Source organism: Hippocampus zosterae, chromosome 3 (assembly GCF_025434085.1).
Source record: "Hippocampus zosterae strain Florida chromosome 3, ASM2543408v3, whole genome shotgun sequence".
Lineage (NCBI taxonomy): Eukaryota > Metazoa > Chordata > Actinopteri > Syngnathiformes > Syngnathidae > Hippocampus > Hippocampus zosterae.
Genome location: NC_067453.1, coordinates 27,813,612 through 28,075,346, shown reverse-complemented (window position 1 = coordinate 28,075,346; position 261,735 = coordinate 27,813,612). Strand labels below are relative to the sequence as shown.

The 261,735-nt window shown below is 42.4% G+C and overlaps 11 protein-coding genes, 1 long non-coding RNA gene and 1 other non-coding gene across 43 annotated transcripts in view; 6 read left to right on the top strand and 7 right to left on the bottom strand.

The window, feature by feature from the left end:
- The first annotated feature begins 847 nt into the window (after positions 1-847).
- Positions 848-7,630, top strand: LOC127598356 (NADH-cytochrome b5 reductase 2). The gene is made up of 9 exons (XM_052062182.1): positions 848-956; positions 1,116-1,259; positions 1,375-1,447; positions 1,543-1,649; positions 3,050-3,179; positions 4,697-4,780; positions 4,975-5,060; positions 5,619-5,718; positions 6,867-7,630. The coding sequence occupies exons 1-9, from the start codon at positions 942-944 to the stop codon at positions 7,037-7,039; spliced, it is 912 nt and encodes a 303-aa protein (XP_051918142.1). The 5' UTR covers positions 848-941; the 3' UTR covers positions 7,040-7,630.
- On the top strand, positions 7,596-14,926 carry poglut3 (protein O-glucosyltransferase 3). The gene is made up of 6 exons (XM_052062108.1): positions 7,596-7,851; positions 8,246-8,443; positions 10,144-10,427; positions 10,523-10,733; positions 13,635-13,831; positions 13,907-14,926. The coding sequence occupies exons 1-6, from the start codon at positions 7,617-7,619 to the stop codon at positions 14,345-14,347; spliced, it is 1,566 nt and encodes a 521-aa protein (XP_051918068.1). The 5' UTR covers positions 7,596-7,616; the 3' UTR covers positions 14,348-14,926.
- Positions 14,927-15,557: 631 nt separating this feature from the next.
- On the bottom strand, positions 15,558-19,884 carry rep15 (RAB15 effector protein). The gene is made up of 4 exons (XM_052062194.1): positions 19,753-19,884; positions 19,519-19,666; positions 17,715-18,032; positions 15,558-17,039 (listed from the first exon to the last, which is right to left on the bottom strand). Exons 3-4 carry the CDS (start codon positions 17,988-17,990, stop codon positions 16,494-16,496), a joined length of 822 nt encoding a protein of 273 aa, XP_051918154.1. The 5' UTR covers positions 17,991-18,032; positions 19,519-19,666; positions 19,753-19,884; the 3' UTR covers positions 15,558-16,493.
- A 6,712-nt stretch (positions 19,885-26,596) lies between these two features.
- ppfibp2b (PPFIA binding protein 2b) lies at positions 26,597-80,858 on the bottom strand. Of its 17 annotated transcripts, none has more exons than XM_052062024.1 (31): positions 80,783-80,858; positions 73,146-73,246; positions 72,053-72,261; positions 60,218-60,304; positions 58,841-58,954; positions 54,236-54,382; positions 49,271-49,474; positions 48,338-48,430; positions 45,912-46,040; positions 42,807-42,918; positions 42,590-42,622; positions 40,102-40,163; positions 39,953-40,028; positions 39,756-39,838; positions 39,306-39,376; positions 39,133-39,195; positions 38,356-38,416; positions 38,142-38,189; positions 36,678-36,840; positions 35,564-35,596; positions 34,736-34,768; positions 34,247-34,370; positions 34,008-34,115; positions 32,507-32,657; positions 32,332-32,443; positions 32,163-32,251; positions 31,952-32,074; positions 29,716-29,841; positions 29,449-29,637; positions 27,460-27,666; positions 26,597-27,342 (listed from the first exon to the last, which is right to left on the bottom strand). In XM_052062024.1, exons 2-31 carry the CDS (start codon positions 73,225-73,227, stop codon positions 27,271-27,273), a joined length of 3,204 nt encoding a protein of 1,067 aa, XP_051917984.1. In that variant the 5' UTR covers positions 73,228-73,246; positions 80,783-80,858; the 3' UTR covers positions 26,597-27,270. The 17 variants fall into 17 exon arrangements, with proteins under 17 accessions (XP_051917984.1, XP_051917983.1, XP_051917986.1 ...); XM_052062023.1 differs by lacking the exon at positions 80,783-80,858 and adding an exon at positions 80,623-80,776; XM_052062026.1 differs by lacking the exons at positions 38,142-38,189; positions 80,783-80,858 and adding an exon at positions 80,623-80,776.
- LOC127598395 (uncharacterized) lies at positions 49,639-50,598 on the bottom strand. Its single transcript, XR_007961913.1, has 2 exons — positions 50,175-50,598; positions 49,639-50,059 (listed from the first exon to the last, which is right to left on the bottom strand). It is a non-coding gene; the product is annotated as an uncharacterized LOC127598395 (long non-coding RNA).
- Positions 80,859-82,131: 1,273 nt separating the features above from the next.
- LOC127598301 (aryl hydrocarbon receptor nuclear translocator-like protein 1) lies at positions 82,132-107,718 on the top strand. 3 transcript variants are annotated; one of them, XM_052062066.1, is made up of 20 exons: positions 82,132-82,324; positions 88,975-89,152; positions 89,935-89,998; positions 90,864-91,011; positions 92,784-92,804; positions 93,022-93,054; positions 94,381-94,410; positions 94,705-94,862; positions 95,066-95,145; positions 96,454-96,546; positions 96,809-96,926; positions 97,884-98,033; positions 98,376-98,622; positions 99,400-99,506; positions 99,949-100,099; positions 100,187-100,266; positions 100,374-100,485; positions 101,283-101,376; positions 103,092-103,185; positions 103,899-107,718. In XM_052062066.1, the coding sequence occupies exons 3-20, from the start codon at positions 89,953-89,955 to the stop codon at positions 104,054-104,056; spliced, it is 1,920 nt and encodes a 639-aa protein (XP_051918026.1). In that variant the 5' UTR covers positions 82,132-82,324; positions 88,975-89,152; positions 89,935-89,952; the 3' UTR covers positions 104,057-107,718. The 3 variants fall into 3 exon arrangements, with proteins under 3 accessions (XP_051918026.1, XP_051918029.1, XP_051918027.1); XM_052062069.1 differs by having other exon boundaries at positions 82,152-82,324; positions 100,377-100,485; XM_052062067.1 differs by lacking the exon at positions 82,132-82,324 and adding an exon at positions 84,745-84,836.
- A 1,265-nt stretch (positions 107,719-108,983) lies between these two features.
- Positions 108,984-127,763, bottom strand: LOC127598311 (BTB/POZ domain-containing protein 10-like). Of its 6 annotated transcripts, none has more exons than XM_052062090.1 (9): positions 127,583-127,763; positions 121,761-122,005; positions 119,518-119,842; positions 118,273-118,375; positions 116,983-117,103; positions 113,954-114,151; positions 112,420-112,530; positions 109,886-111,076; positions 108,984-109,369 (listed from the first exon to the last, which is right to left on the bottom strand). In XM_052062090.1, the coding sequence occupies exons 2-8, from the start codon at positions 121,942-121,944 to the stop codon at positions 110,646-110,648; spliced, it is 1,473 nt and encodes a 490-aa protein (XP_051918050.1). In that variant the 5' UTR covers positions 121,945-122,005; positions 127,583-127,763; the 3' UTR covers positions 108,984-109,369; positions 109,886-110,645. The 6 variants fall into 6 exon arrangements, with proteins under 6 accessions (XP_051918050.1, XP_051918049.1, XP_051918052.1 ...); XM_052062089.1 differs by lacking the exon at positions 127,583-127,763 and adding an exon at positions 125,226-125,552; XM_052062092.1 differs by lacking the exon at positions 127,583-127,763 and having other exon boundaries at positions 119,518-119,643; positions 119,763-119,842; positions 121,761-121,910.
- LOC127598312 (uncharacterized) lies at positions 115,656-143,034 on the top strand. 3 transcript variants are annotated; one of them, XM_052062098.1, is made up of 4 exons: positions 115,656-115,838; positions 138,088-139,519; positions 141,421-141,492; positions 142,629-143,034. In XM_052062098.1, the coding sequence occupies exons 2-4, from the start codon at positions 138,092-138,094 to the stop codon at positions 142,773-142,775; spliced, it is 1,647 nt and encodes a 548-aa protein (XP_051918058.1). In that variant the 5' UTR covers positions 115,656-115,838; positions 138,088-138,091; the 3' UTR covers positions 142,776-143,034. The 3 variants fall into 3 exon arrangements, with proteins under 3 accessions (XP_051918058.1, XP_051918059.1, XP_051918056.1); XM_052062096.1 differs by lacking the exon at positions 115,656-115,838 and adding an exon at positions 137,313-137,383; XM_052062099.1 differs by lacking the exon at positions 141,421-141,492.
- Positions 143,035-143,125: 91 nt separating this feature from the next.
- On the bottom strand, positions 143,126-143,357 carry LOC127598380 (phosphatidylinositol N-acetylglucosaminyltransferase subunit Y-like). Its single transcript, XM_052062222.1, has one exon. The coding sequence runs from the start codon at positions 143,355-143,357 to the stop codon at positions 143,145-143,147; it is 213 nt and encodes a 70-aa protein (XP_051918182.1). The 3' UTR covers positions 143,126-143,144.
- LOC127598379 (protein preY, mitochondrial-like) lies at positions 143,347-144,075 on the bottom strand. The gene is made up of 2 exons (XM_052062221.1): positions 143,800-144,075; positions 143,347-143,633 (listed from the first exon to the last, which is right to left on the bottom strand). Exons 1-2 carry the CDS (start codon positions 144,000-144,002, stop codon positions 143,498-143,500), a joined length of 339 nt encoding a protein of 112 aa, XP_051918181.1. The 5' UTR covers positions 144,003-144,075; the 3' UTR covers positions 143,347-143,497.
- Positions 144,076-155,964: 11,889 nt separating this feature from the next.
- Positions 155,965-237,869, bottom strand: LOC127598305 (polypeptide N-acetylgalactosaminyltransferase 18-like). 3 transcript variants are annotated; one of them, XM_052062079.1, is made up of 12 exons: positions 237,708-237,861; positions 237,309-237,597; positions 193,336-193,537; positions 193,090-193,256; positions 190,260-190,446; positions 188,007-188,204; positions 185,668-185,782; positions 183,973-184,158; positions 179,164-179,301; positions 176,125-176,220; positions 167,080-167,244; positions 155,965-157,999 (listed from the first exon to the last, which is right to left on the bottom strand). In XM_052062079.1, the coding sequence occupies exons 2-12, from the start codon at positions 237,550-237,552 to the stop codon at positions 157,853-157,855; spliced, it is 1,845 nt and encodes a 614-aa protein (XP_051918039.1). In that variant the 5' UTR covers positions 237,553-237,597; positions 237,708-237,861; the 3' UTR covers positions 155,965-157,852. The 3 variants fall into 3 exon arrangements, with proteins under 3 accessions (XP_051918039.1, XP_051918040.1, XP_051918041.1); XM_052062080.1 differs by having other exon boundaries at positions 237,309-237,600; positions 237,712-237,857; XM_052062081.1 differs by lacking the exon at positions 179,164-179,301 and having other exon boundaries at positions 237,309-237,869.
- On the top strand, positions 196,781-196,853 carry trnak-uuu (transfer RNA lysine (anticodon UUU)). Its single transcript has one exon. It is a non-coding gene; the product is annotated as a tRNA-Lys (tRNA).
- Positions 237,870-249,373: 11,504 nt separating the features above from the next.
- The window catches only part of slc12a3 (solute carrier family 12 member 3), a 23,057-nt gene continuing 10,695 nt past the window's right edge, over positions 249,374-261,735 (top strand). For all 4 annotated transcript variants that reach the window (XM_052062045.1, XM_052062044.1, XM_052062043.1 and 1 more), the window contains exons 1-15: positions 249,374-250,034; positions 250,577-250,705; positions 252,363-252,438; positions 252,529-252,624; positions 254,362-254,501; positions 254,820-254,930; positions 255,371-255,482; positions 255,586-255,716; positions 255,823-255,907; positions 257,244-257,404; positions 257,718-257,825; positions 259,081-259,204; positions 259,677-259,778; positions 260,431-260,586; positions 260,670-260,769. In XM_052062045.1, coding sequence (XP_051918005.1) covers positions 249,711-250,034; positions 250,577-250,705; positions 252,363-252,438; positions 252,529-252,624; positions 254,362-254,501; positions 254,820-254,930; positions 255,371-255,482; positions 255,586-255,716; positions 255,823-255,907; positions 257,244-257,404; positions 257,718-257,825; positions 259,081-259,204; positions 259,677-259,778; positions 260,431-260,586; positions 260,670-260,769 — 1,955 coding nt within the window. In that variant the 5' untranslated portion in view covers positions 249,374-249,710. The remainder of the gene's footprint in view (positions 250,035-250,576; positions 250,706-252,362; positions 252,439-252,528; positions 252,625-254,361; positions 254,502-254,819; positions 254,931-255,370; positions 255,483-255,585; positions 255,717-255,822; positions 255,908-257,243; positions 257,405-257,717; positions 257,826-259,080; positions 259,205-259,676; positions 259,779-260,430; positions 260,587-260,669; positions 260,770-261,735) is intronic.

Here is a 261,735-nt window from a genome sequence, read left to right as displayed (position 1 = left end):
AATATGTAATATATAAGACTCGATCACTAGACTTACTTGATCATACATACATGCATGTTTTTGTGGACTTTTTCTGGAAATGGAAATGCATTCAGAAAAAAAAATGGCATTTTGTGCGTTGACACCCGACTTTATCCCGTTCAAAATAAATGTCACCGTCTACAATAAATTAAATATATACAGTATACCGCCAAATATTCTTTGCTGTAGCTTTAGTCCCCCCCCTCGCCCCCCCCCCCCCCTTTCCGTTGAAGTGTGATGTCATGCTATATAGTGTCATACTAAAGTCGGTCTTTCTATTGGTGCTCCCAGCGGCTAATATTCGAGTGACAGAATGGGCAACTCCCCCAACGTGCGCGCGCGTGCGTGCGTGTGCGTGTTGGAAGTAAATAGTGATGGGAATTCCGGCTCCTTTTAGAGAGCCGGCTCTTTTGGATCGGCTCCCTAAAAAGAGCCGGCTCTTTAGGCTCCCAAATGGCTCCTCCGTTTTTTTTTTTTGCTTAAATTAATTTAATACCAGAAATAACGTAATATGTGTAAAATGAAGTACTAATGCAAAAAATAGACATATCAAATATTTATTATTTATATGGCTTTATTTATATTCTTCTGAACATACTCAACATGGAGTGCTACAAAAATAAAAACAAAGTACAAAGACCCATCTCAAAACAAGGTTGTCAAAAAGTTCCAATCTCTGAATATATGTGTGTGCGTGCGTGTGTAACCCTCCCCTTCCGGCTCCCCAATGAGGAGCTGGTTCCCAATGAGGTGGGAGCCAGCTCCCATCGTTCACTTCAAAGAGCCGGCTCTCGGAGCCAGCTCGTTCGCGAACGACACATCACTAGAAGTAAAAGGCACCATGACTGCGTGGACTCTGGTCTTTCGGGCTGTATGACCGGACAGAACAATCTTCAAACTTTGTGCGACTTGTTTGAACTATGGATCCAAGTATGGTGAGAATAATAATTATTTTCCTCTTGTAATGAAGGCTTTTGACAACTTCTTTGTACTGTAGAGGATAATAATGCATGTAAAATGATGACTGCAGTGACATACCAAATACAGACATCCAATGCAATTGAAGCTGAATATGTCACATCTATGTGTTGCAGCTCCTGTCTGTCGTGGTCGCTGCGTGCGTAGTGGTTCTAAGTGTGCTGTACTTTTTAATGAGCGGCTCTTCAAACAAGAAGAAATTACCCGTCACCTTGCTTGATCCCGTGGTTAAATATCCTCTACAGCTTATAGATAAACAGGTACGCTGAATAAAAACACATGATCTAACAATCAAATATATATATATATATATATATATATATTTTTTTTTTAAATCTTTATCTTGTTTTGGGGGGGGGGGTTGTTTCTTTGCAGGAAATTAGTCATGACACAAAGAAATTTCGGTTTGGCCTTCCCTCTTCAGATCATATCCTTGGACTGCCAGTAGGTATTAACCACCCAACTGTCCTTCTCATTTCTGACTGCATTTGTGCATTTGAACTTGCGTGAGTTCAAACTTCTGGTCCCGGTACTTTTCACCAGGTCAGCACGTGTATCTCTCAGCAAGGGTGAATGGCAGCCTGGTGGTCAGAGCCTACACGCCAGTATCCAGTGATGACCAACAAGGATTTGTGGACCTTGTTGTCAAGGTATTTAACAACTTGCATCGCGTCAACAATTTATTATATGAGAACATACACTCCTAAATGGAGTGGGATCTTTTTGTGGCTCACGGGGGGGGGGGGTCAAACTGTTTGGAAGAAGCTTACATGGATAATGTTTTAATGTAGCAGCGATTACACACAAAGCAAGTAAATTAACACTTTAACATGCAACGCAGATGTGTTTATCCCTGTTCAGGAACAGCGGACAGCTTTATCATGTTATCAGGGTACAGGGTGCATGGAAACGGGTGAAGGGAGCAATAAATTGTCTCTGTGTTATGTGGCACTGACTATTTTTCATGATAGCAATGTGATATTTCTTCATTGTTGTCCCATGAAAAGATAAAATGGAAATGTCAGAGTCTCTTTTGTGCGATACTGAAGTGGGATAATGGGCTTAGTACAGGGGTGTCCAAACTTTTTGCCAAGGGGGCCAGATTTTATGTGGTAAAATGTCGGGGGGCCGACCTTGGCTGACATTCTTTACATTGAACAACAATATTGTTCAAGAAATTTTAGTAAGCCAGTCTGTTTCACATTTCCATTTTTATTTTAATTTCAACAATCTTAAGAATTTCTTTTGGTTCATTTGAAACAGGTATATCACATGCAACTGCTTATTCACTTGACTTTTTCTTAAACAGAAGTCTCCTGAGTGCAAATTGATTGATAAAATGTATCACCATGACTTTTCAATCGTCACAAAACCTTTGACTCGAACAACAGGGAAATGAACAAGCAATACACATATCCATAACTGCAAGGACCATTTGAAATATGACATGTCAGTCAATATAAACACGGAGTGATGTCTTGTTAACTCGTGAGTGATGCCCTCTAGTGTCTAAATGCTATTACTCATTTAGTGAATGCTATTACTCATTTGGCCACTAGAGGGAAGCAGTACTCTATGAAACATCACTCACCAGTCTACGAGACCTCAGTCCATGCAACACGTGTTCCATTGCGCCCAACCTGCGGGCCAGACGGCACCGATTTTATGACAGGGGCCGAGGGCCGGATGAAATTCGACTGCGGGCCGGATTTGGCCCCCGGGCCGGACTTTGGACATGCCTGGCTTAGTACAATCAACCTGGAATAAACATTTGAGAAGCACATGTGACATTTTTTTTGGACACTATATCTTGTAAATGGTGAGGCAGAAGTCAAAGTTAAAACATTTCTGGTGAATATTTTGACTGACCAAAGTGTTTTTGACTGTGGAAGGAAGCCAACCAGAGTATGTAGACTAGCACCCACTTAATATCGAAAGTACATTCAAGGCTCTGACCCAAAGGCCTCAGCCCACATTTGATTTCTTAATGTCCTTACTGTAATTGATTTTTGAAAAATTATACATATACCTTTTTTTTTGTTGTTGCCAGGTGTACTATAAGAACACTCACGCCTCATTCCCAGAGGGAGGGAAGATGTCTCAGTACCTGGACAGCATGGCTATTGGAGACGCAATTGACTTTAGAGGCCCTAATGGACTGCTGGTGTATCGGGGCAAGGGTATGTTTGGACAGGGCATCAGAAAAATATTCAAAGTGTTTCACTTTTTCTACATTTTGTTACAATACAGCCTCATTCCAAGGTAGAATGAATATTTGCCCCTTCAAAATTCAGCATTCATTCACGATATCAGCCCCATTTTAAAAAAAAACTAACACAATACATAAGTATTCACAGCTTTCACTCAAAACTTTGTTGATGCACCTTTGGCAGTAATTATACATCGGTCTTTTTGAATACGATGCCACAAGCTTGGCACATCTCCCTTGAAGCCGTTTCACCCATCCCTTTTGGGGTGCGTCGGTGCGCAGCCATTTTCCGATCTCTCCTGAGATGTTTGATCGGATTCAAATCCGGTCTCTAGTTGGGCCGTTCAAGGACATTCCCAGAGTTGTCCTGAACACACTCCTTGGTTGTCTTGGCTTATGAGCTTTGGGTCATTGTCCTGTTGGAAGGTAAATAAATCTTCTTCAGCTCAATCTGAGGTCCTGAGCATGTTGAAGGTTTTTCATCCATGCGGATGTACATTGCTACATTCATCATTCCTTCAATCCTAACGAGTCTCCAAACAATGTCCTACCTTTGAAAAAAATTGCCATTCCGTATGGCGCTGCCACCGTAGCTTTTTATTTTATTTTATGTTTAAACTCTACGTTTATATTATTAAGAGTACATTTCAAAGAGAAGGAATACATTAACATTTATTTTTAAACAACATATACTATTTATTTTAAGAATTTGATTTTATCTAGCGTTTGGCGGAAATGGAACATATTTCCGGACTGGAGTTTCTGGGGAATCTGAGGTCTGCATGGACGTGGGTAGGGGAGGGCTGAGAATAGTGGTGGTGGAGGGGGTGCAGGGGTGGTAGTTTGGGTGGGGGGCTACAGTAAGACTCACTTGCTGAATTTGGACACAAATTAAGTTGTAGGAACCTCTTGAGGATGAACAATGAAAACATGATGCACCCAAGCCCAGTGTTTGAGCTTGTTCTCCTCGGGCCTGCGTGGGTTTTCTCCGGGTACTCCGGTTTCCTCCCACATTCCAAAAACATGCATAGCAGGCTGATTGAACACTCTAAATTGTCCCTCCGTGTGAGTGTGAGTGCGAGTGCAGATGCTTGTTTGTCTCTGTGTGCCCTGCGACTGGCTGGCAACCGGTTCAGGTTGTCCCCTGCCTACTGCCCGAAGACAGCTGGGATAGGCTCCAGCACGACCCGCGACTTGTGTGACTATGAGCGGATCAGAAAATGGATGGATGAAATGAAATTAATAAATAGATTATGAGATAAAATTAACAATTTTCACATGGTTATTCTGAAGTGTTGTGTGTGCTGCAATGAGGCTGTGTCAACATTTGGAAAAAGTGAAGCGTGGTGAGCCTGTGAATACTTTCTGGATGCAATTTATGTTATTAAACCTCGTTGTAGTGTTCTGTATTTGCACAGTTTCAACAGCAGATGTCACTCTTGTACAAGATAAAAGCAAATGCAGGCCTCTTTTCTCTTCTCTGACCAGGCCAGTTTTCCATCCGACCGGACAAGAAGTCAGAACCAAGGGATTTGAAGTTCAAACATATTGGCATGATTGCTGGAGGAACAGGTTCGTTTAGGTCATATTAATGTCTGTTCGTGAGTCGTACTTGTGTTATTGATGAAGCACTATTGTTAAAATAGAACATCTTCATGAATGGGGAAGATCACTTTTGTGTAGGTGTAGGTTACTTTATCCTTTCCACTAATTGCAAGACAAGGATCATGTATGAGTAATATGAATTAATTGTTTTCCCGTTACAGGTATCACACCAATGTTGCAGTTAATTCGGACAATCACAGCAGATCCCAGTGACAACACGATGTGCCATCTCATTTTTGCCAACCAGGTCAGCTCTCTACTATATTCTTTTTTTATATCGTGTGTGTGTGTGTGTGTGTGTGTGTGCGTGTGTGTGTATATATATATCCAAGATATATATATATATAGGCGCCCCGGTAGTCCAGTGGTTAGCACGTCGGCTTCACAGTGCAGAGGTACCGGGTTCGATTCCAGCTCCGGCCTCCCTGTGTGGAGTTTGCATGTTCTCCCCGGGCCTGCGTGGGTTTTCTCCGGGTGCTCCGGTTTCCTCCCACATTCCAAAAACATGCGTGGCAGGCTGATTGAACACTCTAAATTGTCCCTAGGTGTGAGTGTGGTTGTTCGTCTATGTGTGCCCTGCGATTGGCTGGCAACCGATTGAGGGTGTCCCCCGCCTACTGCCCGAAGACAGCTGGGATAGGCTCCAGCACCCCCCGCGACCCTAGTGAGGATCAAGCGGCTCGGAAGATGAATGAATGAATGAATATATATATAATATATAATATATAATATATACATGCATACACCCACACACACACTGTATTTTTTATTTTTTTTTTATGTATCGCACTTTGTTGTACTCCAGACAGAGAAAGATATTCTACTCGGGGAGGAGCTCCACGAGGTGGAGAAGAGCCATCCTGAAAAGCTGAAGCTCTGGTTTACGCTGGACAAACCTAGTGAGGGTAATCAAGCATTTCTTCAAAGCCGAGCGTCATTGTGACTTTCCCAACAACACTGGCTTAATGTGACTGAGTATGTTGGCTGCTGTAAATATATAATGGAGCGGAAACTTCCAATGTCGACCACAATACATTCCGTGATGCCGGATGGCTCTTAGTTCTTCAGATTTCAAAACAAATCTTTCCATAGTATTGCTATGATGACAGATATTGGCAGCACAAGTATTGCCGAAAGTCTGTCAGCTTTGGAGGCATTGTTGAATTTTCCAAGTGAGGAAGCTAACAAAGACTTGTCGGCTGAGGGAAAATCCCAGCAGACCGAGCAAGGAGCTAGAGCTCTGACACAGTGTTAAAGCAGCTTGGGGGAAAAAAAACGCACATTTGCATAATCCTTAAAGCGAGAAGAAAATAACGAGCATATTTTACATAAGCTCTGTTGTAAAATCTTTGAAAGATGTTCCTACTCTTCCTTGCTGTGTCTTCATTCGTTCAACAGATCCATGATCATCAATCATCAGAAGTACAGCGGTGCTGTCATGCTTTGGAGTGCTTTTTTTTTTTTCTTGGTTTCCATAGATGTCAGCAAAAGCGTGTTCCTAATTTTCAAACAGAGGCTAATTACTTGAAAATGTCATTATTTACTTCAATTTTTGAGGCCTGATTTATCAAACACAGATTTTGTTCAGAGTGTTAATGTTTTTAAGAGAGGCTCAGAGCGAACAAGAGCATCAGTGAATGTCCTATGCTTTTCGGATGGACTACTATGTTGGTTGTTTTCCATTTTAAATCTAAGATTGTGACTCTTACTGTCATGAAGAATACATTTACATGCATTACCCGGCAAGCAAACACTATTGATGACAAACAGAAAGTGTTCCACTGCGAACGGAATGATTTGGGGAGTGTACTCACCTCCTCTTATTGGAACAGTGAGGCAACTTCCTTTATTTTTGCTAAGATATTTGGATTGACATCGAAAGCTGAACATTGTTTGAAATGACTGCGTTGAGCCTAAGTCTTGTCTTGAGCAGGAAAATTGCATGCTCTATCGGCTTTAAGTCTGGCTTGACCTGACAAGTCTAAAACTTGACCTTTCAGTAATTCGTGACCATTTCTGCTCCTCCCTCCTTTCCCTGTTGTTCATTGTATAGGTTGGAAGTACAGTTCCGGGTTTGTGACTGCAACTATGATCGAGGCTCACCTCCCACCTGCATCCTCAGATGTTCTTGTCGTTTTGTGTGGTCCTCCTCCAATGATCCAGTATGCGTGTCTGCCAAATCTGGAGAAGCTGGGATACAAAACAGAACACATCTTTGCATACTAATATTGAAATTATAACAGTCGTCCCTGTAACGATGCCGGGTGTTTTTTTTTAACACTTTTAAATTGCAATAACGTTTTTTCCCCCCCCCCATCTTCTAAAATGTGAGTGTGTCTAACAATGATGTCGCAATGCTTAGTGCCACATGGACAATACTGTAACTTTGCTTATGCATTGTATAAAATGACAGTCCAAGTACACAGCCTACCTATGGCGACCAGCAGTCACCTGAAGCACCGTGAAGACTAGCACATAGCAACCGACTGGCTAATTTCTTTGTTGTTGCCGGTGTGTTTTTAGAGCCACGCGCTGTAGAGAAAAAAATAACTTGATTTGGATTATGTAGGCTATGGCAATGTAGACTATATGAGCTAAACTGGATTTGCTTTTCATCATCAGTCGTGTGAAAAAAGTTAAACGGCAGTAGTTCTGGAATGTGTCGTTTACTGTTGGATTGGAAAATGTTCGACGGACCTGAATGCATCACCGCTTAGTGGGCGTGTCCATCTGAGCCAACATGTCGACTGAGAAGTAAAAGTTTTCTGTCAATCTTTGATCTATCTGGCTACCACGCAATACAATGTTTAAACGTAACGTAGACTCGCTCACGCCTTCTCGTCATGCTTTACCGTGTGTTCATTTGGTCTTCGTTGTATTTATTATCTTACAAATCACGGTTGTTAACGGCGAAAGAATCAGCCCCGGGAGTTGTCTCATCTGGGGTCCAGGACTTGACCCTCATGTAGTTTTGCCGGTCCGCTACTTCTTCATTCAAGCGGTCGATTTCAAAGGAGAAAATTTCAGTTCATCTCCAGGTACGACTTTATTAATATTCATTGGCGCGAATCTGGTTGGTTACTACATTGGCCGTCATCCATGTCTCATGAAAAAATAGATTAGAATGATTCAGGGGTCTTTAATTCTGTTCCTTGAGGGCCGCTGTCCTGCCTGTTTTCCATCTTGCCCTGCTGCAACAAGACCTTATTCAAATTATGTCGATCGTTAGCCAGCTTCTGCAGACTTGGCTGATTATCTGATCATTTCAAGCAGGTATGCTTGCAGCACAGAGAGGTGTAAAACATCCAGCAAAGTGGCCCTTGAAGGACAGGATTGAAGACCCCTGTCAGATTTCAGAAGGGAAATTTCTACTCCGACGTCTCATTTTTACTTTCAATGAATATGAATGATCATAATTGCGGTCTTGTACAGGTAAAGACACATTTAAAGTGAAGATAACTTCACTGGAGAAGAAAGAGCATGTCCGCATCCACGTTCCCCCACCTTTGGACAGAGGAGATGGATCCTTCATGGTGAGGTACCGGTTGTACAATACAGCATCGACGGGCCTGAAGGTTGAGATCTTCCATCATGAAACTGCTGTTGCTAAATCACCCTACATCGTCCGAGGTTAGTTTGTCATGCACAGAGTGTAAACACCAGCTGTGGGTATGCCAGTCCGTCAGTCATCCTTCTGTCATTATTTCAGCACGAATGTATATAACAACCTGAACTTCTAATGTCCCCTTAATCACCGTAGCGAGACGTAAAGCCACTGGCACTCACCGGAGGGCGTCACCAGCTCCCTTTGACTGGTGCACATGCCCCAGTGTTAATGAGCTGTGCCCAGTATCCGCTGCAGACTGCCATTATACTGATGGGTATGATGGATACATTGGGGAGGGAGAGAGAATGCTACACAGTTTTTAGTATGTCATAGACATCCGCAGGGTTTCCCGACCTTTATTCATTTGCTTGTAACAGACGCTCCCCGCTGACCTAATGGCGAATTTAGCTAGCCATTCAGACCTCCGCTGTTGAGCCTCTCTACCCTCAATGGCGGATACAAAACACAAGAATGACTAAGTGCAATTGTAGTTGAGGCTAACGGCAACACAAAGTTGAGTTACATCCCCAAATTGTGATGTCCAATAGTGTGCAGACTAGTGAAGATAAATATCCATCCATCCATCCATCCATCCATCCATCCATCCATCCATCCATCCATCCATTTTCCGAACCGCTTAATCCTCACTAGGGTCGCGGGGGGTGCTGGAGCCTATCTCAGCCGTCTCCGGGCAGTAGGCGGGGGACACCCTGAATCGGTTGCCAGCCAATCGCAGGGCACACAGAAACGAACAACCATTCGCACTCACACTCACACCTAGGGACAATTTAGAGTGTTCAATCAGCCTGCCACGCATGTTTTTGGAATGTGGGAGGAAACCGGAGCACCCGGAGAAAACCCACGCAGGCCCGGGGAGAACATGCAAACTCCACACAGGGAGGCCGGAGCTGGAATCGAACCCGGTACCTCTGCACTGTGAAGCCGACGTGCTAACCACTGGACTACCGGGTCGTTGAAGATAGTTTTAAAAAAAAAAAGGATGGATAGCTTAACAATGCTCCCACATTGCATTGTGTTATTACTGTCATCATAATAATTGATACTTGGCTATGGCTCATTGAATGAATTCTAGTGATGGTGAGTGATATTTTTAATCATTTGTTTTTATTTTGGTCCTTAAAATGAGCTTAACATGAAAATGACCATTGGCACTGACAACTTTGGGCTCATGCATTTATTTAAAAATAAGTGTGTGCAATGTGCATTGTTGAAATGTCACAAATGAGTCAATAATTTGGATTTATTTTTTTAAGTATTAATATTAATTAAATATATAGTACAATAAAACACCCCCTCATGCAGTCCCACTATTATGTTCCTGGCAGAATTTTATAATTAGGAATTTTTTTTTTTTAATTGTTCAGTAAGTGAATTTCTAATTTGGCAGCTGTGCGAATGTAATGTGGTCAAAAATTTGGGGTGAACAAATTCTAGTGCTAGTGCAACCAAGAAAAAAAGTTGGGCGCACCAGTGCAGCCAGAACAGAAATTAGTCTAGGTCCTGCATTTCACACTCCATGTCCATGCACCCATTTTAGGTTGACCCAGTCGAAAGGTATAGCCCACGTTTTTTGTGCTTCATGTTTCAAGTGGGATTAAATTAAAGTCCTTTTTTTTTTAAATCCTTACTTGTAACGCAAAAATAAGGTAACTGTTGTGTTAAAAAATATATTCATATTTTGATCATTATTTTCAATGTGTAGGTCCAGTCTATCATGAGTACTGTGACTGTCCTGAACCCGATGCCTCCGCATGGCAGAGTGTCATGCAGTGTCCACTCGACGAGCCTCAGATTGAGGCGGACTTTAAATCATTCCCGTCGATCGACCTGCAGCGCCTCCGGGAGCAGGGGCCTCAAAGATTTGCAAACCGAGGAGGCATCATTCACTACGCCATCCTGAATAATCGTCTGTACCGCCGAGCGCTGGGAAAATACACCGACTTCAAGATGTTTTCGGATGAAATGCTGCTATCCCTGACGAGGAAGGTACATCCTTTACAATCTTTCAAGCACCTCTTCAAGAAAGTCTTTCAGAAGTAGCTTTTGATTACTGACCGGATTGTTACCGTCCACCCGTGAAGGTGAAGGTGCCCGATGTCGAGTTTTACATCAACGTCGGCGACTGGCCGTTGGAGACGAGGCCGGCTGATGCGGGCCCTGTCCCGGTTTTGTCCTGGTGCGGATCTACAGACTCACGAGATATCGTCCTCCCCACCTACGAGATCACTCATTCAACTCTGGAAAGCATGAGAGGCGTCACCAATGACCTGCTCTCTGTTCAAGGCAACACAGGTAACGCACTCGTGGGTCACCGGAAGGAAATTTTGATGTTTACCTTTTCATGCATCAATAATGATAACCTGTAACCTGCAAATCGGAGCCATCAGATCAGAATAAATGTGCCCACCACACCCTTAAAGATCAGGAGGAAAATAAAAACAAAAAAACTTATTACCGTGCCTGGCTGATCACGCATCGTAAATGCTTCTGACATCATCCCACTAATTCAACCGCTGTATTCAAAGCGTAGCTGCTATTCGTCTAAAGCAGATGTGCCGTGCGGAATAAATCTCCATAATAACGTTTGTTTTTCTCCATTCGTTGCTGCCGAGTCACGCGAGTGACGGCAGGGATAACGGAGACCTCTGGAGTTCCCTCGCTGTTCGTGTTTTGTGCAATGTCACTATGGCTTTTCTATTCTTGTACGAATTGTCTTCCTGCTTGGCAAGGAGCAGATAGAAGAATACATTTGTATGTATTTGTTCCGAAGTGGCGTGCCACTCTGTTCCACTAGCTCACAAACAATGTGCATATATTTTTGAGTGCCCCAGGTGAGCATCATAAAAACAATACTCATATATATATATATATATATATATATATATATATATATATACACCGTATTGGCCCGAATATAAGACGGTGTGTTTTGTATTGAAATAAGACTGAAAAAGTGGGTGTCGTCTTATATTCGGGGTCTAGACATTATACCCATTCACGACGCTAGATGGCGCCAGATATTGAAGCGAATGCTGAACTTGACTCTCCAGGCCAAAGTAAAACCTTGCCACGAAGAATAAAAATAAAAAAAGCTGTAGCACGAAGAAGAAAAATAAAAATAGCGGTAAGAAGGAAAAGAGAAGAAAATAATCAGAGATAACAGAAAATGGAGAACCGTAGTGACAATCTGGAGAAATGTGAGTAGAAGATCGGCCAGGTTAACCGGCAGCTGAGGAGAAGTTGTGATGCAATTTACATTTCCAAAACCAGAAGCCATTCATTTACGATTGTGACTGCACTTTAGATTTGAATGAGGCAAAATAACATAATTTTCTCTCAAATATATTGTTATAATCATTTGTTTCAGATGCACTGTAATTATTTTCTGTATGAAAAATAATTTGGTGTTCAAAAAGTATTTTTTTAAACTTGAGTCTTGAAGAGGGGGTTTGTCTTATAATCAAGACCATCTTATATTCGGGACAATACGGTACACCCTTCAGTATTGCAAGTCCGATTTAAGATGTGATTATATGTTCACGGTTCTTTTCCCATATATTTTAGTTTTATTTTAACAAACACAAGCAAGACGTTCATTTTTTTTATTTTTTACATGAAACTATCAGATGTACTATGGAGGAATGTTTTAGTGTTATAGGTTAGGCTTGTGCTAAAATAATAACCAAACCTTTTTATCTACTTAGTCATGCAGACAAGGGTGTACTTCAACGCACCTAAAAGCATTCAATTTTCCCAACGCCAACAGTGCGCCCTGTAATCCGATGCATCTTATATATGGCGTCACAGTCCCTTTTACATTTCGCTTTGAGTTGTATCCGTGTTAGTGTTCCAATGCCATCTAGTGGTGATAATCAGCAGGCAGCAATTGTAACCTAAAATGGTTCTGGGCAACGCTAATTGACATGTGCATTCGCCAACACACACTCACACAAACAAACAGACAGCTACTTTGTGAGCACTGCGCAGCCATTATGAAACGGAGACAATACCAAAAGCGTAGTTAACTACTGACTAAATGAAGGAAGCAGGAGACAAGCAAGACTTCAAAGGATATTTAGCCCCTTGTCGATGTGAGCCCATGAGGTTTGTGTGCCTTTTTGTTGAATCGTAACTTTTGTCTTCCATTTATTGTTTTGAAATGTCATTTGTATTTACAGGTATACGTTTCATGTCCATGTTTGTGACCAGTTCTCAATGCTACAGCTGCAGCGGTTGTGAGCGGTTTATGACAGGGGCCGAGGGCCGGATGAAATTCGGCCGCGGGCCGGATTTGGCCCCCGGGCCGGACTTTGGACATGCCTGCTCTAGATAAATAAAGCTGTATTGTATTATATTGTATTTGTGGGCGGCCCGGTAGTCCAGTGGTTAGCACATCGGCTTCACAGTGCAGAGGTACCGGGTTCGATTCCAGCTCCGGCCTCCCTGTGTGGAGTTTGCATGTTCTCCGGGCCTGCGTGGGTTTTCTCTGGGTGCTCCGGTTTCCTCCCACATTCCAAAAATATGCATGGCAGGCTGATTGAACACTCTGAATTGTCCCTAGGTGTGAGTGTGAGTGCGAATGGTTGTTCGTCTATGTGTGCCCTGCGATTGGCTGGCAACCGATTCAGGGTGTCCCCCGCCTACTGCCCGGAGACAGCTGGGATAGGCTCCAGCGCCCCCCACGACCCTAGTGAGGATAAAGCGGTACGGAAGATGAATGAATGAATGAATGTATTTGCTTTGGCGTAGCACCACCTAGTGGATGCATAATGCAACCGCAGCCAATATTGTAGCTTCTATTCGGTGTACCTTATAATGCGGTGAGCCCAAGATATGAAAAACGTTTTGAAATTGGCCATTCATTGAAGGTGCGCCTTATGGTGTGGAAAATACGGTATATATACCGTATATAGCATGCATTGCATTATGAAACATTGTAGGGGGTAGACTTGTGACTCCTATATTATGGACAGACTATGTTCTCCTTAATAATGCATACTGTAAACAAAAAAAGTTCATCATGTCAAGTATGTGAAAATATAAATTCTGCCGAGCTGAAGACCTAATCATACAACTATCGGGAAGTGCAACACCACTCGAGTCAAGAATTGGAAACTTTGAGTGTCGCCGATGTGATGGATTTAATCGCGTTTGGACCAAATAAAAGCAAAGACTCTGGACAATCTCTTTCAGGTCCCTCGTGGGTAAACAAAACCGATCGGGCCTTTTTCCGTGGCAGGGACAGCCGAGAGGAACGTCTCCAGCTGGTCTCTCTGTCCAAGAAACATCCCAAGCTTCTGGATGCCGGCATCACAGGATGGTTCTTTTTCAGAGACCGGGAGAAACATGTTGGCAAAGCGCCGCTTGTTGGATTCTTTGATTTCTTTAAGGTGAGGGTTAGGTCATTGGATCTACGTGCAAAAGCATGCGTGTTTCTTTATTCACCATGGTTTTGTTCTGCTCAGTACAAGTACCAGGTGAACGTGGACGGTACCGTGGCAGCGTATCGTTTCCCTTACCTGATGCTTGGAAACAGTCTGGTTCTGAAGCAGGACTCGCCCTACTATGAACATTTCTACAGTAGTCTGAAAGCTGGCACCCACTACCTCCCCTTTAAGAGAAACCTGTCAGACCTGCTGGAAAAAATCAAATGGGCCAAAGAGAATGATGCCGAGGCGCGAAAGATGGCCACGGCCGGTCAGGCCGCGGCCCGCGAGCTGCTGCCCCCTAGCAGACTCTACTGTTACTACTACCGAGTGCTGCTGACGTATGCCGGACGGCAGTCGGGCCGGCCGAGCCGCCACGCCGACATGGAGCCGGTGCCTCTGTCGGATGAACACGAAAATGGGTGTACGTGTGGGCGTGACGGCAACAAAGAAGAAAAGTCTGTCAGAGATGAACTATGACGCAACTTCGACAGAGAAAATATCGCAATCCGGCACCGTCTGTGAATTTTGAAAGTAGGTCGTGAAACATTTGGGAAAGTACGACTCTTTTTCCAGATTAAAACACCAAAAAAAAAGTTTCATGATTTTATGAACAATATTTTTTTTTTATTACTTTGTCATTTTACTTTCACGTATCATATTTTTTTATTGACTCCTCCGGTCACCCCGTCCATGTTTTCATATTCATTTCCTTCTAAAGTGTTCAACAAAAATAAAATCCAAATTCCGGACCCAAGGATGCCTATTTACTCATACGCTGTCTCATGAGGGTGAAGAAAAGACATTTCTGAAATGGATGTAACAGAGACAAAAATATTCAACCACAAATTTTGTGTGAAGTATAAAATAAGTTGAAAAGGAAGCTCGCCACCCAAAGGAAACTGTTTATGACTTGTGACATGGGACTAGACTCAAGTCCCATGTCAAGAAACCCTCGTGTCACTTGAGGGTTTCGTCCCACAGTGCAAATATTAGCAATGCAGTAGTCACAAACTTAAGTGTCATTTGTATGCGCTCTAAGTAAATATTGTCAAACTTTGGCTGGGCGATGATGCATTGCACGCACCTTTATGGAATATCTTCCCAAAGGAACTCCGAGGTGTTCTTGATACCTCCGCTCAACAAGGCACCTTGACAAACGGCTGTCGTCAATCGAATTACTGTTACAGGGAGTGGGACACCAACATGCGACAGACTTTGCTTCTTCGGTTGAACGTGTGTAGCATTGTGGGCGCCATTAAAGTTTATAATAATAATAATAATAATGCATTTTATTTATAAGTTTAGGTGAATTCTAGTCTTGAAATAAAGAGAAATCTGTTCCAAGCTTGTGACTTGACCGTATATTGTGTGTACATTTAAGTAAAAGGGGCCCCCGTTCATGGGTCTGATTTCACATTGTTACATTTTGGAGGCAAAGAATGCAATGGAATCGGGAGGCGGGGGTTGGGATTTTATTCATCACGTTTTTAAACAAATTGAGGTCTTGAGCCATATATTACGAAGGAAAAAAAAGACGATTGGTACCTACAGCAAAATTCAACTTCAATTTTCAGCTCAATCTGTCTCTGACGTCACACAGAAGAGAGAAAAAAACCAATCGTGTGTGATGTCAAACCAGCAAATCTCCCAAGACTTCATAATACGACACTGATGGCGTTTGCTGGAGTTTTTTTTTCTTTTTTTTCGTTTTTTTTTTTAATGATTACACCACAGAAGATCCCAAGTGACAGCAAGGAAGAGAACTAGAGATAGACGTCCAAAAGGGGTGGGTGAATCTCTTTCCTGGCTGCTAAGTACTACGAGCCATAATATCAATTCGGTTGCTAAGTACTACGAGCCATAATATCAATTCGGTTTTTCCGTGGACCCCAGTAACCGTCTTTTAAAGCCTCGTTGGCTGCGACCAGCATTGGCGCTCGATGATTCAGTCTCAACTCGTAAGAACAGCATGGCGGCCATGGCCACAGATGGACTTTTCCGACTCTCTGTGGCAACACAACGCGGCATTGTGGTGGGCATGAGTCTCACACCCCCAATGCTCAATGCGATTTATTAAACTTTTTTTTTTTCAAGTTGCTTTATTTCTAATTCGCTAGGCAACGCTAGTTGAATTGAATTCCATTCGAAATATCAGTGGCAATTGCTGCATTTTTGTCACCTTTTTTTCTCCATTTATTATTAAATCATAGTCATTAAAAAATAAGAGTGTACGGAGGCTAACCTATGCGATACATATTGCCCCGTTGACGAGATGTGATAATTTATCGTGTTGTCACTTTTGTCTCCCAATAATCAAATATTGAGACTCCACACAGACAGAAACGATAAACATTTACACTTACCGAAAATCGGCTAAGTGTAAAATAACATCTGAAGCAAAATGCGCTGTAGCGAAACCAAATAATACGACTTCATGTAGAGGTTGCGATGAGTGAAATTCAGGTTTTACAAAGGCGATGGATTTATGCTCGCAATAATTATTTGAATTATGATCACAAAACCTGTGCTGAAATTAGAACCAAATTATTGAGGACTCCCCCACCCTTGCTCACCGGTGTTACGCGTGCTTAGAATTGCTTTTGAGAATATGATGATCTTGGCATCAGCTGAATTTAATCATAAGGGTGAGCGGCTCTCCCTCATTCCGAGTGACGATGGACTGCATCATCCCGGAGGGGGTGTGCAGGTAGCGCGAACCCTTGAAGAAGTTCTCCAGAAGAGCTCTATCGATCTTGTCGCACTTCCCCATGGCCGCTTCCAAGTTGTTGCTGAGAACGCCGTAGATATTGTTCTTGTCGTTTTTCCTCCCGAAGAACAAGAATAGAGCGTAGCAGTCCTTGCCCACCGAAGTGCAGAAGTCCACCATCCTCTCGTACATGTTCCTGTCGCTGGACTCCCTCTGGGCCATTTGGACGCTTTCGCTGCATGTCTCCGGGAGAACGCCGTCCTCCTCGCCGCCCTCCTTGTCGGACAGGTGGAGCACCTGCACGGCGATCTGGACGCGAGGGTTCTTGGTGGGCTTCTCCAACACGGCCCACACCCAGTCGGCCCCCAGCAGGATGCGTTGCTCGGGGGTCATGGCCGTGCAGTTAAAGTTGTCGGTCAGGTTGAGGTTGACACTCTGGGAGATGTAGGTCATTAGGAAGATCTGCAAGAGATAATATATAAGGGCAAATCGTCTCGATGAAATTGGACACGGTCGTTGTTGGGGGTAAGAACAAATTTACTTTAGTATTTCATTTTCTGACAACTTATTACTTTTACTCACAAAATATTGATGGATTTATTTTATCCACCACCACCAAAAAAAACCTCTTTTACACGATAGCCCATATATTTTGCTAATTAAAATTTCAATAGAGGGCGGCCCGGTAGTCTAGTGGTTAGCACGTTGGTTTCACAGTGCGGAGGTGCCGGGTTCGATTCCGGCTCCGGCCGCCCTGTGTGGAGTTTGCATGTTCTCCCCTGCGTGGGTTTTCTCCGGGTGCTCCGGTTTCCTCCCACATTCCAAAAATATGCATGGCAGGCTGATTGAACACTAGAAATTGTCCCTAGGTGTGAGTGTGAGTGCGAATGGTTGTTCGTCTGTGTGTGCCCTGCGATTGGCTGGCAACCGGTTCAGGGTGTCCCCCGCCTACTGCCCGGAGGCAGCTGGGATAGGCTCCAGCACCCCCCGCGACCCTAGTGAGGATCAAGCGGCTCGGAAGATGAATGAATGAATGAATGAACTACAAGGCTGGAGGGGATTTACTGGGGCTATACTGGTTTATGATGGAATGATAGCACCCACTCACCCTGGTGTAGTGCCACGCCCGCATATTACCTGAGTGAGGGCGTCTGGGCTGGGGTGGAACTTGTCCTCTGGATCCTTGAAGACGAGGTACTCCTGAGTTCGGGATGAGGCAGTGGTGATGCAGTCAGTGAAGAGGGGGATGAAATCATTGGGCTTGGCAACCGGGGGCCGTCTTAGCGTGGAGAAGATGCTTCGTCGAGGGGGTGCGGCGTCATTGGTGGCGGGAGGGTTGTAGGGCTTGAAAGAGGTGAAGAAGTTGCCATCCTGAAAGGGCTTAGCGGAGGGTTTACTCATGTTGTCCCCCATGCTCGACGGACAGTGACGATCAGAGTGGGGTCTCACGATACACTGCGCAGAAGAGTAGGAAGGAGATGAGTTGAATCTGATATTAGCAACAACGTACAACACTACCTTGCCTTGTGAGGGGCCCCGATTTAAATACCAGCGGGTGTTTTCTTTTTTATTTTTATTTTATTTATTTTTTGCTTCACAATCAAACATCCGTCCACCATCAGTTCACGTGGTTACACTGCAGTGAAACTGATAGCCTATTTGTTGAAAAAAGGAGAGCTCTGGTTTTATTTTTATTTTTTTTTAACGCAGACTTTATTAATGGTTTTCACAGTCTCAACAAATACAGGCACTGTAGTCTTTGTCCAGCTCCGTGCCTTTTTCCATTCCATTCGAGAGGCGTTCATGGCCGCCTCCGAAAAACGTAAATTAATTCTTACTTCAATGAAAGCATGAAGAAAATCAAGCGAGGAAATCACAAAATAAATTCTGTAGGGGAGCGTGGATATAGAATTTAGTTTGTGATTTTGTCGGTTGATTTTCTGTTTTGATGCATTATTTTCAATTTTCGTAGTTTCATTTAAGTACAGTAATATAGTTAACTAGCTGGTTCGCTAGTTCCTGCGGAAGGCTGGTAAGGTGGGCCTTTGGCCCACAAAAGTGTTGTTGCTTGGTTCAACTTTTTGTTCATCTTCATTGCTTATCGCGAAAATAAAGAGATGTTTAGCTCTACTAAATAACTAACAATTTCATTGCAATGCTTGTGGGTAGACAACATTTTTTCGCTAAGATGCCCGCGCGATCGTAGTGAGCCACTGCCTGAGCGGCGCAGTGGCGGCGCGCAGCGGCGTGGTTGAAGTAGGTACGTTTTGAAAAGGGACAGACGGAAGGACAGACCGCGTGCGGGACGACGAAAATATAGATTTACATTTTTCAGAGGCGGTCATGAACGCCTCTCAAGTTGAATGGTAGGAGCGTAGTGGAGCGCCATCTAGTGGAGGCATTATAGATTGCGCCTTTTAATACGAAGCATGCAATGTATGAAGAAAAAAATGTACAAAATAGCCATTCATTGAAGGTGCGCCTCATAATCCAGTGCGCCTTTTCGTGCGGAAAATACGGTAAATTTACAAGTCAAAGTACCAGTGCAGTTTGAGAGCTGCAGAATTGAAGCTGCAGAAACCTCCCAAATTGAATACTTTGAAGTCATACAATGTGGATTTCAACCAAAATGATCATGAGCAAATCCTGCGAGACTTCTGCGTTTTCCAGATTTTGTGACCATCATTGTCCTTGTCAACGACCATGTATGCATGGTACCAGAAATGAAGTCCTGACTGCTCAGTAGAATGCGGCGAAAGCAGCAATATGGCATCATCATGTGTAAAAGATAAATGTACACAACAAATGCAGTTATGTTTTGGAATGGCGGATTCAACAGATTGAAATGTACTGCCATATGGAGCGCTGCAACTTTCATTATAGTCACTGTCACAAATTTGTACAAAAAAAAACATTTATTTGCTGAAAATATGGAGCTTACCTAGGACGGCCCCGGATGTTTTAAGCCGTTCCAAGTCCAGTTCCTCTGCTCCTCTTCCCTTGCCTGCTCATGTACACAAGGTGTGTGCGTTTTTTTTTTTTTGGTGTCGACAGGAGTCTTCAGTACAGCGAATGACTTTCCATCCCAGCTTCAAATGGGAGGTGAAAGTGTTAGCAAGGGTTGGGGTTTTGTCATTTAGGCCATTTTACGTAAGTCAACAAAAAGCTATCTTACCAGTTATAAACTTGAAGAAGCTTTTTCTCGACTGCGGTTGGCCTGAAGGGTTTGGCAAGTAAACAAGCCCTTTCACTGTTTTTCAAGGGAGGCTCAAATGAGGACGTTGGTTTACAAAAATGGAGCAAAAGTTAACAGCGATAAAAAGAAAATGGAGAGTTTCAAGGACTGGGAAAGCGAACATCAAAACTGGCATGAGCAATTTCATACATTGTTGTAATTAGAACGCATTCTTTTGTCTTTCCTCATTTCTAAAAACAGGAACTTGACAAACCATGCAGCAGAAGGCCAGCTAGACCACTCTGATGCAAAACGCAATGTACAATGTACATGCATAGTTTTATACAATGCTGCAAAAAGTATTTGCCTTCTTAAAAAATATGTACTGTATTTATTGTTTTTGTACAGCATAGTTTCGAAGCTTAAATGTTTACAATTATCAAATGTAAATAAGAGTCAAAGAAAACCCAAGTAAACTTAAAATGTTAACTAGCACACCCACGGCCGTTGTGAGGGTTAAGCGGACTACAAAATAGATGGATGAATGTGTTTATCTATAATTTTAAGATTGGCTGTCAATTACAATTTTCCGTAGTTAACTTGCCATTAATCGCAAATTAATCCCACTTCTTATATCTGTTCTAAATGTACAGGGGGGAAAAAAAATCACGTTTTTTTTAAAGACTCAAGTTAATTAACATAAAAGCGGACAATGATTATTATTAAAATCATTGATTGATACAGTAATTTTACACTAACATCCAGAGATATATTACTGTAGCGTTAATTGGAGTACAAAACATTTAGTTATGGATTTGTGTTGGGGCAATATTTTTGCCACAAGGCTCCATTCGTGTTTGATGTTGGTGAGAGTGACAGAATATTGTTCCTTGAAGCAACTTGTGCAATCTTGCTTTTTATTCAATGAAAATCACAACATGTCGGAGTCTCTTAAAATGTATTTATTATGATTGCAAAATTGTCTTATACTGACTCCTTTGCACAATGTTGAATGGCTTTTTAAAAACGTTTTTACACAGATGTGGCGCAGCTTCCTGGCAAATGAGCCAGAAATAAAACCAATGATATTACATGCGCTACATTCTGGGGTTGCTAAATTTAAAAAACAAACAAACAAACTCATGTCTAAAGAGATAATGACTTGGACTTAGTAAAAGTTATAAAATGGGCGTACACAAAGCTCTTGGCTCTCAAAGGGGTCTGGGAGTGCCCAAACCGACCCCTTTGAGAGCTGAGGGAGTGAAGAGCATTATGCCTATTTTAAAAAACAAAAAAACTTGTCAAATGTGTAACCCTTCAAATGGATCTTGACACAGCCCACTGTGACTTACCGTGAAAAGTATTGCTGTTTTAAATGACTTGTGATGTCTTAGGTCTTTTTTTTGATAAGCATGAGAGTCAAATTGAGTCCACCTTTAGAAAACAGAAAAATTGAATAAACACTTGCAAATGAACTCCATGATCAGATCCCTTGAACGCATCCATCTTTGTAATAGTAAGATATCTCGTTATGAAGTTAATTCTCACTCTCGGTCCACAGAATACAACGCCACCTGTTGTAGGTCACTGACTGGGAATCAAATGTGTGCCATCTGCATGACAACTTCTGCATGTGCCCCCACACCTAACTGTGTGGACTGGCACAAACCACGTGGCTTCAAAAAAAATAGCATCCGATATGTGTTCTAGTAAAAGTCAATCAGTCATAGTAGTTACTAGGATAAGAGGTCATTCACAAAATGTTATTTTTACACGACATATACCTCACATGTTCTGTTAATTGAATTGAGGTATTTAAGATAAGATAAGATATCCTTTATTTGTCCCACAATGGGGAAATTTACAGCCTCCAGCAGCAAGAATGTATGTAGAAAGAAGAAGAGAAAGAGAAAAAAAACAACAAACATCTTTCAATTAAATACAATATGAACACAAATGGATAAATCGCAGTGCTATTTACAATTTACCTTCACATCATTTAATTATTATTATTATTATGATTGTTATTTTTTATTCATCAGCCTGACAGCAGTCGGTAGGAACGAGCGTCGGTATCTCTCCTTCTTGCAGCGCGGGTGTAACAGTCTCTGGCTGAAGGAGCTACCAAGTGCTGTCAGGGCGGGCTGGAGGGGGTGGGAGGGACTGGCCATCATAGCTTTTAGCTTAGTTAGCATCCTTCTGTTGCCCACCTCCTCCAGAGTGTCAAGGGAGCAACCCAGGACAGAACTGGCCTTCCTGACCAGTCGCTCCAGTCTCTTTCTGTCCCGGGCCGAGATGCTGCCTGACCAGCAGACAATGCCGTAATGGATGGCCGAGGCCGCCACCGAGTTATTATTTGTGTATTTTATTGCTTTTTACTACATTAGATCAAAACCTACACACTCACGCATTGCAACGAAACACACAATAAGACTGATGTGATGACTGATGCTCACTTGCAGCATTGCGTTAGAGGGCTAAACATGTTCACGGGTACGATAGTGTTAAAAATGATGGTGAATCCCTTTTTTTTTTTTTTCCCCCCACTCCAAATCATATCGTGTTCCACTTTACGTTGACTGCAGTGGCTTGTTGGAGTAGATGCAGTGTGGCTAGGCCAGAGCTCAGTGGTTAGCGTCACCTGAAGTTGCTTCAAACCAGAGCCGTCTGAGATATCCTTAGATCCTTCTCCGCCTCATCTCGGCTGAGCAGGTACTGGAGAGGCAAAGCATGGTGGGAAATGGTTCAGAGATCTCGGTAGTTGGCCATTTTGAAAGAAGACGTTACAACTTTTGGTAATTTTTTTTTGTGTGTTGTTAACTAAAAAAAAACACATTCACCTTCAAACAAGTGTAATGAAATTTGATGATAGGATCATTCCATGCCAAATCACCCTGCGGGTTTAACCAATTAAACTTGTTGTACTTTACAGTGATGGCACAACACAAAATCTCAAATTTTAGGTCAATCGGCGCAGGGTTTTGGGAGCTACGGCCCATAAAATGTGAATATATTCAGCAAAAAGGGGCGTGGCCGCCTGTCTTTGAACCCTCAAATCTCAGAAATGACTTGGCCAATTTTCACAATACAAATATTGTTGGAAAGGGAATCCAGCAAGGAAACTAAATGTGCAGCCATTTATAAGATTGATGCACATTTTACTAACTTTATGCTTTAATTTGACCTTGAAAATGACCTTGTGGATCATGTGACCGAACAAGGAATGTAATCTGTCACGTTCTCTCAAGCAAATAAGTTTCAGATATACGTTTTAAATTTAGCAGCAATAAGAAGTCAAAGTATCCATAGACTCAGATTTGCAATGAATATTCCACGGATATTAAACAAATATTCAATGTATAATAAATACTGCATGCATATTCAACACTCAATGCATATTCATTGAATATTCATAGAATATTTGATGTACAGCAAATATTCAATGAATATATATATAAATATTCAATGTATATTTTTACTCCCTGTTGCTGCTAAAAATAAAAATAAAGTTGTGAACCTTTTCTATGTTTGAGAGAAGATTACATTTTATGGTGGGAAAACGGTTTAGGTGACATGACCCACGAGGTCAATTTCAAGATCAAATCCAAGGTCAAAGCGTCGAGTTACTAAAATATGCAACAATCTTCTAAATGATCGCAAGTTTGGATTCCTTGTTGAATTCCCTTTCCAACAAAACCTGTTTTGGGAAGAATGACTCGATAGTTCCTGAGATGGAAGGCCAAACCAATTAAAATTCGGTACGCCGTAGCTCCCAAACCCCTGCTCCGATAGACCTAAAATTTGAGATTAGGTGTTCACTAAAGCATCACTATCAACAATCCAGCAAGTTTCATTCAAATGAAAATCCACATGGTTAAATTGTGGGGTGATTTGGGATGGAATGAGCAAGATTTTAGTGCAAAGAATTTGAATCCTATGTGAGATTATTGAAAACTGTATATTCAGAATGAAATGTCCGTTTTTCTCGTTTGATGTCAATTTAATGACCGCAAAGTTCATGAAACATTTCAGGAGTGAGGCTCAACTTGTGGGGGGAAACTTCTTGAAAACATAGACAGGGCGACAGGGCGATTTAACATTATGGGATGTCTTTGGACATTAATCCAGTGGTCTCCAACCTTTTTCTTTTTGTGTCACGAACCGGTTGAGACAAGCACATGCTGTTTGTAGACCGGCAACCATTTTTTTCCCCATTACGTTTAAATTGCCAGTTTGAAAAGCAGCCGTCCTGACAACAACGATAATTGTAGAGTAATTCAACAATTTATTGACATTCACTCCTTTCAACCAGTGCTTTTCGACTGCACAACAATGTAGAATAAAATTAAATAACACCGTGAACTACCAAGAAATGGCCCGATTAGGAATAACGAATACGCCTTATTATGGAAATATTACGCAACCAAAAAGGATTGTGAGATCTCGCATTACTTTGCGAGACCTCGCAAAGACATATCAATACTTTGTGAGATCTCACAGTTTTTTTTTCCCTTCCATGTCCCCTTAGGGACTCCGTACTAACCTGTGATGCAAAACAACGGAGAAGGTGATGCTCAATTGTCACACATGTCTACAATAGTTGACCACTTACATCACCATCACTTCCAGTTGATCACTTCCAAACATATTTAAAAACAAACAAAGCTTTAAACTGCTTTCTAATAGAATTTCTGGTGAAGCTAGTCTTCTCTTCTCACATTCACTTCCATTGATGCCCACTAAACCGAGCTCTAGTTTGGGAAGCTGGGGTTTCATTTGACGCCAGCATCCATGACCGTTATGCTCATTACTTATCTGACTTCAATGACCCCCCCCCCCCCCCCCTTAGTGTCTGGTTGGATTTTTCCCTGTATAGAAACTTCACAGTGTGCTGTTGCTTACTGTCATGTTGTTGATTCTTTCGGAAAGTGCTTCGATTTGCAACATGGTGCCCCTTGTGATTCCCATCTGCAACACACACGCATGCATGCACAAGCAGTGGTGATTTGTGATGAAGTGTGAGTTTATTTGATTTTTTTTTGTTGAGCTTTTCAGGTTGTGTGGAAGTCAGCAGCCTCGTCAGCCAATATGACAGTGAGGATGACTTAGGATGGAGGATTAAGGCATGATGCGCGTGGCTAAGGTCCAAGCCGTCGATTGCTTTAATGCCCTACTAATATTTTTTTGCGGGCATAAATATATTTTTGAAAAGCTCACATTTTCATTTCTCCCTTCCAATATGAAAGAGAATTCTTTCATGCTAAATTAACAAAGCTGTAGCTCTGCATGTTCTTTCCACACATTGAAGTGATACTTGATGCTCATACACTTAAAAGTAGTGATTTATTATTAGCATTTTTAAAATATCCGAATCGTCTCAAATCCGGAGTTGTTTTGAGTATGTCCTCAACTCTTTTCTTTTTTTTTTTCTGAGACGCAATCACTGATTAGCTAAAGTGAAACAAAGACAAAGAAACCAACCTAAACTCGTGACTCTGCGTGTGTGTGTGCGTGTGTGGATAAACAATGTAGCGGTAGAGGACGGGGTGGATGTTATGACAGAACACAAAAAACTTGATGCAAATCCTAAAAAAAAATCCGGTAGTCCAGTGGTTAGCACGTCAGCTTCACAGTGCAGAGGTACCGGGTTCGATTCCAGCTCCAGCCTCCCTATGTGGAGTTTGTATGTTCTCCCCGGGCCTGCGTGGGTTTTCTCCGGGTGCTCCGGTTTCCTTCCACATTCCAAAAACATGCGTGGCAGGCTGATTGAACACTCTAAATTGTCCCTAGGTGTGAGTGTGAGCGTGGATGGTTGTTCGTCTATGTGTGCCCTGCGATTGGCTGGCAACCGATTCAGGGTGTCCCCCGCCTACTGCCCAAAGACAGCTGGGATAGGCTACAGCACCCCCCGCGACCCTAGTGAGGATCAAGCGGCTCGGAAGATGAATGAATGAATGAATGAATGGAATAATAGTAACAATGACGACACGATGATTAACAGTATACCTTTATGATAAAACTAACTGAAAACTAGTAATATCAAAAAGAAATGTCAATTTGTTGAAAGATGTTGTGGTAGGGTCACACGGACTTTAGGCCGCATGTTTTGGACACTCGGGTGAAAAGAAAGGCAAAGTTGTAAACCGATGTGATCCAACTACCAGACCCAAATGTACTGTATTACGAAGGTCTGAGCAGGGCAAAAGCGGCATTTGGCTTTGGTGGAGGAATAAACTCTGGCATGGGAGGAGTTTAGTGAGAACATGGACAGCTTCAAGGAAATTCTAGTCCACCAGCCGGAATCTCATCATGGGGAAGCCGTGCAGTATTAACACTATCGGGCGTACTGCGCAACAGGGAGATCAAATGAGTTAATAGATTTGTTGGCCAACCTTTTGTAATTGCCATCTTTCCCCAGACTTGCTGCCTGGTAAGATGTAAAGTAAAGTAATGACTAGTGATATGGTTAAATAGTGTTTTAGAGCTTTGGTTGTTGCTTATTGCCGTGATTGTAAAATTTCCTTGGAAATGTTTAGGTTAATGTTATGTTCCATCAAATTTACTTCCACTTCAGTCCAAAAAAAAAAAAAAAAAAAAAAAAAGCTTCAGTTCACTCAAATGTAATTGGTGGCTCAAAAATAATAAATCCAACATGGGATGAAAATAAATCAAACTATTTATCTTCCCCAAATCTCCGAGTGGGTTAGGAAAACAACAGAGCGTTTTTGGGTGTGCCTGCATGCTAGTGGAAACAATTAATAATGGATTTTTGAGTAAAGTGTCCATTTACAGTATAATGTTTATATCAATACCATTTCCAATAAAACAGAGTAATAAAACCAAGTTATTGGAAGGATTTTAATGTGTAGTTGATATAGCGATAGCATTCCGACTTCAAATTAAATCCCCCCAGTTTGAGCCGAAAGCTAAACTAATCCAAATGTAAAGAACCGAATAAACTTTTGCACATGCGCACACGCTCTTATTCATGTAAATTGCATTTTTTTTTTTTAAATTACACAACATGTCGCGTTCTTCAAAGAAGCATTCGTTAATTTAGTGTAAAAGCTTATCTAGTACTGTAAAGTAAGGACATTTGCACAAAATCAGCTCCCGTTTCCAAAATAAGCCTTCTGTTTCTTGTTTGGCTCTGCAATTACATAAAATAATAAATACAACTCTCTGAGAATAAAAGCAAGTACCGGTATAAGTACAGGTTTATTTTAAGCACGTGGTTGGTATTCAAAGCTGGAAAATATGAAGTAGAAAGGGTGCCCGAGTGAATTCACACAAATATAAAATGATCACTTGTTGGCGCACAGTGGTTAAGAGAACTGCTAAATACTGTGAAGAGTGCTTTTATAAACACTGTCGCCGACGCTGGGTTCGTTTAGCACCTGACCAATAATACGGGAGGCGGACAAGATCCATCATGACAGGCAGCTGTGGGGATTGTGGAGCCATCGGGCAGCTTTATCAGAACATCACAGAGATCTCTTCACTTGTCCAGGCACTTGGTCACACTGATGGGCTGGGTTGAGGATTGAGGAGCACGGGATGGGGGTGGGATGCGGGCTGAGGTATTGAGGGCTGCAAGCAAAAGGAAGGAACAGAGGTACTGATTGGCTGGTAAATAATCATGACGATGTCACCGTTTGTGACACGTGATGTGGTGGAGAAATGTCATTGTCTGCTGTTGGTGCCCACCTGGTGGCTGGAGTGATCCGGCTTTCTGTCCGTGATGGTGCTCAGGCCTCGGACGTTGTTGTTGTTGTAGTGATGTGCCTGGGTATCGTTCCCTGTCGAATGGCCCTCAAGAGGCCCGGCGGACTCAATGGGGCAAACGTAGTCTGTGGATTCATCCGGCCGCCTCCTCCGCAAATGCGTCAAGTTGGAGAAGCCCAACTTTTTGGGCTGCAACAAAAAAAGAGACAAAAGACATTTTGTTCTCCGGTGCGGCCTGGAGATACAAGTTTAATTTGTTATATTTAGCTTCCGGGAAAAACGGGCCACCTCAGTGGCAGTAATGGAGCTTGTGGAAGCAATAGGGACTCGTACAGATGTAGAATTTACCGTTGGGATTTTTCTAGATCTAACCAAAAAAAAAAAAAAAAAAGAAAAGCATTTGATACGATGGGTCACACTATATTATTGAATCACTTGGAGACAGATGGCATAAGAGGTGTAGCATATTAAAGGATGAAAAGTTATTTTGATAATAGATATCAATGCAGGGCGGCCCGGTAGTCCAGTGGTTAGCACGTCGGCTTCACAGTGCAGAGGTACCGGGTTCGATTCCAGCTCCGGCCTCCCTGTGTGGAGTTTGCATGTTCTCCCCGGGCCTGCGTGGGTTTTCTCCGGGTGCTCCGGTTTCCTCCCACATTCCAAAAATATGCCTGGCAGGCTAATTAAGCACTCTAAATTGTCCCTAGGTGTGAGTGTGAGTGTGAATGGTTGTTCGTCTCTGTGTGCCCTGCGATTGGCTGGCAACCGATTCAGGGTGTCCCCCGCCTACTGCCCGGAGACAGCTGGGATGGGCTCCAGCACCCCCGCGACCCTAGTGAGGATCAAGCGGTTAGGAAGATGAATGAATGAATGAATATCAATGCAGTTCAACAACATAAAATCAAATCAACTGAGGATGTCAAGAAATTGCTTAAATGTAGTCATTGTTGGAGGGTGTTAGTTGAAGTGTAATGTCATGGAACACATGAAGAACAAGGGGGGTATAGGACTGGAAACTTTGCGAAATGATGACCACTTGTTTTTTTTCCGTCTTTTAAATCTTTTACTTCCGACCAAATTTCTGTGATCTGTTTTTTTTTTTTTTTTACATGTTCAAGAAACAAACACTTGGAACGCAAAACACTTCACTCCTCACTGAAATAAATGTGAATGCTATTAATCTGCTGTGGCCTCCTCCAATTAATCAACCCCCCGCCCCCCCACACATTTTTTTATACACAGAAAATACAACTCAATACTACTTTGGTTTACACAAACACAATAATAACATAATTAAGTAGAAAACGGAAGAGTGAAAGAGTTTGTCCGTCTTACAAAGTCATAGCCGCTCCTGTTGTGTGCTACTTGAGGGGGAGTGGGGGTATTAAAATCAAAGAAGACTTTCACAACTAGTGTCAGTGAATCAGCAACTACAGTTTTCGTCATTTCCCAGAGGATAAAGACAAGATTCATGTGACTGTTGCTTGTGTTGTTTGTCCACACACGTCAGCTTCCCTTCATTTCGTCTGCTGCCATGATGAGTGCAATTCATGCATCCAACCACATTGCATACATTGTATTCTATTGCTATGAGAGCATTTTTAACGCAGCAGTCAAGGTTAGGAAAAAATAAAAAGTCTTCCAAGTCATGTAAGGGACAAGCTCCTTTTTGTTTCCTCCGAAGGAACAGCGAAGAGGATTGCAAGCCGAGCATGGAAGCTGTGCAGGGGGGAGGAGCGGAGTTCCCATCTCGCTTTATCACCACACCGCAAATGTGTGGAGCTTAAAGTGAGTTGACACAACGAGGACTCGTGCATATAAAGGTGCTTTCTCTCCTATGTTAAAGGGAGAAAGGAGTGGGTTCCTCTTACGCAACTTTTTTTTGTTGTTGTTTTTGGGTCTCATCTTTCTTCCACCTCCACGCTGTGAGATTACGGTGGCGTAAGCCTAACTTGCTTCTTACGAGCTCACCTTGACTTTGGCAGTGATGCTGAGCGGCGTGTAGTTAACTGCCTCGGTGTACTCTCTCTTCTCCTGCTGGGCTTGCGCTCCCACCAGGTTGCTGAAATTGGTGGCTAAGTGGCGACGCAGCAGTGTTTTCTGAGGAGGGATGTTAAGCAGCATGGCCAGCGAGTCGGAATTAAACCGAGGCTCCAGCATCTATTCCGAGAAAAAAAAAAAAGGCACTGAAATTAATGCCTGAAACTTGTGTCGCGGCCCCGCTGTGAGCATACTCACGATCAATCCTCCGTGAACCCCACTGCCCCTCAAGTTTGGGGCGTACTCGGCCAGGTCCACAGATCTCAACCACTCCATGACTCGATGATTGGACCAATGAATCACCTCACGAGGAGAACACTGGTTCTGAACCACACACGTAAACATGGATGGTGACTCTATTTACTCATCACTCGGTTCTGCACAATTCTGCCTCATATGCATAGGGTAAATCGCTGAGGGGGTGGGGGTGGAGGGGGCACAGTGTTTGATAGTGGTCAGAAAATCACAATAGGCAAATTTTAAATTGTCAGAATCAGAATCAGAATCATCTTTATTGGCCAAGTTATGTAGAACACACAAGGAATTTGTCTCCGGTATAACACGCTGCACTAGTATCATCGTAAACAACAAAATCATTGAACCATTTTAGAGTAACCAGTAGTTTTGTAGTACCGTTTTGTAGTACAAGAAGAGTGACTACGTCAGTGACTGTTTAAGGAGTTAATGGCTAGAGGGAAGAAGCTGTTTAAGTGTCTACTGGATTTGGTGCGCATGGATCTGTAGCGTCTGCCTGAGGGGAGTGGCTGAAAAAGGTGGTGGGCAGGGTGCGGGGGATCCAGGAGGATTTTCCGCGCCCTTGTCTTGATTCTTGCAGTGTGCAAGTCCTCAAGAGTGGGTAGGGCGGTGCCAACGATTTTTTCTGCCGTCCTAACTGTCCGTTGAAGTCGGATTTGTCTTGAACATTGGACAGGTAACTAGTTTACAGCATTAGTGGAAGCCAGTAAGACTGCATATTCTGGGTCACCTGAAAAACTTGCTCCTCGGGAGGGGTTACTTTTTTGGCTAGCATATCCTGCTTATTTTGCTGGTCTCAACATCTCTTTCGGGTCCATGAAAGAGACCAGAAATTCAGATCTACAGACATTACAGTAACTGACCGTTATCCCCCCCTGCCCCCACACCCCTTTCTGTCTTTTGACAAAAGTTTAAAAGTGATTAAAAAAAAAAAGCCAAACCTCTCCTCTCTCATGAACACTTTGAGACAGTAATTCATGCCTTTGTCACATCGTGGCTCGATTACTGCAACGCCCTTTACTTTGGAGTCAGCCAGTCCTCCATTAAGCGCCTTCAGCTGGTCCAGAATGCCGCTGCTCGCCTCTTGACTGTTACTCGTAAGAGGGAGCACATACCTCCTACTCTGGCATCCCTTCACTGGCTCCCCATTCATTTTAGAGTTATTTTCAAGATCTTATTATCCATCCATCCATCCATTTTCTGAACCGCTTAATCCTCACTAGGGTCGCGGGGGGTGCTGGAGCCTATCCAAGCCGTCTCCGGGCAGTAGGCGGGGGACACCCTGAATCGGTTGCCAGCCAATCGCAGGGCACACAGAGACGAACAACCATCCACGCTCACATTCACACCTAGGGACAATTTAGAGCGTCCAATCAGCCTACCATGCATGTTTTTGGAACGTGGGAGGAAACCGGAGCACCCGGAGAAAACCCACGCAGGCCCGGGGAGAACATGCAAACTCCACACAGGGAGGCCGGAGCTGGTATAGAACCCGGTACCTCTGCACTGTGAAGCCGACATGCTAACCACTGGACTACCGGGCCGCCCTAAGATCTTATTATTTGTTTTCAAATCTCTAAATGACCTCGCGCCACCTTACCTCTCTGAGCTCATCCGCCCCTACACACCTGCCGGGCGCCTCAGGTCTGTGGACCAGACTTTGTTAGAAGTACCAAGAACTAAACTGAGGCTCACAGGGGATCGAGATTTTTCTGTTGCCGGTCCCTCTCTCTCTCAGCATGACCTAGATTTGTTCTTGATTTTGCTGCTCGGTGCTTTCTACCGTCTTTATTACCGATTTGCTTTACTGTTTGTTGTAGATGTTCCATGTACAGCACTTTGTATGCAGCGATGGCTGTTTGAAAGTGCTCTAAAAATACAGTTGAGCGGAGTTACAAGGTCTCTCTCTTTGGGTATTTAAGGAGTTATTGTAGGCGGGCAAAGTCCCAACAACTCAGATGTTGGGCTTTAGAGGCGAATTGCAATCCACTCATCAAAAAAAGAAAATGACATTGGGGTTGTTGGAGGGACACAATTCTGCTTTGTGAGCATACCAAGGTGCCCTTGATAGGCAGATGACGCAATAAAGAACACGCAGCAGAGTAACATGGAAATTTCATCTCATCCATTATTGTGTTTTTTTTTTTTTTTTGCCAACGTGCAAGCATTTCTCACTGACCTCGGTGCCAGGCCTGCGCTTGAGACAGTACGGGTTGAACTGGTTAACATGCAGAACATGAATAGCACACTTGATGCTGAGATGATGCAGCTGGCTGGTCACTTTTAGGGCCAACAAGTCATTCTGAGAAGACAGATGGAAACATTTTAGTGGTTTGACAACAACGCTGTATTGCTGTTTTGCTTTTTCACTTTCGATAGAACTCACTCACCACAGTAAGGTACTGCAGCATCTGCCCATCCACTCTTCCTTCATTAAATTGGTCTTTATACTGAGGAAGGCCGATGTCATCGAGCCAGCCTTCGGAACATTACGTCAACGTTAATTTTCGCGTCTTACTGTTACTGTGAGAAAATACGCGTCCGGTGTTTTGTACGTACGAGTGACCCAGAGGTAATCCAGCTCGGCGGACTTCTCGTGCTGCTTGCTATTAAACGTCTTGATGGCTAAATGGAGTTTCTTCCTGTGCAATGGATTTTTCATTCCCATTTCCTAGAAAGACGAAAAGGATAGCGGAATAGCTGTGACAATTCATTTCTTTGTCATTTTGGGTACCTTTTCTAGGTCATGTGCAGTGGCAGACAGTAGAGTTTGCCCGCTGCTGATCCACTGGTGAGCCATGGCGGCATACTGGCGCAGTCCAATGTCCTCTAGCCATTCGCACACCTGCTCGGTGTTCCACTTAGAAAAATGCATCTTCAGGTCTCTAAGATTCAAATGGAAGAAAATGGATTTTATTTGGAGGTGTAGCATGGGGCTATTGAAGTCATTGCAGACCCTTGAAGGGCGTGAGCCAATACATCGATTGCGATCGACCGGTAGCTCTCGGACTGGTCCCAAGTCGATCGCGAGGGGTTTAAACGGGGGGGTTTGCACCCTTAGCATCCTATCAGTCTCACTTTTCACCAAAAAAAAAAAATACAAAAGCAGGTCACCTTCAACCTACGGTGGCGCATGATCCGCATCACCGGAAGTTGCTAGCCCTTAGCAATTGCAGCTTCAATCAGAGATGTTGCGCTATATCTTTTATGGTTATTATTATTCTCATTCAGAGTTTGTTACATGATAATTCACTGAGGGCGCGTGCCAAGAATGTGAATTTGGAGTGCGAGAGAAGCATTTTAAAAGCGTATATGGGGGCTATGGTCGTTAAGAGGGTTCAAAATGCATCCCATGCCTCCGCGTCAGGTCTTTAACTAAGGTAGGCTGTGATTTGCTTTTCACAAACTCACAATGTTTTAAGATAAGATATCCTTTATTTGTCCTACACTGGGGAAATTTACAGCCTCCAGCAGCAAGAATGTATGTAGAAAGAAGAAAGAGAAAAAAAACAACAAACATCTTTCAATTAAATACAATATGAATGCAATGGATAAATCGCAGTACTATTTACAATTTTACTTCACATAATTGAATTATTATTATGATTGTTATTTTTTATTCATCAGCCTGACAGCAGTCGGTAGGAACGACTATACTTTTGTGTCTATTTTTCTGTTTCGTTCATCTTTAGGGGCCGTTGCTTATCGGTGCATGTGTGTGTAAGCGGGCATTCCAACTAAATGACCAGAAGGACCAGCGTTGACAACTGTTTTGCGTTTGTTCCGACGTGCAAGGTAGATGTTTGTAATAGCCAGCATGAACAACAATTGCAATTTTCATACAACATGGCCATTTGGTAATCCACTCTGTGCTCATGTATCATGTACACCGTGAGCTTCGTGGATGATGTGGGGACTTTCTGGCTGTTTCTACGATGTAAGGCGATAGGGCAAGCGCAATAATCGATTACGCAAGAAGTCCAGATTGTTTGCCACTGCGTGATAGTCAGATCAACCAGATTTTAGATGTCAAGCATCCCAATTTGTCCAGTGTGCACGCACCATGAGTAGTTATTTTAGCTTATGCTGACAGACAGGGGACAGAGGTTTTTGTCTGTACATTTAATGTCAATTCCGCAAGGAAGGAAATTTGTTACCACTATATTTACGTGTGTGTGTGTGTGTGTGTGTGTGCGAGCACGCGTCCATGGACAAACAGTGAATGTCTTTCGTACCGTATGTTCCCTGAACGTGACCGTCTCATTCTGGGGCCTCTCCTCTTGAAATCGCCAAGCTCTGGGTCATGCATCTGACCTGGACTACCTGACTGACTGCGCCGAATTCTGTAAAAAGCATAACCACCCAAGAAAATGAAGATTACATGATGAGGAAGGCAGGACTGAAAGTAATCAAAGACATCTCGATGAAATGTGGTGGAATTGAGCAAATGCTCTGTGTTAATGTGATTACTTACAAGCCCCAGAGCTTCTTAATGCCTCTTTGACTTTTCCTGTTTTCGAGTGCTATAGGAGAGTCCATTCCAGAGGACAGAGGGGACTGGTCTGACAAGATACATTCTTCTAAATTCTCTGAACATTCTATCAGACAAGAACAAAATAAGAAGTACGTCAATTAGGCTGCCGTGCATGACAGTACATCACCTGCACAGTGACTCCTTTGAGAGATTTCCGCATTACCGTCATAATCAGGACATACTGAAATGCATCATCCATCCATTTTCTACCCCTTATTTGCTTCACGGTGGCTGGAGAATATCCCAGCTGACCAAGGGCGAAAAGCCTGCCCACACTCGGGATTTGTTACCATTGGAGCACAGGGCACATTGCAACAAACAAGCCTTCACATCTGAGACTTGCACAATTACAGTCAATGGGCAAGGATTGGTTTATGCGTATGTTTACTTGACTGATAGTGGTGCACCGATGAATTATGCAAAACCCACCAGTGTAATAAAGATCATACTTCCCCGGAGATCCTGAGCCAGGTTAGTAAAAAGTGAGAGGGGGAAAAAAAAAAAAAAAAACAGGCATTAGTCACACCCAAAAAAGACCTCATATATTGATTGTGGCAATAGGCAAATCGATGAGCCCTAGGCAGGCGCAAGGCTGCTAACGTTTTAAAAATGACTTGCAAAGTGACTTATTCATGTTTATTTAACAGATGCGACTGCATTATCTGCCTTTGTCCACATGCGAGAACAGGACAAGCTCGAATAATGAGGTCGCGCCACACCCGCAGCGACCACGCAGTGTTTGTCCTTAATTTGTCTGCGTCATCATCTTCACAGCCTAAAACATGAGTTTAACAAGGGCGGTGCTCGAATAAAACTCCTGTGGCTTTCATTATTGTACTAGCTCCTAAAAAGAGTTGTGTACAGGCTAGCATTTGTGTCGATTGTTATTCCTCAACATGATCCTGCCCCAAACTTAGGCCGAGATCATGACAGACGAGGGCACAGACAGCGAGTGGGATGTCCGTTTGGTTACTTCACATACTTAACCTGCAATGAAGTGAACATATCATTAAAGCATGGAGCCCTCGTCCCCTCCAGCTTTGAGCTCGGCCTCACTGAGGGAGAGTCGGTATTTTATGATAGAGTTGCTTTGGCATTGCAAAAGATTCTTCCTGCATGACATTAATAAACATTTACCGCTGAACGTCCGCTGTAAATAATGGACACAATACAAACTGGATTTTGCTTATGACATTTCTGTGCGGCTTCCTTTTAATGAAGACGAATTTCCGGTATGACGACTTGAGCATACAGTACCTAAAATTGGAGCACTGGCACTCCTGTAGCGAACTGTAGCCAGATAAACAAGGAAAGGGAAAAATCCAACAGCAAAGCAAGCAGGAGGATGAGAAAAGCACAAGAGGAAAGCGGTTGAAGACGCAGTTAGCTGACGGAATTGTTCAGTCAGATGTGAACTGAAATCAAGCCTTTTAAGCAGGACGTATTATGATCAATTGATTTATTATTTTATACTTCACTGTCGTCGCTGCCCAATCTTGACACCATTGTTTTAGGTATTCAGTAAATGAAAAAAACTGTAATGTCACATATGGGTCACTTAAAAATACAGCGATTGTTTAAAAAAATATATACCTGTATATATATACACCATATTGGCCCGAATATAAGATTGTGTTTTTTGCATTAAAATAAGACTGAAAAAGTGGGGGTCGTCTTATATTTGGGGTCTAGACATTATACCCATTCACGACGCTAGATGGCGCCAGATATCATTGAAGCGAATGCTGAACTTGACTCCCAAGGCCAAAGCGAAGCCCTGTCACGAAGAGGAAAAATAATAATAGCGGTAGCACCAAGAAGAAAAATGAAAATAGCGGTAAGAAAACAGAAGAAAATAATAGAAAAGATAACGAAGAATTGAGAAACGTAGCGATAATCTGGAGAAAAGTGGGTCGAAGATCGGCCATATTAACCGGCAGCTGAGAAGACGTTATGATATCATTTACATTTCAAAAACCAGAAGCCATTCATTTACAAATGTGATTGCACTTTAGTTTACATATTTAAATGTTCAGATATTAAGATTTGAATGAGGCAAAATAACATGCTTTTTCTCTCAAATATATTGTTACAATCATTTGTTTCAGATGTGCTGTAATTATTTTCTGTATAAAAAATTATTTGGTGTTCAAAAAGTCTTTTTTCAAACTTGAGTCTTGATAAACAGCGGGTCATCTTATAATCAGGGCCGTCTTATATTCGGACCAATACGGTATTCAATAAATAGGAATTGGGCACCCACTCACATGACATCCACCTGGGTTATAAAATATTTGAGTAGAAAATCCAAAATTGAAAGCGGCTAAAGAGAGAATCCAGATTGGATAAAAGCCAAGATGGAGAAACTCACTTAGACTGTAATCTTGGTCATGGCTATGGACGGGTGAGAGCCTTCCAGGAGATAAATACTCTTCGTCTATTTCCCTGGCATCATTCAGCTTGGTCCTGAGCTCACCTTTTCGACATAGCTTCCCTGGCAGCGTCTGGTACTTGTTCAGCTCCATGTGAGCATTCTGCCAAAGACAAACGATCAATTATGATGATTTGTTCTTTTATAGGAGGGCTCAAATGTTTGTTAAATAAATTGCCACAGCCTCAATAGTGTTTCAAAGAAACAGTACGGAGTACCATAGGAAGTAATTCTCTTTCTAATGCACGGGATACATGCTCCTTTGCTAATTCTGATGACTGCGAATATATGTCAAGTGTTCGCCTTTGGTCAGCGCCCAACACATCCCATTTGATCATGACGATGATTTGATGTCGTACTGTTGCATAATGGGACGGTGCATGTAGGGCGCTGCATCAAAGTCATTGGGGCTATGAGGAAATAACAGGAGAAAGGCCAACAGAAAAAAAAAGAGCTTGGAGGAAGCTATGATACTAAACACTTCTGACAGCTACTTCATGTGGATCCCGCCCCCGTGTCTGTGTGCGTGTGTGTGCGTCACAAACAAGATCGTACACTGTATCGTTATGTAAAGGGAATTTAGCCCCTTGGTGTGTTAAATGTAAAAAAAAAAAAAAAAGACATAAAATACATATTTTAGCACATGTAATAGCACATTTGACAATAAAGTTGGACTTGCTTGACTTAAGACGGTTCTAGCGTTTATAGGAAGGGCGTAATTAAATCAGTCAAAGAATGAACAAAAAACATTAGTTCTGTCTAGTCCTTTCCTTGTAGATACTGATTCGGTTGGTTCCATTGTAGGAACACATTTTCACAGCTTGTGGTCCAAAATGACGGTGCCCCAGTGCACAATGTAAGGTTTAATGTTAAGATGCTTATATGAGTCTTATATGAGTAATAATAATAATAATACATTTTATTTATAAGCGCCTTTCAAGACACCCAAGGACACTTTACAATAACAAAAAACACAAAACATTACGGGTTGAGCAGCGGCAGCCAAAACGCGCCACCGTTCACTCAACCCGGAGTGTGGGAGAACTTGACTGGCCTTTGCACCTCCCGTAGGTGTCGATAAAATAGATAATTTTGTGTTAGGTTCGGCAACAAGTGAATTTAGTTGAGAATATACATATATATACTTTTGTTCTACTATTTCTCTCTTTCATAATTTTGCTGCTGTAAATTGGGAATTTCTCCATTGTGAGACAAATAAAAATAGGTTTTCTGATCTTATCTTTTCCCACAGCTCATTGAGGAGTGTGTCCCTATTTTGGTTTTATTTTGTTTTTGTTTTTTTTGATCGAAAAATGCTGTATGTAGACCTTTATGCTTCAAACAATCAACAAATGTTAAAAAGCAGCATGTTAGATTGTGTTATGCCATGCAGTAGACCAGTACCTCTCCCCCTATGTCTGATTCACTTTCATCTGGTCGGGTCTCTACAGGCTACCACACACACAAATACACACATGCAAGCATAAAGAACAAATTCAGTTAGCCTGTTAAAAAGAAGCACATCTATAAGATCACTAAGAATGCTTTGTATTGATTAATCCAATTAGATCAAGAGCAGTATGGCAGTCAAACAGGAGCAGTAATATATTGTGAGAACCTTTTGTAAAGATCTGCTCTGCAGTTCCTCAAGACTGCTAGACTGCAACCTGCGTTGATGCCTAAAGAAAAAGAGAAGTACTGTTGTTTCGACCTCAATTATTACATTTACCGTTTTTCTGCACTATATGGCGTTTTGGATTAAAAGGGACAGAGAATAGAAGCTATAATACTGGCTGTGCTTGCTTTACGCATCCAGTAGATGGAGCTACGCTAAACGGAAAACAATAAAATACAATACTGCTTTATTCATAAAGAGCCTTCAGCACTAGCTGTAACAAGGAGAACCCGGTCACAAACGGGGACAAATGAATGCAAATGGCATTACAAAACAATAAATGGAATACAAATGTTCTGATTCAACCAAAAGGCACACAAACCTTGTGGGCTCACGTCCACAAGGGGCTATATATCCTTTGAAGTCTTGCTTGTCTCCTTCTTCCTTTGTTTAGTCAGTAGTTAACTATGCTTTTGGTATTATCTTTGTTTTATAATGCCTACGCAGAGCTCACAAAGTGGTTGTCTGTTTGAGTGTGTGTGGCGAAAACACACGTCAATTAGTGTCGGGCAGCGCCCTTTTAGGTTACAATTGGTTACTGCTAATAATCGCCACTAGATAGCATAGGAACACTAACTGGCAAACAACTCAAATCGGCTTTTGTGAAAACTGAATGCTTTTAGGTGCGCCTTATCGTGCAGAAAATACAGTACTCATCTCAATCTTTTCCTTTTTTGTACATGCTATTGTATCAATGAAAATCAAGGAGTGAATCTTCACCATAATCCATTTAACAAGCTTGTATCGCCAGTAGAAAGTGACACGTCCATCGGGGTCTGAAAACTAAAATAAATGGCGCACAACATACGGGTAAACATGTTGATCCACAGTACATTGTGGGGAGTGCAACATCTTAATGTTTTTTTGGGGGTTTTTTTGTGTTCATCGCATACCATGAGTCCAGTTCTCTCTGGTAAGGTGATGATGATGATAACATAAGTGGTGAAGATCCTCTTGATGACATCTAAGGAAAAACAAAATAATTTGTTACGATTCATAAAATGTCGATCCGATTTGTATACCAATTTTTCTCCAGGCTAACAAGAGTGAACAAGAGTTCACAAAAGATGAAAGTTGGCCGACACCGTGTCCCGGTTGTCAGTCAATCAAGGATCGATTCTGAAAAGCGCATTCGAGGAGGAACTGATCCCACGTTAGCTACGCTAAAGTCAGCTATGTGAACCATTACACTAGCAACCATACCGTCTTAAATAAGATGGTCCCCCTGAAAAATAGTGCCGTTCTATTGAAATGTAAAAAAAGACATCTGTGATGAAATACAAAGCAACACAAACCTTTGAAACATTTTTTTTTAGGTTATAAGGGGGGCTGTGTGATCTTACCTCTGACCTATAGATATCACAGTGGGGTTTTTGCGTGATGGCTCTGACTTTCACACTGCCACTGAGCTCCTCTTCACTACTTCCTAGATGGTAGAAAAATGGATGAAGAGAGGAGAAAGGAAAACTTACCGGTAAGCATGTAAGCTGTCTATGTTTTACTCAGGAAAACACAACGTGGGTTCAAAAATTGTTCTTACCATGCGTGAGTGCCATGAGTTCATTAATTTTTCGATACTGGCCAAGCAGACTTGTCAGCTCCTCGATACGGCGCGTCTGTTCACGCAAACCAGGTGGAATTTCGATTTCTGTCATTCATCGCTCATCCCCCTAAAATATGTTTCATTACCTTTTCATCATTTGAAGCTAAAAGAGACTCCATCCCCACCTTCAGACGCTGGTATTCCTGGTCTGAAAACATGAACCGTGCAATTTAATTTCATACATCCCAGCTCAAGTCAACTTAATTTGATGAGTCCCTGCAGTGGCTGATGCTTGTGAAAGACGGGACAACCATGCTAATACGACGCAACAAACAAAACTAATGCATGCTGACATGAAGCATAACTATCTGTCATCTGAAACTAAAATAAACTGTGAAATTACTTCCATGATGAGGGTGGCGTTCACTTGCTTAAAAAAAAAAAGGCAACCGTGTTACATGATGTCATGCAGGATGAGGACGAAGATTGGAATCAACCACTACCTTCAATAGTTCAATCGACTAATAATGCAGAGGAGTCTGACTTGCAAGTTCATACCGACCAGTCACTATATAAGGGATGGGCAAATCAATGCTGGAGGTGGGCCACAATTTTCATCATCAGTGCTACTGGATGGCAATTAAGACTACCAACTTCCCAACCAGATGTATGAGAAGAATGGCATTGAAAATGTGGACGAAATATGTGCATACATGCAAAATATGTGTTACTTATATATTTCATTTCTTGTAAAACATTTCTCAATGTATAAAAGATGCACTACCCTTTAAAGAAAACAAAAGAAAAAAAAGAGACATACTGTGACCCACACCCAAAGTGCAAAGGGCTTTTTTTTTTTGCATACAAAATTATGGTACCATTCAAGGATGGCACAAAACTGCTGACCAGCAAACCAACTCATTCTGGGCATTAACAAAAAAAAATTAAAAAAAAAATCACTCACTTAAAATGTTATTATTGAAGTACTACGTTTTCCCCCACATATCGTTCATAAATTGCACAAAAATATTAGGCCTGCTCACGTGGTAGCATAGGGCAGTATCGGACCAAGCCATGTCTGACATCTAGTGGCGAATGGTCACATTACAATTTACAACTACAGTTGGCACCACCAGTGGGATTACACTTTTTCAGAATGTAAAAATTGTGTGTGGGGGGGGGGGGGGGGGGTTCCAAAATTTTTCCGGGATTTTACCACCACTTCGTGTCAAGAGGCGAACAAAATTATTGCATATTATGCAGATCGTTTTTATATTTGGTACAGATTTTCGCAAGGATCATGGAAGTTGACACACATGATTTGCTTTCGTGAACCACATAAAATGATGTGCCGGGCAGGGTCTGGCCCCCCAGGCCTTGCGTGTGACACGTGTGATATCATAAATGTTTTTGGGGGGCTTGTAATTTTTTTAAAATATTTTTCTTGGGGGAAATTAATCAAGGGTCCCCAGAGAGTGTGAACAGCGGTCATCAGTTGCCAATCCCTGTATTATATAATGGCATCCCATATAAGAGCTATATTAAATATTATACCTTTGAAAAGGTAAATAATGCTGTTCGAGCGATGGTCATTATTGTACTTGCAGTTTGCAGTGGTGTAAAACTGTGCTGAATCATAAATAGAGCTGTTCCGAATATTTTTTTTACTCTCCAATGAAACTCATTGATAATAATAACATTAATTATTCATTCATCTTCCTAACCGCTTGATCCTCACTAGGGTCGCGGGGGGTGCTGGAGCCTATCCCAGCCGTCTCCGGGCAGTAGGCGGGGGACACCCTGAATCGGTTGCCAGCCAATCGCAGGGCACACATAGACAAACAACCATCCACGCTCACACTCACAGCTAGGGGGCAATGTAGAGTGTTCAATCAGCCTGCCGTGCATATTTTTGGAATGTGGGAGGAAACCGGAGCACCCGGAGAAAACCCGCGCAGGCCCGGGGAGAACATGCAAACTCCACACAGGGAGGCCGGAGCTGGAATCGAACCCGGTACCTCTGCACTGTGAAGCCGACGTGCTAACCACTGGACTACCGGGCCGCCTAACATTAATTATAATAATGATAATAATAATAATAATAATCACTAATAAACACCGATCTCATGATGATGCGATACCGCAGAGTTAAGTATTACACGATTGAAAATTGCAACCAAGCGTATTGTTGAACTCCCATTTTTCAGACAGTTTGTTAAGATTGAGCTTCATCCTTTTTGCCATGAAAGGAGCTACATTTCTCAAGGAGAACATGGGTTTTGTTGAAACTGTCAGTTTTATGATGAGCTGACGAGGCATATCACCAACAAAAAAAAAAAAAAATAGCTGAGGGCTAATCTCAAACCTCGACTCCTAATCTCACGTATTTGTAATATTCTGATATTCTAATCCTTCTGGAACTGTGACTTCATTTGATGATTACATTGAGGTTACAAGGACAATGAGTTATACTGAAATCGAGACTCAAATGGTGTGAAACAGTCACAGTGAAACAGTGGCAGAATAACATTCAGAATCAACAACGGGGAAAACAGGAATTCTGATGGTCCAAAAGGCAGATGATCTGAACGAGAATGACATGAATCAATGACCGAAGGACTTCCCGTGCCTTACATTTGTTGATCAGATGTTTGATATACACCTCCTCTACAGCAGAGGGCAGCATACAGTCAAGAGCAAGTCAAATAGATGGCAAAGGAAGGGAAAGTTGTGAAGCTGTTCAGTTTGTTGAAGCGCAAGTAATTCAAGTTGACAGATGTGCATACACATTTACAACACTGTCCCTGAACTGTCGATGTAATATGACAGTCAGGCTGACATCAGCATGTACCTCTCGCTGCGTTGTCATTGGCTGTGCTGCCTCTGGCCAGAAGTTGGGTCTGCAGGCTTTCAATCTCAACGTCTTTGGAGCAAAGGAGCTGCTGCAGGTCTGAGATTTCAGCCTGTGGAAGCAGATGAGCAGTCCAAATTCATAAAGTCAGTCTTCCGCGTCTGACCACAAAATTGTTAGTACGCTTACATTATAGAAAGAAACAACCCCAACAGTCAATAAAATAACTTCTATCAGCTCGATATAAAAAAATTAAAGCAAAGGCTGTGCTGCCACATTTGCTGCAGACCATGGGGGCTCCAAACAGCACAATGACCAAATGATCATATATTCATTCATTCATTCATTCATCTTCCGAGCCGCTCGATCCTCACTAGGGTTGCGGGGGTGCTGGAACCTATCCCAGCTGTCTTCGGGCAGTAGGCGGAGGACACCCTGAATCGGTTGCCAGCCAATCGCAGGGCACACATAGACGAACAACCATCCACGCTCACACTCACACCTAGGGACAGTTTGGAGTGTTCAATCAGCCTGCCACGCATGTTTTTGGAATGTGGGAGGAAACCGGAGCACCTCGAGAAAACCCACGCAGGCCCGGGGAGAACATGCAAACTCCACACAGGGAGGCCGGAGCTGGAATCGAACCCGGTACCACTGCACTGTGAAGCCGACGTGCTAACCACTGGCACACCGGGCCGCCCATGATCATATATATTTTGAGGAAAAACATGTCCGTATGTGGCCATATGTTGCATCATCTTATTTAATGAAAGAAAATGAAGACACAGAAAATTATTATTTCTCGTCATTTAATCGATGAGGTGCCGCCACTGCCGCTTGTAAGGTATGCTACAGCTTTTTGAAATGGTTTTGTCCCAATACAATTCCTGTAGCTGTATGCCGTGAGTGTTTTCTGAGTGCAGGTTGGGTGAGGGTAAGTCTAACTTGCACGTTAGGGTAGCGTTGGTGCACATTTGAACATATTTTAAACATTGTAGGAGGCACTACTGAGCCATTTAAGAAAATGCATACTCAACTGAAACAAAATAGTCATTTTTGTCAGAGTTTTGTTGCATGTTAAGACCCTCAAAATGAACCTTTTTTGGCAAACAGTGTGTTGCCACGGCTAGTGTTTCTGGCCTATGTTTTACCACTTTAAAACTGCGGCCAATAATACAGTGCGTTTTGTATATGTGTAAAATACAGAAACAGCAGCCATTAATGAGACTGCGCCCAACCATACGGTGCGGCGAATGGTCGTGAAAATACGGTATGTGCCAATCTTCAACTCAATCAAGTGCTCATTTAAGGGTTAAGATTAAACATGAGCAAAGAAATCGGTTAATGTGAACAAGTTACACTTCTTTTTTTGATACTTAGGAGAGGAAAAGAACACCTTTGGTTAGGGTTTGGTTGCATTTATATGTAAGAGAGAAAAATGTGGCACATTGTGCCTAAGCCAGTTTTATTTTTTAAGCAACACTTCAGGTTGAGTGTTATGTACACAGTCACATCTGAAAGAAATCTGACTTTAGCAATTATGCAATGTGACAGACATGACAAAATTGACATGTTGAAGCGGTAGAGCCACAGATTTGTTTGCGTTATTGTCATAATCTGCACTTTGTTCGATTTCTGACTGATTTACAGCATAGTATATACATAATATGTCTCGACTCACTTGTGTGTCCGAATTAAGTGGTCGTGGTGAATGCTCACAAGACTACTTGTCAAAGTATTTAGTAAGTTTAAACCTGAAATTGTGGTTAAGAAATAAATTGTCTTTCATATTAAATACTGCTTCAATTGCCCTTTTAATATCCTGGAAACTATAACAGATCTGATATTGTTCAGTTAATAAATATCGGTTGCTTGTTTGTTAAATAAATAAATACATTGAAAAGGACCTTGGAAAAAAAATGCAATTGCATGGGAAGACAATCACAATTTTTTGCGGGGGTGGGGGGAAATCCCAATTAGATTCTTTTGCATAATAGTTCAGCCTTAATTCTACATTTATATTTTTCTCTATTTATACCATTAGAATTTTTGAAATATGAGAATAAAACAACACCACCACAAAACAAACAAACCTAATTGAGAGTAACAAAAATTGTTTGATTGCAGTAACTGCCTCAAAATGGTTAACTATTAAGTTGAAAGCACCATTTTTTGTCCAGGCCAGTTTCATTATTTTTTTTTTTCTTGAAACAATCCACTACTGCTTCATTTTCAGTCAATAACTGGTCCGTTTTAAATTACCAATGTGTTTTTTTTTTGGCGGCCCCTCATATAAGAGTATGTGGGCTTGAGAAAGTATCTAGTGGGTTACCTGTGTCATTACATAAGCAAGCATCTGCAACAGGTTTGCTCGAACACCACGCTGCTCGTATGCTTGTCACACTTTAATTTGGGGGGGGGGGATTTGCAATCATGTGGACAAAAAGCTTCATGGAATAATAATAATTCTGTGGTTCTCAATATTTGTACACTAAGTACCACACAAACACCCCCCCCCCCAAAAAAAATCTTACCAAGCCTGAATGAAAAATCAGCAAGAAGAAAAGATTTATGTTGTAAAGTGACAAACATTCATTCATTCATTCATCTTCCTAACCGCTTGATCCTCACTAGGGTCGCGGGGGGTGCTGGAGCCGATCCCAGCTGTCTTCGGGCAGTAGGCGGGGGACACCCTGAATCGGTTGCCAACCAATCGCAGGGCACACAGAGACGAACAACCATTCGCACTCACACTCACACCTAGGGACAATTTAGAGTGTTCAATCAGCCTGCCATGCATGTTTTTGGAATGTGGGAGGAAACCGGAGCACCCGGAGAAAACCCACGCAGGCCTGGGGAGAACATGCAAACTCCACACAGGGAGGCCGGAGCTGGAATCGAACCTGGTACCTCTGCACTGTGAAGCCCACGTGCTAACCACTGGACTACCGGGCCGCCAGTGACAAACAAGCATTTCAAAATATTAGAAAGAGGAGGAAAAGTGCATACAAGAGCACAGGGTGTAATAGAAAAATGTAGGTTGAAAAGGGACCAGAGAAAAAGAGTCAGAAAAGCAGGAGCCAGAAAAAGAGTTAGAGGAGGCACCTGTGCGCTGCGCCAGCGCTCTTCCCACTGTTGCTTCTCCAGCTGCGTGTGCCCCACAGTCAGCTTGAGACTGGAGAGCTGAGTCATGAGCGACTGGTAACACACGTGGAGAGAGTAAGAGATAGAGAGCTAGAGGGGAGAGAAAGAGACGCACAGGAAGGAGGGTAATGATGGGGGAGATTTCAAGATGGAGAGAAGAGTGGAGCAGATAAAGGGACAGCGGGCCACATGGAAGGGTTTTAGAGAGAAGACAGTGAATAGGAAAGAAGAGAGGAGGGGGGAAGAAGGAAGCAATGTGAGCACAGAGGACGCAATGGCACTCGAAAAATGTGTGTGAGAAGGCGGTTAAGGTGCACATGCGGTTAACTTGTGTAGCCCTGACGTTAGTGCTGTAGCAATTTGCGGTATCGAGGCGTTTTTAACATTCCTATTATACATTGAAAAACAAAATAGACAAGAAGGAGATGAAACGCTTCCGATTTGTGAAAACAAGAACTATTTACACCGTTGACCCCATTTTCAGAAAATTCATTCTAACAGCTCCTTACACCAGATGATGATCGTGGATGCAATTCGAATCCAAACTGAAGCAGTAAAGCTACCGAGACGCATCTTACTCCCCCCCTGTAATGACTGACCACTATGTTCTTTGTTTTGTTGAGAGAATTGCACCTCTCTCATTGTTGTATTTTATAAATAAGGAAACTGAAATGAAAAAAAATGTCTGCACAATAATATGTTCCATGCACCCACCAATTTAAACACGGCATTCTCATTAATATTGTGTTTGAATTAATCCGAAAAATCCACCCATTTTTATCCATCTCAGGAGGCGGCCATTTTGTCATGTACTGCCAGTTGCTGTTGACTGAAGAAGACAGTGCGCCCAGGGGTTCGTCTCGCAAACGTCTTGTGACAATATCCGACCAACTGGAGAGCCGTGATTGGCTGTAAATTACCCGAGACCTTAGGCAAGAAGCCACTTTTCAGTAGACTTTACACCGGGGGTCTTCAATCCTATTCCTCAATGGCCGGTTTCCTGGATCGCCCCCTGTTGCAACACACCCGACTCAAATGAAAACAGCAGAGAGAAAAGGAAAAATATCCAAGAAATCGTCCCACGTGGAACTGGATTGAAGACCCCTGCTTTACACCTTTAAATTTTATGCATGCTCGGTAAAAAGCGGGGAAACATCATTGCCCTCGGTGCGTGGTGGCGCCTGTGCGCTTGCAACACAGTCAAGTATGTTGCATTCAGGAAACTCAGAGCTGCGAGTAGCAGCCCATACTGTGTTTTTTTTTACCTTTCGTATCTTGAAATTTCTTTCGTAACAAGAGGCAATAGTTTCCTGTTGAGATGTTTCGTAACTTTGATATGAGATTTCATATGAAGAGACGTTCGTCAGTAGAGGGACCGCTCACTGTACGAGCCAAAAAGGAGCGGGCGAAGTCTACTTGGCGTAGCTGGTAAGGATGTATATGGACTTGCTTACGGCTGCTGAATCAAGAAAGCAACCGTTTCAGCAAAAGCCAGCTGATGCTCGTGCATTTGTTTTTCATTCATATCAGAGAACGAGTTATATTCATTCATCTTCCGAGCCGCTTGATCCTCACTAGGGTCGCGGGGGGTGCTGGAGCCTATCCCAGCTGTCTCCTGGCAGTAGGCGGGGGACACCCTGAATCGGTTGCCAGCCAATCGCAGGGCACACAGAAACGAACAACCATTCGCACTCACACTCACACCTAGGGACAATTTAGAGTGTTCAATCAGCCTGCCATGCATATTTTTGGAATGTGGGAGGAAACCGGAGCACCCGGAGAAAACCCACGTAGGCCCGGGGAGAACATGCCAACTCCACACAGGGAGGCCGGAGCTGGAATCGAACCCGGTACCTCTGCACTGTGAAGCCCACGTGCTAACCACTGGACTACCGGGCCGCCTCAGAACGAGTTATATTTTATATATATTATATAGTTATATTTGATGTTTGTCAGAGTTTTTTTTTTTTAAAGAATTTGGAGGAGGGTGGGAATTCTTTTTTCAAATGCATTTTCGCTATGGTGGTAGCCAGCTGTAAAGTAAATTTACAAGTTGTTTGAATAGAAAGATTGCTCCATCCTCTCATCAAACTAACTAAATAGTTTGACAATATGTAAACTAAACTTGAAAGTTTCTTTCAAACTCGCCAAATCGACCCCAAAAATTCTATTCATATGGAGCCCAATTTTTAGTCGCCAGCAAGTGGCAGTACAGGACAAAACGGTCACGGTCTGGATAAAAACTGGATTTTTCTGCTTAATTCATATTCCACAAACATTCATCAGAATACCATTGCCATGACTGCCCCTTTAATATATTGTTTGTGCAGTTTCAAACCTATTAAAGTACTGAAACGGTGTTTTTTTTTATTATGCATGTACTGTACCTTGGTGACTCGAAGTTGCCTCTCGTACTGTCCCTTCTCTCCTTCCAGCTCCTCCACTTTATTCTTGAGCTGCTTCACTTCTTGCAATAAATCCTGCAGGGAAAACATAAAAAGTAAATTCTTTGAGTTGAAAAATGTCAACCCAGAGGGGCCCCATTTGAATGAGTTCACCAACAAAATGATTGCAAGAGGGGAAAAACAGTCGCATTAGATCGGTAAACCCCGTTGTCAAAAATGCGAGGGAATTCAAACAGCAGGTGAAGACTCATTGCAGTTGTGAAGGTCTCCCCAGCCAGAAACAGTAGTTAACGTAGGAACCATGATCTCCCGGAAAGAGCCAGCAGTACACGTGCAGTTATCAAAAAGAGGGGGAAGTTTGAATCCCAGAAGTGGTCACGGGTATGAAGACGAAGAGGCTGTACACCTTAAACACCAACGGCAATGTTTATTTTACACGTCAACCATGCTAGTTCGAGATCGGACAAGCGCTTTCCCATGAACACGGTTAGTACAAAGATCCTGTCATGCAAGCAATACACAAAACAAATGAAGGGATTGTGAAGCCACACATTTGTTTTAAGCTAAGAGAGACTGTGCTGTGACCTAAAACAGAAATCCAAGTACGTGATACTGTTTGGAGTTGCTAAGGCCGTTTGCCATCACCTGAAAGAATGGAATGGAAGCATTCTGAAAACCAAAAGTCTTCATTTCTGCAAGAACCAGAGCACATCTCGACCCAAACGTTCAGAAATGAACACTGCAGACATGACAACGAAACGTTAGTTTGATTGTCTGGAAATGTTTTAATACCAGGTGCAATGGGGTCTGGTTAAAGGGGGAGAGGCGAAGATGTCAGAAGATATTTGGGGGGTGGCGGGGTGGGGTGGGGGTGCAGCAGATTATAAAGCACGGTCATCCATGAAGTGTCCCTACATTTGTGGCCAGTCCATACAGGCTCAGGTTGGTGGCACTTAGACTGAGCACAGGGCTGTGAGCGCGGGCCTGCTCGGCACCCGGCTCTCCTCCGCGCTGGGCATCACCATCTTCCAGGGCCCGCTTCTCCTGAATGCGAGTGCTGATTTCCTCCTGAAACCTGCACATCTGCTCCTGGAGCTCACTGATGAGATTTACCACGCACTGGGAGGGAGCAGCCCATGAAGCATGGTAGGCAAGTCATCAAGGGTGATGGCAGAGCAGCAAATTGTTGAGATGAAGAAAAATACAAATGAAAGCAGTCAGTTGCAAGGTCATAAAAAAAAAACCTGAATCGTGGATTTTTTTGGGGGGCGGGGGGTGGGTTCTACCCAAGCAACACGTGGAAATGCGGGTGACCTGCCTCGAGTCAATGAGTAAAACAAACTCAAAGACATAAAAACAACCACCGTGACAATGTATGATAAAATTTACAACAGGTTTAATCAATAACTGAACCCACCAAAGGTTCTTTGAAGCGAGAAAACTAAAATGATAAAGTATTTTTCCAATACAGCATTTTTTTCCCGTTTGTCTGTTTGATATGCTAGACCAGTGGTTCTTAACCTTGTTAGAGGTACCAAACCCAACCAGTTCATAGGCAGATCAACCCTTCGTGAAATATAAAAATATGATTCGAGAAGTATTCCTTCAATTTTGCCGGTGCGAGACTGGAGTTGCTCAACTTGGCATGCCAAATCATGCAGATAGGACGCCGAGTGCCATCACGTTCCGTGATGCGCGTGAATCCTTGTTCTACATATTCGTTCGACCACTTTCTTTTTTTGCTTGACGTAGCATGTATTATAACTTTTTTTTTAAATCCCAAGACGTTCTATCGCAAATTTAAAAAAAATTATACGACGTACTATCACAACAGTCACACGCTGACTACTGAGCGAACTAAATTTCCCGCAGCACTGATTGGACAAGCAAATGTAATGTGATCATCTGTAGGCAGTGATGGCCAAGCGGGTGTGTCATAACTAAATGACATTTTGAGTCTGCTGTGTCTTAACCTCCATGGCAGAGTCTCCGTCGAACCCATGAGAATGATTCACCGAAAGCCTGGGGTTTGATCGAACCCAGGTTAAGAACCAATGTGCTAGACTCATTCATTCATTCATCTTCCGAACCGCTTGATCCTCACTAGGGTCGCGGGGGGTGCTGGAGCCTATCCCAGCTGTCTCCGGGCAGTAGGCGGGGGACACCCTGAATCGGTTGCCAGCCAATCGCAGGGCACACAGAAACGAACAACCATTTACACTGACAACTAGGGACAATTTAGAGCGTCCAATCAGCCTGCCACGCATGTTTTTGGGATGTGGGAGGAAACCGGAGCACCCGGAGAAAACCCACGCAGGCCCGGGGAGAACATGCAAACTCCACACAGGGAGGCCAGAGCTGGAATCGAACCCGGTACCTCTGCACTGTGAAGCCGACGTGCTAACCACTGGACTACCGGGCCGCCCCTGTGCTAGACTGTGCGTGACAAATAAAGGGCAGGACCTGGAAAGCAAAGCTGAGAAATATTGATTCGAAACACTATTTTCCTGAAGAAGAAGTAATCAAGCTATGCACCTCTATGCAGAGTACAGGGTACATTCTACACACACACACACACACACACACACACACACACGCACGCACGCACGCACACACACACACACGGACAATGCTTTTTCACTCAGTCATGAAAGGATGCTTCAAGCGATGTGCTCAAAATCTGAAATACCTAGATGACTAGACGAGTCAAATATAGGGATAATTCTGTCAAATAGAATTTACTGTGCGGGGGGTGGCTTGCAAGACGGAGAGCGACGCCACATCTCCCGTGCCTCTCTCGGCCATTTTTTTTTCCCCATCAAGCATGTTTGTTGAAATGTGAAATGCATGCCACAATGCCTCCGTTTTTTGCCTTGTTACATGCTTATTGTTTTTGTGTTCTCTTCTGTGCACTTCCATCATGAACGTCTGTGCTGATCACATCTGTATCCAGTTCACGCAGTTAAAGAATAGCAGCCGCCAGAGGCTACGTGAGGCCTTTGAGTCAAAGTGACCAGTAGGTTCATAGTCTCATAGAACATAGATTAACTCTAGGGAATCCGAGTTTGTGCAAAAAAACAAAATGCAGAGTCAAAGAAAGCACCGCTCATTGCATTTCAGTCGCGACCGGTGTTTCTGTAGCCCCCCCCGACTCACCCCACCCAAGTGTGTACACGCTGTACCAGTACTTCCTCCAGCAGTGTACAACAAAGTGACACTTATGGTATAGATATAAATAGGTAGACGCATTCAAGTTATGTTTAATAATACTGCGCAACCCCTAACCCCCCCCCCCCCCCCCACATCATTCGCCACTTCATTATTGGGTGACCCGTGTAGTCAGCAGTGCAAATTTGACATTTGCTGGCCAACGTATCCTCTGGCAATGGCTTTGGATCTCATGTGATGTCTTAACATTCACTCATGTCCACACTACAAGTGATGCTTTGTGGCAGAGTGGAAGAGCAGCTGGTTATCACGCTGAGTACAAACTCCACGCAAGACTTGCAAAACAGCTAAACACTATTGGTTAAGGCATATGTTAGTCAGTGTTTGTTTGTGACACTCCACACTGAAAATAAACTGGCACAATTTACAGTACATTCAAAGCGTAGAAAGTGATGAGAGGACAAAATGGAGCAAGCCCACGACAAATTAGCGCCAATCTATACAATCTCTGTAACGCTTTTGCCTTTTATTTTAAAATGATTATTTTCTGTTTTTTTATGTAGTGGTATGTGCCTTTCGTAGAAACAGCGCATGGTCGTTTCTTGGCCAGTGCCTCAATACCCAGCCACTGTATTGAGTCCAGATGAAAAAAATGGGTGGGTTGTATCAGTAAGAGTATCCGGCGGAAAAATAAAAAAATTCCAAACAAATCATGTGAGTGACTCGCAGTGGTAACTGCAGTCGCAAAAATTACCATATTTACACATTTCATTTCAGAACTTCAGTTCCGATATAGCGTTTATTAATGAATGAACTTGTGGCTCTGTGTTTAATTTTAACAAGCAGGACTTTTCATGCATGCTCTTAGCGTTCCTGTGGCAACTTTTTTCCCGAGTTTTCCCATCATGCCCATCAGCTTGGACTTTATTGCAAGTGTATCATTGAAATTTGACAAAGGTAATATGAGGTACCACCTTGGGGTGTTCCGATCTGACTAGTTCCAATTCAGATCACATGGATGAAGTGCGTTTTTCAGCTTCAACTTTCAACTACATTATAAACCTTTAAACCTGAATATTCTCAAATAAAGAGCACTGCAAACTTTCGGTTAAATCCTGAGAAGTTAGTAGCTGACAGTAATGAGCATCATGTTACATCACAAATTTCTTGTCGAGAATGCACATTAGGTTATTTTCAGTTACCTCTAGTCTGTATTTTTAAAAAAAGAGAGGAAAAAAAGATTTTACGTTTTAATGCTATCCTCGTCATGTTAGACCTTAATTACGTGTGAACATCCATCCATCCATCCATTTTCTGAACCGCTTGATCCTCACTAGGGTCGCGGGGGGTGCTGGAGCCTATCCCAGCCGTCTTCGGGCAGTAGGCGGGGGACACCCTGGATCAGTTGCCAGCCAATCGCAGGGCACACAGAGACGAACAACCATTCGCACTCACACCTTGGGACAATTTAGAGCGTCCAATCAGCCTACCATGCATGTTTTTTGGAATGTGGGAGGAAACCAGAGCACCCGGAGAAAACCCACGCAGGCCCGGGGAGAACATGCAAACTCCACACAGGGAGGCCGGAGCTGGAATCGAACCCGGTACCTCTGCACTGTGAAGCCGACGTGCTAACCACTGGACTACCGGGCCGCCAACGTGTGAACAATTTGGAGTAAAAAGAAAAATAGTATTGATGAACAGGGCCAAGCATTGCTGAAGAGTATTGCTGAAACACTATAGAAGCTGGTTGACTGAGCTTGTTTCAGGGTGCCAACACTGAAGTATGTGTCCACAGACCTTTGATTGTTACCTTTGACTGTGATGACAGGGGCTTTGAATGGGAGAGTATGGCAGGGTGGGGACCATCTGCTCATTGCTTGTCTGTTCAGAATTTGGCTGATGCATTTGGCTTCTTGTAAATGCGTGTTTGGGACAACCATTCATCAGGCGAATGGAGGATGATGCAAATGAAGGCGAGGGGAGAACACTGTGCGAATGAGATGTGGGAGAATATGTGAGCGATTGGCAAAACCACACTTTAGGCGGGTTTCGGAAAGTGCATTCCGATAAAAAGGCTGAGTACATTTCATAGCAAATTATTCAGGATGGGAATTCACTGATATTGCGAGAAAAATTCGCAAGGGGGTTTATCTGTCATCACACAACAGTTGACATCAAGGAAACAAGAGTTCAGTGGAATTTGCGTCAAGCATTCTCATATATCACAACCATGTGGAAGACGTCTGGTAAGCTGCAGAAAGTTTTTGTAAAGCACTGCAGGATTCCCATTTACACACGAGGTAGAAAAAAAGGAATATAACAAAGGTGCATAGAAATGAAAAGTTGAGAGCCTTAAGTTGGAACTCAAGCTATGAAGGATCTAAATGTATGACTACAATTCATTGTTATAATCTTGTACAAACACCATGTACAGCTCCATAGTATGACAATAAATATATATAATATATATATATATATAAATATATTATATATTATATATTTATATATAATATATAAAATATATAAAAATATATAATATAATAAAAATTTTATTTAAAAAAAAATCAATAAAACTTTTTATAGCATTTACAACTACATGACGTGACACAATACGATGTAAGCGATTTAAGCTATCCTTTATTTGTCCCACACTGGGGAAATTTACAACACAACATTTAAACGGACACATTCGCACACACCGACACCTACCTCTGCTTTATTCTGGTTTGCGTCCATGGGTTCTTGGAGATGTGTGTGGTGAGTTTCCTCAATGCTAACCAACTTCAGTTTCAGATATGAAACCTCATCCATCAGATCTAACTTCTGAGTTTCCAGAGACGTCCTGCTCACCAGCTCCTGAGAAAAACAAACACATAGAATAAATGAGATGAGTATTAAAAAAAAAAAAAAAGCTACCACAACAACAAGCTATAATCACAAATACTGGAGTACAATATCCAAATACAATATACCAGAGCAAAGAGTAGTAGGTGTATAGAACACTCCTTTGCCGAGATCAGTGTTCTTCCCACGCTGACAGACGAGGCTAGACTGGGGGGGGACACAGACCCAATGAAGCTAAATATACACGCTCACACAAAGGCCAGTCAAGGGCTCTATTAATAAAACCCAATGCCTCTGTGGTATGGCAAAGAAAAAAAAAACGAACGTGTAAACACCAAAATTGATGTTGGGCACCAAAAAGTATATGTACCGTTTGTCTTCTCTTAACAGTTGCGCACCACGAGTGTTACTTTCATTTCCTCTCCCAAACTAATCCTAGTTCCTCTTTTTCATATTTAATATAAATGTACTGAAAATTTTTAGCCAAAAATCACCCAAAAGTGCATTTTCAGCAATGCTAAATCCTGAACACAGTTGCGGTGACAGACCTCGGGGCACTGCCTTGGAGCTTCGGGTAAAATTAGATTGAAAGAGAAGCATCCGAGGAGACTGGGGTTTTGTACTGTATTGGTTAGCCCGGAGGTGGGCAAACTACGGCCCGCGGGCCGAATCCGTCCCGTTGGTCTTTTTAATCCGGCCCGCCGAAGGTTGGTCCACAATTAAGGTTCGATGAGAATGATTGCATTCATTTCAATTGGACTTGTAATGACAGGCATTTCACCGCCAGGTGGCGCATTGACTTGAAGTTGCAGAACGGGGGATGGGGGGGTCTTTTCGACCATCTAGTACCTCTGTATCGCTCTACTTCTACTGGTTTGATCACAACCCATCTGCAGCAATGCACAGGCTAAAATAGGTCATCCACAACACTTTTGTCATATAAAAAAAGTATATTAATACAGTACTTTCATCCTTTTGTTCTGTTGATGTTTGATATGGACTGTCAACAAATGCAGTTTTTTTATGTACCATAGCTCGTGCTGACCTGGCCCTTCTGTCAAATTTTAAAAAGTCAATGCGGCCCCCGAGCCAAAAAGTTTGCCCACCCCTGGGTTAGCCCAAACAGAGCACTCGCTTGTCCAGCCACAATGATGGGAATATCGAGGTGCCCTGCCATGGATCTTTGTGTGCTTAATAAACAAGACAACTTGAACTTTTATGCTCGCTTCAGTTAGCTGTTTATCTTAAACGAGACGCTCTTATTTGATGCGGTGAAATCACATTATCAAGGTCACCTGAGGTGACAAGGCCAACTGTGAGTGACACTTGTACGACATCACGAAAGAAGGAACTGGGGAATTTGCACTTTGATTACGATTTGGTTAACTGCAGAGTATGATCCGGCGGATGAATATACAATATATTTTTTTAATTTTAGGTTGAAGGTATTATCGTTTCTTTTGATGTTTCAGGTGTAGGCCTAGGTTTCCTCATTTTCAGTTTCGGGCAAGAATTTTAATTCCAGACGATCATTACTTTTGGCCTAAAATATCAGTTTGTAGATGGTCATCACAATGAAAAAAAATAAACAAATGCGATGATGACAAATGATACATTTTGTATTAACAAAAGGTACAATTCCAGTAACTGAAAAGAGTAAAAGCGTGACGATGACAATAGAACTGGAAACTAGTAACTAATTGATCTGAGACAACTAAATCACTGAAACATTCTATGGTGTGTAAATAACTTCGTGACCTTGATTTCAACGCTATTTGCGTCATGGGTCATTTTGCCCCGAAGACTACCTTTGTACTTTTTTCTCACAGCTTCCATGGAAATGTGAATAAAAACAACATTTAACATTTTCTGCAGTTGGGGACAATCTAGGAAAAGTCAGAACATTTCAAATTAAAAAAATATCATTTAGGGGGGTTTTGGGGCGTTTTTAACACAGTGATGGGTCATTTTGACCCGAGGACAACAGGGGGGTTAGAGGGCCGGGTCAAATATGCCCGCGGGCCGGATATGGCCCGCGGGCCATATCCATTCCGCGGGCCATAGTTTGGGGACCCCTGGGGTAAGTGGTTCAGATAATGGATGGATGAATTTTGATGGTTAACATCGTTGTGACTAGTCGTCTAATCTTAGCAGCCCGAGTAAATAACTGTATACACGTAAATATACAGTATGGGTGATATTAAGGGCGATTTCAAAAGTCAACAATTTTACCTTCCCTGAAGAAATTTCAACTTCATGTAGATGTCTACATGAGACATATCAGCTGTATTTTATCACAGTGTGCTCACGATGCCACCAAATGGAGAGCACATGGCAAACAATGTCGGCACCACAGCCACACACAGACAGACAACTCAAACCCCCAAACTGTCCCAGTGGATGAGCCACTCACAAACGCGCACACACAAACACACAGTATTTACATAGTAATGACAGCTGGCTGTTAGTTTGCAATCTAACACCAGTCTCACTTACCGCAGGATAAGCGTCAGTCTTAAAACATAATTTATCAGAAATCTGCGGTCATGGCCTTCTCGTCAGCTGCCAGATACTGGCTATGCCGTAATGAGGACAACGAGGCAACAAATTATCTTTTCACCCGCATTTATAGATCTAAAGGCGGGAAAAAAATATATATTTGTTTCCAACTAGTTCTTTAACATAACAGAGTATAGCATCCATTGATTTGAGCAATCACTTGAAAAGGTGATGACACCAAATGCACATTTAAACTTCGAGATAGAAAACCGAGTGAGGTCTTACATTAAACACTCACAAATATGACAACACGCAGCGCAACACACTAACCAAGACAATCATTGTTATTCCTTTCCTTCAGCTCACTTTGAAAATAACCCATATTAGGTTGTCAGCATTCTACCACCAACTCCTAATCTGTAAAAGGGGGGCAACGTTACACACAAACAGCGTGGATATGACTACTAAGCAAAACAACAGCTGTGGATCAATACAGCTAGATCCAAAAAAAACCTCTCAACTTAAAACAGTCAGGAAGGATTGTTGAGGAGATCTCTGGTAGTGGCAGGTCGAACTGTATTGTTTGAAATGTGTGGATTGACATTCCCATTGGCTTTAATGACGCTTTCAGTTTGTTTGAAGCAGTCAGCAGCAATTTTGTTCACTACTTTATTTATTTATTATTATTATTTTTATTTATTATTATTTTTTAAGAACTGTCTAAGAAAATCCCATGCGTGTGAGTGTACGCGTGTTGATGAGAGAGAGAGAGAGAGAGAGACAGAGAGAGAGACTTATAAGAACAAAAGCAGGTCTCTCCATCCTTAATTGTCTAAACAACCTTAATTGACTAATCCATAAACACGTTTGCTGTATGTCAGCTGGAGCGCTGGCCTCTGTGTGTGTGTGTGTGTGTGTGTGTGTGTGTGTTAGTGTATACAGTGTATACAGTATTGTGTTATGGATGACATTGGCGCAAGGAAGAAAACATTTTCCCATCATCTGATTTTTTTTTCATGAAAAAAATAAACTGTTGGAATGGTATCGATTCATCTTTTTACTTTTAAATATGTGGGTAACAAAAACTTGCCAAATACAAATAATAAACATGCTTCAGTGGGATATTTATTCAGCTGCAGGGTTGTACTTTGCTGACAATGCAGAAGACAAAGGGTCTGTTGAGAAGTTGGAACAGAGAAGGGATTCACTGGTACACACTCAAGTTGTTGCATTGTTGAGCCCGGGGCTGGCTGTTGTCAAAAGTCTGTGCAAAACAACACCAGTGGAAAGACGATATAGAACAACAATTGTAATTGAAACTGCCAATAACTGGCGAAATTAATCATTCATAAATGTTAGAGTTATATTAATTATGACTGAGTCATTACAATCTTATAGGATGTTATTGTGCAAGTCAATTCAAGTCAACAGTATTTATAGAGCACTTTCAAACAGCCATCGCTGCATACAAAGTGCTGTACATGGAGCGATTTAACATACACAATAAACAGTAAGACGATCCTTTTGCACCCACAATGTCACGTTGTGAGGTGGTGGTGGACCCCAAAAAAGCAGGTAGGAGAGAGGAGCGGGATGTATTTGAAGAATTGTATTTAAAACAAGAAAACTAAATCCTAAACAAAGTCCAAAGTAACAAACAAAAACCATGGCTAAAGCTAAAACTATCAATAACCAAAACGCTACCAGAAAAAAAACATGACTGCAGCAAAGGAACAGCAAACGGTAGCAAGAAGCAACAGCAACCAACAAAGCATGACAGTAGCAAGAGCAAACAATGACCCGACACCGAGTGTTCGGGCAGGAGTCCTTTTATACAACCAATTACCAAATGACCAACAGGTGCGCAGCTGCCGGGGGGAGCCCTACAGTGCCACCTGTTGGTCACCAAAACCGAGTCATGACGCAAACAAAACGTTTTCAGATGTGGCAGGTTTCCAGTGTGAGTGTTACCTGTTGCAGCATCTCCTCAGTGGAAGCTAGTTTCTGTCTGTGTTCCTCGAGGGAGCTTTCGAGTTCTCTGATCTTCTCCCCTTGAGCCTCCACCTGGTCAGTCAGTACACTTACCTAATGGTTGACACAGTCATTCATTATTGAACAGATAAGGTGTTAAAACAATGTTTTACCGGCCAGTTTAACAACCTTTCCGTGTTGTGTTCCATCAGTCAACAACAACATCATACATGACGTTGCTCAACTTCACACCACAATTCTATTACTCAGCAAGCCTGTCACCCAGGAATCTGGGCTAGACATTTACAATGATCCCCTTGGCTTGACACTCACCTCCTGCCAAGCCTGCAAAGTACAGACTTGTGCACAGACAGACGCCCAATCTTTTCTATGAGATAATGCGGGATTCCTCTGACAGCAGCTGTTTCAATGTCACTTCAACTGCCATTATGTTCACCCCGCAGCCATTTTCTAACCTCAAGTACTGTTGTTTAGAGTGAAGCTGCCGTTTCATGAACGGTCTCAAGATTGATTACAAAGAATCTATGATAGAGTGCATGTACAGTACATGTGAAAACGTGCCCCCCCCCAACATATAATTTGCCGCCAAGAAATACAAGATTATTTGTGCAACATACGACAAGAAATTGGGACGAACACAGCGCACAAATTAAGCTAAGAAATATTTCCCTCTAAGTGACAGCGAGGCCTGTTTGTGAAAACGTAGTGTTTAGCGTTAGTAACGCAAATGCGCAAACACACACAAATACAGGTAGGCCTGGAAAAGTGGCCAGTGAAAGGTGTACGGACAACAGTGAAAGGGCCAAAAACGTATCAAGACAATCTCCTGTCTGGAAAAACACGTTCCAGCAATCGTAATCACATCAAAACAGCTATAATTTTATTTTTTAGTTTTCAGTTTCGTGTTTGGTTAGTACACGTAAATGCCACAAAGTTGATTCATCCAAAAGGGGGGGGGGGCAAAACAAACCCGTCACACACAGGATTTATGACCCTGAGGAGTAGTGAAGACACTTTGACTTTGAGGTGAACATTGTAATTATCAGTGCTGCGTGAAGTAGTTATTAAGGTGAAATCAGAAGAATCTGTCGACTTCATCACCTCCTGGCAACCGTTGCCAGTGAATGCAAGTACCTGCTTGAATGGGCCAAAGCTGTTCAAGCATGCTTTATTTGGAATAACAGATTATTTTCAGAACCAGGAACTGAGATGCTTATCAAGTGTGGCACCAACCCTTCCGGACTCATCCCATTTACGCTGACATCAACACAAACACGAATTTGTGTTTTTGCAGTTGCTTAAAATTAAGAGGAAATTTACACACACGCACACACACACAATAATGGTTTACTGTACCTGTAAAACCAAGGACTCCTTGTCACCCTCTAGGCGGAGCAGTCTCTCTTGGTAGGTTTCATTGTTGGCAGGAGGACACAGGTTGACCTGGACAACCACACCAAGCAGAAATAAACATATCATGCCAGGTGAGGTGGAGGACTGTGCAATTGCCTCTGTCGAAATATTACAAATTTAAATCAAACAAAACTTCAAGACATCTTCATTATATTTGCTGAACTAATTGGTACCAGGGCGGCCCAGTAAGTCCAGTGGTTAGCACGTCGGCTTCACAGTGCAGAGGTACCGGGTTCGATTCCAGCTCCGGCCTCCCTGTGTGGAGTTTGCATGTTCTCCCCGGGCCTGCGTGGGTTTTCTCCGGGTGCTCCGGTTTCCTCCCACATTCCAAAAATATGCATGGCAGGCTGATTGAACGCTCTAAATTGTCCCTAGGTGTGAGTGTGAGCGTGGATGGTTGTTTGTCTCTGTGTGCCCTGCGATTGCCTGGCAACCGATTCAGGGTGTGCCCCGCCTACTGCCGGAGACAGCTGGGATAGGCTCCAGCACCCCCCGCGACCCTATTGATTTATTTTGGTTCACCACAAAGGTGATCAATTTGCTTTCATTGAGAACTACAGAAATCATATAATATTTACTGTTGACATGCGTAAATTCCAAGCATTTGTCCAGCCATCCATCCATTTTCTGATCCGTTTTATCCTCACAAGGGTCGCAGGGCATGCTGTAGTCTACCCATCCCAGCCGTCTTCGGGAAGTCCGCAGGGTACACCCTGAACTTGTTGCCAGTCAGTCACAGGGCACGCAGAGACAAACAACTATTCACACGCACGCCGAAAGACAATTTAGGAACACCAAATCGTTGCTAAAAACCAATGACATGAAATGCGTCCAACTTCAACAAAGCCCAAAAGGGAGTCCTCAGTCAATGCTGTGCTAGTACTGTAAAAGAAAAAAAAATATGTCTCTCTCAGTGATTGAATCCAGCAGTATCAGATGCCTCTTTGTCAACAGCAATCAGCTGATGCATAATTTGATAGCACAGCCCTGGTGATGCGTCCCTGGAAATGCCCCTGACAACTCTGCTAAGAGGCAGCAAAAAAAACCACTGGAAAACCCCCCTGAAAATAGTCTCATAATCGAAAGCATCCAAGCTAGAAAAGTAATCATCTACTACTAGAGAAACAATTTTTCAGCACCACACAATTTTCCTCGTCTGTTGCCATGAGAAATTACTGACTCAGCGTGATGTGCTTTTGGAAATTAAGAGCAGAAGTGATCAAGAAATGACATTATCGAGAAATGACATGCTGAAGCTTAAACACTTACTTTTTTGAGCCACGAGAAGTGCTTATAGATATCAATGGCAGTCTCCATGCTACCAGCCCATTTCTGCCCCCGTCTATTTCCTCTCGGATTTTATCTCAGATGGGCAGAATCTGAGACTGTGTGTGTGTGTTTGTCTCTCTCCCTCCCTACCTCCCTCCCTCTGTGCGTATTTTGACCCAGCCCACATCAAGTGAGTCTTGAGTTTGCAGAAAGTACTGTTAAGTGTGAAAATGTGTCACGTCACCGTTCGCGGCTATTATATATTTTCATGATCTCTGCTTAGCGGAAAACTCTCTTCCACCGTTTTGCCCGCTCATACAGCTGCTCGCTTTCCTTCTCCGTTTTAGTGCAACTGACCTCTTTTGTCTGCATTCTGTCCCCCTTTTCCCCACCACTTGTGTTTCATGTTGACCCCATTATCAACAAATACTCCTTCCTTGCTTGCTTTCTCGCCTTTCAAGCTATATTTTCTCAGCTCCCTTCTCCCACCGTTTCAGTTGTCCATCCTCCAGCCAAATGGCCAAGCCCAGAAAGAGGGGGTGGTTGAAAAAGTTGGCCTCTATTGTCATCTGTTTGTGTCCATCTTGGCGCAATGTCAGGTTCTTACGCGAGCACAACATACAAACATCTGCTCAACATGTTGATATGAAAATCTCGTGGATGCGCATGTATTTTCATTTTGTGTCACATGTATATTCATTTTAGAAACCCAACTTAAAACACGGACTGTATTTATTCTTCAGATTTCGACTCAAGATGAGACCCGCCATTGTTTTAGTAAAATATTGTATTTATGCTCTCTGCTATTAATTTATAACTTTTTGTTTCGGAAAATCGGATGGAAGTTTTTAAATCTGACTTTTATCTTATGTGTGGTACTTTGTGTGGAGCTGTGGTGGTTGTGAAAGACCTCTACAAATAAGTGTCAGAGTGAGTTCATGTTGCACTGTCGACATACTGTACTTCTCTTTTCTCTCAAGAGTTTGACTCTGCATGACAACATAATTTGGTTTCGATTCAGCGCGTGTCCGATGGAACCATTCTCACTGTCAGCTATTCATCTCATTACATCAACAAGGGAGGAGACCTGCATTCATAAATCCCACCCATAAAAGATCTTATGGATAAAAACACGTTTACTTCCTGAACATCCATATCAACATTTTAAACAAAATTTGGGACTGTGTGATCAATGAAGTCGCTGCATTACACTGGATAAAAATTAATGAAAGTAAAAGATTTTTGTTTCAAAATCTTAATTTGAGCCCTAAATTTGAGTTTTTTTAAATGCTGATAGTCATTCAATATGCGTTTCCCAAGAAAAATGGGGAAAAAGGGATGGGGGGGGGATATGAAAAATATTTTCAAAATACTGGGTGCACAAAAGAAAACATATTAAAACAAAAATTAAATTAAATTAAATATGCAAATCGCCAAACTATGAGTATGCAAGTTCCACTACAAAGGGTATGGAAAAGGAGTGTCCCAAATAATTTTGTCCGTTATTACCAATAACAGTTTGGCAATTCATCGCTTCTGATGTGATCAAAATTAAGTCCAATAGCTTTGTTCTTTTATGAACATCATTTGCCATACAATAACAAACCAGTAAATAGTAGGATAGCTACATTGAGCCGGATCCTCGGAAAGTCCATTAAAATCTCTGCGCAATAAACATCATCAGAATCGTAATGGTGTCACTCATCAGCATTAGCAGTCATTTAACTAACAGATAAACAAACAAATAGAAAAATGGCGCTGCAACATTTTTCCCAGTTCAGCCCTGGCAGAGAGGTCTCTGGTTTTGCTATGTAACAATGTCAATATATTGGCCCTTCTAACATTGCTGAAACACCAGTTTTGTTTTACGCAGGACTGCACATTTTAAAGCTGAAAGGCCTGTGATGCTCCGAGCAATTACTGTACAATCACAAAGTCCTGCAAATACACTTCCTGTGTTTAGATGTGTTTGTGCTTCTCGGTGGAGTTATCCAATGGAAAGAACTCCCCCAGGGCTCGGAATAATTGTAGAGGGCGAACATATTTAATCCTGTTCCACTAAGTCAGCTAGAAGGAACACGAAATACAAAAGGTGGACAGATTAAGTACAATTCCACGTAGAAGAAGGATCGATCATCCTCATACACATATCCTCATAGTTGTGAAATCATCAATCAGGCTATTAGAATCGAGCTTCAAGCCTTTAGCACCGCTGAAAACCCTCCAAAACAAACTGTGGCAAATATCTTAGCCATTACAAAACATATTGGATAAAAGTATTTTTAAAAAGTCAACACACACCTGTTGGAAGTGAATGAGATTTCAAAAAGACCAGAATTAATCATTTTTAAATCATTTCCACCACTCATGTGACCTACAACCTATACAGCTCATTTGGGTCATTCATTCATTCATTCATTCATCTTCCGTACCGCTTGATCCTCACTAGGGTCGCGGGGGGTGCTGGAGCCTATCCCAGCCGTCTTCGGGCAGTAGGCGGGGGACACCCTGAATCGGTTGCCAGCCAATTGCAGGGCACACAGAGATGAACAACCATCCACGCTCACACTCACACCCAGGGACATTTGGGTCAAATAAATAAAAATAAAATACCTGTCAATGTTGCCCCCGTTCCCCCCAAAAAAACAAAAACAACCCCCCCCCCCCCCCCCCAAAGAGATAAGATTTCTGAAAACAGCCACATCCTCAGTTATTAGAGGGTGTATAGCACACTTTGCAACCTCATCATCTCAGTTTTTTAACTTCCCCTCTGGAAGAGATCACCCCCCTGATCCCCCAATTGAGTCGTTCGGGTTAAAGGTAAGTCACATAAATGGTGGGAAGAAAAAACACCCACACAAGCCCTGGCATTTGAACTGGCTGTGTAGACTTTTTACTTGTATATCCACAGCAAATGAGCTCATGTTGAATAACTCTGTACCTCGAATGTGTTAGATATTACTCAGAGGAAAAGGGTTGGTGAGTGAAGAAGCTCGTGTTGAACTATTCTGCTACCACAATGATCCTAAATAGGAATTCATGAAGCATGTGTGCGTTTTTGTCATGATTCGGTTTAGGGACCAACTGTTTGCTCTTGTTATCGGTCATGTTTAGTTTATTGTTACGTTTTGGATTTTGTCATGGTTTTTGTTTGATACTTTGGACTTTGTGTGTTTTGGATTTAGTTTTCTTTCTTTTAAATACAATTCTTCAAATACACCCCGCTCCTCCCTCCTGCCTGCTTTTTGGGGTACACCACCACCTTGCTACGTGACAGTTTTGGGACCTTAGCATGGTTCTCATGTGCCACTTCAATATCCTCATATCGAGTCAAGTTGCAAAGCTTTCATAGACCAGAACATTAGATGAAATTTAGTGATCCACCAGGCATACTGACAAGAAGATATTAAATATTTGTGGCCAGCATATTCAGCTGACCACACTGTTCAGACATCAACAATAGTCAGTGATTCACGTGTGCATTACTACCACTAATGATTTCCCATGAGTGGATGCAAAAGACTCACTACTAAGTTCACTTTAGTTTTCAAAACTTTACTCAGGTTCATTTATTTTCCTATTATGTGTGAGACATTTTAATAGATCATTTTGTACAGGTATTTTTTTTTATATATCATGTATAAGTTTTTAATATTCAAATTGCATAATATTGTGATGTCTACTAAATATTAAATATACTTTTTAGGAATAAACGTTGCCTGATTTTATATGAACACACCAAGACCGTATATTTTTAATTGTTATGTTTGTCATTACAGTGGTGATACTTGAAGAGCTAAATTGTATTGAGTGGCATTTGGTGTAAAAAGTTTGAGAATTGCTGACATAGATCAAGGGAGCGTAAGGAACAGTGGGTGGGACAAAGGCAGTGTGAAACCTGTGAGACGTGTGGTCATAGTTGTTTTTGTTCTCTTTGTTCCACGTTTTTGTAAGTTATTGTCAGGTATGCCGTGGGAAATTACACAATATGTATGCCTGTGTGGTCGATCGCCTAGAAGAGTAATCATTTACTACTCTACTTCAATACCGGTAGGGAACAGCAGCAGCTAGGAAATTGCCTGCCGAGACAAGAGAAGTTTCCAACGTGACTGACGCAAGACAATGAAAGGTATCTTTCATTTAGATTTACATTTTCTGGAGATGCAACGGCACCAATGTTCCCTCTAAGCTGCGCAACTGCGCAATGGTTGCAAACTCTCAACGCATGAGAAAACCTATCCAGCGCAGTGATCGACAGGCGGATTGGTGCAGCGTCTGCTGTGATGTGGACATTGTAACGGTCTGTCGTGGTGAAGAAGGAGCTGAGCCAAAGGGCGAAGCTCTCAATTTACCGGTCGAGCTACGTTCCAACTCTCATCCATGGTCACGAGGTATGTATGGGTCATGACCAAAAGAACGAGATCCCAGATACTAGCAGCCAAAATGAGTTTTCTCCGCAGGGTGTCCGGGCTCTCCCTTAGAGATAAAGTGAGAAGCTCGGTCATCCGGGAGGGGCTCAGAGTCGAGCCGCTTCTCCTCCACATCGAGCGGAGCCAGATGAGGTGGCTTGGGCATCTGATTCGGATGCCTCCTGAACGCCTCCCTGGTGAGGTGTTCTGGGCATGTCCCACCATGGAGACCCCGAGGACGACCCAGGACACGCTGGAGAGACCATGTCAACCAGCTGGCCTGGGAACGCCTCGGGATCCCCCGGAGAGAGCTGGAAGAAGTAGCTAGGGAGAGGGAAGTCTGGGCTTCCCTGCTAAAACTGCTGCCCCCGCGTCCTGGCCCCGGATAAGCGGTAGAAGATGGATGGATGCCTTGAGAGGGAAGAAATTTAATCTGTGCCGTTTGTTCCACATACAGCACATTTGACAATAAAGTTGTATCCAATCCAATTCAAAATAGTTACAGACAGACTCCTTCCCTTGCCTTCAGTCCATTCTGCTCCCTTGCTTTCTCCCCTTCAGATGAAACAGGGTCTCCTGCAAAACGCTCAGCAGAAGCTTGCCAGGTTCCAGCTCCGACATGGGAGATTGGCTGAACTGGAGCTGGGTCTAAAGCTTGGTGGCTTTCACGGTTGTTTTTTTAAGAGAATGAGTAGCTGCTGTATTTGTTTATTAAGCTGCCCAGCTGTGACGGCTGCCTTAAAGCTCTCCTGGCTGTGGGCGAGCCCCTTGAAACCATAGTGTAATGCAGCCACCTGCTCCTCTTGGGACAGGCGAATCCCCTGTGTAGATAGAGCTGCAGCCAGCTTCACTGCCCCAGCCGTGTCCATACTGGCCAGTGTGTACTGTCAGAACCAGGCTTGGACACAGGACACAGTTGCAGGGTGCAAAAGTAAAAAGATATAATGATTTGAGGATCAGCGATCGACAACTCGAAACGGCAAGGCGGTGTAAACAGGCCATGGACTGGTGAGATCTGTGGCGAGAGCCTGGAGTGCATATACAAGCAGGAACCACACTGGCACAGTACAAAGGTAGACAAGGACCATTTAAACACAAGGTCAGGGACAACAGATGGAAACAATCAGGGTGGTGCTGACAATCAGGCACAGGCGCAAGGGTAAGTACCGTATTTTCACGACTATAAGGCGCCATTAAAAGTCTTAAATTTTCTCCAAAATGGACAGGACGCCTTATGGTGCGGAGCGTCCTTTATATGCGCTGAGTTCCAAAATCTGACTGACAGCCGACACGCCGTTTATATAGAGAAAAGGCGGAAGTGACTGTGAAAGAAGTCGGCCAATCAGGGAAGGGTGGGCGTGTATATATACATATATGGAGAGGGAGAGAGAGAGAGAGGGAGAGAGAGGACAGACAAGCTAGTCCGCCAATGGTGAAGGGTGGGCGTGTACGTGGACGCCTCAAGCCAGTACCAACACTTGTATAGCGTGTGGCAATGTGCATTGTTGCAAAACAACTCCGGTTTTGGTTTCTAAGAAACCCTGAAAATAAATTCGACAAAGAGACATGCCTACGAAGCTCAGTTAAAACTTAAAGCCACCGGTTATGCTTTTGGCATGCGTGACCATCTCACAGCAGCGGTGAAAAATCAAGTCAAGCAAATGAACTCTGAGCTTGCCGTTATTCCCGGAGGCTTGACTAAAGAACTCCAACCGCTGGACATTGGCATCAACCGGGCGTTCTAAGTAAAGTTGCGAACAGCATGGGAACAATGATCGATGGCAAACACAACTTTACAAAGAGTGAGAGGCAGCGCTGGGCGAGTTACGCCACAATACGCAACAACGAGAGGGAACGCGGCGTTTTTGATGGATTACGGTACTTGCACAATTGTTCAATTCTTTCTACACACACACGCGCTGCCACCATGTTTCGCTCTGTTCTTTACTTTCAAATGTGGGAAAGCTTCACACGAGAGAAATGTTGACTTTGCTGTTGCTACTCCTTCTTTCCGCTCGGCAATGCGTAGCAACTCACACTAGCATGTGATGCATTCAATGACAACTGAGATGTGCAGTTGTCATTGTCTCTGCTTCTGATACAGAGGATGAGGACTTTGATGGATTTCTGGGTGATGATTGATCGAAAACGTGAGAACATTGTACGATGGCTAAATAAAATACACCCGAACTCAGTTCTGCTTTTGTTGCCTTTTTAAAAACGTGTTTTTATCTTATCTGTATGTCTTGGCATGCTACCGTATGCTTCAAGCTAACGTGTTAGAGTGCGCGCATGCATGCCGTATGTTTAAGCTGGCGTATGTTTTACCACTGTAAAACTGCGGCTATTCGTACGATGCGTCCTGTGTATGTGTAAAATACAGAAATGTCCCGCATTAATGAGACTGCGGCCATTAGTACGATGCGTCGAATAGTCGTGAAAATACGGTAGCTTGAAATAATTGGAGAGTCACTCTTTCGAAATAAAACAGGAATTGATCGGACAAACAATAATTTTGCTAAACTCCAATGCATTCAATTATGCACAGATTTTTCCCATTTACAGGCTCCTAACCCGCACAAGTAGTACGGGAACAGTCCATTGTAAATTCATACTCATTTGTGTTTAAACACAATGAGAAAACCAAAGACAATGGGGTAGGTAGGGTGTACAGTGGGAACCCTTTTGAGACAGCTACTGTTTTAAACAAAGCAGGATTTTAAAAGTTGCTGAACTCGATCCAAGTATCTTGAATATCCTGTCAAACCGGTTTCTATGAAGACAACAGCAGCCTCTGCAGGACAACACAAGACTGGAGCAGGCTTTAACCCCCCCCCCCCCCCCCAAAAAAAAAAACATGTTTCTATACCAGGAAAAACAAACGAAAGTTTATATGGAACCCCAAAAGAAGAGAAGGGGGACAAGAATTTAGCTTGTCTTTCATAATACTTATTGCCATAGTAAAAGTTTTTGAGGGAATTGTTGTGCCGAATATACATTGCAAACACTCAACTGATAATGAAGTGTCTCCTTTTGGTTTTTCATTTTCTTAGAATCTTTGGTATTCTTTTATCGGGTTTGCAAGATAATTTGGTTTGGAAACTAGCATTTTTGGTTAGGAATGCCCTGATCAAAAAATGGCCGATAATAATTGGTTTATATTCATGAAAACGTGCATGATCGGTGAGTACGATCAAAGCTCGAAAGTTCAATCGCTCACCCTGTGTATATTCTTGTTGTGATAAAGGAGTGACATATTTCTCCCTATGTGTTTTTTACTTGAAGAATTGCTGGTATGTATCCTATTAAAATAAGTACAGACATGATACTTGCTTTACATTGCACTCATTTTTTTACCAGCAATGCCAAGGACGTTGAAGAATTGACAATGTAATTATTTCAAACACACAACTTAAAATGAGTGGCAGTGCAGGTGTGTCACTTGAAACCTTGAAATGTATTTGTAGCATGAGCCCGCTTGCGGTTAGGAAGCCATCATCCACAAAATATTCCTGACCAGAGCAATATCCTAGTTCCAAAAGGGTTAGAAGTTTCTCCACCAACTGATTGTGTCCGTTTGTTCATCAACTCCTTTAAGACTGGCAGCTGTTGCAAAGTTCTAATTTAATTTTGTGGGTTGACGCCATGAGTTATTTTTTTTCCTGTGTTTAGTGGGCATGTAACAACTATGAAGTAGGCAAGTGCAAGTTGTATAATGGACAAATGGTAATTAGGACAAGTGGTATCCAAAATTGTTTGGTAGATGGATAAAATTTGAGGTGAAGAATAAATCCATCCATTTTCGATACCGCTTATCCTTATGTGGGTGAGCTGGAGCCTATCCGAGCTGAATAGTTCGAGACACATTTTTCATGTACAGTGATCCCTCGCCATTTCGCGGTTCATTTATCGCGGCTTCAGTGCATCGCGGATTTTTTCAAACATTCATTTTTTTTTTTTAAGTCCGCAAAAGGTCCGCGAGAAGCAGCGAAAGTCAGCAAAACAACAGCGAGTCACATAAAGCAACATATACTTCGCGAATTTTATCGCAAAGTGGTTTTGGTTCCCATTAACCGTGATAAACGAGGGATTACTGTATGTGAATTTAAGAAGTAAAACTGTTGATTACATTAAAAAGGAAAACAAGTGGTTGTTTGTGATAAAGTGAAACGCATTTCCTTAAAATATAGTTTATCTGACTACATGATTATTCTCCAGAATATTCAGTAGGGTATACTAAAATATTCAATACTTACAGCCCTAGATCAACTGTTTTATGTATTTTGATTGTTGAACAAAACCCTTGCTTCAGGTCCATGGGATTAACCTGCCAAAAATGTTCTCCTCAAAATTAATAAATTGCTCCTCAAATGAGGTTCCTGATTATGAAAACTGCTAATCAAAGAAAAAGGTTATTTTGAGCCATGCATTCATACAGTCACGACCTTTGGACAATTTAGTGTATGGTAGTCAATGAAACTAACATCCATGTTTTTTGGAATCCAGGAGGAAGCTGGAATACCCAAAGAAAACCCAGGCAAGCATGGGGAGAACATGCAACTCCACACAGAAAGACCAGAACCCGGATTTGAAACCTCAGAACTGGCGGATTTGCCATCCACTCTATTTCACAAATTAAATTGTGAAATAGAAAATATCAGTTTGAAAAGGGAAAAAACATATGCATGGTTCTGAAAATAAATAATAATAATAATAATAATAAAACATTTTATTTATAAGCGCCTTTCAAGACACCCAAGGACACTTTACAATAGGCTTTCTGTAACACAGCAGCCAAATTCCTCACCTCCCTCTGACCATCCACTTGACCCTGTGTAACCAGACTGCAACTGACTGACTTTGGACTGTGAAAACACTAAATGATTGATTACTAGATAATTCATGTGGTTTGTTCTTTGACTCAAGTTTTATTTGCAACTGCACTTTATCCCCACAAGTAAATATATACATATAAAAGTGCCCCAAAAAATGATAAAGCATAAATGAGATTAAATCAAAGTATAAAATAGCTTGAGGCTATTCACTTTTTAAAACCAGCTGACTCTCCATGGAAGAGATTAACTACTTATCTAAGTCATGCGGCATTGGACATGTTGCCTTTTCCCATGCGAAACCGAACAAAACTCTTATTCAAAGAGACATCCAGACAAGCTTGTAAACCAGATCTGTAAAAATGAATCAATATCATGGTTGTGGATGATCTGGGTGTATTTACTGTATAGGTGCTTTGTACAATAGCAGTTTTTGTCTTTAGGTCGCAACACACAATTCAACAACACAAGAGACTTAATTGACAGTACCTATTTTTCCTCATTACACAATTCATACATATTAAGGGTAGAAGAAATATTCGATTCTTAAAGGAGAAGTCAACCATAAAATTGTTTTTAGAATAACATGGCCATTTACACCCTCTAAACACGGTATTCAAATTGATTTTGAATTTCTTGAATATGAAATAGGCAGCAAATGTTTTTATCCATCTGAATGTCGGTCATTTTTTAAAATGTCCTTGCCATACAGCGCCTGCGGCCTCAGGTAACGACCAATCACGGCCCACCTGTTTTCTGAGTTTGGTCATGTGTCATGTGTCTAGTGTCTAGTCATAGTGACTCTCAATATTGTATTTGATCTGTATTTGATGTGGGCTGTGTTTCTTACTAGAAAAGGGCGTTTCGATAGAGGTAGTTATTTACTGATGTCTCTGAAACTAATTGATGAAATTGAAAATGCAAGCTAATATAATTTTCTTGATCAAAAAATAGTTTTTGAGCAAGAACTGGGCCATCCCGACCGAATGATCCATTTAAAAGGATAATAGGGCCACCGTGCTCGTTAGTATTGCTGTGGTAGTAACATTTAATATTTCAACTCTTCACTGTCATTTGTTTTGCTTTTTAAATCGTTCTCTTTTGTAAAGTGGGCTGTGTTTGTTTGTTTGTGTGTGTGTGTGGGGCGGTTGTTTTGATTGTTTTTAGAGGAAATGCTGTGGCCCTACCCTCTGCACTCCCATGCCTTGAAATAAGGAATAATGATGGTTGAAAAAGATGAGCCATTCAAGCACCCAATGTACACTCACATCTCCACTCTGGAGCCAGTCTTTGAGAGCCTCTGCCGTTTCGATGGGCAACTGTGCTCTGAGGCGCTCTCTGTCTTCCTGGTTAGGCTGAAGCTCCAAAGCAAGTTTGAGGTCTACAGCCAACTGAATGACCTGCAAAGGGCCGGAGCTGACGACAGAATCAAGGTCATGCATGCCATTAGTGAGTTCCAGCGCTGCTGCTTTAGAACCTGAAGGTGAATGTGGGAGACAACAAGAGGAGGAAAAAAATACTTTCATTACTGGGGTACAACTGAAATAAATTGCAAAGAGACTGGCCAGTAAGAGGTCTGTATAACTTCAAGTAGAGTTTAATCAGAGCAAAGCACTCAGAAGGCATTTGTAAAAAGCTTATTCCTGAACAACCTTGCATAAATTTACTGAAGAGTTTTTAATGAGAGTGTGAAAAGAAAAGATAATGCTCCATAGAACAAAAAAATGATTTATATATTTTTGGGCTAAAACATAATATTGGCCATTAATTAATAAAGGCAATTCATGAAATATTTTCACTTTTTTTTCAATATTGCTTTTATTTTATATTTTCATTTCCCTTTTTTTGGAGAGGATTTTTGCCTCATTTAACCCAAATCTTCATTTTGGGTTAAGACAAAGAAAAAGGGCAGCACGTTGACCTCACAATGCAGAGGTTCAGGGTTTGAAGAGTGCTACCAAGTCGACCACGAGTGATGCAGAGGGACAGAAAAAAAATAACGTATGCTACAGCTTGCGCAACCTATCAGGCTCATGCACACAATTTTTTTTAATTATCAATCATCGGAGGTTGGCTGCTTGAAAAGTAGATTTGGGGTTTAAAAAAAAAAAAAAAGTAAAATATTGGTGACGATAACTGCAGACGTCAAAGTAAACAACACATTTTACAGATTTGCAACTACATATAGCATTCAGGCATGTACTCATACTTTAATTGATTGTATTTACTTCAAAGTTAAACTGATAGACCATCTTGAGAATGAAGCTTTTTAGTCCCCATAAGTCATTTAAAAACTGGAACACGACATGACAACATTTTCACAAACCCTGAATTAAAGTTATTGCTAGGTAGCACCCATACCGGCAATGATGTCATCCATCTGCTCCAGAGCTGCCTCGAGCATGTGACTAGCCTCAGTTTCCATGGTAATGGTGGTTGGCATTAGACCTCAAGAAATGTATCTGCAGGGAAGACAACAGTGACAAAGTTATTTGTGAACATTGCTTTCTACAAGATGTTGGTACACAGTGATGAGGATGCTGTTTATTATATAAGAAAGGAAAATCCTGAAACTGAAAAAAAATAAATCACAGGAATGACCACACTTCAAATATCCACATTGGCGTCATCCATTTTCTATACCGCTTACCCTCGTTTGAGGTAAGGCCACTGGAAATGAGCTGTTTGTTTCCACACTTTCAATGCATCACTAACCACTTTAATGTGTTGAAAATAGCCTGAGAGCAAATCTATTATCTATGCTCTCAACGCCGGCTGAGAAGTGTAAACCGTCGATTGTTTCCTGACTCTGGAGACCCGTGCCGCTTAACTGTTACCTAGAATCAAAGTCCGGCTGTTTTTTCTTAAAACGAGTGAAAACGGGTTGGATACGTTTGAGTAGGCTTCTTTGGTTAAAAACTATCACTATAATGCTACTTTGCAGAAGGAAGCTTGTGAGACACTTAATTAGCAGATTAATATCTGGCTGATTCACAGTGTTTATCAAACCACCGTTTTATTTCATGCATCACTCATGGCTCAGAGACTTGCAAGACAATGTATAATACCAGCCTGACTGAGGCGGTGTTTGGGAACTCAAGAAAGATGTCACTTTTTGTTTCTCCTGAAAAATAGTCATCTTGCAGGTGCGAGAATTACGACCAACAATGACAATATTAACTTACAGTTCAGCAATCAATGGAACCTTATTAATTTAGGCCCATAACGCCCCGTTCACGCCTACGTCCATTTCAAAACACCTCGATTTATGTGCTTTTTCATTTACGCAAATCCACCCATCCAAACTTCTGACACATCCACCACACACAAAATGTTAATCAGCAACACTGCAATGAGGTGTGATTCATTAATAACAAAGACTAGCTGTAAATCATGGTACATTAACCTTTTCTAAGATTGGTGAATGCCATTAATACAGGGTGACCAAAAAAAAAAAACGGGCCCCAACTCTAATTAGGCCCCGTTTCTTAGCGTTTTGTCCGAATGAAATGAAACTTTGGCCATAACTAGCAGTTGTCACTGGGCTGTACCACCACACAACGGTTAACTTATACTACGGAATGTCCTTCCATACTTCTTTGTCATGTCCTTGTTTATGATGATACGAGTGCAGCGTGGTCTACCGGAAACAAATTCCTTGTGTGTTCCACATACTCGGCCAATAAAGATGATTCAGATTATGATCATGATTCTGGTATGTGTTCTACTTTTTTGATGGTTTAGCTGCTGCTTCTTCATTGGTTGCACTACTTCATCATTGAAGTCTGCTATGCGCTAACTCCAACATGCATAATGCCGGAATCAGGGTTCCATAGTGATTTTTTTTCCGTCAAATTTTTGAAGGCATTTTCTATTGAAATTGTTCTTGTATTATTGCCCATCTCTACATGAAAACGAATTCAATATCATTTCATTTATACACAGCATTGACAATATTTGAACAGCAATAGTTCTTCGTATTTTTACAGTGACTAATTGAGCCCAGAGCTCCTCATCCCCGACGCGGGTCGTTAACAATGAGCCACGGACACTCCAAAAATGATGAGGCGCAACCAATTTTAGTATATCAAAACTGGGCAACACGATCTAGACGGAGAACATTTCCATACGCATCTTTACAGATCAAGTTGCTGACACCCTTAGGGCCATTTAGAAGCCATAAATATGATTTTCAGTTGAGCTCAAAAGATATAAGAGAATGTAGAAATCTCAAATGTCAGAGGTGCTGTCTTGTTGATGTTAATTGGTGAAGAATCTGGTGTCTCCTGTTGGCTCAACTAGGCACAACCGCACACACAGTTGTATCGAGGGCCTGCGGCTTAGGTTTGGCCTCTAGCTGGTGACACTAATCCAAACAGGCTTCGTCAAATGAGGAGGAATCGCTCACACACATAACCTCCTTCTCGGTAGATTTGCCTATTTTGTGGTAATATTTAACAGTTGCTGGCCATCACATGAATAATGATTTTCCTGAAGCTCACAAATCGCACTTTTGTGAAGGTGCGGGTGAAACTGAAATTTCAAAGGTGATTTGTTCCCTTTTTGCAAATCACTGACATCTCTGTAGATGTTTGACAAGAGGCCACACATGGCTTACATGTTATACAACAAAGAGGAGAGGAGGTAGTTTTTATGGACTATCAGGTCTTGCACACAGTGAAAAAAATTAGGTATTTATTTTGATGTCATTATTGCGATAATTCGTCACACCACATGATCGTTTATGCCAAATAACATGAAGACCTCGTATTTAAAGTCGCTTTTAAGATATCATAAACTAATTTCACTCAAAAATTATACTTAACAGACTTTAATTCATAGTTCATAAGTGTTCACTGAACATTATTTTAAAAATTGAACACTTTCACAATTACTGTGCAATTAATTTTAACGTTTTGGGGGGAGGGAGTCCCCTCAAGGAATCCCCAGGGATGCCACTCAAGTCTACGTTTCCACGTTTAGGGCTGGTGCTTTTAGTGATTCAATTGCCATCACCCATGTCTCTAATTCCTCTACAAAGAGTTTGGGGAAGAGTCCGATGATGTAGCAGTTGTTTTGCTTTCATGTTTAATGGCAATGGAATAAATTGGGGATTTTTTTTTTTTTTTGCTGCTGTACATTGCAAATTTCTCCATCATGAGACAATAAAGGTTTTCTTATCTTACCTTCTTACTGCCTTGGTAGTGTGTTACTGTCACATAGCTGCGGTTAGCTTGACTTCTTCCTGACAGAGCACACATAAATAAGCAGGGACTTCAACCAGCTGATGCATATAAAGTCTAAACAAGAAGCACACGGGGTCATCAATCTGGACAAAGTTTATAATCACTGTAGAAATGGGAAAAATAAGGTAAATGGACATTAACGACAACATGTTACTAGATATTACTTTGTATATGTATGTTATAAGATAAGAATACCTTTATTAGTCTCGCAATGGAGAAATTCCCAATTCACAGCAGCAAAGTTAGAAAAGGAAGAAGTCGAAGAACAAAATATCGGAGCTGCTGGAAAGGCAGCTACTGTCGCAGCGCCATTTTGAAGTCAAAATAACAAAACACAACACATAAGGGGTGTTCACGCGGCACACATTTGCTCCGGCGCTGCACCGATGTATTTTGTTGCGATATATTTTGCACCGCAACAAATTGTGTGGAACGTTCACACGTACAAAGCCTGGAATAAAAATTAAAAGTACACATACACACAAACACTTTTGTGTGCGTTTACGTTTGAGATCAAACTTGCTAGAGTGAAAAGACCCCCCGTTGTGAAAAATTTCTGGCCGCAAACATGATTTTGTTGTAGAGGAGTTCTACTGTATTACACAGCTCATGAAAAACAGGATTGTCCTTAGCGTTCCAAGTGGGCCAAAGCACTTATAGTAACCCCTTCATGCACCCTGCAACCTAATAACATGATAAGCTGTCCACTGTAGTAACGGATGCCCCTGAAAGGGTTAAAAGTTCGGGAAACCACTTGGCAAATCTTCTTATTTTGATAAGATATAAGAATTTTAATAGGTGCTATATTGGTGGAGCCACAGCGTGCACGTCAGATGTTGCTCACAGTGATCGAAGGAATTCTCAGCGAGAATTGTGTGTATGATCAAAAACTTGAAAATTAGAGGGAATGTTGTTCATCACCGTCCCTACTGTGAAACATGATGGTGGCAACATCATGCTGTGGAGATACTTTTCTTTTGTAGAGGCAGGGGGGCTGATCAGAGTTGACGGGATGATGAATCAAGCTAAAGAACTGTGCAATTCTGCAAGAAAACCTTCTGGAGATTGCAAATTATTTGTTCAATCTGTGGAAAAGAGCGAATCAACAAAGGGTATTTATTCATGCTGTGTGAAAATGATATTCATGATAGTTGGAAAATGTGGATAAGTAGACGCCTGAGAAGGAACATGCCTGACTTGAGCTTCAATCTGCTGTGAAATGTCAGTCAAAATGCATATGATGCCCAACTGCACACAGAACAAATATCCAAAAATGTTCATGTCGATGCAGAACTTTAATATTTGCAGCACTTATAATTGACTATCAAGATAGCGGTCATTCTGCAGGATTCCACTTCCTTAACATGTCATTATGATGAAAGCGCTTTTTAGACACAACGTATTATGATGATCATCAAAATAAATAGAGAGGATGTGTTGCTCGCAGTTTACCCTGCAGAGTGCACCAAAAAGCTTTAGGTCTCAAACGTGCTGTAATAACAGCAGAGAGCTCGACCAAAGTACAGCGGAATCTCAAAATGTGAATGCCCTGGAGCTTCTACAGTTGGGAATTCAAGCTTTTCTTGAAAAACTAAAACAGAGGTCAAACAGGCTCACGTCCCCATATGGCGCGTCATAATATGCATTTAAAACATTGTGTTATAACACTGCCAATGTTACTTTTATGCTGGCACACTGGGACCATGAAACATATGATTTCCGTTTCCATTTTTTTTTGTGTTCTATTGGATTGCATTATTCACTGGGGCAAACACATAACTTGATGAACATAGTAATATGAATAATATGAACATAGTGGAGCGCAACCAGCATGCACATTGTGTCCCACGGTAGTCCAATATATAGTCAGAAAAATATAGTCACAAATGACTTGTTTTGACTGCATCGTTGTCCTGCTTGGTCTTTAAAAGGAACAAGCTGGAGTGGGTGATATCGGCGAATGCCTTTCATTTCTTGCACTTTTCTCCCGCTCCTTAATTTTTTCCTCATCCTTGCTTTGCCTCTTTTCACATTCCCTTCCCACTTTTCCCTATGCTGACAGGAGAGCAGATAACCACTAAGAAACTGCAGTCATTTCATATTTTCCCTTTTGCTCTCTCTCTCTCTTTCACTTTTTACCCTCCATCCCTACAGTAAACAGAGGATTATTTCTTGCAGATTAGCAGCATGACTGGCTTCATGGTTGCAACTCCCTTTTGCACCGTTCCTCTCTTTCTCATCCCTCTCGATCACACCTCTCTTTTTTTATCCTTTTTCAACAGCTCAGCTCACAACGGATGGCAGTCAATCTCTATAGCAGGGGTCTCAAACTCATTTTTGTCGTGGGCCACATTGAAGTGACCGTTATGACTGTGAAAAGCACTTTAAAAAAGTCAAGAATAATGGTTGATTCAACTTTTGTTGAGTTCTGTGGTCATCCGGGAGGGGCTCCGAGTCGAGCCGCTTCTCCTCCACATCGAGAGGAGCCAGATGAGGTGGCTTGGGCATCTGATTCGGATGCCTCCTGAACGCCTCCCTGGTGAGGTGTTCCGGGCATGTCCCACCGGGAGGAGACCCCGAGGAAGACCCAGGACACGCTGGAGAGACTATGTCACCCAGCTGGCCTGGGAACGCCTCGGGATCCCCCGGGGAGAGCTGGAAGAAGTAGCTAGGGAGAGGGAAGTCTGGGCTTCCCTGCTAAAGCTGTTGCCCCCGCGACCCGGCCCCGGATAAGCGGTAGAAGATGGATGGATGGATGGATGGATCAACTTTTGTTAAAGTTACTGTAATGAGGGATTTGGTAACAAGAAAATGCTTACAATATCCCTTTATTTATTACATATGAGAAGTTGAAATTTTGGTCCAGATTTTAGCAATCAAGGTAGAAGTTGACATGTTTGATTTGCTTTCTCGGGCCACATAAAATGACAAGGCGGGCCAGATTTGGCCGCCGGGCCTCGAGTTTGACACCTGTGCTCTATAGGGTTAACGCGCATTTATGTGATTAGCTGCAAAAGTTAAAATGACACACAAATCCTGTGACCCTATATAGCAACAGGGAAAAAGATGGCTGTAGGTATAACGATGATTTGATCAAAGGGAGAATCTCTGAATCCCCTAGTCCACTTTACATATCTGCATGGCATAAATGTGATATGCAAAAGACTACAGGTGACATATTGACGGGAAAAAATGTGAAAACATGTTTTGTAACTATTAAATGGTACGTTGAATTGAACTTGTAGGCTTTTATCTTGCATCCCCTGATGCCACCCCTTTCAGCAGCCGTAATCAATTCACTGTGCCAGTGATGCCTTTCAACTTGTTCGCTTTTAAATGGGTTTTGCGACAGAAGAGATGTCCTCTCAAGTCCCCTGTGTTGTGGTGTGTATGCAACTCCAGTATTAGATGCGGCAGATGCTTCAGCTGAGGGGAGCTGCTCATTAGTTTTGATCTGCACCACCCACTATTTCCCCCCAAAGCGTACGGGCTTTCTCTTCCATGTCAGAAACTGATGATGTGCAATTACACAGCATGTGTCAGAGCAACAACACATCATTTAGCATCACAAAGCTGACAGTGCATTGCGGAGCAAACTGGGATAGACATTTTCTGCAATTAAGTTTATATATAGTGTATGTGTGTGCGTGTGGGGTGGGGGGGTATATATGCAATGACTAAGTGGCATACAATACATAACAGTACATAAAAAGTGCACAATACAAGGCTTAGAAAGCTATGGCACTATCTAAAATAGGTGCCTAGGCTCAACAAAAGTTGGGAAACACTGTTCTATAGACTTGGCGTGAAATAATGTTCAATACGTAATTCAAATAGTGGCCTCCACTCTAAAAGATGGCCGTACCTCCAAATAATCACCACTTAAATAAATGTTCCAATTTTAACAGGTGCCTTTTTCCTAAACAAACATTTTATAAGAAAAAAAAGAGAAAAAAAGGTTGGTGCCACGAAGTGGTTATAACATAGCTATGTCAGACACCATGTGTCACAGTTGGAGCAGTGTCTTTGACAAGGCACCTGCAGAATAGAATTGGAATGTGTCGTGTAGTACTTGCTGAACTGTCCAACACTGACGCAAAAAGAATTAGGGAAGAGAAAAAAAAGCAGCATTTTAATGTCTCCCGAAAAAACAAGATACCTCCACCGCTTAAGGAGGAAGGCAAAATGTTGGACTGAAATTACTTAATGACTGGATTCATTATCATAACGTAGTGTACCAAAAAAATTGAACCAAGTCTCAGAGATCTACTCTAGAGTGGAGCCACCGAAAATAACAATAGGCCTAAGGTACAAACAGCTCACCAGTCAGTGCAATATTGGATGTCATAATTACTCCGTAAAACTGCCGTACCTATTAATGCAACATTGTCTTTGATTTTTGGGAACTATCGTTCCTTTTGGCAACACTGGTGATCCTTTCGGACCAGGCTTTAATGCGTTTTCAGAGTTCAGGTTTGTTACTATGCAAGACAGTTGCACTAGATAATTTTCATGGAATTCAACGTCAGCTATATTTTAAACAGACAGAATATAAGGCAAATGTCACGAATGTGTAGCTTTGTTTTACTTACATAGGCGTCACCTCTAGACGGTTGTCGAACTATAAATGCTTCAATGTATCCTTTTGAAGACCCTCCCCGATTAAATGAGAGCACGGGAAAACACAAACATTCCCAAAGTGACACAACAGGGTGTCGCACGCAAGGTTAATCGGTCGAAGAGAAAACTTGCCTGGCTTGTAGTCGCTCAACTATAGCGCAAACCCCATCAACTCCACCTGCCATGTGACAGCCACGATGCATTCAAGAGCACCTCGGAATTAATATCAACGTAGTACTGTACATTACTTCTTTTTAAATTAGGCTCCTTAAAATAAATGCCGCTCACAGCAGGATTACCATCAAACCTCTTAAAAATATGTTTTAACATTAGACACAATGTATTTTGATACATCAATACTGTTGCTTGTACAATGTTTCTCATTGTTAGACATACGTAATACGAATGTACGTGCGTGCTTGAAAATAGATGTGACAAATGTAATTTCCCAATGTTATCAAAAACTATGGAGGGTGACGAATGAAAGTGACAACTTTGTAGTTGTCACTTTCATTCGTGTTAAGGATAAATTGCTAATATTTGCACAACAGCATAAACTTTTCCAGGCACAATGACAAAAACGACTCATTTGAATTTATCCGATTTAACGCTGCCATCTAGTGGTATTAACTTATTTGACAATTCATGACGCGTTCTTATTCTTTTTCCATCTCTGATCGAACAAAGAACTGACATCATTGTATTCAACAAATTAACAGTGAAAATGTATTTGACTCGTTACAATGTATAAATATATATGTAAGTAATTTAAATCGGAACACTCACAAATAGAAATGCAACCATTTTTTGCTCTTACTTTTATGAGCTAAACTCAAAGCTCTAAGAGTGTACACAAAAGGCCTATCTATCCCTTTCAAATATTGTTCGCAAATCAATCTAAATCTGTGTTCGTGATTAATTAGTGTTTTACCAAGGAAATTGTGATGTGGTGTCACAGACCTTCTTCCTTCTGTGGATTTATTATTACTGTACTTGATTATTTCTTTTGGCCAGTCCACTTCCGGGGACCCTTTGTTTGTCTCTTGCTTTTAATTGTCGATTTCTGGAGGGTGTTCCCACACACCTCGTGTGTATGTTGAGACTTCTGATGATCTGCAAGCGGGTGCCAGATGATTCATGCATTATAAGCAGTAGACCTGTGGTCAAATCACGTGATTTCAAAATTGCAAACTCCCCCCTTCATCGATTTTTCATTCCGTATGAATGACACGGGTCACGTTACAGCACAGACACGTGTGCCACGATGCTGCTAGTGCCGCTCCATTTTACGTGACAATGCACGTCACAAGAGGCCTTCAAGAATTGCATTCGATCGCCTCAGCACCACCTAGCGTCGTGAATCGACTCGTCTTGCAGTGGTCACCACGGGAACTCTCACACTCAAGTAGCCTCTGCATTTCGTTTGGCGAAGGCTGTTAATTGGTCGACTGCAACGTCCGTTACGGTTTGCCGTCCGAAGAGCATTTTTGATTGGTCAGAGTAGAGCCAATGGCGCTAGCACTGCTGCCATTGGTTGGAAAACTAGGTTAGTGGTCCGACAGGCATGACGGCGAAGAGAAACTGGGTCACCGATTGAAAATCGTTTATATCACAGTTCTTTGACTATCTACAACACATTACCCAGCGGTCTTCAATGGATAGTCAAATCGTAATGTAAGTATTACACGTAAATCAACATGTGCACTGTCTCTGTTGTATATCGGAGACTTCTGCCTCTGCGGTGTTCATCCATGATGATGTATGTCGTCGATGTTTTCCCAGCGTTGGGAAGAGGGACAGATTAGCTCGCTGGCCAATTCTTGACATTTAGCGTCCTGCGGCTCGTAGCCAAATGGCGTTATTAGTCTATTGAACTAAATGTTGTAGTGGTGAAATGAATGGGAAACCACCCATGGGTTAATGTTGCGTAAATACAGCTAATCGAATCTTTAAAGGAAGCTCTGGAATTTTAAACCTCTGCCTGTGCGTGTTTCTAAAATATGTCCAGTGCTAACGACCAGGTGAACGATGCTGCCTGAAGCTAAGATGTTAGCTATGTAAACAGGCCTCGGTGAGCAACTAGTGCACTTTTTCTTCGAGGGCATCCTCTCTGTTCTGAAAACTTCAAGACCCTATATGTACTATTTCCGTAAAGCACGCGGCGAGGTGTGGTAGTAGCCCGCCCTTAGCCCCGAAATGCTTCCATACGTCAGGCTGATATTTGATCATGAAAATCGTTAGTTTTGGTTGTCAAAATGGGACGCCAGCACACACCGTGTTCACTATTGTGTGGGCTTCGAATGGGACTCACGATTCGAGATTTATGCTTTAGTGTTAAGCTTGTACTTGTCCACTTGAAGCCGGCATGATGAGTTTTTTTGTCAGATTTCGGCTCATGCACATTATGGATTCATGATTTAAAGCAAATTCTCAGAAGCAGTCAAAAAAACAAGAGCCTGATAAGCTTTGTTTTCATTTTGTAGCTTATTTGATGAACATTTTGTTTAAGAGCAAAGAGGTCTGTTGTGAACTTCAGACTTGTATTTTTGCTCATATCCAGATAGCAACCTCCTTTGTCATTAGTGTTGCCACGAAGGCATCATGATAAGAGCAATGTTCCTGTGACTCAGCAGTGGAGTACCGTGGTGTAATTTTGTTTTTTTTCTCCATGTTAATGTTGACCCCACACAGTCACTAACGGTGTGCAACAAATTCACAAATCGTGGTGTCCAACTTGCACTATTAAAGCTTTCACAAAATGAAAGCTTCACTATTTACATAGCAAACAAGCTCGTTTTTTAGATCCCTTGTGGTAATTTGTCTTAAAATCTGCATATTTTTAATTTGAGTATATCCACTGCACAAAGTTTGAGCTGCTTGAAACTTGCAACCTACACCTTTGGAATCACAGTATTATACTTTTCTGTCATGACTACTGGCACATCTAGATTTGTGAGCACAATGCAGATTGCAGTTGAACTTGGATCACATTCGAGTTGTGGTAACAGTGACACAGCACCTGAGATATCAACCTGGTCCAAAAATTGTTTCTTGTTTAAGTTATGACATTTTTTTAAATTCAATGTCAATTAGATGTATTTAGGGGGACAAATTGACTTGAACATCGAAACGCGTACTACGAAAAAACAAAACAGTTTTAAAAGAGATTCCTGTCATGAGAACAAGATGTGACAAGATCATTCCAACTATAAACATGTAACGAGGTCACATTGAAGTAAAATAAATGTACACATATTTGTTGTAGTTTATTAACATATGGAAATAGTTGGCTGGGGTGTAAATGTTGTGCTGCATCATATTGAGATCATTTTTAAATATTTTTATTTCGCTACATAAGAGGGTCAGAATGTTAACAACAGCAGTTTTTGATGTTACTGAAGGCTGATTGTTTTGTTGAACAACTTTTATGGTCCATAATATACAATATCATTGAAAAAAAATAGATGATACCCCACACTGATGCGTCATGTACCGGAACCAGTATTGTACTGTGAATTTTCCATCCATCCATTTTGTAAACCGCTTATCTTCATAAGGGTCGCGGGGGGTGCTGGAGCCTATCCCAGCTCTCTTCTGTCAGCAGGCGAGGTACACCCTGAATTGGTTGCCAGCCAAACGCAGGGCTCACATAGCTGAACAACCAATTCACCCTCACACTCACACCAAGGTACCATTTAGAGTGTTCAATCAGCCTGCCAAGCATGTTTTTGGAATGTGGGAGGAAACCGTAGTACCCGGAGAAAACCTACATAGGCACAGGGAAAACATGCAAACTTCACACAGGAAGGCTGGAGCTGGAATCGAACCCTGCACCTCTGCACTGTGAGGTCTGTTTCCTCCAAAATATGAAAATTGCAAAAGTAATACTGCTTTTTAAGAATAATAGACACATCTTTACTAACTACAGACCAACATCTCTTTTGCCTCAATTAAAAAAAAATAAAAATAATGAGAAACGTTTGCGATCTCCAGCAGTTTTTTTTACTCATTTTGCAAGCTCCTGCGTTTTGTTTTTAGCGTAATCGGTCAAGTTGTTGTCAAGGTGCTTCTTCATATCGTTTTCTTCCTGTATTACCAGTATCATTTGGAGTTGCTCACTCTCTGAAGCGTGGTGAGACCATATTAATGACTTTGTTCCTTGTGTTATCTCCCTTTTCTGTGCTGTGTGAGGAATGTCCGTTTTATCTTATCTAACTAGATGTTAAATGCAGTTGACTTTACACAGATCAAGATGGTTGAATGAAATTCGTGAATATTTTGCATTTGATGTAAAATTGGTCTTTGATTGTAATGTTAGAATTTGCCAATTTTGTCATTGATTGGAATAAAACACGACGGCAAATAAAATCTCGTCCACTCTAGGGACTTTCTGTGATGTAATCGTTATTAATACCGTCAGGTATATATTTGACGCAAATTTCAGCATTCTAGCATTCCAGCTATATGGAACCCAACGATATATTTGAAATGAAACAATCAAGATGTGCGTTAAGATGTTTTTTTTTTTTAATGATGGCGCCCCCTGAGTGGCTGCCTTACCAGCAGCGCATATCCCAGTTTGAGTTTCTTTTTGTCCTTTTACTTTATTTATTTTCTTCCCATTTTGTTTTGCATGGTTTTGTACCCCAAACCTACAGGGGGCAGGGGGGCAGCTTCATTCTTTTTTTTTTAAATAAAAATAACAACAATAATAATAATAATTAAATGATGTGATGTGTGTGATGTGAAAAACAATTGTAAATAGCACTGCGATTTATCAATTTTGTATTTATATTGCACTTAATTGAACGGTGTTTGTTTTTTTTTTCCATCTTTCTACCCACATTCTTGCTGCTGGAGGCTGTAAATTTCCCCAGTGTGGGACAAATAAAGGATATCTTATCTTAAGTTCAGCCTCTGAGCTTTAATTTGAGAGTATTTACATCAAACTCAGTTGAACGCTATTGGAATTGCAACGCACTCTCCAAGAGCCTCCACCCTGTTCAGGGATCAAAAGTCATCGGACGAAGTAACAGAACCATAAAACTGATTTCCACTTTTTAATGTGTAGTTCCAAATGTTTTGCCATCAAGTACAGCCTGAAGTCTCAAACCCGTGGACATGATGTCAACCGAGCAGTGATTGCTGGCTTTCGTCTCTTGTGATACTCTGGCAGCACCTCTGCTGCAGCCATCTTCAGTTCCTGCTTGTTCTTTGAGCATTTCTTAGAAATTTTGCCGACACCTTATGCAGCATATATGCAGTTCCATATATGCTTATATCTACATTTTATATTGCATTCTGTACTGTGTACAGTTCTTTTTTCTGAAACATTAATTTTGTGCATGCAATACAGTACTTTTTTTTGTTTTCTAGCCCCCCCCCCCCTTTCAATTCTGCTGCTGGAGATTGCAAATTTCCCCAGCGTGCCTTTGCAGCATGCTTTGGATCATTGTCCATCTGCATTGTCACATGAAGCATTGTAACCTCAGATGAGGTGGTATGGTTTGGACTTGAGCAGTTCCTTCCCTACTCCATACTTTCCTCTTGCTGTCATTGTGGGACAATTTGATCTTTTCCTCATTTGTCCATAAAATGTTCCAGAACAGTGCAGGCTCTTTTAGGTGTTTCTTGGCAAATTATAATCTGGCCTGGTTTACACCTCCTCTGTATTTCCTCTGAAGTTGTGGAATTGTTAATTTACAGATACACCCATCTCCCGGAGAGTGTTGTTGATCTGGCCATCTGTTGTGAAGGGTGTTTTCTTGACAAGGGAAAGGATTTGTTTGTCACATACCACATTTGTTTTCCATGGTCTTCCAGGTGTTTTGGCATTGCTGAGCTCACTCGTGTATGTTTTATGTACTTATTTATTTTTAACAATGTTCCAAACAGCTCATTTTGCCAAACCGAATGTTTCTCATGGGTTTGTTTTGATTTTTCAACCTAATGATTGCTTGCTTTTCTTATAATGACAGCTCTATGGACTTCATATTGAGAGATGATATTACCAGATGCCAAATGAATATACCACATTTGAAATGAACTTGAGGCCATTTATCTGCTCTCTTTATAAGTGAAATAATCCGCGAATGACAGCTGAGTGGCCACTTGTCCAATTACTTTTACATTAATATTACAAAATACAAATTGCAAAGTTCGTTAAGTGAAGAACACAAGGAGTGTAGTTAAACAATAATACAATGAGCATAGATATGTTATCTGCATTTCTTGTGCAGTTGTTTTTCAAGAGCACAAGGGCTGAGTTCAAACAAAACATTACCCCCCCAAAATAGACAATTGGAAGAGGATGTCAACAAGGACAAAGAGAATAACTGGGATCACAGTAACCATTTTGAATTACCCTTATGCTGGACGTAATGCTTGTTACATGTTGACCACAAGCGTTCACTATCTCACCCGGTTGAAAGAACAGTCGGTAATGGAAGCCCAGTGAGGCTCAAGGTTCCACTGTAATCTGTTACCAAATACCTTTGCTCACTTAAAGTGTCTGGATTCAAACAAAAGATGCTCTGAATCCCAAATTTTTAGTGTACAACAGAAACAAAGGATTGACCTTACCGTTTCATTCACCATTTTATTTTTGGAGGGGACTGTATAACCAGTTGAAAGCTTTTGTAATAGATTTGATTACAAAATAAGTAATAAAAATGCATGATTTGTGCTGATGCCATATCAGGATAATATCAATGTCGGCCAATATTCAGGACTGCAATATCGGTATCATATTGGAAATAAAAAAATTGTTTCAGGACATTCTTATTTTACATTTGTGTGCCGCCATCCTTCTTAAAACTTAACTAATCAGTTCAATAAGTGCATTTAATGGTTAAGTTGTGAAATCCGTTTTAACCATTTGTTTTACATCTGACGGTCATGTTTTAGTTGATCTAAGGTGGGAAGATGTGCGTGCGTTAATTTTTTTTTTGTTCATGAATAGGCTGATGACAGGTTCTCCGAATGGGTGTAAACAACTGCAATACGGAAATGAAACTGAATGGCTTGTTGACTCACTGACTTTAGGAAAGAATAGATTTGGAATGGAAATTGAGGCCAGCTGGTTTAAGCCCATTGAGCCCTGCTGACCCAGTTTTTACTCCAGCACGAGTTCTTTTCAGTGGCACAGTGGTTTTCTTCTTCCTGGCTAGATCTTTGTCTTAGTAAGCCTCCAACCAGGCTCTTTTAACTGCCAATGTGACACTTTTTATTTCAATATCACTTTTTTATTTCACCTATTTAAACATGGTGACAACAGGTCACCATACCCTCAAACATGAACTCCAATGGTTAAACGTGCCTTCAAAATAAGATACACCGCACATATAAAGTGTATGAAAAATAGGACTCACCATCTCCGCATAGTATGCAGAGTGGGCTTGTTGCGTGGGAATCTCCCGTTGAGATAAATCCGTACTTTAAGTAGGAAATCCTGATACTGTCTATTAAATGTAGCCTTGTTTTTCTTGAATTTCCCCAAAAATTCTGACATAAATGTTTTAAATTTAATTTAATTAAAATGCATCAAAATATGTAACAAATACATGTTACAATTAGATTATTGCCCAATAAATCAGAGTTGTGCAAAATGTAAATAAGAGTTAAAAAAATAAAAATGACGATCATTTAACTTTTCACTGCATCCTCATCGTTTTTTTGCCGTCTTTAGTTCATGTTCTCTCTCAGTGCTGGTTTTTGTCTGCCGTTTTGTAACTAACTGATCCAAGGACGTTTGCTTTTGTTGGCCTTTTAACAACCCTTCGAAAAATGTCCAAGGTATAGTGAGCGATCGCCTGACTGGTGAACACGTTTTCTGGGTGATTCACATCTACGTAAAACTATCAGAACGCCTGATGGCCCGAGGGATGAATGACAAGGACGCTGCATAGACGCATATCTATTTAGCTTTTTTCTTCGCCAATGGAGGGGGGGGGGGCAGTAAGATAATAATCTAATAATAATAATACATTTTATTTATAAGCGCCTTTCAAGATGCTAGGTAATAGCCAATGGCACAGCAGCTATAAGGATGTTGCGTTTAGGAAACTCGGAGCTGCGCGTAGCAGCCCATACTGTATATTTATCTTTCGTATCTTGAAATTTCTTTCGTAACTAGAGGCCATATTTTCCTATTGAGGCGTTTTGTAACTTGAAAATTTCGTATGAAGAGACTTTTGTAAGTAGAATGTACCACTATATCTTGAAGTCGAAATTCACCGTCTGTTAATTCTACATTATTTTTAAATTAGAAGCGTCTATTTTTTTGTTTTGATTTATCTCTCACTGATTTTCTCATCTCTTTCCAGAGTTATGCTGGCTTCACCTGGTACCTAGGGATCAGATCAGATTGGGAGAACATTACCTACCTACCAGACATCATACAAGATTCAAGCCATCTGCACTGATCTGCGTACTACTCGGCCAGTCAAGGAGGCCAGTTCCTGTTTCTTATCCAGATAATTCAAGTAGCTCTTTCCCCATTATGTAAGTTTTGCACTCTCATGTTAAAAACAGTTCAGCATCAGTTATCTTAATTTTCCGTTTGTATCCATGTGTGTATTTAGGACTGAGCAATTACGGAACCCCCGCCCTCCCAATCATTTTGATTGACATTTAGTTTATCATTATTAAAAAGGTTATTTGTTGATTTCAAAATCGTTATGTGTTCAACTACCAAAACTCAGGATAGATAAGGAAGAGTCTATTGCCGGTCTGTATATCTTTCTCCAGCGATTGTGTTTGAACATTGGTTATTTGAAGGAGTATCACCCCTCGAAGTTGGTTGGATTCATCATTGAATTTAGTATTAGTACAGGCCATCTTTCTAAAAGGATGTCTTGCATTTTAATATACAATGTCAGTGATAATTTTACAGTTTGAGCCCCAGGGACTCGCTAATCAGAAAAGTATGAGTCCCATTTTGAATTTAGAGAGTCCCAAATTTCGAATTCTGAAATGGTCTACTTATTCAATTGCATATGATAATAACACAAACAACAGCAATGTACATTGATAATAGGTTTATTTCTTATAAACAAATGCTGCAAAAATTTTATAATTCTGGCATACGTTTGCTGAGAAAAAATTTGTTCATTCTTTCACTTTTTAACCAACTTGACAGAACATGACTGAATTTCCAGAGAGTCCAAATCTATTGAACCAAACTGGAAACAGTGACCACAAAACCGAGACACAAACTGAGCCATGGTATTGATGATCTGATCCTAATGCGGAGCTTTGTTACAGTCAGATGTTTATGTTCACAGCTGAGGGCTCAAGAGTGGATGGAAGGAGATGATTTTAACACAGAGGCTGTGATGAACATCTGTGGTGAGTGTGTTTTAACAGAGACACTACACTACCTGGCTGCGGTTCCTGGTTTACCATGTATTAGTTGGGCAATATTTCTCATTCACGCCAACTAAAATTGAAAAAACAAATTGCAAAAGAAATAAAAAGGTCTGTTTTAAAACCATACATAAGCTTTTAAGGTTCATTTTAAACGTATTCATTTGTGCTTAGCCTATTTGATGACAGCCATATTGTGTGGAATTAGTTCAAGCAGACTGTTTGTTCCTGCGATTTATATGACAATCAGTCTACGTTTTATGACCAGTTTATGCAAAAGTTTCCGAAATTCCAAACGGTCCACATAGAGGTTGACTGATTGACTTTTTAAAAATTCGATTTGACTTTTTTTTTGATTAATCAATCAGTCAACCTTTATGTGGACCCCATTGATTGATGGAGATTGAAATAATGAAGTCAGGTTTGCACTGATTATTATTTAAATAATTACCCACCAATTTATTAACAACAACAAAAAAACTCCTAATGTTGGTGTTAAGCATGTTGGTAACTGGAATGTTGCATCTGATGTTTTTATCCGTTGGATTGAGCTCTCTTTGAGAATCTCAGACTGCTAAAAAACACAGACCACACCTTCGTGAGCAAGATTTTATTTGAGCAGACGAATGGCCAGTGCCACCTGTAGTTTTCGTTTCTGAGGGCAATAACTGCCACGTAAAATTGCACAATGTGGCATCTCTGTCCACTAAATTCCCTGAAGACTAAAGTTTTGGCGGATTCCATCACAACAAAATATATATTGAACATAAGGAGTTTTAATGTGTACTGATTTTAATCACACTCTCAACTCTCTTGCCACATAAAGGATTGTGCTCTTTTCTGACAGATGACCTGATGGCAGACCAAAGGATGGACATCTCCTCTACAATGACCGACTTCATGTCTCCCAGCTCTACCGACCTCATCTCCAGCTCGATCAGCACTCCTGGCATGGACTACACTCGGAAAAGGAAGGGCAGCACCACAGAATATCAGTAAGTAAATAAGGAACAAGACAGACAGAAAGCTTAAAGAAGAAACAAGTGCATGTACACGTGTAGTATATACGTACCGTTGGACTATACACCTTATTTCCTGTATCATAGTTGTCGCAACAATAAATGACGAGTTCTAGATGTTTTTATTCCTGATAGATTTTTGTAAAAAAAAAAAAAAAAAACATTTAGCATAAGCATTTGCATCATAAACGTGTGAAGAAAATTGTTGGTCTTAATACCGTATTTTCACGACTATTCGACGCACCGTACTAATGGCCGCAGTCTCATTAATGGGTGACATTTCTGTATTTTACACATACACAGGACGCACCGTACTAATGGCCGCAGTTTTACAGTGGTAAAACATACGCCAGCTTAAACATACGGCATGCATGCGCGCACTCTAACACGTTAGCTTGAAGCATACGGTAGCATGCCAAGACATACAGATAAGCTAAAAACACATTTTTAAAAAGGCAACGAAAGCAGAACTGAGTTCGGGTCTATTTTATTTAGCCATCGTACAATGTTCTCACGTTTTTCGATCAATCATCACCCAGAAATCCATCAAAGTCCTCATCCTCTGTATCAGAAGCAGAGGACTGCACATCTCAGTTGTCATTGAACGCATCACATGCTAGTGTGAGTTGCTACGCATTGCCGAGCGGAAAGAAGGAGTAGCAACAGCAAAGTCAACATTTCTCTCGTGTGAAGCTTTCCCACATTTGAAAGTAAAGAACAGAGCGAAACATGGTGGCAGCGCGTGTGTGTGTAGAAAGAATTGAACAATTGTGCAAGTACCGTAATCCATCAAAAACACCGCGTTCCCTCTCGTTGTTGCGTATTGTGGCGTAACTCGCCAAGCGCTGCCTCTCTATCTTTGTAAAGTTGTATTTGCCACCGATCATCCATTGTTCCCATGCCGTTCGCAACTTTACTTTGAACGCCAGGTTGATGCCGATGTCCAGCGGTTGGAGTTCTTTAGTCAAGCCTCCGGGAATAACGGCAAGCTCAGAGTTCATTTCCTTGACTTGGTTTTTCACCGCTACTGTGAGATGGGCACGCATGCCAAAAGCATAACCGGTGGCTTTAAGTTTGAACTGAGCTTCGTAGGCGTGTCTTTTTGTCGAATTTATTTTCAGGGGTTCTTAGAAACCAAAACCGGAGTTGTTTTGCAACAATACACATTGTCACACTCTATACAAGTGTTGGTACTGGCTTGAGGCGTCCCTTTAGCGTCCACTTACACGCCCACCCTTCACCATTGGCGGACTAGCTTGCCTGTCCTCTCTCTCTCTCTCTCTCTCTCTCTCTCTCTCTCTCTCTATCTATCTATCTATCTATCTATCTATCTATCTATCTATCTATCTATCTATCTATCTATCTATCTATCTATCTATCTATCTATCTATCTATCTATCTATCTATCTATCTATCATGTGTGTGTGTGTATATATATATATATATATATGTGTGTGTGTATATATATATGTGTGTGTGTATATATACACGCCCACCCTTCCCTGATTGGCCGACTTCTTTCCGCATGCCTGGCCACAGTCACTTCCGGCTTTTCTCTATATAAACAGCGTGTCGGCTGTCAGTCAGATTTTGGAACTCATCGCATATAAAGGACGCTCCGCACCATAAGACGTCCTGTCCATTTTGGAGAAAATTTAAGACTTTTAATGGCGCCTTATAGTCGTGAAAATACGGTACTTAATACTTGCACAATGTAAACTGACCAAACAATTTGTGTCTCTTTACAGAATCGATGGCTTCTCATTTGAGTAAGTTCAAACGTTCAACAATCACAAAACTTTAATAATTTCATTGGATTCTTAAAAACTGGTACATTATTCCCCATTGTGGGACGAATAAAGGATATCTTCTCTTATCTTATCTTAACTGAACCGAGTGAAAACGTGTTTGTACCAAACTTTCTTCCTGCTCAGTTGCATTTGTTTGAATGTCCTGAAAACCAGTATTGTCTTTCTTCCTCATTAGTGATATGGACTCAGACAAAGATAAACTGGGAAGGTAAGGAGCCACCATTGCGTAACATTTCTGGAAAAAAAAATTACACTTAAAATGCATTGGAATCGATGTCTTGTGATGTGGCAGTATAGTCAACGTATCAGTTGCTTAGCCTACAGCAGGTCTATGTGTAGCCGGCTCACGTACCGTATTTCCTCTTGGAGTATATTGACCAGGGTTGTTTATTTACTCAAGTGCACAGATATGTTTCTGTTGGGCGGAGGTGTGTTTGTACAAGATGCTGTCTCCACATGACATTAAATTGTTTTCACGACTGTTCAGGCAATTTACCTCCTACATGCGATTTTCCTAATCTTTATTTATATGGTGAAAGTTGTCATCGAAGAGGTCAAATAGGCTCCTCAATTTGTTTCTGAATGAGCGTTTCTATGACCTGAGCCAATTTCATATTGTAGCGCCTATTTTTACTGAGAAAAAAAAATAAAATTTAAACAAAAGTAAATTTCCATCTAAATGTGCTTTATTTGTTTGACAGACAATGCTCGTGGCTTTGATTGCATCTATTTTGGTACATACGGTATATCTACCTCAAACAGGACAAATATTATGTATTATTATTATTATTATTATTATTATTATTGCTTCAATCTGTTCCAGCTGAAGACATAGGCAGAATAAAGTTATTATTTAATTGTGCTTTTGATCAATTATTTTGAAGCGTTATATGGTGAGGAAATTTTTATTAGGTTGTAGTAGGGCTATACCATTTCAGGAAAAGATTGAATTCTGCCTTTAATGACAGAAATTGTGATTGGATTTGTGTTTTATTTATTTATTTATTTTTCCTAAATCAGGCTTTAGTATAATAATCACTATGTACATTAAAGTTGGATCATATCATCACAAAATTAAAAGCAATTACCGGTACTCGTATAATTTAAGCACAATAGAGAGTCCTTTTTTAGGTTTTTGAAACTGATTCACCAAAGCAAGAATTACTGCTTGCTGTCCTACATACAGGTGTATGAATAAATAGGTAGTTATGCGTAATGTGAAAATACATATGCTGTTTTTAACCAATTTCTTTTACCTTTGAACCTGTTCATTGTATATAAATGTTAGATCGTATGTACCCGATTTGACCATACGGTGCACCATATTAAAAGGCATAGTGTCAGTTACGGGTGCCGATTTCGATCAAACAACAGTAAATAACGAAATTGGACTGCCTAAATCTCTGGAAGTATGTTGCACAATATCGAGAGAGGTTACAAAACCTCTTCAAAAAGATGGTATCACATTTTAATTTGGCAAAGAACCTAAACTCTTGGAGAATATTTATTTTATCTTTTTTCCCCTTTTTTTCAGTGACCAACCAGGCCGCATAAAGAATGCCAGGTATCTTCAGTTTTTTTCTTTCTCTGTACAGTTACGCTTTCCATTTCTGCCCATATATATTGTCATTTTGCATGATTAGAGCCAGTGTTTGTACAGCTTTTAAAACGCGTTACTGTAAAGCTGAAACTAAGATAAACAGGTAATTATGGTTGTGTGAAAGTTCGTCTGATATTCAATTAGTTGTCAATTGATCGATTCATTGTTGCACCTCTTTTACGACGTGATGGATAAGAAGTTGAACAGGTAATGCACAGAATGCGTCTACACTGAAATGTCATCTTTGCCTCTTCACAGAGAGGCTCACAGCCAAATTGAGAAGCGTCGAAGGGACAAGATGAACAGCTTTATTGATGAGCTGGCGTCACTGGTGCCCACATGTAATGCCATGTCCCGTAAACTAGACAAGCTGACAGTTCTTCGCATGGCCGTTCAGCACATGAAGACACTCAGAGGTTAGAATAGACTACACCACTCTACTGATTGTTGTACAGCACAACACAAATTTTGAAAATAATGATCATGTTGACGATAATGATTAAATATTACGATAATTTAATAATTATTTCTAGAGAAACAATGGGAACCTCGCAGCGGTCACTTCTCTGACCCTAATTATTTCTTCTGCTTTGTAATAACTGTTTATTGTTGCATGCAGGAGCAGCAAATCCATATACAGAGGCCAACTACAAGCCTTCCTTCCTTTCTGATGATGAGCTGAAACATTTAATACTAAGGGTGAGTGCGACACATTGAAGGAACTTTTTATATGTGGCTGCGTGAATGTTTGCGGATGCACAGTGAAGGGTGGGGACCGTGTAAAATTGATGGTAGGCATGAGCTGATTACCGCTTTGATGGTTTTCCGTGGTTTTACAAAGTCAATGGTTCAACAATATCTCAAATTGTCAGTCACCGCTAATGCCCTCTTATCTTTTTTGATGGGACTGCTAAGCAGTGCTAGATCCGAACAACTACTTGCAGAGATCGCGAAATAGGCCTCTTTGAGGTTAATGATAAGAGGACAGTAAGCACCGTATTTTCCGCACTAAAAGGCACACCTAAAACCCTTCCATTTTCTTAAACCTCACAACGCGCCTTGTGTATGGTCATTACGATAATATTTCGACCCCAAAATGGCTCCTTGCTCGAGACATGCTGATAACGCAGAGTTCAAACTTAAGGCGATCGGTTACGCACTTGAACACGGAAATGGAGCAGCGCAAGAGAGTTCGTTAACGAGTCAATGTTATAACTTGCTGTTGGTTTAGTGACCCGTGTTGCTGCTTTAATAAATAAGTTTTACTGACATCTGATCGTTCTGTTGGCGTTTACTTGAGCGTAGCTATGAAAAAAATTACAAAATAGGCCATTCATTTAAGGTGCGCCTCATAATCCAGTGTGTCTTATCGTGTGGGTAAATACGGTAATTTCTTTTGTCCTCTGCTGAATAAATTTCAAAGTCCTCATCAAATTTCCTCTGTGTAAATGTTGTATCAAATGAACTCCATTTTAAGAATCCAATCTTCTGCCCTGTTTTTATCGCTGGATCACCATTGTAATCTACCTTTCTCCAATAGTTGTTTGAATTGGACATGCTAATGTTGAAACTTCATTATTCTTCCATTCATACTGTATCACGCAGTACACCAACAGATCAGATTACACAGTTACACAGTATGAAAATATTGTTTTAATTTACGAACTGCCCATCCACCTTTGTCTTGGTTTAGTTTTAGTTGTAATGTGGCGTATTGAATTCTTGGTCATTGACTTACACATGTACATCGAGACCCACACTTATCCCATCCAAGAAATTTAGACAAAATAGAAAAACAAACAAGAACCAAAATAGCCTGCAATCAGTAGTCCACGTGAAGGAGTAATTTGTCTTATGCCATCAAAAATATTGATTCTTAAACGGAGGTAAAAGTTTTCTTGGTTAAAAAAAAACTGCTTGTTGTTCTCATGTTTTTAAGCACCGTATCCTGAACTGTTTCCAAAATCTAAATATTTATTTTCATGAATTATCTGTTTCATAATGCAGGCTGCTGATGGCTTCCTGTTTGTGGTTGGATGTGATCGAGGAAAGATTCTTTTTGTTTCGGAATCGGTTTACAAGATTCTAAACTACAGCCAGGTATGCATTGAGTGTGTGCACTATACCACATTTAAAAAAAAATCTTGTGATGTTGTAAAGCTCATCATATATCTTACCTACCTGTAGAAATACAAAATCATTTTAACTTGATTGGTCGTGTTTGCCATTCTACCATGCTTGGTAGTGTGAGTATATAGCTATTCAATAGAGCTACAGTAACACATTACAAGGCACAAAGTGTGAATCGAAGTATTAACCAAGCGCCACAAACGACATTTTTATGTTTCTTTCTGCTTTCCAGAATGACCTCATAGGTCAGAGTCTCTTTGACTACTTACATCCCAAGGACATCGCCAAGGTCAAAGAACAGCTGTCTTCTTCGGATACAGCCCCTCGTGAAAGGCTCATAGATGCTAAAAGTAAGTCAATATCCGCTCACTACGTTTTGAGGAACCTCTCAATTGTTCTGTGTGTGTATGTGTGAGTGTCTGCATGTTTATATGTACAGTATGTATATAAAATAAAAAGTGAAAGTATATCTCAGCTTCTCTCCTGATACAGCTACTATAGCCCATGTGATCTACTTAGCTGTTATAAGTTGTCTATCTTCCCCAACATTTATTATTGAGTGTAAATACCAAAAGATTAGTTCATAGCTTAATTATGTTTGGGTACATTTATTTCCCAATGTGTGATGTTACCACGGTTTGTGTTTCATATTGGCTCATGCGCAAACCAATACTGATGAGCCTCATGTGACAGGTTTGTGTTGTGTAATGAACTGAATGCCGTCATTGATGTAACATGGTTCATGTTCAACAGAGAGGACCAAAAGCACCAGCACCATGCTTCAAAGCATAGCATCAAAACAGAATACAATCCGCTTCTAATGGGATATCAATTATTGATTCTCTTGCATATTCTTTTATACATGCGGAAGGCCATTTCACTCTTCACATAATTTTCATTATTCATGGCAAGACTCCGTCCTTATTCTGTATGAATAGCTTAGTTTTGTATTGGTTAGGCCAGCAAAACTTGAGTTTTGAAGCACATTGAGCATTGTCATCATTGCGTTGTCTCACTATCTTTGACTAGTTGATTCATTAAGGCAGCCTAATTGTAGGACATTCACCCTTTTAAGAATAGATCGGGTTGATTTGGAGAAACTTCTCCACGGCATTGTGTTTCGGTACAGTTTATGAATAAGCAACGTAGAATATTTGGAGTACCCTAGTATTGAAAAAGGTTTTAATGCTAAGGTTTAACACCAGTCATTTTCACAATTCTCTAAATTTACACACTTAATTTTGATTGCAATGGTATAAAAAAAAAAAAGTTGAATGCTCATCTAACCTTTAGTTTGTTTTTTGTAGCTGGTCTTCCGGTGAAGACGGACATCACGCCTGGGCCATCTAGACTTTGCTCTGGTGCCAGACGGTCATTTTTCTGTCGGATGAAGTGCAACAGGCCGTCTGTCAAAGTCGAAGATAAAGACTTTCCCTCAACCTGCTCAAAGAAAAAAGGTACTGTGTTACAAACAATTTTATCTCGCCATTATTCTGCCCTGGGTTAGAGTTTCCTTTTCTCATCATCATCATCTTGATTTACACTAATTTTAGCTGGCACTTTATGAAAGCTCTTGCTGTCTTTGTTCCCCTTTCTGCTTTTAAAAGGCCACATCCTTGTTAGAACCAGGACTCACACTTCACTTACCCCACAGCATTACACAACAAAGGAAGTCGGCCTCATTAAGTGCATATGTATTGAATGGAAAAAAATATTCGTTTTCAAAGAACATAATTTATTTGAATATATCCATGCGCAAACTCAAACTCTTGCATTTACCTGTTTTATTCTCATCACAGCTGATCGCAAGAGCTTCTGCACTATCCATAGCACAGGATACCTAAAAAGTTGGCCGCCCACAAAGATGGGTCTTGATGAAGACAACGAGCCTGACAACGAAGGGTGCAACTTGAGTTGCCTGGTGGCCATTGGTCGACTACACCCGCATATTGTCCCCCAGCCTAGCTTGGCAGACATCAGAGTGAAGCCCACCGAGTATGTTTCCCGGCATGCCATTGATGGCAAATTTGTCTTCGTTGACCAGAGGTAAGCCGACACAAAGGAAATCATTAGATCAAACTTTTGCAGTCTTCATAGTTGATTTGTCACTACTTTCAAAACAAAATGTCCCTATTGAGCTCAATTAGTATTGTTGAATGGATCACAAAACCCGTTTTGTTTGGGATGAGCTGCCAGATGTACCCAAACATTTTCTTCCAAAATTAAAATCCAGCGCAGGCTTTGGTTTAGGAAGGTAGGGAAGAAAGTCATGCAGGCTCCTGAGCAGGGGTGTTCTTGCAGGCATGTTCAACACATCTGTCTATACAAAAGATGTCAAAATGAATCGATTAGTCAAGAGCTAATCGATTGTCAAATTACTCAGTAACTATTCTTATGATCCGGTAGGTTTCTAAATTAACACTCGCCATCCTGCCAAATATGATTAATATTCATTTTGGCAGGTGTTGATTAAAAATGTACCCGCCAATTTGGCTTGTGATGCCTGACGTATCGTGTCGGTCAGATATATTTGGCCTTCGAGAGAGTCATGCTGATGATATTGTGCAACGGAGCTATGCAGATCTGTTTACATGTTAAAAGAGTGCCGTGTCTCATGAGCTTGGTGCTCCCTGGCTCAATCAACTCAAGTGGACAGAATCATTTTGTCTGCCAACCACACTGATTGTCAGTTTATTCACCTTAGAGAAAGCTCAACACTGCCATTAAGATTTGGCAGGACCCATCACTCATTATTTTTTGATTATTATAATTAGCTCTGGGTAATAAATCAAGACTAAGTTCTTTTTTTTTCTTTTTTTTTAGAGCAACAGCCATTCTAGCCTACCTACCGCAGGAGCTCCTCGGAACATCCTTCTATGAGTATTTTCACCAGGAAGACATCGGCCATCTGGCAGAGTGCCACAGACAAGGTATTTGTAAAGACCTTGGTCTGTTGAACTCAAATCAACCTGAAACGTTTTTAACACCAGAGGACAGTAATGAAGTGTGCTGGAAATAATTCTATACACATGTAACTTTTGACCTTTTACCTGTGCTATTTTGAAAAAAATGATTCTTACTTTGACATTGGATGACTGTCTAATTTCTCCCCGAACAAAGACAATTTTCAGAATCTTGATTATGGTCGTAACATTTTTGTGTGCAAATTGACAAGTGTAATTTACATTCAAGTGTGCCGTAGAGGAGACTATGAAAGGAACGGAAAGTCATCAAACAAATCTATTGGGCTTTACTAATTTTTTTGAAGCACTGTGTGCACCGCTGTTGAGCATCAAGTTGTAAAATAACAAAGCGAGAGAGAGCTGGCGTCTCAAAAATCAATTCATTTGTTTCTTCTGTTTACTGTTGTAGTGTTGCAGATGAGAGAGAAGATTAACACAAACTGTTACAAATTCAAGATCAAAGATGGCTCTTTCATCACACTGAGGAGCCGATGGTTCAGCTTTATGAACCCCTGGACCAAGGAAGTGGAATACATTGTCTCCACGAACACGGTTGTGTCGTAAGTGGCAGAGGGCAAAAATGCAGGATGTCGGAAAATCCTGTTTTGAAAGAGATCATTTCCACATGGTTCTCTCTCTCTCTCTAGGTGTCCTATGATGGAAGGTTCAGAATACACTCAATCTGTTGCCTCCCCACAGAGTATGGACAGTGTTCTCCCTTCAGACGGTAAACTTAACATGCTGCCAATATAAACTGCAGCCCTTGCCATTGTCAAGCATTACTGACCCCTGACTTGCCTTTGAACCCTCTGCTTCTGTGTTACTGTTGACAAGTAGGTGGAGGGAGACGGGCATTGCAGACGGTGCCTGGCATTCCCGGTGGCACTCGAGCAGGAGCTGGAAAAATTGGAAGAATGATCGCAGAGGAAGTGATGGAGATCCAAAGGTAAGAGCATATTGATGCTGTGCTGAAAAATGTTAACAGAGCGACTCAGGGTGACAGTGTCTGATCATCCAATAAGTGAAATCTGAAAGAAATTGAAATAAACTACTGAAATATTCCATAAGTATGTTTTGACGGCGTTTCATTTTGAGTCTTTAAATACACAAATAAAAAAAAAACGCGCATTTCAAAATTTGTGTGTAATTTTGAGAGTTAAAAGCAATGAATAACACAAAAATATTGTTGTATTCAATACATTGTCAGAGTGTACCTATCCCTCTGTTTACAGCACTGAAAACAATCCAACAACGTTTCATCTGAAGGCAAACGTCAATATGCTTGAACATAGATGCACATTATAAAACAAACCTACTGGTGTTGAGATTTGTACCATAAATAAAATGAGGCAGAGTTTGTCAGAATTGAGTCAGGATTTATTTGGCCACTTTCTCAAATTCAAGCTCTTTAAATTAGATGATGCTGAACATTAATACACAAAAGTATTGGTGGTAAATAAAGACAAAAATACCGTGCTTTTTCATGTCGCTGTAATTTTAATTAAATACTATATACAATTATTTTTATTGTTGTTATTATTATTATTATTCTTGTGGGTTTTGTTCCACTTTAATTATAGTAGATATGGTAGAGGACATCATTCTGCCAACAAAATGAAGCTGCTTTTCTCTCTGAGTGGTAGACAGATTCCAGATGTGGTGTTTGGGAAGCTTGATTTGCTCTTTTCCAATTCCGTTCCAGTTTTCTTCCTTTAGAGAAATAATTCACCGTTTTGATTGTAGGATCCGAGGCTCCTCCCCATCCAGCTGTGGTTCGAGCCCATTAAACATCACCAGTACCCCTCCACCGGATACCTGCTCTCCTGGGGGAAAGAAGGTAGCGCGGGTGTACACGCACACACATACATGATCTACTGGAAAAGAAAATCTTGAAAATTGCATACATATAAACAAGATGATGTATATTATTAGCCCGTTATTCCTGTCACATCCATTATAGGCCATTCATATGAACAAAAATGCAGACATAGGTGCAGATTCAATTACTGTATGAATGCTTCTTTAATCAGAGACTAGTCTCCATACAAAAACTCCATCCATGTAGGGTTTTCATGAAAAACATTTACAGTTGTCACAGTTATCTTCTCATATCATAAATCAAGAAAAATTAAACCACTGTTTGGGGAGGTGAGATTACTGCAAATGTGCACATAATCCTACTGTATTGGGAAAAATGGTTCGTAACTGGTCTTCTTGTCTACTCTTGATCATATGATTAAACATCAAAGTTTAGGGCTTAAAGGATTAACTGATAAATCAACAACTATTCATTCTTCAAATACATTGATAATCATTTTTGATAACCGAGTAATCATTTTGAGACCTACTAGAAATTGTCCAAATCCTCTGACTTTCAACTGCTCAACAGTAAATATTCTCCCAATTTCTGAAGTCCACCATGCAAGTAGGCTTATTATGTCTATGTTGAATCACACATTTGCAAAATTGTTAGTTGTCGCTCTATTAAAAGTACAAATTTCCTCCCAGAAGTGCCCTAAATTAGTGAATTACTTCTTGGGCACAATAATCAGTGCAGCAGCTGTGGTTCTCTGTCAATATGCATCCATTTATGGTATATAACAGTGGTCTACAACCCCTGGGCTGCAGACCGTTACCGGTCCGCGGGTCATTTGGTACCGGGCCGCACAGTTTTGTTTTAGTTTTTGTTTTTTGTTGGTTTGATGTTTTATTTTGTAAAATTACCGGATTCTCTGTTACATCCTTCGACAGTATGTCATTCTTGACGTAGGTCAAGGCGCGCTTCTCTGTCACGGTTACCGCTAAAATGAAACCCAGGAGCTAGCAAAATTAGTAAAAAAAAAACAATCGTCTTTGGGAAGGAGAAAAGGCCCAGCCAGGTGCCAGAAGAGGAACCTTGTTGTGAGGACAGTCCCTGAAAATTTTGTCTCAAATTAAACTGGTCCATGGGGCAAAAAAGGTTGGGGACCGCTGGTGTATAACTCTGTGGTATAATTAATATACAAAACAATATGACTGCCTCAAAGCGGAAAATGATATTTTTTGACATGTATTAAACATTCAGAAGGCATGGATGAGGTTTTGAGCGAGAAAGTGAGGCGTTGAGGCGAGAAATGTTTTTGAGGTGGAAGAAAGCAGTTTTGGTGATTTGGTTGATGTGTTGGTCGACTGAGAGATTATTATCAAAAAGTGAGAGGGGTGATGGATTTGGTGGAGATCTACAACTGGACATCATCAGCATAGCAGTGGAAACAGACCGTGATGACGAATGATTTGGCCGAGGGCGAGAAGGTAGAGGATAAAGAATAGAGGACCAAGCGTAGAACCTTGGGGCATACCTTGGGAGAGGGCTGCAGTCTATAAAGAGCATTTGTTGATGTGCATGATTTGTTTCCTGTCTGTGATGTATGAAGCCCACAAAAACAAATGGTATTCACTGTGATTTTGTCCAGGTGTGCACTAATCACGAGTGAGCCTCCTTGCCTGCTAAATGCTATGACAAAGCTGTTCTCGTGTTCTTACAGTAACTGATACTTTGATTCATGTTAATAGATTCACAATGGAGGGACACCTGAGCTGGCCAGCACTGGGATCCTTCCTGGGCCCGATTCCGTTGGCTACCCCTACTCCAACCAGTCCATCATGAGTGAGTCTCGCGCCCATTTCAGTTCACGATATGTCCCAACTCACTTTTGCTCAATTTTTAAAACATGATTTGTCCTTTCCTTTTAACACATTCAAACATTGTCTCTTGTAGATTAAGCAGTAAACAGAACAATTAATTTGTTTCCAACAATCTCAGAAGTTTGATCCCCAATTTTTTAAAATGTTTATTGAAGCCATCATGTCATCAAGCTGCAGTTCTGGTAGTTATTAGAGCTGGGAAATATATCATTTTTGTATTGATATCTAGATGTGAAAGTTCAACAACTTCATATTGAAAATTAAACCAGTATCAGTGCAAGACACGACAGAAGTGAGTATTTGTGAGCCACAGTGTGCTTGCCTCAGAAGACTATGACAGATGCAATATTTGCCTTGTGTAGTACAGAGAAGGTCAGAATTAGCCAGGTTTTCTCAATCTTGAGAAAGCTGTTGACAGGGTACCCAGAGAGGAACTGTGGTGCTGCATTGCATTAGGAAGTCTGGAGTGAAATAGAAGAATGTAGGACAGGACGTGTAGGAGGATAGCACAACAGTGATGAGGTTTGCTGGAGCACAATCTGATAGTAGAACTCTAAATTCTGCCTTTCCTTTCTCCTGCAAAATCTTATGGTGGGTCACTTCAAAATCTTGGTGACTGTTCACTGTAAAATCTTCTTTCTGATCACACTCGGCCTTTCTCATCCCTCACCTCAGGCGAGAACTCCCACCTGAGTATAGACATCATGGATGAGCCCGGCTCCAGCAGCCCCAGCAACGATGAGGCGGCCATGGCTGTCATCATGTCCCTTCTGGAGGCAGATGCTGGCTTAGGCGGCCCCGTGGACTTCAGTGATCTGCCTTGGCCTTTGTAAACAAGCTGAAGGATCAACATGCAGAGAGCGAGAGACCCCCTCCCAGCACCAGAGCCACCGGTAGAGAGAGTTCAGTCAAGTGGAAATGGCTTACCTGTTGCATTTTCTTTTCGGTTCCCTGCACTCTGTTGCCAACTGCTCTGCAAAAGCGTCCTTCGTGACGTTGTGAATGAAACGGACACGGAGATTTAAATGTAGGAAGTGGACTCCCCGAACTTCAAGGTGAACCCGAATGAAGGCATTTCCATAATATAATGTTAAGGCAGTGATAGTTACTTTCGCAGATGGCCTCTCCTTCAATAGAGCAGTTGCATTTGGCCCACTGTGCTGTGTCTGCTGACGAATAGCCTTCTTTCGAACACTGGCTCTCTCTGCTCCGCTGTCAGCTGTCGAGCCCCCAACCGATCCCAGACTCTCAAACATGCAGCGGTTCCAGGCTCACAGGTGGTGTTAGTCTGCGAGTGTACAATGCGGTGTTTGCCGGTGTCCGTTACAGTTGACATGGGAAGACCATCACAATAGTTAACCATCCGGATCATTTGTTAAGAAGACACTTTACCCCAAGAATTCCACATGAAGGCATGCTCATGTTGCGCGTACATCCGAGGAAGACATCCAGCTGTTATTTCCCTCTGTCACTTCAATTGTTGAATTGCGTTTTGTGTCTGAGGTTGAACAACTCAGTCCAAAAACCCTCTTAAAAAGTTGTACTCGGTGGTCCCTTTTGAAGTGGAACTGTGTTTTTCCTCATGCACATGATCGGGGGCAAAAATTGCCGTGGCCGTCTCGTATCTCTTCCACAAGCAAACAAAAGAAGTTGTTAGAACGTGACGGGGAGCAGTGGTCCGATGTGTGTTAAGACTCACACAATTTCCACTGTCCAAAAACCTACAACAAAAAACAATGCTTCTCTTCATTCAGTTGGACATCATTAGCAGACTTTGTCCAGGCAAAGACTTCCTGGCAAGCTAATTAACATCAAACTCAGACATAAGCCCTGAACAGATGTTGATTGTATTCTCAGTCACAAAAACTATTTAAATCTGGTATCGAATGGTGAAATCATCCTGAGTGCTACAAATCTGTTCCCTGAAACGCAGCTGTACCAGCCCAATAGCTCATTAATTAAAAATAAATGAATAAATGGAGGGAGACTGGCCACGTCAATTCTCAAATGAGTGTTAAGGCCACGCTGGAAAGAAAAGTTGCCATTTATTCATTTGTTCATCTTTATTTCTGGGAAAGAGGTCATGTTAAAGTATGAAGTAATTTTTTTGAGAAAAACGTCCTCTCCCTAAAGTTTTGGATGAAAAATGTTTTAATATGAGAACAAAGTCAGTCATCTTAATGTTGTTGCTTTTTAGTGGCTTTTTTTCCCCTCACAGAATCACTTTATTCTTGAAAGTATATAGTCATATATTTTTTTCAGAAATATATATCAGAAAATAAATAATACGAAAATCTCATGTTCATATATTTTTTTTCCCCCCCAAGAAAAAAGTCGTCATGCTGTGAGTATGAAAGTCCATATGTACACTTGCATATTTGAAGTCATTTTTGGGAGAAAACGCCTAAATGTTAACCTGTAATGTAATTTTCAAGACCTACAAATAATAATAATAATAATCATGGGTATGTTGTATTTGTTGATGGGAAAAAAAAGTCTGATTGGCGCAAAATCCGCCCATGTGAACCGAAACAAAACATCCTCCTAACAGTCAACTTTATTTTCTTTAGGTTATGACTTTATGCTTGTGCAGTTACAAATTTGTTTGCCTAATTCTCTCCTGTTTTGCAAATTTGTTCTGGTTAAAATACAACTTTATGCTTCTAACATTGACAAGCACATATACAAAGAGTTCCTGTGGCCATTGCGTTGTTCAGTGCGTGAGAAGAGGTGAGAGTTGTGTCAAGACAAGTTGCAGCAATGTCACCACAACGCACCTGTGCCCTGAGCATCTGACAGTTCCTGTTTGACTTGCCTCATATAACTTGCTGCTTTGAAGTCGCCCAAAATGAAACAAAATCTTACAAATTAATTTGATTTTTTTTTTCCAAGCATGATTACAAAAATGCTTAAAAAAAATTACAAACCTTAAATCCACAAAATGCTTCAGGTACAGTCCTTATCTTCCGTGTCTTGCAGTTAAAAAGACAAAAAAATATATATCTTAAATCCACAAAATGCTTGCAAAACAGTCCTTATCTAATTTGTCTTTAATTGCTTATGAATTAAACCCTATTTAATTGGCAAATTTAGTTCCGTCTTACCTCCAAGTGCGTACTATACTGAATTTCGACAAGCCGCAATACTCTGACCACCACACTCCTCTCCAATTTTGATGCAGCAAATGCTGCGCGATCGCATACTGAAACCACACCAACAAGAAATGCACAGTGCAGAGGTACCGGATTGATTCCAGCTCCGGCCTCCCTGTGTGGAGTTTGCATGTTCTCCCCGGGCTTGCGTGGGTTTTCTCCGGGTGCTCCGGTTTCCTCCCACATTCCAAAAACATGCATGGCAGGCTGATTTGACGCTCTAAATTGTCCCTAGGTGTGGGTTTGGGTGTGGATGGTTGTTCGTCTCTGTGTGCCCTGTGATTGGTTGGCAACCAGTTCAGGGTGTCCCCCGCCTACTGCCCGAAGACGGCTGGGATAGGCTCCAGCACCCCCCGCGACCCTAGTGAGGATCAAGCGCTTTGGAAAATGAAAAAATGGACAACCCATTAGACCGCTGACAATCGTGCAATCTTAACCACTTTCCTGTACACACTTTGTTGTAGTCTTGAAAGCAACAAGAAGCTACAGCATCCATTATCGAAAAAGAGAGATTGGCTCTGTCCCATGTAAATCCGCTTCAATTCCAAGCCGCGACTCCCAGTTCCACATACGCATCTACCTCTGACTGGTCACTTAAAACTTACCTTTTATAAAGGTATCATTTTGGATCCAGCTCGAGTATTGGATATCATGTACGGTGTTGTGCAAGTGGTCACAATATATTGGCTGGTCACACTCAACTCATGCTAAAGAACACCACAAGACATTATTCTCACAAGCCAAGCCAGATCTCTTTTAAAAGTGATCAAAATATCTTAGTCACCTAACTTTTTAGATATTTTTAAATTATCGTTTAAATATCCAGTCAGGTCACTCGGTTTGGGAGTAATTTAACTAAAATACTAGGTTCAACTAAAATTTTACCTTTAATTTTAGATTAAAATTTAATCTAAAATTAATATAAAAAGTGATTTGAAATATTTTTTGGAACATGCCACCGAAGCTAGTTCTCTCCATACGGGCAGTTTTGTTTTTTTGTATTCATTGTAATTACTTGCTCTTACAAGTCTGTATTTAAAATTCGATATAGCACTCAGTAATAACATTATCAGCGCAACCCCCATTCCGGCTCGCTCAGTCAGTCCGGCAGCAGCTGTTGACGTTGTTCACTCTTTGTCTGTTGTAGTGTTTCTTTTCTGTGTTTGAAATGCTAGACACTACAATAAAGTATTCCCCATGTCGATTACCTGTCCGCCATCGGACAATAATGTATCAAACTATAAATAATATGTTAAGAGTATACTTTCTGCAAATATATGATTATGATGAGTGTATTGTATCAGCAGTGAAATATTTTTAAAATAAAACTATTTGTTTCTGTCGGTTTGGGGTTTCTTTAAGTTGTACCTTTCATCTCCTCGGTTACTTTTTGCCAACCACGACTTGACGCTTGTATGTCCCCGGCCAATCAAGGAGCTCTGTTTTATTTTGTTCCCATGATGATGTCCTGCATTGCAATAGGTAGGATACCTTTAGATTATAAGGACTTTGGTTTCCCATGCCTGGACGCGGGTCACTGGGGCCCCCCCTGTGGAGCCAAGCCTGGAGGTGAGGGTTGCGACAGAGCGCCTGGTGGCCGGGCCTACAACCATTGAATGTTATTCGTGCCTATGCATCAAACAGCAGCCCAGAGTTCCCACCCTTTTTGGAGTCCTTGGAGGCTGTGCTGGAGAGCTGATAGAGAAATCTATGAAGAAGAAAATTGTATCATGTTTAAAGTTTCGGTTAATTTGGGCATGTCTGGACATTTTCGCGGAGGTGTCGGCCGACCGTTTGGGCGGAGGGCCTTTTCTTGAGTAATCACATCAAAGCAAGGGGGGGGGGGCGATGCATTGTGTTCTGTTATTGGACTTTGGTGCTCGTCACGGATTAATAATAATAATAATAATAATACATTTTATTTGTGGGCGCCTTTCTAGAAACTCAAGGACACCTTACAACAAGCAGTTAAAATCACGAGTACAATGTTAAAAAACTACATCAAATAAGATAAGAAAAAATACAACAAAATAAATAAATAAAACAATGGCTTTATGGTCTGAGTGAATAGGATTGTCCATCACAAAAACCATGTTCAAACATAAGGACCCCCTTGGCCGCAGTTCGATGTTTGATTTTGTGGTACTACCGTTGGATATGCGGCCCCATGTTTTAGACACTCGGTGTTGAAAATGGATGGAATTTGAACGTTAAATATCTTGTCTTTGCAGTGTATTCAATTAAATGTGGGTTGCACAGGATTTGGAGAGCTTTGCTTTGTTTTTATTTGCTGAACACAATGCCCCGCCATTAGAATTAGTTTTGGATCATGTTCAGACTTTGTGAATTTGTAGCAGAACTGGATATTGCAACATCAGGAGTTCAATTTCAGTGATGTGGAAATTTGCTTCAATGGACTAATTTAATTTGAGTCCTATTCTTCGGTTGACCAACTCCATTAGAATAATTGGATGGTTTACAATTCGCACAGCCTTTTAGTCAGTGTTCTATCCATCCAAAATGTCAAAGCTTTAATTAGAAATGAATACTGTAGCAGGATTTGCACCCATGTATTAATACTATAGAAATAAATTCAATACATCAAAGCTTGTGTGTTGTTTTTCTTTTTTATTATTACATTTAAAAAACAAAAAAACATTGCGTTCAATTTCATCATTGACATCAGCATGTGCTTGTAGCAGTGATCAATATGTGCAATATAGTCATGTCAGTCAAGAGAGAGATCCTTACCTTTCGTATGAAGAGAACCTGCGATGACAATATTTGCTTGGAAGTTGCTCACGAGAATAGAAAGACTGGTTGGTGCAGTGCCATTGCAATTCATAAACACATAAGATGTAAAACATGACATCTAGCGGACCCCTTCAATATGACTTTAAATCAAACCACCCTTTTTTTAGTGACTCTCTCACGCTGATGACTACGAAGAGGCATTGAACTTTCCACAACTAATACTGTATACACGGAGTAGCCCTGCACCATTTAGATCAGGCATGTCCAAAGTCCGGCCCGCGGGCCAAATCCGGCCCGCGGGCCGATTTCATCCGGCCCTCGGCCCCCGTCATAAAATCAGTGCCGTCTGGCCCGCAGGTTGGGCGCAATGGAACACGTGTTGCATTGACTGAGGTCTCGTCGACTGGGGAGTGATGTTTCATAGAGTACTGCTTCCCTCTAGTGGCTAAATGAGTAATAGCATTCACTAAATGAGTAATAGCATTTAGACGCTAGAGGGCATCACTCACGAGTTAACAAGACATCACGCCGTGTTTATATTGACTGATATGTCATATTTCAAATTCCTGTTTCAAATCAACCAAAAGAAATTCTTAAGATTGTTGAAATTCAAATACAAATGGAAATGTGAAACAGACCGGCTTACTAAAATTTGTTGAACAATATTGTTGTTCAATGTAAAGAATGTCAGCCAAGGTCGGCCCCCCGACATTTTACCACATAAAATCTGGCCCCCTTGGCAAAAAGTTTGGACACCCCTGATTTAGATGATTTATACAATACCAAATTAAAAAAATAAATAAAAACGGTGCCAAATATTCTTTCTTTACAATGGGAATAAATAATGCGCGGTTTCAACCGTGCATTATTTCGTGGTGTCAAAACGGTCTGCATCATGATGAGCTGTGTTCAATATTCTGTCTCCGTATGAGGAGTTGTACGCCACCGCAAACTAATGCAAATGAATACCTCTCAAGGCTGCCCATCAAACTGAGCGCGATGATATTTTCGAGACATCCTTTTTTTGAGCCACGTGCTCATCAAGTTGTGGCCTGTCCGTGTACTGTCTCGTATTGACGAGACACTTGGCTTTGGTCTGATGAATAAAACGAAAACGTCATAACAAAGTTGGGCGAGCAGCCCGGTTCATGTGCTGTTTGCCCGTCCACCAGATAAAAAGCTGTAGGCGAGGTGCAACAAGGCAAAGTGGTGTTTTGCCACAAGTGGGGAGAAGAGGCCAGTTTGTGCTTCGCTGTGGCACTGTGCTCCAAAGTGTTGTCCGAAAGCCTCGAAAGGGTGACGTGACTTGGGCTAGATTTGCACTTCAGGCCGGTCAATGACAGAATTTGATATCCATCCCGAGGTTCTTGTTACGAGTACAATCGTTCTCCTCACCGCTAAGGAAATTCAGCAAAGGATATCGAACGAGTGTTGGTAACCTCCAAAGCGAGGACACCCGTGATGCAAATCCAGCCTAAAAGCCACCGTAACTAGTTGTGTAGTGTGCGGCCGGGTGTCATGCAGAAGGCGAGGGCGGGTCAGGGTCCGACTCGCAGCGGTAAGCCGCCGCCTGAGCGTGCGGCAGGTTGCCGGGCGCAACGGCGAAAGCGGGCAGGTTCTGGTTGTCCTGAACCCGCTGAGAGGCCCCGCCCCGAACCGATGGTGGCGGTTGGTTATCGTGCGCGGCTGGCTGCGGGGGTGCGTCCAGTTCGTCCACCTGCGGTGCCGGGGGGTGCATGACCACGAGCTGATCTTGAGGGATGTCGGCGGCTGCAGCGGCCAGGTTGGTGATGGACTTGGACTTGACGCACTGAAAGTCCACGTGGCGGCTTTTCCCTTCTTCCTTTTCCCACGACATGCGGATGAAAGGACGCTGGACGTAGTTGTAGATGACCTCTGGACGACCTCCGGGCCGCCGCTTGACCTTTTCCTTATAAGTAGGATAGCCTGGACAAGGGATTATAAGAGTTTGGGATAGGAACAGGACTATGTTTTTATTTTGATTTTATTTTATTTTTTTTAATTCAAGGAGTTTAAATGTGTTTTTAGAGTGTTGGCATTTTAGATATTTCAAATATGCTTTATTTTAGCTTGGCTTTGATTTTTTTGAGTGTTTGTTGACATAATTCACCAAAATTTCTATTTCAATTAAGGAGCTTTCATGAACTATAATAACCACAGCGTGGAGCAGAGGAAGTCCAAACATTTTGGGACATAAAGGCTAGATAATCTCCCAAAATATCTCCTAAACCAGGGGTCGGGAACCTTTTTGACCTAAGAGAGCCATGGAAGCAAAATATTTGGAAATCTATTTCAGTGAGAGCCATATATAACTATTTTAAAAGTGAATTCAACAAAATGTCTGTGTAATAAGCCAATGAATGTATTTTTTTTTAAAATAATGTCACCATTCATGTGTTTTCCATTCCTCACGATTGCTAGCAAAACAAGCGGAATTATAGTCATTTTACCGGGTCCATTCGCGGCGTTGCTGCGGGCTGGCTTGCAGCCTGCTCAGCAGCTTGCACGCTTCCTTTCTGCTGTCCTCCGCAGGGTATTTTGATGCGAACGTAGCATGGCGCGTGTCAAAGTGCCGCATTACATTTGACCGTTTCATCAATGCTGTTTTGGTATTTGCAAATCAGACACACCGCAGAACCTGTTCTCTCCACAAAGACGAAACCATTCGTCCTGAACTCTACCATACTTGTCATCTTTTTTTCTTTTCGCCATCTTATTCGCCGAAGGATTAGCTTTGAGCTAATGACTGAGCGGGCTGATTCAAAAGGGGGCGTTTACCCAGCAACGTCGGCCAGTATCATCCAATTAAAATGACTCCTGCCGCCAACTGCAGCCCTGAACAGGACATGAGCAGTGAAAAAAAAATCCATGGATGGATTAAACAAGCGGGAATATTTTGTTTCATCTGCGAGCCAGATGCAATCATCAAAAGAGCCACATATGGCTCGCGAGCCATCGGTTTGCGACCCCTGTCCACAATGGTATGCTGCGGTGGTCTCAATAGATCGTAAGTCGTGGGAAGAGTACCGTTACATAACCGTAAATTTGTCGCTCGGTTCCACACGATCTGAAAGCAAAGAATGGGCCTCCTGTATTTCACTTCACTGCTTTTTTCCCCCCAGCTCATTTTGTTTTCCGTCATGAAAGTCCTACATATGTTTTCCCATGTTCACATCTCCTTGGCTCTGTAAATCCCCGCATGTGATGTTATTAAAGACAGCTCTGATGCATGTAAAAATAAATATTTGACAATGGCAGTCCAAGCATACCTTCTATTCCCAGTCGGATCTTCTTCAGTCCTCTGTCCTTCAACACCGACTTGGCCACGTCGCGGTTTTCAATGTATTTGAAGAAGCGGTATAGTTTGGTGCTGTAGATAACTGTTAACGCACAAAGAAACATTTGACAACTTAACGTCGCTTTAGCCGTCGGTTGACATCACGTCAGCACAACTTGAAAGACTGACGAGTAAATATAGTGGGTAAGTACTAGAAACTCTCATGTTGGCTCCCAGACTTGCACATCATATCCATGATATCATGGAAAATGACTCTTAAGTGCTATAACATTTCCTTTCGCATTCAGATGATTAGCAAAGGCTAAAAAAGAAGCAGGTTCCCTTCTTTGAAGACTTGTGTACTTTCAATCGTTTCACTGCTGACGCAACCAGTGACGAGCAAGTTTTCAAAGTTTTGAGTTGTTTGGTGTCAAAAAATTGGCCCACTGAACATTTGTTTAGCGGAAAATGTGCGCCACTTTGCACTAGATGGAGTTGCTATGATAGCAAAATGAGCTTTTGCTGCTTTCCGAAAGCCCTCCATGTGCGGGTGATACGTCAAATAAAAAGGAGGAAGTTTATTATTCGATATTTCAGCAAGGGTCAAATTCATTGCAATGCTAACAGGACGAGCTCGCCCATGAATAAAGGCAAATGCAAAAAAGGCACACAAACAAAAGTACCATATTTTCCGCACTAAAAGATTGGATTATGAGGCGCACCTTCAACGAATGGCTATTTTGTCTTTTTTTTTTTCATACATTGGACGCTTTGCATTATGAGGCGCAATCTACAATGCCTCCACTAGGTGATGCTACACTACTTCCGTTCAACTTGAGAGGCGTTCATGACCGCCTGTGAAAAACGTAAATAAAACTATGAAAATTGAAAATAATGCATCAAAACAGAAAATCAAGCGAGGACATCACAAAATAAATTCTATAGGGGGGGGGGGGGGTATAGAATTTATTTTGTGATGTCCTCGCTTGATTTTCTTTGTGGTTTCATTAAAGTAATACTTAATTTACGTTTTTCGGAGGTGGCCATTAACGCCTCTCGAGTGGAACGGAACGTACTGTTCCCTGACAACATAAGCTGCCCACTGTAGTAACCGCTGTCCCTTCAAAGGGTTAATATGACCACTTCATATATTTGATAAATGTGTTTCCACAATGTTTTCATTTTTATTCACATAGACATTGCGATGAGTTATTGCGAAATATCCCGATAATATTGCATCGCAGGAGCGGCTGCGATTCCCGCCCGTTGTTTGCAAACCAGCCTGCGAAAACCGACAAGCACGAGCAGGCACCGAGTGCCACTCAAAAATGTGGACACACCTTTTAAACAGCATGAAAAAAAGTCCGCCCAGACTTCATCAAAGGGCGGTTTTACAAAAGACCAGCAAGTGCAAGCAGCTGAAGTACAAGTACAAGACTGGCCTGGCTTTATAAATAAACGAACAAATTTTTGCTTGGATGTCGGTGTATATTCGCGTTTGTCCCTTGTATTATTCAAAGTCTTACTCTGAGAGTACTCCTCTCCCATCTGCGGAGGGTACTCTTCATCCCAGTCCACCACGTCGTCATCGGTCAGCACCACAACGTGGCACTCTCTCTCGCCGCTCTGTGCGCTGGCCACCATCAGCGGCAGCACCATCTCCTCCAGGTAACACTCAAACTGACGCCTGGCCCCGTCGTTTGACAGCTCATGCATCAGGGCACCTGCAGGGACAGGAAGGGGGAAGTGACATCTTCCCAAAAAAAAAAAAAAAAAAACGAAACTCGCCACAAATGAGACTGATTCGCAGTCGAGCACCCTGCAACCCTACCTACACATAAGGGACAGACGACAGTTGTGGGTCTTTTGATATCCGAATTTGGCAAGTAATCATGAACAGGAAATGTCCGTCCGGCGTTCAAAAACTTTGGAATTTACCGCCGCAACTTCCATTTTGAAACCGATCCGAGACTTCTCTAGGTGTTATTTATTTAGTATTCTCAACAGGGCGGTGAAAGGTGCAACGATTATGTAGACCAGGCATGTCCAAAGTCCGGCCCGGGGGCCAAATCTGGCCCGCGGTCGAATTTCATCCGGCCGTCGGCCCCCGTCATAAAATCAGTGCCGTCTGGCCCGCAGGTTGGGCGCAATGGAACACGTGTTGCATGGACTGAGGTCTCGTAGACTGGTGAGTGATGTTTCATAGAGTACTGCTTCCCTCTAGTGGCTAAATGAGTAATAGCATTCACTAAATGAGTAATAGCATTTAGACACTAGAGGGCATCACTCACGAGTTAACAAGACATCACTCCATGTTTATATTGACTGATATGTCATATTTCAAATTCCTGTTTCAAATCAACCAAAAGAAATTCTTAAGATTGTTGAAATTCAAATAAAAATGGAAATGTGAAACAGATCGGCTTACTAAAATTTGTTGAACAATATTGTTGTTCAATGTAAAGAATGTCAGCCAAGGTCGGCCCCCCGACATTTTACCACATAAAATCTGGCCCCCTTGGCAAAAAGTTTGGACACCCCTGCTTTAAACCATTTCGGCTTACTACAGTGTGATCAGGTTATTGGTACATGAAAGGGGTTAAAAGATAATATTCCAATGAATGAGGGGAGTTGTATTCGTTGTTATACAGTCGTATGGGGCATAAAATTGAGAAGAAGGCGGAACGCGTGTAAGGGCGGATTTTTGGGAACGACGAGCTGGAACAAAGTGCGTGTGGGTCCTAGTGTGCACGGTGAGCGGGGAGTGAAGATAACTTATGTTGGGAGCGTAGACGGCGCAAGTAGAAATGTTTGCGTCGGCGGCGCACCGACGGGCAAGAGCGTCATGGGTTAAATATTCTTTGTGGAAATATTGGAAAAGTGCTGTTGGCCTGATGGCGATGATCTGTTTGCGCATCATTTTGGAAACAAATCAGATTGGAACTTTAAATCATCAAAACACTATTCAGTCATTGCCATTGTGGCACATTATGCACATTTTTTTCCCCCCTCATCAAAATGGAACAATTTCACTTCAATTTCCAGACAAATGCATTGAAATGCATCACCGTTTTGGTGCAAATTCTTCAATATTGTACATTATTTTCCGTGTTTCTGATGCGTGCCGGTAGTCTTATGAAGACAAAACTTTGTACCACATTGCCTCTCGTAGTTGTGTTTTTAATTGACTGGGGTCAAGTTCGTTTTGTTAATCGTTCCGTAATGTTACAGCTGCAGCGCTTGTGAAAGACCGACGGAAATAATGATATTTGGTATCGGATTGGATTGAAAGATGCGTCATCTCTTTTTAAGTGAGAACATGTTGTGACCGTTGCCCATTTGGAACCTCACCTGGATGAACACGGCCAAATAAGAATACTTGGGTAAATATTCGCATGACAACCGCCTCTGGTAAGTTCATTCATTCATTCATCTTCCTAATCGCTTGATCCTCACTAGGGTCGCGGGGGTTGCTGGAGCCTATCCCAGCTGTCTTCGGGCAGCAGGCGGGGGACACCCTGAATCGGTTGCCAGCCAATCGCAGGGCACACAGAGACGAACAAACATCCGAGCTCACAATCACACCTGGGGACAATTTGGAGTGTTCAATCAGCCTGCCATGCATGTTTTTGGAATGTGGGAGGAAACCGGAGCACCCGGAGAAAACCCACGCAGGCCCGGGGAGAACATGCAAACTCCACACAGGGAGGCCGGATCTGGAATCGAACCCGGTACCTCTGCACTGTGAAGCCGACGTGCTAACCACTGGACTAACGGGCCGCCCCCTAGGGACAATTTAGAGCGTCAAATCAGCCTGCCATGCATGTTTTTGGAATGTGGGAGGAAACCGGAGCACCCGGAGAAAACCCACGCAGGCCCGGGGAGAACGTGCAAACTCCACACAGGGAGGCCGGAGCTGGAATCGAACCCGGTACCTCTGCACTGTGAAGCCCACGTGCTAACCACTGGACTACCGGGCCGCCTCTGGTAAGTTCTGACACTTTATTATTCATCTCTGCGTACATAAAGATGTTTTCCGACGTTTTCGACGTCATGCGACTCACTGCAATACTAATGAGCAGAAACCATTTCAACACCATTCGGGTGTTTTGAGAATCACGCCCGCTCATGTGGGTTGGCGTTGGGGTTTAATAAAACACTGTAACGTCTTCTTCCCGGCTAATCGTGACCTAGTTAGACGCCCGCGCACGCAGACGCACGGGAGAAGCCATGAGTCGAGGCTACCCCTCCCACACACTCCCAAACGAGCAGGCACAATATTAAAAGTCCAACGCAAAACATGAGTGCGCGGAGAACTGCAATCAACACAGTGCATGACATATGAACCTGCGGGTATAAAGGACAGTGTTTGTGGTCGTTTACAAACCCTCACGTGACCACGGAAACCTTGAGTGTCGAGTCCGATTAAAACTAGGGTAAGTCAACTGCGTGCGTCCAAAATCGCGATAACACTCGCCAAAAGCGGCACGTCAACAAGAGCAAGTTGTACGTTAGCGGGCGTGCAGCAGCTCGGCGCGCCGGGGCAAGTACTCACTGAGGTCTCTGCACTTGATGGTGCTGTAGTTGAAGGAGATACACAGGTAGTCGCATGCCTCCCTCAGCTCAGGGATGGAAATGCCGTCGGGGCAGCGGATTATCCCCGATTTGTAGTAATCCTGCCATTTTCAGCGTCGTGCACACAAGTGAATAAGTGAGCAGGGAGCCGCGCGTTCACACACAGACACACATGGAGGATGGGAAACAAGACGCCATTATTGATGCTGGCTGCTTCACTCGCCGAGGCAGCGGGGAGGGAGCGAGAAGAATGTGTGTGGGAAATAGATGGGGGGGGGGGGGGGGGAGTAGGGGGAGTGAATTGCTGAGCCACGAAAAAAATCCGGCAGCATCATAGGCACCGAAGGGAGAGTCTGAGGGTGGGAGTATCATCGGGGGGAGGCGGAGAAAAGCTGCTGTCGTCACACTCGGTGCTCTACTTTCCCACCTCATGTCAGAGCAAAGGCTCGAGGCTCCATTGGAAACCATCTCGATGACATTTCCTCATTCGCGAGATTGTCGTCTTAAGATACGCCTGTTGCGAAAGCAGATGATGCTTGGCCTTTCTTTTTGAGCTCCCGCATTAATAGCCATAAAATGATGGTCATTTAACAACTGGTAAGTTACCCTTTTCGAAAAAAATCCATGAAAAAAAAAATGAATGAGTGCAATTTTTTTTTTCTTCCCCCTCCTGTCACCCATAAATAAATAGCTTTGGCAATGGGACTCTTGCACTTCTCCTTGGAGACTAGAATAGAAGAGCAACCAGTGTCAATCTGTAAAGTACAGCACTAATATTAGTCATTCTTTGCTGAGAATAAAGAATTTATGCCCCTGAGACATATTTACATGCGTTTCTGCACTATTTGTGTTCAGATATGCATTGCTTAAAGGCTAACAACACCACACCAACCCAGATGCTCACTGTTAGCCCCTGTGCCAATGGTGTTGTTCATGCGAACAACAAGCGAAATGAGTTAGAGAGCTGGAGCTGCTGAAACAAGCAAAAAAATAAAATAAAATATAAATAAATAAAAAATAAAAAACTGACCCATGTGTCGAACTATTTGAAACAGAGGCATATAAATGTCGCACCCTTATGATTTATGCATTTGCATTTAAAATGTCGTTAAAAGCTCCTGTAAGTGTAACGCAACAGTACATAATCACTAAATTAATAAAACAGGAAAGAGCAACACGAGTTTGAAAGGGATAATAGGAACAGTGAAAAAAGGACGGCAAGGAAATGCATCCAGAAGACAAAGTGTGAAACTGTCAAGATAGTTCTTACCAAAATTGCTCGAAAGACAGTGGAGCTGATACCATCCGCTACCTCAAATTCTCCTTTTTCGTTGGGTCGGGTGAAATTGTTGTCCCGCCCTGAACCAAACATCCTGAAAACAGATGAAAATATATGTGACTCTACACACCCTGGACAAAATTTTTGGGGTACTCCTCTGTTGACGAACGAAAAACCCACAATAGCCCACTTCAATAACTATAATAATCAAAAAGAACTAATCATGGGCGGCCCGGTAGTCCAGTGGTTAGCACGTGGGCTTCACAGTGCAGAGGTACCGGGTTCGATTCCAGCTCCGGCCTCCCTGTGTGGAGTTTGCATGTTCTCCCCGTGCCTGCGTGGGTTTTCTCTGGGTGCTCCGGTTTCCAAAAACATGCATGGCAGGCTGATTGAACACTCTAAATCAGGCATGTCCAAAGTCCGGCCCGCGGTCGAATTTCATCCGGCCCTCGGCCCCTGTCATAAAATCAGTGCCGTCTGGCCAGCAGGTTGGGCGCAATGGAACACGTGTTGCATTGACTGAGGTCTCGTAGACTGGGGAGTGATGTTTCATAGAGTACTGCTTCCCTCTAGTGGCTAAATGAGTAATAGCATTCACTAAATGAGTAATAGCATTTAGACACTAGAGGGCATCACTCACGAGTTAACAAGACATCACTCCGTGTTTATATTGACTGATATGTCATATTTCAAATTCCTGTTTCAAATCAACCAAAAGAAATTCTTAAGATTGTTGAAATTAAAATAAAAATGGAAATGTGAAACAGACTGGCTTACTAAAATTTGTTGAACAATATTGTTGTTCAATGTAAAGAATGTCAGCCAAGGTCGGCCCCCCGACATTTTACCACATAAAATCTGGCCCCCTTGGCAAAAAGTTTGGACACCCCTGCTCTAAATTGTCCCTAGGTGTGAGTGTGAGTGTGAGTGCGTATGGTTGTTCGTTTCTGTGTGCCCCGCGATTGGCTGGCAACCGATTCAGGGTGTCCCCCGCCTACTGCCCGAAGACAGCTGGGATAGGCTCCAGCACCCCCCGCGACCCTAGTGAGGATCAAGCGGCTCGGAAGATGAATGAATGAATGAATGAACTAATCATTGGCCATTTAACACAGGTCCAGCAAAAGATCCCCAAACAAACATGACCTACCTCGGATAACCGTCCTGTTCCATGAATGACTACCATAGCGTTGAATTCAAGTTTCTCAAGTGTGAGACAGTTCACCTCTTTGTTCTTACCTGCCGAGCATGGTGTTGGGTTGAGCGGTGAAGATGGCCGGATCCACCACAAATCTTGTATTGTCCACAATAAGAGTCACTCGCTCTCCGACTCGCAGACTTCCGCCACGCTGGAACTCTTTACTGCTGAGGTCATACACATAGATCATATCACATGGTCCTTTGCCAAGGGTCTTGGGGTGGTGGTCACCAAGAGCAGTACCAAAGGACCGAGGCGGGTGTCCCGCAAACAGAGCTCCCCCTACGTTTGAACAGGGAAGCGAAACCCGGGGGGGACGTGGACTGGAGGATCTGGAGGAGGAGCCGCCGTCACCACGTTCTCGGTCTGAGGGGAAAAGAATGGCACAAGGATTTTGTCAACTTGTTTGTTTTGTGTAATACATTTCCAACAACAAGTATGGTGGGACCTGGAAATACATTTGAGATATCCTTTTAATTGTCCCGCAATGGGGAAGTTACAATCTGACTTCAGAAAGGAAAACGCTGGGTAGGGAGAGGGAAAAAAAAAAAAAAACGCTCGAACTATCCTCTTCTGAGGATAATTTAAGTCCAGGATAAAAAAAAAAGACCCTAGCACATAAATAAGCATATGACAGTTACAACAAGTCACAAGACATAACATGTAATAAGGGGGAGGATGAATGGGAAGGGGGTGGGGGGGGGGGTGATTTGGACTTTTGAGTTCTTGCATCACAACAGATATCTTACACATATCCTTATCAGGTTTCAGCGAGACTAAAGTAAAGTTGTCAAATTTGACGTACGACATGCATGTGGAGACGTTCGTTCATTCTGCCTCACCGCCTCTGCTGTGACTTTGAAAAAAGTGGGAACGACATTTTCCCCCGCCGACCGAGACCGCTTCAAAGTTCTGACTAGTCAAGAATTAGTTCTTGATACTTCATGATAAAAAAAAATAAAATATGATGTATCGAAAAAAAGAAAGAACTGCCAAATTAGGGACTGGAGGGCAAAACAAAAGCATCATTTTGTGTACCCGGAAAGATCGTTCACATTTCATCTTTCTTGCAGTCCATATGATAAAATCCGCACATTGCCGTTCATATTATTGGATGCAACTAGACACTACTCAGAACTGGCCATTTGAGGGCAACCAGAACGACAATGCGACCCACGATGAAAATGAGCTTGACTGCGTTAAAAAGAAAAATGGGATGCGTACTAAAGCTCCTGTCCTGGCTAATCAATATAATGTGAAAGTGAGCTGTGTTTTGTCTTCAGCCCTTTTACGCCGCATACTGAAGCTCGGATTTTTTTCTGACTAAATTCTTACCGTATTTTCACGACTATAAGGCGCCATTAAAAGTCTTAAATTTTCTCCAAAATGGACAGGACGCCTTATGGTGCGGAGCGTTCTTTGTATGCGCTGAGTTCCAAAATCTGACTGACAGCCGACACGCTGTTTATATAGAGAAAAGGCGGAAGTGACTGTGGCCAGGCATGCGGGAAAGAAGTCGGCCAATCAGGGAAGGGTGGGCGTGTATATATACATATATGGAGAGAGAGAGAGAGAGAGAGAGAGAGAGAGAGAGAGAGAGAGAGAGAGAGAGAGAGAGAGAGAGAGCCATACGAGAGAAAATGTTGTCTTTGCTGCTCCTTCTTTCCGCTCTGCAATGCGTAGCAACTCACACTAGCATGTGATGCGTTCAATGACAATTGGGATGTGCAGTCCTCCGTTTCTGGTACAGAGCATGAGGACTTTGATGGATTTCTGGGTGAGGATTGATCGAAAAACGTGAGAACATTGTACGATGGCTAAATAAAATACACCCGAACTCAGTTCTGCTTTCGTTGCCTTTTTAAAAACGTGTTTTTAGCTTGTATCTGTATGTCTTGGCATGCTACCGTATGCTTCAAGCTAACGTGTTAGCGTGCGCGCATGCATGCCGTATGTTTAAGCTGGCGTATGTTTTACCACTGTAAAACTGCGGCCATTAGTACGGTGCGTCCTGTGTATGTGTAAAATACAGAAATGTCACCCATTAATGAGACTGCGGCCATTAGTACGGTGCGTCGAATAGTCGTGAAAAAATAATTACATACCAAATCGCAATTGCAATATTGAAGGTGAAAAAAATATGGCATTTGGATAATTTTTCTAAAATCATTCAGCCCAAATACACAAGAAGCATAATCAGGGGTGTATGACGGCGTGTTGAACTGCACTACTTGATTGAAAATCGGATTTTTAAAAATCGAGCTCTTCTTTCTGATCTCCTCACCATGCTGCCGAGTGGGCGACGTTACATTCCGGATGCAGGGCGTCAGCTGGCTCTCTCCTCTCTCGTGTGACGAATCACGAGAACGGTCACTGGAGCGCCGTCGCTGCTGCTCCCAGTAGTATTCACTTCCTCCCCTCACCCCGCCGCTGGCGTCACTGGGGGCTGCAGCCCCGTACAGACTCATGGTCTCGGCCCACCTCTGCTGATGCTGCTCCTCGCAGTCCAACACTGACACACCACACTGCCTGTTACGAAGAAAGCAAAACATGCAGATCTAAACAGAGGTCCATTTTTGAAAGTGTTGTGTGGCCATGTGATGGTCTGCCTGCACTTCGTCTGGCCAACCATGGAGCGCTCCTGCTTCTCCTGCCTACCTGGTGTCACATCTGATAACATTTAACACTGAGGTGGAGAAGGTACACTGGGGTGGTGAGGATGATTATTGCATCGTTTCCTTTCAAAGACAAGACACATGGCATGAAAATTAACGCTGAGGCAAATATTTTTTTTCGTCACTCTATAGTTGTCCAGCTTCACATATGACTGGCATGCTGGAACTTTTGTCGGTTGAGTTTTGGGCTCAACATTTAACAATTTTAAACGCAATTGAAAATTTTGCATCCATCCAGAACTGCACCAAAGTCTTGGGCCGCCCAAAGACTTGTTGTTTTAGCAATGTTATCAGGAACACATACATGGGTGGACAAAATTGTCGGGGCCCCACTCTAAATGAAATAACAATTAAAATAATGATAAAACAATAATAATGAATTCATCATTATCATCATCAATAAATAAATATATAACTTGAAAGCGATCGTAAAAAATTTGAGCTGTCAAACAATCAAATTATTTAATTGAATTAAAAACGCAAATGTCATAATTAACTCTAATTAACTCAAAATTAATCTGGATTATTCACACATTTTTTATCGTTTCTGAATTTCCTTTTATATTTTGTTGTCCTACTTTTCCCCGTTTTAATGCTCTCATCAACGTGAAATCATGGATCCGTTTTCTATGTGCAAAATGCAAATTTTTTTTACTTGGAGCAGTTATTCACACACAATCTCTCACACAATATTACTGTCTATCAACAACAGTGAAAAAAATATTTTGCCACACAACAGCTCCTTTAACAGCTCTTTTTAGGGAATAAAAACAGAGCAATATAAAATGATAAAGTCCACATCTAAGGTAAACTAGTACTCAGCCTATAGTGGATTTAAGCCATGGTTGCATACAGTAATCCCTCGTTTATCGCGGTTAATGGGGACCAAAATATCGGGTTCGATTCCAGCTCCGGCCTCCCTGTGTAGAGTTTGCATGTTCTCAACGGGCCTGTGTGGGTTTTCTCTGGGTACTCTGGTTTTCTCCCACATTCCAAAAACATGCGTGGCAGGCTGATTGAACACTCTAAATTGTCCCTAGGTGTGAGTGTGAGTGCAAATGGTTGTTCGTCTCTGTGTGCCCTGCGATTGGCTGGCAACCGGTTCAGGGTGTCCCCCGCCTACTGCCCGGAGGCAGCTGGGATAGGCTCCAGCACCCTCCGCGACCCTAGTGAGGATCAAGCGGTTAGGAAGATGAATGAATGAATGAAAACCCTAGTTTGATGTTCTATTCTAGAAAGAGTTGTGGTGTGCTGAAATATTGCTTCAAATTATTTTGGAAGCTGGATTTTAAAAAAAAACAACACAGCAATCAATGCTGACATGAGGATTGTTGAGAATAAAATGACCAACCAGCCTTTTGTTCTGTCTTTCTGGGACACTTGAAGGTCTGGCCTCATATGAACTTGGTGGGATAATTCTGACTTCCAAGCATCCATCTCAAATGCAGCATTAATTGGACACATCAAAAAGAACTACAAACAACTCAATGTCAAATGTGAATGTGATTCCATGTGCAAATACAGTAATAATTGTAATCATTTATAGGGATAGAGATCATATTTGACGATTAATTAGTGATTGTGAGAATGCCGTCGGTTGTGTGGAGTTGGTGCAAAATATACGACAGCACATGTACCATCGATTCAGTCTCCAGTGCTGTCTACATCAACATCAGATTTGGGAAAAATTCATTCATTCATTCATTTTCCGAACCGCTCAATTTTCATCTCATCTGTTAAAAAAATATGTATTTAATAGATGTTTTCTCTTGGAATTATAAGTATGTCTTTCCAGTATTTGCTAGATAAGAAATCGATACAGCACATGTGTCAAATTATGTGAGTCAGACGCTTTGCGCATCATGTCTCACAAGGAAATCCAAACAGTGCAGCCTATGATACAGCATAGTGAGTTAACAATGACATTGGTGTGACATTGAAATCATCATCTTGTGTTCAAATCTTATGTTTTCTGGTATGCAAACAGACGTTTGATTGGCTCCTGATTACTAACGCATGGGTTATATAATGTCGTAGGTACACCTATTACGGTATATTTGTGAAATCATACAGACATGATCCCAATAAGGAGGGGAAATAACACATTCGGAAGAATGATTAGTGTCTGTTTATATAGTTTATATTCATAAATCCAGATTGGGGGGAAAAAAAGGTCTTTGAAGCAAAGCTGCAATGTCCTTGAAGAAAGGGGTCACAACATCAGATTATGGCTCAGCAGGTAACATCTTACAGACGAGACAACCTCCTGTGTTCAAACAGAAAATGCAATCTCTACCCTCGACAGGTTGACGTGGAATCACTGAGGAGATTGTAGTTGCTGGCCGAAAATTGGATAATCAAAACAAAAGCAGCCAAGCTGGCAGACAGCCAAGCAGACAGACCAGTATGGTGAGGGGAACAAAGGAATTGAGGATGCAATCTAAATATTTCATTCAGAGAAAGCTGTTTCTGTCGTCTTCTCACAAAAAAAAAGTGCACGTGGCGCAGGAAAGCTTTCACGAATAGTCCAGTTGCTCTTAAAAAGCTTCCTATTTGAAAGCAGTCAGTCCCTTTTTGTTTTAACCCAGTTCAACCTAATTTTGCTGACTAGGTCAATGGTCCCGAGCCACGTGGCTGTACAGATGTAACGGGTAAGCTTCACAATACCACAGACGATTTAACTATGGCAATGGTTCATGGTGTCATGGCTATTTATTAAAAGCAAGAGGTGAAAAACTCAGGGGGTGAGGGTCCTTATTTTAATTATAAATTATTTAGCGGCTGCTGACACAGACAGAGAGGCCAAAGCAGTAGCACCCAGCAAGAGACTGGAAAGGAGGGCATGTAGTTCAAGAAAACATCACTCACTACAAAGAAGAACAAGATTTTTCTGATTGCATTAAATTTTTATTGATAACCATCTCTCAAGGGGTAAGACAGTCAGACAATGCAGCAGTGCGTGCCTTGTCCCTCTGGAACAAAACTGATTCAATTAAAAAAAAAAGCGACAAAAGCATAAGACGAAGCAAACTACTCGCGAAGTCCATGACAAAGCTAAAAGCAAGCAGACCTACCGGTGCCGATCAGCAGGCCAAGCGTAGACAAAGCAGCAAGGGATGAGACACGGGATGACAGCGGCACAAAAGCCTTGCGCTCCTCTGAACGAAGCGGGCTTGCCGTCAGTTTCAGCATCCTCGCTCATTACTTTCCAACTTCATCGGCATCGTTTCACAAACTTGACTTGGAAGCGCTCGTGCAAAACCCACCGCCGCGTCACACACCTTCCGAACGAGTCTAAATCAAGAAAATGGATAACGTGCGAGTGATTCACAGCCTCAGAAGAGAGCTTAAACTGTTCATGGCCGCGTGCAGGACTGAATCGGGGCGATGCTGCCTTCAGGTGCCGCTCGTAAACGCCCCCTTCTCCAAGCGCGAGAAGGCCCATCACACCCGAGCACCGCCGCTTATAGGTAAAATTGGGAACTGATCAATAGTATTGCTTGGTTTTAAAAAATATATATACATCCACTGATGTCTACGGGCAGTAGGCGGGGTTACATTCTGAACTGGTTGTCAGCTAATCGCAGTGCACATAAACAAACAACCACCAGCGCTCACTCACACTGAAGAACAATTCGGAGTCCAATCAACCTGCCATGCATGTTTTTGGTGACACCCATGCTCTAGATCAGGCGTGTCCAAAGTCCGGCCCGCGGGCCAAATCCGGCCCGCAGTCGAATTTCATCCGGCCCTCGGCCCCTGTCATAAAATCAGTGCCGTCTGGCCCGCAGGTTGGGCGCAATGGAACACGTGTTGTATTGACTGAGGTCTCGTAGACTGGTGAGTGATAGTGATAGTGATAGTATAGTGATTTCATAGAGTACTGCTTCCCTCTAGTGGCTAAATGAGTAATAGAATTCACTAAATGAGTAATAGCATTTAGACACTAGAGGGCAGTAGCACTCTACGAGACATCACTCACGAGTTAACAAGACATCACTCCGTGTTTATATTGACTGATATGTCATATTTCAAATGATCCTTGCAGTTGTGGATATGTGTATTGCTTGTTCATTTCCCTGTTGTTCGAGTCAAAGGTTTTGTGACTATTGAAAAGTCATGGTGATACATTTTATGTTTCAAATCAATCAATTTGCGCTCAGGAGACTTCTGTTTAAGAAAAAGTCAAGTGAATAAGCAGTTGCATGTGATATACCTGTTTCAAATGAACCAAAAGAAATTCTTAAGATTGTTGACATTAAAATAAAAATGCAAATGTGAAACAGACTGACTTACTAAAATTTGCTGAACAATATTGTTGTTCAATGTAAAGAATGTCAGCCAAGGTCGGCCCCCCGACATTTCACCACATAAAATCTGGCCCCCTTGGCAAAAAGTTTGGACACCCCTGCTCTAGATTGTCCCTAGGTGTGAGTGTTAGCGCAGATGGTTGTTCGTCTCTGTGTGCCCTGCGCTTGACTGGCAACCGGTTCAGGGTGTCCCCCGCCTACTGCCCAAAGACAGCTGGGATAGGCTCCACCAGCACGCCCGCAATCCTTGTGATGATAAGCCGATCAGAAAATTGATGCATGGATAATAGTAGATTGACTGTGTATAAAATCACTTTGTATATGAAGCATTTAGGACCGAGTTCACAGTGTTAATATCCATCCATCCATTTTCTCATCTGCTTTTCCTCACAAGTGTCGCAGACTCGCAGGCATGGTGGAGACTACCCAAGCTGTCTTCGAGTAGTAGGCGGGATACACCCTGAACTGGTTGCCAGCCAATCGCAGGACACACATAGACGAAATACCACCCACCCTCACAATCACACCTAGGGACAATTTAGAGTGTTCAATCAGCTTGCCATGCATATTTTTGGAATGTGGGAGGAAACCAGAGTACCCAGAGAAACCCACACATGCAGGCACGGCAGGGAGAACATGCAAACTCCACACAGGAAGGCCGGAATCGAACCCGACACCTCTGCACTGTGATCCAGAGGTGCTATTCAGTCTACTACATTTGTATATGGTGGAAATAAAAAACGCAAGGCTGATGACCCTCCACCTCCCCATCTCTCCCTCTCTCTCTCTCTGTATATATATATGTATATATGTATATATACATATATATATATATATATATATATATATATATATATATATGTATAATTTTGTATGTGGATTCGTTTCATCAGTACATATCATCAGTAGGATTTATTTAGTTTGCAGCTGAAACAATACATCCACGAGGAGATGTAAGAGCGTAACAATTTATCTGGCTCTAATCTCTGAAGACAATACCGTCTCTACGTATTTCCGCTTCATCGTTTAAACTCTTCTGAAGTTGCAACAGGTAAACCTTTACTGCTCGGACATCTTAAATTGTGAACGTTATCTGGGGTAAAACGTCAAATTTTCTTTACCTTCCCGTGTGAATCCCAGAACGGAAGTTTCATTCCGGGCCAGAAACTACCAATTTGTCCTCTGCTCAATAAACAAAAGTAATTCTTTCATTACACACTTTTAAGACAGACAGCAAGGAGCTGTTTGCAGTTGCTTGTGGCTTGTTTGTTGTGGTTGCTTGCAGCTGACTTCTCGCGAGACACAGTCGACGAATCATGACTTAAAACGTCATCTGATGTACTATTTCGCTCCCGCCCCCTTTTTTCTGTTGCACTCTAACGAACAAAATAAAATATTGTACTGTAATTCAATTCTTCCGTAGCTATAAAACAAAAATCCACCAAACGCATACTTCGCGATACAATAAAACATAGATACTTTACAATTATAAACAATTAATACATACACAGCAGCACAAATCGTTATGCTGAAACGACAGATTAGATTTATGTTGACGTCAATCTCCGAGTGAAATAATCAGTACCGGTATTATAGTACAGTATATCATAACAAGTGCAATGAAAATACGTGCATATAATTTTATTGATAATATAACATTGTTGGTCCAACTCCTCATCTTTCATATTCGCAAATAAATAGAAGAATAAAGTGCCTACTCGAGTCTTTGCCCGCCATTGTACAAATAAAAATTTCTTAAATAACAATATAATAAATACAACTACAAATTAACATGAGAATATACATTTCGAAAAATAACATCTTCTAGAAAAAAGAAGGAATAGAGTAGAAAAACAAACTGGAATTGTTGCAGTACATGTCCGATAGGCTATCGTCATGTGAAACCCTCGGGCTCACGTTGTGTGGAGTTAAGTAGATTCTCAAATATTTTTAAGGCTTCCTGGAGTTCCTCTGTTGTCAAGCCGCTCAGTTCTGGCTGCTCGTCGGGAAACAATCTCCTCCTAGCCCGACCCACCTCCCATCGACTGTGGCCCGGGGCGGTGTGGATGCCCCTGAGCCTCAACTGCAGCCAGTCGCGGCGCTCCTGCACCTGTCTGCGTTCCCCGAGGTTGTGCATGAGCTGGACCTCACTCACTGTCCGTTTACTAAACAACATGTATGTTGTATTTTTAGTACTGATCGTACATTTAGAAAGAATGGCAGTTTTAAAGCAACTCTCCGTTTGATTTTTTTTACACGGTATGAGGGGTTTTACCTGAGAGGGCGCCCCCCTGTCACAATGAAGAGGTGCAAAATACACAGAGACATAAAGAGGACTTGACATTGAAAACATCTCATGATGAACTCACTTGATAACCTGTGAAAAAGATAATGTCACAAATCAACATCCATCAATTCCAATTTACTGTATTAGAAAACACGTTTTTGTTTCTTAAATATTGAGGGTGACTCACTATACTAAAATATATTTATGGGTGAAAAGTTGACATGTCTATTGTGAATCCCGGTTTATTAGACAGAATTAGTTCAACATACCTGCTGTGGCCTATCCTGAGTCTTAAATGTATTAATCAAGTACCATCATCGTTCAATTGTACTTGCTTTGATGGCGGCTATCAATGATGATATAAGCACAGCGCTGGAGTTCCTTTTATAGCCAGTTGAGCCAGCCATTGATGACTTGCTGTCATTAGCGCTGATGATGTCACACCACTGGTGGTGGCTGGAGAGGAATGCCAACACCTCCTTTTCGCTTTGGGCTTTTACCATCCTCATACCAAACCAAAATACCTACACATACACACCCACACCCACACATCAAAGATACCAACCCTTTGGGACCAAAATTCCAATCCTTCATAGAAATTCATGCATTTCACAGTCAAACATCCAATTGAGTCATTCAGAAAAGACAATGTGTGGTGTTTTTCATGGCGCAAAGTATGAATGCATTTTTTTTTTGTCATCAAACAAAACCTTAAAGAAACATCAGCACTAATGTTGAAAGTGCTTCCTTTTCTTCCACGTGGACTTGCCATTTCAATTTGTTCACACCTGACCTTTTTATCTGACTCTTAACCTTCCACACAACAATAGTTGCCACATGTGGATGGATTTATTACTGCCTCTGACCATTAGCAAGTCTCCTTGGTTACATTGAGTCCTTACTCAAGAATTAACATTGTTTGAAGAGTTTGCATCCCAAAAAGGAGCTTTTACACTGATCTGACGTCAGAGGAAAATGTCCTGAATGAAAGAGTATGTAGATGTTTGCTGGTGGCGTCAGTGGGTATTCCCGTGGATCGTCACTCTCTTTATTGGTATTTATTGTGTGTGTGTGTGTGTGTGTGTGTGTGTGTGTGTTCTTGTACTAATGACATTGTGAGGACCGGCATGAGTTTTTAACCAACAGAGTGAGGACATTTTGACGAAGTGAGGACATTTTGGCCGGTCCTCACTTTGACACCCTCTAAATTGTGTGTGTGTGTGTGTGTGTGAGTGAGGGTGCGGGGTGGAGGTGGGGGAACAGACATATTGTGGATCCAATTGAGATACTTTCAGCTCTCGTTGAAAAGCACAAATATTGTAAGTTATTTTCACATTTACCTCAAATCCATCATATTCCCACTTCCAATTTATTGACAACACAGATTTGACCAACAGTTATGGTCAAATTATCGTCATGCATTACAAATGCAAATTGCAAATTTCCCCAGTGTGGGACAAATAAAAGTTTTCTTATCTTACCTTATCTTACCATCATTCCCTCGCCAAATAACATTAAAGTTATTTTTGGTTTTTATTTGTTGAATAACAGAAGTTTTGTTGAGATGTCTATGATAAATAGTTAAATAAATGCTGTGACTATAGGATCCTGCTGTCGTTTTAAATAACCGCTGTGTCTATAAGCTGCAAAATCATTTCTTTTGTCATTTCAAGCTAAAAGATATAAAATAAATAATCACTCCAAATCTGGCCAGGGAATGAGAAGTCATGGTCTTAACTTTATAAACTCTGTGTGTACAAATACGTGGCAATAAATTCCCAGACCGATCAACGTTGCCATGGTAGAACAGAGAAACAATTCCACAGCCGTCAATGTCGTTGCTGTTTGTTGTATGTGTTAGAAATAGAAATTCAATGGTGAATGTAAAGATAGCTGCACAAGTCAGTGTGTAATAGAAAAGCAACATTTTCATTCAGGGTATGGACGAAATATTACACCATTTTATTTGGTGCTTTTTTTGCGGGGGATAAGACAAAATAAGATAAGATAAGAAAACCTTTATTTGTCTCACAATGGAGAAATTTGCAATTTACAGCAGCAAAATTTGGAGGGAAGAAAATAGAAAAACATGAAGGGGGGTGAGTGGCTCCGTTTTATTTACCAACTTGAGTATCTGTCAATTTGGATTTTGTGCTAAACTGTCTTACTGCCCTCAGTTTTCAGCAATCATCTCATGTATCTATAAAATTTAAAAAAAAATGAGAGAAGCCCCCCCCCCACAATTTTGCTCATATACGTATATAAGGTAACCCCCAGGGTGTGGGTTTTCTAAATTTAGTTGGAGCTGTGAATGGCAATGCCATGAGACAAAGGCTCTCTTGACACGTGACCCCTATATCTGTTTTTTTTTAGATTGTATCAATCATAATAAGAGGATCTTTCAATTAATTGGTGAATTGGAAAATGAAAGATCGCACTTTGTTCATCATTCTGGCATACAAATATGAGGAAAACTGTACTGGTAATTGAAGAAATTCAACTCGTTAGAGGGTGGCTGGAGCATATGGAAACAAATTATATATTCTTGTTGATGGTGTTTTCAAACATTGACCAAGTGAGTTTCTTACATTTAAAGGTTTTTTTTGAAAGTCTTTTTGACGTGTGTGTATGGCTGGTTGCTTTGATTCACGAGTCTTGATTTTGCTATAAAGTGAGTCGTCAATGATTAAAGTGTTTATATAGCAACCTTTCAAGGTTTATGGTGAACGTGGGGCCTTGAAAAGAGGTTGACCTCCATTTGCTTTCCTGTGATATTATTACAGACCACAGTGTCGGCCTGTCCGCATGACACACGCTAAACATTTTGACCCCTAGCCTGAGCTTGGGATTCAGAACTTTGCCGCTCTCATTACCTCATGCTGCCTCAATGAGTGGTATGTAGAAGCAACAAGGTGCGTGGGAATTTAACATGGGTCGTCGCAGTCAGGTACGTAGGTGGGGGCGGGGGGTATCCCACAGCGGCACAAAAACGGCAACTCTACCTAGGTGGGCAACAGACACAAATGGGGCTCGGTAAACACAATTTTTTATTGAATTAGTGAAGCGGTCAACTGTGAAATCGCGAACATCTTGGGAAATCACCATCAACCTAGCGTTCACAGCTATCCAAGTCAAGTGCATCATTTAGCCAGTAGCGGAGTAGGCTCTGGGCAGCTGCTCCGAAGTATGATAGGCAGAGTAATATTTGCATACATAATTCAAATAGAACTAGAATTTTTGTCAGACAATTTCATAATTATAACATGACTTCATTCAGGACTAATGCAAACCAGTCAGAACATAATGAAACCTACTGCAAAAAAAAAAAAAAGAACGCAAGATGAAAAACTAAATGTCAATTTACAACTTGCCTAACACAGATTAGAATGTTTGGACATTTGACCGAAAAAGTTAGGAGAGTTTTGGGGTGCAATTATGCAGGAAAATACTGTATAGTCCTCTGTATTCCTCCTATGTATTTAACATAAATAGGGGAACTTCTATTTTAGGTGATGGCTTTGACTTTTACAGCAGATGACAAGATGTTCTTGGACGGGTGTCAGGGAAGATCAATAACACTGAACAGATGCTGCCCATCTCGAGTAAATCAATTATATAGAACTAGCTGGTGCGCCACCCTCTGGGCGGCTCATCAGCTAGTTCCTGCGGAAGGCTGGTAAGGTGGGCCTTCGGCCCACAAAAGTGTTGTTGCTTGGTTCAACTTTTTGTTCATCTTCATTGCTTATCGCGAAAATAAAGAGATGTTTAGCTCTACTAAATAACTAACAATTTCATTGCAATGCTTGTGGGTAGACAACATTTTTTCGCGAAGATGCCCGCGCGATCGTAGTGAGCCACTGCCTGAGCGGCGCAGTGGCGGCGCGGTGAAGTAGGTACGTTTTGAAAAGGGACAGACGGAAGGACAGACCGCGTGCGGGACGACGCGCAATATATATATAAGATATGTGTGCCCGAAGCGATAGAAAGATTGCTTCGTGCACAACAAAAATGAGGAAGTGGATCCCGAAATAGCAGACACAGAAAAGATGTTTGGCAGACAAAAACGAGATTTAATAAACACAAAATACCCTACTGGGCGAACAACAGAAAACGCTGGTCAAAATAAGGACCAGGAAGGAAATAGGGAGGTAACAGAAAACGCTTGCGAAAATTAGCAAGGAGAATGAATATAGACAACTATAGAACTTTCACGCGAGCGGATAGACTGCACGTAATAACAGTCGATCGCCTTTGAGATAAGGAATTCACACGAGAAGGACTCGGCGAGAGTAATGGCACGGCGTAGAATACTGCGGCAGTAAGACAACTGCCGGAGCGCACAAATAAAGCCCGTGTAATTAGTCCCCAATGGGTGACAGGTGTGTAGGTGGCAACAGAGCCTGCCCCCTGCTGGCAAACACGGGACGTGACAGTGTAGTTGCACTCATTTCTTATTGAGTGTGTGCACTGGTCGGAGAATCAATACCAGATGTTTACCGTTACCAATATGTAAATACAGTCGTTTAAACATTACATTATTGTACATATACACAATTGTCTTTGTAGTATATTTGGTTTTTACATTTTACACAGTGTCCCAACTTCAGTGGTATTGAGGCTTCTACTTTTCACTTCAGGTTAGGAACCACATGCTCTCAATGTCTTTCCTTTCCCTTCTGGATGATGGTGATTTGCTCTACGGAGGGTGACATGATGGTGGTGTTCTGCTCATTTTAAATGTTAGTCATTGTACATTCCATTGCCATGATGATGATCTGACCTATTGATGACTTACTGACTTGATTTTCTTAGCATGACTAGAGTAGCTCAACTGCAATGGGGGGGGATATTGGTCACATCTTCATATCTGTATGCCCAATTAGAGTCTGCATTATTATTTCTCTTTTTCTCTCTGACACACTAATAGAAATCCTTAAACTGTGAATGGTACTAGATACATTAGCGAACAGCATACTATAAGTCAATATGCATTTTCAGCAATTTATAAAAATGTACTGCATGCATCTCTCACAAGATATTAAAACTGACAATGAGTGCAGAGAGTGACTCTTGTGAATGGCAGGATTTACCATTCAAGGTGAAGGGTCACATTTAATGGTGAGTGAGCTCATGTGCATCACAGGCTGCAGGGGGTTTAATCACTCCTACTTTTCCTGGAACTGCACTGTCTTCTCCTTCCTCCAAAGGCAGCCCCCTGTTGTTTCACTTGACACCAGACACCATATAAGACCACAGGCTAAAAACCTCATCTTGGCAGCACATAATTTGGGAATTTACAGTAGACTGATTTTTTTTTTCTGTTGTAATTCTTTTGATTTTGAATTTTCTTTCAAACATCAACTGATTTTTAAAAATCCGTTCTTGAGAGGAGAATGTGTGACGGTTGAAATACACAATTAATCAAGTACACATTTGAGTATTTGCAATGAATCTCCTGTTAAATTCCAAGCATTTTATAGGAAAGTCTTCCCAGTGTTCCCAAATAAACACACAGTTGGTTAAGTCATTCACTATGTATTTAAGTACATACCTGTACCTCGGGGTGTGTACGAACAAGAGATGCAGTTGGACCACACCTTTCTGTTATGATTTTTGCCATCGTCCTTTTTCACTATCTCATATCACTGTTCCATCCTAATTAGCACTATGCTCCAACATGACCGTCAAAGGCTACTTTTGACAAATTGTTTAATGTACTTACATTGTGGCCAATTACAAACAAAAACTGCATACTTAAGAGAGAGAAAGTCAGATAGAATGAAAGAGAGAGAGAGAGAGAGAGCAAGAGAGAGATGCATGTGAGGGGCCCATCACTAACCTACCAGCCTGTACTGTCTTTGGTATGCCATTCCTACATTCTTGAAATGCACAAGACGGGCAACCAAAAAAACCAAAACCCACACACAAACAAAGCACAACACTCTTTTGAGCTTGGCCTATCCGGTACTTACATTGAAGAATGTCTTTGCGACACTGTCTTCAATGTCTCTCTCCAAATATTGTCTCTCTTGACTTGACTCTTTGTCACTCGTTCCTGTCAAAGCCACCAACTGCCCAATTCTCAACTACGCAAGCCGACAGTTGCCTTCGTTCGGCTCACAAATCAAGCCTGAGAAGTGACACCAGACACACTGCAATGAATACACCTGATGTCAGTGGCCACTGGTGGAATGTTCGCCATGGGAGGCGCTATTAATAAATAAACAAATAAACACACACACACACACACCACACAAACATGCCTTTTGGTCCCTGATTTGTGATGGGAACACAGTAACGGAAAAGAGAAGTGTCTTCCCCAAGCAGTTCTCACAAAGTTGGAAGTATACAATCTTCGAAGAAATTTTGATACATTAGGATGAAGACGCCTGGGGGTAACACAAAGCCTTGTCCAAGTCCTACTTTGATGAATAAATGACACTCAACACTTTTATCTAGCTCGTGATACGATAAACTTTAACAGTGGTGCAACTCTCTGGTAACTGTCCAACTAATCCCAAATACCTTCCCCATCTTTGCATGGATATGGTCTTCATGTTGACATCCGTCACTTTCAACAAGCCGCTGTACTTAATTATTTGTGAGTCATTTGTTTTTTTTTTCTTTTATGATACAAGTTAGTCAACAAAGCTCTTAGACAGGGTGTCAAACCCGATTTTTTTTTTTTGCGGGCCACATCGTCGGTATGATTTCTTTCAGATTTCTTTCACAATTTCCCCATTGTGGGACAAATAAAGGATATCTTATCTTATCTTATCTTTTATGATTGTGAACATAAATGTATGATCGCCTCATATTTCCTACACACAACAAATTGATGAAAATAAAGTTTTAAAATCAGACAACTGTTTTTCAATTGTTATTTCAATTATTTTTGATGGGCTGGAAACAAAAAATGCTTGTAATATCTCAATGTTTTTTTTAAGTGATGAGAATGTGCTATTTTGGCCTTGAGCAAGAAACATTAAGCTGATACACATAATTTCATTTTGCTGCCAACATAAAATGCAATTGCTGGCCTGATTTGGCCCCCAGGCCTTCAGTTTGTCATTGTGCTAATCCGGCTTTACTCACTGTAATGAAAAAAAAAATTGGAAACTGTTTCTCATTGACAAACATGAGAAGGTGTCTCAATGATGCATAAAGTATTTACAAACCTAGTTCACATCCAAAGGAGCCAAATGTAAGAAAACAGGTGTTGTCCCTCTCCTCCTAGAAACCTTTCTACAAAAAATAGTGGGAATCATGTCCATTCAACAACAACATATGAGGAAAAGATTTGCGATGCATAGTGTCTCTTCCCCCTCTAATCGCAGAAGCATTTGATGCGGTTGAGGTTAAGGAGTTCTTCCACAGGAACCTCTGCAAACAGAGCCCTTATTTGCAAACTTGGTAAATTATCTTCAATTTAGATGTGATGCAGTGGCGGTTCTGGGGGAGGGCCAACGGGGGCCAGTGCCCCTGTAGCACTGATTCTGGCCCCCCCTGTGGCCCCCCCTCCGAACGTAGATTACGCAGTCGCGCCGAGTCGCCGATGCGAAAAGTGGAACCAAAGTGCGTGATTTAACATTCTCGCGGGAAATGAGAAGCAGTCCGCAGAGAAGGAACTTACTACGACGTGCGCGTGTGTGTAACTTTTTTAGTCTCCCTTTTTATTTTTATTTAACAGGATCAATATATAAGACATTGCCTTTTAAAATTTGGATAATTATATGCATGAAAAACATCTAGCTTCAGTGTATTTGCAATTTTTGTACCCGGCAGGCTGGTACCATATCATCCCCTGGCTTGAATATTCTCAACAGATGGACACGGCGTATTGTTACGCTTGCAGACATTTTAGCCCTCCTAATACTGTTTTTTTCTCATCACTGTAATGTTATGACTACAATGTCAAAGTTTGAAGAAATAAAAAGTCATGTAAGATGTTGAATCTGTCTTTTTAGCCCTGGGTTGAATGTGCCCCCCCCCATCAAAACCCCTGGCCGCAGCCCGGCCCCCTTAGTGAAATTGATCCAGAACCGCCACTGATGTGATGGGATGATGATTTACTTCTGATTGTGAATGTGAAAGGTTGTTTGTCTGTGTGTGCCCTGCGATTCTTAGCAACCTGTTCAGGCTGTACTGTGCCTGCCCCCCAAAGGCGTCTAGGATAGGCTGCTCCAGCAAGTTTGTGACCCTTGAAGTTCCAATAATGGATGGATGTATTAACAATGCACATAACTGCCACCGGACGTGACTGCTTGAAATTACAACCAATGGTAGAAATAATGCTAGTGTCCACATTTCCACTTAAAAAACATATAGCAAGACAAGTAACAACGCATGCTGTTCGTAAAAACAATTTCTTCTGAACTGGAAATAGGCAGCAAACGGTTCTATTACATTCCTATATTTGTTCACGTCTTTTAAGCAACACTACTACGGAGGTTTATTTTAAATGTTATGATTTTTTTTTTTAATTGGCCCTTGAAAATCGGGCGAACCAAGCGGGGGACGTGAGTTTGGGCTACAACGGTGAATTACGTTATGTTCTTGAATGCGTCAAAAGTTAGCGGCGTCGGCGGGTACTCTCTGATGTTGACTTGAACGCTACTTTCCGCGAAATATTCAGGTATACTTGTCATTTTCCCACTATTAAACATCAAAATATGGACACTGAATGCTTGTAAAATAAATGCGTTACAGTATAGACAAAGAAAAACCGTTTTGGTTGAACGAGTCTTGTCGATTTACACTCACGCACAGTACTAACTGCGTTGACATTACCTGCGTCGACTCTTCGTTTTTTGCGAGCTGAGACAAAGCTTAGAAACACTGACCAGTACAAATAAAGTTCATTGCAGTCTGCGTAGTCCTCGTGTACTTGTTTCCTTTTGATTTCACGATCAATTCTACACGTTACGGTTCTCCCCATGCTGGAATCACTTGAAAATGCAATTACAGTACAATATTTGTTGCTGCAAAGCGATATTAAACCAGTGACTTCTCCATCAGCTTCTGGTAAACACAAGTCCAGTAAATTCCAAGGAGATGTTCAAAAATAATGATTTTACTGTTGCGCTGAAAAAAATACTGGTTTACAAAAGCAAATCGGATGGTAAAGAAAGTCCAAAAACGGTAGCATCCATCTTGTAGAATAAATCAAGGACTCCTGGGGGTCGAAAATAATATGCTACTCCTCATTTTGTTTAAACAAAACAAACATGGTTGAACATAGTTATGTTGTACCATGTTTGATAATGCTGTATCTTTAAGTTGCCCAACAGACTGTTAGTATTATTCATTAAAAACTCTGATGTTCTCTCTGTTGTACAGAACCATGTCGGACGAGATTGACCTCTTTTGGGAGTCCCTGATTTCATCTGGGAGAGGTAAAAGGCAAACGAAATCAAAGAAGAGCAAAAATGGGTCAAAAAGAACAAACAACATAACCTTAAACACGAATGACATCATCCCTAAGAAAAAGAAAAAGTCCATGTTCAACGAAGTAATGCAATCAAAGAAAGACAAGAAGAAGAAAAAGAAGAAGCTACTGGATTTAAACAGTTTACTTGGCAGCAGCGATACTACAGCAACATCGGAACTGAAACCTGACCTGTCAAATTTGAGAAGCAGCAGCAACATAAGGAAACAGAAGTCAGATCATAGTATTAAGGACTCCAAGAAAAAACGCCAGAAGAAAAAGAAAGTGGCATTTGATTTGCCACATGACAACGCTTGTGTCAAACGTCCCACTTTTGCCACTGCGCATCCCAAGTTCACGAAAAAGTGTACCGGGCTGGAGAAAGCTGCCGTAACCGATGTTGAGCGGGCTTCTCCGGTTAGCGAAATAGAACAGCATCATTCTCAACTACAAGATAACGACATTCCCTGGGATGAAAACAACAGCCAGGATTTGTTTATCACCCAAAAGACATGCAGATCATCCTCTTCAGACTCCGGCGAGGAGGCTAGTGACAAATCGACTACTACCACTTCGCAACAAACAGAAATATTAGATAACTGTTTGGACCAGATAAAATACGTTGACAAGGATTCTTGTCGGTGTTCCCAAAAAAAGAAGCGACAGAAGACAGTGAAGGCAAGAAGCGCAGAGAAAGACAGATTGCACAGCAGAAAGAAGAAATATTCCTTCCAAACAGAAGGAGCAAGCCCCACCAAGTGTCTGTGCTCTTTTCATTCAAGTCCTAAAGTGATGAATCTTTACATGGACAAGATGGCCATTGATGCTTGTGCACCGAAGGTTACAAAATCAAAGCAGTATCACCACCAGGAAATTCAGCCGGCTTTTTCACGCTCGCTCCACATACCCTTCAGACCAACAATGTGCACCTCTACCCAGACAGAGAACTTTTTCACTGATGAACTGTCCTCCTACTTTGCTTTCTCCACAAAGAAAAGACTGGCTTTGTGTTCTGATCTCGTGAAGCCTTTGGATCTGAGCTTGCCACAAAGGGCCAGGAAAGACCTCAACAGGTGTTCGTATGTGAAGGTGTCAAGTGAAGTCAAAGTGGATGAGAAGTGGGCTGAAAACAAACCGTCAGCCGGAGAGATCCATGCGCCTCCATTCTGTTGTTCATCCATGAAAGATCTGGAGATGAAGAAAGAGCTTTGTGGTAGTGAGAAGGGGAGAGGCGAGACCGCACCGAATCCTCTGACGGAGTCGGACCCCAAGTCGGGTGACACGACGACCTCCAGCGACTACAATGAGCCGTCAGGCCAAAGCAAAAAGGTTGACCTGAACCAGGTGAGAACAAACAACCCAGATCCTCATCCCTGACATTCAGGGCCAGGTTTTTACATAACAGACATTTTCTAGTTTTTGATTTGATCATATTCTATGATTCATACTTTTGTAGTCGTCATCGTAGTTTACTTTATCACACCCTTTTTTGGGTGTGATAAAGTAAACTACCTTTCACCTTTCTGACCTTTTTTTTTTTTCAAATATTGCACTCAAAAAATGCTCCATACATATAAAACTAGTACGTACATATTGTATTGTATTGTATTGTATTGTATTGTATTGTATTGTACGAAAAATGATCAAATATACATGACAACCATTCACATTCACCACAACTGAGTGGCAACTGACCCCTTGCTAAAGTTGGGCGAGTTAGCCACAATAGCAACATCCATTCATCCATTATAAATCCATCCATCCATCCATCCATCATCTACCGCTTATCCGGGGCCGGGTCGCGGGGGCAACAGCTTTAGCAGGGAAGCCCAGACTTCCCTCTCCCTAGCTACTTCTTCCAGCTCTCCCCGGGGGATCCCGAGTCGTTCCCAGGCAAGCTGGGTGACATAGTCTCTCCAGCGTGTCCTGGGTCTTCCTCGGGGTCTCCTCCCGGTGGGACATGACCGGAACACCTCACCGGGGAGGCGCTCAGGAGGCATCCGAATCAGATGCCCAAGCCACCTCATCTGGCTCCTCTCGATGTGGAGGAGAAGCGGCTCGACTCTGAGCCCCTCCCGGATGACTGAGCTTCTCACCTTATCTCTAAGGGAGAGCCCGGACACCCTGCGGAGAAAACTCATTTCAGCCGCTTGTATCCATTATAAATCAAATGTATTATTATTATTATCTGAACCGCTTTATGCTCACGAAGGTCGCGGGCATGCTGGAGCCTATCCTAGCTGTCTTTGGGCAGTAAGCAAGGTACACCCTGAAATCGTTGCCAGCCAATCGCAGGGTATACAAAGACAAACAACCATTCATACTCACATCTAGGGACAATTTAGAGGGTTCGATTAACCTATAACATGCATATTTTGGGAATCTGGGAGAAAACCGATGTATCTGGGAAAAAAAAACACACCCACACAGGAATGGGGTGAACATCAAACTCCACACAGCAAGGCCAGAATCGAACCCATGACCCTCGCACCATAAGGCGGACGTGCTAACCAGTCGACCACCGTGCTGCCCATGACAGCATCAGCGACCTTATATTTAATTACACTGTATTGATTTTTTTAAGGCGGCCCGGTAGTCCAGTGGTTAGCACGTCGGCTTCACAGTGCAGAGGTACCGGGTTCTATACCAGCTCCGGCCTCCCTGTGTGGAGTTTGCATGTTCTCCCTGGGCCTGCGTGGGTTTTCTCCGGGTGCTCCGGTTTCCTCCCACGTTCCAAAAACATGCATGGTAGGCTGATTGGACGCTCTAAATTGTCCCTAGGTGTGAGTGTGAGCGTGGATGGTTGTTAGTCTATGTGTGCCCTGCGATTGGCTGGCAACTGATCCAGGGTGTTCCCCGCTTACTGCCCGGAGACGGCTGGGATGGGCTCCAGCACCCCCCGCGACCCTAGTGAGGATCAAGCGGCTCAGAAGATGAATGAATGAATGAATAATTTTTAAAAATTTTATACCATATGTCTCTGTGTGCCCTGCGATTGGCTGGCAACCGATTCAGGGTGTCCCCTGCCTACTGCCCGGAGACAGCTGGGATAGGCTCCAGCACCCCCCGTGACCCTAGTGAGGATCAAGCGGCTCAGAAGATGAATGAATGAATGAATGTCCAGTGATTGAATTGTAACAAGTTCAGGGTGAACATAAAAACTCTGCTATAACTATTACTGCACTTGACATAAGAGATGCATCATTTCATTCAACTTTTTTTTGTTTGTTTGTTTGCCAAACAAGGTGAGTATGGACACAGCTGACAAAACTGCTGGAAGGTTCAAGGATTGTTTCCATTCTTCCATTTTCTATCAGGTTAGTCCTCATTAGGGTCACAGGTGAGATGGAGCTCATTAGAGCTGACTAGGATGAATCACACGTTACACTCTGGACTGGACGGCGTTCAGTATCAGTTTATCAAGTGTTATACATATGATAGTCAGTTAAAGAGCCTTACAGTTGCTTTATTCATTTTATCTTATAATTGCGAGATCCTCCATAATTGAAGTCCAACGCTGCCTGTCAGAAGCAAACACACCCAGAAACCAAGACCCTTTACAATATTGGAAATGGAACCAGAAAACATATCCACATCACCTGCATCAACTTTCATTTAAAACTCTCTGCTCACTATCGTCATCTGAACCACGTGAAAGAGTATTTTCTGAGTTTATAAACTAATCACTTTTGTCTTTTATTTCACATGATTTAACCAAAATTTTCTACGCGAGTTAAAAATCTGAATTGTAACCCAAATTTGCTATATTTGACATACCAACTCAGTTTAGCATTTACACAAACAAGGAATTTCTTTACCTGCAATGATTTAATAACTACTGCAGGGGTCACTATTGGGTGACCAACACAGTGTCAATATGGTGATGACACAGTTCGTGAAGTGGGTCAATACACTCCTTGAGGTACCATCGTCCCATCACTAATGTGAGGAGGCGAGGGGCTTGCAGCAAAGAGATGAGCGTACTGGTTTAAAATAGTCCGTCACTTGATTTACTTAAATTGTCATCTATTTTTGGAACATATTTTTTAAGTGAGGGAGAACCAGTTAACCAGAAAAAATTAAGTCAGACTCAGCTCGGTGGGCCCACAATGAGGTCAGGTTCCCTTGTTTGGCCAAGTTGTATGAATTTGGAGAGGCTAACTCCCCACTGAAAATAATTTTCGGAAAGCTACACAGTCGTATGCTCTCAATCCCACGAGCCGTCTTTGCAACTGTCATACAAAAATGTTCTTTCGCTGTTACACAGCAGTGACTTCTGCTGCTGAATTTTTGGACCAAAACGCTTCTGATAAATGCGTTTGACACATTTATCGAATGGCTGCATTGTATTCATTGATTGATGCAGGCTAATTCTTTTTCAGCCTTATTGACAAGTATATCTATTTGGTACCCAAAGGTCTGAAATGCACATGAATGTATTGCTTTCTTTCAGGTAAGGCCAGTGCAGATGAGGCTGAATGAGTCATTCTTCTTCAAAACCAAAGGAGATGGACATTCACCCAGACCGGAGTCACCTCTGATGAAACTTTCGCAGAGCAGAGTGAATGAGAAAGACATGAGAGGCAAGAGGGGACGCTGAGGTTTATCAGTAATTGACAGTATCCCTGCTGTTATTTGTCGACCACACTTTACTTACCTTCTTTTCGGAAACATAATTTATTGTTTGGGGTGAACGGCAATTAAATTGTACTTCTGGAAATTAGCTATGTCCGAATTACAGGCAAGAGCACCTGCCCAAGTTGTAGTTATCTTAAAGGATAGTTTAATAATTCAATGCTGAATGTTAAAATGTGATGTTATAGTGTATTGCAATAAGGGAATATGATAACTTTACACATGCTGCCCTAAATGGTCTACTTAACTTGAAATTTCTAAAATACAAATAAAAAGGAGCAAACGGTGGACAGTGAGTCACTGATTGAAACTTCATTTAACATGACATCAAATTTTAATTGTGCCTGAAGAGCTTGATTCCCATCCAGCTCCACAGGTGGAAGAAGACGTAGACAGGGATGGTGACAGGTAGTAGCAGACTGTAGAAACACAAATTGTTGCTGCTCGTACAGCCCTGAGGAAAGTTTTCATCCACTGCGGCAGAGTAGAACAAACCAAAGAGGGACATGACAGGGACCAGGCCCACCATCAGAGACAAGGAAAACATGTTTGCAGGTGGGTGAGAAACTTCAAATTATTATTAGTGCTCTTAGCAGATTAGCGACACCTCTCACACCACTTTGATGGCTTTATATGTATATGAGGAGGAGTGCCAACGGTTGAGCCGAGCATGCAAGACGCACACTTCTATTCTTGTGCAGGTGAGTCTGAGTCTTTCTGTACAAGTCTGGCTTCCTGGGGGATCATGTTGGGAATTCCGTCGATGATGGGATATGCGATGCCAAGCTCGTCGTTGATCAGCTCGTTGGTCGCGACTTCAAACCTGCAGCGCAGAACAAAGTCACGTGACTCACGAGGAACCTGCTTGGCGTTGTCAGGGCGCAGCGTCTTATCGTCAAAGTGACTGATCATACCCACAAATGAAGGTTTGCTTGTCGTCATTATAAAATTGCATTACGAGACGTTAACCGAAGTGTAAAATATTTTACCTGAGCGGCTTCTTGGACAGTGGACACACTAAGAACTCAAGCAAGGAGGTGTCAAACTCCTGTTGCGATTCGTCCTTCACGTCCGTGAAGTTCCTCACTGACGCAAAAGGAGATGAAGATGCCTGAATTGAAGGCGAGTATTTTACGGTGCGGTGAACAAAAAACGATTCAGTGAAAAATCTGGCCAAAACATTTCGCAACATGACCACAACAGAGCGAAAGGTTTGTCCGGTGATTATTTCCGGAAGAACGTTTAGTGCAACTCAAATAAAAGTCCCCCGCTGCTTGGCAGTTACCGTTGCTGAGTTCCGAACATTTAAATAAAAAACAAATTTTCTGTAATTGTGCTTTAAATATTGTATTAATTTGTTTCATGTTTTGTTTCAAATTAAGTCGTGATCACAAGCACACATTTGATTCCAAAATGATTCTATTTAATGTGTTTCTACATTTGTCCGTGTGGTGGCAGCATTGTTCTGCAGTACGGAGAAGTACTTTTCCACACGCTACGTCAGTCAAACTTTGTCTTGCATTCCCACCGTGACCCCCAAATTGATTACCTCGACTTGCTGATAAATTTGCTTTACTGTCACACAGTCACCAACATATGTAGCGATATACCACTCAACTGGCCTAGGGCTTAGTAAACAGAGATAAAACCAAGGTCGCGCGCAATGTAATCAGTGATGGACTTGTGCTCCATGGAGAGACTCTTTAAGATATATCACATTTTTCCACAAGACAAGAGAAGTAGAGGAAGGCTGAGAGTCACTTGGCGAAGCTCTACCTTTATTTTGATAAATAAACACACACTTTGAACCGCACGACCCATTGTTTGAAGTGATGCTTTATTGTGCCCAAAGACAACAAAGAAATATTGAACTCGCAAGCAACAGCATATCTTAATTGAGTATTGACAACACCTTATGTCAGGATGAGAAAAGATAGATAAAGCTCCCAAGATAAAGTTATTTTCTTTGAGACTTGTAGACTTGCAACTTGTTGTTGCTTTGAGCTGTAAAGTACAATAATATATCTTACCTCCGGCTAATTGATGGCCGATGTAGCAAACTGCAGCACGGAACCCTTGTGCGGGTTGTTTACTCATGAGCTGTATCAATCAGCTGTGTCGCGCGCTGGGCTGAAATTGCACTGACAAAGAAGAAGGATGTACACAAACAGCACAGATGACTGAGTGGTTCATGGACGGCTGTTATTGATGTGTCAGTGAAAACACGGTGCTTGTGGACTGGCATACTTTTGCCAGTTTGAGTTTTGTATTTATATTTCCCATGAAGACAAAATAGTTTTGTTTTTTTTCATATGAATTATATAAATCGGGGAAAGACCAACATCACGATCTGACTGCAATTCAGTAAAGCGTTCTGCGGGGTTTGGATTGTGTTTAAAGATAATCTTAGGCCTTATTTAGGTTTCGAGTGAGGACTTGTGCGACGTTTCTGATTGGCTGGCGACTCCATTGTGGAAACGTGCTCCAGAAAAATAGATGACGAGAACAGTGGAATACAAAGTGCCATTGAGAGGAAATTTGGATGGAAGTTCAATTACACCTGAAAAATAAAAGTGCATTTCATTTGCTTCGCTCAAAAATAGCCACATGAATAAATGACAGCCCAGCCCACGTTCACAAGGCGTCTCTGACTCTACAGCAGCGGTGCCAGAACTGCTTCAAACCACTTCGAGGCAGACAGGATCTCTCTGCCAACGGCATAACTGCTGTTATTTCCTGCACCTCTCCAGCAATGTAGCCCATGTTTCACAGAAAGTAGGATTTCATCACATCAAATATCCTCAGCGACAGAGAGGGAAAAGTATAGTTCACAGCATCTCTTGACATTCTCTACAAGTGGAAGAAGAAGCAGCGGAAGCGAAGGCGTAGCCTTCATGACAGCAGCAGAAACCGAGGCAGACAGGAGGGGGTCTTACGGGGTATATTTTGACAGATTTTATGAGTCCACTCTGCAGCAGTGATATTTGACAAAGCCTTCATCAGTCTGACACCTTTGCGACCTTTTCAGAGTCATTCAAGTGGACACGAGATATTTGCCCACTGACAGCTGGCCTTTCGGCGCCGTTCACGAGGATGACTTTTCTGACTGCTTCAGGCTTTGTTTCTCTCCCTGCCCCCACCCCCAACTGTGCTGGCCTAGTTTGTATCGGGGAGATGTCTTCATGAGTCAAGAAAATGTGATATGAACTTTCATAGCGCAGTGGAGTTGAATGAATGCAATGCGTCTTTTATTTACCTCAAAGCAAATATCAAAGTGAAAGGAAACGTTTGTGTCTATTTTTGTGTCTGAACTAGCAGTGTTGATCGAGTTGCTTGTAATCCATTACATACCGCATTACAAGTTAATGGCTACAATTGGTAAAGTGAAAAGTTCTTCTCCTGTCTCTGGACGGTAATCCCTTTTGCATTACCTTTGAGTTACTGTCACAGGAAAAAAAAAAAAAAACGACATCAAGCCAACAACAGAAGAAAAACACAATCTGACATTCTGAAGTAGGACATTTGACCTGAATACCACTGATGGCCACAAACAAAACAAAAATCCCAAATTAACATTGCAACCAGTGTCCTGCGATTGGCCGGCAACTGGTTCAGGGTGTGTCCCCCGCCTAGTGCCCGGAGACGGCTGGGATAGGCTCCAGCAACCCCCGCGACCCTTGTGAGGATTAAGCGGATTAGAAAATGTAACGGATGGATGGAACATTGCAACCAGCCGTTTACATCATGTTGGGGGTGCGCTGGAGTGGGGTGCCTTTGGGCGAGGAGGGTACACCCTGGTTGAGTTGCCAGTCAGTCACAGGGCACATAAAGACAAAAACATTATTGAGGCTTCAAATAACAAATTGCAAAAAAAAATAAATAAATCACCAGCAGCCAGCAAGGGGAGAAGCAAATGGCCACATTGGAAGGGAAGAGCTGAGATTCACATCCGAAACCTGAGACTACATTCATTCATTCATTCATTCATTCATTCATTCATTCATCTTCCTAACCGCTTGATCCTCACTAGGGTCGCGGGGGGTTCTGGAGCCTATCCCAGCTGTCTCCGGGCAGTAGGCGGGGGACACCCTGAATCGGTTGCCAGCCAATCACAGGGCACACAGAGACGAACAACCATACACGCTCACACTCACACCTAGGGACAATTTAGAGTGTTCAATCAGCCTGCCACGCATATTTTTGGAATGTGGGAGGAAACCGGAGCACCCGGAGAAAACCCACGCAGGCCCGGGGAGAACATGCAAACTCCACACAGGGAGGCCGGAGCTGGAATCGAACCCGGTACCTCTGCACTGTGAAGCCGACGTGCTAACCACTGGACTACCGGGCCGCCCTCCACAGACTACAAGTGATGCCCCATTTTCCAGTCAAATGTTGTCCTCCCCAAATCAAACATTAGCGTGTATTTTTACCCAGATTTTCTGCCAGGACAGAAGTCAGACACTGAAGTTTTTTCAACTTTCTTCAAGAACGTGCTTTTAACAAAACTGTCTGATGTCTTTGTATTCAACTTTTGAACTTAAAAACCATAAACACAATGAACAACAATTAATTTGCAGCCATTATTGACAAGTGGCTGCTCTCATGACATTTGAATGATCCGAGCATGCGGTCAGCACATGCATTATAACTTGATCGTATCATGGAGATTGCAACGTGTAAATCCGTTTCTTTGGCGCTTGTCTTATCAGGATTGCAGGTGAGCTGGAGCCCCCCTGTCCTAGCTGATTTTGGAAAAGAAGCGGGTTGGCCCGGTCTCCAGTCAATTGCACGGCAGTAACAGATTGTAGCAAATTGTACCATTTCAACAATGACATCTAATGACCGTTTTAGTATTATGCTGATCCCACCGCTGTCATCAACAAATACATATCGTCAGTCACACCGCTTAATTTGGCATTTGTCATTTTTCAATATTTTGTGAAAAAACACAATATTTAGAAGCCACGTTGTAATTTTAAAAATTTGACATCGTAACATCAGATGGGTAAACGAGTAAGCAAAAGCAAAACGACCCAATCAAAAAAATACCAAAGTACTGTGTGTTCTAAAAATTGTGGAATTTATTATTATTATTCATTCATTCATTCATCTTCCGTGCCGCTTGATCCTCACTAGGGTCGCGGGGGGTGCTGGAGCCTATCCCAGCTGTCTCCGGGCAGTAGGCGGGAGACACCCTGAATGGGTTGCCAGCCAATCGCAGGGCACACATAGACGAACAACCATCCACGCTCACACTCACACCTAGGGACAATTTAGAGTGTTCAATCAGCCTGCCATGCATATTTTTGGAATGTGGGAGGAAACCGGAGTACCCGGAGAAAACCCACGCAGGCCCGGGGAGAACATGCAAACTCCACACAGGGAGGCCGGAGCTGGAATCGAACCCGGTACCTCTGCACTGTGAAGCCGACGTGCTAACCACTGGACTACCGGGCCGCCATATTATTATTATTTTTTCACAAAATTATTAAAAGATCCCACTTTGGTAATTATGCTATGTGACTTAAGCTTCGCTTCATAAAAGCATGATGTAATATAATACTTTGAAGTTTCACTGCGCTCACCACACTTCTATTACGATATGATCTATTACAAATGAATTGGAAATGCATTTGCGGAACCCGCCGGGACCACACACACACATGAACAAAGTCTTGCAAGAAAATGTCATCATTTGCGGCACAGAAAGGGTTTTCAAAGAATGGTACAGTGAGCCTGCTCCTGAGAGAACATGAAACGGCCACGTCTCCCCCCCCACCCCCCCTCCCACTTTTTTCACATGTTATTGTTACAGCCTTATTCACTGGATTCGATTAAATGTTCCCTTATAATTCTACACAAGACACCACACAATGGGACCCAAAAAAAAAAAAAATCTCGCCCAAAACTTGTTTCCTATTGTCATTCTGGGGTGTTTGACTGATTAAAAAAAAAAAAGACCAATTTTAGAATGAGGATGTAACAACAAAATGTGGAGCGCTGTGAATACTTTCCGTAGGCACTGTAAAATTCCGCTATGTTGTCACATCCACTTGAATACAGAAACATAAAAACAGACATTTATTTTTTTCCTACACTCACAAATTGAATTGAATGTAAATGGTTTGAATATAAGCCCTTTCACTAACATTCATTCATTTTTCGAACCGCTGTATCCTCATTAGGGTCGCGGGGGGTTGCTGGAGCCTATCCCAGAGCTTTCTTCAGGCAAAAGGCAGGGGACACCCCGAATCGGTGGCCAGCCAATTTGGAGTGTCCAATCAGCCTGCCACGCATGTTTTTGGAATGTGGGAAGAAACCGGAGTACCCGGAGAAACCCACGCGGGCAAGGGGAGAACATGCAAACTCCACACAGGAAGGCCGGAGCTGGAATCGAACCCGGTACCTCTGCAACTGTGAAGCCGACGTGCTAACCACTGAGCTACCGGGCCGCCCTGCCAAACAGTGCCAAAATGTTTCTACAGTACATGACGTGAGTTTTCTGCATATGACCTCCAGCAGTCATTTTTCAAAGTCAGTTCAATACACTGTCAGATGGGACTTCAATGCCATTGCACTTGCAAATTGATTTCTTGCTGAGTTTCGGTTTTATCCATTTAAAAACAGATTAAGCTTGTTCATTCACGTAGGGCTTCCATCTCCACACTGGAAATTTGCTGATGAAGCATTTGTTGCTTAATCTTCTTATCAAAAGCTCCAGGACTACCTTTTCCTGCTGCTTTTTCTATCTACGATGAACTCGTAATTTCTCCCATCATAATTCCTCCGACGTTATTCATCAATTTGTTGTGCGCAGTGGATGTAATATGTCAAGGGGATTACATATTTATATGGTTTCCCAAAATTCATAACGGCCCCCCCCAAGGGAAACCGTAACTACAATGTGCCCCGCGGCAAAAAGGAGATTGACACTCTTGCCTATACTTGATATATTTGCCCACTAATGAGAATGAAGAGCTAATAATATTGCAGATTGGCCACACTGATGATGGACAGGCACAGATCTAGCGAATCGCTTCCTCAATTAGTCCTCCGGGACCATCAGGCAACAGTGTTAATGAAGTGTAACCTACGTTCATGCTGTCCCAATTAAGCTTGTCCCAGAGTTGAGTTTGCCAGATTTAATCCTTTGATGCCCTCCATCCATTTGCTGCAGCCATCCATCCATCCATCCATTTTCTGAACCGCTTGATCCTCACTAGGGTCGCGGGGGGTGATGGAGCCCATCCCAGCCGTCTCCGGGCAGTAGGCGGGGGACACCCCGAATCGGTTGCCAGCCAATCGCAGGGCACACATAGACGAACAACCATCCACGCTCACACTCACACCTAGGGACAATTTAGAGTGTTCAATCAGCCTGCCATGCATATTTTTGGAATGTGGGAGGAAACCGGAGCACCCCGAGAAAACCCACGCAGGCCCGGGGAGAACGTGCAAACTCCACACAGGGAGGCCGGAGCTGGAATCGAACCCGGTACCTCTGCACTGTGAAGCCGACGTGCTAACCACTGCGCTACCGGGCCGCCATTTGCTGCAGTTGCTGTTGTAGAAATATGTGTGTGTCCGTTCTAGCAGCATCTTGCAGCAATCAGAATTTCAACAAACAGTACACCTTAGAACAGGGGTCCCCAAACTACGGCCCGCGGGCACATTTGACCCGGCCCTCTAACCCTCCATGTTGTCCTCGGGTCAAAATGACCCATCACTGTGTTAAGAACGCCCCAAAAATCCCCTAAATGATAATTTTTTTAACTTGAAATTTGATTACTTTTCCTAGATTGTCCCCAACTGCAGAAAAATTGAAATGTTGTTTTTATTCACATTTCCATGGAAGCTGTACAAAAAAAAAGTATAAGGTGGTCTTCGAGGCAAAATGACTCATGACGCAAATAGGGTTGAAATCAAGGTCACAAAGTTATTTACCCACCATAGAATGTTTCAGTGTTTTAGTTGAACCCTCCATGTTGTCCTCGGGTCAAAATGACCTGTCACTGTGTTAAAAACGCCCCAAAAATCCCCTAAATGATAATTTTTTAACTTGAAATTTTAATTACTTTTGGATTTCAAGGGGCTATTTATTATTGGGGGTTGTTTAGTTATTATTTATTTCCTGTTTTTTTCTGTAAAGAACCTGGAAAGGGTTATTTGGTTATGTGTGGCTTTCTGGGAAACAATACATTTTTTAAGCTCCCCTACGATCGTTGATGTTACAAACTGACCCCCCATCAGAGAAGGGAAAAGTTATGTGGCCCTCACAGGAAAAGGTTTGGGGACCCCTTCCTTAGAAAAACCCAAACAATCAGAGATGGTGTGACTGACAAGGTGTCAATCATTTGTCATGCACACGCATAGCGGTCACACCCACGCAGCCTCACCTGACTTTCGGGGGCTTTGCTGAAACTGTGACAGAAATTCCACCTGCGAAAACCTCAAAATGCCCAACTCTGGTTCACCAACAACTGGGCATCAGACGTCAAGCAGCTGAGAATATTCAGAAGGCACATGGAATTTGTAACATTTCTGACACACGAGTTTATCACCTCTTTGATTTTTAATTGATTGTGGATCCATCCAGGCGGCCCGGTAGTCCAGTGGTTAGCACGTCGGCTTCACAGTGCAGAGGTACCGGGTTCGATTCCAGCTCCGGCCTCCCTGTGTGGAGTTTGCATGTTCTCCCCGGGCCTGCGTGGGTTTTCTCCGGGTGCTCCGGTTTCCTCCCACATTCCAAAAACATGCGTGGCAGGCTGATTGAACACTCTAAATTGTCCCTAGGTGTGAGTGTGAGTGCGAATGGTTTTTCGTCTCTGTGTGCCCTGCGATTGGCTGGCACCCGATTCAGGGTGTCCCCCGCCTACTGCCCGGAGACAGCTGGGATAGGCTCCAGCACCCCCCGCGACCCTAGTGAGGATCAAGCGGCTCGGAAGATGAATGAATGAATGAATATGGCCCGCAGGTCAAAAGGTTTGCCCACCCCCAGGTAAGGGGGTTGGACCATTGATGTCAGTTGCTATGGTGTGGCTATTTTGTCATCTTCATTTTGTCATATAGAATTGAGCATGGCCTGATGTCCTTCAACATTTCAGCTCTGATGCTCAGTGACATGTCAGAATGTCCTGCATTCTTCCACGCTTTCTCCATACGGCCCTCCTCTCTGTTGTTACTTTGTATTTTTGTACACAAAAGATTTGCTTTTCCACTTCTGCTTCCTGTCTGCTTCCAGGTCCAAATTCTGTTTTTCACGTGATAGCAAGTATGAAATACTGAGTGAAAAGTGGCCCAGTAAGACGACCTGATACCCATAGACCTGATACCCATAGACTTAAAAAGAATGACTCCTATCACACCACTAATATAAATCTGACTTGGATGCTGATAATCAAAATGGCTAAATCATGTTCTCCCCGGGCCTGCGTGGGTTTTCTCCGGGTGCTCCGGTTTCCTCCCATATTCCAAAAACATGAGTGGGAGGCTGATTGAACACTCTAAATTGTCCCTAGGTGTGAGTGTGAGCGTGAATGGTTGTTCGTTTCTGTCTGCCCTGCGATTGGCTGGCAACTGATTCAGGGTGTCCCCCGCCTACTGCCCGAAGACGGCTGGGAAAGGCTCCAGCACGCCCCGCGACCATAGTGAGGATCAAGCGGCTCGGAAGATGAATGAATGAATGAATGAAAGGTGTTTTATAAATAAAGTTGATACGCCGTAATTCAAATTCAAGAACTTAATTAGAGTTTAGGGGTCATTCTCAATTCAATTCTTAATTTCATACAGCCATGCAAGATACTACTTTGGTGCGATAGAGGTCTGGGATTGAACGTTAATAGATCATATGTGGAAATAGTTTTTTGATTGACAAAAAACTATTGTTCTATTCTATTCTATTCTATTAAGATATTTCGATGGAGTACCTTCACATGTCTGTGATGAATAAATTTTTTTTAAAAGGCAAGCTGATAGGGACAAGCATGGCGACCAAGCTATAGCACATCCGCCTCACGGTTCTGAAGTCTAAATACAAGCTGTGGTCTTTCTGTGTGGACTGGGAATATTCTTTCCGATGCTTGCATGTTTGGTTCATTGAACACAATCGAGATTGTCCGTTGGGATGCATGTGAATAGTTGTTATTGTGGGACCTACAAATGACTGATGTCCAGTCCAGGGTGTAACACGGTTTACACGTCCTAACCCAGATTTGTTTTAAATAAAGTTTGAATATGATGAAAATTCAAAATGATCAAACGGCAGTAAGTAACCCCGCGGTCTCCTCATATTCATACAAGATCATTTTAGATGAAATCGCTGGGACTGTTTGAATCGGTGTGTTTTGTCATTTGTGCCACACTCAGAATTAACAAAGGGGAAAATAGCCCAGCTTGTAATTATCGACCATGCAAGTCAATCGAAATTAAGAATGACTTGTACAAGACAACCTACCTCCTGCAGACTGAAACTATTAGTCAAAGAGGACACATTTTGCTTTTGGTGCAATTTAAGTTTTATTTCCAATTTTCATAAATATCTTTTTGATACACTAATAAAATAGCTTGAACATTTTTACAACTTCATATATTAAGCGCCTCCCCAAAATGGAGAAACTACAAAAATTTCAGGTCCTAAAACCTGAGTCACAAGGAGAGGATTGAACAGGTTTGGTGATGGATGCTACACAGTAGCTGAGAAAAAAAAAAGTGCACGGCTCCAGTCGAATTACAAATATTTTTGCTGGTTTGTATATTTTAAACCAATGGACTAAATCTGACTCTTAATTTTTGACAACACCTTTGAAGAACAGCAGTACTTCCGTGACATCCACAAAGGCAAAAACATAGAAAATATACGGGAGATTAATCCCAATTAACAGACTCGCTCCTATGAAGAAGTTCGGTAGGAACTCACACAAAATATGTAATCAATAGTTGCCGAGTCGGCCCGGTAGTCCAGTGGTCAGCACATCGGCTTCACAGTGCTGAGGTACCGGGTTCGATTCCAGCTCCGGCCTCGCTGTGTGGAGTTTGCATGTTCTCCCCGGGCTGGCGTGGGTTTTCTCCGGGTGCTCCGGTTTCCTCCCACATTCCAAAAACATGCGTGGCAGGCTGATTTAACACTCTAAATTGTCCCTAGGTGTGAGTGCGAATGGTTGTTCGTTTCTGTGTGCCCTGCGATTGGCTGGCGACCGATTCAGGGTGTCCCCCGCCTACTGCCTGGAGACAGCTGGGATAGGCTCCAGCACCCCCCGCGACCCTAGTGAGGATCAAGCGGCTCGGAAAATGAATGAATGAATGAATAGTTGCCGAGTCACATGTTTGGTCGTTTTGTCATGACACCATCTCAAGCGTATGTGCGATGACATAAACACAGAGTAAGGGTGACAAGAACAGCGCTGAACATAATCCTTTGTGTCAGGAAAAGAAAATGTATGTGCTGTTGGAAAGTCAAACTCACACTCTCACACACGCACACACACACACACACACACACACACACACACACACACACACACACACACAAATGGGGCACAAATTCCAGCTAATCTGCTCGTTTGTCGATGCTATCCAATGGCTTGATGTTTTTGTTGCTTTTTTTGGTGAATGTTCAAAAGTGCAGGTGTATTTGTGACTCTTGACATTCGCATTACAGCACAGTGATCCCTCGCTACGTCGCGGTTCGGTGTTATAAGATAAGATAAGATAAGATAAGATATCCTTTATTCATCCCACAATGGGGAAATTTACAGCCTCCAGCAGCAAGAATGTATGTAGAAAGAAGAAAGGAGAAAGAGAAAAAAAAAACAACAAACATCTTTCAATTAAATACAATATGAACACAATGGATAAATCACATTATCATATTATATATTAATATTATCATATTATCACGGCTTCAGTGCATCGCTGATTTTTTTCAAACATATTCATAAAAAAACTCACTTGTATTTTTTGGCGTTGGACTCAGCATGACTTAGATTTGTTCTTGATTTTACTGCTTGGTGCTTTCTACCGCCTTTATTACCATTTCGTCTTACTGTTTATTGTGTATGTTAAATCGCTCCATGTACAGCACTTTGTATGCAGCGATGGCTGTTTGAAAGTGCTCGAGAAATACTGTTGACTTGACTTGACTAAAAAAAATTCATATACAGTACGTGGAGTACAGTACTGTATATGTTGCTCTATATGACTCGCTGTTGTTTCGCTGACTTTCGTAGCTTCTCGCGGACCGTTTGCGGACTTAAAAAAAAATTATATGTTAATTGGTTGCGACTTTGCGGATTTTCGTTTATCATGGGTGGTTTTGGTCCCCATTAACCGCGATAAACGAGGGATCACTGTACTGCAATGTACCTTTGGCATTCAAGTTCAGATCGATTGTTTTCTTGTTCTCACATTTGCATGACCACCGCTCATTTTAGGATTGGTGCAGCTTGCCGGATCTAACTGATGCAGGAAATCAGGGACAAAATTGCCCACTGTGAGGATTGGATTAGGTGGGAAGAGGATGCGCAAGACCCGTCAGCAAACGCCCAAGAGGAGTAACGTGGTTTTGACCTTCAAGACAGAGCCCAGAGACAGAGCGGTATATTTTTGGACTCCAGTGACATCATCCAACACCTGGTGAGTGACTCCAGCCGGCTCCAGAAAGTGTGGGCAGACATTGACATGTTTGTGTGACACTTTGTAATAGCTGTAATGAAAAGGTTATTAACAGAAGTTGTGACTGACAGCTTCATTAAAAAGATTTGGGTCTATTGAGAGAACCTCATCATTATATTATACTGACGTCTAATTTAGGCCAACATTTTCTCGTGCTTTTTGTTGTTGCTCTGGGGCTGCGTCATCAGTGTATAAATGAGATGTCCGTTTCTCTCTCACATAAATCATTGTGTGAATGAGGTGACGGTGTAAAAGCATTTTGAGCACCTTGCGGGTAGAAAAACGCTCTCCTAGAAAAAGCCAATTTCCCATCGAGCGGGAGCCCATAACTGCTCAGGCAGAGATGTCGATGCTTGCTGCGCATTTGCATGTAGAAACGAGCTTGACATTTCTTCAGCAGGATTCTTCAAGGATAATGATGAAGTAGTCAATGCATCCCAGAATGAGTGGAGATTCCAATTGCTTGCCATGAACTTCTTTAAAAAAATAGACTTGTAATTTCATTTCCATTTTCCTCTGCATCTCTGTGCTGTCATTATTACTGCATTTGTTGTTGTAACTCTGTCACTGTGCCGTTTTTACAACTCAATTACATGAAAAAAAAAGTACGACTGCACGTTTCCCACACCTCTATATTGCTAATGAGTGGGTGTACCTTGTACATTTGAATACGTCGTAAATGGATACTTCATTCCAGTCCCCCCCACCACACCATCGCCACCATAGAAAAGCGACTCCAACAACTGGAGACACCTTTCTCGTATGTTTTTAACTTTACTTGGCCACTAAAGATGTTTATGATTGTTATTCTTAATCACGCTTTACAGAGTCTAAACAATGCTGTCGATGTAGCTCTCTTGTCCTGCTTGAAGTGGACTTAAAATCACGGAGACAACTCTGCCTCTGACGGAATTTATTCCACCCTAAAGAAACTGTCTGAAGGAGTGGGCATGCTTAAATCTGTCCTTTCTTTTTCAGCGTTGCTTTTTGAAACCCTCTCTGTCCTTGAGAAAAATCGGGCAAATTTGTCCTCTTTGCCTTGAACTAATGGTACAGAATTCATTGAGCCATTAAAACAACTGAGAAGTATTAATAAGTGATCTGGTAAGAATACGTTATACTGTAGTTACATTTGTATCTCAAGATCTTTCAATTCCTGGAAAACATCTGACCAAAGAGTTTTTCTTTCCTTACCAGCAATTTGTGGTACTGTAACTGCGATAAAAAGAAAGGTGGTGTAATGACCCCGCATAACTATTTGGGCACCGTATTTTCCGCAGTATAAGGCGCACCTAAAAGCGCCGACAGTGCGTCTTATAACCCAATGTGCCTTATATGTGGATCGATATTCTGATTTCTTGGACATAGTATTTCAAGTGTTCTGTAACGTGCTTTGTTACAGCTGCAGCAGCTGTGAAAGCTCTATATAAATAAAGCCGTATTGTATTGTATTCCTTTTAGCGTCGCTCCATCTAGTGGATGCATAACACAACCGTAGCCGCTATTGTAGGTTGTATTCTATGCGCCTTATAACGCGGTGCATCCTATATGTGCAAACAGTTTTCAAATAGGCCGTTCATTGAAGGTGTGCCTTATACTCCAAAGTGTCTTATGGTGCGGAAAATACGGTTCGTGGGAAGCTTGTTGGATATTATTCAATGGATATACTGTAAGGTAATCGAAATAAAACCGGTGAGTGGAATTGTATTGTCAGTTCCTATCAATGGCGTATGTCATCACTGCATCCATTTACAGGTTACACGTGTTTTAGAGCAGATTGCTACTGAGGTTTGTACAAGGCCAGAGAACTTGTGAATATGAGGAGAAAAGGAGCAGCTAACGAACAAAATTGGATATGACACATACTGAATGAGAATAGGTTGCCGTCAGGCCGCAAGCATTAAGCAACCATCTGAATCGAATTTGGTATACTTACGCCATATGATATTGGGGCTGCAACCGTGGTCTTATACGCCAAATTCTCTTTCGAGCAGAGTTTCTGTAATAACCAGTGGGGTGACATGATTTTATGAGTCTGTTCCCTGGATTGTGAAAAGGTGTTTCTCATTTCAGCTGCAGAATGGGAAGTTTTGTGAGTATGATTCATCCGTGTGGTATAACATGGATATTAGGGAACCGATGGTGTGTTTCTAATTGGAGATTTGTCTTTTGCAGATTCTCATTAAAATTACGCCTTGGATCAAAGCACATGTTTAGACAGGTATCCTGCTCAGATTTCATTTTTCAAACTCATCTCTTGTTCCAAAGTGAACCAGAACCTAGTAGCTGTCCATTCTCGGGTTTGATTGTAGCCTTTTGTTTTGCAGCAGCTTTCTTCCCCAATCACAATAAAGACATCACAAAATGTGTTCACTGGGGCAGGACAGTCAGTACGTTAGTGATGGTCCATTTTTGTCCGCTACAGTCCCGAATGGCGAGCTGGAACTTAAACTGTGACTGACTGCTTTCCACCATCTCCAGACAACGCTGAGTTTCTGCGTTCTGGATGGAACCGTCCTAAGGAGGGAGGGAGGGATTGAGGGGAAAAAGAGCAAATAACTGATTATTTGTCGAGGCAATAACACTTGATTGTTAATATTCGCGTCCAATCCAACTTCTCTTCTGTCTTGTAACTAGTAGTTTGCACTTTGTGGAAAACCTATTGGAGAATTCTGCTTAAGGTTTTGAAGGATTTGTCTTCCTAACGAGGAAATGATTCAGTCAGGAGTCATAATAATGATGACAAAAACAGTTAAAATGTATTGTATTTACCACACCTGCAATGTAGTGTGCATGCAACATTTCTGTTCTGAGTACAAATGGTCAGGTAACAAATGCAGATAGCTGTAAGTTAACACAAACCTATTTCAGTTTGAAAATTGGAAGTGTGGGCTGGACCTGCAAATTCCATCCAGAAAAGCTCCAAGTCATACGTTCAAGGGTGGTCTAAACTAGAAATAGCGGACCTGTGAGAATGCCGTGTTAACCACCATTCTAAAACATAATATTATTTCAATATTATGACACATCTTAACATAAATAACACGTATTAAAAAAAAACAAACAAACAATTGAATGCAAAAATAAAAATGTTCTGTGTATGTGATTGGCTGGCAACCAATTCAGGGCATACGCAGCCTACTGGCCAAAGTTGGCTAGGATAGGCTCCGGAGCGCCTGTGACACCATGTGAGGATAAGACAGTCAGAAAATGGATGGATGGATTTAAAAAAAATAAATCAAATCTAGTTTGACATATATTTCAGCATGTAGGAACCAATCAGCTGAAGGTTTAATGTTGAATTTATAATACATTACATTCATCCATCCATAGACATACACCATATCTATCTATCTATCTATCTATCTATCTATCTATCTATCTATCTATCTATCTATCTATCTATCTATCTATCTATCTATCTATAGATAGAGGGAGAGAGAAAGAGAGACATGTATGTATAAATACACTTAAGATTGGTCACAAATTTCCAGTATAATCCAATAACAGTTGGATAGATTTCATTCATTCATTCATTCATCTTCCTAACCGCTTGATCCTCACTAGGGTCGCGGGGGGTGCTGGAGCCCATCCCAGCTGTCTCCGGGCAGCAGGTGGGGGACACCCCAAATCGGTTGCCAGCCAATCGCAGGGCACACAGAGACGAACAACCATTCGCACTCACACTCACACCTAGGGACAATTTAGAGTGTTCAATCAGCCTGCCACGCATGTTTTTGGAATGTGGGAGGAAACCGGAACACCCGGAGAAAACCCACGTAGGCCCGGGGAGAACATGCAAACTCCATACAGGGAGGCCGGAGCTGGAATCGAACCCGGTATCTCTGCACTGTGAAGCCGACGTGCTAACCACTGGACTACCGGGCCGCTTGGATAGATTTGTGGGGGGGGGGGGGGGGGAAAACGGTCAAATTATGATTTAGGAGGTTCCGACCCGATGCCAGCAATATGGAGTTTACTTTGACCATTTCATGCCACTTGAGAAACACATTACGGTTTGTCATCCAGCAAGACTAGCATTACTCTAATGGCTACCTACCACTTGTGCAGAACAAGGCAGGAAATAGACTGTTTTCTTTTCCACAAAACACATAATTACCGCTCATTCCTACCGACTGCTGTCTGGCTGCTGAACATACATACGGCTGAAAACATACGTGAAAAGCTGTAATCATTGTAAACAGCACAGCCGCCTTACGCTGTGTTTTCTATGCTATTGCAATTTATTATATTTATTCTATAAATATATTGCGAATGCAATATTTTATATTGCACTTCTTTTCTGAAACACTCATTTTGTGCATTGAAACGCCTTGTCCCCCCCCACACCCCCCAATTTTGCTGCTGTAGACTGCAAATTTCCCCGGTGTGGTACAAATAAAGGTTATCTTATCTTATTTTTTATATACTGTTTTTTTTTTCATTTATTGTCATGCATGCTCGTGTTGTTTTCTCAACCATCAGACCAAAACAAAATCCCTCTCTGCATTCTATAATTCTTTCAAACACAGAAAATCACATCTAGTGCACGATTGAATGATTTGTTTCATTTTAAGTTTTCCGACTCTTGCTTTCGTGTTTTTGCTGTTTAACATGCACCACTGTATTTTATTAGAGGTTTCGTAAAATCCGCTGCTCTGATTCTTCCAATAAATCAGACAAAAAGTGGCATGAATGCAAAAATATGGCTGCCCTCCAAGCTTGTTCAAACCAATGCCACTTTAAATAAGAGCCTTGCTTCACCATAACTGAATATGAGTTCCCATGTCACCGTCGTGTGTGTGTGTGTGTGTGTGTGAGAGAGAGAGCGAGAGAGAGAGACCATGACTACATGTTTGCTTGTTTTTGCTACATGACACAGCCTCCAGCATCAAGATGGCACCCAGAGTATTGTAGTTCCTCAGTGATACTGCAGGAACAGTAACATGTTTTAATGAGTTGGTCCCAGGAGAGCCGTCTGAAGCTATTCCCCATCAAGCTTTGCTTATAAATCAATATGTTCTGGATTGCAGGTGCGTCCATATTTTTCCCCTCACGGACCACGTCCAGAAAAATTGTATGAAGCAGGGCGACTTCAACATTTGTCATCGACGGCTTTTTAACATGCCCATCAATCAATGTGGTCAAAGGCATGCTAATTCATGATGTATAATGATACACCAATGAGCCAAAAGAATATGACCAATGTGATGTTCAGTTTTGGTGTTTTGCGGTATTAATTTAACATCATGTTCTATGACTGTGGCTCTCGTTTGCAGTGGTATCAAACTGCGCTGCATCATTTAGAGAGCTGCCATCTGGACTCTGATGTCATTAAAGACGAGGGTATGATTCAAAAACAGTTAGACCCCACTGAAAACAACAACAGTACTAATAATAATAATAATAATAATACATTTTATTTATAAGCGCCTTTCAAGACAGAGACCTTTGGTTGCGCATGGACACCATGTTGTTGCAGGTTGCTTCATATTTAATTCATCAACACGTTCTGTCTGGGCTACCTGTATCGGTCGAGATCTATAAAAGACAAGGCACATTTTGTTATGTGCAACGCTTTGGATCTCACTAGAATAGTTGAGCAGCCCATTCAGAAAAAAGTACAAAAAAAAAAAACAGAATACTTTTGGTGAGATTTTTTTTGTGTGTGTGATTATTTCCCAAGCCTCAGATTGACACAATTTGTCGCTGTACCTTGATTCATCAGAGTAATAAGAACTGAGGTTTGGTTTTCAATACATAGTTTTAAAATGAACATGACATTTATAGTCCAATTAATTAAAGACATCCTGTTATACTTCCTCCCACACAGTTGAAAGGTGTTTTCTGATGTTTTAATAAGACACACAATGAAGACATTCAAACAATGCAGACATTCATAAGCGCAACGCAGGCTGCATCAAATGTTACCTTCAAAATGTGCCGCGGGACTGTCTAATTGATCAAAGTGCTCGACTTTGGAAATCCCTGCTTTAGAAGATGCCCCCTAAATCAGTATAACAGTCCAGCTCTGCAAAAGCGATTGATTCGCATGTCCTTTGCAGGGAGACATTTGCCCAACATATTGAAGGGGAGCTGTGCAGGTGGGTTAGCTTGACAGAGTTAAGCGTTCACACTCCACGCACACACACACAGAGAAAGCACCGAGAATCAATCTTCTGGTCTACTGAATCTTATTTTCCACAGACTACAATGAGCAGTGACCTTTGTTTTGCTTTTGGGTGCATAAGGGATGTGTTGTCAGGTAGACGCACCAGGTCTATATGTAAATAGATACACATTGACCATTGAACACTGTCAATTGTCCCTAGGTGTGAGTATGAGCGTGGATGGTTGTTCGTCTCTGTGTGCCCTGCGATTGGCTGACAATCGGTTCAGGGTGTCCCCGCCTACTGCCCGAAGACGGCTGGCATAGGCTCCGGCACCCCCCCCGTGACCTTTGTGAGAATAAAGTGGATCGGAAAATGGATGGAAGGTATTCTTTGTTAAGCTGGAAAAGCCTTACATGCATGATGTGTTTGTTATTTTATTTGGCCATTCAGCCAATGGCCCAGGGAGTTTCTGGTGCATCATTAAAAATGATGCAAAACATTATGGGGGAAACTCATTCACTCAAAGACAAATCCATACCTCCTTCTGACGCACAATGTGGGACCCCTAAATCTAAAATCAGAGCCAAGTTAGCAAGACTACTTCCTGGGACAAAAAAGAGAAAAATGCTTGCTTTATATAAGGTAAGATAAGATAAGATAAGATATCCTTTATTCGTCCCACACTGGGGAAATTTACAGCCTCCAGCAGCAAGAATGTATGTAGAAAGAAGAAAGGAGAAAGAGAAAAAAACAACAACAAACATCTTTCAATTAAATACAATATGAACACAAATGGATAAATCGCAGTACTATTTACGATTTTCCTTCAGATCATTTATTATTATTATTATGATTGTTATTTTTTATTCATCAGCCTGACAGCAGTCGGTAGGAACGAGCGTCGGTATCTCTCCTTCTTGCAGCGCGGGTGTAACAGTCTCTGGCTGAAGGAGCTACCAAGTGCTGTCAGGGCGGGCTGGAGGGGGTGGGAGGGACTGGCCATCATAGCTTTTAGCTTAGTTAGCATCCTTCTGTTGCCCACCTCCTCCAGAGTGTCAAGGGAGCAACCCAGGACAGAACTGGCCTTCCTGACCAGTCGCTCCAGTCTCTTTCTGTCCCGGGCTGAGATGCTGCCTGACCAGCAGACAATGCCGTAATGGATGGCCGAGGCCACCACCGAGTTATAGAACGTCTTAAGGAGTGACCCCTGAACCCCAAAAGACCTCAGTTTCCTGAGTAGGCTCTGTCCTTTCCTAATCCTTTCCTAATAAACAAACACACACACACACACACACACACACACATGGCATTTGTCCAGGCCTTTGGCCTCAATTCAGTGAGCCCCCTTGTCATTCTGTAAAGTGCACAGTTGGAATGCACTATTGATTCCCTGCTATTAAGGCGGGGGCACCAGTTAATCAGAGGGTCAGACAGCCAGAAAGCCATCACAAAATAAGGCTGCTGACTGGCTGGCCATCTGTCCACCCTTTGGACAGTCATCACGTCAATTCACAGAGGGACATTTATGCACAATGAAAACAATACTCGACGTGTGAAAATAAAGTATGACTTTTTGTTCTTTGTGCTGTATCATGAGCACAGACTTTGTATTGAACATACGCTTATGTTTGGAAAGATGTTTTTTTTTCTGAGTCTGTTAAAATTTTGCAAACCTGGGAACATCAGCAAGTATTGATGAGGTGAGTAACCGCGTATTTGACAATTGCTGTAATCCCTCGTTTTGATGCGGTTAATTGGTACTGCACCACCTCTGTGAAAGTAGTAGTAGGATTTGCAATGAAGCAATAAGATAAGATAAGATAAGATATCCTTTATGTGTCCCTGTTGATGGTGCCACCTCCAACGAGCGGGCTTCTATGCTCCTACACACCCGGGACGCATTGTTTGGTGGCACCAAGGGGTTACCAAATAGTCAACAGACTGGCGATGATGTGGAGCCAATCAGCTCACGGGATAAACCCATTCCTACTCTAATTGGTCAATGTCGCGCCCCGAGAACCAATCATGGGCATCGTTTGAGTGGCCATGTACAAAGCCTCTGAGTCACATCAGCTCTTTGTTTGGCGAGGGATGGGATCACTGTATTATTATTTTTTGTTTTGATAACAGGAAAACAGACCTTTAGGAAAACTATATCAAAAAGCAAATGTAAATCCCTCGTATGTATGAAAAGATTCTTGATCAGAATATCCAAATACCCTCTGCTTGCTATCTATCGATGGCTGTTCCCTCAGGTCGAGTTCAGTTCAATATTGTAAGAGATCTACAGATTAATAATTCACCAAAACCTCCTGCCTGCTCCATCCACATGAAAGGCTTTGTCCCTTCCTATGTTAGTTCTTTTTCACACGAGTGCTCATCCGGAGCAAAACCCTTCAAGTACAGTATATTGTGCTGGGGTTATAAAAACAAAATCATGATTTTTCTTTGAGGAGCAGTTTTGCAAATCAATGAAGTCATTTGAAGGGGCGGCCCGGTAGTCCAGTGGTTAGCACGTCGGCTTCACAGTGCAGAGGTACCAGGTTCGATTCCAGCTCCGGCCTCCCTGTGTGGAGTTTGCATGTTCTCCCCGGGCCTGCGTGGGTTTTCTCCGGGTGCTCCGGTTTCCTCCCACATTCCAAAAATATGCGTGGCAGGCTGATTGAACACTCTGAATTGTCCCTAGGTGTGAGTGTGAGCGTGGATGGTTGTTCGTCTATGTGTGCCCTGCAATTGGCTGGCAACCGATTCAGGGTGTCCCCCGCCTACTGCCCGGAGACGGCTGGGATGGGCTCCAGCACCCCCCGCGACCCTAGTGAGGATCAAGCGGTACGGAAGATGAATGAATGAATGAATGAATGAATGAATGAAGTCATTTGAGTAGCAAATGAGGAATTCCAAGGAGCAATTCTTTTCTCGGTTAATTGCACGCACCCGAAGCAAGGATTTTATTGAACAATAAAAATACAACAATATAACTGGGGAGTTGAATGTAACAGTGTTCCCACTCGTTTCTCGAAATTCTTTTCCAGGACTTTTAATCCCAAGCTTTGGAGTACTTTTATTTGCACCTTATATTTTGTACATTCAATCGGATTGCTTCAATGTTACCAAATATAGTACGAAATTTAACCCCCCCCTCCCCACCGCCAAAATAGAAAATTAAAAAAATGATTTGAAGTGATTGTCATAGTTCACCCCAAAAGAGCTGTTAAAAAGAATGACTCCTATCACACCACTAATATAAATCTGACTTGGATGCTGATAATCAAAATGGCTAAATCATGTTCTCCCCGGGCCTGCGTGGGTTTTCTCCGGGTGCTCCGGTTTCCTCCCATATTCCAAAAACATGCGTGGGAGGCTGATTGAACACTCTAAATTGTCCCTAGGTGTGAGTGTGAGCGTGAATGGTTGTTCGTTTCTGTCTGCCCTGCGATTGGCTGGCAACCGATTCAGGGTGTCCCCCGCCTACTGCCTGAAGACAGCTGGGATAGGCTCCAGCACCCCCCGCGACCCTAGTGAGGATCAAGCGGCTCGGAAGATGAATGAATGAATGAATATGGCCCGCAGGTCAAAAGGTTTGCCCACCCCCAGGTAAGGGGGTTGGACCATTGATGTCAGTTGCTATGGTGTGGCTATTTTGTCATCTTCATTTTGTCATATAGAATTGAGCATGGCCTGATGTCCTTCAACATTTCAGCTCTGATGCTCAGTGACATGTCAGAATGTCCTGCATTCTTCCACGCTTTCTCCATACGGCCCTCCTCTCTGTTGTTACTTTGTATTTTTGTACACAAAAGATTTGCTTTTCCACTTCTGCTTCCTGTCTGCTTCCAGGTCCAAATTCTGTTTTTCACGTGATAGCAAGTATGAAATACTGAGTGAAAAGTGGCCCAGTAAGACGACCTGATACCCATCACTATCATAAAGCCGTCGTCCTTGTTGCTCTACTGAAAAACAGAGATGTAATTCATCTCGGAGCGCACAGCCAGAAGTGACGGCACACCCACTCCAGTTCTCTTCCACCCAACAGAGGAGACAGATTAGAGGGAGAAAAAGCTTATCTTCGACAGAGCGCTACAGTGACATTCTTTAACGGAAGGTCGCCATCTTGGGTCTGAAACATTGGAACATGCAATTTTATTCGTGTGGTAGTGTCACATGGGTTCACGCTGTGCCGGCTAGAATTAAGGATGAAGTGGCAAAGCACGACAGCTCAATGTTGCCCAAACAGGTTATTAGCACAAAATGATTCCACTATTTGGTTGCAGAAACAAGTATGAAGTCACAATGTTGATTTTGTCTGATACTAATTAGAGGACAGCTCTCCTCCAAGGGTTCCCAAATGCGAGATAAGGTGAGAAGCTCGGTCATCCGGGAGGGGCTCAGAGTAGAGCCGCTTCTCCTCCACATCGAGAGGAGCCAGATGAGGCGGCTCGGGCATCTAATTAGGATGCCTCCTGGATGCCTCCTGGACGCCTCCCTGGTGAGGTGTTCCGGGCATGTGCCACCGGGAGGAGACCCCGGGGAAGACCCAGGACACGCTGGAGAGACTACGTCACCCAGCTTGCCTGGGAACGACTCGGGATCCCCCGGGGAGACCTGGAAGAAGTAGCTAGGGAGAGGGAAGTCTGGGCTTCCCTGCTAAAGCTGTTGCCCCCGCGACCCGGCCCCGGATAAGTCGTAGAAGATGGATGGATGGATGGATGAATTAATGAATAAATAATCACAAAAGGCGGCCCGGTGCTGCAGTGGTTAACACGTCGACCTCACAGTGCAGAGGTACCGGGTTCAATTTCAGCGCCGGCCTCCCTGTGTGTGTCTATTCCAAAATTCTTATAATGCACTCAGACAGATCATCAGTGAAGTAGGCCTAACCCTTGATCTTTGAGTGTTTTGGGCCTCAAAAATCAATCATACTGGGAAACCCAGTCTTGATGTGGAGTGACTCTTTTCAAAAGCAATAGATACTGTATAATCTTTTAATAATTTAAACATAAACATAGATGTCACCTGACCTGGTTCGTTGAACTCTTATGTTGAACACACAAAAATTGCCTGTACAGGTGGTAAAATTGTATGATGACAGTATGATGACAGTATGTTGACGCAGGAAGAGATTAATATAATTTCCAATATTTCCGATGGTGAAAAACGTCTCACTAATTGGAACGTGAATGTTCTTTTTCATTTTTTTTGTTGCGTTGTCTTTGTTCCGTTATGTTGAGGAGAATCTTAAATAACACACAGACACACACACACCAAATAAATGATGAATTCAGTCACTGTGATCCTTCGTGAAGAGGTGTAAAAATGACAGAAGAGGAGTTTCCTTTTAACAGTCTTAAATGCTCTGGCTAAAAAAAACAACTTGAGAATAATTCTTATTAAAATTAAATTCTTTTAATTTATTTAAAGTGTGTTTGCAGTGGCAGATCTTTTTCTGGTTTAAAAATGTCAAATTGAAAGGAAACTTTTCTTTACCGGTGTGAAAGTCCAGGTGAGCTTCATGTGCTTGGTGGTTGCGTAGGCGCATTCCAGCAATCTGGGTTTGCTGTTCACGTCCACAAGACACTTATTGTCATCATCATCAATGGTTGGACTCAGTACGCCAAGGTGAAGTTGCTGGGAACTGGTGTAATACACATTCTATGTGGAAACAAAATAATAAACAACATATTGTAGCAACAGGTACCACAGAGAAAAACAGGCAAAGCAGTTTTATTTATACAGCACATTTCATGTGAAAGGCAACTCAACGTGGTTCACACAAACAAGCATTTAACACAATATTTAACAGCATTTAGAAGCAAAGCAATGAAAACAAAAGAAGCTGACAAAACCTACGAGAACGGACATTGACACGTGTGCAAAACATGAACAGAAAATTTCAAAAACCTTTAAAAGCAAAGTAAGATAAAAGTAGGTTTCAAAAATAACTAAAAGAACATTCATTCAAAATTGTTTAGAGGTACTTAACACTTTCAGGGACAGCGGTTACTACAGTGGACAGCTTACCATAAGTTACAGGGTGCATGAAAGGGTTAATCAAAGGTATGGGGAGAAAAATCAGCCTTTAGGACTGGATGAATATGTACTGAACTCTTTGTTGTGGTCAGAACCTGAGTTGCAGAATTTTGAATGAGCTTCAGCTGTTTGATGCTTTTTTGAGGGAGTCTAGTAAGAATACCGTTACAATAATCAAGTACACTAGAGATAAAAGCATGGATACATTTCTCCTGCTTCGCACCCTTCAGTCTGTTGCTGCAATCTGGATGTATTTTTTTCAACTGGTAAAAGGCTGTTTTAGTGATTGATTTGATATGATTGCAGAAAGTCAGGTCTGAGTCTCTCAGCACCCCAATATTTCTGACTTGGTCTTTGGTTTCTACAGACAGCGACTTCAGGTGTTTTCTGATATCATTAGGGGACATTGATAAATATAGCTCTGTGCCATCTGCATTACCATGTTTGCCAACATGGGCGCTCTGAAGCATATGACCCAAAGGTATCATATTCAGACTGAACAGAAGGGGTCCATGGACTGACTCCTGAGGGACCCCGCATGTCATGCCCATATGATCAGATTCAAAACTTCTAAATCGGAGCTGAACCATTTTAGGACTGTCCATGTAATCCCACCCAAGTTTCCAACGTCCATCCATCCATTTTCCGATCCGCTTTCTCCTCACAAAGGACACGGGGGGCGCTGGAGCCTATCCCAGCTGTCTTCAGGCAGTAGGCGAGGGACACCCTGAACCGGTTGCCAGCCAATCGCAGGGCACACAGAGATGAACAACCATCCGCGCTCACACTCACACTTCGGGACAATTTACAGTGTTCAATGAGCCTGCATTGCATGTTTTTGGAATGTGGGAGGAAACGGGAGTACCCGGAGAAAACCCATGCAGGCCCGGGTAGAACATGCAAACTTCACACAGGAGCCAGGATCGAACCCATGACCTATGCACTGTGAGGTCGACGGGCTAACCAGTGGACCGGCCCGGTGGTCCAAGCTTCCAACATGTTCAACAGTAACAGTATGGTCAATTGATTGAATAAGATGCTGTGAATAAGAGCTGTGATGAGGTTGGAATTGATCAAAAAGCCTGTTTGAATTCAGTATTTTCCCCAGTTGATTAAAATCCACTTTGCCCACAACTTTAATTCTGATGGGAAGTTTTCAAATGGATCTATAATTTGTTAGCAAGGAGACAAATCTAGCATTTTCCTTTTTTTTCAGAAGGGGCATGACTGCAGCTGCTTTCAAGGGGTTAGGAAACGTGCCTGACTGAAATGAGCATTTGATTATGTTTATGTATGCTGGAACTCGGTTTGAACAGATTTCCCAAAACTGGTTTACCACACTGAAAAACAGGACTCTGATTGGCCAAGGTCATCAATAATACATGCAGCTGCATTCATATGAATGTGTGTTTTTGGCAAGATAGATTTTTGACAAAACAAACAAACAAACACGTAGTTAGCATTACTGCATCACAGAAAGATATGTTTGAAATTATAAGGCAGATGCTGATTTTTGTTATAAATTATAATATTTTTGTATTTATTGTGAAGATACTTTTTTCTCATCAACAGTTAATAATCAGGATTTTATTGAACAAAATCGCGATGATGACAGCGGTATGTCTTTTTATATATTGACAGAAATCACGTATTTGGCTGATCGACGCCACTAAAGAGACATAAGCCACAAACTCAACTTTTTTTGTAAGTACAGTAGTTCTTTGTTCCTTCATCTGTGGCTCAGAGCGTTCATCACCCTTTTTTGAAGTCAAAATAACAAAAAAAACACAACACAACACATAGGACACACGCAGTCGTGCAATCTTCACCAATTTTCTGCATACACTTTGTTGTCTGAAGCAGTTATAGATGAAAGAGGAGAGGATCAAAGTGTCCTTTCACCAGTGGATCAGAGGTGAAAATGTGCACACGTCTGCTAAAAGCTAAGTTTTGAAAGCAAACACGAAGCTGTAGCATCCACTGACGAAAAGAGATTAGTTCACTTCTCCTGTCCCACATAATCCGCTTCAAACTCCAAGCCGCGACTCCCAGTTCCAAATCCGCACACCATGTTTTAGTTGTCATTATGAGGTTTTGTTGCCATTGCTTTCAGTCACTGTTCTTTGGTTGCTTGCACAACCTTGTTGGAATAAAGCCTATGCCACAGAAGGATTGAGGTCAGGGGGGCATTGGTTGACCACATCGTGAGTTTTCCTCCCTTCTTTTTCATGCACTCAATGGTTCTTGGCCTTTTCTTCACCATGGGATGGTGCATTGTCTTGCATGGGAATAATTTCATTGCAGTCAGACCTTGTTTTTGGGTACCATGAAAGGAAGCGGTTGGTTAAAAACTCCAAATATACTGCAGATGAAGTTTTGACAACTCCTCAAAGTCAGCAGGAACAGACTTCAGCTTTCCAACAGCACGAATGATAACCTTCAGGCTGCCTAATGGAGCCTTCCACCTCACTCCCCAAGACATCACTCCACCACCTCTTTGTTGATGTTGCTCCAAGTCGAACTGTGTTCAATCAATGCATTCTGAAAATAATGTTTCCTTTTATGTTTGAGCCCACTGCGAACATTTTGTGAGACTAAGAGCTGTCTTAAATGCAGCTTTATTATGCAACAGGCCTTTGGAGAGTCTTAGTTTGAGAGTTTCTTTGAGCTCCGGGGATATTTGTGGCTTCACATACCTGCTTGCTGACTGATCATCTGTGGCTTTTTCCAAGAGCTGGTGTCTTAATATGGCATATTTGCCTGAGAGAAGTTTTCTTTAATATGCCTATATCGGACTGAACCCATTTGCTCTGTGAATGATACAAAAATGATTCTACATTACTGTTTTTCTTGAAATGCGGATTGTTTTCATTCCGTCAACGCTTTTCATACTTCTCTTCCTACATTTTGCATTAAAATTATGTGTTGTAAACTTCTTGAGTAGTTTCCCTTTAATTAGGCTTGCCTGGTAACCAACTTTCTGGGATTTATATCAGTAATCTTAAGAGACGAAATTATCTACAAAAACAGAAAGTCATACATCATCAGTCTCCTAAAATAATGACCCAAGTAAAATTTTGGCAACGTTTTCTTTTTGTCTTAAACATCTCCTCAGGACGCTGGCCTCATCTGCGAAAAGCGGCTGCATCCTTGGTTAAACTGATAATCCAATTCTGGGCCTGAAATGAAATGCATCGAAGATCATCAAAATGTGTTTCAGTTTTTTTGTGTTTTCTGAAAAAAAATAAGGCAATTACATTTACGCATATTATGGAACAGAACAACACAGGACCCCGATCCAATAGTGTGCGTTGTTCACTGAAAACTCTATTCTGACTGTAAGGTGTGAATATGGAGAAAGGTTGATATGTGGATGTGTCAGTCCTAGGTTTTCGTAGTGATCAATCCAGACTGCAGCCCAACTCTCGCCTAAAGGCCGACCACACACCCAGTGATGCAAATTGACTCTCACGCAAGACGTCACACTACAAGTCCATCACCGAATAGACACCGACCAATCATTGCGTGTTTCCATCAAGATTCAGTCCATCAACGCAGATCCGTCGGCGAGGCTAGACAAGCAGCTTTCAAAGTTGTGTCGACGGAGAGATTACCATAGCATGAGTTGAAATGTTCCGTATACTTTTTGATATTTCTTCTTTTGTTCAAGTCACTTTTTAAATACTGTACACACTTGGCTGGAATATTATGTCACTGTTTGCTCTGAATGTGAGCAAAAAATAATCAAGGGTAGAAAATAGCCTATTTTCGCTCAGTGTCTTAGAATGAGGTCTTGTGATTTCAATTTCCCCATTGCAATTAATATAATGGTTACTTTACTTGTCTTACATGCAGGCCACACAGCGAGAAGAACAACCCCAAATCTCCACAGCAAATCCCTTACATGCTCACTAAACTGAGGTAAAAGGTAAATGGTCTCCACTTATTCTTATATCTTTTGGAAGTCAAGGCTCTTAATGTCACCTCATTAACCGAATGATTAATGGACGACGTTGGAAATGAAAGGAGAGTTAAGATCTCATTCACACTCTGAGAATATAGCATCAGGAGCCACTGGGGATTCAGTGACCGCTACTTACGTTGCTATACTTTGTCATGATCATGGGGGAATGATAATCACACAGCAACCGTTGAGTTGAAACAATGACTCCAGCTGAGGTAAGATGATATGCTTTTCGTCTTGCCTGAACTATTCATGCATAATTGTCTCCTGAAAATAATCTTTGAGTTCCAAATTGTTGCTTGACATTTGATGTTTCACTGCATAAAAAAAAGACATTTCTATGGACTTTGTCCATTTTCATAATCCGCGTCCTTGTTTTATATCTTCATTTCATGAGCATATTCACTGTCTTGCATCCGTATACATTAGATTAATATGTGCGTGCATGCATGAGATGTGTCTTGGTCGACTCCCTCCAGGAGTTCATGAAGACATGGCATTACACTCTATAAAGATGACTTCAAAGAGCATATTTGTAGTTTGTAGTTGAGCGATATCTTTAGCCACACCAGTCCTGAACCTTGTCCAACACACGTATCTGTATATTTAAGCAGTTGTAGATCCTTGACAAATGTCATGCTGAAGCCAGTACAGCACAGGTGTCAAACTCAAGGTCCGGGGGCCAGATCTTGCCCGCCACATCATTTTCTGTGGCCCGCGAAAGCAAAGCTAAGATGTCAACATTCATGATACTTGCTGAAATCATGACCAAAATGTCAAATTCTCATATGTAATGAATAAGAGTGATATTTTCAGCATTTTCGTGTTACCAAATCCCTCATTACAGTAACTTCAACAATAGGTGAATAAATCGTTATTCTTGACTTCTTCATATGGTTTCAGTCATAACGGTCCTCCAAGGGAAACTGCAGCTAAAATCAGGCACGTGACAAAAACGAGTTTGACACCCCTGCAATATGGTATCAGCAAGATAGAACATGATTAACAAAACAAAACAAAAAACGAAAAAAAAGGTTACAATTGATATGATGACTTTCTAGATTCTACGGGGGGGAAAAAACAACTGGTTTACTGTTAATTGGTCTAATGAAGCAGGAAACCTTGGGAAAACGAGGAAAAAATTCAGAGGCTGAACATGAATAAGAGAAAAGAGAGGTCAGGGGAATAAAGGTACATCCTGGCTGCAAACATTTGCATACCTGAAAAAAACACAAGGACGCACTAATGAATTCAGTGCTTGTCCTAGTTTTGAAACCTTCTAAAGGTTTAGTGATGCACATCAAACACAGTGCAAGTACTTCAAATCCTAAACCCAGACATACGTTTGCTTGAGCCTGACAGAACAGCGAAAAATCCCCTGGATCTTGACACCACCATAACAAGAAGGATGAGTGCTGACATCCAATCCTCACAAAAACAGAGGTTCAAAGAGAAACATGAGGGACAGCGAAAGAGCAAGCTTGTACAACGCAGTAAGCCCTGGCTGAGTGTTATGTGTTTTCCAAGAATAGAGTGCACATGTTTTTGATGCGACTGATGAGTGTCGTGCAGGAACGGGGCATTCCGAGAAGGAGCCATTATGACCCGGTGAATCAGCCAAAGGCTTTTAAGCTGCTCATTGTACCACTGACAAAGACAACAATTCAGACACCTGTGTGTGTGTGTGTGTGTTTGTGTGTGTTTGTATGACTATTCTTGTGAGGACCACTGTGATTATAAGACCAACGTAGTGAGGACATTTTTGACAAGTGAGGACATTTAGGCCAGTCCTCACAAGTTTTTCATTCTAAAGTGTGTGTGTGTGTGTGTGTGTGTGTGTGTGTGTGTGTGTGTGTGTGTGTGTGTGTGTGTGTGTGTGTGTGTGTGTGCGTGAGTGCATGCATTTCAACGCGTTGAGTATGTGATTTGTTTCTCTGAGCACATACGCATAGGTGCAATAAGTGCTTCGTGTTTCAACAGAATGCTGCTTAAGTACCCGCAGAGGGCTTTAACAATGCGATCTCATCACCTGTCACGGTGCCTTAAAAGTTCTGACAGAAGGATTAGCACAGGGATGTGTAGAACAGATCGCAATCTCAGCAGACCCGTGTCGCCAGTTACTGGCGCACAAAGAGGAAAGCTTTTAAGGCCGTCTGATGGTGTTATCTATCTATCTATCTTGAACAATGGTGTAGAATAGCTGATGGTGTAGTGGTACACTCACCTGATTTGTGTGCGGGCAGCGTGGGCTTGGTTCCCGCTCAATGACAGAGTGGATGTGGGTGTGAATGATTGCTCTTCTCTATGTGTGTCACGTCCCGTGTTTGCCAGCAGGGGGCAGGCCCTGTTACCACCTACACACCTGTCACCCATTGGGGACTAATTACACGGGCTTTATTTGTGCGCTCTGGCAGTTGACTTACTGCCGGAGTATTCCACGCCGTGCCAATTCTCTCGCTTACTACTAATTCCATTCGTTGCCTTGAAGCCTTGTGGTTGTAATTGCGCGTCTTTATATCCGCTCGTGTGTATTTCTATAGTTGCCAATTCATTCTCCTTGCTATTTTTCCCGCAAACGTTTTCTGTTACCTCCTTAATTTATTCCTGGTCCGTATTTTTGACCAGCGCTTTTTGTTGTTTCTCCCGGACGGGTATTTTGTGTTTTTGTATTAAACCTCGTTTGTTCTCTGACAAACCTTTTCTGTGTCTGCTATTTCGGGGATCCACTTCCTTATTTTGTTGTGCACGAAGCGATCATTCTATCGCTTCGGGCACAACGTGACAATGTGTGCCCTGCAACTGCTGGCGACCAGTTCGAGGTGTATTCCACCTTTCGCCCAAAGTCCATTGGCATAGGTTCAGGCCTCCCCCCCCCCGTATATATTACATATTACGTATATCCATACATCCATCCATTTTCTGAACCGCTTTATTCTCACAAGGGTCACAGAGGGTGCTGGAGCCTATCCCAGCTGTCTTCAGGCGTCCTCCACGTACGGGCGGGGGACAAAACTAAAATAATAACAATTCAATGTGGCTATTTGCTCCTTTTTCTTACTCCCCAGAGAAGTCGCTGTTTGATTCAATAAACACAATGGCTGGTGCTCCACTGTGTATCACTTTGAATAGATGTAACCATTGATGCTTAAAATTGTATTTGGAGGAGCACGTGTTATTGACATTCATTATGAGCAAAGTTGATGAATATATTAATTGTATTCCTACATTGTTGAATCCCTCTGCAGGTCATGACAGATGATATGTTGCTGTGTCATTTTGTAGCTCTGAAATATCGTATTGGGACAGTGCAAGGGGGACTTAATAGCCTGCAAGATTAATGTGCCCTTGGGAGGTCTCACAAAAAAATAAAATAAAATAAAGCCTCTGCAATATTTTCATTGTAAGTGTTGTGACTCAATTTGTGTACATGTCAGTTGTGACACAACACAAAACAAAAGACCTGCCCTCAGTATGGTTTCCAGTAGCTCATAGTGAGGGATAAAGTAAATAATGTTATTAATTCATCATTCATTCATTCATTCATCTTCCTAACCGCTTGATCCTCACTAGGGTCGCGGGGGGTGCTGGAGCCTATCCCAGCTGTCTCCGGGCAGTAGGCGGGGGACACCCTGAATCGGTTGCCAGCCAATCGCAGGGCACATAGAGACGAACAACCATCCACGCTCACGCTCACACCTAGGGACAATTTAGAGTGTTCAATCAGCCTGCCATGCATATTTGTGGAATGTGGGAGGAAACCGGAGCACCCGGAGAAAACCACTCCACACAGGGAGGCCGGAGCTGGAATCGAACCCGGTACCTCTGCACTGTGAAGCCGACGTGCTAACCACTGGACTACCGGGCCGCCTTATGTTATTAATATTTTATTTAAATTTTTTAAAATAGAAAAGATTAGGCCAATTCAGAATGCCATGTGTTGTGCTTGTTATTATTATTTTATTTGCATTTGCTGGGTGAAAGTAACGTAAAAGTAGACCAGAAATTGTCTTTATAATTATGTGCTCCAATTAAAAACTATGACATTTTAGAAGAAATGGGGGGGAAAAAACCCAGAAAAAAACACAAATTTCAAATAAAAAGAAGCAGATATATATATATTAGAGGTGTCAAATTATCGCGTTAATTGTGATTAATTAATTACGGTCATGTTTAGCGCGTTATGTTTTTTTAATCGCGTTAATCTAAATTTTAATCTCTACCTTTATTGTTTCAGTAGGTTGGTTGCCTTTTTCTAATATCCGTTGTAATGTGTTGTCTTCCTGTGTTCGAGTTGTTGAGGGTGGAGGAAACAACTGTCGGTCACAGCCTAAAGCGGACATTGATTGGATGCCATTATGTCAAGGCCTGTTTAGCCGAAGCTGATAGGCTCCCATTGGAGTTGGGTGGGCTTAGTAAGCAGCGGTGAGGAGGGGAGAGGTGAAAATGGAGGAGCATGTGAGAGTTCTCGACCCAATAAATGGAACATTTACATTCATGACAGGATGAAAGGAACGGGAGTTAACTGACAGCTCACTAACCTGTGCTGTCATCCCATGACAGAGATACATGATTGGTATGTTGTCAGTGTCGGGTCCTTGGTCCAAACACAGGTCATTTCTGAGACTATTCTTCAACTGTGAAATTCAAAGGGAGAGGAAAAAAAAGACAGAGAAGAGATTAAAAAAAAACAAAAGACTCAGCATGATTAGGACAAGATAGTAACAATTATCTGAATGGCAGGGACGGATGGGATAGCATAGCCTCACCTGCATCACAAATAATAAAAAGATAATCACATTTTGATCATTCTTTCAATTCTTAGCTTAGTTTTGACCGGCACGTCTTAATTCATACACTAAAAACCACAAAAACTATTCATCTATCATGATTGTTTTGAGTGCTGCGCCCTCCCCTCTCCTCAATGAACTAGTCCATCTTGTTACTTCGCGTACTGTAGAGATGATCGTGGACTTCAGGAAACATTCTTCTCCTCAGTTGCCCCTCACACTATCCAACTGCCCTGTGTCAACCGTCGAGAACTTCAAGTTCCTGGGAATCACAGTCTCCCAGGACATGAAGTGGGAGGTCAACACCAACTCCATCCTGAAAAGGGCCCGGCAGCGGATGTACTTCCTGAGGCTGCTGAGGAAGCATGGCCTGCCACAGGAGGTGCTACGACAGTTCTACACGGCAGTCATCGAATCAATCCTGTGTTCTTCCATCACGGTTTGGTTTGGGGCCGCCACAAAAAAGGACAAAATCCGACTTCAACGGACAGTTAGGACGGCAGAAAAAATCGTTGGCACCGCCCTACCCACTCTTGAGGACTTGCACACTGCAAGAATCAAGACAAGGGCACGGAAAATCCTCCTGGATCCCCCGCACCCTGCCCACCACCTTTTCCAGCCACTCCCCTCGGGCAGACGCTACAGATCCATGCGCACCAAATCCAGTAGACACTTAAACAGCTTCTTCCCTCTAGCCATTAACTCCTTAAACAGTCACTGACATAGTCACTCTTCTTGCACCACAAAATGGTACTACAAAACTACTGGTTACTCTAAAATGGTTCAATGATTTTGTTGTTTACGATGATACTAGTGCAGCGTGTTATACCGGAGACAAATTCTTTGTGTGTTCTACATACTTGGCCAATAAAGATGATTCTGATTCTGATTCTGGTGTATAGGTGCGCGAGTGCACTGGTAGGCCCCCGCGTGAGTGCGTCGCACGTGTGTGTGTGTGTGTGTGTATATGTGTATGCTTGCACGTGCGCGATCGGGTCGTTCGTGAGAAGTTGGTCGCTTCAAAAGTCGATCTTTGGCCAAAAAAGTGTGTGTGTGTGTGTGTGTGTGTGTGTGTGTGTGTGCACGTGCGTGTGCGAGGAACTTTATGATGTGGCTCTTTGCAGTAACTCAGTAAAAAAATTGGCTCTTCGTTTCTGACTGGTTGGCCACCCCTGAGGTAAACAATTGCCGCCCTGAAGCGACTAATGTTGATGCGGTATGGGCAGTATTATGAAGTTTACGATCAAAGGGAGAAACGACAATGACAATGCATCGGGTTTCTTCACTTTGTAAAAAGACATCAATACTGCTTAAATAGCAGAACGAAGCATTAAATTAGTTCCGTGTCATGTAAACACACCCATTCAGAGGAAGAATTTTCTTCTTCCATTTCAAACATTTTCCTCTGTCATAAAATATTAAGCTGCAGTCATTTGCCTTTTGACTGACCTTTTGTAAGTTGTGACCAGAATAGAATCGAGCCACTGTCTGCTCAACCAGTCATGATTAACATGAGCAAAATGCGGTTTAGGATGGAAGGTGTGCATTATTAGCTGATGATGGGTTTAAAGTCCATCTTGAAGTGAAACGTGAGTATTGGGAGTAGAAGGGGAGCAAATAAAAGACAGGTCGCCCATGCAAACATATTTCTACTACCATGACATGGGATTTCCTATTGCTTCTTTCCTTCACGCACTGCATTGTTCATTTCTCTCAGATATTCCAGTCTTGTACAGTACCGCATTTCTCCATGGCCAAGATTAGTTTCAACACAATTCTCTGAACCATATGCGGTCTCTTTTTCTAATTTACAATATCTCATAATATCACGGTCCAAAGTATTACAGTAATTGCATTGTTCAATTTGATTCATCCTGAGGGGTATTTCTGATTCTGTTAGCTCCAACACAGACTGTGAAGTGTGGCCGGCGTTTCAAATGAATAGCGAGGACGCCCGTCGATGCCAAGTTTTTCTTTTTTAAATCAGTTCTCTGAACAGCTTGATATCTTCTTCAAGAACGAATCACGTGACCAATCCAGGAACTGAATCGTTTGAATGTGCTGCGCTAAAGTGTGTTCATAAGGACACAAACTGTACCAACATGTGGGTTTGTTGGCTGGAGTTTTGCGAAATTATGGGCGCATCGCACCCATTTTATCAGTTTATCAAGTGAATGGCCTGTTATACATATGATTGTCAGTTAAAAAGCCTTACAGTTGCTTTATTCATTTTATCTCATAATTGCAAGATCCTCCATAATTGAAGTCCAACGCTGCCTGTCAGAAGCAAACACACCCAGAAACCAAGACCCTTTACAATATTGGAAATGGAACCAGAAAACGTATCCACATCTGCATCAACTTTCATTTAAAACTCTCTGCTCACTATCGTCATCTGAACCACGTGAAAGAGTATTTTCTGAGTTTATAAACTAATCACTTTTGTCTTTTATTTCACATGATGTAACCAACATTTTCTACGTAAGTAAAAAAATTTGAATTGTAACTCAAATTTGCTATATTTTACATACCAACTCAGTTTAGCATTAACACAAACAAGGAACTTCTTTATCTACAATGATTTTATAACTACTGCAGGGGTCACTATTGGGTGACCAACACAGTGTCAATATAGTGCTGACACAGTTTGTGAAGTGGGTCAATACACTCCTTGAGGTATCATCATCCCATCACTAGTATGTTGCACATACGGCACATTTGACAATAAAGTTGTACTTGAACTTGTACTTGAAAAGAATGTATCATTGAAGAACATAGAAGTCATCTCACCACTCCATAAGCAACTGTGTTACTGTAGGATCGGAGCTCGGGGTAGATATTGGCAAGGAACCAGCTGAATGGTTGGCACTTGAGTCTGGATCGCAGGGCCCTTCTCTCAGAAATGTCCCCAATATCTATTCCCGAGTTCTATTGAAGGACATGAACAAAAGACCCAAAATGAGTACTTTTATCTCTTACCGCAATAAAAATGCAATAACACAGTTGAACCTCCAAGTCAAAAAAATTGCAGCTCAACCCAAATCCTCTGGGAAAAAATAAATCACACAGAAACTTCATGCAAGTCAGCATCACGAAAAAGGAAATTACATGTAAAAGATGGATGCAAATCTTCCAATAGTGCCATTTAAATTATTTACACATAGTGTAATGGTACACTTGGTGGCAGCGCCCCAACACACAGCCACTGCCACTCCCAAGTCCGGATAAAACCGTGAGTGGGTTGCATCATGAGGGGCAGCCAAAGTAAAAAAATGTGCCAAACAAATCATGCGAGCTTTTCAGTCTGGTGACCTCAGCTGGGGCATAGCAAAAATTGGAAATGAAATTATTTCAGTGATGAAATATGAACGGGGGCGGCCCGGTAGTCCAGTGGTTAGCACGTGGGCTTCACAGTGCAGAGGTACCGGGTTCGATTCCAGCTCCGGCCTCCCTGTGTGGAGTTTGCATGTTCTCCCCGGGCCTGCGTGGGTTTTCTCCGGGTGCTCCGGTTTCCTCCCACATTCCAAAAATATGCATGGCAGGCTGATTGAACACTCTACATTGTCCCTAGGTGTGAGTGTGAGTGCGATTGGTTGTTCGTCTCTGTGTGCCCTGTGATTGGCTGGCAACTGATCCAGGGTGTCCCCCGCCTACTGCCCGAAGACGGCTGGGATAGGCTCCAGCACCCCCCGCGACCCTAGTGAGGACCAAGCGGTTAGGAAGATGAATGAATGAATGAATGAAATATGAACTGACCAATGAATTGGATTGCCAGAATTTTGGAAAGTGAAGGCAGTAGTCATATTGTGATGTTACCTGTTGTCATGGTCTGCATTTTTGGGTTGTGTTTGACTCATGTTGTCTTGTTTTCCAGTGTGATTTGTTGATGCCTTCCCTGCCCATTACGTCTTTGTCTCCATCACTTCTTGTCAGCTCACTGTTTGTGCCTACCCATCAGCTCTCTTCAGCCGCATCTGTCATATCCAGGTGTGCTGGTGGCTGTCTACTCAATCTGCTCGTATTTAGCTTCCTGCTCTGTCAGGCTGTGCTAGGATCGCGCAATATTTTGGTGAAACAAAAGTTGATGATACACTAGCGGCAACAATGATTTAATACCACATATTTTTAGTACTGGGACTTGGGTACAGATTGGCCGAAAGTAAGCATTTGTTCAAAAAAAGAGGATATTTCTTGCTTCCAGCTGTTCATTTATGACTCCTGTAATATTTGTATTTGTATGTGAAAATAACGAGAGCCGGATGAGCGCATTGCAGTTGACTGTAGCATACTATATAGCAGCGGTTCTCAATTATTTTGTCATGCCCCCCCAAGGAAGAGGAAAACATCTCGCACCCCCCCCCCCCTCGCACGGCTATAAATAATATCATTTGTCTATAAAATTGTTATAAGTACACCATTGCATAACACTGTATCCTTATTAAAGTATAAGAGAATTTTTAAAAAAGTAAGAAAAATGGACCAACTTACAACAAAGAATGTCTTTAGTAACTGGAACAGTAAAGATTTCAAGTGCATCTGAAATTCAAAAATAACATTAAATCCTTAATTTAACAATAAATATTTTTTGACTGACCATGTCAAACCACATGAGACTGAAAAATAAAATGACATAAACTCAATAACTAATAATGCATTCAAACTAATCCCCAATATTATCTCAGGAGCACTTCAACCAGCAAAACAAAAATATATAAAATAATTTGTGCATTTTTAAAATTTAAAAAAAGATGATTTCTAGATTAACGGCTACAATGAGCACGTTTTGCAATGCATAGCTTTTCAAAGCGAGGTTTGAAGCAGGACACAGCAACTCTCGGCTCCTGCTCAATGTGGAGCCGAGACCTGTATTTTAGTTGACTGAAGTAGCAGTCACAAAGCGGCATGATTGTTGACAATATTCGTCACGTTTTCGCTGAAAAAAAACCTCAAGCATCTTATAAGCGTGATTGGGGTGTAATATCTTTAAGTGACGCCTTAATTCATCTGGCTTCATGCTGTCTGATACCAAAATTTTTCGACAAAGTAAGCACATCAATCTTCCCTCGTCTGCCGCCCCAGGCACATTGAAGCCAAGCTCTTTATACGCCTCGTCATATTTCCTCCCTGAAAATGCTCCCTGCGCAAATTCTGCCAATGTGAGCGCTCCTGTCCCCTAATGTAGTGGAGGTGCAACTGCAAGTTATTTTAGGACAGTCAAAAAAATAAAAAAGCATGTTCTCCGAGGCCAAACGCGCACCCCCGCCCCCAGAGGGTGCCTTGCACTCCCCCCCCCCCCACTCCCAGGGGGGGGCGCGCCCCACTATTTGAGAAACACTGCTATATAGTATACATCCTTTGGGACAAAGTGCAACAGCCTTACAGCAAGCACGGAGGAGCATCACCTAATAGAGTTATGGATGATACGTCTATTCCACAATATGCGACAAGTCCCACTTGAAGTTGCCTCTATGAATCTGACAAAGAAAACAAAACAATATACACCCGTGCACACACAAAACCCATACAGTGTGTGAGGATAATCTGCTTATCCTCGCAGGCGTGCTGGAGCCAGGTCTTGTTTTGTCTTATTTAGTTCTATACAATTTGGTGGATACTATTTGCCTTCTGTAAATAAGATTCAAGTACAGGGTCAACTTTGATTTCACCTAATGCAGGAGTGACTGGGGAAGAGTACTTTCCTATTTTTAGATGGATTTGTTGAACACAGAGACATTTTCTGCCCAAAAAACAAATGTATGTCTTTTGTTTTTGAAAGGCTTGTTTTTGGATTACATAAAATGAGATGTTAGCAAGTTGCTCATCCCACCAAGGCTTCCAGAAAAACCCGTTTGGCACCAGCTGACTGCTATACTAAGTAGTTTTGCTGGAAACTGAAGTCAATAAATCCCAAGGGAGAATTTGGACGTGTGACAAGATGCTTGCGGCTAAGGCAACAAGGAACACTTGCTATCTCACGACACTTGCAATGACAATATGAGGGGAAGATGGTCTGCTTTGGCGAGCTTTGTGTTCCCCGAGGGTGTGCTACTTAGGAAGTGATGAGAGAGATTTGCTCGTCTGAAATGATTAGAAGTCTGGACCCCATTTCTCCTTTTCGTTGAACATGTTTGGGAGTGGCGGCATGGAAGTCGACTGGTTAACACGTGAACCTCACAGTACAGAAGTCCTTGTGTTCCATAGTGTAGCGTCTTGTAAAAGAAAGGAAACTGAACCATGTTACCAGTCTCTCTTTTTGGTAAAATATCTCCATGCGTGCACAGTATTGCGACACTGTTGTAAAGCAACACAAGTTTAGTGCTGTTGGTACATGTTGTGATATGAATCACGTCATGATTAATAAACAGTTGTTGCCCACGCATCATTAGACGTAACATTTTAGGCAACAAAGAAAGAACTTTGCGCCGGTGCCCTCGTTCCCCATCACTAGTCCGGTGTGGTCCCGTTCATATTTTTCAGACTCGCGCCTATCGTAAGTTAGCAAGGCTAACCGCTATGCTTTACCATAACGTTTTTTTCTCAGGAATCCTGCGTGATGAGAGTCAACTTTACCTTTAATGCATCACAAGGTTGGTGCATGACAGGATAAATCAGGGGTGTCCAAACTTTTTGCCAAGGGGGCCAGATTTTATGTGGTAAAATGTCGGGGGGCCGACCTTGGCTGACATTCTTTACATTGAACAACAATATTGTTCAACAAATTTTAGTAAGCCAGTCTGTTTCACATTTCCATTTTTATTTGAATTTCAACAATCTTAAGAATTTCTTTTGGTTTGAAACAGGAATTTGAAATATGACATATCAGTCAATATAAACACGGAGTGATGTCTTGTTAACTCGTGAGTGATGCCCTCTAGTGTCTAAATGCTATTACTCATTTAGTGAATGCTATTACTCATTTAGCCACTAGAGGGAAGCAGTACTCTATGAAACATCACTCGCCAGTCTACGAGACCTCAGTCAATGCAACACGTGTTCCATTGCGCCCAACCTGCGGGCCAGACGGCACTGATTTTATGACGGGGGGCCGAGGGCCGGATGAAATTCGACCGCGGGCCGGATTTGGCCCGCGGGCCGGACTTTGGACATGCCTGGGATAAATAGTTCATGGGAGCAGAATTACCATGAAGAAGGGAAAAAAAATGAGTCCATGAGGAAAGATGGGATGACTTTCTTTTTTTTTTTTCTTTTGAAACTATTGTCCGAAACGGTCCTTTTTTTCTGGGTGAGTGGGATGGGACGGGAGTGAAAATCCACTCCAGTGTCACACAATCTTATCATCTTTGTTTCTAACTTCTGACTCGTGCAGCCGCATCAAAACTGTTTCGCCCTCAAGTTTCACTGCTACACACAGCGTTATTATCTGGTAACAGCAGCAGAGGTGAGATTCGAAAGCCCTTTGTAAATTGGCTGATTGAAAGACGGAAACGAAAACAAGAGATGAGAGATTACTCGACTTCAAGCTTTCCATCGACTTCGATTGACTTGCTGGTCTGTCATACACAGAAAAATCTTATCTGTCATTGAATAAACTCCCGTTTCTCTGACTTAACTGTTTTCAAAGATGTTCAAATACTGTACCTGAAATGGGACATTCCAGGCCATGTAAACATGACTCTTGTAGTTGTCCATCCAGACCTCCGCCACTCTTAAAGCATTGCGACGCACAAGGGCTGTCAGGTTTTCTGTGTAAGGCTTGTGGGCTCTCTCGATGTGCGCAATCCTGGAGCAAGGAAGGACCTCGACGCTTCCCCCACATTGCCATACCTAAGAATGCAAGTGAATGGGATGAGTTGAAGGATGGTGAGAGAGAGCGAGAGAGGGAGTGTGTGTTTGTTTGTTTGTTTGTGTTGAGTGAGTGAGAGAGAGAGAATTATTGTAAGTATTTCCCAAACCGCTTTCAATTAACAAAACATTCATCTTTCATTCATCTTCCGTACCGCTTGATCCTCACTAGGGTCGCGGGGGGTGCTGGAGCCCATCCCAGCCGTCTCCGGGCAGTAGGCGGGGGACACCCTGGATCAGTTGCCAGCCAATCGCAGGGCACACAGAGACGAACAACCATTCGCACTCACACTCACACCTAGGGACAATTTAGAGTGTTCAATCAGCCTGCCATGCATGTTTTTGGAATGTGGGAGGAAACCGGAGCACCCGGAGAAAACCCACGCAGGCCCGGGGAGAACATGCAAACTCCACACAGGGAGGCCGGAGCTGGAATTGAACCCGGTACCTCTGCACTGTGAAGCCGACGTGCTAACCACTGGACTACCGGGCCGCCATTAACAAAACAGCAGAATCATAAATTGCTAACGCACTGACATCATCCATCCATTCATCCATTCATCAATTTTCTGATCCGCTGATCCCCACAAGGGCCACGGGGCATTCTGGAGCCACTCCAAGTTGTCTTCAGGCAGTAATCAGGGGACACCCTGAACCGGTTGCCAGCCATCCATGCTCACACTCACACTTGCGGACAATTTAGAGTGTTCAATCAGCCTGCCATGCATGTTTTTGGAATGTGGGAGGAAACCGGAGTACCCAGAGAAAACCCACGCAGGCCTGGGGAGATCATGCAAACTCCACACAGGGAGGCCGGAGCTGGAATTGAACCCGATACATCTGCAATGTGAGGTCGACGCGCTAACCACTGGTTCACCGGGCCACCCACTCACATCATAAATAAATAAATGATTTGCATGAACACATCTTCAAACTGCAGTTCCTCTAAAACACAGAACCTGCCTGTTTAAAAAAAAATATACTGTTTACACTTGATTAAAACAAACACGCCAAAACATAAAGACACAGCAGCCACACTTGTACAGTTAATCTTTGGAAGCAAAGAGTTCACTGTCATAACCCCATGAAGGATTCTCCAGTCAATATTGACATGTCTCTTTGAGCTTAGTAATTTGTATAAATACCTCTATTGTACCTCTACCTCGAAACTTGTGAGGATAAGCGGATCTGAAAAAAATGGTTCTCACATCTCCACACATGCACACATACTGTACATTTAGGTGACATTTTGGACTGAATGAAAGAAAATAATGCATGAATCAGAGAGCTTATTCCTTTCAAAGAAAGATCACTTTCTTGATTCTGCAGGCTGGAAATGTTTCCTTTCAGCATAGCTGATTGTGTACGCTGACGACTGTATATGCTTCTGAACTCAAGTTGATATTCACAATTTGAAGAACACGCATTGGTTACAAAGAGCAAATTGGTGTTATGCGGTGGCCGGATGCAGGTTGATAAGAACAAACTCACCCTGATGCCAAGCTCCACATTCTCCCCTCCATAAACTTCCATCCCCTCATCGAGTAGGCCAATTTCCTCAAAGTACTTTCTGTCAACCACAAAGCATCCGATAAGAGCGGGACTCCTATAAAGCAAAAAGGGTAAACCCAGATTTTGAATACAAAAAGGGTTGAATGGGTAACAGCACCACTCATCGCTTTTATTCTTACTTTTCTATTTTGTGCTATTTTCCATAAAATATGTCTAAGCTTTGAACCTTCATTAACTGATTCTACTTGTAATATTCCTCAGAAGTGCATTTGTGTGGATCCATTTTCACTACATTTCACTGCAGCCTAGTTTTGCGTTTCCCAATCAAGCCTGCTATGTATTTAAGGACTGCCAAGCTGCCAAGTTTCTTGTGAGATTAAGATAAGATAAGATAAGAAAACCTTTATTAGTCTCGCAATGGTGAAATTACCAATTCACAGCAGCAAAGTTATGAAAGGAAGAAGTAGAACAACAAAATATAGGAGCTGCTGGAAAGGCAGCCACTCTCGCGGCGCCATTTTGAAGTCAAAATAACAAAAATAACACAACACATTGGACACAGACAGTCGTGCAATCTTCACCACTTTTCTGCATACACTTTGTTGTCTGAAGCAGTTAAAGATAAAAGAGGAGAGGATCAAAGTGTCCTTTCACCAGTGAATCAGAGACGTCATGCTGAGAATGTGCACATGTCTTCTACAAGCTAAGTTTTGAAATAAACACGAAGCTGTAGCGTCCATTGACGAAGAGATTAGTTCACTTCTCCTATCCCACATAATCCGCTTCAAACTCCAAGCCGCGACTCCCAGTTCCACATACGCATCGGCGCTCCGTGCCAATGCTCCTTTCTTCTCATCGTCGGCTCGTCAAGCCTTGCATCCATCCAGGCGCAGACCGTTCAACATTACTGACTCTCTGTTACTCGCCGTTGTGTTTCAATTTCTGTATTCTAGACCTCTCGATAGCAGAATGCCACTGCTCGCCTCTTGACTGGTACTCGTAAGAGGGAGCACATAACTCCTACTCTGGCATCCCTTCACTGGCTCCCCATTCATTTTAGAGTTATTTTCAAGATCCTCCTCTTTGTTTTCAAATCTCTGAATAATCTCGTGCCACCTTACCTCTGGGAGCTCATCCGCCCCTACACACCTGCCGGGCGCCTCAGGTCTGTGGACCAGACTTTGTTTAAAGTACCAAGAACTAAACTGAGGCTCAGAGGGGATCGAGCCTTTTCTGTTGCTGGTCCCTCTCTCTGGAATGACCTCCCACTGAACATTCGGCAAGCCTCCTCGCTGCCCATCTTCAAAACCCGCCTCAAAACTCACTTGTATTCTTTGACGTTCGACTCAGCATGACTTAGATTTGTTCTTGGTTTTACTGTTTGGTGCTTTCTACCGCCTTTATTTCCGATTTGTCTTACTGTTTATTATGCATGTTAAATCGCTCCATGTACAGCACTTTGTATGCAGCAATGGCTGTTTGAAAGTGCTCGAGAAATACTCTTGACTTGACTTGACTTGACTTGATTTGACTTTCACAGTCGCTCTTGTTTTGCCATAGAACTTTGTAAGTATTTTCATTTGTACTTTTTATCAATCTTGATCTTTGCTTTTGCGTTATCAGACTTGAAATATTCCATTTGTGTATTATCGTGTTCTCTTGTACCTTGCCTTTGCAAACACTTTTTGTTTGATGCATTGTTTTTTTACCGGCTTATGGTAACCAGCGATTTTAGTTGGTACTTTGTCAGTGGGCTTTTCTGTTGTAAAAACAAAGTGCGATAACAAAAATGTGTTATCACACTTTGTCTGAGCCTGCATTTCTGGAATCCAAAATATTCTTTGGTTTGTTTCAGAAATTGACAAACTATGAATATTGGACAAAATGATTACACTACATATGAGTGTTCAAAACTTTATTGTAAAGTACAGTAAATTCCACACAAGTATAAATTATGCTTAGCACATGTCCTTACAACAATTTTATAGACAAATGATAATAGCGCAAAAATACTTTTGGAAATGGTTTATATAGTTATAATTCAGTTGTTATTAGACACTTTAGTAAACCCTGTAAAATCTGATAACCCTGTAGTTATGATACAAAAGAGAACCTCTCCCCCCCCCCCCTCCCCGGACCCCCAAATATAGCAAAACAACAGGAAAGAGCAAAACCCTAGATAGGAGGGTTTGATTGAAGTCATTATATATGGAACAAGAAAAGTAATGCTACACCCTGTGAGGTACTTTATATCAACACACATGACATTTTAAGAAGATAAGAATCTCTCAAGACTCATACTCATTCATTTTTTTTACCTGATTGGAGCTGTGTGGTTACGCAATGACCACCAGGACTTTGGTGGGTTGAGGTATCGACACCAGAGCTCCCAGTCGAAGCCCTGAGCAGACAACGGGTACTCTTCCATCTCAAATGTGTCATATTTGATGTTGTCAAAAGAGGGAGACACCACCCGAGTGCGGTCCTCCTTTATTCGCTGAAGAACCGGCTCTGCCCTGTGGGACGCCAAACAGTAATACAAACTGTTGAAGAAAGGTAGAAACTGATACTTGGCAGAGAAATGTATGTACTTTGGTTTTACAATGATTCAATAATCTACTCTTTTCTCAAATAGTAAATGATGGACACCTGGCTACTGCAATGGCAACAAAACAACGCAGATGAAAACATTTTGGCATGTGACATAGCTCTGATTCTAGCCCTTGTTGTAACTCATAAAATGTTTTGAAAAAAAATCTAGGATCGAAATAGGCTAGACTGAAATAAGCAGCACTAAAATTAACACACTTCAAATTTAGCAATGTTGGATCAGGTGCCATGTAAATCTTCACTCATGTAGTTCTGAATCCAAAAAAGCAATGCAAATACAAAGGCAAGGCACATTGATACCGTTAAAATCTGTTTGACCCACACATCAAGTTTGAAGACAATAATCATTTGATGAGCATTTCAGATCAACATTGTCAACGTGAAGCAATTTCTGTCCAAGGTTACATACAGTACACGTTCACACATGCACTCATCACTAATTCATTCTTCAGATTTTTTTCCCCAGGTTTTTTTTGGACACTTCCCAAGGAACACATTCATTCATTCATTCATTCATTCATCTTCCGAGCCGCTTGATCCTCACTAGGGTCGCGGGGGGTGCTGGAGCCTATCCCAGCTGTCTTCGGGCAGTAGGCGGGGGACACCCTGAATCGGTTGCCAGCCAATCGCAGGGCACACAGAAACGAACAACCACTCACACTCACACCTAGGGACAATTTAGAGTGTTCAATCAGCCTGCCATGCATATTTTTGGAATGTGGGAGGAAACCGGAGCACCCGGAGAAAACCCACGCAGGCCTGGGGAGAACATGCAAACTCCACACAGGGAGGCCGGAGCTGGAATCGAACCCGGTACCTCTGCACTGTGAAGCCGACGTGCTAACCACTGGACTACCGGGCCGCCACATTTATTCATAAGCTTTCTAAATACCAACAATTATCCTCAAGGAATCAAATAATATATACCAGGGATGGGCAACTTAAATGATGGAGGGGTCCACAATTTTTTATCAGGGGCCCACTCTAAAGCAGTTTGTTTTGCCCGCTCACCCACTTTCGGTATTTTATATATGATCTGATTCGTTGACTCATAGGTAACTAGTCGACTGGCAAAATAATTATTTGTGGCAGCCCTGAATGAGAATTATTGCAAAGGGGACACAGACCGGGTTAGTGCCCGACATTAAGAAGTTATTCGTAACATATGCATCAAAATTGCTAGTGAATGCAGAAAAGGAAACCTGAATTTGAAATATGGGTTTGTGTGTGTGTGTGTGTGTGTGTGTGGTGGGAGAGGGATATTGCAGGGGTGAGTGAATGATTGTACCCTCTGCTCTCCCACCTGAACCTCCTGTCACCCCTTCGGCACCCCAGGTAAAATTGTAGAGAACCGCCAGTACTTGAATACATAATCATTTTTGGATGTGCTGAAGACCCCCAGAAGCCCCCCAAAAGGTGATTCATTCCTGGGAAGAAGAATAATAAACAGCAATTGCAAGAGGGTCTGCACGTATTCGGGGCCCAAATAGATTTTTACTAATTGCTTTATTCCTCCATCAGCCCATGCTCAGTTAAATTGGGATTTGGGTTTTTTTTTCTTTCCATCCATCCATTTCTGCCTATACCAGCTGTCTTCGCCCAGTAGGCGGGGGACACCCTGAACCGGTTGCCAGCCAATCGCAGAGCAGACATTGATGGACAACCATCCGCGCTCAAACTCATACTTAGGGACAATTTAAAGTGTTCCATTAACATGCCATGCATGTTTTTGGAATGTGGGAGCAAACCGGAGTACCCAGAGAAAACCCACGCAGGCATGAGGAGAACATGCAAACTCCACTCAGGTAGGCCACAGCCAGAATTGAACCCTGGACCTGTTCAATTTAAGTCGGCGTGCTAACCAGTCAACCACCGTACCGCTCTCTTCTTTCGAAACTAAAATTCAAACAGAATTACACGTATTATTTTTCAACATCCAAAGTACATGATCTCAAACTCACCACCCGGTGTTGAATTCCACATGTGCGTCAAACAGAGCGACCACAGGTGCTGAAGCAATCCTCCACCCACTGACTCTGGACCTGATTAAGCCTTCCTGTTTGTCATGATGGACCACTTTGATGAACTCTGGTCCATGCTGAGCATTCATCTCATCTACAAAATTCTGAAGGTTCTCTTTCAGTTCGACTGGAGAGAAAGAAAACACATTTTCAAGTGAGTGAAAAAGCAATGTCATGAAGATTCAGTTTGATGAATAAATACCATCTCTCAATGTAAAAAAGAATTGGTCATACCAGTACATTTCTTAATATAGGACGAAACTGCCAGTTGCTACGTAGGTGGCTTATAGACTTTTTTTAAACCCACAAAAGCACAAAGCAAAGCGGCATTGTTTAAAGTTTACCCAACGCATCTTGCTGTAAACTGATCACTTTTGTTGTGTATAAATTTGAAGAGCTTCAGACTGTACAGTACAATTGTATACAGCTTACAAAGGCAAAAAGACTAGCTGGAATGGTTTTTAAGGTAATGATTGAGCACTCGAAATTAAAACATTAATTTGTGTTAAATTTGATTTGCAAAAACCATACCACTGATTTAACAAAAACAGACACATGGATCAACTTCGTGGCACCACCTTGCTCCAAACTCCACAAGGCTTGACTCTACCTACCTGAATGGACAGCATTTTGTAAAAAACAAAAAAACTAACTAACTCTGGCCTCCCTTTACAGGCTCCCAATATATTTCCGAGTGGTTTTTAAGATCCTTTTATTTGTTTTCAAATGTTTAAATGCGGCGGCCCGGTAGTCCAGTGGTTAGCACGTGGGCTTCACAGTGCAGAGGTACCGGGTTCGATTCCAGCTCCGGCCTCCCCGTGTGGAGTTTGCATGTTCTCCCCGGGCCTGCGTGGGTTTTCTCCGGGTGCTCCGGTTTCCTCCCACATTCCAAAGACATGTGTGGCAGGCTGATTGGACACTCTAAATTGTCCCTAGGTGTGAGTGTGAATGGTTGTTCGTTTCTGTGTGCCCTGCGATTGGCTGGCAACCGATTCAGGGTGTCCCCCGCCTACTGCCCGGAGACGGCTGGGATGGGCTCCAGCACCCCCCGCGACCCTAGTGAGGATCAAGCAGTACGGAAGATGAATGAATGAATGTTTAAATGGCCTGGTCCCACCTTACCTATCTGAGATCCTTCGCCACAGCGCACCTGCCCGGTGTCTCAGGTCTGCGGACCAGACACTATTAGAGGTACCATGAACTAAGTGGAGGGTCAGAGGGGATCAAGCCTATTCCGTTGCTGGTCCCTTTCTTTGGAATGACTTCCCACTGAATGTTCGGCAAGCCCCCTCACTGCCCATTTTCAAAACTCGTCTTAAAACTCATTTTTATTCTTTGGCTTTTAACTCAGCATGAGACTTGATTTTAAATGTTTTTGCGCTTTCTATTATGCTTGTCGTCGGCTTCACTGTGCAGAGGTACCGGGTTCGATTCCAGCTCCGAGTTTGCATGTTCTCACCGGGCCTGCGTGGGTTTTCTCCGGGTGCTCCGGTTTCCCCCCACATTCCAAAAATATGCGTGGCAGGCTGATTGAACACTCTAAGTTGTCCCTAGGTGTGAGTGTGAGTGCGAATGGTTGTTCGTTTCTGTGTGCCCTGCGATTGGCTGGCAACTGATTCAGGGTGTCCCCCGCCTACTGCCCAAAGACAGCTGGGATAGGCTCCAGCACCCCCCGCGACCCTAGTGAGGATCAAGCGGCTCGGAAGATGAATGAATGAATATTGTGCTTGTTATTAATTTATGGTTTTAGTATTTATTTGTTGTACATATGATTCACTCCATGTACAGCACTTTGTATACAACGGTGCTTGTTTCAAAGTGCTCTATAAATACAGTTGAGTTGCTTTGAGAAAAATGCATCCAAAAAGGCCAGGCAGAAACAACAACAGAAAATCAAAATAGTCCAAACCACAAACAGATGTAACTACTGCTGGCAGGAACTAGGACAAGTGAGTCAAACCCCTTTTTGTGGGGGACCAAATTGTTGCGGTTTCCCTCAGAGGGGCCGTCATGTGTTAATGTGTGTTATGTGAAACCAAATAAATGTTTATTCATTGAATAACGTCAAGGATAATAGGCCCGGTGCTCGACTGGTTTGCGCGTCGACCTCACAGTGCAGAGGTTGTGGGATCGACTTCGGCTTTGGCCTTCCTGTGTGGAGTTTGCATGTGCTCTCCGTGGGTTTTCTGCGGGTACTCTGATTTCCTCCCACATTACAAAAACATGCATGGCAGGCTGATTGAACACTCTAAATCAAACCTGGGCAAATGACGGCGCGCGTGCCGGATCCGGCCCGCTGGTCTTTTTAATCCAGCCCGCCGATGGTTGGCACGGTACATAATTAATGTTCGATGTAAATGATTGTATTCATTTCATTTGGACTTGTAATGACAGGCATTTCAACGCCAGGTGGCGCGGTTACTTGAAGTTGCAGAGCACAAAAACTTTCCACAAACTGGACCGCTAATAAGAGAGCAATCGATAAAGATCCTTTCCTTGGTCTGTAATGCTAAAAAAAATAAAATAAAGTTGCAGCTCAATGGCTGACAATGCAGCCAGCATGTGAGCTTCAGATTTTTCATAGAAGTCACGACATGTCAAATCATGGGAAATGTAGAGGTAAGTTAAAAAGGCTTCAACATCGAATCCTGCCAGTACTGTATCTAACTGAATCTCTTTGCACTGCTAATATTTACAGAATGTTGCTGTCAGTCCAAACCATCAGTCTTAACACAATCTAAAACCACTGGGGAAGGTTAATAACCCTTACAATTGGTGCTGTGGTCGTCCACTAGTATAATCTCCTTGAGTAAATGGGACGGAGTCCTCTGGATGGCTGTGTGCACGGAGCGCAGCAACACGGACAAGGCCTCATTGACAAAGATAAAGATGATACTCAACTGAGGAAGCTCGGATGAATACCACATGTTTTTACATCTGAAAGATAAAACACAGGAATGACATGACTCCACACCTCCACATTCAGGCATTTATGACAAGTCACTGTCCGACTGACCCATCTGGGCGAAAATCCGGGATTGGCCGGGTGATGGAGAGACGGTCACTGAGGTAGCTGTTGTAACCATAATAGCGGAACTTTCTGATGGCAACTCTTCGGCTTTCTGGGCCCAGGTCGTGACCCCAATGATCAAACAGTGAGGAGCTGCGGTCAGAGGCTGATGAGGATGAAGCATCTTCATCTTCCTTTGCGGAGTTATCTGTGAGGGGTGGGGGTGGGGGGAGAAAGTTGATGCATTTTGTTCCAAATACAAGCTTTGTCAAACACTCCGCTTCAGGCCAACATCACTAATGCCTGATAGCTGATTATGGGGAAGTCGCATGATAAATTGTGTCCAGGTGCAACCCGTCGAAGCGGAAATTACGTCGATTTGCGGCATGACAACCGTATGTCGCGGTTTAGATGGGGATATTCCAATCGATCACAATTATCATGTATATGGGAGTAACTGTAATATTTCAGAAACCAACATTTTTAACTTTGTTTTCATGTAAAAGTTGTCACAGGATGATAGTTTGGACTACGATTCATTGATAAACCAAGTAATGAATAAATGGCGTCTGCTTTTGGCAGTGAATGGAAAAGATGGGAGAACACTTCAAACGTGAGGTTTTTCTGTGAAAAATGTGGCTTTTGCAGTGTTCTTATTTAATCTTATTAAAACAGAATTGTTGACTGGTGCGGTTCCAGATAAGCAGACCTGTGCTCATCTCCACTGGGTCACATAAAGTATATAAACAGCTGGAATATGATCAAGATCTTAAAAACAAGCTCATTTTGCCGACCAAAACTCTTATTTGACGGCTTTGTGGCCTGTTTTCATTCCTCCATCAGCTGTGCGTCGAAGGATTTGCATTTTTCTGCTGCTTTGCAGGAACCTAACCACGCTCGAAACACTAACACACCTCCCACTCACAACGAAGGATGTGAACACATTTGTTTTTGTTCAGAGAATCACATTTGTGCAACAATCCTTGAAACAATATCTTCCTCTGTGTCCCAATATTAGAGAGGCGTATAGGAATAGGGAGACTATTCCTTTGCCATTTGCACAGATTCAGATTCCCTTCATAAAGCACAACAGCTCTGTTTCCCGGCCAGTGATTGTTAAAAAAAAGTGCATCTTTTGAGAGCCGTTCGCCTGCATTTGATTGTGTTGCCATTCACCCACACATTTAAGGGCAACTTTGCAAGAATGCATAAGAGAGAAAAGAATAGATGTTTAAAGTCTGCCTTTTGGTGGAAGCGCCAACTGACGCAGTAGAATTTCCTGTTACTGCACATTCATCCACACTCAAATTTAAAGGCTTCTTTCTTTCTTCAACCCAGGGGACATTATTTGGGAAAAAAAAAAATATTCCCATATTTACGTTTTCAAATCTTTTCATATGGAATAAAAAAGCAAGACATTTTTAAAATGTTCTGTTAAGCGCTTTGGTATTGCTGTAGCGATTTCGAAAACTATATAAATAAAGCTATTGTCTTGTGTTGCCTTTAGCATCGCTCCATCTCGTGGATGCAACTACAGCCACTATTGTAGGTTGTATTCTATGCGCCTTATATGTCGTGCCCTGTATATGAAAACTGTTTTGAAATAGGTCATTATTGAAGGTGCACCTTATACAACACTTATGGAGCAAAAAATACCATATGCAGTGGTACTGCTAATTACGAAATGTATTGGATCTGGTAGGGACGCGTTTTCCATGTAAATGCCCGAATTCTGACATAAACGTTTTCTAATGCATTAAAATATTTAACAAATACATGTTACAATTAGGGGGCGGCCCGGTAGTCCAGTGGTTAGCACGTCGACTTCACGGTGCAGAGGTACCGGGTTCGATTCCAGCTCTGGCCTCCCTGTGTGGCGTTTGCATGTTCTATCCGGGCCTGCGTGGGTTTTCTCTGGGTGCTCCGGTTTCCTCCCACATTCCAAAAACATGCGTGGCAGGCTGATTGAACACTCTAAATTGTCCCTAGGTTTGAGTGTGAGCGTGGATGGTTGTTCGTCTCTGTGTGCCCTGCGATTGGCTGGCAAGCGGTTCAGTGTGTGTGTGTGTGCGTGTGTGTATGTGTTTGCTTTCACGTGTGCGATCGGGTCATTCGTGAGAAGTTGGTCGCTTCAAAAGTCCATCTTTGGCCAAAAAAGGGCGTGTGCGCGTGTGTGCACGCGTATGCACGAGGAAGGATATGATGTGGCTCTACAGTAACTCAGTAATAAAAAAATTGTCTCTTCGTCTCTGACTGGTTGGCCACCCCTGATTTAAATACTTCCTCCTCTTCCTCTGGGAGGGGGGGGGGGGACAATCTGATGTGACCACCAATAATAATCAGATCAATCCAAAGAAATGTCAACTTAACATAAATGTCAACATTTTCCATCACATTGCACCCTTCCATTCCAGACTAACAATACACATCGGTGTTCGTTGCTCTTTTTGTGTTCAACACAAGCAAAAACAAAAAGAAGAAAAAAATAATGGGGTTTCGCCCATTAAACAAAATATTTGCATTTGTACTCAAACAGCACAGTGACATTGACTTCTGAGGGAACAATCTGAACAACAGAAGAGCAGGTATGCTCTCTCAAGGAGAAAGCCTGGAAACACAGCAAGGGAAATCATGTTTGTGCTGTTTTAGGAAGATGATGAGAACAAAATAAGAAGAGAAAAGAGTGCAGATTAAATCTGAGTAGGGAGGAGGGGTGGGGGGGGGGAGAGAGGAGACAAATGACTATGTTCAGCAGAGAATAGGAAAGCTTTCTTTCAATAAACCCCACAATGCAAAGCAGACAGATTTTGCGTCGCCTGCCGGATTGCCATCCCCCACCAGAGGAGGTTCCTAGTTTAAGGAGCTTGTCACTGTTACGTAAACTCTGTGGACAGTGTCACAGGCAGAAAGCATAAAGCATAAAGGACAGCAGGAAACCAGGAGACATTATCTAAAAGGGGCAGAAATGCTCTGAAAAGCTTAACCCGACTGAGCCTGCAAAGCCACGTCACCGTGCAAAAAGAATCTGTCACAAGGTGTGAGCACAGATGTGCTCCATGTGGTGCGGCCACCACCGTGGTGATCTCGTTCAGCAAAGACAAAAGAAGTTGATTCTTTCGAGTCAGAAACCTCACCCGTCAGAATGGTCGTCCTGGATGACGAGGAGTCTGCCAATCAACTCTCTAAAGTCCAAAAATGAAGTCATTCATGTCCTCAAATAAAGTCAATCAACTCCATCAATAAAGTCATAAAAGCCTGGGGTCACAAACTGTATTTCAACGTGGGGGCAGTTCAGATAGTCTGGATGTTTCAGGGCCGCCTCAAGTATTCCACAAAAAAGGTTCAATAAAGTACAACGATGCAGCCATGTCGCTCATGAAGGAACCATATCTTCAGTCCCATATTATGCTTTTATTTTGCAGTAGACCGCTAAGAAAGAGAGCAATCCAGAGCCTGGATAGCTTAGTTGGTAGGGCATCAGACTTTTAATCTGAGGATCCAGGGTTCAAGTCCCTGTTCAGGCGATACAATTGACTTTATGTCAAAAACCTTAAAAGAAAAACATTATCCTGTTGTTGAAAGTTGATACTTTCGAGTAGTGATGGCTAAATGAAGCCCCATCAAGCAGTGAAGCCCTGCAGGGAAATACCGGTACTTACACACACACACGCTTCGGGGCTTCAAGATGAATAATTTCCTCAAATATGACATCATGTGGATAGGAAAATGTATAACATGCTTGGTGCATGCAAAAAAATGGTGGGGTGTAAATCATGCTCTGAACACATAATATGTATTTGAGGAGTGTTTTTACATGAATTGTTCTGTTACTTTGTCTATGTTTGTGCTTATGCAACAAGTGAAAATGTGAAATGAGGTCAAATAAAGTGCTTATTCGTTTTTATTTAAAAACAATATTTTATCCAAAGTTTTTGGACTCAGGCGGTTTCTTTTTTTGCTGAGAATTTCACCTGCTTTTGAACAAACTTTTTCACATGGTACTGATGAAGAAAGATAGATATGTGATAGCAAGTTGGTATGAAAGGGAATCCATAGCGTTTCTTTGCCGCTTTTATTTCGAACAACACTCGAACCTATCGTATCATTTCCTGAATCAGTCACGTGGTGCACCCACTTCGCGGGAGTTCAAACGTCACCATGACATCGTCAACACGCGCTTCGACTCCCCTTTCATGAACGACTCATCTAGATTACTCGGCACACGCTTCAGGGATTCGACCCGTGGAGCACATCACTATTTTTGAGTCAGAACCCTGACCAGATGGGTAGTCACAAGAGAGAGCAATGTTTATTTTTGTGTGAGTTCCAAAATCGTTACTTGTAGTGCTCCGGCTGCTCAAATAATTTTTTTTTTAGTTTTTAACTCTACATTAACTGTTTTTTCTAAGCAAAAAACTAAACAAAAAAGTTTACTTTAAATGTTTCTGGAAATGTTTGTCTTAAATCACAAATCAATGAAAAGTATCACTTCTATTGCATTCTATTTGTGAGCACCGATGTGGACATTCAGTGTCCAAGTGCAAAAGGGCTAAATGCAAGTTATTTTCTTCGTCTGCCTGTTTCTGCTTAATTTGCTTTTTATGTTTGCTCTGTCGTCAGACCAGCACAACATAAAAAATGCCTTTGAGGTTGTATGATTTGGAATCCTACCAAAACAGGGTTCCCACTCTTCCACTTGCTTTTTATTTATGGACTTTTAAGGACTTGGGGGTTAAATTTGGCCATTTTTAAGGACCCTTTCTCCATTCACCTGGGGATTCACAGTGGATTTAATGCCCGCTCAGCAATATGCGGGCTGAACAGAAAGCCACATATCACTGGGCTGGTGTTCAAATCATTGCTGCCAAAGGAAGATCGTTTTTTTTTTGTAGTTATTTTCTGTTAATGGCTCTGGAAAGTGCTTTGTTACAGCTGCAGCTGTTGTGAAGGCACTATATATATTGTACTACAGTATCATGTATTGCATGTTTTTTGTTCCATCAAGAGTGTTAATAATAGCATTGAAATATTACTGCACAGATAAAGATTTCACTGACACAATAATTGTATATTTATATGAAGTGAATAAGTTGCTCAGGAAATTATTAATGAGAAACTGAATCGTGTCTGGCTTCAAAGTCTACTGTATCGGCTTACTGATATCTTCTTAAAGTTAAATACAAAGGTGCCATTCAGAGTTCATAAGGGCCATTCCGTTTTGGTCATCGTCTTGTCTGAGTGGTCCTTGAAAAGGCAGCTTTAAGCAACAAACGTAATGCGCAGTGGCAAGGTGATTGCTCGCTACTCATTGTTGTTCATTACTTCTTTATTTTCTATAAGAGGCATTTTTTCCATTCTTCGTGATGTATCTAATCCAAGTCTAAAACAGTTTATGGCTTTGTCCGCAGCGATATACCGCATATTAGCCAGTGCCCACACAGTTGTGCTCAGACTGCACACCAAAAAACCTCGCCATTTGTCCTTGTCCTCTCTAATTCTCTTTCACTTGCTGCATTGAGTGACAGCAGGCAATATCTGCAAACTGAGGGTCAGCGGTCCTGTAATTCGCTCTGATTGTGTGTGTGTGTGTTGGTGACAGTGTGCAAGTGTGAGTGTGTAAGAGAGGGAAGAGACATGTTAACATGGAGGCAACTGTGTCGACTGGTGAGGGAACGTTGCTTGAGGCAGCAAAATGTCCTTGGCTGATACCACCAGAGACGAACTGAAAGCCTTTGTTTCCCAAGGTTAAGATATGTGCCTTCTGCTTTATTCACCTGATCACAAGCTGTACAATTGCTGTTAAAAATCATATGGAATATAGGGTTGGGCGGTCTTACGGTAATTCGTTATCCCGCCGTGTCTAACAATAGCAACAGTGTCACTTTCAAAACAGTCATGAAAAAAACTGCAGTGCATAGATGTGCAGCTGTGTTTTCAACTTATTCTTACTATCACTCCTTAAACCTAATCGAAGGCTATGATGTTTCTCGTAAATGTATGGGAATGACATTCTATTAATCATGTGACAGCCCATTCATAACATGGAAAAAGACAAGACGGATACCCATGGCCCGCGACTCAAGCACATTGGTCCGATTGTTTCAAAATATGTACATTTCAAGTAAATAGAGCCTTCACACTGAGTGGCTGCTGTGTAAACAGGGAGTCTCACGATGGGCTCGAAATTAAAGCCCTGATTGCAAAATAACACATGTGACTTGTGTCATAGCTGCATGTCTGATGTTTGGAACAAACCAATCTCCATCAAAGTCCCTCAAGATCTCTTTGTCTTTGTTACTTCGAGTTCGAGTTTTGCTCTTTCTACATCAAAGATGAGACAAAAAATACTCAGGTTAGCTTAACTCTTGATAACAGTTTGACGACAAGCAGATAGATTTGAAATTGGTCCAAAAGGATAAGCGGTTCAGAAAATGGATGGATAGATGGATGGTTGGAAGAACACACTGGGTTTGACAGCATACGAGTAGGGATCTGGAGGTTGCAGTAAGTTAAACTTAACATTGTGTTGCCATCAGTACGTTTTCAATGGGAAAAATATTTTTTGTGTCTGTGTGCGTGTTATTAATCTGATATATTTTTACAATACAATACATCCTGATTTATGTAGCACTTTCACAACATCTGCAGCTGTAACAGAGCACTTTACAAAAGAGTTAACAAAGTATAATAGTAAGTATTCCTGGATACGCTTTGTTGTTTGACGCAGTCCTCGATCAAAGAGGAGAGAATCAAAGTGTCTTTTCACCAGCGGATCAGAGACGTCATGCTGAAAATGTGCACACGTCGGCTACAAGCTAAGTTTGAAAGTAAACAAGAAGCTGGAGCGTCCATTGACGAAAAAAGAGATTGGCTCACTTCTCCTGTCCCATGTAAATCCGTTTCAATTCCAAGAGACGATTTTCAGTTCTAAATATGCATCTGCGTTCCACGTCGACACTCTCTCCTCATCCTCGGCTCCACAAGCCATCCATCCAGCCGCACCAACGCAGACTGTCCAACAGCGCAGCCATCTCCGCTGAACAAAACGGGGTTGTGAAAAATGCTGCCCATTACAGGCGCAAAAAACACCAGCACCGACATTGAAATGGCACTGCAATTGTAGCTTCCGATCAGAGCCATAGCGATATCTTTTTTTTTGTAATTATTCTCATTCAAAGTTTGTTTCATCTGCAATTCACCGAGGGCACTGGCAAAAGAATGGGAATCCGGAGCGCCGGGAGAAGCATTTTAAAATGGTACATGAGATATTCCTGCACTTAACACGCTGCAAAAGTGAATCTCATGCCTCTGTGTCAGGTCTCTACTAAGGTAGGCAGTGATTTCCTTTCCACAAACTCTCAAACTCTTGTATCTACTTTATGTTTCTGCTCTCTTCATGTTCTCTGGCGTTATGACGATTGCTCATCATGTGTCTATGCGTGCCTGTGCGGTAACGGGTCGATCGTGGGAGTTTGGTTGCTTGAAAAGCAAATCTTGGGTCAAAAGAGGTTGGGCACCCCCTGTTGAGGGAAATTCACAACTGGAAAATGGCAAGTCCGGCTGTAAAATTGAACAAGTTAACTGAAGAATATCCATGGTTGCTATGAACAACAGCCACAAATCTGGGTTGAAAAAGAAGCAGCTGTAACTTATAACTTTGGGCATTATTATTTTCTCTTTTGAAAAAGGCTGCTGTTGTTCCTAAACAGAATTATGTTGGATCCGCTTCACTTAAATCCCAGCCGCAATGCAATGTTGAATCAATACAAATCTGACTATCATGAAAAACAAAAGATTCGATTCTGAAAGCATTCTGAATCATTCTCCAAGGTTTGCAGCTGCCATTTACACACCAACAAAAACCTAATGAGTGACCACCAATTCAAAGTGATTTGTAACTATCGCATCTCACATAACCAGTTCGATTCTTTGGAATATGTATTGTACAAATACAGAATGAATAGCTTCACAAATAATGAGAAAGTGATTTTATAACAACCTTGGTTAAGACATCAATGAAAAAGTCAATTAGGTTTTCAGCGATCACCCAAGAGTCCTTAGTCCCTTCTGCTCCACTGCACAATGACAGAGAGGGCAGTGATATTAAATCATTCAGATAATGTGTTGACCTGAGGGAACATCAACACAAATGACTTCAACGACGTGATAGCAGGCAGAAAGGATGTGACTGGACAGTGAATAAACACGGCTCATCAACAACATGCACACACAAACACTGCAGGGGTAGACTCATGCAATAGCTGACCTCCAAACACATCTCGGGGGATTCATGTATTATCTATTCTTGAAGCTGGGACAAGATTACTGTTTCCTCTCAGAAGGGTTGGGTTCCGGTTGGGAGAGTTTGGTTTATTTAAAGGTGACATAGGCTTGGCATGATTTTGCTGCTCCCTCTTCTTCCTCTTCTCCTTTGCGCTTTTCCCTTCAGGGGTCGCCACAGCTAATCTGTTGCCTACATCAGCTCCCTTCATGTCCTCTTTCACTACATCCATAAACCTCCTCTTTGGTCTTCCTCTCGGCATCCTGCCTGGCAGTTCAAGACTCAGCATCCTTCTACCAATATATTCACCCTCTCGCCTCTGGACATGTCCAAACCATCTCAGTCTGGCCTCTCTGACTTTCTCTCCAAATGCTCTGACATGAGTTGTCCCTCTGATGTACTAAGTCCTGATCCCATCCAACCTTGTCACTCCCAAAGAGAACCTCAACATCTTCATCTCTGCTACATCCAGCTTTTCCTCCTGTCTTTTCCTTAACATTTGCTGATTCCTGAATGTTATTATTAATTTAACAGCAATGCATCTGTGGGCATGTTCTTTCAAAACGCTTAGTAGACAGTATTGCACATTCCTAATGTTTGTTACCACAAAGTACTCTGTGTGTGTGTGTGCGTGCGCGTGCGTGCCTGTCAGCAATTACCATCAGCAGCTGGTCCCAAACCCCACCTCATTACCAGATCAACACACTCGATCAAGAGTTTGTGCATTTGTGTGTGTGTATGTGTGTATATTTATACACACTCACTCACACACACACACACACACACATACACACAGAGTTACCTCCACTTATGAAATGAATTGGTTCTGGGAAATTTCTTAGCTAGAAATAGTTGCCAATAGAGACGCGTTTTCCCTGTAAATGCCCGAAAATGATTCCTAAAGCATAAAAATACATAAAAATATGTAACAAATAAATGTTACAATTAGACCATTGCACAATAAATGAGTTGTGCAAAATTAAAAAAAGGAATAGAGCCCAAGTTCTCTCTCAGAAGTGGTTTTTGCCTGGCGTTTTTGTAAAGAACTGATCCAGGACATTTGCTTTTCTCGGCTTTAAACAATCCTTCGAAAATGTCCAAGGCAAACATCCGCATAGTGAGCGATCGCCGGACTGGTGAACACTTTCTCTGGGTGATTCACATTTACGTAAAACTATCGGAACACCTCATGGCCCGAGGGGTGAATGACGAGGACGCTGCATAGACATACATATATACATATATATATATCTACACACATAGACACAGATCATAGAGGTCACTCTTAGCCAATGGGATGCCAGGATGATGCTCGATAATAGCCAATGGCAGAGCAGCTATGAGTACATTGCGTTCAGGAAACTCGGAACTGTGAGTATTTGTCTCTTATGCATCTTGACAAGAGGCAATATGTTCCTGTTGAGATGTTTTCTAACTTGGAAGCTTGAGGGCTCTGCACAGTATCCTTGCTGTTCCCAGCGCTGCGCTTTTCTGGACTGGGATGTCCGATGTTGTTCCCGGGATCTGTTGCAACCACTCATCTAGTTTGGCCGTCACTGCCCCGAGAGCTCTGACCACCACAGGCACGACTGTCACCTGGAAGGTACCAGGCTCTCTCCATCTCCTCTCTGAGCCCTTGATATTTCTCGAGTTTCTGGTGTTCCTTCTTTCTGATGTTACCATCACTTGGGACTGCTACGTACACTACAATGGCTTTCCTCTGCCCTTTATCTATGATCACGATATCTTGTTAGTTCGCCATTACCATCTTGCCACTCTGTATCTGAAAGTCCCACAGGATCTTCGCTCTGTCATTCTTCACCACCTTTGGAGGTGTTTCCCATTTTGACCTTGGGGTTTCCAGTCCATACTCCACACAGATGTTTGGCTCCTCTGGTATCTCTACCAATGCCCTTTTATATTTCGCTCATGTATTGATCCATGTGTCCACTTATCTTAGCCGCAATGATGCCTGACATGAGCTTCTGGACAGTGGCTCTCACACTCACTAGTCCCCGGCCTCCTTCCTTTTGGCTTGCGTACAGTCTCAGGGTGCTGGATTTGGGATGGAACCCTCCATGCATGGTTAGGAGCTTTCGGGTCTTAACGTCCGTGGTCTGAATCTCTTCCTTTGGCCACCTTATTATTCCTGCAGGGTATCTGATCACTGGCAGGGCATAGCTGTTTATTGTCCGGGTCTTATTCTTGCCTTTGAGCTGGCTTCTTAGGACTTGCCTCACTCGCTGGAGGTATTTGGCCGTAGCCGCTTTCCTTGTTGCCAGTTCGAGGTTGCCATTGGCTTGTGGTATACCGAGGTACTTGTAGCTGTCCTGCCTGCTATTGTTCCCTTCAGGGAGTGAGACCCCTTCAGTGTGGACTACATTTCCTCTCTTAGTCACCATCCGACTATATTTCTCAAGCCCGAATGACATCCCGATGTCACTGCTGTTGATACTGGTTGTGTGGATCAGGGAGTCTATGTCCCTTTCGCTCTTAGCATACAGCTTTATGTCATCCATGTAGAGAAGGTGACTGATTGTAGCTCCATTTCTGAGGCGGTATCCATAGCCTGTCTTGGTGATTACTTGGCTTAGGGGGTTCGGTCCTATGCAGAACAGCAGTGGGGAGAGTGCATCACCTTGGTATATGCCACATTTGATGGACACTTGGGTAAGTGGCTTGCCATTGGCTTCAAGTGTGGTTTTCCACATCCTCATCGAGTTCGCAACGAAGGCTCCTAGGGTCCTGTTCACCGTATACAACTCCAAGCATTCAGTGATCCATGTATGTGGCATCGAGTCACACTGCTGTTATGTGCAACCCCGTTCTCCCATATACCTTTCCAGTACCTTTCAGTTTCCAGTCTTGGTGGGTCAGCTCTGTTGTTAGGACCCTGCCACTAAGCATACACTTTCGCAGGTTGTGTTGCGAACAGCCTGTCTGGCCTTTTTCTCTTTTGTGTACATGATGGCAAATTTTCTTCTTCTTGTGGGCATGGGTATATTCAAATAAACCTTGAATGAAGTGAGGAGAAGTTCTCAAAATGTCCTCACAATAATAAACAGAAAATTGTGTTTTTGTGTTTGTCTTACCTATGGTACAAAGGTTTAAAAGAACTACAGTTTTGAATTTATATAATGCCCCGTCCTATTTAATTCTGGCCCATGACTTACAGCCTCAACCCTCACCAGCCAGCCATCTGTCAGCCGTGACCTACCGGTGACATGAACATGGCAGCACGCCAATGATTGCAAGAGGGAGAAGGATTGAAGACAATGAGGCACATAACATAGGACGAAGAAGGCACGGCGCTGTTGATATAATATAATTAAGGATAAAAGACTGAGATAATGGACATTGCACATGTAAATTTCCCCAGTGTGGGACAAATAAAGGATATCTTATCTTATGTATGTACTGTATGTATGTAATCCTATTGACCTAGAAAGCTCACATTTAATCTCGACTCACTTGAGTTAAGCTTGTTGCCACCTGACTGTGGTTTCCTCGATACCCCGAGGACATCAGGCCGTGGTGGAGGTACGGTGAGCATCTTTAAGAACACGAATAAAGGATATCTTATGTTGAAATGTAAACGGTACACATTCACCACATCGGCCACCAGCTTTGAAGAACCTTCTTTGAAGTTGGTCGTGTTTTCCCGGTGCTTTGTGCTGTCATTTACCATCCTCCTAAATACAACAAAGACTTTTTAAGAGACTTTTCAACCTTTCTTGCAGAAATGAGGCTGAGATATGATCATATCCTCCTAATGGGGGATTTTAACATCCATGTGTGCTGTCCGGAAAAAACGATAGCAAAAGACTTCTTAAGACTTATCGACTCTTTTAATTTTGTGCAGTATGTGACCACCCCGACACATGAACAAGGACATATTTTAGACCATGTCCTTGCTCGTGGTCTACCGGTGTCAAATCTGGAAGTCCTTGAAAATGGGATTTCTGATCACATGGCAGTTTTATTTGACGTAGTCTTATCGCATGCTGCTGTGAAATCTGGCGCTCCTAGTTGTAAATGCCGAATTTTTAACCCTCGCACTGCTAGTCGTTTCTCTAGCGTACCCTCGTCTAACACAGAGGAACTCACCTGTGTGCGTGCATATGTGCGGGAGTGGACTGGTGGGCACCCGCGTGTGTGTATGCTTGCATGTGCGCGGTTGGGTCGTTCGTAAGAAGTTGGTCGCTTCAAAAGTCGATCTTTGGCCAAAAAAGTTTGTGTGTGTGTGTGTGTGTGTGTGTGTGTATGTGTGCACCTGTGTACACGCGCATGTGCGAGGATGGGTATGATGTGGCTCTTTAGTCTTTGCAGTAACTCAGTAAAAAAATTGGCTCTTCGTCTCTGACTGGTTGGCCACCCCTGGTCTAGAGTGTAAGCAGGAGAACTAAAACGCCGTGCACCGTTGAACAGGCATTATATGTTGATGTTGCATGACTGTTTAGCTGATGTTCAAAATAAGTTGCCTAATATTTTTCGCAGTTCAACGCAAATAAATCTGAAGTCATTAAAGGTGGTGTGTGATAAAATATAATCATCTCATGATTAAACCGAGTGTTTCCAAGAAATCCTGCCAAGAAAGACTCCAACTATTAGCCATTTTGGTCAATTAGCACATCTGCCTCACAGTTGTTAGAATCCAGATTCGGACCTTCCTGCATATTAAGTTAATTGACAAATCCCTCCTTGATGTGAATACGAGCAGTAATTTCACCTTTCATCCAACGTCAGCGGGAGCAGGCTCCAGCTCAGCCACAACACCTTAATTAGGATAAGCGATATAGAACACAGATGGACTACTGAGGCTCCATTTCATATTCAGCACCATGGATGAAGGAAAGTTGCACTTACATTTGTCTGACCCTATTAATCGCGGAGATCTTCTTGAAACAGGAGTGTACTTGTAATCTTGTATTCCCCCCCCCCCCCCCCCCCTAAAAAAGGGACACTTCATTGAGCTGGAAAATCGGCTCAAGCTGTTATCTTGTTTACCTGCAGTGATTACTGCAGGGGCAAGGAAAAGAAAACATGACTCTGCTACATCAAGTGGCAAATGCTAGCTCTCAATCGCAGGCAAAAACAATTAGTGTCCAATAAATGCTAAATGGCAAGAAAACGTTTCCCGTTAACATCATTTTAGAACACTTCAGGTCCAAGAAGTCCACAAGACCCACTTATGACCGTTGTTTAAATATAGTGTGTATGTTAAAACAGGGGTCCCCAAGCAATGGTCCGCGGACCTGAAACGGGTCTCGTATCATGCTTCATGCTACATCCTGAGGGAGCAACATATGGATCAATATTCTGATTTCTTGGACATAGTATTTTAAATGTTCTGTCATGCACTTTGTCGTTGCAGCCGTTGTGAAGGGTCTATATCAATAAAGCTGTATTGTATTGTATTCCCTTTTGTGTGGCTCCATTTATTGGCTCAACTGAAACAGCCAATATTGTAGCCTCTATATTCTGCATTTTATAATGCAGTTCACCCTAAATATGAAAACCGTTTCAAAATAGGCCATTCATTTAAGGTTCGCCTTATACTCAGAAGCACCTTATCATGCAGAAAATACGGTACATAGTTTCATTTGAGTTCAAGACATTGTGTATATCTTATCCAAATGTCTGTTTCGTGTCATGGTGCCTGAGCAATTTCACTTTGATCCAATATGTACAGGAGGTTGCTCTGAAATAATCTCTTTGCTCTTGTTCCAGAGAGGGGGTCCAGAGGGAAGAGCAGAAAGCAACCTGGCCTGTGCAGATGGCTATCGCTAACCCCTTGAGGATGGCACACAAATGAAACAGGCAGCAAGGAAAGGGGATTATAAAAAGACAATATACACACTAATATTGGTCAAATGTTTCTTTCAAACTCATCCATTCTAGTGTGATGGTCAAGTGGAAGTTTTTCAGTCCTGAAGGATTTTGGGTTTCTTTGATTTGGAAGAATAAGTACATGGGTTCAAATGCCTGTTCCGTCCTTCCTCTCAGTTTGCATTTTCTCCCCTGTGCTGGTGTAAATTTGCTCCAAGTACACCGGCTTGTTCTCACATTCCCGAAATATGCATGTTTGGATAATTCAGGACTCAAATTTTACCATATACTGTATGTGAATGTAATTATGAATGCTTGATTGTCTTTGTGCCCTGTAATTGACTGGCAGTCAGTCACGGGTGTAAGCCCCACTTGCATTTGGCCTGGTGCATACACAAAGCTAAATCAGCATTTTCTTTTTTTCTTTTTTTTTTTTTGGTCACAATTTTAGCCAATGAAGGACGACATTTAAAAACAGTTCCAAGGGAACCACCATTTACTCCTCCATGTGTGCATCTGTAACAGAGAGGCTTTACGTGAACAGGGTTTTTGGAGTCGATCGGCGATCAGAACAAAAACGATGGTACTTGATCACCGATTCAATCAGAAGATGGTGCAATATATCTGCTTAAACATGTATATTTACTCTACAGTTGACCCCCACCACAGCTACAATGCATTGGAGAAAAGATTTTAAACCTTCAAATCCTAAAACAATTACTGTTAAAGATTAAATGTAACTACGATATGCAATAGCAATGTGTCTACAACAACTCCTTCTCTAACAAAATGGAAAAAAAAAACGTATGAACATCGACAGTACCTCAAGTGCCTGGGGCTATTGCTGTCTTTTCTCTTTTTATTTTGGCTGTGCGCCCAACACTCCTCTCTCGCCACCGGCCATCGCAAACTTGGTAGGCCAAATCGTGAATCACGTCTTGCTTTTAATCTGCCAGACAAAATTTGTGGAGACGTGCGCTCCAAGAACCTCTCGGAATATTGTAACAGACTAGAACCAGAGAGTTGCAAGCCAACTTCACGCTAGACCACATTTTGGTTTTTATCTTTTATTTTTTTTCTCCAAACTTTTTCTTCCGCCGACATCTTTGCCGCTGAACATATTAAAGAACATTATAGAATTGACTTTCTTTGGAAACAAAGAAAAAGATAAATACAGTGAAACTCCTCTACAACGAAATCATGTTTGCAGCCAGAAATATTTCAAAACGGGGGTTTTCACTGTAGCAAATTTGATCTCAGATGTAAGCACACACACACACTCACACACACAAACGTATGTGTACTCTATTTTTATTCCAATAGTGCATAAGTATGAGCACACACTTATTTAACACTTCGTATTGTCAGTGTAGAAAGAAAAAAAAGGGAAAGAAATTGGGAAATTTACAATCAGCATTCACTTACATTTCTTGGAAAATGTCTTATTTTGCTTGCTCCGTCTTTCATTTTGATTACTTTTACCCTCTCTTCCAGCATCAGAGCTCTTCTTGTCTCAGCTGCTTGACATCCGAGGTCCGTTTTGTAGCCATTTTAGCATTATAACGGCCACGCTCGTCTGAATCGAACAATAACAAATACTTCTAGACCCGAGGCCTTTTCTTTGCACCATCTCACTGTCTCTACCTCGACCTCCCCTCGATCGCCACCCACGACAGCGTCGCTCAGCCAATGTCATGCAATGAACTTTTAAGCCAGCCACGGGACGCCTCGTAGTCCTCGATGGCCATAAGGCTAAAAACCTTACGCTAACTGGTGCGCTAATGATGCTCCAAAACACGGTGGTGATTGTTTGGATATTTTCAGAGGACAAAATGGAGATTTGGTTGACGATTCATTACAGGTTTCTGACAGCTTCTTTTTTCAGATTAAGCATTTTAGACTGTCCCCAAGTGTCGATTAAATGCTTTATAAGTAAGCATTTAAAATGAGGCAGCGATTTGCATGTGTCAGAGGTCGTTACTACTGGCAAACTGAATTCAGCTCGTCTGCAAACATGTACGAACACACCAAGCGTGTTTCATATTTTAGGGATGAATAAATAAAGACAGGTGGTGTTTGCAGTTAAATGAGTGCAGATAGGTGGTGTGGAGAATGCTAATTTAAGCGGACAGATTTAAGACTGGTAACCGCTGTATGAGTGCATTTTAATGTGTCGGTTTCCCTCTAAGACGCAAGGGGGAAATATGTTTTTTTCAATTGCTTTGATGAAATCACGATTCTATTGCATCAATCTTACAAAGGGAAAATGGACATGTTCTTCTTATGACTCATCTTTGAGCCAGTTTGTCTCTTTGTAATGGTCCTAACGTCCGTTTTAAAAACTCGCCAGTTTTGAAAGAAAATGCTGATGCAAGTCACTGAATGAGGTAAATCACATTCAAGTCACAGTGAAAGTAAATAAAGGTCACTGTTTTTTTTTCCCATACAGTAGTACCATGTTATCTCAGAGGCATTTGACAGTTTGTGCCTATTTCTCTAAAGTTCTCTATAGATGAGTCCGATTGTAAGTGGTACATTTCAAAATACTGAAAATAACGGAGAAAGAAATGGCTGTGTTGAAAAGCGTGTTCCCAATTTAGAAGTGCGCGCTAGCTAAACGAGGAGTGTGTGTGTGCGCGCGTGCGTGTGATTGCCAAAGTGCAAGTTATTTTGTGACAGTGACAGCAAAGTAGCAATTAAACAACTTCTATTCAAATATTCGAATAACAGAGATACTGGGTCACTATTTATTTCTGCAAAAAGATTAGAATTACATTGGGTAATCCGTATCGCTGCACAAACAGAAAGACACAGTATTAGGAATAGAGTGGGGAAAAGTGTTGATTTTCGGATTTCATCTGCTGGGTGGAAATGCAAATGCTTGCAAAGACTTTAGAATGCAAAACGCAAAGACAGGGATGAGGAATTTAAATGCCAGAGTCAGACACAACTATCCATCAGTGCTTCCGGTTGGTACACAAGAACACACACTTCCAAACCAGGTGTTTTTTTTCCCCAAACATGGCCAAAACACATACAGAAACCATGCTCTAATTATATTTGATTTTCTACAATGTATGCAGAAAAGATCCACTATCAACAAAGCCTTTGAAACAAAAGAACAAAACATCCATACTGTATTTTTTTTTCCAGTGCAAAGGGCTCTTCTGCATAAAAATGACCATTCAAGAAGGGCAACAGTCTCTGAACAAGAAACCAACATTAACCCTTTCATGCACCCTGTAACCTGACAATATGATTAGCTGTCCACTCTAGTAACCGCTGTCCCCAAAAGGGTTAAGTGCAAGAATTCATTTTGTACATTTTTCCTCCCAAAATCATCTCACTCAAAATTTGGCACGTGATGCAGCCATACAAATCTAACTTCATGACTTATTTATTTAGCTAAAAACAAAAAAGTCTATCAGTTAGATCATAACATAATTTTTACCCATTCTTTGTTGGGTTTTTTTTTTACATTCTGCACAAATCTCGTTTATTGTGCAATAATTGAATTGCAACATGCATTTGTTTCATATTTCGATACATTTTTACGCTTTGGAAAACATTTATGTCGGAATTTTGGGCCGGCTTGGAACGGATTTGGGCATTTACATGAAAAACGTGTCTCTACTCACAAAATGTTCTTGTTAAGAATGTTACGTTTCGGACAAGCCGAATTAAGTTTGGACCCCCAAAGTGTAGACGTCAACAAGGTCTCCGTTGCAAAAATGTGTCTTTAATACAAAAATCGCCACGACTAAGAGATAACATAAAGCGCTGGTCCAAACAAGGACCAGAGGGCACAAAAAACGAACAACAAAAAGCGCTTGCTCAAAAGGCAAGGGAGGAAACTAAGGATCGCGAAGACAAACAAAAACAATGTATCAAAATACACGCAAGAGAAAGCCAAATCACAAAATAAAATCCAATACTTTCAAAACCATTGGTACCGAGAGTTCTAAAGCGAAACATGACGAGATCTACAGCGAGAATGCCTTTCCAGCAGCTCCTATTTTTTTGTTGTTCTACTTCTTTCTTTCATAACTTTGCTGCTGTGAATCTGGAATTTCTCCATTGCGAGACTAATAAAGGTTTTCTTAATAGTCTATGAGCATGGAAACAGCAAGGCATAAACAATACTCCGACAACCAGAAGACAGATTGCGGGTGCTTAAATACACAGTTCAGTAATTGAAAGATGGGCAGCAGGTGTGCAGCCAGAAAGTCTGCCCAGTCTGCCACCTACTGGCCAGGCCAAGTACAGGAACATGACAAAGAAGAACAAGTCTTTCAGAACCAATTCATTTCGTAAATAGAGGTACCACTGTATTTACATTTGCTGACAGATTGTGGAACAGTCTACAAAACAGACCTTGACCTTCTTTTCTCTCTTCGGCGTCAGGTGTTGGATTTGATGAACTCCATGCATGTCCTATCTTAGACTGACTGTATGCCTCTAAAGGAGGTATGAAAAAAAAATTGTATTCGATTAAATTGATGATTTCTGCAGAATAAAATGATTGAGGTTGATTAATCTATTCAGAGTTTGTAGTTCTGCACTCGCCTGACTCCAATGTATGCAACAAGGGCTCAGTTACCACTCAGGGACGGTGTGAATGGGAGTGTGGCTGTTTTTTTATTTCTCTATGTTCCCGATCTCAGAGGATCAGAAGCGACTTCATCTTCTGCTCATGCACCACTCACCAGTCCTAAATGCCCTGGAGTGTGACAAGATAAGATGCCAGCACTGCAAATCTACAAAGATAACCATGCTTCCAAATTACATTGCGTTGCACAATGATACGAAGGAACAGAGAAATGTGAAAAGTGATCCACAGCTCCCAAATGCTTTGGTGGACCACTTAAAGCCTTACGACTACAGTATTGGTAAGTATAAGGTGCAAAATATTAACTTTCGAAATGAATATATCCTGAAACATTCATCCCTAAAAAATAGCATGAGAATTGTTTGCAATTTTTACACATTAATGAAATATTCATACTGTTGTTGTATTTGTCATAGGTAATAAAATCTGGGCTCTTCTTTGGGCAGTTTGCCTAATTTAATTTCTGCCCCCCCACCGAGGACGCAATTTTGAGGACAAATTAATCTTTAACTCTTTTGGGGACAGCGGCTACTACAATGGACAGCTTATCATGTTGTTGGGCTACAGAGGGCATGAAAGGGTTAAAGTTGTACAATACTTGGGAGAAGCATCAACTGTAATGGGAGATGTGTCATCATATTGCATCAGACATATTTCTATGTCCTTCAAATGAAAAAAAACCCAAGTTACGCATTTTACAATTTTTGTAATGATGTATATTGTGTTATACATTCTTTTTTTTTCAAACACTCAAAATGTTCAGAGGCATCTGTGCTATCCATACATATATAGTTTTTATTAGTTCTTTGGGATTTTTTATTATTTATTTTTTGCAAAAGGAAAAAAAAAATTGTGTCTGGAGGTCCCAACCAAGCCCTACTAACAATCCCGACCGGACGTGTTCATGTAAAATGCATCGGTTTGAAGCCTCCTGCAAAAAGGCAAACTCATTTGCGATCCTCTGGCGCCACCTAAAAGTTGCACAATTGGAATGACCTCAACCCAACAATGTGGCATGCATACGTCTGTCCAAGCGAAAACAAAGCGATTGACGTAAAAATCGCGTGAAATGCATGTTTACACATTAGGTTTACGATGCATTCAAAAATATGAATTATAATGGGTCTCTTTGATGCAAAATATGTAAATTGTGAAGATTATGGAATCAAAACCTTTTTTATTATTGCTGCAATGCCTGAGAATTATCAACCGGTGACATCATGAAATTTAGGCCATTTTAGAACCCCCGATAGGTTTCAGCTCTCTCGTTTTTTTTCCGAATGCCTTTGCCTTTGATTCAAAGACATAATTTTACATTTATCGCAAGCGGTGGACTACGAGGGTTAAACAAATGATTACAGTTCGTCACTGCTATTTTAGGAGCCCCGTCAGTATGTTTTTTTTTTTTTAATTTCCCATCCTTTGTCATTTGACAGCAAAACACGTTTCCGTCAATGATGGTTTGATGGGCTTTGCGGTAATGACGGAATGCCCACCTCGGCCAAGATCAGGACTATGCCTGAGGACACAGTGCTATTGCATATCGAAAAACTAGATCAGTTTGAGACTCTGGTATTAGGTCAAGAGGATTATGTAAATTAGGATTTGAGGATTTGAGGACACCGCCGCATCTGGCCATCATGACATTTTGATTTGTGTTCCGAAAACCATTTGGCCATCATCTCTCTCACTCTCTCTCATTTCACTTATCATTTGTCTCCCTTCATCCAGGGAGCGGCTTGTCTGTAAGTTCACAACCTCCATTTTCTGGCAGAAGTCCATTTATTTTGAGATAAATGTCATGCAACCCTTGGGAGGTGCTATGATGGACATCACGAAGACATTTGCTAACCCATTAAACGAGACAGCAAGTTTTACATGAAGAGACAGTGATCTTAAATAACTTAAGACCGGCAACCACCATTTTTTACATTTGGAAAGAAACAGTACTTCCTGTTACAGCATCAACGAATAGAACAACAATGCCATTGTTAGCTGGGTGGCAAATGCAACTGTTAACTTGGTTCGAGGATAAGTAGACTACAACTGGGCCGCTCAAATTAGGAGTATTTACTAGTAGATGTGTCAAAATTATAAAATTAATTGACAAATAATCATGCAATCGTTAGCAATAATCCACTGTTTAACTTAAAATTCTCCAAATCCTCTGATCTCAGCCTCTGAACAGCAATTATTCTCTAATTTCTGTAGTCATTCGTAAAAGCAGACTGGTTGCCTTTCATCCAGCCATCAATCCATAATCTGAAACGCTTGTCCTCACGAGGGACGCAAGCGTGCTGGAGCCTATCCCAGCTGTCTTTGGGCGCAACAGGCGGGGTACACCCTGAACTGCTTCCCAGCCAATCGCAAGGCACACATACACAAACAACCATTCATGCTCACAATCACACCCACGGGCAATTGAGAGTGTTCCATGAGCCTGCTATCCATGTTTTTGGAATGTGGGAGGAAACCGGAGCACCCGGAGAAAACCCACAAAGAGAATACGCAAACTCCACAAAGGAAGGCCTGAGCTGGAATCGAACCAAGGACCTTTGCGCTGTGAGGCCGACTTGCTAACCAGTCGATCACCGGTTGAATTCTATGTTTAAACAACATAAAACGTTTGCAAACATCTGCTTTTATTTTTTTAAAACAGTAATCAGAAAAAAAGGGGGCTGTAATATCCTTGCAAACTAAAATCATGTCCGAGTATGCCATTAACTGATGGACTAATCAATAGAATAATCAGTACACAGTGTCAGCAAAGTACTAGTGTTGGCTGCGACTGTTTCCATAGAGCGTGTCTTGTCAATTATTCAGTTTTTCATAATGGAACCGTTTGTATCTTGGACTCCAAAAAATAATCCATCCATCCATCCATCCATCCATCATCTACCGCTTATCCGGGGCCGGGTCGCGGGGGCAACAGCTTTAGCAGGGAAGCCCAGACTTCCCTCTCCCTAGCTACTTCTTCCAGCTCTCCCCGGGGGATCCCGAGGCGTTCCCAGGCCAGCTGGGTGACATAGTCTCTCCAGCGTGTCCTGGGTCTTCCTCTGGGTCTCCTCCCGGTGGGACATGACCGGAACACCTCACCGGGGAGGCGCTCAGGAGGCATCCGAATCAGATGCCCAAGCCACCTCATCTGGCTCCTCTCGATGTGGAGGAGAAGCGGCTCGACTCTGAGCCCCTCCCGGATGACCGAGCTTCTAACCTTATCTCTAAGGGAGAGCCCGGACACCCTGCGAAGAAAACTCATTTCAGCCGCTTGTATCCGGGATCTCGTTCTTTCGGTCACGACCCATAGCTCGTGACCATAGGTGAGGGTTGGGACGTAGATCGACCGGTAAATTGAGAGCTTCGCCTTTTGGCTCAGCTCCTTCTTCACCACGACAGACCGATACAACGTCCGCATCACAGCAGACGCTGCACCGATCCGCCTGTCGATCTTCCAAAAAATAATAAATAAAGGAATTTTCCATGCTGCACTCTGCATGACATTCTGTTCTTAGCTTGAAATCTTAACTTGAGTTAAAATAAATAAATACATACATACATAAATAAAACGGGATTTAACAATCTAGAAATTTTGTGGGTTGTAGCTTTTAATGGCTTCACATAAAAATCATCCCACAGGGACAAAGTCATTAGTGGGTTCGAATTTTGCCAACAAACCACAGCGCATAACCTTTGCATTGTCAGCTGTTGTAACAATTCCAAGTTTTTCCTCTGTCCCCTTCTCTTACCCAGAAGAAAATAGTGAGGTGTTGTGCTGTGTGTCTGCATAGTGATTTTTGAGCAGCTATTGTCTCTCACATAACTACTCGGCTCCGCCTGTTTATCGTCAAATTCGACAAGCATAATGACGACAACTCAACGCACATTATTGCTTCGTATTTCAAATTAAAGCACACACATTTCTCCAATCTCACTCACTTTTTCTCTGATTAGACACCAAAATTGCTTATTAAATGATATTACCGTACTCACATCAACTACCGACTACCATTGCGTACATTGTTCTCTTCTATCTATCTTACTTTCAAAATCTCATTTCATCTGCTAAAATTATTTTTCAGGGGAAAATTATTCATATAAACATGTATTTACATGGCGGCCCGGTAGTCCAGTGGTTAGCACGTCGGCTTCACAGTGCAGAGGTACCGGGTTCGATTCCAGCTCCGGCCTCCCTGTGTGGAGTTTGCATGTTATCCCCGGGCCTGCGTGGGTTTTCTCCGGGTGCTCCGGTTTCCTCCCACATTCCAAAAACATGCATGGCAGGCTGATTGAACACTCTAAATTGTCCCTAGGTGTGAGTGTGAGCGTGGTTGGTTGTTCGTCTCTGTGTGCCCTGCGATTGGCTGGCAACCGATTCAGGGTGTCCCCCGCCTACTGCCCGGAGACAGCTGGGATAGGCTCCAGCACCCCCCGCGACCCTTGTGAGGATCAAGCGGTTCGGAAGATGAATGAATGAATGAATGTATTTACATTAGCACAGCTTTACCCCACCTACTCTTTCATCTCTCAAATCGCAGTTGAACAGGTCGACGCAGGCAGATGCCTCACGATGAGTATTTACCTCAGAGAGGTTTGTTTTTTTCCTTGCCTTCTTGCTTGTGTAAGCTTTAATCAATGTGTAAGGACCCAGTTTTTAGTCTCCTGAATTTGTGCCACAAGGAAAATAATTGTCTTGGACTTAGGACTTGATCATAGGTTGAAAGTCATTAAAATACACCTGTTAAATATGCAAGTACGTTTGTTTGTGCAGGCAATGTGAAAATGTATTAACAGTAAAATAGATTGGAGCTTTTCGGGCCGAGAATCAATAACTTTTTCTTTTGTGCACCGCTCGCTCTCTGAAATCCATTTTCAAGGTTAAATTAATATGGAGGCTGAACAGCAAACTGTGCCTTTGTTTCGTAAAAGCACATGAAGAGACGAGTACATCAGTTGACCGGTAGGAAAAATGTAATTACCTCTTAAATAATCTTGTTTCGTGCTCAATGTGCATTCCATTAAAAATCCATTGTAAGAGAGGGACATGGTTGATGGTCATGTCATCATAATATAATAACGATATGAACCAAGGTTGCTTTCTGATCCTTTCTTCATTGATTCAGTTACAATATGTTAGCTGCAAGATCTTTGCCATGGCAAGCCCGTGTGGTCCACCTCACGCTCCCTTCTTCTCCCAGGTCATTAAGTTGGTGTCTTAAATGGTCCTGTCCCCTTCGGCGCCTTCTCCTCCCCTCCCCAAATTGTGGTTGATGGGCACTGTGAGGAGAATCCTGGATGTGCATCGGCAGGTCCAGGGTCTTCAGTATTTGGTGGACAGGGAGGTTGTATGAGATGGAGGAGCTTAGAGTTGTTGGGTAAATGCCTAGCAGTGTTGAGTTGGACACTCATCCAGGACTTGCATCATCGCCATCCTGGTCACTGGAGTCATGTGCCAGGTGGCACCTGTAGAGGGGGGGGGGGGGGGGCACTCTCATGTCTCCTGACTTTGCGCCTTGAGCTTTGCCATTTTCTTTTCCCGGTGTGTGTGTGTGTGTGTGTGTGTGTGTGTGTGTGTGTGTGTGAGAGAGTGGTGTTGGGGTCTTTGTGCAGGAAAGACGCTGGGACCAGTTGCAAGCAATTACCATCAGCAGCTGGTCCCAAACCCCAACTCGTTACCAGAACAAAACTCTCGAGCAAGAGTTTTTGCATCATAACATATTTTGAGCAGAATTTCAGCTTGTTGACCCTACCTTGACTTTTTATTCTCTTAACTAATTCAGTACCAGCCAATTCTAGGCCAAGTCTGAAATTGAATCATGATTTAAGTTGTACAGTCATACCTCGGTTTTCGATGATAATTCGTTCCAGAGGGCTGTTCGAAAAGCGATTTGTTCGAAATCTGAAACTATTTTATTAGCCCATGGTTAGGGGCTAATACACTATGCAGAAATAACATTCAGTCAGATTTGCATAAATCACAACAAACGGCGGCCCGGTAGCCAAGTGGTTAGCACGTCGGCTTCACAGCGCAGAGGTACCGGGTTCGATTCCAGCTCCGGCCTCCCTGTGTGGAGTTTGCATGTTCTCCCCGGGCCTGCGTGGGTTTTCTCCGGGTGCTCCGGTTTCCTCCCACATTCCAAAAATATGCATGGCAGGCTGATTGAACACTCTAAATTGTCCCTAGGTGTGAGTGTGAGCGTGGATGGTTGTTCGTCTATGTGTGCCCTGCGATTGGCTGGCAACCGATTCAGGGTGTCCCCCGCCTACTGCCCGGAGACGGCTGGGATGGGCTCCAGCACCCCCCGCGACCCTAGTGAGGATCAAGCGGTACGGAAGATGAATGAATGAATGAACAACAAACACGTCTGCTCACAATGAACGCTACACGAGGAAGTGTAAGGAAGCCGAGAGGAGTCAAGTGGAGTATTCGGGTTTGCTCAGTTTGGTCGAAAACCGGTTTTCGGTCGTAATCCGAGGAGCAAAAATCTCGAATTTTTGGGGTCAAAATCCGATTTGGTCGATAACAGAGAGGTTCGAAAACCGAGGTTTGACTGTATTTGTTTTTCCGCAAACTGTTCATAATGTGTGTGTGTGTGTGTGTGTGTGTCTGTGTGTGTGTGTGTGTGTGCAGGATTTCGAAGTAGAAACGGGGGAATTCAGTTCTTGGCCTTGGGCAAAAAAAAAACAATCCCACCTGCTCAACAGCTACATTACACGTGCATGCACACACACACACACCTTTAGCATTGTCCCCGTGGATGGTGATTCATATGGACTTCAGCACGGAATGCAGTTTATTTGTGTTTCTGTTCATGTGTGGGTGTGAGAAAGAGAGGGAGAAGTGGAAAAGTGGAATGGTGAGGGGGGCTCTTTCTGTTCTGTTGTGTGCTCTGGGGCTCCTCTGAGACGTGAAATTGAAACACCTGATTATCTCGGAGGCTGAGCACCAACGAGAAGCATCAACAAGAAATAAATTCCCGATAGAGCTTCCAACTTTTTTTTCTCCTTTTTTCCATTACTCATGAACATGCTTGCCACTTCTCCATTTTAGTTTATGATCGTCAGCCATCTCGTTACCTCTGCATCCCGCGTCCTAGACGCATCATTTTCCCGCGGGACCCTATAGTTCCAAATAATGTGCGTTTTGGGGACGCAAGGAAATACCTCAGTCAAAACAACAACAAAAAAACGTACATTTTTTTTTTCCAGCAACGATCGCAGTTTGACCATCGCCGCCATTGTTGTTTTGATCTCGGGTTAAGTAATCTTGCGTGACGAGATTTCCGTTCTCACGAGACCAGATTGGCGAGATCGGCCTTCACCTTGGGGGAAGCAGACGATTGCCAAGTTGTCTAACGTTAAAACAAGTGTTGCGAAAGTTTTGAAAGTCATTTCAAAGTGAAGAAAATGGATGACACGACGAAGAACAAATTTGCTGAAGCCATAGCTCAATGTATGGCGAATGGATGCAAGCCTGTCAACATTGTCCACAGCTCGAATCAAGCTGAAATCATTCGCATTGCATCTAACGACTCCACGACGCATTGCCAGCGAGAGCCTCCATTACAAGCTGTGTACAGAGATTGTTATATCGCAACAAAATTCATCGGTGCAGCGCCGGAGCAAATGTGTTCCGTGTGAACACCCCTATAGTCCGTAAAATACGGTAATTACATGATTAGTAGTTAATAATCTACATACCATGACATACAGGGTTCATGTATGTGTATTTTGTATTTTAGTTTATAATTTATGAGCAAGAAAACATTTAACCCTTGCATTCACCCTGTCACTTGATAACACGATAAGCTTTCATTTCATGTGTAATATGTGTCCTGTGTGCAATATAAGCCTCAGTCCACACTACCACTACTGCTGCTGTGGTTGTTGTTGAGTTTTGTATTTATTTTATTTTATTTTATTTCGCATTTTTGCACTAAGTAGTGGGACCCACATTACGTTGTATACTATACAATGACAATAAAGGCGATTCTGATTCTGTCGTGACTATTGTCCCTGAAAGGGTGAAAGAACAATACATGTTTGAGAACAGCTGTGATGGGAAGTGAAAGTTGGTCCATGTGCAAACGTTCAGAATGAATAGTAAAATAACTCAGAAATGTCGGGCTCTGCACAACACTTTTCCTTTGTTTATTATGTTTAGAGATAACTGGCTTTTGCAATGGGTAGATGATCTAAGATGTGTGAATCCGCCACCCACTGTTGCTCACTGCTGGTCTCCAAATCGACCTCCCTCACAGAATATCCTCTCTGCCTTTTTGGACTGCAAATTTTCAAAGGTCCACTTCAAATCCCACTCGACAAACTATTTATGTATGCCACATATCCTTTTTCGCGGATTTGACTGGAGGAAGCTGAAAATGTTTATAGCGTGCAGGACACGATGACTGCGCATTCAAATAAAATAATAGAAAGAACACTGGAGATTCCATTTAAAAGTCACTGCGAGTAATTAATTATGTAGCGTAATCAGATTGAGAACATCACTTTCAGATGAGCAGAGATGGTATTCTGATCAGTATTTTGAATATAATTCTGAAAAGATTGTCAGCGCTGTTGCATCATTTATTTGGAAAGTAATTGCACTCTGGCAAAAGGATATTTTCTTAATGCGGTTTTGTTTCAAGAGTGTTAGATTGTTGGAAGCAATGATATGTCAATTAGAAAATGTGCACAGACAAAATGTGAGGCAAACATACAGTAATTGGCAGCACAATGGCAAAAATGTTGATGGAAAAGCAAGTGTGGGTGAGAATGTCAAAAATATGCCAAAGGCAATGCATTTCAAATTTTCTTCACATCAGGAAGAAGTAATGTTACCAAAAAAAAAAGAAAATGAAAAAAAGATGATTTGACTCAAGACAATCCTTCTTTGTTATTCGGTTTTGTATGACTCAGAAGTGCACCATGCTGACAAAGTGACAGCATGAGCATAACTTTGTGTATTGCATACTGGCAGAGGGTGATCGAAGAACCTTATGTCATTGAAACTGTACCGAAGAGATGATCAAACTCTGTCCTCACGAATCAGCCAGTGGGAGAAAAAAAAAAAACTCTTGGCTGATAACTTGTCAATCACTGACAAGAAGAGACAGAAAAATTGTCAAATCCACACTTATAGGTTATGGCATTTCTCTTCCATCAATCTCATTTTCAGTCGTATGTAACGGTAGTTGAGAGAACCCACACAAGTAGCGGAAGAACATGTACTGTACATGCCACACAAACACCTAAATTAGAGATTCAAAAGTACAAAACCCAATCCATACCGAAGACAGAATACAATGCGGATGCTAATCTACTTTCTTACTGTCCTTTTCCCAAAATGTATTGATGAGCCAATTGATAAAGAATTGAAATGTTGAACAGAATTGAAAACAGAATCTGTGTGATAAAAGTCGGATTAATTCCCAACTCATGATTCGGTTTTCAGGAACTGAGATTTTGTTTGAAAAGTGATCAATCGTTCAGCTCTAATAGTGTATCGACCATATAAATATGGGTTGGTGGAACCGTGCACTGCACGATAGGTCAGTTGAATTCGGCTGCACCGCTCAGTGTGCGGCCTTAGCCATCCGTTCACCTAACTATTAACTAACTCATTATTTCTTGTATAATTTGGCATACTGTGGTTCAAGGAACCTCCGTAGACACTCTGCTCAAATAGTGCTTTGTGCCTGAGGTGGTCCTGCCCTGCAGTGTGCAGAAAAACAAAGAGCCAGACAAATGACAGCCGACTGAGATAATAAGGTCAAGGAACTACCATTTATCATGACTGAGTGTACCCATCAGATTTATTTTTATTTCGATGTACTGAGGTCTGTTTTTTCCTTTTTAATTTTATTTTATTTTTTAACAGTGGGGTTTAGGCTTAATGAGCACGTGATCGAAGCATATCAACGCCTGTTCATTGAAATACAACAAATAACTTATGAGCAGCCATTGTCTTCATTGGTTAAATGTTTTCTTGCTCATAAATTATAAACTAAAATACAAAATACACGTTAATCTCGCGAGAAAAGATTTAATCCCTTTAAAATTCATTTAAATGAATGCCAATAATAACGCGCTAAACTGACAGCTCTACTTGTTAGTTCTCAACATCACTCAACATTGCACGATGTACAATATACACTGTTGATATAATGTTGTTATTCTGAAAATCTGCTCCATCAAGGCTTTTTGTTAAAGGTGAAAAGGCAAGTTCAGGATTTTTTTCTTTCAGGTTTTGGAGTGTTCCACCTGTATAAACACGACAGTCAAAACTAAAATCTTTGGTTTTTGTGGGAACCCCTTTTGTCATCATAGCACGTCGAGTCTGAAATACCACTTAATGCCCAAGCACACAGCTGACGTGAGTACGCCACCCCCTCGTCTCTTGCCGGTCATCTTCCGGGTAAATGGAAGCAACAAATATGGAGTGTTTTCAACCGTGGGTGAATTTGGTTGAATTTTACTTTGAATTTGGCCTGAAATATTCATTCATTCATTCATCTTCCGAGCCGCTTGATCCTCAGTAGGGTCGCGGGGTGTGCTGGAGCCTATCCCAGCTGTCTTCGGGCAGTAGGCGGGGGACACCCTGAATCGGTTGCCAGCCAATCGCAGGGCACACAGAAACGAACAACCATTCACCCTCACACTCACACCTAGGGACAATTTAGAGTGTTCAATCAGCCTGCCACGCATGTTTTTGGAATGTGGGAGGAAACCGGAGCACCCGGAGAAAACCCACGCAGGCCCGGGGAGAACATGCAAACTCCACACAGGGAGGCCGGAGCTGCAATCGAACCCGGTACCTCTGCACTGTGAAGCCGACGTGCTAACCACTGGACTACCGGGCCGCCATGGCCTGAAATAGAGAGACTTAAAATGATATTAAGCATTCATTCATTCATTCATCTTCCGAGCCGCTTGATCCTCAGTAGGGTCGCGGGGTGTGCTGGAGCCTATCCCAGCTGTCTCCGGGCAGTAGGCGGGGGACACCCTGAATCGGTTGCCAGCCAATCGCAGGGCACACAGAGACGAACAAACATTCACACACACACCCAGGGACAATTTAGAGTGTTCAATCAGCCTGCCACGCATGTTTTTGGAATGTGGGAGGAAACCGGAGCACCCGGAGAAAACCCACGCAGGCCCGGGGAGAACATGCAAACTCCACACAGGGAGGCCGGACCTGGAATCGAACCCGGTACCTCTGCACTGTGAAGCCGACGTGCTAACCACTGGACTACCGGGCCGCCATGGCCTGAAATAGAGAGACTTAAAATGATATTAAGCACAATTTCCAAATAAGCAAAAGACATCTGAAGCATTCCAAGTCCTCCATTATCTACTCGATCGATCTACTTTGCATTAGCTTGCAATCATTGCAAGGGAACCCATTTTTTTTTCCCCTTCCATGTTACCTTAGAGGCTCCATACAAAGGCAAGGAAACAGTACAAAAGGAGCGCCAACCAGCAGCACCCATAAACAGGACAGCATATATATGTGCTACTCTCCCTTCTGCTTGTGTGACTGACAGGCGCGCTTCAGCCCTGGGCTCCCTTTCAGTGAATTTTGATATGAAATCCCAAGCTGCCTCCTCCACACCTCCTCTACCCTCTCCTTCTTCCCCACGCTCATCCTACTTGCCATTTCTGCTCTTTCTCTCCCTACTAAACACAGCCACAGAGCGCTCTGCAGCTTCCAGTACAAAAAGGGGGGCAGGGGTGGTTGTTCCGTTCGGTCCAAAGAGAAAACAATCCGAGATTGGAAGACTGATTGGTTTGGGCGGTTTTAAAAGCTGTTCCAAACTTGGTCTGTGTGTGTGTTCCCTTTATGTAAATTCCTTCAGAACAATAGAATGCCACGGCTATGCAGATGACACACTGCTCTATTTATCAATGTTCCCAAATGACAGCATTTCAATTCACTGATTGTGTCATTGTCTACAGCAAATTACCATCTGGAAGAACCAAAATTGTCTTTAGCGAAACAAAAACAATAAAGAAAGCCAGAGTACTTATTATCTACTACTACTTTGACTCCTACTCTTACTTTTAGCATACATTTTTAAATATCTGACTTCAATAAACACAATGTCAAATTTGAAGAAACATTTGGTGTCGCAGCATGCAACATTCAAACTTGAATCGCCTTGAATAGGGCGGCCCGGTAGTCCGATGGTTAGCACGTCAACGTCACAGTGAAGAGGTGCAGGGTTCGATTTCTGCTCCGGCCTTCCTGTGTGGAGTTTGCATTTTCTCCCCGTGCCTGAGTGGGTTTTCTCCGGGTACTCCGGTTTCCTTCCCCATTCCAAAAACATGCATGGCATGTTAATGGAACACTCGAAATTGTCCCTAGGTGTGAGGTGAGCCAGAATGGTTGTTTGTCTTTGTCTGTCCTGGCAACCAGTTCAGGATGTACAGCTGGGATAGGCTGAAGAACGCCCTGTGACCCTTGTGAGGATAAGCGGAGTAGAAAAAGGATGGATGGAAAACTATTCCAAAGTACCTGGCCCTTCAATCAAGAAATTGTCTGACAAAATAAAGCTGACCAAAAGTGCCACAACAATAAGCCATCCATCCATCCATTTTCTGAACCGCTTAATCCTCACTAGGGTCGCGGGGGGTGCTGGAGCCTATCCCAGCCGTCTTCGGGCAGTATGCGCGGGACACCCTGGATCAGTTGCCAGCCAATCGCAGGGCACACAGAGACGAACAACCATCCACGCTCACACTCACACCTAGGGACAATTTAGAGCGTCCAATCAGCCTACCATGCATGTTTTTGGAATGTTGGAGGAAACCGGAGCACCCGGAGAAACCCCACGCAGGCCCGGGGAGAACATGCAAACTCCACACAGGCAGGCCGGAGCTGGAATCGAACCCGGTACCTCTGCACTGTGAAGCCGACGTGCTAACCACTGGACTACCGGGCCGCACCAACAATAAGCCATGATCCAAAAAAAAATGTCAAGAACAGATGAGAAATTAAGTAATTGACATCTATTTCCCAAAGCTTCTCAACAAATGGAGAAAAAATGGAACAGTCATGAAAAGCAAAAAGACTATATATGAGGGCAAATACTGACAGTTGTGTTCTCTCCAGATGACCATCTTCGGTTTGTTTCTGAAACCTGACTGGAGAAATACAGTGCCATCAGGCAGACTTGGAAAGTCTCTACGTCATGTCAAAACACATCCTCGGGGATGGCTGCTTTATCTTCAAATGAAGACGCAGATGCAGCCAGGCAAACACAATACAAGACTCAATGTGCGTCTCCAACAAACTTCCTTCAAAGGGCACACGGCTCCTTACACACTTCCTGCTTATGGGATGAGACAAGCGTATGCACGAATGGCTGATTTAATGACTTGCACTTTAATGTGTTTGGGATTTGGAAGATGTGTGCCTGCATGCATGGCTTGTTTGCATTCCGGTGGGCACATGCACTTTATCTCGGGTCAAAACCACAAACCACTGCATGGTGTCTCTGTGATGAGGTTCAAAAATAGGTGATGTGAGCCATTGTCGTGCACGGCCCCTCTTTTTGCTAAACCATCTTGTTCCCAGCACTTACAGGACTGTCGGAATAAAAAGAGGTTTGCTTTGCATTTTTCACCAAATCACCTGAAGTAAGTATAAGATTTTAAAATATGCACATTGGTGGCGGTCAACTTAATTCAATCTGATTTACGGTACAGTCTCTTGTGTACTCATAATCAAACGATCCAAAGAAAATCACTGCAAAATAGGCTAGTCAGGAGCTTATCACTTTGGTGGGCTGATTTGTGTGTCACAACCAGAGGTGGCAAATCTAGGTACATAAAGTAAAAACCCTGCAACGGTTTAGCTTTAGCTTGCGTTTTGTTGGTGCTCCTGAGAAGGTAACGTCATAGTGGCTCTCCCCAGACCTCCACATGGCGGTCGCACACCATCCATGCAGCCGTAGCGGAGCGAACGCTTTAATTCTGTCCACCCAAAGATGCAGCGGTGTTACAGTGCTTGTGGGCCAGCCTGTGTGCATCAATTTCAGATAGAGACGAGCCCCGGGGGTCAGTTGTTGGATTTTCAAAGTTGGACTTGAAAAGATACAGCTCACCGGACTTCCCGCAATGAAGTTGACCCTTCAGCCAAGTGTGGCCATTTAAAGCACTGGCTGCTCATTTCTTGCTCTTTTGATAAATCAGCCATGGAAAGGTGAATCGCTTTGTGATATTTTCCGTGGTTGAAGTGGGCCTAAGTAAAGATATCCATATACATTTTGGGGCCAATTGATCGCCGTTATTGTGACAATATTAGAATGTATTTACAATTATTTTAAATGGGCAAATATTCTCAAGGCCCTACGCAAGATATGAAGGGAGGGGAGGGGGTATAGCCATCATGCTCATTTCCAGAAGACGGTTTTAAAGTCGTTGGTTTTATATTTATTTCTCCAAAACAAATTTATATCATTGAAAACGCAAGCTAATAACATCCATTCCTCAATTATCTGATCCGCTTCTCATCACAAGGGTCGCAGGTGTGCTGGAGCCTATCCCAGCTGTCTTCGGGCAGTAGGCAGGGGCACACCCTGAGCTGGTTGCCAGCCAAACGCAGGGCACACAGAGACGGACAACCATTCGCGCTCACAGTCACGCCCAGGGACAATTTAGAGTGTTTCATTAACCTTCCATGCATCTTTTCGAATGTGGGAGGAAACCAGAGTACCCAGAAAAAAATCCCCACACAGGCAGGGGGAGAACATGCAAACTCCACACAGGAAGGCCAAAGCTGTTATTGAAACCTGCACCTCTGCACTGTGATGCGGGCGTGCTAACCAGCCCACCACTGTGTTGCCTACTAATATCATTTTTGTGATTCAAAAATAAAAAAATTAATACATGGAGCTCGCTAGTGAAAAATTGATAATGCCCTTGAACACCCTCCTTTTCCAATACAGTGAAACTCCTCTACAACGAAATCATGTTTGCAGCAAGGCATTTTTCACAACAGAGGTTTTTTTTCCCACTGGAGCAAATATGATCTCAGATGTAAACACACACAAACACAACACCCTCCTTTTCCAATACTGTGAAACTCCTCTACAACGAAATCGCGTTTGCAGCAAGACATTTTTCACAACAGAGGGGTTTTTTTTCACTGGAGCAAATATGATCTCAGATGTAAACACATACAAACAAACACACACACACACACACACACACGCTCACGCACAAGCGTATGTGTACACGCACACACAAATGTATGTGTTCCTTTTTTTTTTATTCCAATAACGCATAAGTATGAGCATACACTTGTTTGACACTTCATATCGTCAGTACAGAATGAAAAAAAGGGAAAGAAATTGCGAAATTTATGATCAGCATTCACTGTCACTTAACATCAATTTCTTGGATAATGTATTTTATTTTGCTTCCTCCGTCTTTCATTTTGATCACTTTTACCCTCTTCCAGCATCAGAGCTCTTCTTGTCTTAGCTGCTTGGCATCAAAAGGTCCGTTTTGTAGCCATTTTAGCAATGCAACGTTCTTGCTGCGTCTGAAACTAACAATATCAAATACTACTGCGCATGTGTAAACCAGTGTGGTGGTTGCTGTCGCCGTTTCCGAACGAAGCAGTAGAGGTCGCTGTTGGATTAGACTTCGTTGTAGTGAATCTCGTCGCGAGGCAAGAGCACAGAAAAATATTTCGTTTCACGCAACAAGGTTTTTTTTTCGTTGTATAGGGGGCAGGCGAGTGGGAATGGTGTTAATGTATGAAGATTTTTTTCACACAAGGGGTTATTTTCGCCCATGTAGGTTTCGTTGTAGAGGAGTTTCTCCCTGTATCTTCTTTCTTTTTGTTCCTCAGTGATTATTGTTATTTCATTCATTGGCATTTTAGGTGCACAAGTCGAAAACACAATCGGGCGGGTCTTTTTACATTAAGAATCACCTCCAGCTTTGTTCTATTCAATTCTTAAAGAGTTGACGATGTTGTGATGTCAGGCTGGGAACTCATATGAACATGATGGAAGTAGGATTCATGCTGGGCAATCCTAACCAAATCAGATTTTCAACCTTTGTCATGCACTTTTGAGGACACAACAACAAGAGACATGCCTCATAATCCACCCACCACCATGCACGCTGCTCCTCTTGAGCAGCATGTCAACCTGCATTACCTTGCACTGACTCATAAAGTGACTGCTAAAAATAAGATGATACGAGAAGACAAAGGGAAATGGAGGAATTGTTTACAGGAAGGAGAAGACAAACCTCTGTAACCTAATACCCTCTTCTAATTGTCTGTCACATCTATGCAGAGCTCAAACAGGGACTTGAGCCCTGCAGCAGTAGCCAGCACGTGTACACGCAACCAACAAAAGCAAGCTATTCTAAGTAAATACCTTAATCTGACCGTGTTCCACTTGATAGACGAACACACCTAGACTATTTGGAAACCACGAATGGGCTTCCACCAAATGAGCATTGGAGCCGGCTTTGTTTCTGTAAAAATGGCCAACATTATTGTTGCATTCATTCCCAAGCGGAAAAAAAAAGTCAGGACAGAGGGGATATTTGACCAAAAACTGAAAACCTGTAACCTGAAATATTCCAAAATCAGGGAATGTTTCACATTGAAATGAAAGGAAATACAGCGAATCAGTTCCACCACCAAAACTAAGAATATTTTCCATGATTTGTGTATGGTTAAAAATGAACACTGTGCAGCATAGAAATAAGTGAGGGGGGAAAAAACGCCTTTACAAAGAAATGAAACACAATATATTTCACTCAGGAGGGGAAATAACGCAGAGGAGGACTACAGCTTCTTTGTTGAGGAAGTGTCTTCCATAATAACACAGGAACATTCTCATTCAGGCATTTTGTTTTTTGTGTCTGTCATTGGCTGATTTTGGCAAACGAATCCAGGGAAATATGTCTTTTTCTGTTTAAAAAAAAAAGTGGGTTGCCACGTTGTCGAGATGATGTCCCGTGTTGTCCAATTCTTATCATTACCTCACTCATATTATCACGAGCGAGTGCTTTCTCATTTGTCAGTCTCATAAAAACCAAAACAACATCAGTAACAACAATCACACTGGTAGCCTACATTGCCTTGTGTAGTACACAGAGCCTGGTTACACAACATGAGAAGCACAGCACACATCTTTCCACTGATCTTTGACGAGCACTTCATACCACTTTGTTTGGCACTTTCCCTTTTCAAAGGAGCCATAATCCTCTACAATGCTTTGTTTGTTTGGTTGTGTGTTTTAGCAGTTCTGCTCGAAGTCATGGCACATACATCCTTGTTTATTCATCTGCTTCTCATGCTTCTTGCATCTGTGATTGGGTGAGTGTCTCACAGGTAGCTGGTACTTCCGCCGAGCGACTGCTATTTCGACGTGATTACGGCAACATTAACCATTTACTGTGTTCATTGTAGGGATGTTACAACTCGCTTGAGGCCGCGTGGAGGGCTACAACTACTTTTCAGTTTACAGCAGGCGTGTCCAAAGTCCGGCCCACGGGCCAAATCCGGCCCGCGGTCGAATTTCATCCGGCCCTCGGCCCCTGTCATAAAGTCAGTTAAGATTGTTGAAATTAAAATAAAAATGGAAATGTGAAACAGACTGTCTTACTAAAATTTGTTGAACAATATTGTTGTTCAATGTAAAGAATGTCAGCCAAGGTCGGCCCCCCAACATTTTACCACATAAAATCTGGCCCCCTTGGCAAAAAGTTTGGACACCCCTGGTTTACAGTATTGCATGACACACTGAGCCAATGATACGAGAAAAAGTGAAGACGCCCAACATGGATCCATTTACTCCTTCTTGTCAGGACCATTAGTATAATGAAAATAGCACGGAAGTAGAGGTAATTTTTCAACAAAAATTTTTTTGTGGGGACATCATTTTTTCCCAACTTTCCCAACACACCGTCCCTCGAAGCTTGCTTTTGTTTCCGCCACACATTTCAATGATTGGTTGCACTTGTGTCACCGTGCTTTGTCACCATCAAACTTTGAGAAACGTAACCACACATTTGGCCGTTTTAATCTCTCGGGCATGATCGTCGCAACGACTCCGATGATGCGGTCAGCGCTGGAGTGCTACATGAGGGAGATTCGAGCATAAGCTACTGATTTCTATAAACAATAGAAATTGCTTGCCATTGCGTTACTGTATTGCCAAAAGTAGCCTCCTGTAGTTGGGGGGAGAAAAAATAAAATAAATGTCCTCCCTCCTTCCTTGGTCCGGCATGACCAATCACATCAAGACTAACCGAGCTTTTACTTTGCACCTTAGTGTGAGTGACGGTCGGGCTGAGTGTAAATGGACTGAATATGTATGAAGAGCGAAAAGCTTGGATGCTAAACGTAGCAACAGAGGTAAGCCAATGTGACGGATGGCAACATGAGCTGCGTGAATGTACATGAATGAAACATCACTACTCTAAGCCTTCAAAGTGCCTCCAGTAGTAATTTCAAAGCCTAAGAAGGTAGGGCGCGGACGGCACAGTAGCTGCCACCCTTACAAACACAGACATCCAAATAGCAGTATAAATATTATCGTGTTATATGTCATGAGTGATGTTCTTAAATAATACTATGAATCATACACATGGGTACAGAAAGGCCCTGTGCAGCGTATTGCGTGGCTGGCTCACGTCTCTTGTGCTGATGTACATCCCAAAAAGGTGATGTGCTGAATTTACTCCATTTTATTTCATCGGGGTGATTGCACACAATAAAATAATTTGGATTTCTATAATTATTTTTGATAGATTTATATTCCACTTAAAAACATTATCAGGATCCAGATACGGTAATTTTATTTAGTGCAACCACTTGACGGAAAAAAAAAATGGAGTAAATTTGACGCACCATTCTTTTCATTGCAGGAGTGAGGTGAGATGATGTCACATCACTTCAGATTGTAAAATGTTTATTCGAGGAATATCGTTAGTTAGAAACAAGATTGCAGGGGTAAAAAAGTGCTAAATACCATTAATAATAATAATACATTTTATTTATAAGCGCCTTTCAAGACACACAAGGACACTTTACAATAACAAAAAACACAAAACAATACGGGTTGAGCAGCGGCAGCCAAAACGCGCCAGCGTTCACTCAACCCGAAGGTCAGAAAGAAACCACAGGGGAGGGAGAGAGGGAGAAAACCCCCACACTCAAACTACCCTCATTTTGAGGATAATTTGAGTGAGGCAAAAAAAAAACTCCAGCATAAGCATATGACAGTTACAACAGGTCACAAGACATAAACAATGAAGATGGTGAATCAAGGGAATGTATGTTGTAAATTTCCCCAGTGTGGGACGAATAAAGGATATCTTATCTTATCTTATGAGGGAGGGGGTAATGGTGGGGGACTAGCTTCCGTCCATATTTTCATCAGGGGAAGGTCGAGATAGCAGATGTTGTTTTGGTAGCAGGCTGCCCAACAATTTAAGACATTCATATTGTCTAAATAAATGGAAAATGAATTTGAGTCATTTCTGTAGGACCGTTAACAGAACCATTAAGGGTGGAGCTTATCGATGTTCAGGTCTTGAATAATTCAGCCTCCGTGCCAGTTTAGCGCCGAGGCTCGGTACCCATTCCTAAAAGCTATGCATCAGTGTGTGCAATTTGTAGCTGGTCCATAATGGGATGATTTCAACAAGGCTTTTTGCAGTGATGGCTGCTAACTTTTCAAATTAAGGCCTTCACTAAGCACCAGAGGGCGGCCCGGTAGTCCAGTGGTTAGCACGTCGGCTTCACAGTGCAGAGGTGCCCGGTTCGATTCCAGCTCCGGCCTCCCTGTGTGGAGTTTGCATGTTCTCCCCGGGCCTGCGTGGGTTTTCTCCGGGTGCTCCGGTTTCCTCCCACATTCCAAAAATATGCAGGGCAGGCTGATTGAACACTCTAAATTGTAACCTAGGTGTGAGTGTGAGTGTGGATGGTTGTTCGTCTCTGTGTGAAGCACAATAAGTTACCTTGTTTATGAAATGCGCAATATAAATTATGAAGAAGAATGTTCTCCCTGGCCCTGCGTGGGTTTTCTCCTGGTGAAGTTCTTCATGTGAAGAACGCCACACGAGTCATTTGGAACCAATCAAAGGACAAAAAAGTGCTAATGTCCAGAACGCATGCTAAAGAAGGACCAACATATTGAATCTGAAAGCTGTTTGGTTCAGATTCTTTAAAAGTAAACAAATAAATAAAGAATGTATCGGGTTTCAATTGTACGGGGCCAACAATCCTGCATCTGAAGGGTTTGAAACACATTTGACAATTTAGGTTGGACAAAAAAAATAATAAAGCCCCAAGATAGGTCAGTGATGCTTTTACAAATAGCACATTAAAATGGGCCGTGAATGCTGTCCTTGTCTTCACTTGGGATGGAAAAAATGACATCACAATCCACATTTAGAATCATCCCTTCATTGCTAATGTCTGCAAAACGTCCATTTCGTATCAGCCCACATAGACGCGGAAACACATTTCCCCTTACCAAAAATATTCTTGTTGATTGCAAAAAAATTCTGAAACCTGCTGGCTACGTTCATTGCTATTCATAGTTGACAATTCTTGCAATTTGCGTGTCGTCAAAACATGTACATGGTATCCCTAAAGTTACAATTTTATATATCAATAGGGGGCGCCATTAGTTGATTCTAAAAGAGCTATACATCCACGACCAATCGCTTCGGTAGGTGACATGAAATTATTAAATATGCTTTTCATTGACTTGCTCTTGACGATCAATAACAAAGATAACAAACTGCAGCTCACACGGACGCTAGCGGCTGCCAATTTGTAAAGAGACTTTGTGGGCACCTTGTATATGCTGTGCATAACAATGATAACCTGTTCTCATCTCACATACACACACACACACAAAAAACTAAACATGTAAACAGAACAATCTCGCAAATAAACTGCCTCTGACAGCAGCCTCAGCCGTAAAGCTGATTAATAATTATGCAAGTTAGTGCAATTAATTTGGAGCCTCTCAGCCGTGCTCTCTATAAATGCAGTCATCGGGGACTAGTGCTGTACTTATTTCGAAAAAATGAATTAAAAGATGAGAATGCAACCCTAGAAAAGGTCTCAATTAATAAAAACATTGCACAGTGTATTTCCCATGTTATTCAAATATTTATTTTAGTCATACAGTGTATCAATGCGACGCAGCTTTCTGTTGTAAATATTGCAAACCACGATTACAATCCTGTGTGTTATTCACCATGTTGACTGCAGTGACTTTACTTCATTCACATATTCAAAACACTCTCCACTGATCTGTTTCCAGTGTCTTTTGTTTTGTTTTTTTTTTTCACCAGTTTTGTGCAATACAGATAAGATTGTTTTGACTCCCAATATTATATCTAAATAGATTATCCCTGTGGACACTTCCCCTGCACAATTTAATGAGATTCAATACAGCACTTCTAAATTTCAGACCGTGATAATGTAGCCGTGTTTTGTATTGATGAATCTGCATAAATATAACAACACAGAGGAATCTCAATTCGTCAAGACCAATGTCCTAAAATGGTGTTAACCTAAGAAGCAATTTTTGGGGCGTATTTACGGAAAACAGAGTAGCCAGCAAAGGAGAACACTCAAACTCCACAGAGATGTGAACTCAGAGTCTGACTTTGAGGCAAACTTCAATTTTGATTCTACCCAGCTGCCCATTTGTAACTTCATTCATTCATTCATTCATTCATTCATTCATTCATTCATTCATTCATTCATTCGTTCATTCATTCATTCATTCATTCATTCATTCATTCATTCATTCATTCATTCGTTCTCTAAACTGTGTTCATCGACGCAACATTGAATTCGCTATTTATTTTTAGCTTGCATGGCAATCTCTTGAGGTACTCAGCTGTAAGGTACAGTGGCCTTTAGGGGTCAAAAACAATTTGTGGAAGGGCTGTCTTGCAAACGCTGGAACTTGTCTTGGCAATAAAATCGCAGTTCATGCTGTCACACTAACACAAGAGTAAGTAGTAACTGCATATTGGTTGTTTGCATAATCTCTTGCAAATGGCTGGCGACTCGTCCAACGTGTACCCTTTAGCCAAAAGCAGCTAGGATGGGCTCCAGCTCATCTGTTACCCCATGGAGGTTGAACAAGATAGAACAAGGATGAATCATTAAACATCTACAATAAAGGTTCTCCCTAGAATAGCTTTTTTTTAAAGTTTATTTATAGTTTTAATCAAACCATCTGTTGTACAACTTGTTGAAATTCTCACTGAAGCTGTGGGCAAGCTGGCACCTATCCCCGTTGATTTTGAGCCAGAGGCGGAGAACCCCATGGACTGGTTGGCAGTCCATGGGGTGGATCAGTCCAGCAATCACAGGGCACCGAGTCCAGACAAACAACCATTTCCACCTACGTTCACAGGTTTAAGCTGTTAGGGTTACAAATTCATTCCACCTATTTGTACTGTTTGGATTCATATTGGTACTGAGAGGTTGAAGCATTGCATTTCAAAAATGAGATAGCAAACTACAGTACTGCAAACAACATCCGTTTACTATCTTTACTGGACTTTACAGATCTGGTAAAAAAAAATTAAATGACACAGTACCTAATGTTGTGTGTGGTGGGCAATGATTTTGGTAACACATCCTAAGAAGTCAGTAATGCATGACTCTAAAATGTGCCAATTTTACAATCACGACTAATCAAACATTTTTCCAGTCAAAAAAGACTACAGTCTTCAAATACCACAAAATTTTACTTTGCAGAATAAATGTATTTTAACTTGACAGTTTCAAAGGGTACTCGCAATAAACTACCTCTTGGTTGAAGCAGTAAAAACCGATTGATAAGACTTAAATAAACAACACATATTTCTCAGCCACAGTGATCTTTCGCACATGTATTACGCATTCAACAACAGTAATATTTGCTGAATAATAAAATACAGGACACATGATTAATATCATAGTTCTCACTGAAGGCACTCAAGAAATTACATCTCTCTCTCTCTCTCTCTCTCTCTATCTCTCTCGCTCTCTTTCATTCTTTCCTGGCTACTAGTGCACCTAAACACACTGTCAAGTTCCTCCAAAATCAGTATTCATCATATCCGTGGCGGCGAATAAGCAGCATTTCTGACAAGTGTCATATTCACGAAAGGAAGATGAGAAAAGACGGAGAAGCCATGCTAAATGTTAAGCTAGCACAGTGTTTCTCAGATAGTGGGGCGCACCCCCCTGGGGGGGGTGGGGGGCTCGAGGCTTCGTCGGGGGGGGGGGGCGCGTTTGACCTCGGGGAACATGCTTTTTTATTTTTTTACTGTCTTAAAATAACTTGCAGTTGCACCTCCACTACGTTAGGGGGCAGTGGCGCTCTCATTGGCAGAATTTGCGGAGGCAGCATACTGAGGGAGGAAATATGACGAGGCGTATGTTATAGAGCTTGGCTTCAATGTGCCTGCGGTGATAGACGAGGGAAGATAGATGTGCTTACTTTGTCTAAAAATTTTGTTAGCGGACAGCATAAAGCCAATTAAATTAAGGCGTCACTTAAAGACATTACACCCCAATCACGCTTATAAGATGCTTGAGTTTTTTTCAGCGAAAACGTGCCGAATATTGCCAACATTCATGCAGCTTTGTGACTGCTACTTCAGTCAACTAAAATACATGTCTCGGCTACACATTGAGCAGGAGCCGAGAGTTGCTGTGTCCTGCTTCAAACCTCGCTTCGAAAAGCTGCGCATTGCAAAATGTGCTCATTGTAGCCATTAATCCAGACAAATAAAAAAGCACAAATTCTTTTATATATTTTTGTATTGCTGGTTAACGTTTTTTAAAAATATTGTTATCCTGAGATAATGTTGGTGATTAGTTTAAATGCATTATTAGTTATTGAGTTTATGTCATTTTATTTTTCAGTATCGTATGGTTTGACATGGTCAGTCAAAAAATATTTATTGTTAAATTAAGGATTCAATGATATTTTTGAATTCCAGATGCACTTGAATTCTTTTCTGTTCCAGTTACTAAAGACATTCTTTGTTGTAAGTTTGTCCATATTTCTTTCTTTTTTTTAATTCTCTTATACGTTAATAAGTGTTATGCAAAGGTGCACCTTATAACAATTTTGTAGACAAATGATATTTATAGCCGTGCGGGGGATTCTGAAGAGAAAATCAAACTCGTTAAACTGAACAAGAAACGGAAATGAATTAACTTCTGTTATGGCGTACGTCAGCCGGGAGTAATGGTCGATATATAAGTACTGTATATTAATTTAGTGTGAAATATTTCTAATTTAGCAGGAATTTTATTTGATTATGCTAACAATAAAATCCTGAGTTTTGCACTACAAATGTTAGTGTTAAAATGATATTGCAGCAAAGCTTCAATGTTTTAAATCCATTGAGCTTTGCTTCTTGACAAAAAAATAAGGTCTGCTGCCACAAATGTGAATTTAAGAAAATACAAACTGTTGATTTTACAGAGAACAAATAAAACAAATTGTTTATTCACGTCACGTATGCGTTGCATCACATTTCCATCGTCTTGATGACACGATACCACATAAATACCAATGGAGGAAGGAGATTTGAGTTTTCAAGCAGGAAATAAAATCATTCTTTTGAGTCTGCGTCAGCTAACAACAAAAAGATTCAGGTTTGTTGCACACTGTGCTGTTGACAGAGAGGTCTCTAGCTTTAATAACTTTCATAACGGATGTCAATAATAAAAAAACATGGATCTCCGCGTAGTATGCATTCAAGAGAAAGCCCCATCAGATTGTTTGATTTAAGGAGGTGCCCGAATGTAATTGTAATATTCAAATTCGAAATGTTGAGTTTTGAAATTATAACATCAACATTTAAATATGTCAAGTAAAAAAAAGAATATATTTATTTCGAGTGAAGTCTGGAAATACTTTTTACTAGCCCATTTATGCTATTTTTAAATTAAAGTAATTATGGTCAGTAAAAAAAGGCTGTCTGAATAAAAACTTGTTTTTCTTACCCGTGGCTGTTTTTTTTTAAACTCTTTTGGACGATTGAAGTGTGACTAATATTTTACAAAAACACCATGGCCAATCTACGCGGGGGGGGGGGCGGGGGGGGGGGGGGTTGTCGTGATGTTCTAAGTATACTTCATGTATCATTAAGCCTAAGTGTGTGAGGCTGCTGGGGGGGGGCAATCTCATTCTGCTCGTTAATGAACTCAGACTGTAAGGACAACACCCCCGGGCCGCTCGTGCTGACCTTTGATGTGCTCGTTGACGACGCTCTCCAGCTTGTCCAGCCTCTCCATGATCCTCAGGGTCTCTCCTTTGCCGTCCTCCTCCAACTTTCTCTCCGCCTTGCCGCCCGTCTCCGCAACTTTAGGACCGCTCTTCGCCACGAGGTTGGTGATCCAGCCGACGTAGAGGAGACACACGATGTTGGTCATGCCGCTCAGTATCACGCATGTCGACACCAAAGTTTTAGTCCTCCTGGTGCACAGCATCGCGACATCCCTCCCACGGCGGGCTCTGTATCTTCAATTCTTTTCCTCCTGTGTCCGAGGCGCGCAGGCGGAAGACGAACACACGAAGAGTCACAAGTCCTCCTCTGCCTTTGCGAGTCCCGTGCCAGACATGTTTAAATTTTGCTTTGCCCAACCTACCTTAATTTCACAGTAGAATTAACAGGAATTCATCTGATACAGTAGCACTAACCAGAGAGTGCTCATCGCTGGCTAAACAGCCCGCAACTCAAGCTGTGCGAGTCGTTGCAAAGCCGTCTGACGATCCCTCGCTCATCCTACGGTCCAATCGAAGAAGAGGAGGCGGACACAGCTGGAGCACAAGGTAAAGGGAAGGGTGGGGGTGGGGGGGGGGCAACAGGAGGATACTCAAGTGCATCCGCGCAAACATTCAAATGGCTCAATTCAGGTTCTTATGGCAACGCTTCTCATCATTTTATGCAACGATGGCTAGAGTGAGCAGGGAAACGAATCCATCCTGCTGGGTTTTTGGAATATTCAAGTCAAGGGTGTCAATGGTGTAACGCATTTATTGGAGGAATTGAGCTGTAGAAGTATACTTTTCTGAACGTTTAACATGTCATCGCTCTGTTAGAATGCTTTAAAAAATATTGGGGTTTTGCCACTAAAGGGTTGGTACACTGAATAGCAGTGGCGTTCCGTCAGGGCCAGCAAGGCCTTCTCTGCTGGCCTAAACATTCTCAGAAAAGTAAAAATTAAATTTAATAAATTTACTTTTCTGAGAATAACATAAATTTAATTTCTTATTTTATTTTCATAAATATGTCAACAAAATTATTCTCTGTATTCTTTACATCATATTATTTCCACTTAGTCGAGTGGCTGTCAATGTTTTTTTTTTAAATAACATTGAAAGCTACGCGATGAATAACTTATTTATTATGGTAGAGTTTTTAACCAATCATATTTCAGCTCGCTTGTGTTGCCAGGTAAATTAAACTTGCTCGGGGCCTTCATATAAAACAGAGCAGGCCCCTGTGCGCTGTAAATGAACGGGCACAGTCAGGTTGCAAGAGCCAATCAGATCACGAGTCTACGCACCGGGGCCAGCTAGAAGGCCTCACGTCGAGACTGGACGTGTGCGTTCGGTGATTGGATTAGTGTCTGCTAGGAGGAGCTATCGCTGCATTTTAACCCAAAATGGCCGAAGAAGAAGACGTTGATCTGGTTGCAGAACTACTTTCCACACCATTTTCAAGATGGACCTTCCACGAAAAGTTGGATATTGTGCGAAGAGGTCGCCCAACTCCTGCGCTAGCTAGCCTATCCCAGCAAGGAAAAGGGTTTGTCCAAGCAATTATGAGTGGTACCCGTGGCTCACATCCTCTGAGAAACGCTGCAACTTGTACTGCTGGGAATGCTGATTGCTTGCAACGGAATGTTTTGGTGTTTGGAGCAACACTGGATTTACCCATTTAAGTCATTTTACCAAGGCAGCAAGGAAACATCAGAGCACGGCTGGGCACTTACAAGCTACGGTGCATTTAAAAACGTTTCTGGACACTTGCGTAGATGTGCAGCTCAGTGAACAGGCACTACATTGGTGTCTTCAGGCAGTAGGCGGGGGACACCCTGAATCGGTTGCCAGCCAATCACAGGGCACACAGAGACCCGATGGGTCTTGTCTCCACTCCATGTCCAGCCGTTCGGGCACAACATTTTCCGCATCCTGAGCATCTGGTCAATCCTAGTACATGTATGGCCCAACACACATCTCGTGAACAACCTCCCCTTCCTCCAATTCTTCAAACACCTGGATCCCGTTAGACAAGTTTGAATCATCGCTTTCCGAACCAATTTCTGACTGGCTTTGTACACTTTCCTTAGTGAGCCCTGCTATTGTTGTCCTCGAAGTGACTGATGTCACACTTCCGGATTTGTCGCTCATCAGAATCTCACTTTGGAACTTTGTCAGACTTGATGAAACAGAAGTGATTTGTTTCATGCTTTATTGAATGTATTTTGTTTCATTACTTTTCTTGTGACATAAAAATATTTAATTTGGGATTTTCTAAAATTACTTCACACTTGACCTTTAAAGGTTTCCTTTAGATTTAGTATCCAATGCTCAGCAACCTATTTGCTAGAAAGAAGCAGTATTTCCCAAGCGTCATTCATCATAGAAATGGGATCATCTGAAAATAATTTTAGAGGTATTAGAATTTTGCTTTTGCCTTTCTCCGCCTCCATGAATTTCTGACAGCAAATGTGCAGACTCATTGGTAACCTGGGGCCACAACGAAAACTCTCTCACGGCTCGTCAGCTGCTAGGTTACAAGTGCAAGTAACCCTAATCATGAAAAGCTTCAAAGAAAATATCAGTGGATTTTGAACAGTTACTTTGATCTTCAGGGGAATAGCTTTACATCTACGAATGCTCTTCCGAACATATTTGTGGCTCCAAACCTACTGGCAGATTTTGCCAAGTTGCCCTCCTTATAAATAATGAAGGCTATCTGTTCGAAACTGTTTTCAATCTTCTGCCAGTTTCATTTGGGTGAGAAAGGTCTGTCATGTCTTATTCAGCGTGCAGCATCAGGGGACAGTTTTTAAAGAGGGTCAGATTTTATCTTCCTGTAACAGATGCTCTCAGTTCTAGAAGGATAATTGGATGAGAAGCTTCAGATGAGATTGCTCACGCTGGCAATGGTTAAAAGTTGACGCTTAACGCTAAACTTTGATTGCTCCCTGTTAACACTGGCTCAGAGTGGAGCTCATGGGCATTAAAATAACACCGCTTCATATCAAGGCTACACAAGTGAATAAAACTATCCATTACAGCATTCTGTTTCATGATTAGGCGGCCCGGTAGTCCAGTGGTTAGCACATCGACCTCACAGTGCAGAGTTCGTGGGTTCGATTCTGGCTCCGGCTTCCCTGTGTGGAGTTTGCAGGTTCTCCCCGTGCTTGTGTTGGTTTCTCCGGGGATTCCGGTTTCCTCCCACATTCCAAAAACCTGCGTGGATGAAGTAAGAAATGTATTTACAGAAAAACGCAGGATGTACAAAGTACAACAAAATTCGTTGGCGACAAAGAGCCAGAATAAACAAAGTAACATAAGTAATAAAACAGTAGTCAGTAATAAAAAACGGGGCGGCCCGGTAGTCCAGTGGTTAGCACGTGGGCTTCACAGTGCAGAGGTACCGGGTTCGATTCCAGCTCCGGCCTCCCTGTGTGGAGTTTGCATGTTCTCCCCGGGCCTGCGTGGGTTTTCTCCGGGTGCTCCGGTTTCCTCCCACGTTCCAAAAATATGCATGGCAGGCTGATTGAACACTCTAAAATTGTCCCTAGGTGTGAGTGTGAGCGTGGATGGTTGTTCGTCTATGTGTGCCCTGCGATTGGCTGGCAAGCAATTCAGGGTGTCCCCCGCCTACTGCCCGGAGACGGCTGGGATGGGCTCCAGCACCCCCCGCGACCCTGGTGAGGATCAAGCGGTTAGGAAGATGAATGAATGAATGAATACTGTTTGTCATGTTAATTATTGTCTATGTTGACAGATAACGTGTTTAAATCAAGTCTCTGTGACATGGTGTCTCAGCTGTTGGGTCTGTCAGCATTCATTCTCTTTATCATCCCAAAATACGTTTACAAAATGTGGAACAGATTTTATGTAAAGCGGAATGTCACCAGAGAGAACATACAACCACGCGAGACCCATCAGGAATGTCACATAACATCTCCCAGGAAGTATTTTGAAATGTATTCTGCCGAGAGCCCCAAACTGACTGTTGCTTCGTTTGCATGACTGCAAATTCATTTAGTGGAATGAATGTCATTGCACTCAGTGTCCACTGGCTTTGCATTTCATTCTCTTGCAGAGTGCAAAGTGTCTCATCCTACCTCCAACATCCTTTGTCATCTGCAGATCTTATAGTAGTTGGTGCTCAAAAAGCAGCATTGCCACCACACGTGGACTGAAAATTAGCTTCACAGTGGAAACTGTTTACACTGTCTGAACTGCTGCTATGGTTACAAACAACAACTAAGCTGCACCGGGCGAGGGTTCTCAAACTGCAGGATGCAGACGAATGTGGTCCAGAACATCTCCAGACTGTCCTACATGCAGCGGTTCAAGAGTACAGCAGGCTGGAGGTGACATTCGACACTCAAAACAGAGGTTGGGTGTCAGCGGAGCACCTGAGGAATGATATAAAAATTTTAAAAAAGACCTGGCACAGAGAAAACATGAGGAAAAGAGCACCGAAGGGGAGCGCATACACGATCACAACAATGACAGCCACTACACCTTCCACCCTGGAGGCTACAGGAGGATACACTGGTGCTAAAAAAAAAAAAGAGAAATTGAGAGAATTAAAACAAGTACAGTATATGAATAATTCAAGCCAAGCTAAAAAGATGTGCCTTAAGCCTCATCTTAAAAAATCAAGTCTCTTGTGTACTTGATGTCTTCTGGCTATTCCATATCTGAAGACCAAAATGGCTGAATTCAGCCTCTCCATGTTTTCAGTTTTTCACCAGAGGAATAATTAAAAGGCCAGTGCCAGAGGACTTCAGGATCCGCGAGTGTTGACATGATAAAAGCAGGTCGGCCCAAGATGGCCCAAGACCGTTGAGACATTTAAAAACGAATAAAAGCACCTTAAAAATCCATTCTGAAACACATGGGGAACCAAAGCAGGGATTTTAAAACTGCCCTAATGTGTTTCCACCCTCTGGTCCTTGTCAGGATGGCTGAGTTCTGAGTAGTTGTAAACTTGAAATAATCTTTTTAGGAAGAGCGTAGAGTAGAACATTACAACAGTCGAAGCAATGGGAATTGGAAATGGGAAGCATGCATCAGAAATTCCGTTTTAAGCTGGGGGAGAAACGGGCGGACTACAGCTATATTCTTCAGATGATAAAATCCAATCGTAGATACAGTTTTAGAATGAGGGATAAAACTGAGCTCAGAGTCAAAAATGATGGCCATGTTTTTCACATATTGTGAGGGTTGAAGATATTGCAGTTTTGGTTAAAGTTTCTCTCTCTTCCGGAAATATTTTGCATTGTTACAGCGGGTTTCGTTTCACGGAGCGGTGATTCAACTAGTTTTTTTTCACCCCCTTTTCAAAGCAATCATGCAATTTCATAGCATTGAAAACTATATTGCAGAGTTTGGAAATTTGTTGCGCTATTTGCGGTTGTACTAACAAGTTTAACCCTCGTAGTGCACCTCGTAGGTGTAGCGGGGGGGTGCTGGAGCCTATCCCAGCTGTCTTCGGGCAGTAGGCCTGGGACACCCCGAATCGGTTTCCAGCCAATCGCAGGGCACACAGAGACGAACAACCATTCGCACTCACACTCACACCTAGGGACAATTTGGAGTGTTCAATCAGCCTGCCACGCATGTTTTTGGAATGTGGGAGGAAACCGGAGCACCCGGAGCAAACCCACGCAGGCCCGGGGAGAACATGCAAACTCCACACAGGGAGGCCGGAGCTGGAATCGAACCCGGTACCTCTGCACTGTGAAGCCGACGTGCTAACCACTGGACCACCGGGCCGCCCCGCCTTTATGATTAATGTTATTATTATTCTCAGGCAAAGTGCATTTCATGTACAATTCACCCATGTCACTCGCAAAGAATGGCACTTTGGACGGCCGAGAGAAGCATTTTACAACGGTACACTTGAGCTACGATAGTTAACAGGCTGTAAAAGTGCTTCGCCTACCTCCGCGTCAGGTTGTTGCTCATCACGGCATGCATGCGTATGCGTGCGTGCGCGTAACGGGTCGATCACGGGAGCTTGGTTGATCGAAAAGTAGACGTTTTGGCACCCCTGAGCTCAACTGCCTAATTAAACCGAATTCAATGAATCTGATTACATGTTGAGTATAACATTGAAGATCATGGTAAATCATTGATTATCTTTCAATAGGCCACACTCAAAACACCAGGTTTTAGGCAAATCTAGGGTTTGCGGACAGGTCCCAGATCTCTACACTGACTTTGCAACGTGACTATGCATTATCATTGTAGTGTATGTGATTTATACCTCAGGCACACAGGCCTGCACAATGGTGACTACAGCATCTCTCGCCTCTATTTCCCCTAAAGTGCCCTCAACCTGAGGTCAGCACAAGATGACGCAAGAGGTAAAACGACAGCAGCAGCATTTCAAATGCTATACAGTGGTTTGATGGATGACACAAGTGGCCTAAGGACAACAATTATGTCAAAAGTCTGGTGACTCCATCTGTTTGTCTTGTTTATTTGTTAAGATGCACTTTCAATGTTTGGTCAGAGAGAAAATAAGTATTTGAATATTTACCTCAAATAACCCATAAATTATGACATTTTTCTCCAGTGTGTTAATTAGCTGTATCTGTCCCAATTGACAATTCAAAAGCAGAACGCGCAATGTATTCTGACAGTTATAGGAGAGACACTGTGTAAAAATAATGGCACGCAAATATATTTTGGAGAGACAACAACAAAAACAACAAATGATATGGTACAAAGTAAAAGCACCTAATCATAATTTTTAAATGCAAATGACGAATCAAGAAATACATCCATACATATAACGAAATTATCCAAGCAATAAATTCAAATGTGTGCACGGAAGCATGACTTAAAGCACAAGTGCAGCAGCTTGACGAACCTCGAAAGACGACTGGAAAGGTCATTAGCGCCATCTGCGGGCGGATTTTATTATTGTTTAAACGGTTACCGGTTGTAAAAGGCGGACAAATAGCGACGAAACATGTTTGAGAAACATTTTGCACATTATGGAGGTGAAAATTATGTTCTGGTTTAAAAGGTGTTAATTACTTCAGTTGTTAAAATGATGTACGTGACTGTTTATTGTACAGTAATGCGGTCACAATTATCATTTGTCTCATTTTCGCCAGTTCTTTATGAAGCAGTGAATGATGTGAGTGAGTCTTTATCAGTAGTGGGCAAATCATCTAAAAAATGTCATGGATTTCAGACTACTTGTTTCTTGCATTTGAACGTAATAAGTTTCTTGCAATATTATCATTCGGGTATCGTAATAGCTTGTGACTTTTATAAGTTACTTTATATTAGTTGATGATTAATTCACTGACCGCTTTCGACATTTAAAAGGGGGTGGGAAATTTGCAACTCTGGCTGGCAAAGTCAACTTCTAATGAGGATCTTTACCTATTTAGTAATGTTGAATGTTTCGACTGTATTGGGCGATCAATGCCAATGATGAGTATTTTTTAATCTCTAAAAGGTATTTTTCAATATATAAATACTGGAACTGATATTTTGTCCCAGACTTTACATTATAAATGACATTATCAACATACTTAAATTAATTTAAACACATAAAGAAAATCAAATGAGCCAACATGTGTTACTTGAATGCAGCATAAGGCTGCATTCGAGGACGGTTGGAAGTCGGACCGATCCGACTCGAATTGTCCCAGTTTCGACTTCAAAGAGTTCGAGGCGAATATTAACATGTCTGATTCCAATGATTTTTTTGTTGTTGTTCTGGTTCATGACATCATGGCACGCTTTTATTCACATGTTCTTTTGTTTATGAAATAATAATAATAAAGGAATATCAAATCTTCAAAGCATTTCACTGATTTTACCAAATACAGTACAGTAGTGTGAAAAAGTATTGGTCCCCTGCCAGATTTCTTTTTTTTAAATAATGTTTGTCGCACATAAATGTTTCAGATCATCAAACAAATTTACAAATTAATCAAAGACAAGACAAGTAAACACAAAATGCAGTTTTTTTAATTAAAATGTTTATTATAAAAGGGAAAACCAAAATCCAATGAAATGAAACCTATATGGCCCTGTGTGGAAAAAGTGTTTGCCCTCTAAACCTAATAAGGGATTGGGCCACCCTTAGAAGCAACAATCATAAGTGGAATAAGAGACAATTTTTTTTAAAAAAAGCAATTGTGATTACACTGTATATTCCTGACGTTTTGTCGTGTTCGGTATGACTTTGGGATTGAAATAAAAGCTTAACATGGAAAAAAAGTATATTTTTTAAAAAGTCTATTCAAAGGTGGATTGATTTGTTTATTGTGATTGCGATGTGAATTCGTTCAGTCTACCATAATCCCAGTCCCCAAAAAACCTGCAACACTGGAACTGAACGAGGCCTGTCACTCTGATGCCAGTGGTCATGAAGTCCTTCGGCCTTTTGTCGGACTAGCGAAAGAACATCACCGGAATACTGCTGGACCTCTACCAGCCAAACAGGTGTGACGCAATCACTTTAGATGTGCACTACATCATTGAGAACCTCGACAGCACTGGGACCTATGCAAGGATCCTGTTTGTGAACTTCAACTCTGCGTTTAACACCATCATCCCGGAACTCCTCACCCCCAAACTTCTCCAGCTCGGTGTGTCCCCTACGATCTGCCAGTGGATCCTCAGCTTCCTGACGGGATGGACACAACAGGTGAGACTAGGAAGAACAACATCATCAACACACACCCTAGCACCGGAGTCCCACAGGGATGTGTCCTCTCGCCACTGCTCTTTCCTACACGAATGACTGCACCTCAACGCGAGCAGCTGGCAAACTCAAGAAAAGTTCATGGATGATACCACAATCATCGGCCTCATCAAAGACGGTGACGAGGTTGCATACCGACAAAAAGTGGAGCAGCTGGCGATCTTGTGCAGCCAACACAAAGTGGAGCTGAACACGGTCAAGATTGTAGAGAGGATCGTGGACTTCAGAAAGCATCCTTTGCCACAGCTGCATTACATTATCCAACTGCCCTATGTAAACTGTCAAGACCTGCAAGTTCCTGGAAATCCGGCAGCGGATGTACTTCCTGAGGCTGCTGAGGAAGCATGGCCTGCCACAGGAGGTGCTACGACAGTTCTACACGGCAGTCATCGAATCAATCCTGTGTTCTTCCATCACGGTTTGGTTTGGGGCAGCCACAAAAAAGGACAAAATCCGACTTCAACGGACAGTTAGGACGGCAGAAAAAATCGTTGGCACCGCCCTACCCACTCTTGAGGACTTGCACACTGCAAGAATCAAGACAAGGGCACGGAAAATCCTCCTGGATCCCCCGCACCCTGCCCACCACCTTTTCCAGCCACTCCCCTCAGGCAGACGCTACAGATCCATGCGCACCAAATCCAGTAGGCACTTAAACAGCTTCTTCCCTCTAGCCATTAACTCCTTAAACAGTCACTGACGTAGTCACTCTTCTTGCACCACAAAATGGTACTACAAAACTACTGGTTACTCTAAAATGGTTCAATGATTTTGTTGTTTACGATGATACTAGTGCAGCGTGTTATACCGGAGACAAATTCCTTGTGTGTTCTACATACTTGGCCAATAAAGATGATTCTGATTCTGATACTGATTCTGAAATCACAGTCTCTCGGGGCATGAGGTGGGAGGCCAACATTACCTCCATCCTGAACAAGGCCCAGCAGAGGATGTACTTCCTGAGGCTGCTGAGAAAGCACGGCCTGCCACAGGAGCTGCTAAGAAAGTTCTACACGGTAGTCATCGAAATTGACGTTGCATCTCTAATCTCTCTGTAGAGTTTCAAAGAACTCCTGTCCAGAAATGTGGTTCTCGTGTCACTGGTTTTAAGACTGAGTAATTGTGAATCACAGTCTCTTAATAATGTACAACAACGACACGTTGGAAGAACTACTCCGAAGATCAAAGCACCATAGCAAAGTTTGTTGATCATTAAGCCTCAACAGCAGTGAACCAAACAATTTATTCATCCTCAAAGTATTTATGTGGTTGACCTTCAGTGTTTACTGTGAACACACTCTTCACATCTTAACACAAGCGCAATCTTCGTCTTTACGAGGGTGCTGTCCTTGATTCAAATGACTATTTACAGTCGTAGCGTGATCAACAATTGAGAGCTGTTGAGGTGAGAGCAGCCGACATCCCATTGAAATCCATCGATGGAAATGATCCAAAGGCTTTACTTGCTGAAATATAGCAGATGCGCATCCACTCAACTGAGGTGGTGCTTTAAATTGCCGCCGTGTTAAAAGACACTACACATATACTGTACTTTTTTTTCTCTTTTATACACTGTATTGATCTTAGAAAGAAAATTCCCTTTTTACACTCTGAGGTAAGATGTCGCAGTCAAGGAGGCGATGTACGGATGTTGCAAGTTTTGTGCAATTGGACACACACACATACACACGCATGCGGGCGCGTGTGTGCTTGTTTCATATTCCAAGTTAATAATTATATTTTATGTTCCAAGTTTTCAGGCAATTAGGCAGCCTCTATTGCTTTAAGCAAAAAGAACAAGCCATTACCTTTTTATCGGAACATGAAAGGTTTTGAATGCTCCAGCGGTCCTGGATAAAAGTTGTGTAATATATGCAGGAATGGGGAACAGTCACTTAACAAAGGCAAGGATGGTATGGAAGTGAGGAACTAAAGGACGAGGAAACCACTAAAACGTGCTAATCAAATGGTCCTGAAACATTTGGTTGAACAAGTTCGTAGACATCAAAAAAAAAAAATCCTCTGGGTGATAATTTTGGAGATGAGGCTTTGTTGTTCTATTGCCTACATTCTAGTTTGTTTCATGCAAGTGAAAGAAACACAATTACAAAATATATACCGCATGCTGTAAATCCTGTATGTCACTCATCTTTGAATTTTTGATTTAGCACATTTCAGACACAAACCATCCATCCATCCATTTTCCGAGCCGCTTGATCCTCACTAGGGTCGCGGGGGGTGCTGAAGCCTATCCCAGCTGTCTTCGGGCAGTAAGCGGGGGACACTCCGAATTGGTTGCCAGCCAATAGCAGGGCACACAGAGACGAACAACCATCCACGCTCACACTCACACCCAGGGACAATTTAGAGTGTCCAATCAGCCTGCCATGCATATTTTGGGAACGTGGGAGGAAACCGGAGCACCCGGAGAAAACCCACACAGGCACGGGGAGAACATGCAAACTCCACACAGGGAGGCCGGAGCTGGAATCAATCCGGTACCTCTGCACTGTGAAGCCGACGTGCTAACCACTAGACTACCGGGCCGCCCGACATAAACTACGCGTCGCATAATTAAAAGTATGACATTTATAAGCAAACGAGTTAAAGATGTTTAAAAGCAATGCAAAAAAAATTAAAAAGCGCCTTACTAAAGTTCCTGAAAAAACACACAAAGCAAGAAGGTATTTTAAGGGGGAATAATATTGCACTGTCATGTGAGGAACACGATTTTGTCAAGTCAAACAGTATTTCTCGAGCACTTTCCAACAGCCATCGCTGCATACAAAGTGCTGTACATGGAGCAATTTAACATACACAATAAACAGTCAGACGAATCTGTAATAAAGGCGGTAGAAAGCACCAAGCAGTAAAATCAAGAACAAATCTAAGTCATGCTGAGTCGAACGCCAAAGAATACAAGTTGAGTTTTGAGGAGGGCTTTAAAGATGGGCAGCGAGGAGGCTTGCCGAATGTTCAGTGGGACCCTGAAGTTGAGAAAAGTCTATCTGTGAAAATACAAAGTAACTACAGAGAGCAGGGCTGGATGCAGAAGACGCGGACGAGAGCTGACGCTCTTGACTGGGGGACAGCTTGACGAACTTGTGACGTGTCACTGAGTAAATGTACTAAGTACTGTGAGACATCAAGCCTGTATGACAGAATAAAGGATCAAAGCATAAAAGAGCCACAGCAACTGCATCGCAACCGAAACATTAAGGAGGAAGTAACAGTCACAACAAGCAGGGGGTGCGGGGGGCGGGGGGTTCTACACTAGTCGTGATCAGTGGCCAGTCATTTTCCTTCTATTGCTTTTTTAAATGCTTTGTTGAAACCATTTACAATGTACCGAGGCCTAATGGATATTGACGATTAATGATTGACATCACGCACAAATTTAGAGCGAGAGGAAGAATTGACCTTCAATTTCCTTGTACAACATGAGAACAGTTCTGGAAATAGTCATGTGCTTTCAGAGAGCCTGTAATGACTTCTGTAACTGTTCATCAAACATGGCCTCGTACATAGCCTGAAGCTCTTCCTGCTCTGACTCTCGGGTGGAATATATAACTGAGCGACACAATCAAGCCTCCTTCATACCGCCTTGACAACAGAATGACTTAGTCCCCCTTGACCGGCCTTTTTTCAACTGCTTGAATGCAAATACATACCAAGATCGAGTATCTATTTGCATTCGGAATGGAGGTCCAAGTTATCGGCGACAGCATACATCTGTCTACGTACAGATCCAGAATTCCTCAATCAGTGACCAACGGGAAGACAACACCAGCAGAGTATGAGTCTGATTTTTATCATTTGTACGGGGACACAAGTCCTGTTGTGTCCTGTGCACCCGATATCCAAAGTCACTATGAGACTCTGGATGCACCACCAAACTCGGACTTTTACGCCAACACTGAAGTTTGTGGACGACGGAAGCGCTTCAGGCCATCGCTCTACCAGCTTTACGCCAAGCCTGAGGTGAGGAAAAAAAGCCATCATGCAGTCTTTAAAATGTACCGTCTATACAAGTGTAATATTATCATTGCATGTGGTTTGTATTTGAAGCAAATTTGTCATTTCAAAAAATCGTTGGCACCGCCCTACCCACTCTTGAGGACTTGCACACTGCAAGAATCAAGACAAGGGCACGGAAAATCCTCCTGGATCCCCCGCACCCTGCCCACCACCTTTTCCAGCCACTTCCCTCAGGCAGACGCTACAGATCCATGCGCACCAAATCCAGTAGACACTTAAACAGCTTCTTCCCTCTAGCCATTAACTCCTTAAACAGTCACTGACGTAGTCACTCTTCTTGTACTACAAAACGGTACTACAAAACTACTGGTTACTCTAAAATGGTTCAATGATTTTGTTGTTTACGATGATACTAGTGCAGCGGTTATACCGGAGACAAATTCCTTGTGTGTTCTACATACTTGGCCAATAAAGATGATTCTGATTCTGATTCTGATTCTGATTCTGATTTGAAATCGTCGGCAACCTTTGATTGCCTTTACTAGGATGACCCTCAACCTCCCATGTACCAAGAGACAACACCTGATGGCATGGAAGGAGAGAGCTCCGAGGATGAGGAGCAAAAGGAGCCACTGCCTGAACCGACACGATTCGGCTGGGTTCATGGAGTGATGGTCAGTACCGCTGAAAAGTGCCTGTGACTCATTGCCAAAGATACAAATGACCTGCCGTGATTAAGATTTCATGGTGAGCGCTTGGTTAAAGGACGGAGGATCTTTCATTTCTTACAAATGACGTATCGATGATCATGAGTACTTTGTGAAAATCGACCGTGGCGAATCTATAGTTTCACCAACGTTGCTTTGTATTTTTTCACTGTTAATAAGCATTATACGAAACATTAATAACTCTCAGCAGCAAGCAACAAGAGTCGTGATGTATTCACAATTTCATTCATTCTTTTTGCGCTGAAATGTTCACTCCTAACACACCAACTTACTTCCAAGTGTCTTAACCGCTATTAAGAAGTGACTTGTGTATTCGGGTAGATCAGATCACTACAGAGGGGCAGGACCGGGGGGGGGGCGCGGTATGCTAATCTCTGGGGCCGGGTCTTTCTTGTATTTTGCAATAAAAGTTCGAACCGGCGGAGAGGGAGCCGAGTGTGATCGCGGAGCAACAACCATCGTTCGCTCTCAGAGGTCCGCTCCCGCCGATATTGAAGACAATTTTCCTGTGTGCCGAGTCGTTTCTTTAACTTTGTCCGAGAAAATCTCTGACAAAATGACAGAAAGGCAGTGGAACATGATGATAATTTTCCAGTGCCTCACCTTTTTGGAAAATTCTTCCGAGTACATCCATCCACCCATTTTCTGATCCACTTTATCCTCTCAAGGGTCGTGGGGCATCCTGGAGTCTATTCCTGCCAGTCTTTGGGCTGTAGGCAGGGGACAACCTGAACCGGTTGCCAGCCAATCGCTGAGCATTCGTAGACGAACAACGCTCACACTCACACCTCGGGACACTTCAGAGTGTTCAATCAGCCTGCCATGCATGTTTTTGGAATGTGGGAGGAAACCAGAGCACCCGGAGAAAACCCACACAGACCCGGGGAGAAGATGCAAACTCCACACAGGAAGGCCCTAGTCAAAATCCAACCCTGCACCTTCGCCACTGGGAGGCCAATGTGCTAACCTGTCGCCCCCCCCCCCCCCGTGCCACCTCTTCCCAGATTATTTCAAAATAAAAGCAGTTGGAGCTCTATACATACTGGCATACTTAACAAAAATCAATCAATAATAACAAAAAAGGGGGAAATTGATATTCAGTACCATCATGCACTCGGGTGTTTCCGAGTACAGCCAAGAGAAAATATATGAGTTGCTGATGAGGCCAAACACAATAAGAGGAATTCTTGGCGACCTCTTGAAATGAAGCACGTAATGTTGTCCAGCCTTGATAAAAGTTTCTTCAGGAACCTCTCATGTCAACTTTACAAATGTTTTGCATTCGGCACAACAAAACCCAAGCTTCTGACTTCATTTTCTCAAAGGAGACTGATTGGTCATCTTATTTGATGTTGGACACCTTTAAGATCATTTTGTTTCTGGATCACTCTGTTGAGGATTTTGACCGAATCATTGCTGACAAAGTAGATAAAGGTGCACAATGAGCATTTATGAAAAGCAATATTTTCCGACATGAGCAAGCTTTGAAAAACTTTTTTTTTTTTTTTTACAATGTTGGTGCTTGATTTCAATTGATTTTCGCGCTCATTAACATGTCCTGCCACTACATCTGAGAATATTTAGTCCGTTAATGTCTTTTTAGATCCGTTGCATGTTAAATATTTGGGGGGTGATCTTGTACCTGAGGCTCCCTTGGATTACTGCACAAGCTGGCATAGGCAAGTGGAAAGAAAAAAACATTCCTCTGTGCTTTTGTTCTGTAGAAAACATACAAAATATCATCGTTCTCATCTGATTGTTTTCTCCAGGTCTGACCTGGGTGATCATCCTGCTGTCCTCGTGTATAACCGGCATCACTGGGCTCTCTACATCTGCCATCGCCACCAACGGCAAAGTGAAAGGAGGTTTGTTCCACGTGCGATCAATCATTGACCAGTACAACTAACACAACACTACGGCCACCTGAAAGAAAATGTACTGTGGTCCTTTCCGCTACCAGTGTCCCGTCTTGAGAGGTTGGGGGTTTTTTTTGCGCTGTTGGCCAGTTTTATGCTTTGACTTGCGAATCCAGACTTGAGAGTCGGGTGTTGTGGCATTGTCAAACAGAGATAGTAGACAATCTGCCCAAAAAATAGGCTTCAAGCTGTTTATTTCTAGTCTGTTGAAGCTTACTGCCAAGCTAAACAAAAAAAATAAATAAAAAATCAACAAACTTACATGTTTTTAAAACTACCACATAGCCAGGGGTGCATGACGATTTTTGCGTGGTTTTCAAATGAGTGCCAGAGATTGTTGTTTGGTGCTCTTTAAAAAAAAAATTTAACCCAACCTCAAGGATGAAATTTAAAGATGTACGGCACGTCAAGACAAAGAAAGGGCCTGCAGGCCACATCCCGCTGTCACGTTGTGCCCGAAGCGATGGAAAGATCGCTTCGTGCACAACAAAATAAGGAGGTGGATCCCCGAAAACGCAGACACGTAAAAGGATTTTGTCAGAGAACAAAGGGAGTCTTTAATAAAGAACACAAAATACCCGACAGGGAAAAATAACAAAAAGCTCTGGTCAAAATAAGGACCAGGGAAGGACTAAAGGGCACAACCGAAAACGCTCGCGGAAAACAAATGGCGAGAAAGGTCTGATTAGACAAGTGTATAAGTTTCATACGAGAAGAAAAATGACGCGTAGTAACAGCCACAAGGCTAGGAGGCAACGAGTAATCAAGGTAGGAATCTGAGCGAGAGAATAATGGCACGGCGTGGAATTCTCCGGCAGTGAGTCGACTGCCAGAGCGTCCTAATAAAGGCAGAGTAATCACCGACCAAAGCGTAACAGGTGTGTGGGCGGCGGAGAGAAAGCCCGCCCTCTGCTGGCAAACACGGGACATGACACCCGCCAGTCCATAATCACTGAGCAACCCTCGAAGCCCTTATGAGGCTAAAAAAAAACGTAAAGTATGTGCTTCTCTTATTTTAACCCTTTGAGGGATAGCGGTTACGACAGTGGGCAGTTTATTATGTTATCAGGTTACAGGGACCATATAAGGGTTAATGTGCACACATGTCAGCAGTGCACGCCTCAAGACAAACTGTCGCCATTTTAGATATACTGTCACTGTATATATAGCTTTTTTTTCCCCGAACATTTGAGCGAATATTTAAAATAAAAATAAAAATGATATCGTGCCAATGATAACTGTAGTCTTCATTTGAGCAACAATCTTATTTCCTGCACAGTGGAGGGAAACGAGGAATTTTCCCTGGTAATGATTTGGGAGTCTGAAGAATGGCTAATTGTGGTTTGTGCTTGTAGTATCAGAAAACTGTTAAAAGAAAGAAAAAAAAACTATTTGTGTGAATGTTGATTAAATGTGATGAAATGTTAGCATGGGTGTGGGTTTTCTCCGGGTACTCCGGTTTCCTCCCACATGCCAAAAAATGGTATGTCCACTTATTTCTATGGGGAATTTTGTTTTTGATACAAAAATTTGAAGTTACAAGTGTGGTCAGGGATTGACTTAAACTCCATTTAATATGCGGCACTAACAATAGCTTTTGAGATATATTTTAGCGTATTGCTGATACTTGGTTTTGACCAGACTAAATGTTCATAAATGGGTTGAATTTTCCTACATTTTCCTCAGGTGGGACCTACTTCCTAATCAGTCGTAGCCTCGGTCCAGAGCTGGGTGGGTCCATTGGTCTGATTTTTGCCTTTGCCAATGCTGTGGCTGTGGCCATGCACACTGTGGGCTTCGCTGAGACTGTTGTTGACGTCATGCACGTAAGTGCCTAATCAAAAATGTCAACAATTATTGAAGTTCGAACTGACTGATTTCTAATTACGATGCACTCCATTCAACCTGGGTGGCTTATTTTGTTTAAATAGCCTCGAGAGTTCGTGAAAATTGTTTGGAAAGAGTAAGAAGGTAAAATCTCCCTTGGACCAAAAAGATGGCCAAATTATAATTTGACATAGTTAGACATGCTCACCCTGACTCATTTGTTTTGTTTTGTTTTTTTCTTAATCGTGTATCGTTGTTTATTTGGTGCTCAATGCTCTTTTTTCTCAGTTTTACTTTTCATTTACTTTGTCTCTAAGGAAAATGGTGCTGTGATGGTGAACCGAATCAATGACATCCGCATCATTGGTGTCATCACAGTCACGTGTCTATTAGGTGTCTCAATGGCCGGCATGGCATGGGAGTCAAAGGTAAGCTCGACTAAACTTAAGACCATACTCGCTTGGCAAACCTTCTGAGTAACTTTTCAATAGACTTTAATTCATAGGCACTGTTCAGGGCTGACCTGCAAGTCCGATGAAACACCCACCAAGTACACAAAAAGACACTGTTATGTCTGAACCTGGTGTTCGTTCTGCATATATGTGTTCAATCAGTGACAGAACACCGCTTGGGTTCCAATCGGGGGGCTGCTTTTACATGCATAGGCATAAAAAACAGTCAGGAAAAAGTGGAGGGAGGCTTCATTCTCATCCACCGGGGTGAACACCAAGGTACAGGTGCCAAGTCGAGGCGCAGTCAGTATGCCCACGCTTCTCAAAAGGAATGGTGCCCAAGCTGTGCGTGGAGTAAATTTGGTCAATTTGATGATGTATCATTTCGACATGAATGTGTGTTTTGTCTTCTAAAGGCCCAGGTTTTGTTTTTTCTGGTCATCATGGTGTCATTTACCAGTTACATTGTTGGAACCATCATCCCCGCATCACCACAAAAACAGGCCAAAGGTTTCTTCAGCTATAAAGGTGACTGAATTTCTTCTGTTGTATTTTTTGCTCATCAAAAATTATTAGTAGCTGACTCTCAGTTTCACGAATCCAAGTAACAGACCAAATGTACTCCCGACAGCGGATATTTTTGCCAAAAACTTTGTTCCTGATTGGCGGGGGCAGGAGGGCAGCTTCTTTGGCATGTTTTCGATTTTCTTTCCTTCTGCGACTGGCATTTTGGCAGGAGCTAACATATCCGGAGACCTGAAGGTATGTCGCATTTTCCTCCCCTAACATTTCTCCCCTCTCATGTTTACTACCTGTGCCACATGTCAAACTGCATACTTGTTCGAAATATTGCCTCTGCCCTTGTCAGGATCCAACAGTGGCTATCCCCAGGGGGACACTAATGGCTATATTCTGGACCACTTTGTCATACCTCATAATCTCTGCTACCATTGGTAATGTATGCTCATATCAGAAACCAAAGGCGTGTTCTATATAAATGGATGTTGTTGAGGATCAAAATAAACTGGAGCTGTGAGCAGTGAAAAAGCGCCCTCACACCTTGGGGTACTGACCGATAAGAGACAAACTGTCTAAAACAGGGATCACCAATTCTGGTCCATGTTTGAGATACCTTCTTCCTCCAACACACTTGATTCAAATGACCAGAATCATTATCAGGCTTCTGTAGAGTTTGCTGACGAGCTGATCATTTGAATCAGGTATGTTGGATGAGGGGAACATCTCAAACATGCAGGATGGGGGTCCTCATGGACCCCGGTTAGGGACTCATACTCTTAAAAAAAAAAAAAAAAAAAAAGGTTTCTGCAGGGCGGCCTGGTAGTCCAGTGGTTAGCACGTTGGCTTCACAGTGCAGAGGTACCGGGTTCGGTTCCAGCTCCGGCCTCCCTGTGTGGAGTTTGCATGTTCTCCCCGGGCTGGCGTGGGTTTTCTCCGGGTGCTCCGGTTTCCTCCCACATTCCAAAAAGATGCGTGGCAGGCTGATTGAACACTCTAAATTGTCCCAAAGTGTGAGTGTGGGCGCGAATGGTTGTTCGTTTCTGTGTGCCCTGCGATTGGCTGGCAACTGATTCAGGGTGTCCCCCGCCTACTGCCCGAAGACTGCTGGGATATTCTCCAGTACCCCCCCCCCCCCCCCCCCGCGACCCTAGTGAGGATCGAGCGCCTCGGAAGATGAATGAATGAATGAATGAAGTTTCTGCCAGTCAGTCCTCATATGTGTGCAGTCACATGAGTATTGGTTTGGTCCTTCAAACTCACATTGCCAAACCAACAGCATGCGACAGAATAAAAAGCGTTCAAATGCTTTCATCTTAAAACTCATTCAGTACCAGTCAATTCTGGACCAACTCTGAAAAGACGTTTAAAAACGTCTTTGGGAGTGAATGAATTCAACATTTTTAGATGAAACACCCATAGTCTGAAAACGTTTGGGAAAAATTGTATGAGGAGTTCATCAAAATATGACCTCCATAAAAGGCCAAAAAAGAGAGCTGATTCCAAAATAAAAGTCAAAATCGTGGACCAAAATGTGATTTGTTTAACGGATCCCCCAAAAAATCTGTCAGTACCCTGGGGAGAGTCTCATCTTTGAAAGTCGCGCACTCTCAGAGCAACCCAGTTTTAAATGCATCATACACTTGTCAATCTATCCATCCATTTGCCAAACTGCTTATCTCCACTGATTTGTAACTAATGAGTTCGTGTGAAACCCGTATTTCATTGTGTGCGTGTGTGTGTGTGTGTGTGTGTATGTGTGTGTTAATCTAGGGTCCTGTGTGGTCAGGGATGCATCTGGACTCTTAAATGACACTTTGTTCTCCTCTTCATCCAACAAGAATTGTGTTGGTACAGCTTGCCAGTATGGCTGGGACTTCACTGACTGTATCAACAACAACACATGCATCTTTGGCATTAGTAATTACTATCAGGTCAACATACACAAATACACACAGCATCACAACAAATGTTCTTTCTTCCTGTCTCTGTAAATGTAAATCTTTTTGAGGATTTTTGAGGATAACAGAGCAGAGTGTCAAAATTGGAGTTTGTGAATCGAGGTGTGTCAAAATGTAAGCTACCGTTGCCATGTCTCCATGCAGAAATCGAAGCACCTCACCGCTCAGTGTGTTATCTCTTCCTCCAGTGCGCCTGAATCCGTTATTCGTTTTGGGAACTGCAATTTCTTGACTACCAGTAGTACAGAACGTGACCAACGGGTAAACAGAATCTTTGTTTTTACAGTCGATGAGCATGGTGTCAGCCTTTGCTCCACTCATCACTGCTGGCATATTTGGTGCAACACTCTCTTCTGCTTTGGCCTGCCTAGTGTCTGCGCCCAAAGTGTTCCAGGTACGATTCACAACTCACTTCTGGACAGTAATCTCACAGTCTGTATCGAGGTCTCTCATAGATTACAACAAGTCAAAGAACAGATGATGAAGACATCTAGATATGTAGTACGTGGTAAAAATGTGTCCATTTTCTGAGCCTATCACACAACTCTCTCTCATAAAACTGGATGTCCTGGGTAACTATGTTCTGAGATTAGCACTCGTTAGGCCTAGATGGCAAATGACTAGTTTGTAACTGCAAGAGTCAATACTTCACAGGGAGCCCTAATGAATCTAATGTGTGCATCTATTTTCGGGTTGAAGGACTCGAGAAATGAAATGATCATTCATTCATTCATTCATCTTCCGTACCGCTTGATCCTCACTAGGGTCGCGGGGGGTGCTGGAGCCTATCCCAGCTGTCTCCGGGCAGTAGGCGGGGGACACCCCGAATCGGTTGCCAGCCAATCGCAGGGCACACAGAGACGAACAACCATTCGCACTCACACTCACACCTAGGGACAATTTAGAGTGTTCAATCAGCCTGCCATGCATATTTTTGGAATGTGGTAGGAAACCGGAGCACCCGGAGAAAACCCACGCAGGCCCGGGGAGAACATGCAAACTCCACACAGGGAGGCCGGAGCTGGAATCGAACCCGGTACCTCTGCACTGTGAAGCTGACGTGCTAACCACTGGACTACCGGGCCGCCTGAAATGATCATGTCATTGTCAAATATAAGTTCTACATGAGGCGACCCAGTGTTCCAGTGGCTAGCGCTTCGACCCCACAGTGGAGAGGTCGTGTTTTCGGTCCTGGCTCCGGCATCCCCGTGTGGAGTTTGCAAATTCTCCCTGTTCCTGCGTGGGTTTTCTCCGGGTACTCCAGTTTCCTTCCACATTCCAAAGACATGCATGGCAGGCTCATTGAACACTAAAAATTGTCCCGAGGTGTGAATGTGAGCGCGGATGGTTGTTTGTCTCTGTGTACCCTGCGATTGGCTGACAACCGGTTCAGGGTGTCCCCGTAGACAGCTGGGATAGGCTCCAGCACCCCTCTGCGACCCTTGTGTGGATAAAGCAGATCGGAAAATGGATGGATGGACATGACATCAGAACCAGATGTGGAAACACTGGCACAGTTGTCTCTTGTATGATGCTTTTTACTTTATGAAAATATGTTTAGCGTGTTTCTTTGCATGTTGTGTGTGTGTGCGTGTGCATATATTTATGTATTTACATTGTGTATCTTATTTTGTCTCTGCTTTCTGTAGTGCCTATGCAAGGACAAACTCTACCCCCTGATTGGCTTCTTTGGCAAAGGTTATGGCAAAAATGACGAGGCATTGCGAAGCTACCTCTTGGCATTCGTAATTGCTGTCTGCTTCATTCTCATTGGTGAGGACTGGAAAAATCTGAAAATATGTGACCTTAGAATGTGCTGTTTTGGCTCACCCTTTTTTCTTCAAGCAATCAGGTAAAGTACAACCTTTTCTGATAAATAGCCAATAAGTCTGATGATCTGACGATTTTAACAAGAGGTCATTTCAAATGACCCCATTCAGGGATAGCGGCTACTACAATGGGCAGCATGTCATGTTATCAGGTTGCATGGTGTATGAAAGAGTTAAGACCAAACTGTTTGCTGACAAAGCCAAACATTTGCAACCGCTCATCATCCACGTTTGGCCAGTCTCACCCTAAAACTGCATTAACCAGAAGCCTTTTCATATTGCAGTCTAAATTCATATTCATTCAGATTTCAAAAATGAAAAACAAAATATAGCTTTTTTTTTTCTGAGCGAATAAAAGACGGCGATATTGCGGAGATGTTGACGGATCCTTTCTGCTCCTTGCCCTTTTACTGCAGCCGAGTTGAACACCATAGCGCCAATCATCTCCAACTTCTTCCTCTGCTCTTACTGTTTGATCAACTTCAGCTGCTTCCACGCCTCAATCACCAACTCACCCGGTAGGATGAGAGAACCTTTTAACGTACACTGCATACACGAAGCTATCATTTTTCATTGACATTTAATAGGCCGACGGCCCGGTAGTCCAGTGGTTAGCACGTCGGCTTCACAGTGCAGAGGTACCGGGTTCGATTCCAGCTCCGGCCTCCCTGTGTGGAGTTTGCATGTTCTCCCCTGGCCTGCGTGGGTTTTCTCCGGGTGCTCCGGTTTCCTCCCACATTCCAAAAACATGCGTGGCAGGCTGATTGAACACTCTAAATTGTCCCCAAGTGTGAGTGTGAGATCGAATGGTTGTTCGTTTCTGTGTGCCCTGCGATTGGCTGGCAACCGATTCAGGGTGTCCCCCGCCTACTGCCCGAAGACAGCTGGGATAGGCTCCAGCACCCCCCGCGACCCTAGTGGGGATCAAGCGGCTCGGAAGATGAATGAATGAATGAATTTAATAGGCCGCATTTTGACATTTTTATGAATTCACAAGTGTGTGGATTGAAGTCAAAACAGCAACTATCTGTATCTTTTACTGTAGGTACGGATTAGTATGCAAGAAATGTTTTACAGCAGTAATGAGTCACACCTTATGAACTTAATTTTGGAAAGAATCGTCAACTAAATTTATGTGAGATTGTACGTTCATTTTTTTTTTTTTTTCAGGTTGGCGCCCATCCTTCAGATTCTACAACAAATGGCTTTCCTTGCTGTGTGCTGTGTGTTGTCTGGTTATCATGTTCTTGTTGACTTGGTGGGCAGCTCTCATTGCCTTTGGTGTTGTCTTGCTCCTTTTAGGATACACGCTGTACAAGAGGCCCGGTAAGCACACCGCACACTTCCAGTTCGAGGCACAACGCAGTAGCTGTGTCGTTAAACTCACTTTGCCTATACTTTGTGCCTAGCTGTGAACTGGGGCTCATCCGTGCAAGCCAGCTCCTACAACATTGCACTCAATCAATGTATAAGCCTTAACCAGGTGGAAGACCACGTGAAGAACTACAGGTCAGTGACAGTGACTGAATGTTGTCCCGACTATCGCCTGAATCATTAATTGCGATGAAAAGCACAGGTCAGTCAGAAATTGTGAAATTAATTCAAGTTGCACACTTGACATCAGAATTAATGATGTGAAATTACTTCTGTCTGTCTTCTTTGGTTGATCTAGTTTCCAGTTTCTTTCCTGCGCAATGTAAATGCATAAATGCCTCATAATAGAAAATTTATCCGTGGGCTTGAATGCAATGGTGCAAAACTCAAGATTAAAAAAAAACAAACAAACACACAACAAAATGTATTTGAAGGAAGAATGCAGAGTGCTTCGTGTTAACTTGACCTCAATAGCTCGACAATAAGTTCTGGACTGCCTTCAATAGAAGGATGTAGAGCGCGGAAGGTCTGTTTGTTTGAAACAAGTTATTCCCTCGTTGATTCACATACATTCAGTATGCATTGACAGAAACGTTACAACCAACCGGCAGGTGATTGTACTTTATTATTTATTTATTTCTCTTATTTTTTTTTTTATGAACACATATTGTACATAGGGCGGCCTAATGGCCCAGTGGTTAGTGCGTCGGCCTCGCAGTGCAGAGGTGCAGGGTTCGATTGCCGCTCCGGCCTTCCTGTGCGCAGTTTGCATGTTCTCCCCATGCCTGCGCGGGTTTTCTTTGGGATCTCCAGTTCCCTCCCACATTCCAAAAACATGCACAGTCGGCTGACTGAGCACTCTAAATTGTCCCTAGGTGTGAGTGTGAGCACGGATGGTTGTTCGTCTGTGTGTGCCCTGCGATTAGCTGGCAACCGGTTCAGGGTGTCCCCCCCCCTACTGCCCGAAGACGGCTGGGATTGGCTCCAGCATGCCCCATGACCCTCGTGAGGATAAAGCAGATCTGAAAATGGATAGATGGATGGATGGGTGGATTTTGTACATATGACTTAACCCTTGGTCATCTGATGAACCTGATATAG

Coding starts and splice junctions, on each gene's coding strand:
- LOC127598312 (XM_052062098.1), top strand. CDS start 138,092: ATGTCGGACGAGATTGACCTCTTTTGGGAGTCCCTGATTTCATCTGGG. Junction 139,520..141,420: donor AAAAGGTTGACCTGAACCAG/GTGAGAACAAAC, acceptor TTGCCAAACAAG/GTGAGTATGGACACAGCTGA. Junction 141,493..142,628: donor ATTCTTCCATTTTCTATCAG/GTTAGTCCTCAT, acceptor GCTTTCTTTCAG/GTAAGGCCAGTGCAGATGAG.
- LOC127598356 (XM_052062182.1), top strand. Junction 1,650..3,049: donor TTGTGGACCTTGTTGTCAAG/GTATTTAACAAC, acceptor TGTTGTTGCCAG/GTGTACTATAAGAACACTCA. Junction 5,719..6,866: donor GCTGGACAAACCTAGTGAGG/GTAATCAAGCAT, acceptor TTCATTGTATAG/GTTGGAAGTACAGTTCCGGG.
- LOC127598311 (XM_052062089.1), bottom strand. CDS start 125,353: ATGAGCGAGGATGCTGAAACTGACGGCAAGCCCGCTTCGTTCAGAGGA. Junction 119,843..121,760: donor GTCGCCCACTCGGCAGCATG/GTGAGGAGATCA, acceptor TTTTCCCCTCAG/ACCGAGAACGTGGTGACGGC. Junction 114,152..116,982: donor CATCAAGTGCAGAGACCTCA/GTGAGTACTTGC, acceptor CTGTCCCTGCAG/GTGCCCTGATGCATGAGCTG.
- rep15 (XM_052062194.1), bottom strand. CDS start 17,990: ATGGGGGACAACATGAGTAAACCCTCCGCTAAGCCCTTTCAGGATGGC. Junction 17,040..17,714: donor GCCCAGACGCCCTCACTCAG/GTAATATGCGGG, acceptor TATCTCTTGCAG/ATCTTCCTAATGACCTACAT.
- LOC127598301 (XM_052062066.1), top strand. CDS start 89,953: ATGGAAGGAGATGATTTTAACACAGAGGCTGTGATGAACATCTGTG. Junction 89,999..90,863: donor GGCTGTGATGAACATCTGTG/GTGAGTGTGTTT, acceptor CTTTTCTGACAG/ATGACCTGATGGCAGACCAA. Junction 96,547..96,808: donor AGATTCTAAACTACAGCCAG/GTATGCATTGAG, acceptor TCTGCTTTCCAG/AATGACCTCATAGGTCAGAG.
- LOC127598379 (XM_052062221.1), bottom strand. CDS start 144,002: ATGTTGCGAAATGTTTTGGCCAGATTTTTCACTGAATCGTTTTTTGTT. Junction 143,634..143,799: donor CTGTCCAAGAAGCCGCTCAG/GTAAAATATTTT, acceptor TCTGCGCTGCAG/GTTTGAAGTCGCGACCAACG.
- ppfibp2b (XM_052062024.1), bottom strand. CDS start 73,227: ATGCCAACCACCATTACCATGGAAACTGAGGCTAGTCACATGCTCGAG. Junction 54,383..58,840: donor CTGAGGAGATGCTGCAACAG/GTAACACTCACA, acceptor TGTTTTTCTCAG/GAGCTGGTGAGCAGGACGTC. Junction 32,075..32,162: donor TGCTGCAGTACCTTACTGTG/GTGAGTGAGTTC, acceptor CTGTCTTCTCAG/AATGACTTGTTGGCCCTAAA.
- poglut3 (XM_052062108.1), top strand. CDS start 7,617: ATGTTTAAACGTAACGTAGACTCGCTCACGCCTTCTCGTCATGCTTTA. Junction 10,734..13,634: donor CTCTGTTCAAGGCAACACAG/GTAACGCACTCG, acceptor AATCTCTTTCAG/GTCCCTCGTGGGTAAACAAA. Junction 13,832..13,906: donor GATTCTTTGATTTCTTTAAG/GTGAGGGTTAGG, acceptor TGTTCTGCTCAG/TACAAGTACCAGGTGAACGT.
- LOC127598380 (XM_052062222.1), bottom strand. CDS start 143,357: ATGTTTTCCTTGTCTCTGATGGTGGGCCTGGTCCCTGTCATGTCCCTC.
- LOC127598305 (XM_052062079.1), bottom strand. CDS start 237,552: ATGCTGTGCACCAGGAGGACTAAAACTTTGGTGTCGACATGCGTGATA. Junction 185,783..188,006: donor AACCACACAGCTCCAATCAG/GTAAAAAAAATG, acceptor TTTGCTTTATAG/GAGTCCCGCTCTTATCGGAT. Junction 176,221..179,163: donor ACACAGTTGCTTATGGAGTG/GTGAGATGACTT, acceptor TGAATTTCACAG/TTGAAGAATAGTCTCAGAAA.